Source organism: Papio anubis, chromosome 10 (assembly GCF_008728515.1).
Source record: "Papio anubis isolate 15944 chromosome 10, Panubis1.0, whole genome shotgun sequence".
In the NCBI taxonomy this organism is placed as follows: Eukaryota; Metazoa; Chordata; class Mammalia; order Primates; family Cercopithecidae; genus Papio; species Papio anubis.
Genome location: NC_044985.1, coordinates 90,010,277 through 90,298,634, shown reverse-complemented (window position 1 = coordinate 90,298,634; position 288,358 = coordinate 90,010,277). Strand labels below are relative to the sequence as shown.

Genomic DNA, 288,358 nt, shown 5'->3' with positions numbered 1-288,358 from the left:
GCTAGTGAGGGTGTGTACAGCTGGAATCTGGACAAGCTCTCTGGCTCCAGGATCTCTTTGTTGAAACTCTGTGCCACAGGGTCACAGTGTTTGGTTGTTGCTTTCATTAATATGGTCCTGACTTTAATCACAGAAAGATGCTGTTCACTTATCTCAATCTCCCTTATCTACATTTACTCGTCTCCCAGACCTAAAGACTCTGTCTTTCAGTATGTCTATTCCTTTCCATTTCTCCTACAACCTAGCTCAAGTTCCCTTTATTTCTTTTCTAGAAAGCAATCACTGTATGCCAGGCACCATGATATCTTATCTCATTTAAGCTTTCAATGAAATACTAATAATTTCTACATGAAGAAACTGAGGCACAGGAAGGTCAGTCACCTGCCCCACTTCCCAAAGTCACTCTATCAATATTACTCTTGGGATCTGCACCCCAGAGTCTGACTCCAGAGCCCATACTCATATTTCCCATGTGATCTAACTACCTGGCTATCCTAAGAGCTTCCTACCTTGCCTCCCTTTTGCTGGTCTTTGCTTTGCCGCATCCCCACATCACAAACAATAAAGTCTACTTTGTTACTTTGTTCACACTGACTCCTAATCTGTCATCAAGGCTATGGATGCTGAGACACCCACCTCATGCCACTCCAGGCATTAGTACCTACAGAAAAGTCACTGATACATTTGATTAATTTAAAAAAAAATGTTGGTGGGGCACAGTGGCTCACACCTGTAATCCTAGCACTTTGGGAGGCCAAGGCAGGTGGATCACCTGAGGTCAGGAGTTCGAGACCAGCCTGGCTAATATGGTGAAACCCCCGTCTCTACCAAAAACACAAAAATTGGCTGGGCGTGGTGGTGCATGCCTGTAATCCCAGCTACTCAGGAGGCTGACATGGGAGGATCACTTGAACCCATTTCACTCCAGCCTGGGCAACAGAGCAAGATTCCATCTCAAAAAAAAAAAGAAAAAGAAAGTGACATAGGAGGGATAATAGGCAATTTAGAGGCTTAAAGCCAACGAAAAATATTTGAACTTATTCATTGTTAAAGAAATACTGGGCTGGGCGTGATGGCTCACACCTGCAATTCCAGTACTTTGGAAGGCCAAGGCAGGAGAATCACTAGAGTCCAGGAGTTCGAGACCAGCCTGGGCAACATAGTGAGTCTCCATCTCTACAAAATATTTAAAAATTAGCCTGGCACAGCAGTGTGCACCCGTGGTCCCAGCTACTTGGGAGGCTGAGATGGGAGGATCCCTTAGGCTCAGGAGGTTGAGGCTGCAGTAAGCCACCCTGAGCAACACAGCAAGACTTTGTCTCAAAAATGATGGAAGGAAGGAATGGAGGGAGGGAGGGAAGGAAGGGAGGGAAAGAAAGAGAAGAAAGAAAGAGAGAAAGAAAGAGAAGAAAGGAAGAGAGAGAAAAAGAGAGAAAGGGAGAGAGGAAGGGAGGAAAGAAGGAAGGAATGGAGAGAGGGAGGGAAGGAAGGGAGGGAAAGAAAGAGAAGAAATAAAGAGAGAAAGAAAGAGAAGAAATGAAGAGAGAGAAAAAGAGAGAAAGGGAGGGAAGGAAGGAATGAAGGAAGAAAGGAAGGGAAAGGAGGGAAAGAAAGAGAAGAAAGAAAGAGAGACAAAAAGCAAGGGAGGAAGGGAGGGAGGGAGGGAAGGAAGGGAGGGAAAGAAAGAGAAAAAGAAAGAGAAGAAAGGAAGAGAGAGAAAAAGAAAGAAGAAAGGAAGAGAGAGAAAAAAGAGAAAGGGAGGAAGGGAGGGAGGAAGGAAGGAAGGAAAAGGAGGGAAAGAAAGAGAAGAAAGAGAAAAAGAGAGAAAGGGAGAGGGGGAGGGGGAGGAAGGAAGGAAGGAAGGGAAAAAAGAGAGAAAGAGAGAAAGAAGGAGAGAAAGAAAGAAAGAAGAAAGAGAAAAGAAAGAAGGAAAGAAAGAAAGAGAGAGGAAAGAAAGAAAGAGAAGAAAAGTCAGGAAGGCTGTTCGAATTTTTTTTTTTTTTTTTTTTTTTTTGAGACGTAGTCTCACTCTGTCACCCAGGCTGGAGTGCAGTGGTGCAATCTCCGCTGACTGCAACCTCCGCCTTCCAGGTTTAAGCGATTCTCCTTTCTCATCCTCCCGAGTAGCTGGGATTACAGGCATGCACCACCACAGTTGGCTACTTTTCGTCATTTTAGTAGAGATGGGGTTTCACCATGTTGGCCAAGCTGGTCTTGAACTCCTGACCTCAAATGATCCACACGCCTCACCTTCCAAAGTGCTGGGATTACAGGCATGAGCCACAGCACCTGGCCTGACGTGGCATTATTTCTTACCTATTGGTTTGGACAAAAATTTTAAGATTGATACCTAGTCTTGGAGGAGTGAAAAAAGTGGTCTTTACAGACTATAGTTTGGAAAGTAAATTGGTGCAGCTTTTTTGTAGGGCAGTTTAAGATTATTCACGAGAATGTAAAAAGCACATACTATTTGACTGAACATTTCTATTACAAAAAAAAGGTCCTCTATGGACATAGTTAAACAAGAATAGCTGCTCAAGGATGTTCACTGTAGCAATTTTTGGTAAGAAACCCCAGTTACTGGTAAGCGGGTCGTAGAAAATACATTGTGATGTCATGAATACATTTCCAAAGATTATCTATGCTAAACTGTAATGGTCCCCAAATTAGGTTATAATCACCAAGAAAATATTATACCTAATATTTAATATATTGATGTATTTTAACTCCCCCTTCTTAAATCTACTTTTATGTATGTTTTAAAGTGCACATGATAGAGTAATGTAGTGGTGTGGGTATATGATTTATAAATAAATATACATATGTTGGCATTAAATGACAAAAAATATTTGTTGTTGGGAATGCAGTAATTCAAATTTGTGCTGGAGATTGATATGCAGGGTAAAGATCAAATGACATAGCATGTCACCCATACAAGGCCTTCAGCAACAGGGCTTTCAATTACCCTACTTCTCTCACCTCCTTTTCCACTCCTTTTTCTCTTCCCCAACCCAAGGCAGCATATGGCCCAGGAAACCAATTTACTCAGGGGTTCTTAGTTATGTGTGTCTCTTGTGCTCCTACATGTTTCGCTGGGTGTACCAAGAATTCAAGGCCTTGACTAATCTTTACCAGGGCCATTTCTCAGGGTTGTGTCTGAAGCAAGCAGCCTTCAGGGATGAGGCAATGTCTCCCTCTGGGACAAAGAGCAAGGATGTGGGGCCCCACTCAGAACCCTGGAATGGGTATGAAGATTATTTTAAGCTGAAAACATTGGAGATTCAATAGATGCAGAAAGCCTTGTTGGAATGTCCCCTATCTGACTAAACGCAGCAACTTCTAGGAAATGAGGCTACCATAAACTCCCTCTTTGGGGTGGGCTTTACCCCCAGAAGAAAAGGCCAAGAGCACATCTACCATAAATACTCTTTCCACAGGAGTTATATGGCCATGGAGAAGATGCAAAAGACCACTAGTGCCCACATAAACAAGCTTTATCACCAGCTTTCTTATCTCCCAATTTGTTCCCCAGAAACCAATTTGTTTTTACCATAGAAGCCCTTTCTCCTTCCTCACTTTTCCTTACTAAGTTAGGTATATGCACCTCTAACTTTAACCATTTAATGAAGCTAGCTGCTTCTTTGGTTAATTGACATATGCATACAAATAAAACTTTTTTTCCTCCTGTTAATCTGTCTTTTGTCAGATTAATTTGCAGGTCCCCATTTAAAGAAATTAAGAGGACAGAGGAGAATTTTTCCCTCCCTGACAATGCTCATGTTGCTTGCCATGATATAGATAATATAGCCCTTTGTAACTTACCCAGGAGTCTCATATCTTCTGCCAACATCCAAGAAACCATAACAAGCTCGGTAAATAGTGTGTAAGTAGATTAAAGATAAATCTTAGACTCAACAATGGAGCATTTTCCTCACTTCTATTACACTACTCATAATTCCCTTAGCTTGAAATACCTTTTCTCCAGTCTTTGCTTCTTTGTGACTTCTTTTTTTACTCTCTTTTATGGATAATATAGTTTTTAAATCCATTTGTTTCCTATTGACTTCAAAATTATACTTTATATATTTATTCTCAGATGAATTACCCTTAGGTTATGCATAGGTTTCCCTCTGAAAAGTTTCATCAGTATCTCCTTACTTCTCTCAAACTACAAAAACATCAGAATGCTTTAACACAAATCATATGTCCACTTTTTCCATGTTATCTATTGCCAATGAAAAGAATCAAACTCTGTAAAATATCTAAAGAAGTTTATTCTTAGCAAAATGTAAGTGACCATGGCCCAAGAGGTCCTAAGAACATGTCCCCAGTGTGGTCAGGTTACAGTGCTTAGTTTTATATGTTTTAGGGAGACCTAAGACATCAACCAGTACATGTAAAGTACACATCGGTTTGGTCTGGAAAGGTGGGACAATTAGAAGCAGTGGGGCTTACAGGTCATTGGTGGATTCAAAGATTTTCTGATTGGCAATTGGTCAAAAGAATTATTATCTGAAGACCCAGATTCGATAGACAGGAGTGTCTGGGTTAAGATAAGGGGTTGTAGAGACCAAGGTTCTTGGTAATGTAGAGGAAGCCTTCAAGTAGCAGGCTTTAGAGATAATAGATGGTAAATGTCTCTCATCAGACCTTAAAAGATGCCAGATTCTTGGTTAAATCTCTTCTGGCTCTGAAAAAGACCTGGAAAAGGAAGAGGATTCTTTACAGAATGTAAATTTCCCCCACAGGAGACAGCTTTGCAGGGCCATTTCAAAATACTTTGAAGAAATATATTTTGATGTAAAATACTTAGATACTTTCAGGGCCTGCTCCCTGTCATGTGATGCTTTACTAGTCAGGTTGGAATTTGGTATCTATTGCTACAAGTAATCTCTTTTGTCTTAAGAGCTCTGTTTTAATGTTAATGCTGATCAGTTGTGCCTGAATTCCAGAGGGAGGAGAGTATAATGAGGCCTGTCCAGAACCCTTTTACCATTATGACCTGACATTGTGTTTTTTGTTGTGTTTTGTTTTGTTTTCTTTCAGGTTTCTAAGGGTCCATTCAGTTGGATGGGGAGCTTAGAATTTTATTTTTTGGTTTATATATTGGTGTCTTTTAATTTTACCTCGTTTTTATTTCCCTCTGCTTTTATTCATTTTTAAATGTTTTGCCTTTTTTTTTGCTAAAATCAATTATTCAGATTCACCTCATGCTTACCAAATGTTTTACTCATCATTACTTCATGCTTCCCAATCCTTCCTTCTAGGTTGAATCCCTTTCTTGTATTGAAGTATATCCTTTAGTAGTTCTTTCATCAATGGCCTGTACGTGGTAAATTATTTCAGCTACTTTATCTAAAACACCCTTATTTCATCCTCACTCTTTGGAGACCATTATAGCAAACATTTTTAAAACTTTAGTATGCATAAAAATAATCTGGGAAAGTTTGTTAAATGCAGTTTCTCAGGTCCCTTTGAGTTCTATTTTAGTAGTTTTGGAAGGAAAGGGCCAGGAATCTACCTTTTCTACTAACTCTTCAAGTACTTCTGATGTTACTATGTCAAGCCCACACTTTGAGAAGAAATTAGGCTATACACAGAGATAGCCATGGAAAAGATTTTTTGTTTTTTTACATTTTTAAATAAAAGTAATACATGCTCATTAAAGACATTTTAGAACAATAGAGAAACAGGGAAGAAAAAGTCACTTAATTCTATCCAAATACAATTACTGCCAGTATTATGATATAGAATTGATCCTCACCGTACAGAGGATCTGCAAATGCAGATTCTGTATTTGCAAATTCTGCCTACCCCTAAAATTTATTTGTAACCCAAAAATCAAAACTTGTGGTCATTCATGGACATGCAGACAGCAATGAAAACTTTGAGTCATCTGCCCAACCTGTGGATGCTCCTAACTGACATCAAAGAAGGGCCTGCCCTGCCTTCTTGTTTCAGCTCCCATTCAGATGTGATCAGAGGATGCAGAAGGTAGTGGGGCAGGGCAGAGTAGTGCAAGAAGCTCCAGCTTCAGGGTCAGTAATACAGGGGCAGCCCATGCTGACATTTATTACAACAGCCTTAGGCAAATCTCTTAACACTTTTGAACCTCATTTTTTTTCCTTTGTAAAATAAAGAAAATAAAATATACCAAGATGACTTGTTTTTAGGATTTAAGATTATAATCTATGTGAGATATATGATATATATGTATCTATGTGAGATATATAGATACACACACACACACACACACACACACAATTTCCCCTAGAAACAATGACTCAGTGTTCACTAATTCAGTGTTCACAGACTTTATGGAACACAACTATCATCATGAGAATCAACCATATTTCCTTCTAGACTTGTTAATATGTGTAAATTTTACACAACATTGCTGTTGAGATTTATATGATACATTTATTACCCAAGGTTAGCTTCTCCCACTCATGATCCTCTTCCTCTAATGTGGTAGTTTCAACCTGGCTGCACATTAGAGTCACCCGGGAAGCTTTAGAAAACATTGATGCCAGCCAGGCGTGGTGGCTCACGCCTGTAATCCCAGCACTTTGGGAGGCCAAGGCGGGTAGATCACCTGAGGTTGGGAGTTCAAGACCAGCCTGGCCAGCATGGTGAAACCCTGTCTCTACTAAAAATACAAAAAATTAGCCAGGCATGGTGACAGGCGCCTGTAATCCCAGCTACTCGGGAAGCTGAGGCAGGAGAATCGCTTGAACCCGGGAGGTAGAGGTTGCAGTGAGTCAAGATCACACCATTGCACTCCAGCCTGGGCAACAGAGCGAGACTCCATCTCAAAAATAAATAAATAAATAAATAATAAAAAAAGAAAACATTGATGCCCAGACCGGATTCACAGACATTCAGATTCAATTGTTACAAGGCCCAGGCATTAGCTGCATTTAAAAGCTCCAGATTGTTCTAATGAACAACCTGAGGTCAAACCTCTGTTTAATCTATTTGGAAAGGAAGCCACTGGTCTCAGTGCACTTTGGAGTCACCCATTTGGCAGCCCCCTCTCCCTAGGGTATCCTGCTCCCCCACTCCCTATGGTGTCCTGCTCCCCCACTCCCTGCTCTGTTCTTGCCATAGCTCTTTCTTCTGCTTGTCAGCACCTGGAACTCAGGTCTACTGTCCTTCCCGGGGCAATGCTGCTATTTGTCCCACTGATCTGGTGGAAGGGTGAGGTAGGAAAGGCCCTACAGTGCCTTTACTGACTCACCTCTTAGTCTCCTCACAAGAGTGTCCCACAAGGCTGGAAGAGAATAGCAGGTTTTACTGGGAGATTGGAGGCAAGGAAAGGAGACTGCAGAGCAAAATAAAAACTGCCAACAAGGCACCAAATGTGATTGCTTCAATAGTCGAAGGAAAAATCACCACCACTACCCAAAAAATCACCCAGACCCCTGCTTTCTGCCCTCTTCATTCCTTATCAATCCACAGGACACACCCTTAATAGGATGTTTCCCAAAATATGAGTTACTGAGTCTAGAATAACATTCCATAAACAATGGAAAGGGATCTCTCTACCATTGTGAGATAAACATATACTTCTTTTTTTCTTCCTGACAGTTCAGCAGGTAACCACTGAATCAAATGCGCGCACACACACACACACACACACACACGCATGCACAAAGAGAGAGAGAGAAAAAGAGAGAAAGAGAGAGAAATTCACAGATAAAGCACATATCATGGATGTAGAGAAACATTTTCCTCAGTGTGCATTAACATTGCTCCCATATATATTGAAGATAATCTTTGACTTTATTATTCCAATAACTTCAGCCTGGTCACCCCACAACTATTACTTACACTCCTGCTTAGAAATCCTTCCCGGAGGACTGTTGGTGTTTAATTGTCCCATTTATGCATCTTTTTTAATCATCACAGCCACATGCCTCAATGGCCATGCTTTGGGTGCCACAAAGAAATAGCAAAGGATTCATAAAATCTTTGCCCAGTCCAATGTCCTGAAGAATTTCCCTTTTGTTTTCTTCCAGTAGTTTCACAGTTCGAGGTCCTACCTTTAAATCTTTCATCCATTTTGAGTTTATTTTTCTATGTGATGAGAGATAGGGGTCTAGATTTATTCTTCTGCATATGGATATCCAATTTTCCCAACTCCATTTATTGAAGAGGCTATCCTTTGCCCAGTGTATATTATTAGCACCTTTGTCAAAAACTGGTTGGCTGTATATACGTGGATTTATTTCAGATTTCTTTATTCTGTTCCACTGGTCTGTGCGTAAGTTTTTCTACCAATACCATGTTGTTATGGTTACTACAGTTTTGTAGTATTACAGATTTTGATGTCAGATAGTGTGATGCCTCCATCTTTGTTCTTTTTACGCAGGGTTTCTTTGGCTACTTGGGGTCTTTTGTGGTTCCATACAAATTTGAGAATTGTTTTTTCTATTTCTACGAAAAATGTCATCAGTATTTTGATAGGGAATGCATTGAATCTGTAGATTGCTTTTGGTAGTATGGTCACTTTAAAAATATTAATACTTCTAGTCCACGAACATAGGATGTATTTCCATTTTTTGTGTGGTTTTTTCCATATCTTTCATCAGTGTTTTGTAGTTTTCATTGTAGAGATCTTGTGCCTCCTTGGTTAAACTTATTCCTAGGCAACATTTTTGTAGCAGGGACAATTTGACTCTCTCTTTTCCCATTTGGATGTCCTTTGTTTTTTTCTCTTGCTCTGGCTAGGACTTCCAGTAGTGTGTTGAATGAGAGTGGTGAAATTGGGTATTCTTGTCCTGTTCCATTTCCTAAAGAAAAAGACTTCAGCTTTTCACCATTCAGTATGTTAGCTATAGGTTTTTTCATATATGGACTTTATTATGTTTAGGTATATTCCTTCTATGCCCAGTTTGTTGAGGACTTTTATCATGAAGGATGCTGAATTTTATCTAATGCTTTTGCTGTGTCTATTGAGATGCTCATGTGGATTTTGTCCTTAATTCTGTTTATGTGAGGTATCATGTTTATTGATTTGCACATATTGAACCATCCTTGCATCCCTGGGATAAATCCCACTTATCCTCATGTGTTATCTTGTTGATGTGCTGTTGGATTGCATTTGCTGGCATTTTGTTGAGGATTTTTACATCTATGTTCATCAGGGATACTGGGCAGTTGTTTTATTTTTTTGTCATGTCCATGTCTGGTTTTGGTATCAGAGTAATGCTGATCTTATAGACCAGGGGGTTTAGAATAATTCCCTCCTCTTCAATTTTTTGGAATCGTTTGAGAAAAATTGGTGTTAGTTCTTCTTTAAAGATTTGGTAGAAGTCATCATGAAGCCACCTGGTCCTAGGCTTTTCTTCACTGGGAGACTTTTTACACTACTGGTGGGAACCTAAATTACGAGAGTCATTACAGAAAGCAGTATGGAGATTCCTTAAAAAACTAAAAGTAGAACTACCATAGGATCCAGCAATCCCACTATTGGGTATTTATCCAAAGAAAAGGAAATCAGTATATTGAAGAGATATATGCACCCTCATGTTTACTGCAACAACATTTACAATAGACAAGATGTGGAATCAACCTGTGTCCATCAACAGATAAATGGATTAAAAAATGGTATATATATACAATGGAATACTATTCAGCCATAAAAAGAATAAAAGTCTATCATTTGTAGCAACATGAATGAGCTGGGAGGACATTCTGTTAAGGGAAATAAATCAGGCACAGACAGACAAATACCACATGTTTTCACTCATATACAAGAGCTAAAGAAGCTGTTCTCACCCATATGTCCATATGTAGGACCTTAAAAAGTTATGCTCGTTTAAGTATAGAGGAGAATAATGGTTACTAGAGGCTAGGAAGAAGGATAAAAGAGGTTGGTTAATGGATACCATATTACAGCTAGATAGGAGGAATAAGTTCTAGTAGTCTGTAACACTGTAGGGTGAATATAGTTAACAATTTATTGTATATTTTTAAACAGCTAGAAGAGGATTTTTAATGGTTTCCAATACAAATTAATGATAAATGTTTGAGGTGATGGATACGTTAATTACCCTGAATTGATCATAACATATTGTATATATCAATATGACACACAGTGTGTATCAAAATATCACACTGTCCCCATAAATATGTACAATTATTACATGTTGATTAAAAAATAATAATTTTTAGGCCAGACACAGTGGCTCATGCCTGCAATCCCAGCACTCTGGGAGGTCGAGGCAGGCAGATTACTTGAGGTCAGGAGTTCAAGACCAGCCTTGCCAACATAGTGAAACCCTGTCTCTACTAAAATTACAAAAATTAGCCAGCATTGTGGCAGGCGCCTGTAATACCAGCTACTCGGGAGGCTGAGGCAGAAGAATCGCTTGAACCTGGGAGGCAGAGGTTGCAGGGACCTGAGACTGTTCCACTGTACTCAAGCCTGCAAGAAAGAGCAAGACTCTGTCAAACAAACAAACAAACACACACACACACAAATCATAGAAATACCAAAGCATTGAAAACACTTATTTCTTTCCTATTACAATAAATCATTTTCTTAGGGCATTTCAAAGACTAGCTTTTGTCAGTAGTAGAAGGCAATATGAGGATGTATTATCCTCCCATTTAGACCACTTCTCTATCTCACCTGAGGGTGGGGTGATGGAGATGAGAGGAGAAAAATGAAGGCTTCAGCTCTTCTTCTGTATGTTGTGATTTTGAATTTTAACACAGTTTTATATTTTAATATATTTACTTAGCATTATACCATAAACACTTTCCCATGCTATAAAATAGAATTTTTAGTAGCTACAAAATATTTCATTGAATAGATATACAATGACTACTTAACTCTTCCCCTATGTGTACATTAGGTTTCCCTCCAATTTTTCATTATCTTAAATAAGGCTGCAATAAACATCTCTCATATATAACACTTTCCTTACAACTACTTGCTGAGGATGGATGCTTAAAAGTAGAACTGCTGGGCCAGGCACAGTGGCTCATGCCTGTAATCCAGCACTTTGGGAGGCAGACAAAGGCAGATCACATGAGGCCAGGAAATCAAAACCAGCCTGGGCAATATGGTGAAACCTTGTCTCTACTAAAAATAATTAAAAAAAAAAAAAAAAGCCAGGTACAATGGCGTGCTCCTGTATTCCCAGCTACTCAGGTGGCTGAGGCATGAGAATCCCTTGAACTCTGGAGATGGAGGTTGAGGAGAGCCAAGATCGTGCTACTGCACTCCAGCCTGAGCAACAGAGCAAGATCCTGTCTCAATAAATAAATAAATAAATAAATAAATAAAATCAGTTTAAATAAAACTAAATAAATAAATAAAAGTAGAACAACTAAACTGGTGCTGTAGCATGTGCCTGTAATCCCAGCTACTTGGGAGGCTAAGTCAAGAGGATCCCTTGTGCCCAGCAGTTTGAGACCAGCTTGGGCAACATAGTAAGATTCTGCCTCACAAATATATATACCTTTTAACCAGTAGGGGTTTTTTTGTTTTGTTTTGTTTTGTTATGCTTTGTTTTTGAGATGGGATCTCATCATGTTACTCAGGCTGGACTCCAATTCCTGGCCACAAGTGATCCTCCTGTCCCAGCCTCCCAAGTACCTGGGACTATAGTCACATGTCACTGGGCCTGGCTTTCTTTTCTAAATTCTTTTTTTTTTTTTTCTATTATACTTTAAGTTCTAGGGTGCATGTGCACAATGTGCAGGTTTGTTACATATGTATACATGTGCCATGTTGGTGTGCTGCACCCATTAACTCGTCATTTACATTAGGTATATCTCCTAATGCTATTCCTCCCACCGCTCCTCCCCACAATAGGACCTGGTGTGTGATGTTCCCCTTCCTGTGTCCAAGTGGTCTCATTGTTCAATCCCCACCTGTGAGTGAGAACATGTGGTATTTGGTTTTCTGTTATTGCGATAGTTTGCTGAGAATGATGGTTTCCAGCTTCATCCATGTCCCTACAAAGGACACAAACTCATCCTTTTTTCATGGCTGCATAGTATTCCATGGTGTATATGTGCCACATTTTCTTAATCCAGTCTGTCACTGATGGACATTTCGGTTGATTCCAAGTCTTTGCTATTGTGAATAGTGCCGCAATAAACATACGTGTGTATGTATCTTTATAGCAGCATGACTTATAATCCTTTGGGTATATACCCAGTAATGGGATGGCTGGGTCAAATGGTATTTCTAGTTCTAGATCCTTGAGGAATCGCCACACTGTTTTCCACAATGGTTGAACTAGTTTACAGTCCCACCAACAGTGTAAAAGTGTTCTTATTTCTCCACATCCTCTCCAGCACCTGTTGTTTCCTGATTTTTTAATGATTGCCATTCTAACTAGTGTGAGACAGTATCTCATTGTGGTTTTGATTTGCATTTCTCTGATGGTGAGTGATGATGAGCATTTTTTCATGTGTCTGTTGGCTGCAGGAATGTCTTCTTTTGAGAACTGTCTGTTCATATCCTTTGCCCACTTTTTGATGGGGTTGTTTGGTTTTTTTCTTGTAAATTTGATTGAGTTCTTTATAGGTTCTGGATATTAGCCCTTTGTCAGATGAGTAGATTGCAAAATTTTCTCCCATTCTGTAGGTTGCCTGTTCACTCTGATGGCAGTTTCTTTTGCTGTGCAGAATCTCTTTAGTTTAATTGGATCCCATTTGTCAATTTTGGCTTTTGTTGCCATTGTTTTTGGTGTTTTAGACATGAAACAAATGCAAGAACATACCATGCTCATGGATAGGAAGAATCAATACTGTGAAAATGGCCATACTGCCCAAGGTAATTTATACATTCAATGCCATCCCCATTAAGCTACCAGTGACTTTCTTCACAGAATTGGAAAAAACTGCTTTAAAGTTCATATGGAACCAAAAAAGACCCCGCATTGCCAAGACAATCCTAAGCCAAAAGAACAAAGCTGGAGCATCATGCTACCTGACTTCAAACTATACTACAAGGCTACAGTAACCAAAACAGCATGGTACTGGTACCAAAACAGAGATATAGACCAATGGAACAGAACAGAGGTCTCAGAAATAACACCACACATCTACAACCATCTGATCTTTGACAAACCTGATAAAAAGAAATGGGGAAAGAATTCCCTATTTAATAAATGATGCTGGGAAAACTGGCTAGCCATACGTAGAAAGCTGAAACTGGATCCTTTCCTTACTCCTTATACAAAAATTAATTCAAGATGGATTAGGGACTTAAATGTTAGACCTAAAACCATAAAAACCCTAGAAAAAAACCTAGGTAATATCATTCAGGACATAGGCATGGGCAAGGACTTCATGTTTTCTAAATTCTTTTTTTTTTTTTTTTAAAGAAAGTTTTTACTAACAAAAGTTTTTCTTAATCCACATATCAACTTTAGTATTAAATAGTCCCAGGGTTTCATTTATGAACACTTATTCCAGTTTAGTTCTCTTAAATTTATTTGCTTGTTGTGCATTTATGTTTAAAAAGGTAACTGCACTGGAAAATGAAAATTTATAGAGTTTTATCATTAGGTCAGAGTTTAAAAAAAAACCAAAGGATAAGGATTTAAAAATCTCTATCATTAGGGCATTACATCTTTTTCAGAACAAGGATAATTTGCAGAAATTGTACAAAGCAGATTTTCATCAAGTATCAATTATTTAGCGATATTTTATTTAGCTGAAATGTTATTTCACTTGTAAAAACTATCTCTGGTTACAAAACAATAATCAGAAACCTTATTAAATTTAACCTGCTTTTACAAATGTCCTCAGAAGTCTTAAGCTAAACAATGTTTAAGTAGGAAAACGATAATTTAAAAATAGTTTGTTATACTATTTCTGTGGTTTATGTACATATATTAACTGGTCTGTTTGATAGGAAACATGACGAAGTTTATCACACTAAGCACTGTAAAATAAAGGCAAGAGCTAATCTTCTTCTAACAAAAATACTCTATGCAACAATTGCAAATGTCAAAGCTATTATTTAGTGGTTAATTGCCTGCTACAATATATAAAACAAAGTACATTTACTAGATTGCTTTTCAGTTTGCAGCTGCCCTCCTGACATCCCAAATAAGGAATTCCCATAAGTAAAACCTGCAGTGCAATTCACGTAGTGGTTAGTTTCAGGCCAAGCCTCCCCCTACCATTATCCTTGTTCTTCCCCACCACCCCCAAATCCTGCAGTGGCACCATATTATTAAAAGCACTAAGTACCTGGGGTCTATGCCTCAGAGCAAGACATCATTTGAGTAATTTCAAATGATGTACAGCTCCTTCATGTAAAAAAGATGTTTTGTGGTCACAATTACTTCAAAGAGTAATTATATTCAAATAACCTGACATATGCCTTAGCAATTACAAAACCATGATTTTGACACATGGCAATTTTTAAGTTAGGCAAATGTGAAATGCTAAAAGATGTGAACAGCTGTTCTTCTGTTTAAGTTAGAGCGCTGCAAAACTCAGGTAATTACTTTATTTTTTTCAGTTAACATAACCAGCCCACAACACAGCATACTAAATCACAAAGTACAAATCCAAGGAAGTTAATACCTTTACTAAGTCACAAAACTTTGGCAAATCAATACTGTACTCTTTTATAATGAAACCATACTTTTGTTGGAGTCATGTTACTTCAGTGATAATTTTTCACTCCAAAAATATTTAACTACCAAATCAAAACACTGGTTTTTAATGGTGGTTTATAGCAGAGTAAGGTATTTAACACAAAATATATTTTAAAACTACACAATATCTCCTTTTAAGTGAGCTCCCTTGTGCAAGCTGTTGAAGTGTACAGCAGCAGGGCAATGGGTGTCTATAGGAGGTGGCTCTGCTCTGTTCTGGGGTTGGTCCAAAGTCAGGTGGAGTTCCAATATATGAAAAGCTTGAAAATTCTACCTTAAGGAGACTGAATATCAATACCAGTTGCCAAGAAGTTCTTGTTCAGTTTTCACAGAAATACTGGAACCCTCAAAATCAAGATAGTAATTTCAAACAACATTAATTTCAGATGATCCCTTTTATTTAGAGGCCCTGCATCTGTTTAGATCAAGTCACATAGCCTTACACCTACTTATAAAAAAACAAAAAACAAAAAACAAAACCCCAAAATATAGTTGTATTTTTTAAATAACAAATAAATATATAGTCAGCTTGGAGAGACCTGGAGTACTCGATGTTGTCTACCAACTGTCATGATCACTTCTCTGCAAACGCTGCTGCCGCCATTGGAGTCCTTATGGTTCCTCTTGCTGAGGCTGTCAGTTCTTCAATCTCAGCATTTAATTTATGTATTACCCATTCCATTGCTTCTCGGCCTTTACTAGCATTTGAGGATATCGTACTTGCCATCAGTCCTTCAAGGTAACTGCTGAGGCTAACGCCTTTCACAGTGATTATGGCTTCTTGAGTCAAAACAGTTTTGTCTGGATCCTGAGGATGTGGTTTGTATATCAGTCTCTCATCTACTAAAACCATGTTTGTAAATGAAGTATTAGTAGATTTAAGTTCCATTGTTTTCTCTACAGGATCAACTACAGAATGTTCTTGCACATATGTTTTCGTTCTTGCTGCACCAATAAGAGACTTCACAATGGAAGGCAGTCCCCACGCTGTGCTGAGAAGTCTGTGGCTGTGCAACTTTCCAGAGGGATCTATATGTCTGTCCAACACATCAACTCCAACCACACTTGGGTTCATAGGGTTTGGGTATTTCTGCATTGCAGCTGTTGTAAGTTTCCCATGAGTGGTCAAAGACGTGCTCCGAAGTCCAGATCTTCATGGTGCCGGCACCCGGAGCGATGTCCGGGTAGCGCCTAAATTCTTGATAAATATTGGCAAACACCTTTCTCTGAAAGATATGTGTACATTTAGACCTTTACCAGAAACATATGAGACTGGATGTCGGTGATTTTAAAACCAAAAAAATGATGTGATCAGATTTTTTAAAGGTTATGTCTGACTTCGTGTCTGGGCCTAATTAGATGGGGGGGGGTTATGGTAGTCCAGGTACAGAAGGTGAGGGCCTGGTAAGAACTAGAGGGAAGGTGCTGGGCCCAGTGGCTCACGCCTATAATCCCAGCACATTGGAAGGCTGAGGTGGGCAGATCACTTGAAGTCAGAAGTTTGAGACCAGCCTGACCAACATGGTGAAACACCGTCTCTACTAAAAATACAAAAATTAGCCGGGTGTGGTGTTGGGCACCTGTAATCCCAGCTACTCGAGAGGCTGAGGCAGGAGAATCACTTGAACCCAAGAGGCAGAGGTTGCAGTGAGCAGAGATCGCACCACGGCACTCTAGCCTGGGCAACAAAGCAAGACTCCATGTAAAAAAAACCAAAAAACAAAAAAACTTATGCTTCTTTAAGTAGGCGTAGTCACTAGACAACCAGCAAAGAAGAAAGGCCTTTAAATTGCTGTGAACAAATAACAAAGTTGAAAGGAACCTGGAGAGGTTTCTCCCTCTACTGCACAGTTAGACATCACATATTGTCTGCTGTATTTGCTTGAAGGTTACCGCAGCATCTGAGGATCCTTAAGGATGTTTTCTGTTCCATGAAGATACATAATGCAGAAAGGTCATAAATATGTCATGTCATATTAAAGTAGGAAGAAGCACAGAAAGGCTCAGATATTTTTTACATTAAAGCTTTCATTTTTTAAAAACAAAATACTTTCCTTACTTCATTTCTTATTGCAAAAATGAGCCATGCTCACTTTACTACTTGGAATTGTCATGCTGCTTCTCTCACATCCTAGAGAGCTTTCGCGTCTTTTTGATAGTCCTACAGCCTCAGAATAAATTTCCCTCAAGACCATTTTAGAACCTAAAAATAGCTATAGTGTTAGAGTTACATTTTACTTGAGTAAGAAAGGTAATTTTTATAAATCACTTTAAATTGTCCATTTACAACTAACTAGAACTTAAATCTCTATCTTAAAGTTCTTAAGCTTGCTTTATAAACCCGAATACACAAAGCGTGTTGACCTAAACCCTGACTCTTGGCTATATTAACTCTAATTATCAACTGCAGCAGCAATTTACTCAACTAAATGGGATAAAATCATCCAAGGAGAAAAAGAGGAGGAGGACAGTGAGATGAGGAGGAAGGGAAAGGGAAGAAAAAGAAAGATGAAGAGGAAGAAAAATGCTTATTTCACGTAGTTTTACCTAATTTGGTTTATCCTTCACTTGTATGGAAATTTGCTTAGAGATTAAAAAATTAAATCTGTCTACAAGGGAAACATGGAATAATATTTCATCACAATAAATTTTAATGCACTTCTTCATCTCTATGTATCTGTCTAAATTGGTTCCTTCATATGTGATACTTCCACAAAAATTGGAAATTATTATTTTTACAACCAGCTCCCTCATTCTTGCCTCGTCCCTGCTACTGTGGAATCTGTTCCACAGTAGCTTCATACAGTAAGTCTCATTTAAGGATAAACCAAAAGTTACAGAGTGTCCAGCACCTTCAAGAACAGAATCAATTTCATCAGCTGATTTTCTGCAGATTAGAACTGGGTTTCCTCTACTACGAACTCCAGTTTTTTTAATCGAGAAAATCACACTTTTGTTCAAAAATAGTGGTTAGCCCCAGCAAGCCTGCATAAATCTATTTACCCCCATAATATATCCGTAGTGTTGCATTTATACTACTACCAAAGTGATAATGTACTAGAAGAAATAGTTACTCTGTGTGTGTGTGTGTGTGTGTGTATTTTAAGAGATGAGGTCTCATTCTATCACCCAGGCTAAAGTACAGTGGCATGATCATAGCTTGCTGCAGCTTCCAACTCCTAGGCTCAAGCAAGCCTCCCATATCAGCCTTCTGATTCCCTGGGATTACAAGCACGAGTTGCCCAGCCCAGCTCTAGTTTTTATTACATTAAGGAGTATGATTTTTAACCAAACTTTTAAAGTGTCAAGTATCAGGAAGGCACTTCACTGGCAATGAGGGAAAACAATTGGAGGCTCAGGCACTACAAGGAAAGGAAGAAGGAAGGGATGAAGGGAGAGAGGAAAAGAGGAAAGGAAGAAGGGAGGGAGGGAGGGAGGGAGGGAATATAATAAATAGATACCTCATATCCATCATGTATCTATCACAATATATAACTAAATCTAAACAAAGTTCCATAATTTGACCCAGTTGGAAATTCAAAACTGATATACTAAAGAATTTATAAAACAAAAAGATTTTAAAAGGTCTGGTTGGCTTTTGTGCCTCTATAAAACAGGTTTTAACTTAACTTTAGCATTTGTTAAAATATACCAGTTGACAAAACTTCATGGATTTAATCAACACCGGGCTCAAATTATAGTCATACTTGGGAATCACATGAAATTGAAACTTTGTGCTTCCCTATGATCTTGAGAAGGTAACTAAATATAATATAAAGAAAAAATGGATATGTCTCCCTTTAACTGTAGCCTTGCCTAAATTTCCCATAGTCACAGTATCCATTGCTGTCTATATTGGGCATATATACTCTGATACAATAAATTAAAAGTAAAATAAGTTTCTAGTGGTTACAGACTGCCTTGATAAAATGTGACACTGTGAACCCCCAGTTAAAATAGTTAATATGCCCAACATAAGTTAAAACTGGGCCTTCAAGGATTAAAATGTATTATGTATATATATTAAAAACCCAGTTAATAAAGGGTCCCCATTACTTCTACATTTGAGAACTGATATGGTTTGGCTCTGTGTCCCTACCCAAATCTCCTCTCGAATTGTAATCCCTGGTGGGAGGTGATTGAATCGGGGGGAGGTTTCCCCCATGCTGTTCTTTGATAGTGAGGGAGTTCTCACGAGATTCGATGGTTTAAAAGTGGCAGTTTCCCCTGTACGCTCTCTCTCTTGCTGTCTTGTGAAGAGGGCACTTCCTTCTTCTTCACCTTTCACCATGATTTTAAGTTTCCTGAGGCCCCCAGTCATGCAAAACTGTGAGTTGATTAAACCTCCTTCCTTTATAAATTACCCAGTCTCAGGCAGTTCTTTATAGCAGTGTAAGAACAGACTAATACAGAGAATTGGTATCGGGAGAGGAGCACTGCTATGAAGATAACCTGAAAATGTGGAAATGACTTTGGAACTGGGTAACAGGCAGAGGTTGAAACAGTTTGGAGGGCTCAGAAGAAAATGGAGGGGTAGTGGGAGGGAGAGCATCGGGGAGAATAGCTCATGGACACTGGGCTTAATACCTGGGTGATGGGATGATCTGTGCAGCAAACCACCGTGGCACACGTCTACCTATGTAACAAATCTGCACATCCTGCACATGTATCCTAGAACTTAAAATAAAAGTTGAAGAAAAAAAAATCCTTTATATATTAAAAAAGAAGAGAAAGTAGGCAGAAAGATATGGAAAGTTTGGAACTTCCTAGAGACTTGTTGAATGATTTTGACCAAACTGCTGATAGTGATGTGGACAATGAAGTCCAGGCTGAGGTGGTCTCAGATGGAAATGAGGAACTTACTGGGAACTGAAGTAAAGGTCCCTCATGCTATCCTTTAGCAAAGAGACTGGCAGCATTTTACCCCGCCCTAGAGATCTGTGATACTTTGAACTTGAGAGAGATGATTTAGGGTATCTGGTGGAAGAAATTTCTAAGCAGCAAAGTGTTCAAGAAGTGCCCTGGCTGATTCTAAAAGCATTCAGTCATATGCATTCACAAACATTATCTAAAACTGGAACTTTTATTTAAAAGGAAAGCAGAGTATAAAACTTAGGAAAATTTGCAGCCTGATGATGAGGTGGAAAAGAGAAACCCATTTTCTGGGGAGAAATTCAAGCTAGCTGCAGAAATTTGCATAAGTAACAAGGAGCCAAAAGTTAATAGCCAAGACAATGGGGAAAATGTCTGTAGGGCATGTCAGAGATCTTTGCGGCAACCTCCCCAGTTACAGGCTCAGAGGTGTAGCAGGGAAAAATGCCTTTGTGGGCCAGGCACAGGGCACCACTGCTCTGTGTAGCCTCAAGAGTTGGTGCCCTACATCACAGTCACTCCAGCTTCAACGGTGGCTAAAAGGGGCCAAGTCATTTGCCATTGATTGAGCCATTGCTTCAGAGGGTGCAAGCTCCAAGCCTTAGCAGCTTCCACGTGGCACTGGGCATGTGCACAGAAGACAAAAGTTGAGCTTTGGGAGCCTCCGCCTAGAAGTCAGAGGATGTATGGAAATGCCTGGATATCCATGCAGAAGTCTGCTGCAGGGGCCGAACCCTCATGGAGAATGCTACTAGGGCAATGCAGAGGGAAATGTGGGGTTGAAGCCCCCACACAGAGTTCCCACTGGGGCACTGAATAGTGGAACTGTGAGAAAAGGGCCACTGTCCTCCAGACCCCAGAATTGTAGATCCATTGACAGCTTGCACCATGCACCTAAAAAGCCACAGGCACTCAACATGAGCCATGAAAACAGCCACAGGGGCTGTACCCTGCAGAGCCACAGGGGCAGAGCTGCCCAAGGCTTTGGAAGCCCACCTCTTGCATCAGCATGTCCTGGATGTGAGACATGTAGTCAAAGGAGATCATTTCACAGCTTAAGATTTCATGACTGCCCCACTGGCTTTTGGACTTGCATAAAGCTGTGGGCCCCTTTATTTTGGCCAATTTCTCCCATTTGGAATGGGAACAATTACCCAACGCCTGTATCCCCATTGTATCTTGGAAGTACCTAACTTGTTATTTATTTGACAGGCTTATTGGTGGAAGGGGCTTGCCTTGTCTCAGATGCTGGATTTACGATTTTGGGCTAATGGCGGAATGAGTTAAGACTTTGGAGGACTGTTGGGAAGGCATGATTGGTTTTGAAATGTGAAGAGGACATAAGATTTAGCAGGGGCCAGGGACAAAATAATATGATTTGGCTCTGTGTCCCCACCCAAATTATATCTCGAATTGTAATCCCCACACGTCAAGGGAGGGACCTGATGAGTGATTGGATCATGGGGACAGTTTCTCCCATGCTGTTCTAGTGAGAGTGAGGATTTCTCATCACATCTGATGGTTTAAAAGTGGCAGTTTCCCCTGTGCTCTTTCTCTCTCCTGCTGCCTTGTGAAAAGGGCACTTTCTTCTCCTTTGCCTTCTGCCATCATTCTAAGTTTCCTGAGGCCTCCCCAGCCATGCGGAACTGTGAGTCAATTAAAACTCTTTCCTTTATAAATTACCCACCTTAGGGAGTTCTTTATAGCAGTGTGAAAACAGACTAATACAACAGCTCAATTTTACTTTGTTCTTAAACCTTTAAAAAGGTAGTGGGAGAGTTCGTGATGGATTGCTGTAACCTTAATGCTGTGCTCTCATCCATCAAGGTCCTAGACCCAATATCCAATGTTATTAAGATTACTGATTCTATCCAATCAACAACTGGTAAATAGTTTGCTATTAAAGATTGGCTAAGAGGTTCTGTTCAGTACTTATTTAAACACTCTCTCAGCTACAGTTTTCCTCTACCTCCAAAGGGACACAATATGCCTTTTCAGGCTATCCATGGGGTACCCTAGCAGCTTTTTTGTCACACATAGTTTCAGATAAGATCTTGATGACGTCCACCTTTCTCCAGGAGCACAAGTAAAACGTTACATTGATAACGTCCTCTTTCAAGGAGATCAACTTGCCACACTCAATAAGGACATATAAGTCTTTTATCCCTTTGTAGGTCATGGGGGCAACAGACACTGCATTTACAAATTATACTTACAAATGATAATCAACAGGCACTCCTGTTAGTGCCTTCAAATAACTCCTTCACTGTATAGGCTTAGGCAATCTCTTCTCATGCTTCCTAGAATCTCTGGACCACTTATGATGGCCATTAGTTGCCCCAGGGTTTCTGATGCAAAAAGACTACCCTTCTCAGCCTCATTCTATACACCATGAGAATAACAAATGCCTAACTACCTACTAGGGTGTCCTAGAAATAGAGGCTCTCACAGAACCTGAGCCTGTGACCCTCCATATTCAGCTGCCTGTTATCCTTTGGGTCACGGAAACAGCACCCACAAACATAGCATGGCTACCAAGGCCTCTGTAAGACCAGATAGATCCAAACCTGGGCCCTCTGGCATATTCCACTTGCAGGAGGCAGTAGCTTCCCTTGTTCTCAGTCCCTTGCAAGATGCCAGGTTGCTAGAGGAGGTCACCCCATCCTCAGACTCCCTGACTACATAGAAAGCCCTTTGGGATTAACTGGGTGACAAATAATGGGAGTTTGTAGGCTATGCAGATGGCACTGCCAACCTTCAGATGTGATGGAGCTTGGTGGGATGTTGCTGCCTTCATCCCTTAGCCAAGATGTCCCTAATAAAGGACAGGACCCAGAAACAACACACTTGACCAAACTTCTGGCAGGCCCCTTAGCACTGGATACCCTGGTCAACAAATGGCCCTATCTTCACATTTATTATAAGCTATTGGGCCATAACCTAAAAACTGTCCCCATAAGGTAAAAAAAAAAAAAAACCTCTCAGAATTTCTTGCCTCACACACACCCAAAATGTAAATCAAAATCATATAGGTCTCCACATACACTAAGGCCACACTACAAGCATAGGCCAGGACACTCCTAATTCCCCTTCGAGTTACAGACATTACAGGTAATAAGTACCAAGACACACACTTCACTCTTTAAAATACACACTGCTGGGCTCTTGAAAAAGAAATTTGAACTTTCATGTCCCTGATAGGTGTCTGATATCCAGTTTAACTGAAAGACATAATGATCGCAAACAACTCCTTTCAAATTCCAATTCAACAAATAAACCCCCAAATAAATTTCCAATTTCCCCTAGATCTTAGCTTATCTTTGTAAATTTTCTTTTCTTCATCTTCTTCTTCTTTTTTTTTTTTTTTTTTAGTTGTTGTTGTTGAGATGGAGACTTGCTCTGTTGCCCAGGCTGGAGTGCAGTGGTGTGTTCTCAACTCACTGCAGCCTCCACCTCCTGGGTTCAAGTGATTCTCCTGCCTCAGCCTCCTGAGTAGCTGAGATTACAGACACGTGCCACCATGCCTAACTAATTTTTGTATTTTTAGTAGAGATGGGGTTTCACCATGTTGACCAGGCTGGTCTCAAACTCCTGACCTCAGGCAATCTGCCCGCCTCGGCCTCTCAAAGTGCTGGGATCACAGGCATGAGCCACTGCGTCTGGCCTTATCTTTACAAATTTTCAATATCACCCCCATCCTCTAAGGGCTGGAGGCCAGCAGTAGGGCACTCTTGTCCTGGAACTCATTCACCATAGACTATCCCACAGGCCAGGCAGCTGCTTATCAGATACGGGGCCTGTTCAAACTTAAATTTCCACCCAAAACAAAAATTCCTTTCAGGTGCAGCTATACACCATTCTACTAAATGTTGGTCTTATTACTACTGGTTTTGGTGCTTTCGTTGATTTACAATCCAAAGGCCCAAATCCTCTAGTAAGCTACTGTTTCAACCAAACATGGCAAATTCTGAAGCCCACATCAATTCAAGCAGGTGGACAAAGTAGAGAGCAGAGAAACATTTTTTCCTGTAATGCATGATGGTGCTGATGACATAGCAACCGAAAAAAAGTTTATATGGAATCAGACTTGTCAGTATCAGAAATTTTGAGACCAAAGTGAACTCTATTCAGGACTCCAGGAAGTAGAGAATATCATTTATTCACAATAGTGCTTTATATTCAATGGCCAGACTCATTTTCAACCGTGCTTTTCAGAATTAAGCGTTTCCTTGGGAATCAAAAGGGAGATTCACAGGCTTTGAGAAGCAGCCTCCCACAGGCTTCTAATGTCTGATCAGAGAGATAAAAACCGTGAGGCATACTTTGTCATAAAATATCTAATATTGTCGGACTATGATTTTTATGAGATAATTTCAGTGGGCCTTAAGATGTAGAACTAACAAATCTGTTTTGTTTTTTTGTTTTTTGTTTTTTTTTTTTGAGACGGAGTCTTGCTCTGTCGCCCAGGCTGGAGTGCAGTGGCGCAATCTCGGCTCACTGCAAGCTCCGCCTCCCGGGTTCACGCCATTCTCCTGCCTCAGCCTCCAGAGTAGCTGGAACTACAGGTGCCCGTCACCTCGCCCGGCTAGTTTTTTGTATTTTTAGTAAAGACGGGGTTTCACCGTGTTAGCCAGGATGGTCTCTATCTCCTGACCTCGTGATCTGCCCGCCTCGGCCTCCCAAAGTGCTGGGATTACAGGTGTGAGCCACTGCACCTGGCAGAACTAACAAATCTTTAATGAAAATATTATGCTGGTCCTTCCCCAAATCCAAATCAATGTTGCCTCTATCACGTTTCTGAATGCTCCCGAAGTCCCATTGTTTTAAAAAAAGAAAGAAAGAAAGAAAGAAATCAGAGTCTCACTTTCCCACTGCAGAACACTTGTAGGGAATTCAAAATGCCTCAATGGGGAGCTGAAGGATGAGGGGTTGCCCGGTAAAGTGATAATCAAAGACATTGGGTTACAACTACAAGCTTTTATTGAGTAGAGCTCTATCCCAAAGATTTTTATCTGCTACTGACATCTCAGAATCTTCCTGGATTCCTGAAAATTATGTGGAATTTCTGTTTTATTCTTTTACACTTACCTCCACAAGTCTAACAAATGGCCACCATGGGCCTGTGCTCCCTATTTCTTTTTTCTTTTTTCTTTTTTTTTTTGAGACGGAGTCTCACTCTGTCGCCCAGGCTGGAGTGCAGTGGCCAGATCTCAGCTCACTGCAAGCTCTGCCTTCCGGGTTTATGCCATTCATCTGCCTCAGCCTCCCGAGTAACTGGGATTACAGGCGCCCGCCACCTCGCCTGGCTAGTTTTTTGTATTTTTTAGTAGAGACGGGGGTTTCACCAGGTTAGCCAGGATGGTCTTGATCTCCTGACCTTGTGATCCGCCCGTCTCGGCCTCCCAAAGTGCTGGGATTACAGGCTTGAGCCACCGCGCCCGGCCTCCTATTTCTAACGTACACTTTCATTTGTCACATTCTGTCACTTCATTCCTGCTCATACTTTCATATAATCATTGAGTTTCATTCTCAGTCATTTTTCCCACTTAGATTATAAAACAAGCTGTGAATGCAGTAAAGACATTCCTAAGGAAGAAGGGGAGAAATCTAATCTGCATAATGATGGAAGAAATGTTATCCCATAAAAAGCCACCAGCACTTCTATTTTTCAGGAAGGTTCATTAGTGGTTTGGGGATTTAACTGTTAAGATTTGTGGGTTGTGGGGAGAGAGGCACCACATAATGTCCACAATGTCACAAAAAAAGTCTTTGCTCCAAACCTAAGGCCATGTATCTCTAGTTCTCTGAGTATATAACCTATAAAAGAGCTTTAATGAGCCACGAAGAGCCATCTGATGGCAATGAGACCACCCTTTGCCATCTCAACAGAAATGACAAAGGCAATATGAGCAGTAGTGGATGGAAGTGGCTGCTGTGATGGGCGCTGCACCTGCTAACTGGGATCACGCTGTCGCAGAGCAGATTGCAGGTGATGCCAGTGCCACAGATGCTGCAAGAGAGCTGTAACGGCCTATCTGGAGAAAACAGAAACCACCTGAGGCCCTGCCTTGCTAATGGAGAACATCAGGGGCACCTGAGGACCCTGTGAACCTACCTGAAATGAGACATTCTGGGGTCTTCTCCATTGGCATTTCCAGAACATCCCAGAGTATTGAGAAGAAATAAGACTTATCCCCCATTTCCTAGTAAGAATAAGACCAGCAATAATAACCCTGATGATGAAAGCAGCTAACATACTGTGCTTACTATGTGCCAGGCACTGTTCTAAGGACTTCACACATTTCTTAACTCATCCTTCCTGCTGGCCCCCTTTCTCCTGGATCCCCCAAAGGCACTTATTAGCCACTGCCAGCCTCTCTGGACTAGGAGAGCAGTGAGAGTATGGAGGGGTGCAGAGACCCATCATTAAGACAGAGCCCTTAGATTAGATCTTTCTTCCTCCGAATCTACTCTTTCTGCTAAATTTTGAGACTGATTTTAAAAACCATTTTTCTTCATTTCTTTCCTCTTTATCCTGAATAAGAAAGTAATTTTCATTTGGGAATGGCACTGGTGAGTTCCCATGGGGAGCAAGTCGGGTGAAAGAGTGGTGCTGGGCAGTCACAGCTGATAGGACACATGCTTTACAGATTGGAGGTATTTCAGAAGGGCAGTGGGGTGAGAGGGGTCTGTAGAAGGATGCAGGCAAATTGCACTTCTAAGACTGTAGGTAGAGTTGTTCAATAGTAGCTGACCAGTTCTGCTTTTATTCCTGTCTTAGACAAAAACCTCTCTTTTTAAAGTGAAATTTTCCCCCACAGGATCCTGGGCAATGATACAATTGTTATTTGGTAAAGTGTGACCCTTAGTGTACTTCACCAAGAAAAGCAATCTTTGTATTTCACAATTTTGACACAACATAGGTTATTGCCTCCCTTGACACTTTAAAAGAATGGTCCAAAAACCTTACTCCACAATGTAATAAAAATGAGTTTCGCTTGTATTCTGCTAAGCTATGCACTGGCCCAGTATCTACCTGACAGGCCCTTGGTGGAGGTTACTCCCTGCGTTGCTGTGTTTTTGCTTTGCTATAAAGAAACACCAGGCTGAGTAATTTATAAAGAAAGGAGGTTTAATTGGCTCACAGTTCTGCAGGCTGGACAGGAAGCATGGCACTGGCATCTGCTACACTTTGGTAAGGGGTAAGGGAGCTTATATTTACAGCAGAAGGCAAATGGGGAGTGGGCACATCACATGGGAAGAGAGGGAACGAGAGAGATGGGGGAGGTGCCATCCTCTTTTAAACAACCACATCTCACATGTACTCAGAGCGAGAACTCATTCATTACCACAAGAAAGGAACTAAACCATTAATGAGGCACCCACCCCTATGATTTAACACCTCACATTAGGCCTCACCTCCAACACTGGGGATTACATCTCAACATGAGATTTGGAGCAGGCAAACATCCAAACCACATCATTTCATCCCTGGCCCCTCAAATTTTATGTCCTCCTTACACTGCAAAATACAATCATCCCTTCCCTATAATCCCCCAAAGTCTTAGCTCATTCCAGCATCAACTCAATCAAAAACCCAAAGTCTCATCTGAGATGCAAGTCAAGTTCCTTACACCTATGAGCCTGTGAAATCAAAACAAGTTATTTACTTCCAAGACACAGCGGTGGTACAGGCACTGAGTAAACATTACCATTCCAAAAAGGAGAAATTGGCTAAAAGAAAGGGGCTACAATTCCTACACAATTCTGAAACCCAGGGGGGTAGGCATTAAATTTTAAAACTCAAAAATCATCTCCTTTGACTCCATGTCCCACGTCCTGGGCACACTGTTGCAAGGGGTCGACTTACAAGGCCTTTGTAGAGTGCTATCCCCATGGCTGCTCTCGTAGGCTGGAGTTGATTGCCTGCAGCTTGTCCACACTAAGAATGCAGGCTGCTGGTGGCTGTACCGTTCTTGGGTCTGGAGGATAGCAGCCCCCTTCCCACAGCTGTGCTAAGCAGTGTCCTGGTGGGGACTGTTTAGGGGCTCCAACCCCACATTTCCCCTAGGTACTCACCTAGTAAAGGTTCTCTGTGGGGGTTCTGCCCCCGTGGCAGGCTTCTGCTTGGGCACACAGACTTTCCCACACATCCTCTGAAATCTAGGTGGACACTGCCAAGCCGCCTTCACTCTTGCATTCTGAGCACCTGAAGGCTTAACACCGTGTGGAAGCTGCCAAGCCTTAAAGCTTGCACTCTCCGCAGCAACAGTGCAAAGCTGTATCTGGGGACCTTTGAGCCACAGCTGGAGCAGCGGAGATGTGGGGAGCAGTGTCCTGAGGCTGCACAGGACATTGGAGCCCTAGGCCTGTCTCACGAAACCTTTCTTGGCTCCTAGGCTTCTGGGCCTTGGATGGGAGGGGCTGCCTTAGGGATTTCTAAAATGCCTTCGAGGCCTTTTTCCCATGATCTTGGATATTTCACCTGGTTCTCTTTCAGTCATGCCAATCTCTCTAGCAAGTAATTGCTCCACAGCCTGCTTGTTTTCCTTTCAGAAAATGCTTTTTCCTTCTCTGCCACATGGCTAGACTGTGAATTTTCCAAATTCTTACACTCTGCTTCCCTTTTAACCGTAAGTTCCAACTTTAAGTCATTTATTTGCTCTCATATCTGTTTGTAGGCTGTTCATAGCAGCCAGGATACATGTTGAATGCTTTACTGCTTAGCAATTTCTTCCACCTGATACTCTTAAGTTCAACCTTCCACAAACCCCTAGTGTCAGAGGCGTGTGAACCAGAGCAACTCCATCTTAAATAGGAGCGTGGTAAAATGAGGCTGAAACCTACTGGCCTGCATTCCCAGATGGTTAAGGCATTCTAAGTCACAGGATGAGATACGAGGTCAGCATAAAATACAAGTCATAAAGACCTTGCTGATAAAACAGTTTGCAGTAAAGAAGCCGGCCAAAACCCTGCAAAACCAAGATGGCCACAAGAGTGACTCTGGTCGTCCTCACTGCTACACTCCTACCAGTGCCATGACAGTTTACAAATGCCCTGGCAACATCAAGAAGTTACCCTATATGGTCTAAAAAGGAGAGGCATGAATAACCCACCCCTTGTTTAGCATATCATCAAGAAATAACCATAAAAATGGTCAACCAGCAGCCCTCAGGGCTGCTCTGCCTGAGGAGTAGCCATTCTTTTATTCCTTTACTTTCTTAATAAACTTGTTTTCACTTTGCACATTCTTTCTTTCTTTCTTTTTTGAGATGAAGTCTTGCTCTGTCACCCAGGCTGGAGTGCAGTGGCGCAATCTCGGCCCACTGCAGCCTTTGTCTCCCGGGTTCCAGCAACTTTACCATGTTGGCCAGGCTGGTCTCAAACTCCTGATCTCAGGTGATCCGCCTGCCTCAGCCTCCCAAAGTGCTGGGATTACAGGCATGAGCCACTGCATCTGGCCTTTTTTCTTTTTTTTCTTTTTTTTTGAGGTGGAGTCTCACTCTGTCGCCCAGGCCGGTGGAGTGCAATGGTGTGATCTCAGCTCACTGCAACCTCTGCCTCCCAAGTTCAAGCAATTCTCCTGCCTCAGCCTCCCAAGTAGCTGGGACTACAGCTGCTTGCCACCACACTGGGCTAATTTTTGTATTTTTAGTAGAGATAGGGTTTCACCATGTTGGTCAGTCTGGTCTCAAACTTCTGACCTCAGGTGATCCACGCGACTCAGCCTCCCAAAGTGCTGGGATGACAGGCATGAGCCACCGCACCCAGCCCCCTGAATTCTTTCTCGCGTCAGATCCAAGAACCCTCTTGGGATCTGGATCAGGACCCCTTTCTGGTAACACTTGGACATGGACACAATGCAGCCAAACCCTTTGCTAGGGCATAACACAGGTGACCTTAACTCAGTTCCCAATAACTTCCTCATTTCCATCTGAGACCTGGTCAGCCTGGCCTTCACTGCTGGTATTTCTATCAGCATATTGGTCACAACCATCTCACAGTCTCTAAGAAGTTTCAAACTCTCTGTTGTCTTCCTATCTTCTTCTGAGCCCTCCAAATTCCTACAACTTCTGCCCATTACCCAGTTCCAAGGCCACTTCCACATCTTCAAACATCTTTATAGCAACACCCCACTCTTGCTATCAATGTTCTGTTTAGTCCATTTGGGATTGCTATAAAGAAGTACCTGAGACTGGGTAATTTATAAAGAAAAGAGGTTTAATTGACTCACAGTTCTGTGGGCCATACAAGAAGAATGATACTAGCATCTGCTCAGCTTCAGGTGAAGTCTCAGGGAGCTTACAATTGTGGCAGAAGGCTAAGCAGGAGCAGACATGTCACATGGCAAGAGAGGGAACAAGGGGATTGGGGAGGTGTCACACTCTTTTAAACAACCAGGTATCTCAAGAACTCAGTCATTATCATGAGAATGACCCTAAGCCATTTATGAGGGATCCGCTCCTATGATTCAACACCTCCCACTAGGCCCCGTTTCCAACATTGGGGATTACATTTCAACATGAGATTTGGAGGGGACAAACATCCAAGCCATGTCACCTGCTTCTGCCTCCCAGTAATGAATAAGAATGAGCCATTCATGGCCTTGGAATATAGTCCATTTCAGTCTGATCAGCAATTCCTATTCTGGGGAGTGATAATGACCATGGTCACCCCTCTTACCCTACTAAGGTTGGCAATTTATGGTTCCCAGGGAGGACTTGGACTTTCTAGGACCCATCCAACACAGGGAGGGGAGTTTTGGCAGCACTCAACTAAGACAGCAGGCAGCAGCACACAGCAATAGGGGGTCTTCCCACATGGTGTCAGCCACATGGGAGAGCCAGTTAGTAAGCCAAGAGCAGGCTAAAGCTATGTTGCTGTGTCCCTCACAGCTGTGACCACACCCCCTACTCACTTTACCAATAGTACTTTCCTCTCATTTGATCTTTTCATGGGATTTGGTCTTGAAAAATATCTTTCCCAGGAGAGTAGCTATAAAGTCTAGCCCTCCCCTGACAGGGCTCCAGGGAGGTGGTTGTGGATATTTACAATACACTTCACAGAATACTCCTTTATCTATCTTGGCCTAATGCTTACATTTCCAACCCGTAACCACGTGTACCTCTCACAGGAAGCTTGTTTACACTGACAGATGCCCTTGTAGCTTGTGTCTGACCTGTGTCCAGTTTATTCTTACCAAGATAGCCACTCTCTAGGACAGCCCCGACTATAAGGAGAGTTGGGTTCAGGTGTGTTGGTCAGGTGGGACACAGAGGAAGTGGGCATACCAAAACACATGAAATAACCCAAGCATTTTATTACTCACAGATCCATGAGAGAAGAGCAGTGCCCATGAGGGCTGACAGAAAGTCCAGTAACAGTATGGTATTCAGTCAGCAGATGGGAGAAACACAGAGAACCCCTTATCTGTACAGATAAGGGGTTGTACATACCTGCATTATAGCAAGTATGTACTATATTTGCAGAAATGCAAAGACTCACTAAATCCTACTTCAAGATTGGTGGGGACCATGACAAAGGCAGAGACAACCACTGTTCCGAGGTAAGCAAGTCTATGCAAACCTACCCCCAAAGGCCAAGGGTGCTGAGAGGTCAAAGAAAGAAGCAGACAAATCTAGTTTCTCAGAAAGAAATATTTAATAGGGACCTACCAATAGAAGCCATTTCTCTGGTGGCCACAAGATAGTGGATCCCCACACCCGTCCTCCAGAAAGTATTCTTTGTATAGCAAGATTTTAGGGTAAAACATGTGCAGCTAGTTATGCCTCAGACTTCCTTGTGAAATTCATGACCACTGGGAAGGTTAGGTAAACATCTTTATGAGGGGTTATCTATGCTACAGGCATTGTTTAAAGAACACTTTGATATGTGGGGTTCAAACATCAATCATCATGGAGTTTTCACTTCAAGATGGCATCACTCTTGCCATACAGCAAGCTGTTTTCCCACAGCCACTAACTGGTTAAATATTAAGGAGTAGGCCGGGCGCGGTGGCTCAAGCCTGTAATCCCAGCACTTTGGGAGGCCGAGGCGGGTGGATCACGAGGTCAGGAGATCGAGACCATCCTGGCTAACATGGTGAAACCCCGTCTCTACTAAAAATACAAAAAAATAGCCGGGCGAGGTGGCGGGCGCCTGTAGTCCCAGCTACTCGGAGGCTGAGGCGGGAGAATGGCGTGAACCCAGGAGGCGGAGCTTGCAGTGAGCCGAGATCGCGCCACTGCACTCCAGCCTGGGCGACACAGCGAGACTCCGTCTCAAAAAAAAAAAATATTAAGGAGTTAGGGAAATTCTCAGGAAGGAGGTAAGGAAGGTTGGAATGGGTAAAGTGAGAATAGCATCAAAAATAGTGAGTGTGGGTCATGGTGGCTCATGCCCGTAATTTCAGCTATTCAGGAGGCTGAGGCAGAAGGATTGCTTGAGGCCGGGAGTTTGAGATCAGCCTGAGCAACATAGCAAGCTCCTATCTCTTAAAAAAAAAAAAAAAAAAAAAAAAAAAAAAATTTAATTAGCTAAGTATGGTGGCTCACATTTAATTCCAGTTACTTGGGAGGCTGAGCTGAGGCAGGAGGATTTCTTGATCCCAGGAGTTTGAGGTTGCAACCTGGATGACAGAGTGAGACACCGTCTTTTTAAAATAGTGAGCAGTTTTACGAGGGAGATGAATGACAGTAGGTACCTGGCAGAAGTATTAATATTTGCGTAGTCCTGGGGACCTTCAATAGGATGACTTAATTGAATGGGATGGCTATCATGGTGAGGAACAGCTATCATGGTGAGGATTTCAAGTCTCATATCAAACTGGAATGGCAAAAATTGGAGGGCAAATAGACCTTTTAATATCTCTTAAATTATACCACAAACGTAGATGACAGATAAATAAAGGAGGTTAATAAAGGAAATGCCTTCAGCCATATATATGGTAAACACTTAGTAGGCATTCAAAGATGAACAAACCTAGATCCCAGTTTCAAGAACCGTATATTACATATCCATCCCTTTTCATTTTGTTTTATTCTCATATTAGAGTGTAGCTGCGGCTGGGCGCTGTGGCTCATGCCTATAATCCCAGCACTTTGGGAAGCCGAGGTGGGTGGATCATTTGAGGTCAGGAGCTAGAGATCAGCTTGACCAAAATGGTGAAATCCCATCTCTACTAAAAATACAAAAATCAGCTGGGCGGTAGTGGCATGCACCTGTAATACCAGCTACTCTGGAGGCTGAGGCAGGAGAATCATTTCAACCCAGGAGGCAGAGGTTGCAGTAAGCCGAGATCATGCCACTGCACTCCAGTCTGGGCAACAGAGTGAGACCCTGTCTCAACAACAACAGCAACAACAACAACAACAACAAAAAGAGTGTAGCTGCTAAATAGCTACTAAAATGCTTTCCAATGTGACCAAATTACTATACTCTATAGCAGGCCAGTCTCTTAGCTAAATTATAACCGAGTTCCTTTGAGCTCTGAATACCTGTGACCCAATCATGCTCTGAACAGTTTATATGCACAATTTGTATTACAATAATTGCATTTACTGTAAAACAGGTACACCCTGTAGAAACTTCTGTAATTCTGAATCATATTCCAGCCATTTTGTGTGTCCCTTCCAAAATAGAAGAAATAACATTCCAACTCTCATTAGGTCAGCAATGAAGATATTGAATTAAATCAGAACAGTGAGTAAGACAGTTTCAGGGAGCTCTCCTTTAAAATGGAAATTAGATGTTAAGCTGAGGAAAGGGGGAGGAAAATTAGTTCAAAAGATAACACTTGAGTTATGATAGCTCCAATATGGTACCATAATGACAGATTTCTAACCCATGATTAATTTAACCAGTCACATGATTAACCTGCCAGTTATGTCAAAATGAATTGGCCTGAATAATGAATTCTGAAAATAGTTCCAGCAGATGTGAAAGCAATTAGGGAAGGGAGTAAAGGAGGAAGGGAGGAGAGATTAGTTGAGAGAAAGGCTAGGGCCGTGGATGGGAAGTAGAATTCTATTCACATGTCATTTCACTGGCATTACTTCAGCACCACGGACTCTTCGACATAGTCTCAATTCAATGTGCCTCATAAAGTAAGAAGTACCTTTAACTCCCAGCAAGTCGTTGCTTGATCGGATTTGGAACCAATTGTTCATAAATACAAAATTGGCAGTCATCTATCTATATGCTGTGATTTAAAAGATACTGGAAGGTCCATTTGATCCTAAATGTTTGCATTTCCAGCTTGACATAGCACTTCTGCCTAGTACCTACTACCAGACCACTTTGTTGCCTACTGCCTAGACTTCCTTCTACAGAGCACTACTGAGTCTTTCCCAGCTGTCCAAGCTAACTTTATGCATTTTTAAAGCCTACAGATTCTGGCTGGTCTGCAAATGACTAAGACAAAATAGTATGCATACTGTTAAATATGTGACTCCTGAGAGATATAAGTAAAACAGGTTCCCAGTCCTCTTAGCTCTTTTAAAAATTAAAGGTAAGCCTGTTTGTGAATAATCAAATCTTGCAGGAATGAAACATGAAGAAACTACAACTATACGTAAAAACAGATGACTCCCACAAACAAATGTACAAAAGAAGCCAGAAATAAAAAGAGTACAACTGTACAATTCCATTAAAATAAAGTTCAAAAACAGGCAAAACTAAACTATAGCATTGGAAGGCCAAATTTTGGGGGGGTAAAGTAATGGAAATTGGGATGAGACAAAAGGGGCTTCTGGTGTCCTGGCAATGTTCTATTTATTGAACCAAGTGATAGTTACCCAGGTATTTACTTTGTTATAATTGATTGATAATTCATTTTCACTTCTTTTTCTCTCTCTCTGTCTCCCTTTCCCCCTTTTTTGAGATCGGGTCTTACTCTGTCACCTTGGCCAGAGTGCAGTGTCACAATCATGGCTAACTGCAGCCTCGGCCTCTCCAGCTAAAAGTGATTCTGTCATCTCAGTCTCCTGAGTAGCTGGGACTACAGGCATGCACCACTATGCCTGGCTAGTTTTTGTTTTTATTTGTAGAGATGGGGTTTCACCATGTTGCCCAGGCTGGTCTTAAACTCCTGAGCTCAAACAATCTGCCTGCCTTGGCCTCCCAAAGTGCTGGGACTACAGGTGTGAGCCTGGCCTGTACGTTTCTTTATATGTAATATACTTCATCTAAAATCATTTTTAAAAGAAGCAATTGTTAAGTCAGTTACATCTATGGAATTTCAAGAGGTCACAAATAGCCAAAACAAATCTTTAAAATGAAAACAAAGTTTCAGATCTCACACTTTCTGATTTCAGAACTTACTACAAAACTACAGTAAGCAAAGCAGTGTGGTACTAGCATAAAGATAGACATATAGACCAATAGAATAGAAAAGAGATCCCAGGAATAAACCTTTGCATATATAGTCAAATGATTTTCAACAAGGATGCCAAGATCATTCAGTGGGGAAAAGACAGTCTTTTCAACTAAATGCTGCTGGGAAAACCGATATCCACCTGCAAAAATTTTTTTAAAAAATGAAGTTGGACTCTTACTTTAGACCATATATAAAAATTATCTCAAACTAGATCAAAGACTTAAATGTAAGAGCTAAAGTTATAAAACTCATAGAAGAAAACTTTGTGTCATGGATTTTGGAAATGATTTCTTGGATATGATAACAAAAATTTAGGCAACAACAAAAAAACAGATTAAGTTGGACTGTACATATAAAAATTTTGTGCATCAAAGGACATTATTAACAGAGTTAAAAGGCAACCCACAGAATAAGAGAAAATATCCACAACTGACATATCTGACTAGGAGTTAATACCCATAATAAATGAAGAACCCCTGCAACTCAACAACAACAAAAAAACCGTGCTTTTTAAAATGAGCAAAGGATTTGAATAGATATTTCTCCAAAGAAGATATACAAATGGCCAATAAACACAGAAAGGATGTGCAACATCGCTAATCATCCGAGAAATGTAAATCAAAACCACGATGAGATACGTCATACCATTTAGGATGGCTATTATTTTTTAAAAAACAAAATAATTATCATTGGTGAGGATATGGAGAAATTGGAACCCTGTGCATTGTTGTTGATAAATGGTGGAGCTGCTGTGAGAAATGCTGTGGTGATTTCTTTAAAAATTAAAAAAGGAATTATCATCTGATCAAGCAACTCCACTTCTGGTATGTATCCGAGAGAGATGAAAGCAGGGACTTGAACAGATATTTATATTTCTATGTTCGTAACAGTATTATTCACAATAGCCAAAAGTGGAGGCAAGACAAGTGTCCATCTACAATGTGGTGAGAAGGCATAGTATTCAGCCTTAAGAAGGAAGGAAATTCTGAGACATGCTACAACATAGATGAACCTTAAGGATGTTATGTTAAGTGAAATAAGCCAGTCCCAAAGGGACAAATGCTGTATACTACCACTTATATAAGGAAACTCAGAAAGTCAAATTCACAAAGAAAATAGAATGGTGGTTACTAGATCCTGGGAAGAGGCAGAGAATGGAGAATGATTGTTTAATGGGTACAAATTTTCAGTTAGGGAAGATGATAAAGTTTTGGTGATGGATAGTGGTGATGGCTATGCAGCAATGTAGTTATGTACGGAAGGTACTTAATGCTACTGAACTGTACACTTAAAAATGGTTAAAATGGTATAGATGTATAGATGTCGGGGGGCTGAGATGGGGTCTTGCTCTGTCACCCAGGCTGGAGTGCAGTGGCACAATCACGGCTCCTGCAGCCTTGATCCCCAGCCTCCAGGCTTATGTAACCCACATACCTCAGCCTCCCGAGTAGCTGGGACCACAGGCATGCACCACCATGCCCGGCTAATTTTCTTTAGAAACAGAGTTTTGCTATGTTGTCCAGGCTGGTCTCAAGCCCTTGGGCTCAAGCAGCCCTCCTGTCTCGGCCTCCAAAGTGCTGGGATTATAGGTATGAGCCACCACGCCCAGCCAGTAAATTTTATGTTATGCATATTTTACCACTTTTTTTAAAAAGGCAACTACAACAAAACATGGCCCTGGAAAAGAAGCTGTACTCTATGCCAGCAGTTCACAAAAGTAAATGAGGACACTAGACTAGTGCCTGGCTAGCTGTTTGGGAATTATTTTGGGAGCTTGGCTAAAATCCAAACTCTGGGACCCACATCAATATTCTAACTCAAAATGTCTTGAATGAGTGGGGTGTGAACATTTTCTTATGTTCCTCTGGCAATTCTAATACGCAACCTGCGTTGAAGGCTATTATTCTGCAATTTCACCATATCAGATTTCAAGGCAAAAATGTGATTTTTTTTTGTTTATAACCGACTCAATCCCAAAAGTCCTAATTTTATATGATGAAATGTAGACTTTTGGTTATGCTTTTACATAACACTATGTTAATATTGAGGAAAAGTCTAAAGTCTATTAAATCAAGGTCTGAAATCTTGGCTTCATTGACAGTTTTTTAAAATAATTGATTAATGTAAATCTTTGAAAATTATGTCTTTAGATATATTTTATCAACTCTGTTAACTTTGTGTTGAAACTTCTCAGAGGTCCATGAAATACTTTCTAAGCTATCAGAGAAATGTCATCTCATATTTTATCTTGGTAAATGCTGGCATTCTAGAAATATCTGGTTCTTTAGTCATAGGCACATCATAATTTATATTGTAAAAGTCAGCTTCCACCTGAGATAATCAGTGTCTTTTCAGTGAAAGTATTATACAGTAATTATATCCCATTTTTATCTACAGATTAATTCATTATTAACAGCTTTATGATTTTACATTATCGAACGGTATCTTTCTGAAGCCAGGGCATTTATTTAACTATATGTTAAATCAAGAGCTGAAAGATGTCTCTGGGCAAATCTTGGTAAATGTCGACGCTTGATAAAATGAAAACATTGACCTGAAATTGGAAGACCTGGTGTGTGAGATTGTATGCCACCCAGGTCCTCTCCTCAAGACTAAGTACTCATGGCCTCAGCTGATTAAAAGGGACCTCAGCCAAAAGGTTATGCCTCCCCCAGGAGTCAGTCTGCATGCAATGACTGGGGGGCTCAGCCCCCTCATCTTTATCTGCACATCTCTGAAGATTCCTCCAGCTTTTGTTTCCAGGCTAAGGCTGCATCAGAGTTCAATTTCTCTGCCCAATCCTGCTTCCCTCACTCCTGAGAACAAGCCTTAATAAATCATTTGCAATAGAATCTCCATCTCAGAGTCTGTTTCCAGGGAAACCAGATCTGCATCACTTCTATTGTCAACTAGTGATGTTGACCACAGTAAAGTCACTTAATCACCGCTCCCTCTGTAAATGAAGCAGTCTGACTGAATGGGCTTGGGGCCACCAGGAATCTCCAGTGCTACATTGAACAATGTTCTGCAGTGGCAGAGACCTGCCCTTGGGTCTCACCTCCTGTGATCCAGTTCATACATTTCACAACCCATCCCTTTATATGACAAGGTGGGAAAATTCTGTATCATTACTAGGTGCCTCTTTAAAATTCATCAATTTCAAAGGTGCTTAGAGCCTGTCACTGGATAGAAAATTTTCTGGGATGAATACAGTCCTAGGTGGCCAACTCATATCAGTTTACCCAGGACCTCCCTAATTTTAGCACTAATAGTCCCATGGCCCTGGAAGCACCTCAATCTGACTGGTCACCCTACTGTAGCTTCATATGTCCCCTAGTCCCTTGGGCTTACACAATTAGTTACTGGCCTGATGACTCTGGCTGTCTGACCTGTACACAGGACTGAATCTCAGTCCAAACCCACAAGTCTAGGTCAGATCTGCTTTACATTTTTGTGGCCCTCTCTATTTTTCCTGGGTAGGACTTATCACAACTATAAGTATTGGTTATGTCATTATTTGTTTAATTTTTATCTTCTCAACGAGACTGTAAGTGTCAAATGGACCTATGTGCCTTGTGCACGGCTGTATCCTTTGTGCTTAACAGGGAGCCTGGCACACAAGCAATGATCAATACATATTTGCTGAATAAATGAACGAAGAGAGAAGGAAGGAGGAGGGTAATGCCTGGGACTCTCTCAGAGGATGAAAGACTAGGAAAGGATAAAGTGTAAGTTAGTCGGAATAAAAGTAGATGAATAAGGGATGGAGGACTGTATATATGTGTGTCCAATCTTGTGCCGTGTTTCCATTTTCTTGTATCATATCACCATGTTACTAAACTATTGTTAAGCTTTTGGTTAATTCTAACACGCAGGTTTGACACGTATTTACAATTTTTTCTCAGAGCAATTATTCTGTGCCTTGAATAGAACAGATCCTCAATTTATTTTTAAAAAGTGTTATCTGAATAAGCGAGATGTGTCACCATGGTGAAGGTCACTGCATCAGATACTTCCCTGACAAGAAGCTTTTAAGTTCTTAGGATCATAGCACTTTTTCTTAGCAGAGATTTGATCAAACCTCCCAATTATTCTTCATAGCAAGACAACTGCATATCTTGGTTCTCTCAAAGCAGTAGTATCTATGGATTTCTATTTTTTTCTCACTGGCTACTACTAATGTGTAAGGCGAGTCCTTTCTTATCATCTGAAGACACACTGAAATTCTCTTTTTGCATATCCTCATGACCATTTTAAAAACCTTTTAGTATAACTCTCCACTCACATAACAACTTCTTAATCTTGTTGTTGCTTAAACTGAAACTGGCCTCAATCAAAACGTGTCTTTAAAAAATATAGAACTTGGCCAGGCGCGGTGGCTCACGCCTGTAATCCCAGCACTTTGGGAGGCCGACGCAGGTGGATCATGAGATCAAGAGTTTGAGACCATCCTGACCAACATGGTGAAACCCCGTCTCTACTAAAAATAAAAAATCAGCCAGGCGTGGTGGCATGCACCTGTAATCCCAGCTACTCAGGAGGCTGAGGCAGGAGAATCACTTGAACCTGGGAGGCAGAGGTTGCAGTGAGCTGAGATCATGCCACTGCACTCCACCCTGGGCAACAGAGCAAGACTCCATCTCAAAAAAAATATATGTGTGTGTGTGTGTGTATGTGTGTGTGTATGTATATATATGTGTATATATATGTGTATATATGTGTATATATATGTGTGTGTGTATATATATATAACTTGCTGTGTTCTATAAAGTTGCTTATCAATAAATGTTACCCATTTCCAATAGCAAGTAATAGAAACAGAATTCGTATTGAAAATGTTCTCCTTTTAGATTCCAGTACAATAATGATTAATTTTGGAATGTGAAAATGCACTTTCCCCGTATGAAATACTATCATTGATTTCTGCCTTTTTCTCTATTCTTATAGGTGACTTATGTCCTTGGAACATCTAGAGTTCTACAGTAACTGAATAACTTCATTTTTCAAGCTGAAAGATTACCTTTTATCTCATCAAACTATTTCTTACTAACTATAAAATATTTATAAAATTCCACTGATGAATTCGTTGCTCTAACTTATAAGATAAACCGTACGAACTAAGTGATGTAAGTACATAAGTCAACATGTCACATGATAAACAGATAATTGGTAGATCAAACAATTTAAATACCCTTTGTCCAAGCCTAATTTCAATGCAAAATTGTGATGTTTGCAGCTCCCAGCCTCCTGTCTCAGGGTTCCTTGACTGAGATGATGAAGGCTTAATCCTACGAGAACAGCATGCTGCAAGTCACCAGCTCCCAAACGATGACCTGTGGACTGTTGGGAATCTGGAAGACCCTTTCAGGGAGTCCGTGAGACAAAAAATTAATTTTATAATATTACTAAGACATAATTTGGGGGTTCTGCTTCTGCCTCTCACCATGTTAACGTTTCTATTGATATCACAAGGCAACAGTGAAGAAAACTGCTGCCCCTCGGTACATTTTAATATAGTGGCACCAAACCATGCTAGTGGTCCTCTTATTCTTTACCAACATGTACTTCCTGGAGGGGGAAAAGGTCAGTTTCACTTAATACTGCCCTGCATAAAGCACACAAAAAAATGTTAATTTTCTTAAATTTGAACTGTTGGGAACATGTATTTTAAAATATTCTGTAAGATGAAATGGAAAACATGCCTAAGGAACTTCTACGGCATGCTAAAATAAAATAGTTCTGTCTCTAGGAAAGCATTTGTGAAGTTGATTTGTGAGCTGAACTAGCTGCTTTTTCATGTAACACTATTTCACTAGAAAGAACAACTGACAGGCACAATGCTAATTCAGATATGGGTATTTGGCAGACATTTTATTGAAAATGAACACAGTGAGACTTTAACTTCAAAGAAAGCAGCTGACAGTTTTGTTCCTAATGATAAAATGCTAGCTTTCAAGTAAACACTTAAGATTTCGGAAAACTTGTATCCAACACTGAGTACATAACAGTTTACCCATACTTAATGGCTTTTATGATTAAATTGGTAATAATATAACAAATGTGCTTTTTTTGATATTGTATAATGAAATGTGCCAACATCTGAAAGATCTACATAACTCAGGGAAACGATACTTTCCAGACAACTAATTCATCATGTTACAAAATCATGCATGGGTAAAAGATCCGTTCAAAGTGCAAATTAGAGCAATGGATTTGAATGTAAGAAAGTATAAAAAGATCACCGGTATGGGCCAGGTGCAGTGGCTCATGCCTGTAATCCAGTACTTTGGGAGGCCTAGGCAGGTGGATCATGTGAGGTCAGGAGTTCAAGACCAGCTAGGCCAAAATGGTGAAACCCCGTCTCTACTAAAAAGACAAAAGTTAGCTGGGCATGGTGGCGAGCACCCATAATCCCAGCTACTTGGGAGGCTGAGGCAGGATAATTGCTTAAACCTGGAAGGCGGAGGTTGCAGTGAGCCGAGATTGCACCACTGCACTGTAGCCTGGGCAGCAGAGGGAGACTGCCTCTCAAAAAAAAAAAAAAAAAAAAATCACTGGTATGGTTTTACATTCCACATTGCAACTAATCTTTAAGAAACTACCACTTATCAAATTTTGGTGAAATTTCAAAGAACAAGATCAATAATTATCTGACAAGCTATTAAAATACTCCTTGTTCATTCTAATTTATATCTCTAAGAAGCCAAATTTTCTTTATAGTTATCTAGAAGCCACATTTTACAACAGATTGAATGCAGAAGAAGATATAAGAATCCAGCAGTCTTCTATTAAATTAAGCACTAAAATATTTTTTAAATGTCAAACAATGTCACTCTTCACACTAATTTTTTGTTTTGGAAAATATAATTCTCTTTTATTTAAAATGTGTTATTTGTGGTAGCGTATACTAGGATTATTATTGCTGTTTTTAATTGAATTAAAGAGTAAAAATGTTAAACCTTTCTTAGTTTTAATTTCTAATGCAATACATAACAATAGATGTAACCCAAAAGTTCTTTGGGATCCTTAGTAATTTTGAAGAGTGTGAGACATCCTGAGCTCAGAAAGCTTGAGAACTGCTACTTGAGATGCTCATGTACTTATTTTGCCCAAGCCAGTTTGAGGCAGTTTTTTGCCATTTGCAACAAAAGTCAAAACTGATATAGGAGAAGAGGAAAGGAGCTGAGTTCCAAGTTTGGGAACATTCCAATGCCAAGATAAAGAATCAGCCTCAATATTCAGAACAAACAACAAGAATTCAGTGAATGCAAACTATAGGAACCAGAGGTGATTGTGATAATTTAAGCCTTCCTTGCTCTCCCAACTTAAGGATCTATAAAAACATTGGAAACCAAGAGGTCAATTTGATCAGGTCTGCCTGCCCTTCTTGCTTGTGTTCACTTGCTTTTTGTGTTTTGGGTGTTTTTGTTTTGTTTTGGTTTTTTGTTTTCTTTTTCCACGAAGCTGGAGGCCTTGCCACTGGACGTCAAAACTTAACCTTCACTGGCTACTTTAGAGATAACCTTCATAGATCACCATAGGAATGGTCACTTCAGTTGTTTTTCAGAAACTTGGGCTAGCTCCTGTCCGGTTCAAACTAGTGGAGACCACCAGCCCTTGAATCGGGCCTGTGCAAGTGCCTGAGGGGTGGTTTTTTGACATCAGAGGGCCAAAAACTTCATCCTTAGATTATGGTAGCACCATCATTTTCTGTACATATGTCCTCCAAAATGCCATGAACTTCAGCTATATTTGCACAGAATGAACCTGTTGCTTCATTTTTCCCCACTACCAATCACCTTTCCCCACACCTTAGACCACCCACTTCCCTGATGCGTAAACATCCCTAAGCCTTATCTTTGGGGAGGTGCATTCAAGAGCTGTTCTCCTGTCTCTTCAATCAGTGCCCTTGCAAATAAGTCTTTTCTCTTTTGTAAAACTCGTGTCACAGTGATTGATTTACTGCTCACAGGCAGAACAAACTTGGATTTGCTGGAAATATATTGAGGGCATTTTGGACTTTCTACCAGATTCAGAATTGAGATTTATTCAAAATATTAAGAGGAACAATGATTCAAATTGACATCTGGGTAACACATGGTTCAAATAAAAATTTTTTACCTATAGAAATTTGATTTCAAGAAATTATGCCCAAAAGTCCATCACTGATGGACAAACCAAAGGGGGTATAGCTGTACATTGGAATATTATTTGACCATGAAAAAGAATGAAGTACTGATTCATGCCACAACATTCATGGATGAACTTTGAAAACATAATGATACATGAAAGAAACTGGGCCAAAAAGCAACATATTGTATGATTGCCATTATTGATCTATCTATCTATCTATCTATCTATCTATCTATCTATGGAGATGGAGTCTCACTCTGTTGCTCAGGTTAGTGGTGCAATTTCCACTCACTGCAACCTCCACCTCCCAGATTCAAGCAATTCTCCTGCCTCAGCCTCCCTAGTAGCTGGGATTAAAGGTGCCCACCACCACGCCTGGCCATTTTTGTATTTTTAGTGGAGACGGGGTTTCACCACATTGGCCAGGCTGGTCTCAAGCTCCTGACCTCAGGTGATCCACCTGCCTCAGCCTCCCAAAGTGCTGGGATTAAAGGCGTGAGCCACCACGCCCAGCCAATTGCCTTTATATGAAAGGTCAGAACAGGCAAATACATAGAGACTTAACATGGATTCGTGATTGCTAGGAAGCAGAGTGAGAGGAGATGCTGAGGGATTGCTATGGGGGATGGAGTTTCTTTTAGGGGTGATGAAAATGTTCTGGAATTAGATAGTGGTAATGGTTGTACAACTTGTAACTACACTAAAAATCAATTATACACTTTAAAGTGGTGAATTTAATGCTATGTAAATGATGTCTGAGCTTTAAAAATTACATAAAATAACTTATAAACTTGGTGTATTAGTTTCCATGGCTGCTGTAACAAACAACTCTAAAGGTATAACCTGTGGCTTAAAACAACAGAAATATATTCTCTCACAGTTCTGAGGCCAAAAGTCTGAAATCAAGGTGTCGGCAGGGCTCCACTCCCTCTGGAAGCTCTATGAGATATTCTATTCCTTGCCTGACAGCTTTGGTGGCTGCTGGCATTCCTTGGTCACATTACTCCAATCTCTGCCTCTGTCCTCACATTGCCTTCTTGTGCGTGTGTGTGTGTGTGTGTGTTTGTGTGTGTGTGTCCCCTTTGCCTCTGCCTCTTTCTAGTAAAAACACTTGTAGCATTTAGGGTCCATCAAGATCATCTCATCTCAAGGTTCTCAACTTAATCATATCTGCAAAGACCCATTTTCCAAATATTCACAGGTTCTGGTGATTCTGAAGTGGACATATCTTTGAGAGTCATTATCAACCTACCACACCTGGGTTTATAGATAAATAACTGATGTGGTATGGCAGCCATTCGTGTGTGCCACCTGAATTTTCCTTCAAGAAAGAACTTGCCTCTCACTCATAAGTGGGAGTTGAACAATGAGAACACACGGACACAGGGAGGGGAACATCACATACTGGGGCTTGTCGGGGGGTGGGGGGCAAGGTGGGGGATACCATTAGGACTAATGCATGCGGGGCTTAAAACCTAGACAACAGGTTGATAGGTGCAACAAACCACCATGGCACGTGTATATCTATGTAACAAATCTGCATGTTCGGTACATGTATCCCAGAACTTAAAGTAAAATAAAAAAGGAAAAACAAAGAAAGAACTTGCCAGTCAGCATGAAGCTGTATATTAGCTGGCAGCCTCCAGCTATATTACCTTCAGGATATGCCACATCATTTGAGCTGAAGCTACGTTCTTCTCAAGCAGTCCCAAGCCAGTAACTGAGTCTGGCGATATATGAGAAGCTACTCATTCGCCCAGCATGGAATTCACCTCCTGGCAGTCTTTATGCCAGAGCTCCCCATTGGCTTGCCTGAGATTTAGCTCTTCCTCCTTAATCTACCACTCTTCTTCTTCTCCTTACCTACCCATTCCTATTTCTTCTTCCTTTTACATTTCACAGGGTCACTTTCATGAATCTCTCCCATTGCCAACTTGGGCTTGGCGTCTTCTACCTTAGAGAAACCAGACTTAATCCATTGATAACTGAGAGTGGTCCAAGACAGCAGATAGCAAGATGGACCTCGGGGATTAGATAACTCACTTCCTTGCTAGAAATGATGACCCCATACCCTGGTGGCATGGCTAGTCTCTGGTAGAATGTAGGGGTCTGTTTGCTAAACTTTTACCAATGGTGACTCAGAACAGTATTCTGGTAGAGGCAACTTCTCTGGCCAGTGTGATAATTCAGGCAGTTGAGGGTGAATGATGCATACAAGGACAATGGAATTGGCTGGTTATTAATTTGTATTGATGCCATACAATAGGATAATGAGAAATTGAAGGCAGTTAACAAACATTTAAAAACTAAGTATGAGAGCCAAAGGACCTCTCTGGCAGCTTACAAAGAGGCCTTGATCTCCTGCAGTGAGAGAACAGACACAGCTGTGGAGCAAATTCAGGGTAGCCAAACTTCAAAGGCAATGAATACTCAGCCAAGGCAAGTCTGTTATGCTAAGATCGAGGCTTTGTTTAGAAACTATGGGACCCTGAATCATGGAATGTGGATGAATCCTCAAAGACTTTGGCTCTCAGAGCATGCTGAGGTTCCCTACCCCTCCGTATTCACAGTCAGTGATTCTTCCATGAGACCCTATTTGAGTTAGCATTTCCCCTATGTGAAAAGACCCCTCCTCTGCAAGACAACTGATTTCCCTTCAGAAGCTGACCCCTCTTCTCACCTGGCTGCCAGATTGATAACTAGGGTTAAATCTCAACTAAAACAACTGGGCACATACTGGCAATGATAAGACAGATGCTGTAAGGATTAGCTAGGATATACTAGCAGAAACCATGGGATTGGATTTTGAGTATGCCTGATCAACTGCTGTTTGTTTAAGAGTTTATTGACTTAGGAACACTTTCTTAGAACACGGGATTTAACACCCTAGGAAGGGGATGGGACAAACTAACTGAAATGGTGGTTTTATTTTATTTTTTGAGACGGAGTTTCACTTTAGTTGCCCAGGCTGGAGTGCAATGGTGCAATCTCGACTCACTGCAATCTCTGCCTCCCGGGTTCAAGAGATTTTCCTGCCTCAGCCTCCTGAGTGTCTGGGATTACAGGTATGCACCACCATGTCCAGCTAATTTTCACCATATTGGCCAGGCAGGTCTCAAACGCCTGACCTCAAGTGATCCACCTGTCTCGGCCTCCCAAAGTGCTGGGATTACAGGTATGAGCCACCACACCTGGCCTAAGGGTGGTTTTAAAAACCTGGAGAAAGTGATGGCCCATACTGAGTGAACTTGAAATGCATGAATTACTATCAAGTAGGGGTGAAATAATGACAAGGCAGGGAAATAGGCATGCTGGAATGTATGTATTATGTAGGGCCAGAAGACCAATCAGAGGATTATGCTTCATAGGAGAACCTAGAAGACACCTAAAGCCATCAGAAATGCAGTGGTTAGAGAAGTACCAACATAACTAAGGAATTCAGGAGTGGTCCTCTTCCATAGTCCAGGGCTGACTAAAGGAGAAGCAGTCTCAGAGAGTAGCTTGCTAATAGCAGTGGTGACAACGAGTAGAGGCCAGGTGGTGGTAGAAAACTGCCCAGCAGAAGTCCCCCATAAGGATAGAAAAGGGTACACCTGGGATTAGCTCAGGCAGAACAAGTAGCTCTGTGACCTGCCTGAGGCAGTAGTGCAGGCTCCCACTTCAATGCTCCTTCTTTAGCTTATACCTACTGGGCATACAGAGGGTCCCACATGACCAGCTGAAGTCAGAAGAGACAATCTGAGCTTCATTTATAAATGTGTTGGCTTTGTTTGTGGATAAAAGCTGAAAATAAATGGAGGCTGCTTTACAGTCCCCTTCAGGACTGCCCTTGAAAAACAGTAGTGAGATACAATCTTTCCAATGACAGAAGCTTCACCAGGTACACTTGGTCATTCACTTTGTGTGGAATGAGAGGTGGTCTGACATAAGAATACATATGGAATCACAGGCAGTAATTAATGGCCCGGGAGGCTGGTCAAGAGCCTAGAAAGCAAATTCTGAGAGACTGATGTAAAGAATTCTGGAGTAGGGACAAGTGGGTGGACATATGGAGATAAGCACAAAGTGTAAATTGTTGTATCACACATTAATGCCCACCAGAAAGCATGTACCAGAGAAGAGGCAATAAGCAACCAAGTAGATAAAATGGCTCAGCCAACTGACATTAGCCAGTCTTCATTATCCATCACTTAAGAACTGGAAAGGGCTGGGTGCGGTGGCTCACACCTGTAATCCCAGGACTTTGAGAGGCCAAGGCGGGCAGATCATCTGGGGTCAGGAGATCGAGACCAGTCTAACTAACATGGTGAAACCCCATCTCTACTAAAAGTACAAAAATTAGCCAGGCGTGGTGGCGCATGCCTGTAGTCCCAGCTCATCAGGAAGCTGAGGCAGGAGAGTCACTTGAACCTGGAGGCGGAGGTTGCAGTGAGCCAAGATCAGGCCACTGCACTCTAGCATGAGCAACAAAGTAAGACTCCATCTCAAAAAATAAAATAAAATACAACTGAAACGAATGGCATGCAAATGGAGTAGTTACCCTGGCAAAGATGGGGAAACATATGGACCCAACAGCGTAGACAACAGCATTTACTTGCCAGTGCTCATCTAGGTACTGTTACCACTGAGTGTCTAATCTGCCAACAATAGAGACCAATACTGAACCCATGAGATGGCACTGTTCCTCGAGGGGACCAACTAGCCATTTCTGGTCAAGTTGACTACATTGGACCTCTTATGTTATGGAAGGACCAATGATTTATTCTCTCAGGAATAAACACTTACTTCAAGTAAGGGCTTGTCTTTCCTACTTACACCTTTCTTGCCAGCACCATGATCTGGGGGCTTAGAGTAGCTAATCTGCTGGCATGAACTCACACACAACATAGCGTCCAACCTACTTGATAGCAAAGGAAGTAGAGTAGTGGGTCCATGACCATGGGATCCTCTGGTTATACCAGACACAATGCCATCCAAAATGCAACCAGGCTTCTAGATCTGGCTGGCTGGTGAGATGACCTGCCAAGACCCAAGCTGAGAGGCAACACTGTAGCAAACCCTGAAAAAGTTGCTCCCCAATTGTGTGTGGAGAAGTGGATCTGCATGGCATGGGAGGACCATGGTAACCACGAATTGCACCTCGTGGATCTCCCTTCAAGAACCTGAAGTATTTGGGCTCAGTCCATGATCCTCCTGGATAGCCCCCAGCTAACGACTGAGCCATTGCTGCCCGGGTTGGAACTCATCTATGGGAAATCTTTATACCGGAGCTTTCTGGTGGGCTGGCTGAGACTTTCTCAGACAGGCACTATTGTCTGTGGCTGTTCCCACACAACCCTCTTTCTTTCCCCCATCTCCTTACATAGGCATCAGACTTGCACTGCATCTGAAGACTTCCTCCGCCTCCTCTCGCTCCGCCTTCTTTCTAATTCCCAGGCAGTTTTGACAGGTGTCTTTCACAGTACAGCTGTTGCATGTCTAACTCATCCCAGTGTCTCCTTCCTGGAGGGCCTAAACTGACACATGTGATCGCTTTTTCTTACCAGCCAATCTAATAACATTAACTTATATTTCTTACTTCACCATCACCCCACCAATGGGCCTCTAAATAACAGCACACAATGAAGTACTCATTAAGGATCTCAATTTGTACTGTTAGCTACAGCACCTGTAATAAACCTAAAGTCACTAATTCATTCATTCAACAATTATTTATGAAGTATCTACTCTATTCTAGATACTCTGGTACGCAATGGGAATACAACAGGAACCAAAACAGAAAAAAGTTCTTATCTTCATGAAACTTACATTCTAATGAGACAGGCAGACAGACAATTAAAAATTGACCAGACCAAATGCGGTGACTCATGCCTGAAATCCCAGCACTTTGAGAGGCCGAGGCAGGAGGATCACTTGCGTCCAGGAGTTCGGGAAGAGCCTGGGAATCATAAAGAGACCCCTTCTCTACAAAAAGCAAAAATAAAAAATAAAAAATAGCCAGGCATGTTGGTGGGCGCCCCTAGTGCTAGTTACTCAGGAGGCTGAGGTGGGAGGATTGCTTGAGCCTGGTAGATGAAGGCTGCAGTGAGCTATGACGGCACTACTGCATTTCAGCCTGGGAGACAGAGGGAGACCCAGTCTCAAAAAAAAAAAAAAAAAAAACAAAAAACAGCAGAAAGATGCATATTGCTTTTTATTCCTCAATGGATTTGCCTTTCACAGTGTGACAGTGCAAACATCAGCCTTGGCTTTTTATTATGAACAAATAGAAGAAAGAACCATATGTAAAATCTCTGTTGCATTTTTTTTGGTAGACTGACTAAAACGGAAAGTTATTAGAGAGTATTTTTAAATGAAATTCAATGAAACAAACCCTCTTCTGCATAATAAGAAGCAAAAGCTGTGTGGGAATTGACACCACAGAGTCAGAGGGAGAGGACACACACACACACACACACACACACACACACACGAGAAGGCAATGTGAGGACAGAGGCAGATTAGAGTAATGTGACCAAGGTATGCCAGCAGCCACCAAAGCTGTCAGGCAAGGAACAGATTCTCTCATAGAGCTTCCAGAGGTAGAAGAGGCCTGCCGACAACTTGATTTCAGACATTTGGCCTCAGAATTGTGAGAGGGTAGATTTCTGTTGTTTTACGCCACAAGTTCCAAGTTGATGCTTGTTTGTTACAGCAGCCATGGAAACTAATACACCAAGTTTATAATGTATCTTATGTAATTTTAAAAACTCAGACATCATTTACATATAAAATTCACCCTTTTAAACTGTATAATAAGTAATTTTTAATGTAGTCACAAGTTGTACAACCATTACCACTATCTAATACCAGAATATTTTTATTACTCCCCCAAAAAAACCCATTAGCAGTCACTGTCCATCTCCCCTTTCACTATTTCCTAGCAATCACTGCTCCATGTCTTGAATGTGCCTGCTCTGAACCATTCATAGAAATGCAATCATACAAAATGTTGCTTTTTGGTCTGGTTTCTTTCACTGAGCATCATGATTTCAAGGTTCATTCATGTTGTAGCATGACAGAAATTAACCCTTCCAGAATCCCAGTGTTAGGTATTTGAATTTTAATATAGGTCAATTATATACATAATTTTATACATGTATAAATTTTTTTCAAGGCCAATTATAAAGAAAAAAGAAGCCAGCTGCCACACCAAGTCTATGGCCCTCAGTGAATCTCAGGACCTTCTTCTGTCCAACTTTGAAAATTAGGGGAAAAAACAACAAAACAAAACTCATCCCCTACAACAAAGTATGGAAGATTAAAAGCTACCTAGGAGAAAGAACCAGGATCTGGACTTAAAATTCTGTGGGCTAATCCCACAGAGGAGGGGAGACTCAGCCAGGTGAGAGAGTGGCCCCCCAGGTCTGGGTTGAGAGGCCTCCCACACTGGGATCAGGGCCCCGTAAAGCACAGAGCAGCAAGCAGGGCCAAGACCAAGGCCTGGTGGACAGATTCAATCAGAGGAGACACACGAATCCTTTTTAGACTTAGACAATGTATTACTTACCTAGACAGAAGGTAGCCAAAAGTTCCAGCTCCCTGTGATCCTTGTCTCATACAACAAAAAGGATGACCCAAAACAAAGGGGGCCAGATGATTGCCATGTGAGCTGTGGGCCATCACATTGCTGAGAAGCCCATTCTAAACTGCAGGTAGGCAGTTTTAGAGTCTGCAGCTGTATTCTAAGACAGAAAACTTCATACCTCACCAGAACCGAGGAGGCATGAAAGACTCCTGAGAGATGGCCTTGGAGCCACTAATCATGGACCTCACATTCTGTCATGTGCTGGGAGAATAATAAGGTGCTTCCGCCAAGACTCAGGTTAGCTGTGGTTCCAGCCTTTGCCTGCACAGTCTATGTGGATATGTCCAAGATCACCCAGTGTGCCATAGTGGAGCCCATTCCCCTAGCGACCCCACAGGGAGTCTATCATTGGGAATCTCATGTAAAGACAATAACTTTTGGAGTTCTGTGCGTGCTTTCTTGCAAAGGACAGGAGGACACCTATTGTTCAACCAATCATACTCAGTAGGGACAGCCAGGGAGGCTAAGAATTCCTGATCTAGAGACCATATGATTGTCAAACTGCACATAGTGCCAGTTTAATTAATATTCTTTCCCGCTTCCAAGATAAGGAAATTAGTGCCGAGGTTACAGGAATTTTGACATCTAATAATACAGTCATGTGCCACAGAACAACGTTTTGGTCAAGAAGAGACTGCATATATGATGGTTGTCCCGTAAGATTATGATGGAGCTGAAAAATTCCTATCATCGGCCGGGCGCGGTGGCTCAAGCCTGTAATCCCAGCACTTTGGGAGGCCGAGACGGGCGGATCACGAGGTCAGGAGATCGAGACCATCCTGGCGAACACGGTGAAACCCCGTCTCTACTAAAAAAAAAATACAAAAAACTAGCCGGGCGAGGTGGCGGGTGCCTGTGGTCCCAGCTACTCGGGAGGCTGAGGCAGGAGAATGGCGTAAGCCCGGGAGGCGGAGCTTGCAGTGAGCCGAGATCGCGCCACTGCACTCCAGCCTGGGCGACAGAGCGAGACTCCGCCTCAAAAAAAAAAAAAAAAAAAAAAAAAAAAAAAATTCCTATCATCTAGTGATGTCATAGCCACCTCAATGTTGTAATGCGACATAACATTTTGTGTTTGTGATGATGCTCATGTAAAACAAACCGATCGTGCTGCCAGTCACATAAAACTATAGCACATACAATTATGTACAGTACATAATACCCGATAGTGGTAATAAGCAACTATGCTACTGGTTCATGTATTTATTGTGCTATACTTTTTATTGTTATTTTAATAGAATATACTCCTTTTACTTAGGTTATTTTTGTTTCTGTTTTTGTTTTTGTTTTTTTTTTTTTTTCGAGACGTAGTCTCACTCTGTCACCCAGGCTGGAGTGCAGTGGCGTGATCTTGGCTCACTGCAACCTCTGCCTCCTGGGTTCAAGAGATTCTCCTGCCTCAGCCTCCTGAGTAGCTGGGATTACAGGTGCACACCACCACACCCAGCTAATTTTTGTATTTTTAGTAGAGGCGGGATTTCACCATGTCAGCCAGGCTGGTCTCAAACTCCTGACCTCAAGGGCTCTGCCCGCCTCAGCCTCCCAAAGTGCTGGGATTATAGGCTTGAGCCACTGCACCTGGCTCCTTTTGTTTGTTAAAAGGTTAACTATAAAACAGCCTCAGGCAGGTTCTTTAGAAGGTGTTTGAGAAGAAGGCATTTTTATCACAGGGGATGACAGCTCCATGCTTGTTACTGTCCCTGAAGACCTTCCACTGGGACAAGATGTGGAGGTGGCAGACAGTGATATTGATGATCCTGACCCTGTGTAGGCCCAGGCTAATGTATGTGTTTGTGTCTTAGTTTTTACCAAAATAGTTTAAAAGTTAAAAAAAAAAAAAAAGGAAATAGAAAAAAGCTTATAGAGTATGAATATAAAAAAAATTTTTTATACAGCTACACAAAGTATTTAATAAGTGTTATTATAACATCAAAAAAGGTTTAAAAATGTAAAAGCTTAGAAAGTAAAAATGTTACACTAAGCTAAGGTTATTATCAAAGAAAAATATTTTTACATAAATTTAGTGTAGCTAAATGTAGGGTGTTTTTAAAGTCTACAGTATTATACAGTAATGTCATAGCCTTCACATTCACTCATCACTCACTCTCACCCAGAGCAACGTCTAAACTGCAAGTTCCATTTATGCTAAGAGCCCTATACAGGTGTACTATTTTTTATATTTTATACCATATTTTTAATATTTTATACCATGTTTATTTTGTAATTTCTTGATTGCACATATATGTTTTGAAAACTTACTATCATCCAGATATTGAATCACACTGATATGGCTTGCCTCTGTATCCCCACCCAAATCTCATCTTGAATTGTGTCGACTCCCCACGTGTCAAGGGAGGGAGGTGATTGGATCATGGGGGTGGTTTCCCCCATGCTGTTCTTGTGATAGTGAGTTCTGACGAGATCCGATGATTTCATACGGCAGTTTTCCCTGCTCTTGCATGCTCTTTCACCTGCCACCGTGTAAGATGTGCCTGCTTCCCCTTCCACCATGATTGTAAGTTTCCTGGGGCCTCCCCAGTCATGAAGAACTGTGAGTCAATTAAATCTCTTTTCTTTATAAACAAACCAGTCTCAAGTGTGTCTTTATAGCAGTGTGAAAATGGACTAATACACACATGCTGGATAGAAATTGGTGAGTAAACAAGGCTCCATTCTCATCAAGTTAGTAGGGAAGACAGGCACATAATAAATATAATATATATACACAATAAATATATATACACAAGTGATGCTAGGTGGAAAGAAGGAAAACCTTTTATTACAGTAGGCATATTGACTGACACAAAAATGTAATGTACACAATAATTGTTAACACCTTTAAGAAGTCTACATAACCTAGTGAAGAGGACAAGGTTTACACATTTTTATCAAGAAATATATTTTAAAAAGCTTTCCAACTTTATAATTTAGTTCTTTTTTCCAGTTTTTCTTTATTGATATTATCTATTTGCTTAAGCATTGTTCTCGTATTTTAATTATTTAGACATGGTTTCCTTTAGACTTTATTTTTATGTATATATTAATATTTAAAAATATTTTTTAAGACAGGATCCCACTCTATTGTGCAGGTTGGAGTGCAGTGGTGCAATCACAGCTCATTGCAGCCTCAACTTCCTAGGCTCAAACGATCCTCCCACCTCAGCCACCAGAGTAGCTGGGACCACAGGCATGCATGATGGGCTTTCACCATGTTGCCCAGGCTGGTCTTGAACTTCTAGGCTCAAAGCAATCCACGCATCTCAGCCTCCCAAAGTGCTGGGATTATAGGCATGAGTCACTGCACCTGGTCTATAATATTTTTATATTTATCCTATAAATAATATATATATTTAATAGCTCATTTAAAGTATTTGTAAGTCCAACAACAAGACCTCTCAGGAATGGTTTCTATTGACAGTTCTTTTCCTGTGCATAGGTCATACTTTCCTATTTCTTTGCATATTTCAATATTTTTAATTGAAAACTAAGTATTTTAGATAATATAATGTAGAAACTCTGGAAATCAGATTTCCCCCACCCTTAGGGTTTGTTGTAATTGCTGTTTTGTTGTTTCTGCTGCTGCTATTTGTTAGCATAGTGACCTTCCAGGACTAATTCAATAGTCTTTACTCCCTGTACTGTACAGCAACTGAAGTCTCTGCTCAGTTAACTTAGTGGTCAGCCAATGATTTGACAGACATTTCCTTAAATTCTGTGAACCAATAAATATTCCATTATTTGCTGAGAAGCTCTAGATGTATGTATGTGTGTTAAGACATGCCCTCAACATTCAGGCAGCTTAGAACTCTGCCTTAGCCTTCACTTCCTACTTGCACAGAAACTCCAATCAGCCAGAGGTGAAAGAGTAGGGCCCTCTCAGGTCTTTCCCAGGCATGCCCACAGCTTTGCACATTTATGCAACCTTTTAGATCCCCAGGAATGTATCAGAGCTTTTCAAAGACCCTGTGGACAGCTTGTTCCCCAGATTTTTTGTTTGAAGTTTTGACCAGGCTCTTGTTTGTTCCATCTGTTATCACAGTGTCAAACCACAGAAGTGAAAATAACCAATGTGGGAGAAATTTTAGGTAAATATTCAATAAAACTTTGTGTTAGGATATGGTGCCAAGAAAAGTGAGGAGACAGAAATGATGCTGAGCCTCCTGTGTCATTCTCCCCGACCCAACTGCATTATGTTCATTTGGAGATGTGGGCAATTCACTGGCAGAATGGACTCTGCTTAAGGAACAGGCTCTCTTCCTTTACTCAGGATGAACTCCCAATGCCCCCACTTACCGTCATGCACTAGCATCAAGCAAATTTTTCTTGAATTGATTTCCACATAGTTTTACTGTGATTCAGAAGAAAACCAAAATTACTTGGCACAAGATGTTAAGCCCTAAATACTATATAATACAAACCCTTCTGTATGTCCAAGAAGAAGATAGATTACATATTGAAGACTAAATCAGGATTGTTTTTCTACTGGACAGTGGGGCTGAGGAAGGGAATCAGGCTTCATGACCATTCCATACTGTAATTTTAACTCACAGAATCTGTACTAAAAATTCCTTAAGCACTTACACTGTTAACAAGATCTGTTGCTACAACACACCTGCACATAAATGTTTGCCCATAGTTTCACCTATGGCAAGTGAAAACAGCTGTTTTATGATGGATATGATATTAAAAAAAAAAACTACTCCAGAATTTAAATTTACACAACTTAAACTACGTAATTTAGAATCAGTATACTCAACAATCTCTAAGCAGCAGCAGCCATTCTTAAATTAGCACTTAAAATGTAGTGGCCATTTTTCTTCAGAATAATTCTCATCAACATCTTTAGCGCAACAGGAACTCATATATTTTCATTTTGTTTTTATCCAGCCACTTATAACCATCCTCATGTTCTTCCAGATCTTACATGATCATCCAGTATAGCCAAAGAAATGTCCTGGCTCCAAATGCAATCTGGCAGTTGCTATCGATTACCCTGGGCAATTTGGGATTACTGTGATTTGTTCCTCAAAAGACTGTCACACATTGTTATGCCACATTCTAAGTTAGACTTGAGATCTTTTCTCTGTAGGAACAAAAAGAAGAGGAACGTTGCAGCTCTGCTAGGTTACAGATGTGTTAAGTAGTAAGCACAGTATGAAAACCCGAAAACTATCAGTTATTATGGCCAAGTGGTTTCTCTGGTTCTATTAAGGCATCAAAGCTACCTCACTCACTCACCTAAATATATCCTAGACATAAGAAGGCCACTGTGTAAAACAGCACTAATAATCAATTACTAGGCTACCATTTGACACAGTGAAATAACCACATTCAAACTCAGATTTTCAGGTAGTCAATCAGCTAGTAAACTAGGTCTAGCTCAATGGATAAACACCACTCACTTTACTTATTTAATTATCTGTGACCAGTGACAACTCTCGAAAAAAAAAAAAAATAGTAAGCCTTCTATTTTTCCAGGTCAAAAAAGCTGACAAAATCTCAGCTCAAAAACTTAACATCTGATGAGTATACCAACTTCTCCTTAGGATTTTTTTTTTTTTTTTTGCTGTGGCAAGTGAGTCTACATAACACTATCCTGGTGCACCAAACCAACACAGAGAGCCTTTTCAAAATAACACAAACACAGGAAAACAATCTTTCCAGACAATGATCAGAAACAGCTTGCAATGGGTCTCAAGGCAGAAAGTGGAGGAATTGGTCAATGCCAAAGAGCAGTATCCTGTGAGTGTTAGCTATATGAGTCTATGAACGATTTTTGAAAGCACAAGAATTATGTTGCAAGCCCACTGACTTACCACTACTCAAATTCCCCCTCACACGTATCAGTGCATAAGGGTGAGCAACCAGAGGCCTGTTTGGTTGATGCCTGGATCCCTGGCACCCACACAGGGGTAAGCATGTAGTAGGGGTAGAAGTAATATTTGTTAAATGTATGAATAAGTGATTGTCTTATCTATGAGTTAAATAATTAGATAAAATTCACAGTCAATACTGCCAGAAAATGTAACTATTTGTTGATAACTCAACCTCAGTGAGAGCCCCCACTTCTATCTGATTATGAAAACCTTTTTCCCTAAGGACCAACACTGGGTATCTTCTATCACATTTATTCAAATTGACATCACATGGCTCTAGTTCACTAAGAATACAGAATTTCTGCTCCTCCCCTAGAAAAGCAGATTATGAAGAAACATTAAACTGAGTTTCCACCAAAAAAAAACTAGTTATCTTCAATAAGTTATGCTATGAAATACAAAGAAAGGCTGAGGAACTGCTCCATACTGAAGAAAATTAGAGTCATGCCAGTAGATAATCTTGGATCAAATCCTGGACCAGGAGAGAACATTCTGGAATAATCGCCCAAACCTGAACAACGTCTGTGGAGTAGATGGTCTTATCAGATCAATGCTGATTTCCTGATTTTGATGATACATGCTGTGGTTATGTAAGAGAGTAATTTTCAAAAAAGAGTGTTCGCCACAACCAGTACACCATCAGCAGTTCCTGGCTCTGTGGCTCATGGAGATTAGAATAATGAGCAACTTGGATAAAATTCTCAGATTCCAATTACCTGCCAACAATCCACTATGAAAGCACTGAGAACACAGGGTAATGTGTTGACACTGAAAATGAGAATTCACAGAACAGTGAAAAGAATGCCAGGAAGGGTAGTAAAAGGACAAAAAGTCCAAGAGAGGAAGCACAAACATCCAGGTATGGAATAAGAGAACTCTAGAAGGCAATGGTCCTGTCTGGTCTTGGGTCTGGGGAGTTACCAAGGATAACACATAGAAGAGGGATAAAGGGAATAGCTAGGCTCAAACCTAGTGGTTTTCTCATATTTGCTACCAGACCAGGGCTGTGTTATTATTTTCATTAAAAACGAACTGTAAGTATTATTCAGCAATAAAAAGGAACAAATTTTGTGCTACAACACAACAACAAAACATCGTGGTAAATGAAAGTAGCCAACACAAAAGGCCACGTATTTTACTACTCCATTCATATGAACTATCCAGAAAAGGCTATACTACAAAGACAGAAAGTAGATTAGTGCTGGCTTGGAACTGGAGGGTGGGAATGATGATTAACTATAAACTACAATATGCCACAATTTTCTCATCTAATATATCGTGAAAATTACAGTATCTAACTCATAATGGTCCTTTGAAGATCAAATGAGATAACAGATTAAAAACTTAGAACAATGTCTGGCACTCAGTAAGGGCCAAGATATTCACACACACACACACACACACACACACACACACACACACCCCTTTTAACCTTAAAATAAGGAAACCTGGAAATAAATTTATTATAACATTCATGTAATAAATTATAAACACAGAAAATTATAAGTTTATACTTAAAGATTCAACAAACTATATTTTCTTTACATAGAAGCCCTTTGCTGAAAATGGACTCCATTTTACATTTTCACTCTAGTCATTTATTTATTTATTTATTTTTTGAGACAGAGTGTCGCTCTGTCGCCCGGGCTGGAGTGCAGTGGCGTGATCTCGGCTCACTGCAAGCTCCACCTCCCGGGTTCACGCCATTCTCCTGCCTCAGTCTCCTGAGTAGTGGGGACTACAGGCACCTGCCACCAGGCCAGGTTACTTTTTTGTATTTAGTAGAGATGGGGTTTCACCATGTTAGCCAGGATGGTCTTGATCTCCTGACCTCGTGATCCACCCACCTCGGCCTCCCAAAGTGCTAGGATTACAGGCGTGAGCCACCATGCCCAACCGTGATTTTTATTATAAATATTAGAGGCCGGGTGTGGTGGCTCATGCTTGTAATCCCAGCACTTTGGGAGGCCAAGGTAGGTGGTCTCAAACTGAGGTCTGGAGTTCGAGACCAGCCTGGCCAACATGGTAAAACCCAGTCTCTACAAAAAATACAAAAATTAGCTGGGTGGCAGCTAAAAAAATTAGCATGTGGTGGCACATGCACGTAATTCCAGCTACTCGGGAGGCTGAGGCAGGAGAATCACTTGAACCTGGAAGGCAGAGGTTGCAGTGAGCTGAAATTGCACCACTGCACTCCAGCCTGGGCAACGAAGAAAGGCTCTGCCTCAAGAAAGAAAGAAAAAAAATATTAGGATGTTGTTCATCCTGGCAATAACATCTAGGCCAACAAACTCTGGAAGTCAGTACTACTGGGGCCAAAGGCACCTACCTCACTGACCCACATACACTTTCTCATGTTTTCTTGTCCTTTATAATACATGCTGTGGCAGTGGAAGCTCCCAAGTCCTCCCTTCCCAGTAGGTGTCAAACAGTGATATAGATGCAGCCTCATGAACTCAGTCTTGTTCACGGGCCCTTTTAATCCAGGTACACAAAGTGAAAAGCTGCTAATCTACCACTCGACCAGCCAAATAAATGGGTTAATTTTAATCCTTTGAAATAACTACTGCATCAAATATAATCTGTATATCTTTGGTTAAACTATTTTCTCGCTGGCATCAACATTTACATTCTCTCATTTATTATCTCTCAGGCCATTATTCTCTTATTCTTCAAGTATTCCCAGAAAAAGTTTCTAACATGAAGAGAGAACAGAGACAAATTTCAAGGTTTAATAAATTTTATCTTGATAACATCAAAAACAAGTTTAGCTTTTACATTGCAATATAAAAAATACATTAGTCTTCACATTAGTTTTACATGGAAATATATAATTATTTGAATATTTAAATATAGCTTTTCTTCAACCAAAAAAAAAAGTGTTACTCAGAGCCCTAGTTACATAAATAATTTAAATGCACAAATGCAAAAACACACTTCACATGATATTGTCCACATACTGTAGAACTCAGGACAATTACAATAAAAATCTATGCAAAATACTGAACAAGAACAAGATTAATAAAATACTCATTATGGTTGTAATTTGACTTTTTACTATTAAAAGAATTTAATGCACTCTTGAATACACAAAAACATCAATTGTTTTATCTAATCTGCAAATTAAGCCAACATTTATTTAGACAAAGGGGCACATCTTGTATACTACCAAATTCTGAAAGTAATTTCCAATTTAATTTAAATTATAAGTTTCAACAATTTCAAGTTTTCACGCTTGTCTAAAATAATGATTACAAGAACTAGTAAACATTTCAAAAACTTTAAACAAAACCATCAGTACAGCACTGTACTTCTATGTTTGGTAATATAAAATTTAAATATAAACCTTCTCCCTGCCCCCAATGAAAATGGTGCTTAGAAGGGCTTCCAATGTGAAAATGGTAACATTTGTATAACTTGAAATTTGAATTACTTGAATTATAAGAACTATTCTCTCGCATGATGTAATCACAATAGATATAACACATCATAAGTACGTAATACATATTTTCATTTGATCTCTTGCTTTTAAACTTACACCAAAAGAATACAGAATGTCTATTAATAAAATTTAAGGGAACTATGTGTATATTCCACAGGGAAAAAAGACACCAATACCCACAAATAGAATATTTTATACATCAGCTGTTTGTTTACTTCCTAGTCACTAGGATAAAGCTTTGTTCCTAAATTAAAATTGGAGGATTATTTTAAACTACTGGCCCACAGTGATCTTTTAAGAAGAGAAATGAAAATATATTTGTGTATGAGGAGGCAAGGTCGAAGGAAATGAGATATATGCTGCTTTGCAACTAAAAACAAAAACATTTGTTTTTAAACATAATTACTATTTAAATTTAGAAGTAAAGAAATTACAAAAGAACTCCACCATAGCATACACACACGTTAAACAATGGCCCCTGAAATAAAACCACATTTAGAAACCAACTGTTACACTATATTTCATTATTTCTAAGGTAACACATTTTAAATTCTGAAATCAAGATATGGTTTAACACTGACCTTAGTTTCAAGAAAATACGGCATTCATACAATATAGTTGTAATTCATGTTTCCCCTTAACATTAATGATAGAAGATCCAGGATCTTGGCTTAACATGAATGAACGACAACTGAATGCATCTGTACCAACTCAATCAGTGTCCCTGAATGCAAGTTCTGGATGTATTCTGAGTATCCCAGACTCAAACTGCATCTCATTAACATCTTTTATTTGAACTGTTAAAATCTGTTAACAAGTTAAAGACAAACTAATGTATAAATACAGGTTTCCACTCGCAAAATGGGCCTCCACAAAGATTACCAGTTTTATTCAATTCTTTGAAATATTAAGTAATTTTCTAATGAGAATTAATGGCCTGCCCAAATATTACCAAGCCAATAATTTCAGTACAAGTTATTAAAAACTGATATGGTAAGCTGGGTGCGGTGGCTCACGCCTGTAATTCCAGCACTTTGGGAGGCTAAGGCAGGTGGATCACAAGGTCAGGAGTTAGAGACCAGCCTGGCCAACACAGTAAAACCCCCACCTCTACTAAAAATACAAAAATTAGCCAGGCATGGTGGCGCACGCCTGTAGTCCCAGCTACTTGGGAGGCTTAGGCAGGAGAATCACTTGAACCCAGGAGGCGGAGGTTGCGGTGAGCCGAGATCAGGCCACTGCACTCCAGCCTGGGCAACGGAGTGAGACTCCGTCTCAAAAATAATAATAAATAAAAATAAAAATAAAAATAAAAATAAAAACTAATATGGTAATGCCTAAAATATGTTTAGGAGATAAGGCCACAAAGTAACCTGGATTTTCATATTAAACCACCAACTCTTCATGTAGAAGGGAGTAAAGGTGGTTAAAAAAAGGGGGGGGGAATGCTTAAACACATGGGCAAAATTATTTTCCCTTTTAAGATCTAATAAGGCTAACCCAAAAAACTTATAGAGACTGTATGTGTGCATGCATCCAAATGATAAAAGTTAGAGACTTGCAGATCCAATTTAAATGAAGCAGGAGGAGTTTGTGTTAGGCATAAAAAAAAATCACCAGTTTTTAAAAACTGTATTAAAGATTACGGAATCTCATTTTCTGGAATGTTTTAAAAAGAAAGACAAACTACATTTTGTTTGTATTCATTTAAGTCAACTCCATTCAAAAGCTGACATAATTAATTATAGTTCCTTCTTTGTAATAAGTTTGCTATATTCATTCTCACAATGTTAAATTTGCAGGGATGAGAGAGATAATCATAAAAAATAAGAGGGATATGATTTGAGAAACAAAATTCTATATACGGTGCTAAATTACTTTGTGACATAAATTAAGATGAAGTTCTTCTACAGAAAATGTTGGACAAAGGTTGCTTTGAATCTTAAAATGAAAGGACTCTAAACACTAATTTTAAATGAATATAAAAATTGTGAAAAATAATATTGATAGCAAAATAGTTCAAGATTAGTTTTCTCACCAAAGTTGGGAAAGCTGTGTGTGCAAAGTACCAAATATATTTCAATTGAAGTACTGAATCCTCAACTAGCCTGAACACAAAAACAACTTCTATTTTATCTCATTACCTCTCAATTTGTTTGCTAGCCGAGTCATCCTTCTTTCACATTGTTGTAAACAAGATGAGCTTCTCAGATCATATGCTCTCACAGGTCCAGCAGGACTTCTCTTTCGGCCATGGTAGCTTTCATCACTCCTCTTCTTCCTTCGTGTGATGTGGCAAGAAGCCCGCACAGGCACAGGTCGCTTTGCAGGAGGATTTGCCGTAGCGCTCGACAGCTCTTCAGCACCAGCTGGTGGAACTGAGGAATTCAAAAGCACTTTAGCTGTTCTCTTCACCTTCTTTAGCCTACTGACAACAGATTTTTTCTTTTTCAGATACATTCCAAGAAAAGCCCTCCTGGACTGATATCTATGACGTAAAAAAACAGAGTATTTTGAAATATACTTCCTAATTATATCACTTGGTTTGGTCCGAATCCAAATTGACTGTTTCTCTGAAGCTTTTCTAGGTTTTTGCTGGAGAATAATTGGTTTATAAACCTTTTTGGGACAACCTAACTTATTACTACTGGTTGTCACCTTCTTTCCATGAATTTTCTTTTTACTTTTACTTTCCAAAAACTTATTTCTAACTGATTTTGGAGAGATTTTGACAATATCACGATTTAAAAATGTTAGCTGGAAATTTCTTTTCTTTGGAACCTCATGAGCATGCAGAATCTTTGATTCTTCCAGAAACAGAGAAGGGTCACTGGTTCCCTGACGTGAATTAAATCCGTATCTTGCCGGCACTGCCATTAAAGGTGCTGAAGCAGAGCCTTGTCCATCAGCATCATTATCTCCTGCACTGGAGTTTTGGTTGCTCCTATTAAAATGAATTTTAACCCAGTTACGCCTCTCAAACTCTGGAACTAGTACATTCAGGGGAGGATTAATTATAATTTGCTTAATCAGGGGCTCATAATAATCAAAGATATTCCGTTTATATTTGCATATAAACTGAATATCATTATCCCAACTATGGTGCCTCATTTTAGGGAAGTGGAGGCCTTCACCCTCCTTCAGTTTAATATTTAAAGAAGAAAGAATACAGACTAAGGCTTTGGGTTGCATGGGCTTCAAAACTTTAGTACATGATGCAGGAAATTCAACTGTCCCAATTTTGACTTTCTTTTTGGTTTTTCTGTCATCCTGTAAACGTGAACACTTACTTTTTGGTGGGTCTTCCTCTTGTCTAATTATTTTTCTTTTCATCACTGGGTAATTCTTACAACTGGTCTGAGTACTATGGCTGATTTTCGCTGTCTGGCGTTGAGAAGCCACACGCCACTTTTGCTTAGGAGGCCTCTCTGCTGAAGGATGACGATGGCATGGTTTATCTAAGGCCACTGACAAGTCATCAATATCTGAAATATCACAGACAATATCATCACTTTCTGACAGAGCTTGAGTTGGTGCAGTGTCCTCCTTACCCTGCAAGTCAGCCCAGGTAACCTTTTTTTTTCCCTTCAAAGAAACTTTTTTGGTCTCACAGTCATCATCAAAGTAACAGTGGAAACGACCTTCCCTAAATTCCTTCACAAGAGCATTAATTTTCATGTCATCTTCTCTCATTATCTGAGACCATGTTTTCCCCACAAATGAAGGAGGTACATGAGGTAAGGCTTCAAGAACTGGTTCATCAGTATTATCTTCTATGACATCCTTTGCTTTTTTCAGGTTCCTTACAGAATCAACCTTGGGAACACAGCTTGACTGGGAATCACGGTTCTTTTCTTTCAAGTCAAAAGACACCTTCTTACAAGGGTGTCTTTTCTTAACAGTTTCTTGAGGCTGATCAGTATCAGACAGAAGAGGGGGAGCACACTGAAAATTCATCTCAAAACCATCCGGTTCACATCTCACATCTTCTAAATCTCTATGTTTTAGCTTTGAACGTTTTTTTTTATCGGCCCTTCGATGGAGCGCTGACTTGGAAGAGGCACCAAAATCCACTGCAGAAGCACTAGACTGACAGCTCTTACCTTTTAGGCCAGCATTTCTTGGATCTTTCCGAAGCTTGGCTTCTTTGCGAGCTTTCTGCAGTCGGTGAGTCGTTCGATGAGAAGTGTCTCCCAAATTAAATTTTCCTTTAGAACCATTATATCCACTGCTCTTATCTTCTGAGTCAATATATTTCGCCATTTTCTCATCAGGTCCTTGTGACTCGTAAGTCATGGACTGATCAGAGGCATCAACATTAAAATTCATTTCAGAACCACAAGACTGACAACTTGGCTCTCCCAGAATAATATAGTCTTTCTTCCGGTTTATTATTTTGAAAGTCTCTTTGCATTGGTTTGTCATTGAGGGAGTAGAGGCTTTACAACTACATCTGACTTCAGAACCAAAAGAGTCACAGCTCTTATCTTCTATATCAATACATTCTGTATTTATACAGTTGATATCTTTGACAGTCAACTGAGGTGGGTCAGTCACTAACTGAAGGGGAATATCATCTGAAATTACTTCATAATCACTATCACTGGGCACCAGATCCACAAGTATCACCTTTGGAAGATGTGTTTCTTTGACTGACCCTGGAAACTGGTTAACCACTATTTGAAAAGGAACATCAGAATCATACATCATTTCTGAATCACTAGGTCCACCGGTCTTTTCTTCCATGACAACATGCTCTTCCTTCTGAAGGTCTGCCTCTTTGTAAGACACTTGAGGTTGGTCAACTTCTGACTGAAGACGAACACAAGAATCACATTTTATTTTAGAACCACAGACTTCACAGTTCTTACTTTCTAGATTATTATGATTCTTCTTTTGCACGTTTATTTCTTTGACAGGCACAGAAGATTGATCAGTCACAAACTGAACAGGAATATGAGAAGCATAACTTACATCAAAATCACCTAATTTATAGCTCTTATCTTCCAGATAAATATGGTCTTCCTTCCAAAGATTTATTTCTTTGGCAGATTTTTGAAGCTCATCTGCTGCTGCCTGGAAAGAGTCACTGGAATCAGAACTTTCTTCAGGAATGTAAGAAATACTGCTCTTATCTTCCAGACTGGCATGCTCCTCTTGCAAAATTTGGGGTTGTTTTATCACTGACTGAGGAGGGATATTTGAAACATAAATTATTCCAGAATCACTGGGCACATAGCCCTTATCATCCAGACAAACACGTTCCTCCCTCAAAAGATTTCTTTCTTTATTCACCCCTTGAATTTTATTAGTCACAGACAGAAGGGGTTCATGAGAATCAAAATTTATTTTAGTACTGGTAGGTTTGACAATCTTATTTTCCAAGTCAACATGCTCTTTCCAAAGACTGACCTCCTTAACTACTCCTTCAGGTTGGCCAGCCACTGGCTGAAGAACAGCAGAATCATACATAATTTCAAAACCCTTAGCTTCATTCCTATCTTCCATGTCAACTTCTTCATCCTTCCAAAGGCTTATTTCTTTAACGGTTTCTCTCAGCTGGTCAGCCACTGACTGAAGAGGGTCATCAGAATCAAAACTTATTTCAGAACCACAACGTTGATTGTGCTTACCTTCTAGCTCAATGTGGTCCCGCTCCAAAATAGTTATTTGAGGTCGATTGACTATTGACTGAACCAAGAAACGAGAATCCAAATTCATTTCAGAACAACGATATTGGCTGTTCTTAACTTCCAAGTACATATGGTTTTCATTCTCAAGGTTTACATGTTTAATAGCTACTTTGGGTTGATCAGCCACAGATTGGACAGAAACATCAGAATCATGTATTAATTTAGAAGTACTAGGTTCATTAATCTTATTTTTCAGGCCAATAACCTCTTCCTTCCATTGGTCTATTTTTTTAACCGCTTCCTGAAGTTGTTCAGAATCAAAAGTTATTTCAGAATCACCTGATTTATTGTTTTTGTCTCTCAGATTAACATGTTTTTCCTTCAAAAAAGCTAGCTGAGTTTGGTCAGTCATTGACTGAGGTGGAACATTAGAATCCAAAATTATTTCAGAACCACTACATTTATCATAGTTTTCTAGAACATATTGCTTCTTTCTGTTTATTTTGTTAACAGCTACTTGAGATTCAGTTACTGAATAATGAGGGATACTAGAATCTAAACTTGTTTTTGAACCACTGAATTCAGCACTTCCACCTTGGAATTCAGCATGCTTTTCTCTTTGAAGCCACGTTTCTTTGACAATTACTTCAGGTTTGTGAGTCGCTGGCCGAAGAGGGACATCAGAATCCAAACTTGTTTCAAAACCACTCTTATTTTCTAAGTACATGTGCTCTTTTGTGTGAAGGTTTATTTTTTTAATGGGATCTTCAGAATGTCCACTCACTGAATGAAAAATGATATTATAATCCAAACTTACTTCAGAATCAATAGGTTCATTTTCCTTATTTTCTAAGTGTACCTGGTCTTCTTTTTGAGGATTTAGCTTTTTAACAGCTACTTCGGGAGAATTAGTCACTGAATGACGAGGGGCATAGGAATCCAAACTTATTTCAGAACCACTGGGTTCATCATTCTTCCTTTCTAAGTGAATGTACTCTTCTTTCTGAATTACTTCTTTAACAGCTACTTCAGGGAGATCATTTCCTGAATGAAGAGGAATATCAGAATCAAAAGTTATTTCAGAAACACAAGATTCATTACTTTTACTTTCCAGATCAACAGTTTCTTCCTCATAAACAGCTACTTCAGGTTGGTCAATTACTGAATAAAGAGGAATATCAGAATCAAAAGTTATTTCAGAACTATCTGACTCACAGCTCTCATCTTCCAGGTCAATGTGCCGTTCTTTTCCTTCAGCATCCAGATGAGACTGCTCAGAAACTGACAGAAGAGGCGGGTCAGAATCAAAAGTCAACTCAGAGCTGGAGCAATCATAGCTCTTAACTTCCATGTCAATATTTAACTCTTTAAGATTTACTTCATCCAAAGCTTCTTGAGGCTCATCGTGAGCTGAATGATAAAGAGAAGCCGGAGAATCAGAACTTAGAGAAGAACTGCTAGACTGAACACTCTTATTCTCAAGGTCAACATCCACTTTCTGAGGCTCTATTTCTGCTACTTGAGGCTGGTCAGCCACTAACTGAGCACCGGTGTGAAAACCCATTACAAGACCATGGGATTCATAGTTCACATCCATAAGGTCAGCATTCTTCTCCTTTAGAAGATTTATCTTTTCAACGGCCCTCTGGGATTCATCTGCAACTGTCCCGAGTGAGACATCACAATCAAAACGTGCTTTAGCACTACTGGGTTTACGCTTCTTATGTTTTAGGTGGACTTGTCTACCTTTCAGGTTTCTTCCTTTGACAGTCAGCTGGGGATGATCAACTACTGACTCAAGAGAAACATCACAATCAAAACTTGTTTCAGAACAACTCGATCCATAGTTATCAACCAAGCCAGAATGAGCCTTCTTCCGAAGTTTTGTTTCTCTGACAACCACCGGGGGTCGGTCAACCACTGACTGCAGTGGGAAAACAGAATCAGCACTTACTTCAGAACTACTGGAACCATAGTTCTTATCAACCAAACCAATGTGCACTTCCTTAGAAAGGCTTACTTCTTTTACAGATTGGTGAGGGTAGTCACTAGTGGACTGAGGTGAAGCATCACAATCAAAATTTGTTTCAGAATCACTAGATTCATAGCTTTGGTCAACCAGGCTAATACGCCTTGCATTCTGAAGACTTATTTCTTTAACAGTCATTTGGGATTGGTTCGTAACCAAGTGAAGAATGTCACCGCAATCAGAACTTCTTTTAGAAACATAAGATGTATTATTCTTATACTGTACATCAGTACATACTTCCTTGGAAAGGTTTACTTCTTTGGCACTCACTTTAGATTGGTCAGTCAGTGAATGAAAAGAGGAACTGCAATCAAAACTCATTTCTGAACCTCTAGATTCATAGTTATCTTCTTGGTCAATTCGCTCCTCCTTCCAAAGATTTATGTCTTGTGCAGTCTCTTGGGGCTGATCAGATGCTGACTGAAGAGAGCTACAATCAAACTTCATTTCAGAACTCACTGAGCACTTCTGTTCCCAAAAGGCTTTCTTGTTAAAAACCAAGTGCTTTTCTTCTTGGGTACAATCCATATTAGAAAAGAATTCCTCATGGTGCTTTGGAATAGTATCTTCAAAGATTCCTTTATTCAAAGGCATGTCAGTTTTATTCGGGTTTACTGCTAATTTGGAAGGAGATTTAACTCTTAAGGAGCCCTTAGTACCCATGCGTTCCTGGAATTTCAAGCCAGCTGACAAAGTTTTACCCTGAGATTTTACATCTCTCCACAAAACCAACTTATCTGAATTCATGCGTAAATATTTCCTATTTGATTCTTTAGGTTTCTGATGTGAAAATGAAGAAGTTTCTACATGGGATGATGGCACAGGATTTCTAGAGGCCCCGTCTGGCTGTTCAAGGTATTTGTCAACTTTGTTTGGGTCACATTTGCTAACTGAATCCAAATGAGCTGCTGCCGGTAAACCAGTTGTATTAGTTGTAACTGGTCTATCATTAAAGCTTTCAGATAAACAACTAGCAGGAGCATTATAAATCACTGGCGGGCGTACCAAGTTGCTTCCATTATTTGTAGCCTGACCAATATCTACTAGATTACATTTTTTCACACCGGCCCCAATTTTATGAACAAACTCCAAGGGCTGCTGCTGTCCCTTCTCCAGTTTTTGAATAACTGATGGTCGAACTGAAACCTCCTGTGTGCCTTCCTGAGATTTATGAGGTCTGGAATGTAACTCTTCAATAGGTTCTGAAGCCTCGGAGGGTCTCTCTTCAGTAGCATCCTCATCCTCAATCTTATCCTCATCCTCTTCTTCTTCTTCAGAAAAATCATCATCCAAATGCACCACTTCAGATGATGACCCAGTATTCACATGTGTCTCATCTTGTGTTGAACTAAAAAGAAAGGGGGGAGACTCATAAACATATTCTAATATCTGTTTAAAATATTAAAAGAGAGGCATAATAAACGTTATTTGCTTTCTATTCTGGACTATCCTTAAAGGACAAGGAATCCAGGCAGTCACCACAGGCTGAACACTGCATGGACTGCGGGGAGGGAATTACTGCAGAAGGTGGAGGTGGTGCTACCAATTGCTACTGAAATACAAATGGCCCCTAAACATGAATGATTAATCAAATAAAATCATATATTATTTTTCAATTATCAGAGTAGTAACAGCAAAAAGTTTGACATATGTTACTTAACTTTGTATGCTTCAGTTTCTGCCTCCAAAAAAAGGGAATCTTACACTATTTTCCCTCATGAGATTGTTTTGATGAGTAAATTAATTGTTACATGTAAGGAGCATTAAAATGAAGAAACAGCTCGACACATAGTAAGCATTCACAAATGTTAGCTATTATTAATCTTAACACAATGTTTTGGTGAGGGTGTAAGAACAAAGGCACTTTAATACATTGTTCACAGGAATATAGATCAGTTAACGGTTACTGGTTAACCTCTATGTAGATTTGTAACCTCTACAAAAAGCAATTTTGCAATGTCTATTAAAATTAAGAATGTACATACCCTCTGACCTCTAATTCCACTTTTGGTTTTCTCATGGGTTTAATGAGGCATGTACAAGAATATTTACTGCTACTTTTGAGAGGAGGGAGGAGTAATAGCAAATGACTAGAATCAACCTGAATACTCAGTAACTGGGTACTGGTTAAATAATTAATGGTATTTAATGGAATACAATGTGGTTTTTAAAAATAATAAAACACCTCTATACATATAAATAAAAACCAATTACTATAAACATTGTTAGTGAAAAGCAAGGGTACACAGAAAGCTACCATTTATGTAAAATAGAAGGGAAAAAATAATGCACTTGGAATATCTAGAGAATGGCACATACAACTGTAGAAGTCTAGAGGTATCACGTGTTACCTCTAGTGAAGTGATTACAGGATGGCAGCAATTTAAGAAGACTTACTTTTGAACGTGCCCTGTGAATTATGTCTATGTATACGCATTTCCCATTCAAAATTTAAATTCCATTATTTTTAAAAAGACCCAAAATTTTCATATCTAAAATCAGTCTATGAATCTTTTCTATCAGTATCAAGACAACATGTTTAACCAAAGCATTTCAGGGACTGCTCTTTCATGTATATAACCAGCTGACCTAATGATATTGCCATGGCCTGAACTCTTGTTTTGTTTTTTTTGTTTTTTTTTTGAGACGGAGTCTTGCTCTGTCGCCCAGGCTGGAGTGCAGTGGCCGGATCTCAGCTCACTGCAAGCTCTGACTCCCAGGTTTATGCCATTCTCCTGCCTCAGCCTCCCGAGTCGCTGGGACTACAGGTGCCCGCCACCTCGCCCGGCTAGTTTTTTGTATTTTTTAGTAGAGACGGGGTTTCACCGTATTAGCCAGGATGGTCTCGATCTCCTGACCTCGTGATCCGCCCGTCTCGGCCTCCCAAAGTGCTGGGATTACAGGCTTGAGCCACCGCGCCCGGCCTAGCCTGAATTCTTAAAGTCAGGCAAACATTCATTCACGTAACAACCACCTACTAAGGACTTACTACTGCATTACAGGCACTATGCTAGGTACTAAGGCAAATTCAAAAAAAGTTGAGCTGCCTCTTAAAGACCATTCAAGTAGCTGCAGAAGGCAGACACATAAAAAATAATAACAATTCAAGGAGGTAAGTATCATCACATCTAGACTTAAGAAAAAAAAAAAAAAAAAAAGATTAAACTGTCACAGCCAAGAGAGACCTAAAGAGACATTACAAGTGAATGTAATGTGGTATCCTGGATGTGATTCTGAAACAGAAAAACTAGTAAAACTAAGGAAATCTTAGTTTAAGAAAACTTAGTTTAAGCAGAAACTAAGAAGTCTGAATAAACCATGGACTTTACTAATATCAGTTCATTACTTGTAACAAATATACCACATTAACGTTAATAATAGAGAAATTGGGTGAGAGAGCATTATAGGCCCACTCTGTACTATTTCCTCAATGTTTCCATTAATCTGAAACTGTTTGTTTATAAAAACAGCCTATAAAAATTAAAAATAAACACCTAAAAATGTATTGAATTTTTCCAATTTGAGATGTCATTTGTCTAAGAGAACATGCACATGTGTCAGCCATATGCAATTTTATTTTAGCCTAAGTATTACTGTTACTATCTTTCCCATATAAATTGATTGCCTTAATATTAATTTTGAATTTGGAAAATAAAAAAGTTAACCCGGCATCCAAAGTATTGTGATGCAGCAAAAAACAATCCTAATTTTTCATACTTCTCAACAATGACATTGCAGTGCAACAACCACTTTACTCTAGTTCTTCAGAACCCTAGACTTCTTCATTTGTCTTAAGGACTACCACAACATTCTCAAAATAAAACCAATTTTGCAACATGTAGCTAAGAAAAGAAAGAAAAGGGAGAAAAGAAAAGAAGGTAGAATCATAAAATCATACAGTTTGTAAAATCCCAAGAAGGTCATGAACTGCCATCTGGATGCTTTGATCTGCATCTGTATTTGTGTGTGTATAATATGTTTAACAATTAAATCATAATCCACATTTAACACATCATTTGTAACTACACAACAAAAAAAAAGCTCTCTAAAAAGCTAACCATTAAAGATTAAAAACCACTCTTTTGGCCAGGTGTGGTGGTTCATGCCTGTAATCCCCTCACTTTGGAAGACTCAAGTGAAAAGATCACTTGAGGCCAAGAGTTCGAGAACAGCCTTGGCAACATAATGAGATCCTGTTTCTACAAAAATTTTAAAAAATAAGCCAGGCATGGTGGTACATGCCTATAGTCCCAGATACTCGAGAGTTTGAAGCAGGTGGGTCACTTGAGCCCAGGACTTTGAGACTACAGTGAGCTATAATCACACGCTGCACTCCAGCCTGGGCCACAGAGTGAGACCTACAAACGAACAAAAAACAGCTAAACTCTTGAGCTAAAAAGAAAAACTCTTGCGCTAAAAAGAAAATATTTTTTAAATTATCTAAAAGAAATAAAAACTATGAGATATGGCCAAAATAAAAACGTCATACTTTTAAATACTTCCATTAAGAAAAGAATTCATAAATACAACTGGGCATCCAATTTAAGATGAAAAAAATAACAACCAAATTGCCCCCATAAGAAGGTAGATGAAATACATTAAGAAAAGGAAAAAAATTAATGAAGACAAAACAAAAATAAAGCAAGAGCTGACTTTCAGGAAAGCTAAAATAGAAAAATTTACAATGTCTAGACAAGAGGAGAACAGAAAGGAAATTTTTTAAAATCATAAATCCTGTAAGTTAGAAAGTTTATACATATATAATAAAATAATGTACTATTGGCATGTGATTTTTTTAAAATCAAGGAAACAAAATGATATGCAAAAAGATCTACATACACACATATACACAAATACAAGAACTCAGGTTATGACTCAGGTGGTGACATTTTATATCAGCAGGGATAATGAGAGATACAAAAAGTCCTGCCTCACACCACATATAAAAAGAAACTCCAAGATGATTACAAGTATTTAAAACAAAAAACAAAGGCATGAAGAAAAAGGCATAAAAGAAGCCGTAAAGAAAAATTCTCCTTACATCTGATTAAATCAAAAATTTTAATTTCTGTATGATAAAGAATAACATATACAGTTAAAAGACAAACAACTGGGTTCCGAAAAAAAATCTGTAACACATTTAAAATACAAAGGATATTACTCATACTCAAATATTGCTTACAAAGCCAAAATATACAAATAACTCAATAGAAAAATGGGCAAAGTATATTAACAAACATATCATAGAATAAAATATGGCCAATCAATACACAAAAAAGTTCTACCTGAAAATAGATAATATGGGATTATCAGTATGTATATCTACACATTTTTGGCCCATTATTTTGGTAGGGAAAAAAGAAGCTGATAATCCCAGGGTTAGCAACAGTGACAGGAAATCGGCATTCTCTTATGCTGCTGGTGTGAGTATAAATTGGTATAGCCTTCTAGGAAGTGTCTAGCAAGGATTTCAAATGTCCATACACAATGTGAGCAACAAAATAAATAATAACTAGTAACAAATTAAAACCCATAGAATAAAAGAAATATCCATGAGTCTACAATGATATAAATAAATATTAAATACTTGAATAAATAAGTGAAAGAACAAGATCTTCTTTATGGTAGAATTTTGATTAAAGAATCATTAATGGCTGCACAAAATAGGTGGGCAAAAGTAAGATAAGAAACAGGGTATTTACTGAGTCTCAAAGTTCTTCCCCATACCGATCCTTATTAATTAGGAAAAACAGTAACTTCACAGTGGAGTAACCTGGCAGACAGTAGTACCTTAATCAAGTGGCTCAAGCTAACATCACCCAAATGATAGGGCAACATTATGTGTCCCCTGATTCCACACTGAGAAGGGCACAACATCGATTCTAAGATATTCGTGCCCAAAATGCATGACCAAAGTTTAATCATAAGAAAATATCAGACAGACAAAAATTGAAGGCTATCCCATAAATTAACTGGCCAGTACTCTATAAAGAAAGTATCATGGTCTTAAAAACAAAGAAAAACTGAGGAACGATTTAAGATAAAGGAAAACTAAGGAGATGCTGACAACAAAATGCAATGTGTGATTCTGGATTGGCTTCTGGTCCAAGAAATGGACATGAGTTAAGACAACCAACAAAATTTAAACAAGGTCTATAGATTAGCTGTTAGTATGGTATCAATGTAATTTCTTGGTTTCTGGTTTTTGTGTTTTTAAAATTGGCTCCCTCTGAGCAGGGTTCAGGGAGATTTTGCTTTGGGTTTGTTTGTTTTGAGACGAAGTTTCGCTCTTGTTGCCCAGACTGGAGTGCAATGGCACAATCTCGACTCACCACAACCTCCACCTCCCGGGTTCAAGCAATTCTCCTGCCTCAGCCTCCTGAGTACCTGGGATTACAGGCATGCACCACCATGCCCAGCTAATTTTTTGTATTTTTAGTAGAGGCAGGGTTTCTCCATGTTGGTCAGGCTGGTCTCAAACTCCCAACCTCAGGTGATCCGCCCGCCTCGGCCTCCCAAAGTGGTGGTATTATAGGTGTGAGCCACTGCGTCCAGCTTGGGGCTTGTTTTTTTTTAGAGGCCAGGACAGGCCTCACTTTGTTGCCCAGGCTGGATGCACCTATTCACGGGCTGCGGGGAGGTCAAAGTACACTGCAGCCTCCAACTCCCGTAGTCAAGTAATCCTCCTACTGCATTTGTAGTTTCCTGGTTTTTATCATTGTACTGTGGTCTTTTTTTTATCTTTTTTTTTAAGATGGAGTCTAGCTTTGTCACCCAGGCTGGAGTACAGTTCAAGGAACTATTCTACCTCAGCCTCCCGAGTAGCTGGGACTACAGGCATGTGCCAACATGCCTAGCTAATTTTTATATTCTTAGTAGAGACAGGGGTTTCACCATGTTGGCCAGGCTGGTCTTGAACTCCTGACCTCAAGCCATCAGCCCTCCTTGGCTTCCCAAAGTGCTGGGATTACAGGTGTGAGCCACCACTCCTGGCCCTCTGGGGTTATTTTGGATTTAATATTTGAGAAAGCCAGGGGAAGGTGATCCAAGAACTTCTTGTACCCGTTTTGCAACATTTTTGTAAGCCTGAAATTATTCCAAAAAGGAAAGTTAAAAAATTTAAAAAAAAAATTAAAAAAACATTTTTAAGGTCCATAAACTCTGACCCAGAACTTCAAATTCTTGCAAGATATAACATAGAAATAGTTGCATGTGGCCGCGCGCAGTAGCTCACGCCTGTAATCCCAGCACTCTGGGAGGGCGAGGTGGGCAGATTACCTGAGGTCGGGAGTTTGAGACCAGCCTGGCCAACATGGTGAAACCCATCTCTACTAAAAATACACAAATTAGCCAGGCATGGTGGCACATGCCTGTAATCCCAGCTACTCGGGAGGCTGAGGCAGGAGAATTGCTTGAGTCTGGGAGATGGAGGTTGCAATGACCCAAGACCATGCCACAGCACTCCAACCTGGCCAACAGAGTGAGACTCTGTCTCAAAAAAACAAAACAAAACAAAAAAGAAACAGTTTCATGTAAAAACATGTTTGCTGAAGCACTGCTCATGAGACTTATACAATGGAGCTGGGCACGGTGACTCATGCCTGTAATCCCAGCACTTTGGGAAGCCAAGGCGGGCAGATCATCTGAGGTCAGGAGTTCAAGACCAGCCTGGCCAACATGGCAAAACCCAGTCTCTACTAAACATACAAAAAAATTAGCCAGGCGTGGTGATGTGTGCCTCTAATCCCAGCTACTCGGGAGACTGAGGCAGGAAGAATTGCTTGAATCAGGAAGGCGGAGGTTGCAGTGAGCTGAGATCGTGACAGAGCAAGACTCCGTCTCAAAAAAAACCAAAAAAACTGGAAATTTATACTGACCCCAGGATAGGCTAATTCTATCTTCCCATCAGCTAAGAAATCATCTTGTTTTCCTCTAACTTTTCCCCATTAAAATATTTTTGCCATTTCTAAGGTCTATGTTAGTGATCTGCAAGGCAAAGAAGTTTATCTCTTTTTCTACTAATTGGTGCACATCTCAGTTAATTCTGCACAGATGTGCTAATGATCTATTTTTACCTTATCTTGTACAGCTGGAGCTAAAAACTTACCACAGTATTTAATCTGATTTTCTACCAATGTTTTTCTTTAACATAGGGCATTAACTCTTAAATGTTATTAAAATAATTACTTTTATTAAAAACAACTAAAACAAATGGAGACAAGAAAAGCTATCAAAATAAAGACAGATTATTTAAAAACCCAATTCTTTTTGATATCTCTTTTACTCAGAATTAGCAAAGAGTTCTATTAATGTGGAACTGACTCAGTTTTGACTTGATTGTCCTTACTCTGCTTTTGTCATCAGATTTTCTGTTGCTAACCTTCCAAAAACTATTTTGCAGGTGCGGTGGCTCACACCTGTAATCTCAGCACTTTGGGAGGCCAAGCTGGGTGGATCACCTGAGGTCGGGAGTTCCAGACCAGCCTGACCAACATGGGGAAACCTCGCCTCTAATAAAAATACAAAAAATTAGCCAGGCGTGGTGGCGCACGCCTGTAATCCCAGCTACTCGGGAGGCTGAGGCAGGAGAATTGCTTGAACCTGGGAGGTGGAGGTTGCGGTGAGCTGAGATCATGCCATTGCACTCTACCCTGGGCAACAAGAGCGAAACTCCACCTCAGAAAAAACAAACAAACAAACAGATAAAAACTATTTCTTCCTCCTTTTCCCCCTGCTTAATCCTATAACATACTTACAAAACATCTTAATGATATACAATTATTTATTAGCCTAAGACTTTTATTTAGGAAAAAAACATAATGTAGTCCATATCTTCTATAGTGAAATTTCTTACTTAAGCTAAGAAAAATTTAAAATTGCAAATGAAAGTTACTAAAATTTCACTTTATATTCCTTGATTCAAAGATTCACTTAAAGTGTTGATTGGGACATGAACACAAACACCCACTGTAACATATAACTACGTATAAATATTATTCCAATCAACTACTTTACCTGCTCTCTTGACAGTGATATGGGTGGTGCTGCAGTACATCCTGTAAGAAACGCTCCATCAAACTGCTGGTACATATTTGACGTCTGCTCTGTCTGGTCAAACTCCTGTGCTGAGCACTGAACAAATGCTATAAAGAAAAAAGAAATGGAATATTTTTAAATGGATAGTATTTAGTAGTGAGAGTTCGACAAAATGGATTCATTTATATACTCCTGGTTAAATTATGAACTGACAGCTTTTCTATAAAGCAATTCTGAAATTTGCATCTAAAAACCATAAAACTACTTTCCCTTAGGTAAAATAATGAGATTTCCCTAAGTATAGCCTAAGGAAATAGTCTTAAAGGTAAATGATTCATGCAAAAAAGATACCATTATCACAGCATAACAAAAAACTGGAAACCTCCTAAGTTTCTAACAGTAAAAGACTTCAGTTATAATAGGCTCTAAGATGTAATACTACGCAGCTATCTAAAATAATACAAAGAATTTTTAATAACATGGGGAAACGTTACATATTAAGAAAAAATGAGTGTGGTAGTGTGGCCAAGCGGTCTAAGGTGCTGGATTTAGGAAAAAATGAGGAATGCAAAAACTACATGTATGGTTTCATGTCAAACTACAGTTTAAAAACATACAGACAAGTAAATGGAAGAAATTACAGTAGTACCCTATTATCCTCAGGGGTTTGTTCCAAGACCCCCAGTGGATGCCTGAAACAGTGGATAGTACCAAACCTATATATGTTTTTCCTTATGTACCTATGATAAAGATTAATTTATAAACTAGACATAGTAAGGGATTAACAACAATAACTGATAATGAAACAAAACAATTATAACAATACACTGTAATAAAAGTAAAATAAGGGTTACTTGAACACAAGCACCATGATATCCAACAGTTGATCTAATAACCGAGACAGTTACTGAGTGACTAATGGGCAGATGGCATAAACGGCAGGAATATGCTGGACAAATGGATGATTCATATTCTGAGTGGGACAATGAGTGACAGCAAAGGATTTCATCAAGCTACTCAGAATGACGTGCAATTTATTTGTCCATTTATTTCTGGAATTTTCCATATAATATTTTCCAGTCATGTTTGGCTGTAACTGAAACCAACCACAGATAACGGGGGAATAGTGTGTATGTATACCAAACCTTACTAGTACAGATGTCAGTGTGGTGCAGTTATGGGTAATTTTTCAATTTTTCTTATAAATTCTTATCTTTTTCAATGAGTAAATGTTTTTTAAAATGAAAATCTGTTAAGAGAGAGAACAGGGTTGGATTATTGTATTAAAAGAGGTCAAAGATTAACTGACAAAAAAGGCCCCTTTATTTTCTTTCAGAAATTAAAAATCCTAACTTGAACACAAAATTAAAATACACTAAATTTTTCAGACTTGTAATTCTCTCTACAGTTAGAAAGATTCTTTCTTTACTAATATTATTTAGTGGACTAGCAAGCAGAATGGGAAAAAGTCTACCTATGGAGCACCTATGATGTACCAAACACAGTGCTATTCCATTTACACAGTAATCTTCACTGACTTTTCACTAAGAATATTGTCCCCATTTAGCATGAAAAGACTAAGGTACAAAAAATTAAGAGTAAACTGGGCTGGGCACAGTGGCTCAGGCCTGTAATCCCAGCACTTTGGGAGGCTGCGGTGGGCAGATCACCTGAGGTCAGTTTAAGACCAGCCTGGCCAACAAGGCGAAACCCCGTCTCTAGTGAACAAAAAAAAATTACCCAGGCATGGTGGTGCTGCGTGCCTAGTCCTAGCTACTGGGGAGGCTCAGGCAGGAGAACTGCTTGAACCCTGGAGGCGGAGGTTGCAGTGAGCTGAGACTGCATCACTGCACTCCAACCTGGGTGACAGAGGGAGATTCTGTCTCAAACAACAACAACAAAAAAACAGAAAAGAAAAGAAAAAAAAAAAAAAGAATTAGAGTAAACTGCCCAAAGTTTTATACTGAGCAAACAGCAAGGCCAGGATTTTAATAACTCCAAAGCTTATCCTCTTTCTTTGTATCATGCTAGGAAATGGCATATTTCTAACATGTTATTTATAATTTAATAGTGCATTTTAATTTAACAATACTTAGAAAAGATATTTTAAAATATCCCGGTAAAGGTGTTAAAGAACTTAAATCAGGTTGCTAACTCCTGACCACTGTTACAACTCTTGGCATTATCTTCTTCCATGTTGACTTCAGAGGTCCATGCTAGCTAGTGCTCCTAGCCCCAGGAACAATCTACATTATGACACTTTCAAAATCCTGCTACAAAACTCTCCACTGTCCAGGACCCATCACCAGAGTTAGAATGCCTGGTGGTTAAAGGGGACAAATGCACAAGGAAACAAGTAAATATTCAGTTAAAATCCAACCTTACTGAATAAAGAATATGTGGTACATATACATCATGGAATACTACACAGCCATAAAAAATGAGATGGTGTCATTTGCAGCAACATGGATGCAGCTGGAGGCCATCATCCTAAGCAAATTTACACAGGAACAGAAAACCAAATACCGCATGTTCTCACTTTTAAGTGGGAGCTAAACATTAGGTACATGTGGACATAAAGATGGGAATAAAAGGCACTGGGAGATACTGGGTCAGGAGAGACAGGGCAGGGGGCAAGGGCTGAAAAACTACCTATCAGGTACTATGCTCACTACCTGAATGATGGGATCATTTGTAACCCAAACCTCAGCATCAAACAATATACCCACGTAACAAGCCTGGACATGTGTCCCCCCGAATCTAAAATAAAAGTTGAAATTACAAAAATAAATAATAAAATCCAACCTTGTCCTCTCTCTGCCAAGGCAAAAAGAAAAAAGAAATGTGAATAGAAAACTTCATTTACATCCCATAAGGTGTCAGTTCCTTTAGATTTTTTGAATTGATGTATAACATACATAAAGTACAAAAATCATATGCATACAGCTCAATCAACTATCACAAAGTAGACACATCCTTACCATCTATCCATGAAAAGTTGACAAGCATCCAGAAATCCCTGTAATGTCCCATCCCAATCTAATATCCCTTCCCTTTTCCCCAAAAGTAACTATTACCTAACTTTTAATACTATAGTTTTGAAATTTTCTGAAATGTATATAAATGGAGTCATATAATATGTATGCTTTTGCATTCAGCTTATTTTACTCAAATTATATATGTGATATTCATCCATATTAGCTGAATCTGTTCATTTTCTTTTCTGCATAATATTTCATTGTATGAATATGCCATATTTCATTCATTCATTCTACTCTTGACGGACAATTGTGTTGTTTCCAGCTTTTGGCTATTACTAATAATGCTGTGAAGAACCTTCTTGTATGTGTCTTTTGGTGCCAATGTGCATGTATTTTTGTTGAGTACATTAATAGGAGTGAAACTTCTGGGTCATAAAAATTTGCGCACGCTCAGCTTTAGTACTCACTATCGACCAGTCTTCCAAAGTGGCTGTACCAATGTATATTCCTACCAGCAGTATTCCTAGCTCCTCATCAACACTTGGTATTGTCAGTCTGTTTCATTTTAGCAATTATAAGGATGTTTACTGTTATATCACTGTGGCCTTAATCTGTAATTTTTGTGATAGCTTTTCATATTTACTGGCCATCTGGATATCCTCTTTTATGTTGGGTCTGTTAAGTCTCTCTATTTTTCAAATGGATGTTCTGTCTCTTCCTTATGGATGTGTAGAAATTCCTTATTCTGGACACCAGTTCTTTGCTCAATTATATGTGTTTCGAGTACCATCTTCCTCTCTGGAGCTTCTTTTCACTTTCTTAAACATCTTCCATTGTTTCTTAACTTTACTGCAGTCCAGAGTTTTTATCTTTTTTTGTCAGTGGTTTTTGTGGCCAGAAATCTCTCTTTACCATCAAAGTCCTAGAGATTTTCTCCTGTTTCTAGAAGCTTTACTATTTTGGCTACAACATTTATGTCTACAGTCTACTTCTAACTGATTTTTATATGCAGGGTGATTCGGCAATAAAGTTTCACTTTCCTCTCCATATGAATATTCAATTGACCCAGTATCACTTATTGAAGAAAGTTCTGTCCTCACTGCTGTGCAGCACCACCTTTGTTACAAATCAGACGTCCATATATGTGTCTGTTTCTGGAATTCCTGGTTTGTTTCCATGGTCTAACTCTGCAGCAAGACTATATTATTTTAAAGACTAAAGTTTCTAAGTTTTAGTATCTAATAGAGGACATCTATTCACTTTGTTCTTAAGATTATCCTAGTTCTTCTGGAGCCTTTTACTTTCCCACATTTATTTTTGGAATTGGCTTTTCATTAAAAAAAATAATTCTCTGAGATTTTGATTGAAATTACGTTGGATAAATATAACAATCTAGGCACAAACGACATGCTTACAATATTGATTCTTCAATCCATGAACATGAAAATTTCTTTCAATGTTTATAGTTTCTAGTTTAAAGATCTCACATTTTCTCATGTTTATTCCCTAGATTTTGATGTTCTTTGATGCTATTGTAATTTTTTAATCTCATTTTCTACATGGTATCTGTATATAAAAATAGTTTCTTTTTACATTGGTCTAACCACCTTTTTTAACTCACTTATTGATTCTAATGGTTTACCTAGATATCTTTTGAGTTTTTATGTCCACATGTTGTGTATAAATAATAGTTTTATTTCTTCTTATCCAGTCTTTATCATTTTTATTTTTCTTTCCTTATTTCCTTGAGTAGGACCTCTGACAAAATATTGAATACAGTTGTAATTCAAGCATCAAATCTATTTTCACTTAATATATTATTGATAGAGTTGTATTTAACTTTTTCTTTTTCAATCTGTTATTCTTGCCTATACAATTATCCCTTTTCCTCTCCTTTCTTGTCTTCTTGTGGACTACATTTCATCATTTCAATTTTTCCCTTTCTGTTAACTCTGTAGTTAGTTATAGACTTTTCATAGTCTATTTTGGTAAGAGATTACAATGAGCAACCCTGAACTGTCAATGTCTAAAATTACTTGTTACTTTTATTCTCTTTATAAACAATGCAAAGTCCTTAGAAATTAACATTATTTACTCCCCTCCCAATTTATATGCCATTGTTGTTCATCCCACAAGACAGAATTCACTTAGATTGCCTACATATTTACCTTTCCACTGTTCTTCATTACTTCCTGTATCTCTGAGCTTCCATCGGGAATCATTTTCCTTCTGCCTGAAGAACTCCTTTTTAGTTTTTCCTTTAGTGAGAGTCTGCTGGTGACAAATTCCCTTAATTTTTATTTCCTGAAAATAGTTTTATTTCACCTTCCTTATTAAAAGATATACGTATTGAGTAGAGAATTCTAGGCGCAGTTGTTTTCTTTCTTTTGGCTTCCATTGTTTCTGTTAAGCACTTCACTAGATATGGGCCCCATATTACTTCACTGCTTTTATAGTTCTCCAAAGCCTTGAAATACAAGGCTGCAAACATCCTCAACAAAATATTATTAATAGCAAACCAAATCCAGCAACATATAAAAAGGATTATATACCATGACCAAGTGGGATTTAGCCCACAAATGCAAGATTAGTTTAACATCTGAAAACCAACCAATCTAACTGCTATAGGTTGAACTGCATCCCCCCCAAAATTCACATGTTGAGGTTCTAACCCCTAATGTGACTGTATTTGGAAACAGGGCTTTTAGGAGGTAATTTAGGTTAAATGAAGTCATAACAGTAGCGACATCATTCAATAAGATTGGTGGCCTTATAAAATAGGAAGAGAAATTGCCCTCTCCCTCTGCTACAGAAGGACACAGTAAGAAGGGCTGTTAGGAATTGGTCCATGGCCTGCTAGGAACTGGGCCACATCGCAGGAGGTAAGCGGCAGGCAAGCAAGTGCTACTACCTGAGCTCCACCTCCTGTCAGATCAGTGGAGGCATTAGATTCTCATAGGAGCATAAACTCTATTGTGAACTGTGCATGCAAGGGATCTAGGTTGTGTGCTCCTTATGAGAATCTAATGCCTGATGATCTGAGGTGGAACAGTTAAATCCCAAAACCACCCCTCCACCCTGTCTGTGGAAAAATTGTCTTCCACGAAACTGGTCCCTGGTGCCAAAAAGGCTGGGGACTGCTGATTTAAGTTAACTAGTCTATGGTATTTTATTATGGCAGCCTGAGCTGACGAATACTGTAATATATTATATTAATAGACTAAAGGAAAAAAACGCATACTTATCTAATAGTTGCAGAAAAGCGTTTGACAAAAGCCTATACCCTTTCATGATTAAACACTTATCAAATTAGGAATAGAATGCTAAAACCCACAACTGACATCAAACTTAATGACAAAAGACTGAAAGTTTTCTCCCAAGATTCAAAACAAAACAAGGATATCCATTCTCACTACCGTAATTTAACACTTATCATACTAGAAATTCTAGCAAGAGCAATTAGGCAAGAAAAAGAAATAATGGCATCCAGATTGGGGAAAAAAGCAGTAAAACTATTTGGAAAGGACATAATCTAGTATATAGAAAATCCTAAGGAATCGACAAAAAAACAATTAGCACTAATAAACAAGGTCAGCAAGGTTGTATGATACAAGATCAATATTTAAAAATCTATTGAAGCTCTCCATACACTCCCAACAAACAATCCAAAATGAACTTAAGAAAACTATTCCATTTACAATAGCATCAAAATGAATAAAATGCTTAGGAATAAATTTAGCATAAGAAGTGTAAAACTTGTACACTGAAAATTACAAAACACTGTTGAAAGATTTTAAATCTCTCCGTAAATGGAAATACATACCTCTATTCATGGACTGGAAGACTTAATATTAAGATGTATATTCCCCATGAATGTATCTACAGATTCAACACAATCCCTATCAGAATTCCAGCTGCTTTTCTGCAGAAACTAACAAGGTAATCTTTAAATTCATATGGAAATACAAGGAACCAAGAATAGCCAAAACAATCTTGAAAAAGAGGAACAAAGTTGGAGGACTCAAATGTCATGATTCCAAATTTTACTACAAAGCTGCAGTAATCAAGACTATGTGGTGCTGGCATCAGAGCAGATATATAGATAAATAAAATGGAATTGAAAGTCTAGAGGTAAACCTTATATTTATGGTCAACTGATTTTCAACAAGGATGTCAAGGCAATTGAATCAGGAAAGGATAGTCTTCAACAAACGGTGCTGGTACTACTGTACATCACATGCAAAAGAATAAACTTGGAAAAAGATGGCCAGCACAATGAACAAACCACTATATCTTAACAAAAACAACTTAAGAAGGGCAATGGAGTGCATCAGAGGAGAAACAGAAACCAGGGTGAGCAAAGAACTCAGAATGGCAACACAGAAAGTAGAAGGGAATGCCAGGCCTCCAGCACCCCATTCCCAACCGGGATCAGCGGGGAACCAGGAAGAACTTCTCCCTATAGCAAGGAGGCAAGCAAGAGGATTCCAACAACCAACCCCCATTAATACCTTGTACACCTACAGACCTCACCCCTGCAGTCCTCACAAGGACGAAGACCAGCTGAAGGAGCTATCTGGAGTCTACATCACTGTGTTCCCCTGAAAGAAGAATCCAATACTGTGCCATGGCCCCTGTAAACTATTTGGAAAGGACATGTGGCTACACCACCTTGCAAGTGGAACTATGGCTGAAACGTGTTTTGCTCCAAGGGCAAGTAGCCACGGCTCCCTTTCATCCCTGAGGCTAAGCCACTGCTGAATCATCCCAGCCCAGTGGCCTGACATCCCCAGGCCAAGATACAAACAGTAGCTAAATCCTTCCTCATAGAATCAAGAAGAAATGAAGAAACTTCACCCACCTCTGCTCTCACCCCATCAGGCTGGAGCTAAAGTGGTACCCTGCCTCCCAGGAAAATAGTACCTTTGTGGCTCAAAGCAGTCACGCGTCCCCAGTGCCTAGGTTGAAGTAGCATCCTGAATTGCAGGAAACTGCCTTAGATATTTAGAGTAGTCACACAACCCAGTACCTAAGCTGAAGTGGCACCCAGAGAAATGGCCGCCCGGAACAGTCACGCCACTGTCCCCGATCCCCTCCCAAACCTGAACTGAAGCAGCACATTGCCCCCTGGGGAAATGGTGTCCTGGCCAAGCTGAGCAGCTGTGTACCCCAAGGCTGAGTACCTCATGTCCCAGGGAAAGAGAGCAGTGGCTAAGCTTAGACACCTCATTCTACTAGCCAAACAACTCTAGTACTCTGCTTTCCTAGACCAGACTAGACCCCTAGAGTCTGAGCTGCTGAGACATGCCTTTACCTGGGGAATGGAGTCACTGTACTGTTCCCTGCCCTACCCAGGGTCCAAACAATAGCTATTATCTGCTGCTGCTGAGTCCTACCATTCCAGTGTCGAGTCATTACTACACAATGCCTCATCCCCTGAGACCTAAGTTGCCACTGAGCTCTACTGGCTCACGTTTCTGAACTGCAGCCACACCCTGTTCCCCAGGATCAAACCTCCAGAGCAACTATTTTTCCCTGGAGTCAGGTCAGTGCTGTGCCCTGCCCTTCAGGGGTAGAAATCTCAGCTACAACCTGACTCCCTGGGCCCCAGCTACTAGGGGGTGCCTAAAAGTGACAGGTCCTGGCTCTGTGGGCAACCTACATCCAACCCCACCAAAAAGCAAATCTGTACCCCAAGATTCAGGTGCAACAATAGGTTCATAAGCCTATGAGCCTAGGACCCTGGTCCCACAGCCACTCCAAACACCTGCAACTGGAACACAGTGCTACTAAAGCTGCTTACAGGCCGTGTCAGACCTAACACCAAGAGGAATCTACTCAGCTAAGTCTCCACATTGTAATGAAAACAAGAACAGGTGGATCCCAGAAGCCCTTGACATCAAGGACATTCAGCCTATGCTGCTGCCACTGCCACAGACTTCTACAGTGTAGGCCACTGAGGTGCCCACAGTTATTGCTAATGGTGAACACAGCTGAAGAAACGGAATGAAGACTATATACCACTGCATCTATCTGGCAACAGAGTAACCACACTCTCCCAAGTAGCACATTAAAGCCCAGCTGCAGGTGAAAGTTATTCAATATGAAAGCCACTCCAGAAAGTATGGAAGAAGTGACTATTCCACCAGATGCAGACACATCAATGCAGGGATATAAGAAACATAAAAAAGCAAAGAAATATAACACCACCAAAGGAACATAACTTTCTCATTTAAAAAAAAAAAAAAAAACCAGTGAAAAGAAAATAAACTAATTCTGAAAAAGAATTCAAAATAAAGATCTTAAGGAAACTCAATGAGACAAGAAAATATACATAGACAATTCAACAAAATCAGAAAAACCATTCACATATGAGCAAAAATTCAACACAGAAAAAAATCATAAAAAAGAACCAAACAGGAATCCTACAGCTAAAGAATTCAATGAATGAAATAAAAAATACAATAGAGAGATTCAACAGCAGATTTGATAAAATAGAAGAAAGAAATCTCTAAATTTTTATATCAGTCATTTGAAATTACCCAGTAAGAGGGAAAAAAAAGAAATGATGCAAAAGAGGTGAAAAAAACCTACAAGACTTATGGGACACCACTGAGTGAACAAATATTTGTGTTAGGGGAATCCAGACGGGGAAGACAAGAAGAAAGGCATAGAAAACCTATTTAATGAACTAATAGCAAAAAACTTCCCAAGTCTATGGACATTCAGATATGGGAAGCTCGAAGAATCCCAAATACATTCAACCCAAAAATGTCCTCCTTGAGGCACATTATAAACTGTCAAAGGTCGAAGACCCCCAAAAATGGAATCTGAAAAACAGCAAAAGCATCAAGTCACATATAAGGGAATCATCATTAGACTAACAGCAGATTTATCTGCGAAACTTTAAAGGCCAGCAAAGAACGGGATGATATATTGAAAGTGCTAAAACCATTCCAACAGCCAAACAATACTATACCCAGCAAAGCTATCCTTCAGACATGAGAGAAAAATCAAGTCTTTCCCAGAGAAACAAAAACTGAAGGAATTCATCACCGCTAGATCAGTCTTACAAGAAATGATCAAAGAAGTCCTACATCTGGCAAGTAAAAAAGACAATAGTTACTGTCATGAAAACTTCCAAAAGTAAAAATCTCACTGGCAGAACAGACGTGCAAAGGAGAAAGAGAAAAGACATCCAACTCCACCAAAGAGCAAATCTGTACCCCAAGATCCAGGTGCAACAATAAGTTCATAAACCTATGAGCCTAGGACTCTGGTCCCACAGTCACTCCAAGCACCTACAACTGTTTTCTAACTAACCTAAAAATATAACTATCATATGATCCAGCAATCCTACTGACTAGGTATTTATGCAAAGGAAAGGAAATCAGTATATCAAAGAGATATCTGCACCCCAACATTTATTACTACAGCACTATTCACAATAGCTAAGATATAGAATCAATCTAAGTGTCCATCAACAGATAAAAGAAAAAAGGGCCAGACACAGAGGTTCATGCCTGTAATCCCAACACTTTTGGAGGCTGAGGCAGGTGGATCACATGAGGTCAGGAGTTCAAGACCAGCCTGGCCAACATGGTGAAACCACATCTCTACTAAAAATACAAAAATCAGTCAGGTATGTTGGCATGCTCCTGTAATCCCAGCTACTCAGGAGACTGAGGCAGGAGAATTGCTTGAACCCAAGAGGTAAAGGTTGCACTGAGCCAAGATCATGCCACTGCACTCCAGCCTGGGTGACAGAACAAGACTCTACCTCACAAAAAAAAAAAAGGAAAAAAGAAAAAAAAAAAGGAAATGTGGTATATATACACAGTGGAATACAATTCAGCCATAAAAGAAGAAAATCTTGTCATCAAAGTTGTGCTCATAAAAGTAGAGAACAGAATGGTGATTACTAGAAGCTGGGAAGAAGTCAGGGGAGAGAAATTAGGAGACGATAATTAATGAATACAAAATTACAGCTAGATAGGAGGAATACGTTCTAGTTGTTCTAGTGTCCTATATAGCACTGTAGGATGACTATAGTTAACAATAATTGATTGTAAATTTCCAAACAATTGAAGAGAGGATTTTAAATGTTTCCAACACAAAGAAATGATAAATGTTTGAGGCGATTAGTATGCTAATTACCAGTTTGATTATTACACATTATATACATGTATCAAAATATCACACTGTACCCCATAAATACGTATAATTATTGTAAAAATAATAAAAGTAAACAAATCAATATAAATACATACATATATAAATCCACTATGGGTAGCACAGGGTGAGCTCTGATGAGCATGAATTTTAACATGATTTCTAGGAAATAGATTTAATTTTACAGACGCAAGAAAAAAAAAAGTATAGCCCTATCTCACACCCTTATACAAAAATGAACTCAAAACGGATAAAAGACCTAAATGTAAGAGTAACTATAAAACTCTTAGAAGAAAACATAGGCATATGTCTTCAATCCTGAGATTAGGCAACACTTCTGACACCAAAACACATGAGCAAAACATAGCAAAATTTAAAATTTTTGTGTATCAAAACATAGCATCAAGAAAGTGAAAAGAAGGCCAGGTGTGGTGGCTCCTGCCTGTAATCCCAAAACTTTCAGAGGCCAAAGCAGGAGAATCACTTGGGCCCAGGAGTTTGAGACCAGCCTGGGAAACATGGTGAGACCCCATCTCTACAAAAAATAAAACATTAGCTGGGTATGGTGGTGCACACCAGTAGTCCCAGCTACTTGGGAGGCTGAGGCAGGAGAGCTGCTTGAGCCCAGGAGGCTGAGGCTACAGTGTGCCATGATCGCACCACTGCCCTCCAGCCTGGGCAATGATGTAAGACCCCATCTCAAAAAAAAAAAAAAAGTAACAAGACAACCCACAGAATGGAGAAAGTATTTGTAAATTATATGTCTGATAAAAGTCAAGTATCCAAAATATATAAAGACTTCTACAACTCAACAATAAAAACACAACACAATTAAAAACAGGAAAAGGATCTGAATAGGCATCCCTCTAAACAAGATATACAAATGGCGAATGAAAAGACACTGTATGTCATTAAGGAAATGCAAATCAAAACCAAAATGATACCATCTCACATCCACTAAGATGGCTATAACAACAACAACAACAACAAAAAAGACAACCACAAGTGCTGACAAGAATGTGGAGAAACTGGAACCCTCATACATTGCTGGTGGTAAGGTACAGCCACTTTGACAAACAGTGAGGCACCCTCTCAAAAAAGTTAAACACAATTACCACATGACCGAACAATTCCATCCTACATGTAAACCTAAGAAAAGTGAAAGCATATGTCCACACAAAAACTTGTACACATATATCCATAGCAGCACTATTCATAACAGTCAAAAAGTAAAAATAACCCAAATATCCATAAATTGCTCAATGAATAAACAAAATATGATATATCCATGTAATGGAACATTGTCAGCCATAAAAAGGAAGGAGGTCGTGATGCACGTTACAACATGGATGAACTGTGAAAATATTATGCTACATTAAAGAAAGCAGACACAAAAGGCCACACAATGTTTGATTCCATTTACATGCAATATCCAGAATAAGCAAATCTACACAGACAGGAAATAGACAAGTGGTTGCCAGGGGCTAGTGATAGAAGGGAGGAGTCAGTTACTGCTCAATGGGTACAGAGCTTCCTTCTAGGGTGATGAAAATGTTCTGGAATTAGACAATGGTTGTACAACTTTGTGAACATAACAAAACCTCACTGAATTATACACCTTAAAGGGTCAAGTATATGGTGTATGAGTTATATCACGATAACAAAATTTTTAAATCTCTACACCAACTATTTTTCCCTCAGCAGCCAGAATGAGCCTTTTAAAACACAAAGTAGATGACTTAACTCCTATGCTCAAACTTTGAGATGCTCTCCCATCTCACTTGAAATAAAATTCAAAGTCCTTACATTAGCCTACAATGTCTTAAAGAATCGACTTCTCTGATTTGGGTAATGGGTACAGTAGAAGCCCAATCCCCACCAGGTATGCAATATACCCATGTAACAAACAAGCCCATATACCTCCTGAATCTAAAATACACAATTTACTAGTCTGAATTCTTTGCCTATTACTTCTCACCCACCTCCCCATATCCATGCAGCCACCAGCCTCCTGACTCTTCGCTAGTGTGCCAACCACTCTGTAACCTCGGGGTCTCTGTCTCTTCCCTCTACCTAGAAACTCTTTCCCCAGATAAATGTAAACCTGAGACCCAAACTCCAAATCTCAACTCAATGTCACTTCCTTAAAAAGGCCTTACCTGGCTACCCTACCCCTTCCCTATTTTGTTTTCCTCATAACATTTATCACAATCTCACATATTATGTACTAAATTTATATATTATTTATCTTCTGTCTTACTACACTAGAATACAAGCTTCATGAAAAAAGAGGCTTGGTTTTTGTTCATGGTCATATCCCTAGAACCTTAAACAGTGTCTGCCAACTAACAGATTCCCAATATGATCTGTTCAATAAATAAATAAATGAATTTAATAAAATGTAAGAGAAAGTCACAACTAGGTCCTTTGAGATATTATCATATTAATAGAAACCTCTCACCTGTTCCAGGTTATGATACTGCACACGGCAATAACTGCAATATCCTTGTCTTTTCTGCATCTTGAATAAATAACTGAAGTCAGATGTCTACTGTCTTTGAATACTCAAGCTGAAAAACAAATAGAAAAATGGCAAAAATCATGATAATTCCCTATCTTATGAGGAAAATGGCTATGATAATTAGCAGAAAACAGAAATTCACTTCTACTTCTAATAATTAGGAAAATATACAAGGCTGCTATGAGCCACTGAATAAATAAGTGAGCCTGGAGCAGAGACAAGAACTATGTATCTTATGAAAGAACAGTTAGTTGCCAATATTTGAAGACTAGATGACTAAATATTTAGTTTTTCTAATAACTTATTAGAGATATTAGATACTGATTTAGTAACAAAGAATACAATATTAAATTTGTGAAGACCAATTACTTCTATGATATTGTTATGGTATATTTACTATACTCTAATGGAGCTCATTAATTTCTCCATCATGTTTCCATATCAAACCCCAGATTATTTGACAACGTCTCATTCTCTGTCATCATGAGTGTAAAGACACCACATGGCATTTTCTGCTTAGCTCACAAAGAGGCAGATTTTTAAATAATTTATCCAACACAGTTGCTAAAAATCAGAATAACTAATTTAGCCTCTGAAACACAAAACATTTTTCTTCTGAGAATTATGTAAGCCAGATAAACAGGAGAGATTTTTTTTCCTACTAGTGTTTAGATTTCTCTACAAATAAATAGTTTTCCAGTTTCCACTCACCTAAAAGTGTAATCCTTCAACATTACATACTGCATGGTTGCCAAACCAGGATGAATACCCAAAATTTTAGTAGAGCTGAGGTGAGCCTAGGATTCAGAATTTTTAAAATTCCCCCAGTAATTTTCATGCCCAGTCAATGTATTAACTGACACAAAGTACATATAATTTATGATTATTTTAAGTAAAAACTTTAATGCAGTTTATTTGCTGCTTTGTTAAGCTGAAAATAGAATTGCAAATAATTTTGTATTTCAATTAATTTAAGCATTCTCATCTGTTGGAAAATATATAACAATCATTCTATAATGTGTTATGAGTATTTCTGCAATGGGAAAAATTTAATCATTAAAATCAATAACTGAAAAATGAAATCACAGCCTTAAAACCATAAGATGAGGTGAAAAAAACTTCATTAAGTCAAAATGCTAGCATAATATTTACTTACCTATTACTTCTTATTATGAGAAATTGATTTTCTGACTTCTCACATTTATGGGGAAAATTAATCAATTAAATCAGCCTCTGACACAAAAAACATGTAAGACATTACTTACTTAAAATTTGGTCTTTTTTCCACTAATTTACTTCACTTATTAACCTACAGCAATAAAACAGAACAAACTTTTATTTTAAATTGTACTTACACATAAGGCAAATTTCAAGCTGAGAGAGCCTAGAGCTTAAATGTAAGCTTTGAAAAATCCTAAAATAAACTTTTGGGGGATTGAAAATATAATTAAAACATTCATTAAATAAAGGACAAAAGTAAACCATTAATCTAATATCACATACACACAAAATGTAAATACTTAAATATTTTTAGTCTTTAACCTTATGGTCCTTAACTCTTATGGCATTATCACCTGCCACTTCCGTCATCTCTAGTGCCATAATGGCAGTGAGTTACAATAAACCAGAAGCATGTGTTGGCATTTTTTAAAATTAACATGCTAGGACCCCATCAGAAACTTACCAAATCAAAATCCCATGGGTTGAGGGAACCCAGGACATACATTATGAAGCATATTTAAAATGCTCAAGGTGGCCGGGCATGGTGGCTCATGCCTCTAATCCCAGAACTTTGGGAGGCCAAGGCAGGTGGATCACCTGAGGTCAGGAGTTCGAGAACAGCCTGGCCAACACAGCAAAACCCCATCACTACCAGAAATACAAAAATTAGCTGGGTGTGGTGGCAGATGCCTATAGTCCCAGCTACTCGGGAGGCTGAGGCAAGAAAATCGTCTGAACCCAGGAGGTGGAGGCTGCAGTGTGCCAAGGTCACGCCACTGCACTCCAGCCTGGGCGACAGAGCAAGGCTTTGTCTCGAAAAAATAAAATAAAATAAAATGCTCAAAGTGATTCTGCTATAAGTTGACTCAATAACATAAGTCATCATTTTTTATAAACTAATAAAACTTATTTATTAAAGGAATCACTTCTTTAGGGTCTGGATTTACATTACTTTGCATGCCTAAATAGGTCTTTTTATACAAACTCTGAATTCTACTAGAACCTGATATTTTTAAAGTAACAAATTATTTACCTGGAGCAGGAAAAAGTCAGGTATTTCATCAGCTGTATTAGTTCAGGCAAATATCTGTAAATTAAAATAAAATCATTTTTAAAAAGAGGTCCCATAAGTGTCTACCATTGACCAAACATATCCAGATATATTTTGAAAAGTGACATGTTCCCAATAATAAAAGAAAAAATATTAACTTTGGAACACAAAGCACTTTACATACTATGACCCACTGAATCTCACACATGACCTCCTAAAGTTCTGGCGCAGTGACTGTGATGGCCCATCTAACCCACCATCAAACACTGCAGGTCTCTGGGTTCCTGGAACTGTAGCTGTAAAAGACTGTAAGGCTGAATTGTGCCTCTGGTAAGGTTGAGAACAAAAATGCCGTCAAACCCAAAATTAGCTTCATAAGAAACTTCCCGAGGCTTAGGTACACGTTAGCTTTAATGAAAAATACTGTCAATTCTTTTATCACCTATCTACATCAATACACTATTAAGCAGAAGCATGTTTTTTATTCCTCCGCATTGCTGTGGGCAAAGTGCTGCTCCTTATCCAGGATCACTGATTAAGAAAAAAATCCAACACATGGGCTCAAGAAAGCCAGTGACACCACGGTATAATCAAAGAATAACTTTTTTTTTTTTTTTTTTTTTTTGAGACGGAGTTTCGCTCTTTTTGCCCAGGCTGGAGTGCAATGGCACGATCTCAGCTCACCACAACCTCCACCTCCTGGGTTCAAGCAATTCTCCTGCCTCAGCCTCCCGAGTAGCTGGGATTACAGGCATGCGCCACCATGCCTGGCTAATTTTGTATTTTTAGTAGAGACAGGGTTTCTCCATGTTGGTCAGGCTGGTCTTGAACTCCCGACCTCAGGTGATCCACCTGCCTCGGCCTCCCAAAGTGCTGGGATTACAGGAGTGAGCCACCGCGCCCGGCCTAAAGAATAACTATTAAGCACCTACTCAATGCAGAGTTCCATGGTAGAAACTTTAAGGGATAGAGGCAAATATGAGACAAGTTTTCTTGCCCTCAAAAAAATTTTAAATGAAATTGAGAAATTCAAGCCAAAGAATGAAGTGCTGCCTAAGAAATGCCTCAGCAAAAATAATAAATGCAATCAGTTCAACTGCAAAGTTCAGTTTTAGCTAGAGTGGCCAGGGATGCCACTGTGGATATGGTTTTTTAACCAGATACTGGAAAATGGGTGGGATTTACTCACTCAAAGGTTGGGAAATGATATTCCGATTAACAAACAAGCAAAGGTACAACAGCAAGAAAATACAAGGTACATTTGGAGACAGTAAATTAACAAATCCAGCTGAATCTAAGGTTTCATTTGAGAATTTAAGGGGCAATAAAGCAGGGAAAGTAGACTGGATTTTGACATGGTAGTATTCAAATGCAGACTAAAGAACTTAGACCGTACCTTTAGGCACTGTGGAAGTTTTTTTGGAGAGTGGTTTAAGAAAATTCTGGAAAAATGATTCTCTCCTACTCAAAACAGCTTTCCAAAGGGTAAGGGACATAACTATTAACTACTCAGCACCATTTCCTAAAATACTGGAGAATTAGTCAATTCCCAAAATCACCAAGTTAAGAGTCAGTATCCCTTAAAGCATAGTCATGTATGCTTATAAAACAAGAAAACACACATTTAATTTTTCTTTTAAAAATGACTTTTATTAATTATTACAAAAGTAAAACATTTATAATAGTACAATTATAAAAATAAAGAGCATAAAAATCAGTCATAATCTACCCACCATTAACGTGTCGTATTCTTCTTTGTTCTAAACATATTTTTACAAAAATGGGATGGTACAGTACATTCTATTCTATAGCCACCCTCTCTCACTGAACCACATATAATGAGTACCTTTATATATCATTATAAAATGCTATTATAAAATAGAAGAAAATAAAGTAAAATAAAATAGAATGTTTAATGATTGCATAGTATTTTGTCAGTGTAGATAAAAGCCCTGTCAAGACAAGAACCAGTAGTTGGAGGGTTAACTTCTTAAAGTCAATCAGTAAGATAATTTTTTAAATCTACACATAACCTTAATATTTAACCTAAAACTTCTAAGTTTATATATGTTTAAGACCAAATTGGGCTTTTTTTGTTTCACTGGTATTTTTAGTATGGGGGTTGTTGCTTTTTTTTTTTTCTTTTTTGACAGATTAGAGTTTCAAGACATGTCTTTTCATAAACTACATCGTAATTCACCCCTGAGTTTCCATTTTTGTTCCTCTAAAGCAGAACAAAAATCTGAAGGCAGTTTCAAATCTGAGAGCAGAATTATGATCAATGGTAAACATTTTTCCCTAATCTTTCACAGTTATCATACCCAGTTCTTTTGCAAATATAACCTTTTTATGAATCCAAAGCATTCTATTTATTTTTCATAAAAATAACAATGCTATTTTTAAAAAATGACTATGTTCACCTTCTTATTTCATTCATTTATGTAACATTTAAAATTGCATAAACCTATCCCAGGCAGTGAACAGAGATTTCTGAGCTACCCAGATGACTTAGGTAGAAATGTCTTAAAATAAAAATAAAACAGCATTTTGGTTGTTTTTTTTTTTTTTTTTTTTTTAAGAAATATTTCTTGCACACCTGAGATCTGCACCAGCTGCAGAGGTAAACATCAATAAAAATATTTCTGAAATGAGTTTGGAGTTGTCGTGTGTGTATTTCTCAAACTGAGTGTGGCAGTGTGGTAAGAACCAACAAAACCCACAATTCTCATAAAACATATTTTTCAAATGCCTGACAAAAGAGACATCAACTTAATAAAAAATAGTAATAAGGAAAGACAATAGAAAGGCATTTGGTTTTCTGAATAAGACAATCTGAATTTTCTGTCCAGTAGTAAGGAAGCAATTGAGGGGCAATGACAAAACAATGGCCGAATGACATAAAAAGACCACACTAATTCAGTGTCAGTTCCTCCACACAACACTACTAATTTTCAGTTTTCCCCTTTTTTGGATTATCCACGCTATGCTGGCTTTCCTCTGGTGACAAGCATTATCCTAGACACCTCTATTCAGTCTTAATAAAATAATAATAGCTAATACTTAGTACTTAATCTGAGCCAGGCGCTCTGTCAACAGCTTCCTGTGCATTATCTCATCTAAATAACAAACAGCTTTATAAGGTAGCTGCCATGATTAATTCCCATTTAACAAATCAGGCAACTGAGGCTGAGAGAAAAGAGGTATCTCATTGCAGGTCTCACACCAATAACCAGCGTAACTGAGATGTGATCACTGGTCAATTTGAGTAGTTTATGCTTTAACCTTTTAACGATTTTGACACTTCCTCTCTGTATTTTTAGGAATACTGCTTGCTTTAATATTAGGTGAAAACAAATTATTAGGACTCTTATTTGCTGCAATCAACAACAACACTATTCCAAAGAAAAAAATAAAACTAATGTTTATTTTAATTGCATCATCGCTCAGCTGAGTGCTGACAGTACCTTGGATTAGCGACTTTCAAGATTATTTAACATGACACACAGGAACCAATACATTTTTAATTACAACCGAGCACACACTCACAGGCACACACGCACAGTTAAAACATTTTTCACAAAACAATACTCTCATTACATGTAATGCATTCTGATATTTTCTATGCGATCTTTCATGCTAGTCACGACCCACTAAATTTCACAATGCACACGCGCACAAACATTTTTCACAAAACAATACTCTCACTACATGTAATGCATTCTGATTTTTTAATGCAATCCTTTTAAAAAAAATTGCATGCTAGTCATGACCCACTAAATTAATTTCACAATTCACGAACCGGCTGAAAAAACTCAGTTTGAAAAAACACTGCCTCCAATTATTACGCAGAGTAAACAATATTTTATAGAAACCAGTTCTTACCCTGAATTCAGCTTATTTCTATCCAAATCACTGGCCACTGCAGTGATACTTTATCAACTCTCTAACGAGTTGCTTTCTTGCCTTCTAGGCTTTGGGTTCAAACGATAGAGAAAAGGTCTTCCATGTATTTAGTGAAAAAAGCAAATAAACACCCCTTATGTAACACACGTTTGTGTATTAATTAATGAGAAGGGAAAGATACACCCCCAAATTGTTAGCAGATTCTCTCGAGGATGAGATCGCTACAGGCTGCCTCCGTCGTCCCTCCCCCTCCCCACACGTAGCATATTGCTGTAAAAAAGAAAAACAAAAACAAGCTATTTCCTTTAGGTGGGGGTGGGGTTTTGGTCCCTTGAGAACCAGTATCTTGTTACGCATTTTTTCCACGAGCTACCAAGAATCATCGCGTGGGATAATCGCAGGAGCTGGCAAGGGCCTTCTTAGGAGCAAGTAAAAACGATGGCGTAACATGACCACATTTACACAACTGTTGCACGGCGGTAGTAAAAGGATCACTAACACAAAAATCAAACGTTTCCAAATAAACTACAATAGCCCGAGGCTGGGAAAGGCCTAGGTCTGGGGCCAACTGCACCCAACGCAGGGCGCTGGGGAAAGGGGGTGTGTGGACAGGTGGCTCGGAATCTCGGCCCCACAGGTGCCCAGGGGCAAGACTCCGCGGGTTCCCGGCCCTCAATCCGACCCCGCAGGCCGCCCCCTCCCCGAGCCCGGGCCCGAGGCCTCTCTGACCCAGGGCCCCGGACAGAAGCGCAGTGCAGCCCGCGCCCCACCTCCTCCCCTCCCCTCGCCCCGCCACCTCGATCCCGGCCCGGAGCCGCTGACACCTCTCACGCAGCAGGGGCAGAAAGGGACGCGGGATTGGGGGAAGCCAAGGACCTGCGAGGCGGCCGCGGGAGCCCAGCGAGTGGTCCTGGCGTCCCTCAGGAAGAAGGCGCCCCGGGCGCCCGGCGAGCACGCCCCGCCCGCGGGCGTCGCCCCGGCCGCGCCCCGCCCCCGCCGTGGCACTCACCTCCGCGGAGGCCTCCCGGATTCCTTCCGGGCCGCGGTGGAGACCGAGGACCGCGCCGGGCGGTCGCCCTTCTTATTCCGGTTCCGTGGCGGCGGCCGAACCCCACACCGTCCAAGTGCCGCGGCCCCGCTGCCCGCGGAGCCAGAAATAGGCGCCTTCGGCCCCTGCAATCCGCAGGGGAGAAGCGGGGAGGGAGCGCGTCTCGCAGGACGCGGGCTCCGAGTCGCGACTCCACTCACGCAGGCATCCAAGGCAACGTGGCGTTGCAACCCTGATGGAGGTTTGACGTCAGGGAAGGTGCGAAAACCGGACCCCTTCTGACGCAGGAGCGGCGGGACCGCCCCCTGCCCGCCCGCCCACTCACTCACTCACTCACTCTCTCTCCCACCCGGGCTGAGGAGCCCCTTCCTCCCCTCCAGGAGCTCTTAAAGCGGACACTTCCTCCCTGGTCAGGGCCCCACTCTGGAGCTTGGAAATCTATCACGTTCCAACGAAAATGACCAGACTCATAAACGCAGTTAGGACGCGAAGCAGAGACCAAGGTTTTAGCGTTTGAGGGTCCAAATAAAAGCTGCTTGCCAATTCAAAGCAACATATGAATGTAGAAAAGAAAACGGGGCTAAGAGAGCTAGTCGTTTTCTGTTTCCACGCCTATTTCATAGTGAGGTGCATCTCACAAAAGCTGGTGTTCAATGAGCGCTTGCTGTGCTAGGCGTTAAGGTTTCTATACATTACTGCATTTCATTTCAGAGTAACTGAATGAATCCTATTATTGTCCCCCCTTTGACAAATGAGAAAACTGAGGCTTAAGGAAGTTAGGTATTCAAAGATCTATCCTGCACATTAAAGGGTTACGAATATTAACAAACATTAGGTCATGCAATTATATTTACTGCGCTACCCATTACGAATACAGTTGTGAGCAAAAACAGTTTAATTGTAACGGAGATAACAAACCTAAATGAATAACACTACTGAATATGAAATTATAATCTGCGATAAGAAGTTTCTGAAACACCTAAACCAATTTTACTAAAATGAAGAGAGGCCCTGTTGCAAAGCTTATGTCTAATGTAAAAATAATCTTAAAATGAGCTACTTTGCTGTTTGGCTGTAGCTATAATTGTCGTTACCCTTTTTAATAAGCTTGTGATTTTGTCCCTTTAAAAAACAAACAAACAAACACAAAACAAAACTTGCCCGTTGCTTTTGCATCCATTGTTTTCATTCTTTCTGTATTTCTCAGCTCCTTCTTCCCCCACTACATCTTTCTCTCACTTTAAACTTGGACTCCTGCAACTGTTCGATTTATAACCTCCCTTAGATTTAACATACCAAAAAGTACGGATTTCTTTTAAGGCAAGTTTTTTCCACATCCTAACTTTGGAATTATAGAAAATCCACTTTACATTGATCCAACCACCATGGCATTATGTATTTCACAGATGCTAAGCCACATTTTTCCCCACAGTTTAACATCTGTGAAATCAAGATGCATCTTACAAACTCTCGTTGACCAGGTAGCAGTACAGACCTGGTTGTCATTACCTCCACATATTACAACGTGGATGTTGCTGTGCAGGTTGTCCTCATTTCAACTGAGATAAGTGCATTGTTTAATAAAACACATAACCCTAGCAGGAAGGGAATTAACAGACAAAATTTACTCAAACTTGGAGAGAGATTTTCCTAGGGAAAGAAGGAAGATTTTCCTGGAGAAGATTTTCCTAGGACCAAAAAGAGATTTCCCCAGCATTTAGAAAAGAAAGAGATGGGGCTGGCTAAGAACCGGTAGTCTTCTGGAAGCCCTGGGTTACTCACCAAGTACATTCATTCTTGACGGATTTGGGGAAACTATATATGAACAGTTAAATACTAAGCCTACTTGCACCCCCCGAAAATGAAATAACTTGGATATTATTCTTGATAGCCTGGTTAGTCAATTACAACCCCTACAGATTTTATTCAATAACACCATCGAAGAAGGAAAACAAGTCTTGAATGTTTTGCGTGAAAACACGCAATTGACATATTCAGGTGAGATCAAGAAGGTGCCAACATCAAAACTTGCAGAATAAGATCAGCTGCTTGGAAGAAAATGCTGCATACACATACAATATAATGCAGCATTCTTACTTTCTCTCTCTGTCCCTTTTTTTTTTTTTTTTTTTTTTGAGACAGGGTCTCCTTCTGTCACCCAGGCTGGAGTTCAGTGGCACAAACACGGCTCACTGCAGCCTTGATCTCCCAAGTTCAAGCGATCCTCTTGCCTTAGTCTCCCAAGCCGCTGGGACCACAGGCGTGTGCCACCATGCCTGGTTATTTTCTTTATTGTTTGTAGAGATGGGGTTCTCACTTTGTTGCCCAGGCTGGTCTCAAGCTCCTGGCATCAAGGGATCCTCCCACCTTCGCCTCCCAAAGTGCTGAGATTACAGATATGAGCCACTGTGCCTGGCTGGGGCACTCTTAAGGTTAGATGCATCACCAACACCTTCGGTGGAAAACTACAGCCATGGACAACTGATTCAAAAAGTAATTCATAAAAGTTGAGCTCTGGGCCCGGCACAGTGGCTCACGCCTGTAATTCCAGCACTTTGGGAGCCCGAGGTGGGCGGATCACCTGAGGTCAGGAGTTTGAGACCAGCCTGGCCAACATGGCAAAACTCCATCTCTACTGAAAAAAAAACACACACACACAAAAGTTAACCAGCCATGGTGGCGCGTTCGTGTAATCCCAGCTACTGGGGAGGCTGAGGCAGGAGAATCACTTGAACTTGCGAGGCAGAGGTTGCAGTGAGCTGAGATCACGCCACTGCACTCCAGCCTGGGTGATAGAGTGAGACTTCGTCTCAAAAAAAAAAAATTAAAAAAATATATAAGTAAAAGTTGAGTTCCGAATACGAATAAGTTTCTGAAATACCTAAACCAATTTTACAAGATCAATGCGTAATAAATGTGTCACGGTCTGAGAGTGCTCTGAGTATGAAATAAAAATAGGCCAGGTACAGTGGCTCGCACTGTAGTCCCAGCAATTTGGGAGGCTAAGGCGGGAGGATCTCTTGATCCCAGGAGTTCAAGACCAACTTGGGAAACAGCGAGACCTCGTCTCTACAAAAAATACAAAAAAAATCAGCCGGGTATGTATGGTGGCGCATGCCTGTAGTCCCAGCTACTCAGGAGGCTAAAGCGGGAGAATCACCTGAGCCTGGGATGTAGAGGCTGCAGCGAGCCGTGATCGCACCACTGCATTCCAGCCTGGACAACAGTGGAAACCCTGTCTCAAAGAGGAAAAAAAAAAGAAAAAGAAAAACACTAAATTACACGAAATTGTTGTGTTATAGTTTAGTTGGCAAAATTTTTCTTCCAACATGATACTATCATAAAACATCAAAGGGAGTGCCATTCTGCATCAGATCAGCAGTCGGCACAAATCAGATTTCCGTCTACTGGCAATGGGCACGTTTTGTGGGAGAGCTTAGTTATCTATAAGGTTAAGCTCCAAAAGTTGTAATTTCCCCCTCAATTCTTTATTAACCCGTTACAGATCTAAACACATTACACATCTAAACATAGTTAAAGGACCTTAGAGATCAGGGTTGGGTTTGTATGTACTCCATTCCCTCCCCCAACATATTTGGTCCAGGGAGAAAAAAGTGCTGGGTATGTGTTATTTCACATTCTTCCTTCTTCTAAGGAACACCAAAACCCGCTCTTTTGTGTCTAGAAAGCACTCCAATAATGCCTACATTTTGTAAGCCATTTAAGCTAATATTAGGCTAATGTCTTAAGGAAAGGCTATTAGGAAAAAACAAGATCTCATAGCTGGGTCATAAAAGAATTTAGATTTCATCAATTTAGAGTGTGGGCTATTTCTTTTCCCAAATTCTATTACTGTGTGCTTCATTCTACCTATTCAGTCAGGTGAGATCATTATAAAGCTTTTACCCCTAAGCCTGGCATGTTAGCTCTTTAAAAAGTAAAATTTTTTCTTTAAGCATAAAGGGATTCATGCACATGCCCCATCCAAATCATTATTTTAAAATAATTGTGGGCCAGGTGCAGTGGCTCATGCCTGTAATCCCAGCACTTTGGGAGGCTGAGGCAGGTGGATCATTTGAGCTCAGGAGTTTGAGATCAGCCTGACCAACATGGTGAAACCCCATCTCTTCTAAAAATAAAAATTTGGCTGGGAATGGTGGCTTAAGCCTGTATCTCAGCTACTCAGGAGGCTGAGGCAGGAGAATCGTTTGAACCCAGGAGGTGGAGGTTGCAGGCAACTGAGATCACGCCACTGCACTCCAGCCTGAGAGAAAGAGTGAAGACTCTGTCTCAAAAATAAATAAATAATAAAATCCAATTAAAGTAATGTGAATGGTCAGAAAATATCTCCATTTGTCATGTTGATTCCTCCCTGTAAGGTAGAGGGAAGGATAGTAGTGTTAAATGTCCTCATCTTCCCAGTTGTTGGAACAAAAATGTTGATGCAAAAAATGCAGGCCGGGCACAGCGCCTCACGCCTGTAATCCCAGCACTTTGAGAGGCCGAGACGGGTGGATCAGGAGGTCAAGAGATCAAGACCATCCTGGCCAACAATGGTGAAACCCCCTCTCTACTAAAAATGCAAAAATTAGCTGGGTGTGGTAGCGTGTGCCTATAGTCTCAGCTACTCAGAGGCTTGAGGCAGGAGAATCACTTGAACCTGGGAAGTGGAGGTTGCAGTGAGCCAAGATGGTGCCACTGCACTCCAGCCTGAAGACAGAGCGAGAATCTGTCTCAAGAAAAAAAACAAAACAAAACAGGCAGGGCAGGTGCAGAGGCTCATGACTATAGTCCCAGTTACTCAGGAGACTGAGGTGGGAGGACTGCTTAAGCCCAGGAGATCAAGGCTACAGTGATCTGAGATTGCACCACTGCACTCCAACCTAGGCAACAGAGTGAGACTGTCAAAAAAAAAAAAAAAAAAGAAAAGAAAAGAAAAGAGAGAGAGAGAGAGAGAAAGAAAGAAAGAAAAAAGAAAGAGAGAGAGAGGGAGGAAGGGAGGGGACGGCTGGGGAGGGAAGGAGAGGGAATGGCGTGGTAGCTCATGCCTGCAATCCTAGCACTTTGGGAGGCTGAGGCAGGCGGATCATTTGAGGTCAGGAGTTTGGGACCAGCCTGACCAACATGGTGAAACCGCGTCTGTACTAAAAAATATTTAAAAATTAGCCAGGCATGGTGGCACACGCCTGTAATCCCAGCTACCTGGGAGGCTGAGGCAGGAGAATCGCTTGAACCCGGGAGGTGGAGGCGGAGGCTGCAGTGAGCCAAGATCATGCCACTGCACTCCAGCGTGGGCGACAGAGCAAGATTCCGACAAGGAAAAAAAGAAAAGAATAGAAAAGAAAACAAAAGAAAAGAAAAGAAGGAAGGAAGGAAGGAAGGAAGGAAGGAAGGAAGGAGAAAGGAAGTTAAAGTATATGGCTTTAAGTTGCAGAAATATACAATAGACAATTACGGAATGGCAGTATAATTAAGTGTGGGGAGAAGACTACAAGGGGAAATCGTGCAAATGAGTTATTAATAACTCCTCGTCTGTCGTGTAGGAATTTAATATATAATGTAATGTCTACAGTCAGCAAATCACTAAATAGCAATATAAGCCTTTTTTAATGTAAACATACAGATGATCCACCTAGGACAAAATAATTTTTTTTTAAATAGAGACCGAGTCCCACTCTGTCACCAGGCTGGAATGCAGTGGCATGTAATTCACTGCAGCCTACAACCTGGGCTCAAGCGATCCTCCTGCCTTAGACTCCTGAGTAGTTGGGACTTCAGGTGCAAACCACCGCATCAGGCCATTTTTTTTTTTTCTTTAGAGATGGGGTCTTGCTATGTGGCTAAGGCTGGTCTCAAATTCGTGGCCTCAAAGGATCCTCCCACCTCAGCCTACCAAAGTGCTAGGATTACAGGTATGAGCCACACCATGCCCAGTTCAAAGTAAATTTTTTAAAATAGTTGCTTTTGCTTATCAGGAGTAGATGTGGGCAAAGGAGTTGCAGGGGCAAGAAACTACAAGTATAAAATCATGATAACATTTCCCCCCACATGAATTTAAAATTAGGCATAGTGTGATTTTAACTTCTCAGTTATAGTCTTTACATTGTATTCTTCCTTCATTCAAGTCTTTCCACTTCATACTTTATGGAAACATTTGTAATACACCTCCTTAATACAGTCATAGCTGAGGTGTTTGTTTCCAATAATTCTCTACCAATTCTTGCCATATTCTACTCCTTTCTCTTTTTTCTTTCTCTATTGCTCCTCTTTCTTTTTTACTCACCCGTTTTTTTTCTCCTCCTTTCTCTTTTCTCACTAGTAGAAACAAAATCGGTAGCCCTCAAAGAGTGCTTTTAATGTCTGGTGATAATTGGGGCTGAAAATGCTACAAACGTCCCACTTGTTTCTTTAATTCAAAAATTATCCAAAGCTTATGTCCTCTAGAGATTCAACTTTAAAGAAAGAATTACTATTGCCTTTTAGACAATGAGGTCATCAACATGAAAACTATATTATTGGCCCACTGCAGTAGCTCACACCTGTAATCCCAGCACTTTGGGAGGCTGAGGCGGGCAGATCACCTGAGGTCGGGAGTTCGAGACCAGCCTGACCAACATGGAGAAACCCCCATCTCTACTAAAAATACAAAATTAGCCGAGCGTGGTGGCACATGCCTGTAATCCCAGCTACTTGGAGGCTGAGGTAGGAAAATCGTTTGAACCTGGGAGGCGGAGGCTGCAGTGAGCCGAGATCGCACCATTGCACTCCAGCCTGGGCAACAAGAGCAAAACTCTGTCTCACAAAAAAAAAAAAAAGAAAGAAAGAAAGAAAAGAAAACTATATTATTGAGCTGTTCTATTTAAACTCTGACATTTTCACCAGTTAACTGGCAACAATAAAGCAATTTATATTCAAATAGAATAACTCTATCAGGAAGAATTTAGAGGCTGTGAATTCCACAGATCCTATTTTTTTAAATTAATTGGTAACATTCAAATATTATGATATGGTAAGGGCTCCAGAAAATTTTGTAATGCTAGAGCACTACAAGACCAATTGGATTAACTATATGTTCTTATTTTCTGTATTATTGATGCAATTAGGGCCTTTGGGACCTGGGGAACCACCTTTCTTGGGTTTAACTAATTCCCAGAGATAACAAACAGCTTGCCTGCCAGCACGCCTTTGCTATGCAAACCAACCAATCACCTGTCCACCACCCCCAGCCATCTCCTTTTATCAGAACTCTACAGCCTGGGACACTATCCCCTGTCCTATTTACTATAGCGCCAGGTACTAGACCACCAGGGACCCACCCTATAACCCAGCATTTGCTGAAACCATGCAAACTATCCAATCCTAAATTTGCGCCACTCGCTTACTTTGTTTCGCCCATTCTTTCCTGAAAATTTCATAATAAAGGCTCTGCCAGCAGTTCCCCTCTCTCTACACTTGCTCACCCCAATTTGTCACTTCCCTGTGTGGCCCTGTGTAGTATGCCTGCCTTCCGTGTCTTGGGAACTGTGGGTATAATAAAAAATGTGCCAGGTGTGGTGGCTCACGCCTGTAATCCCACCACTTTGGGAGGCCAAGGCGGGCAGATCACGAGGTCAGGAGTTCGAGACCAGCCTGGCCAACATAGCAAAAGCCGGTCTCTACTAAAACTAAAAAATTAGCCGGGAGTGGTGGCACGCGCCTGTAATCCCAGCTACTTGGGAGGCTGAAGCAGGGTGAATTGCTTGAATCCGGGAGGCAGAGAGTGCAGGGAGCTTAGATCACACCACTGCACTCCAGCTTGGGTGACAGAGCAACACTCCGTTTCAAAAAAAAAAAAAAAAGAAAAGAAAAGAAAAAACAATATTCCTTCCTGGCGATCATTTGCGCATCCGCTGTGTGTGCCTTACTACACCTGCTCAAAAACAAGGCTAGGGTATATTTTTAGAACAGTTAGTACAGCAAGCAAGGTAGGTGTGTACACCACATGAAGATGATGAGTCCGTAGAGTGCTCTGGGCTTAATAACTGGCCCCAGCAGACGGCAGCCACTGCCTGAGAGGGCACCCCAGTGTTGGCACCTTGCTGCTTGCTGGCTACTGCTTGTATTGTTTTTCAATGGGTATTACCATGATTTTTCAACCTAAAACTGGGGGGCTGGAAAAGCTGAGTTCTCCCTGAGCTGTCCCACAGATTGCAGTGAAGAGCACCACACTGTGTAGATTACCGTACAGATCACCATGCACAGTGCCAAGCGGCAGAGAAGGAAGAGTGCAGAACCCTTGGCACATGAAAACCCCATCCAAATCCCTGCACTGAGACCTGATCAAACAAGTTTGGCTTCTAGCAGCATAAGGCTGTGTCCCTAGAATGATCCCAGGCCCCTAAATAATGCCTGCCTGAGAAAGCTAAATGCTGCCAGGAAAATTTACTATGTGCTCTAGCCAGCACACATCTGATGATAGCTCCTTGACCACCCTTTCTTAGGGCATTTAGCAAAAAGTCCTCACAATTGTACATATGTAGCTCTTGTAACTCAGGAGCATCTCTCTCAAGGATCTGAGAGCCATTCCTTCAAAATATAATCATCAAGAAGGGTAAGGCCTCTGTCTCCAACTCTCTGTGGGAGGATAGATCCCTAATTCAGATAACTGCCTGCTAGCAGACACAGCTGGCCTAATCATGTTTATATTGACCAATGCTTCGCACTCTTTTCTTTGGAGCTTGGAAGTCATTTAATCTGGAAACATTATTCAATATATATGCTTAAATCACAAACAACAGTTCACAAGTGTATATATATATATATTGTTTCCTGGATAACACACTAAAGAGTCAAAAGTGATAAGAAGCACATTTAGAGCAATATCCCTAGAATTAAAATTAATTCTAGAACAATACCAAAGGGCCAAAATTACATTACTGTGCTTAACAATGCTAAAAGTGTATGTTTTCTCCATTCATTTGGGCATTGATTATATATTACCCATATAGTATTTCAATCAGGATCAAAATTTTCAGATGCATTACCACTAATAATGGGAAAAGTTCTTAAACCTTGTTCCCCTCCAGCTCTAAGTTGGTACAAATGTTCTTTCATGTGCTGAGAAATATGGCAAATTCGCCCTTCTATGCCAGGTACTACAATTACTGCTGATGGTTTATCTGATTCTTCCTTGAAGGCTGTTAATAATGATGATTTGTTTGTAGTAGTAATCAAATTCATTCAATGGCCTGAAAGACACTGCTTCCTTCCCTATAAAATTTTTATCGATTCAAAGTGATTCATGATGACTGTGGAAGGTACTTGTACAGTTTCTGTGTCAAACATTCAAGAACAACTATCAGGCATAATGTAACTATCTTTCCCATGTGCAACAAGAAGGTAAATTTTTATTGTTTATAGCAGCAAGAAGGTAAATTTTTTTCGTGTGGCCCTTGAACTTTCACATTATCTCTTATTGTTCAGTGTCCCAGTTCTGCATCTGAATTGAGTCCACATTCTAGTCCAACAACTTGAGAAAAACTCCCATCTAAAGCTGAATATTTGTTAACCTCATTTTCAAGACCTTCAAGCAGCTGTGCCTGTGTTACTCTGACAACTAAAACTGGGGTCCACTATGAGAAGGATAGCCAAAAAATCATTCAAAGTGAAATTTCCCACTGGATATATTCAATTAGATCTGGAAGTACCTGTATGAAGCAATGCTACATTGGCACAAGTAGCTTCCAACATGGCATTAGTTACCAAATTTCCAATGTTGCTTTGGTTCTTCTTACAGTAATTTCACAGCTATTTAATTCTATGTAAATTTGGTGGAGAACTTCTAACATATACACGTCCAAGAGGTTCAGAAGTAAATCTATCATCAACATTACTGAGAACACATGAAGTGTATTTGTTTCCAAAATGTCCACACCAAAATCAAGCTCGTGGTTTCCAAAAACTGCAAAATCGCTGGGTGCGGTGACTCATACCTATCATTTTAGCACTTTGGGAGGCTGAGGTGGGAGGAGGATTGCTTGACGTCGGGAGTTCAAAACTAGCCTGGTTGACATAGTGAGACCTCTGTCTCTACAAAATAAAATAAAATTAAATAATATAATATAATATAAAACAAAACATTAGTTAGGCAGTGTAGTGTGTGGGCGCCTGTGGTCCTAGCAACTCGAAAGACTGAGGTGGGAGGATCGCTTGAGCTCAGGAGGCTGAGTAGGTAGTGAGCTGTGTTCCCACCAATGCACTCCAGCCTGGATGACAGAGTAAGACCCTGTCTGAAAAAGCAAAACAAAAACTGCAAAATGTACTTCTGATTCATTAAGAAAGGAATCGTATGCTTTCCTTTCGTCATGGTACTTAAAACTGAGACATTTAAACAATCGCCACTAAAAATCAAAAGTGGATTCAGAAAATTGAAGTTTTTCACAGCTGCTGCAAATTTCCGTTTACTGGTTTACTATAAAGGAAATTACCACGTATGCAGATGAACAGCCAGATGGAAGAGACGCGCAGGGCAAGTGTGCAGTGGGAGCGGGAAGGTTCCACGTCCTCTCTGGGAGGACACCCTCCAGGAACCTCCATGTGTTTCGCTATCCGGAAGCTCTCCTTGGCACTTTTTCACTTCCCCCACACTTCGGAGCTCCTTTATTCCCGTCTCCCTCATTCTTTCTTTAAAACACCCAAATCACCTCTGCCCAAATTGGAATAGAGCTCAGCTCCTTCCCTGCTTTCAGTAGTTACTGAATAAAATCTGTTTTTTCACCACTTTAACTCAAGTCCCGCTGTATTTCTGACAATGGCCTGGTACGGCGACTTGGGTCCGGATGGGAACCACCTACCTCCTGCAGTTTGGGTATCCAGTGGGGAATCGAACTCCACATCCAGTGCCTGAACAAGCATTTGTTGACGCACATGGAGCACAGGTTTTGATTCTTACAATTCTTCGCACCCCCACCCCCCCACCCCAGGCAGAGTTTCACTCTTGTTGCCCAGGCTGGAGTGCAATGGCGCGATCTTGGCTCACTGCAACCTCCACCTCCCGGGTTCAAGCAATTCTCCTGCCTAAGCCTCCCAAGTAGCTGGGATTACAGGCGTGCACTATGATGCCCAGCTAATTTTGTATTTTTTTAGTAGAGATGGGGCTTCATCTTGTTAGTCAGGCTGATCTCACACTCCCGACCTCAGGTGATCCGCCCGCCTCAGCCTCCAAAGTGCTGGGATTATAGGCATGAGCCACCGCGCCCTGCCTGATTCTTACAATTCTGAGTATACTCTCGGAAGCTGGGTTAGAGTCCCAGGCTTCTTTTGAAAAGTACCTCCTAGGCTGGAAGTTCTTGCTGGCTCCTTGTTCTGATTGGAATTCATTCCCTGATCCCTGGAAAATTTTCTTTCCTGAGTCCTCATGACATCTTTCTATTCTCCCTATTTGAGGCTGTTTCTCTCACAGGAACTTCTCAGTCAACTGAAACCTCTGTTCCTCCAATCCTGCGCCACCACCATGGTCCCAATACTGGCCGGGTTCTTTCTCCGCGGCAAAACTTTACTGAAGATCTTGAATTACAATGGCCCTCTGGGGCTCCTCGGATATCCCCAAATTAATCCACCTAAAGGGACACCCAGAGCAAAAAGGAACAAAATTCTCAGATGCATAAGGGTCTGCTTATTTAAGGAAGAAGCCAAAAAACAGCGAAATAATTCACACCTTACTCAAACCATTGAGGCCTTTACATCATGCCTTCAGAAACATGTTTTTAACCCAGAAAACCCCATAGCAATTCCATATCCTGCTCCCAGCTCTCTCCTGCATGCTTCTTTCCCACAATATTCTCTACCAACGGAACCTCAGTGCCCTCAACTCCCCGTAACCTTAAGATTCACTGGGCCCTAATCTCCTACAGATGAAGCCAGGGTACAGCAGGCCCCTGTTCCCAAGCTAGACTGAGGAAAGAGTCGTAATTTAAACTTTGGTCTTGGTCTGAATTACATGCTATCACCCTTGAAAGGAAAGGAAAAGGACAATTTACTGAACAATTTAGAATTGTCCTGGGGTCATACTCTCCCTGACTTATATCAATATAACCAGCTCTTGGTTGAACCTGGAAATGCCTCCTTTTGGTTTAAAAAAGCCAAATGGATCACCATTTCCAGGGACCTTTTTTCTCAGCCTATCCCTGACCCCTTTGGAAGACTGAAAGAAATAAGAGATAAACTACTGCGAGGCATCCCTCAGTTCAATCCCCTTCGCTCCGCACAGTTTTGAATATCTGACCAAAACCAATCGGCCATGTACTCAAAACTGTATACAACAAAGGGATGAAACTGTGGCAAACTATCGTCATCGACTGGAGACAACATGGAAGGAACATTCAGGGTGAGAACTGACTTCCCCAAAAAACCTCTGTTCTGGCCACAAGCTTTGTAAATGGTCTCAGGCTGGAGTTCACACATCACAAAAAAAAATAGTATCAATGCCTGGGTGCAGTGGCTCACGCATGTAATCCCAGCACTTTGGGAGGCTGAGGCGGGCAGATCACGAGGTCAGGAGATGGAAACCAACCTGACCAACATGGTGAAACCCCATCTCTACTAAAAACACAAAAATTTGCTGGGCGTGGTGGCACACGCCTATAATCCCAGCTACTCAGGAGGCTGAGGCAGGAGAATCGCTTGAATCCGGGAGGAGGAGTTTGCAGTGAGCCGACATCACGCCATTGCACTCCAGCCTGGGTGACAGAGCGAGACTCTGTCTTAAAAAAAAAAAAAGAAAGAAAGAAAGAAAAAGAAAAAAAGAAAAAATAATATCAACTAGAAAAATGCAGACATGTATGAGCTTCAGACATTAGTCCAACAGTATAAAGGTAGCATTTCCAAACAATTGGAAAATACACAGGTTTGTGGCAATGCAATCAATGTAATCACAACAATTAGAAAAACCCCAAGATTTTAACCCATGGAGCAAGCTCCAAAATCATGGGTTCTCAGTGATCTAGAAGTGTGTCAATACTGTAAAGAAAAAGAACACTGGGTCCAGAATTGCCCAGCTCTCAAGAGGAGGGAAAACTTTCAGGGCCCTTCTCGTAGAAAATCACTGACTCCCCTCCGAGGAAGTAAATGTCCAGCACTTTCAACTGAAAAAATGTTTCTTTTATTTATTTATTTATGAGACAGAGTCTCATTCTGTTGCCCAGACTGGAGTGCAGTGGCGTGATCTCGGCTCACTGCAACCTCCGCCTCCTGGGTTCAAGCAATTCTCCTGCCTCAGCCTCCCGAGTAGCTGGGACTACAGTCGCGTGCCACCACACCCAGCTAATTTTTGTACTTTTAGCAGAGACGGAGTTTCATCATGTTGGCCAGGCCGATCTTGAACTCCTGACCTTGTGATCCGCCCGCCTCAGCTTCCCAAAGTGCTGGGATTACAGATGTGAGCCACCGTGCCCGGACCACGTTTCTTATTGATACCAATATCTAGACTGCACAATCATCTACCCTTAACACCACCCACCACTCTGGTTCCTGTGCTCCTTCCTCAGCATTACTAGACTTTTTCAGCGGCAGGTTTTGATCATTTGTCTCACGATTTGCCTTTCTCAACCTCTTAATGTTTTTGGGGGGCCTCTTAAAGCTCAGCACAACTTTTTTTCTCAATTCTCTCACCCCTGTAAATCTGTTAAAAAGGCATCTTTTCAGGAATTGGAGTATCAAAATTCACTGTGCCCGCAAGGGACCCCTCTCAAACTCCTGCCCCCCCATGTCTGTCCCCTAATGGCTTTGTCTGACTTCTCTGAGTTCCTCTTCCCCCTTCAACCTAGCACTGTTCTACTAAGGATTTACATCAACTGTTAGACAAAATCCTTGCTTTGTGGGCGACAAACCCCACTGGTACATGGCCTGCAGAATTCCTTAAGGTGGAAACAGATCTTCCCACACTCCTCCCTAGACTACCCCAAATCATTTAAAACCATGAGGACTTGAAGGGCTCCACCCAATAACCCAAGATTTAATAGACAAAGAAAAGCTAATCCCCACTTCTAGTCTAGGCAACACTCCCATTATGGCCACTACAAAGCCAAACGGAAGAGGATTTTCAGCCAGTCCAAGATCTGAGAGCTATCAATAAAATTGTCCAACCCAGATTTCCCCTGATGCCCAAACCTAATACTAGACTGGCTGTGGTCCCTTCCAACATCTAATATTTCACCTGTCATCAGTTTGTGTTCAGATTTTTTCAGCATCCTTTTTCATAAAGATTCTCAGTATTTGTTTTTTTTTCACAATCAACAATATATCTGGACAACGATATATCTGGACAGTTATGCCCCAAGGATTTACTGAGGGTCCTATTTAAGGGACTTAAAATACGCAGGAAACTTCACTTTATTTCAATATGTGGATGATTTCTATGTCCTGCCCGTTATGACAGTGCTCTTCTGAACACCTAAGGCATTAGGAATACAGGGCCACCAGGTGGCTAAAGACAAAGTTCTGCATTCAGTGTCTGGGTCATGATATCTCAGCCACAGGAAAAACTATCTCCACAGACTGGGCTTCTACTGTTCAACAGTTTACTCTGCCAGAAACAAAAAGACAATAGAGGGGATTTTGGGGTCAGAAACTGCAGGATCTCTCTGTAACTGCCTTGCCCCATATGCCCACCTGGTCGCCTAGGATCCCCCATCCAAAGATGCTTTTGAGAAACTTAAGAGCTCTTTGTTTTTTCATCTGTCTGATTAGCCAGGTGTCCCCTCCCTCCTGAAGCTGTGAGCTCTGTCAAAGTCGGAGCTGTGAGCTCCCACTCTGATAGAGGAGGATCGCTCTTTGATGGAGGGTATATGAGTAGCTGCACTCCCCTGTTAGAACCTCCAAACAGGCTCTCAAGTGCTTTCTAATTTCACGTCCCACCTTGGACTTTCTGATTACTCCCTACCTTCTTCCACATGGATTTCTCCCTACCTTTTTCCAAGTGGCCAGGCAGCCCTGCTTCAAGAAGGCTCCCCGTGCTCAAAGCCTGCAGGCACCAGTACCCTCAGGCGCCCTCCCTGCTGCCAAGATGCCCAAGAGGAAGGTCCGCACAACTGAAAGGGCAGTGAAGGAAGCGTCGAAGACTGGTGAGGTTATCAGCTAAACCTGCCCGTACAAAAGTGAAAACAAATCCGAAACAGGCAACAGGAAAGGATAAATCTTCAAACAAACAAACAAAAAAATGCAAAGAAAAGGGAAACGGGAGTATAAGACAAACAGGCCAAAGTAGCTACACCAGAAAGTAAAGATTTTCCGGCAGAAAATGGCGAAACTGAAAATAAGGAGAGGCCAGCCTCGGCTGAAGCAGGAGAGAAAGAAGCCAAGTCTGGTTAATATCCTACACCCTTGTTTTATCAGTGGTCCCTGTCTTCCTTCCTGTGCAATTCTGAGAAATATTTGTATCAAATACTGTATTTGTAAACATACAAGTAGCTCTGCATTTTTTTTTTCGAGATAGGGTTTTGCTGTCACCCAGATTGGGGTGCAACGGCATGATCATAGCTCACGGCAGCCTTAATTCCTGGGCTCAAGCACTCTTCCCACCTCAGCCTCCCAAGTAGCTGGGAGTGCAGGCACGAGTCACCATGCCCGGCTATTTATTTATTTTGATTTTTGATTTTTAAAGAGATGGGTCTCACTACATTGCCTGGGCTGGTCTCAAACTCCTGACCTCAAGCAATCCTCCCATCTCGGCCTCCCAACATGCTGAGATTAAAGGCATGAGCCACCACATCCAGCCTGGAAATGTTTTTAAGAAGGAAGAAATATGATTTTTAAAATGTAAAAGCTTTTTTTGTTTGTTTTTGAAACAGGGTTTTGCTCTGCCACTCAGGCTAGAGTGCAGTGGCAAGAACACGGCTCGCTGCAGCCTTGACCTCCTGGGCTCAAGGAATCCTTCTGCCTCCGGGTCCTGAAGAGCTGTGACTACAGGCATGCGCTACTGTGCCCGGCTAATTTTTTTTGTTTTTTGTAGAAACAGGTTTTTGCCATGTTGCTCAGGCTGGTCTTGAACTCCTGGGCTCAAGCAATACTCCTACCTCAGCCTCCTAAAATGCTGGGATTACAGGCTTGAGTCACTACGCCTGGCCTAAGTGCTTTTTATATTTATTTATTTATTTATTTATTTATTTATTTATTTATTTATTTGAGACAGAGTCTTGCTTTGTCGCCCAGGCTGGAGTGCAGTGGCACAACCACTGGAACCTCTGCCTCCCAGGTTCAAGCGATTCTCCTGCCTCTGGGACTACAAGCGTGTGCCACCATTCCCCAGCTAATTTTTATTTTTTTGTTTTTTAGTAGAGATGGGGTTTCACTGTGTTAGTGAGGATGGTCTTGATCGCCTGATCTCGTGATCTACCCGCCTCCGCTTCCCAACTAAGTGCTTTTTTTTAAAAAAAAAGGCAAAATCATTTGCTGTTTATTTTTTATACAACCAGAAAACTGTGGGATATAGATTATGGGAGCACTTTACTGTTGTGGGTGTCAAGTTAACAAACCATAGGCGGAGAGGGTAGTTTTATATCCTGTAATACAAAGCTGTAGGGAATTCTTATAATTTTATGTTACCTGGCATCCACTTTGAATATAAATTGGACTTTCTCGTACCAGAAGCAGAGCTTAGTCACCCTTGACACCATTTCCAGTTCTCAACTCTCTGCCTCCTCTCTGTTCCTCAAGGTACATGATCCAGCAATCTACTTTATACACCACCTCCTGGTGACCACCTACCTAGAGGACAGCTAGGCACAACCTACTAGACTCACCCACTGGCCCCCACACCCTGCATGGACTGCACAGGTATGCCACAGTGTCCCCCTCCCAGTCACAGCATGCGTGCCCCCGCGGAATTCATGCCTACTTGCTCTAAACCCCCCACGGGGCCTGGGCGCGGTTGCTCACGCCTGTAATTCCAGCACTTTGGGAGACCGAGGTAGGTGGATCACCTAAGGTCAAGGTGTTCGAGACCAGCCTGGCCAACATGGTGAAACCCTACCTCTACTAAAAATACAAAAAAATTAGCCAGGCATGGTGGTAGGCCACCTGTAATCTCAGCTACTCGGGAGACCGAGGCAGGAGAATCGCTTAAAATGGGGAGACAGAGGTTGCAGTAAGCCGAGATCACACCCCTGCACTCCAGCCTGGGCAACAGGAGCCAAACCTGATTTAAAAAAAAAAAAAAGTACTCCCCGCGGGAAACCCGCTTGGGTGACGCCCTGGACCCCTCCAAAGGCTTGGCCCACAGTTCCCCTGCACACTCTTGCTTGCTCCCCACCCGCTGCCTGAGCGTGCATGTCCCAGATGGCTCCCCGCTTCCCGCTGGCCCCACAAGGCATGTTGTCCTCTTCTCTCTGGGATCTGTCAGTGACACACTGCTTTTGCTATTTCACGTGTTTCATTGTGTTACCTCCGCTGTGTGTCACCTGAGCTAAACACTGGAAGCGAACCCTTCTGCCAGTCAGGGCCCTCAGAGAGAGTATTCCGGCTTCGTTGGAATAAACTGGACACAGGTCAGACAAGAGCCACAAGGGCATCTGCCCATGAAAACAAGTTTCCTGTGACAGGGACACCCGGATACAGGCTGGACAATCAGGCATTAGGTCAGGGTAAAGAAGTATTCTGTGAAAAATACAATATAAACATCCCCTTCGGGGCAGCCCCTTCAGTACAAGCTAGACTTCATAGCTAGTCTCTGTCTTGGGAGCAAATTAGAGGAAAGATCAAATTAGAGAAAAACACAACTGGCGCAGCAAGCAGGGTGTGTAGTCACAAGCATGAGGGGCACCACAAAATGCCTTTGACCCGTGTGTAGCTTGCTGTGGCTCTCCCCCGTGGCTAGCACCATGTGGGGAAGCAGAACTGCTTGCTGGAGGGGTGTGCTGCTGCTATGCAAGCTGCATAAAGCCCTCTGCTGCCTGTTGTTTGCAGTGTCCACCCTAAAGTATGAGGTTGCCATTATCAACCCAAGTCTTCCCAAAGAGAGTCATTCGACCAGGCGCCTCTGGTCTAACAAGAATTGACCACATAGCGGCTCCTGATTGACTAAGGTTAAAGACAAGACAGATTAAAGACCAGGTCCTCCCTGCCTCGAGCCAAGGAAAGCTGATGTGCACGGAACAATTGCGAGATTACTATCTCCGCCCAAGGTGGGGCTAAATGCTAAAGTGAATGAGGAAAGTAACACCCGTAGCAAAGGAAGGAGTCTTCCCTCACCCCTCCCACCCTCCACCCCCCACCCCCCACTACACCGCATACCACACCCCCTCAGTCCCTTGCCCCTGGCCTAAGTGTCCTAACCCCAACAGCAGGAATAATCTCACAACAGGAAACCAATGGCACCACCAAAGATGAAATACCACCCAGGCCTGGGGTCACTAGTTTGGGACCTTACCTTATTTCTGTCACTGTCAGAGCTATCCGCTACCACCAGGAGCTCGTCAGGTGAACATTGAAAGACAGAGGGGGGATAAATGGTAGTTGCCTAGAAATAAAAGCCATTCTAAATATTTTACTTTCAAAAGGGGTTGGTGGGAGGGGGGCGGTGTCGGGTGGGCGTGGTGGCTCACGCTTGTAGTCCCAGCTACTCTGGCAGCTGAGAGGATCGCTTGAGCCCAGGAGTTCAAAGCTGCAGTGAGCTGTGATCGCACCAATGTCTTCCAGTCCGGCTGACGAAGCAAGATCCTGTGTCTAAAAAAAAAGAAAAACAAAAAGAAAGAAAAGAAAACCACTCCTTAATCTTTACTCTCCCTGTCAGAATTGTGTGCACTTGACCGGGGTATGGTAGCTCACGCATGTAATCCCAGCACTTTGGGAAGCAGGAGGATCACTTGAGGTCAGGAGTTCAAGACCAGCCTGGCCAACATAGTGAAACCCCGTCTGTACTGAAAATACAAAAACTAACCAGGCACGGTGTCACTCACCTGTAATCCCAGCTACTCGAGAGGCTGAGGCAGGAGAATTGCTTGAACCTGGGAGGCAGAGGTTGCAGTGAGCCGAGATCGTGCCATTGCACTCCAGCCTGGGTACAGATTGAGATTCTGTCTAAAAAAAAAAAAAAAAAAAAAAAAAAAAAAAAAAAAAAAAAAAGAAAGAAAGAAAGAAAGAAAGAAAGAAAAAAAGAAAGAAAGAAAGAAAGAAAAGGATTATGTGCACTCTGTAACATCTTTGGTTATGGCAGTCCAATTTTCGTAAGAACTTTGTTAATATGCCGTGAAAGATTGAAAATTTGAGCATGTAATTTATATTATATTACATTGTAAATTAACAGCTCTTAAGGAAAATTTGCTCCCAGCTTTGAAGCTGGGAAGTCACTGGAATCATTTTAGAAAAGATCACAACGACATGGCTTTTGAGATTTTCATTCTAGTATGTTAAGAATTGTATTCAAATGCGAATGTTTGTGTACTGATCCTCAACACAGCCCATAACATCCCCACTATTAAAGAAAAAAGAAACAAAAATAACAAGTGTTGGCCAGAAAATGGAGAAGTTGGGACCCTTGGAAGCTGTTGGTAGGAATGTAAAATAATATAGCCATTATGGAAAACAGTATGTAGGGTCCTTAAAAAAAAAATGAGCCAGTCACAAAAGGACTCCGATGAACGATCTAAAGGAGTAAATCGCTAGGTGTTGTGGCGCACACCTGTAATCCCAGCTATTTAAAAGGCTGAGATGGTAGGATTGATTGAGCCCAAGGAGGTGGAGCCTACAATGAGCTGTGATCCCACCACTGCATTCCAGCCTGGGCGACAGAGTGAGACCCAGTCTCTAAAAAAAAAAACAAAAAAAACCGCCCCCGGCACAGTGGCTCACGCCAGTAATCCCAGCCATGAGGGAGGATCCCTTGAGGTCAGGAGTTTGAGACCAGCCATAGGGAAACTCTGTCTCTATAAAAGATTTAAAAATTAGCAGGGTGTGGTGGTGAGTGCCTGTAGTCCCAGCTACTCGGGAAGCTGATGTAGGAGGATCACTTGAGCCAGGAAGTTCGAGGTTCAGTGAGCTGTGATCACAACACGGCATGTGCACTCCAGCCTGTGTAACAGAGTGAGACCCTGTCTGAAAAAAAAAAAGAAAAGAAAAAAAAAGAAAAAGAAAGAAAAGAAAGACTAAATAAGGTAGTCAAAATCACAGAAACAGTAGGAAGAGGTTACCAAAGGCCAGAAAGAGGGAAGGAGAATTAGTGTTTACCGATTATAGACTTTTAGATTTGCAAGAAGAAAAAGTTCCAGGGATTTGTTGCATAATAATGTGAATATACTTAATATTACTGAACTATACGTTTAAAATGGTAAATATGGTAAATTTAATGTTATGTGTTTATTGCTACAAGTTTTAAAATCTTGAAAAGAAAGAAGAGGGAGAACAACGGGCAGACTCGTTTCTAGGGCCTTCACTGTGGGCTCCAAGCTACAGTTCACTATCTTGAAGAAGCAGCAATTTGCTGAAAGAGCATCAGACCCTAAAATTCATGATTTACTAAGAGATACTCAGACTCTCCAAAACCAGTTTTTACACAATTGGCAATGCACCCTATAGCGCAGAATCTGCTGAAACAATGCAAACTATCCAATCCTAAATTTGCGCCATTTGCTTACCTTCCTTTGCCCATTCCTTCCTGAGAAATCCATAATAGTCTGCCAGTGCTTTCCCTCTCTCTACGCCTGCTCATTCTGCTTTTTCACTTCCCTGTGTGGCCCTGTGTGGAGTGACCCCCTCCCGTGTCTTGGGGACTGTGAGTATAATAAACTGTGACTTGTTCGTTGGCAATCATTTGTGTGTCTGTGCATCTTACTATACCTGCTCAAAACAAGTCTGGGGCATATTTTGGGGACAACTGGAGCAGCAAGCAGGATATGTGAACACCAGATGGAGATGATGAGTCCATAGAGTGCTCTGGGCTTAGTAATGCGCTCAGCAGAGTGGCCACTGCCCAAGAGGGCACTGCCAGTGTTGGCAGCATGATGGCTACTGCTTGCGTTGTTTTTTATTGGACATTGCCATGATGTTGCAGCCTAAAGATGGGGAACTGGAAAAGCTGAGTCCCCAGGGAGCTACCGTGGAGAGTGCTGCATACCGTAGCGCAGGCGGCTCCAAGCCCTGTAGAGTGCCGCCGGCGGGATTGCATGCAATAGAGTGGCGCGAACCTTTCCAAGACAGGAAGACTGGGGTGTGTGGTCCCATAAAGAATTCCAAGACAAAAAAACTGGGACCTGCGTTCACTGAAAGAATCCCAAGATGAAAAGACTGGAGCATATTGTACCCCCAGAGAATTGTAAGATGAGAAGACTGGGGTGTATGATTCCAAGACAAAAAGAGGAAATACAGTACCTCCAAAGAATTCCAAGACAAAAAAACTGGGGCAACTGGAAGTAACCAAGATGTCTCTCAATAGGTGAACATAAATGTTTAAAACTGTGGTACACTGAAAAAAACTGTGGCATACGGTCTCCCAAATAATTCCAAGATGAACCGGGAGTATGGTACCCCAAAGGATTCTAAGATGAAAAGACTGCGGTGCACGGTACTGCAAAGAATGCTAAAACAGTAACACTGGGGCATATGGTTCTCCAAAGACCCCAAAATGAAAAGACTGGGGCATCCATCCCCGAAAACAATTCCAAGACAGATAACTGGGACTTATAGTCCCTGAAATAATTCCAAGATGAAAAGACACTTCCAAGATGACAAGATAATTCCAAGATGACACCGCGAACTATTACGACACAAAAAGATCACAGACAGCACTGCAAATGATCCCAGGATGGAAAGGTTGGGGCATGCGATCTCTTAAAAGATTCCAGGATGAGACTGAGACTGCTCAAGCCTGTAATCCCAGCACTTTGGGAGGCTGAGACGGGTGGATCACGAGGTCAGGAGATCGAGACCATCCTGGCTAACACGGTGAAACCCCGTCTCTACTAAAAATACAAAAAAAAAACTAGCCGGGCGTGGTGGCGGGCGCCTGTAGTCCTAGCTACTCGGAGGCTGAGGCAGGAGAATGGTGTGAACCTGGGAGGCGGAGCTTGCAGTGAGCCGAGATCGCGCCACTGCACTCCAGCCTGGGTGACATAGCGCCAGACTCTGTCTCAAAAAAAAAAAAAAAAAAAAAAAAGATTCCAGGATGAAAAGACTGGGGCATATAGCCCTGCAAATGAGTCCAAGACAAAAAGACTGGGCATAGGGTCTCCGAAAAGATTCCAAGATGGGAGAGACTGGGGCATACGGTGTCCCCAAAGATTTGAAGAGTACAGCCCTGCAAGTGACTCCAAGATGGAAACACTGGGGCACACGGTCCCCCAAAGAATTCCAAGATGAAAGAACTGGGGTGTATGACACTACAAATGATTCCAAGGCAAAAAGACCAGGGAATGGCTGGGCACGGTGGCTCACGCCTGTAATCCAGCACTTTAGGAGACCGAGGCAGGCGGATCATGAGGTCAGGAGATGGAGACCATCCTGGCTAACACGGTGAAACTCCATCTCTACTAAAAATACAAAAAATTAGCCGGGCATGGTGGCAGGTGCCTGTAGTCACAGCTACTTGGGAGGCTAAGGCAGGAGAATCGCTTGAACCTGGGAGGCAGAGGTTGTAGTGAGCCGAGATCACGCCACTGTACTCCAGCCTGGGCGACAGAGCAAGACTCTGTCTCAAAAAAAAAAAAAAAAAAAAAAGTGTAGGGAATAAAGCAATGCAAATGATTCCAAGATAAAAAGACTGGAGTATATGGTTCCCTGAAAAATTCCAAGATGAAAAGACTGGGGCATATAGTCCCCCAAATAATTCCAAGAGAAAAATAATCAGGAAATACAGCTCTGCAAACGATTCCAAAATTAAAAGACTGGGGAATATGACACTGCAATGATTCAAAGACAAAAAGAGTGGGGCATACAGTCTCCCAAAAGATTCCAAGATGAAAAGACTGGGGTGTATAATGCCACAAAGAATTCTAAGACAAAAAGATTGGGGCATACGGACTCCCAAAAGATTCCTAGATTAAAAGACTGGGGTGTATAGTCCCCCCAAAGAGTTCCAAGATGAAAAGATTGGGGCAGACAGCACTGCAAACGATTCCAAGACAAAAAGATTGGGATGTACGATCTCATAAAAGATTCCAAGATGAAAAAACTGGTGAATACAGTCCGCCAAAGAATTCCAAAATGAAAAGACTGGGGCTTAAGCTGCCCCCAAAAATTCCAAGACAAAAAGTCTGGAGCTGTGGCACCGCAAAAGATTCCAAGATGAAAAGACTGGAACGTAGCGTCTCCCAAAAGATTTCATGATGAAAACACTGGCGTGTACAGTCCACCAAAGAATTCCAAGATAAAAATACTAGCGCATACAACACTGCAAATGACTCCAAAACAAAAGACTGGGGCATATGACACCCCAAAATATTCCAAGGTGAAATGACTAGGGCATAGGGCATTGCAAGCGATTCCAAGCCGTAAAAACTGGAGCATACAATCTCCCAGAACATTCCAAGATGGAAAGACTGGTGAATACCGTATCCCAAATAATCCCACAACAAAAAGACTGGGGCATACGGTCTCCCAAAAGATTCCAAGATGAAAAACGGGTGCGTACCATCCCGCAAAGAATTCTAAGACGAAAAGACCAAGGGTACAATATCCCAAAGGTTTTCAAGACGGAAAGATTGGGGTGTACAGCACTGCAAACAATGCCAAGACAAAAACACTAGGGCAATACGGTCCGCTACAGGATTCCAAGATGAAAAGATTGGGTATACAGTTCCCCAGAGAATTTCAAGACGAAAAGATCAGGGAGTACGGCACTGCAAACAATTGCAAAACGAACAGACCGGGACAGTCGGGCGGGCGCAGTGGCTCACTCACGCCTGTAATCCCAGCACTTTGGGAGGCTGAGGCGGGCAGATCACGAGGTCAGAAGATGGAGACCATCCTAGCCAACATGGTGAAGCCCCATCTCTACTAAAAATACAAAATTTGGCTGGGCATAGTGGCGCATGCCTGTAATCCCAGCGACTTGGGAGGCTGAGGCAGGAGAATCGCTTGAACCAGGGAGGCGGAGGTTGCAGCGAGCCGAGATCAAGCCACTGCACTCCAGCTTGGGGACAGAGTGAGACTCCATCTCAAAAAAAAAAAAAAAAAAAAAAGACGGGAGCATACAGTCTCCCAAATGATTCCAAGACAAAATGACTGGGGCGTATGGCCCCCAAATAATCCCAAGATGAAAACCTAGGGCATCCGGCACTACTAAAGATCCCAAGACCGGCCGGGTGCTGTGGCTCACGCCTGTAATTCCAGCACTTTGGGAGGCCGAGGCGGGCGGATCACCTGAGGTCAGGGGTTTGAGACCAGCCTGACCAATATGATGAAACCCCGTCTCTACTAAAAATAAAAAATTAGCTGGACGTAGTGGCATGCGCCTGTAATCTCAGCTACGCGGAAGGCTGAGGCAGAAGAATCGCTTGAACCCGGGAGGCAGAGGTTGCAGTGAGCCGAGATCGCGCCATTGCACTCCAACCCAGGCAACAACAGCGAAACTCCGTCTCAAAAAAACAAAACAAACAAACAAAAAAGATTCCAAGACAAAAAGACTGAGGCGTATGGTACAGTAAATGATTCCAAGATGAGGCGTGAGGCATAGTGTACTACAAAGAATCAAACGTGAGTAGAGTGCAGCACAAGGTACGGCACACAATAGAGTGCCGAGAAACGTTCGGAGACGCTTAGAGTGCCACCTACTGTCTCACATAGACATCCAGGCCGCAGGCTGTGCTCGGTGGCTCCTGCCTGAAATCCCAGCACTTCCAAGAGGCCGAGTGGGAGGATCGTTCGAGCCCAGGAGTTTGAGACCAGCATGGGCAACAAAACAAGACCCTGTCTCTACAAAAAAACAAAAAACCAAAAAATTAGCTAGGCATGGTGGTGGATGCCTTTAAGACTAACAACTCAACAGGATGAGGCAGGAGGATCTCTCCAGCCCAAGAGTTCGAGGTTACAGCGAGCTATGATTGCACCACTGCACTCCAGCCTGGGTGACCCTGTCTCATAAGAAAAGAAAAGAAAAGAAAAACCCGTCGGGCAGGGTGGCCCATGCCTGTAACCCCAACACTTTGGGAGGCTGAGGCAGGAAGATCACTTGAACCCAGGAGTTTCAGACTCACCTGGGCAACATGGCAAGACTTCATCTCTACAAAGTCCAAAATTAACTGGGCGTGGCAGTGTGGCCTGTAGTCCCAGCTACTTAGGACACTAAGGTGGGGAGATTGCTTGAGCCAGGGATGTCGAGGTTTCAGTGAACAGTGATTGCACCACTGCACTCCAGCCTGGGCGACTGAGCAAGACCCTATCTCAAAAAAAAAAAAAAAAAAAAAAAAAATCCCACCTAGAGACAGCATAGAAGCTGTGCACTTTCCTATGTAGCTTGTCCTGTGCATCACTCCCATCTGGCTGCCCCTGAGTTCTAGCCTTTGTAATAAACTGCAAATATAGGGAGTTAACTATTTTCCTGAGTTCTCCAAGCTGGTCTAGCAAATTAACGAATGTGAGAGGCAGTCATAGGAACCCTGGATTCCTGTTGGCTGTAAGAACAGGTTACAACCCGGCATGTGAAATTGGGGCAGTCTTGACTGAGCCCTTGACCTGTGGTGTCTGTACTGTCACCAGATAGAGAAAGAGTCAGAATTAAGTTGATTCACAGGACACTACTTGATGTCCATAGAGAACTGGAAAATTGCTTGCTGTGGGAAAAACTCCTGAATCCTGTGGCAGAAATATTAAGAATACCGTGAAAGTATAGAAAAAAAGTTGTGGCCAGGCACGATGACTCACACCTGTAATCCCAGCACTTTTCAAGGCCAAAGCAGGCAGATCATTTGAGGTCAGGTGTTCAAGACCAGCCTGGCCAACAGGGCAAAACCCCGACTCTACTACAAATACAAACATTAGCCAGGCATGATGGCACACACCTATAATCCCAGCTACTTGGGAGGTTGAAGCATGAGAATTGCTTGAATCAGGGAGGCAGAGTTTGCAGTGAGCCCAGATTGTACCACTGCACTCCAGCCTGAGCCACGGAGCAAGGCTCTGTCTCAAAAAAAAAAAAAAAAAAAAAAAAGGAAAGAAAAAGAAATGTTGTTTGTCTCATCATATACACAGTCTCTGGCATAATCTATTACTATAATTTCCTTTTCTAGCTCTGGTCCCCTCCAATTCCCTATCTTCCCTCTATTTCTAGTGTCCTTCTAGTTTCTATTTTTTTATTCTCAGCCCAACGTAGATACCAAATATAATACACTGATCATAGGCACCAGAAAATTTTTTTAGCACAATCAGTTCTCTATTCTTTATCTGTGATCTGGGGAAGAAACCCATGAGTAAACCATTCTAGGTTTGCTGTACAAAGGACACAAAATAATGCATGTAAGTGCCTAACATAGTGTCGGGCTCATAGGAAAAGCTATGCAATAGTAAAAGTGCACAATATCGTTGTTATAACCTTACAGGAATAATCCTTTTATTAGAATGTATTATGAAATATTTCACACAACTAACATGACTATGACTTTGTTGAAACTTGGCAATTTCTTTTTCTTTTTTTCTTTTTTCTTTTTTTTTTTTTTGAGACAGAGTTTCCAACTTGTTGCCCAGGCTGGAGTACAATGGCACGATCTCGGCTCACCGCAACCTCCACCTCCCAGGGTCAAGCAATTCTCCTGCCTCAGCCTCCTGAGTAGCTGGGGTTACACCCAGCTAATTTTGTATTTTTAGTAGAGACAGGATTTCTCCATGTTGGTCAGGCTGGTCTTGAACTTCCAACCTCAGGTGATCCGCCCACCTCGCCCTCCCAAAGTGCTGGGATTACAGGCATAAGCCACCATGCCCGGTGAAACTTAGCAATTTCTTGGACTTCTAATAATTTAGTGATCAATGACTCCAATCAGAGAGTTCATTTGATGATATTATTTTAGATTTATGTGAGACTACTGTGAACAACAAAATAATGGTTTCCTGCTGTTACAGTAAAGCTACACTGTGCTCATATTCCTTCCTTGACAAGTGGGACGTGCTGATCCTGTGATAATCTTCTACTAAAGGAGTTAATTTATTTTGCAGCAAATAATTTGTGGAGATGAGTTCATTTCCTGTGATAAATATCAGTGCAACATAACCAGGTTACTTGCTATGATCTCACTGAGCTGCTATAATCCAACTGGCTAAAGAACTCATCAGCTATATACCTCAGCAAGAAAGAAACCCAGCTTTTCCAAAGAAATTATGTTTAGACACTCTCTTAAGTTTGATAAATACGTTATTTACTGATTGCTTGAGAAAAACATAAAAAGGAAGATACGTGCACGCTGAAGGAAATTACTGAAGAGCAACCCAATCAATACGAGCAGATTCCACTTGCAACACCTAAAAGACAGCCTCTTTTAAAAAATCAAGCTTTGCTTATTTAAGGCTGAAAAAAATAAGTGTGACTATTCCTGTAAATATTTGAATAAAAGGACAAAATGGCTGAATACTTGCTACAATCATTTTTTTCCTCTCTGCGTTTGTAATACATTTCTGAGGAAATCTCAAAATGCCACTTGTATACAATGTTTGGGATATTATAATCCCTCCTACAAGATAAGCTGTTTTCAGTGTGTGCTGAAATTCAGCCCTTTTCATCAACCTCCAAAAATCCAAAAGGAAGACCACGGAGAAACACTGTATTTATACACGAAGTATCATTCCAGAGCAAGGAGCTCCTCCCAGACAAGAAAGGAAGAACCATTTCATTCTACTGTCTTCTCAAATTTTCCCAGCTTCTTTAGTGCTCATAAAGAACCATAATTAAGCCTACGTGTATATGTGTGTTAATAATGATAAAATCATTCCAGAGGTAGATGATTTTACTTTGTATAACATTAATGAAATGAAAGTTCCATTGGGGCAGAATGACAGATAGAAAGGCCATGTTTAATGTTATCAATATAGTTGGGTGATAGAATAAATAATCTATATCAACATGACATTTTCCATATGGTAACCAAAAATTTATTTGACTAAGCTTTTATCTCCTGAACTTGCTGGCAGTTTTGGAACTAAAGAGAAAATCAGCCAGGCACAGTGGCTCACGCCTGTAATCCCAACACTTTGGGAGGCCAAGGTAGGGGTGGATCATGAGGTCAAGAGTTCGAGATCAGCCTGGCCAAGATAGTGAAACCCCGCCTCTACTAAAAAATACAAAAATTAGCCAGGCGTGATGACAGGCACCTGTAATCCCACCTACTCGGGAAGCTGAGGCATGAGAATGACTTGAACCTGGGAGGTGGAGATTGCACTGAGCCAAGATTGCGCCATTGCACTCTAACCTGGGTGACAGAGCAAGACTCTGTCTCAAAAAACAAAAAAAGAGAGAAAATCGCCAGCTCTTCTAAAGGGTAAGTGGTACTTTTAGACGTTACTTCCCTAAAAGAACTCTTCCCTGCCTCCACAAACCTATGCCCCAGCCTAAATCAGGGCCCCTACTCTAAGCTCCTCACTTAGAGCAACTATGATTATGTATGTGGAGGCTTATTTCAAGAATGTCTGTCTCCGCCACCAGCCTGTGGTTTTGCTTACCTTCACGCTCCCAGAGCCTAGCACAGTGCCTGGCAAACTGTAGGGCTCAAGAGTATTTACTGAAGGAAAGACTATTCAGTAGGTTTTGATAAGGGCATTCATGTGCCTGGGCATCTTGGCAATAACTGTTTTGTCTGAGAAGACAAACGTGAACTGGAGAAGAGAATTTAAGTTCTTAATTATCATCAAATCAATTCCTGTTTCAGTTCCTCTTTTTTTTTTTTTTTTTTTTGAGACAGAGTCTCGCTCTGTCACCCAGGCTGGAGTGCAGTGGCAAGATCTCAGCTCACTGCAAGCTCCAAGCTCCTCCTGCCAGGTTCACGCCATTCTCCTGCCCCACCCTCCTGAGTAGCTGGGACTACAGGCAGCCGCCACCTGCCTGCCACCAAGCCTAGCTAATTTTTTTGTATTTTTAGTAGAGACGGGGTTTCACTATGTTAGCCAGGATGGTCTCGATCTCCTGACCTCGTGATTCACCCGCCTCGGCCTCCCAAAGTGCTGGGATTACAATCCTGTTCAGCCACTTCCTTACTTCCTTAGACCAGCACTTCTGATTGATAACAGGTTTCATTTCCAGGAAAAGATGATGAGATTTTTCTCTAAACTACTATAAGGAGTTCACTATAGTTCACTATAAACCATTGTCATTGTCATATGTTGTTTATCCTTAAAACCAGTTGACCTAACTCCACTCAAAGGAAGCAAGTACCAACCACATCTAATTATATAAGGTCGCATTTAACACATACAGTAATACTCAGCATTTCCTGAGTACTTGTGAAGTACAGTACAATGCTAAGCAACTTCACGTGCATTGCCATATTTAACTCTCACAAGAATCCTGGGAGGTACTGTTATTATTTCCACAAGGCTAAGAGAGCTTTGGCACTTAGCAAAAGTGGTGAAGACCAGACTAAACATCTAGGTCTGTCTGACCTCAGGGTCTTCCTTCTTAACCCCTATACACACAGTCTCTCTGAGTAATGATCTGTTAAGGTGTTCATCTCCCTTACTAAACTGAGAAAGTCAAGGGCAAGAAATATATTTTACTCATCCTTGTATCTCAGCAAGGAACAGAGTGCTGAAAACATAATAGGTGCTCAATGAATGTCTAGTGAAGAAGAAGGAAGTGATTTCTCAGTCATCAAAATGATGATATGTTTAGTAGGGTTTTAATGTTACATATATTGAATTATATTATGTATGGAAATAAAATATGAAATAAGACAAATTGCATGTAATAAGTCAAATATTATATATATAAATATATATAGCGCTTCTTGAGTTATTTTTTTATTTTTTTGAGACAGGGTCTCTCACTCTGTCGTCCAGGCTGAGGGCAGTGGCACAATCACAGCTCACTGTAGCCTCAACCTTCTGGGCTCAAGTGATCCTCCCACTTTAGCCTCCCAAGTAGCTAGGACTACAGGCACACACCACCACACCTGGACAGGTTCTGATTTTTTGGAGAGACAAGGTCTTGCTATATTGTCCAGGCTGGTCTCGGACTTCTGGATGTGAGCAATCCTCCTGCTTTGGCCTCACAAAGTGCTGAGCTTACAGGCATGCCATCGCACCTGGTATATATAACTATTTTTATGAAATTATTAATCCATGTTTTATGTCAAAGCATAAAACACTGCCAGTTTGTTAGGTCAAAAATGGTCAAGATCAAATACCAGCACTTTTACATGGCACAAGCTAATTTTTTTTTAAAGCCCTGTCAACTCTCAGTTATATAAGTAAAATTCTCCAGTGCCAGATTTTTCCACTCAACTAGAGGTTTATCATTATAAACTATTAAAGAGAAAGTTTCATAAAAAAATTAAGGATATCATAGCTATAAGCACTTTCTTCTGGGTTCAATAATCTAACTTTCATCCAACTTTGTATTTTATTATTTTTCATGCCATTAGGGACAACTTGGTCCTAATGAAAATTCAAGCAGGCACATATATATTACACATGGCTTGGATTCTCCATCTTTTTAAGCTGCCAGATTGCCTATCTCCTTTCAAACTCCTTCTCAATGAAGTCTCTTCTTTTTTAGATTAACTCCACCTTTATCCCATGCCCTGACCCACCCCCAATGTTCCTCAAGCACATTCATAATGATATTTCACATGTTTATAGTGATCACCTTTTGCTGAATATTGCTCTCTATTATATCCAATTATGTAAACCATTTGAAATGGAGGAACTATACCCAACTCATTCAGTTATTATACTAGGTGACTGACTCGTTGAGTTGGAAGATTAACTTTTTTTTCTTTTTTTGTGTAAAAAGAAACATAAAATTAGCACTTCAGACAGTGACCCTGGATGACATTTTAAGTACATATGAGCTCTGCTTTGCTTCTACATGATACCTGAGGGAGGACTATGACCTCTCCTTATTGAATTCCTTATGCGCTAAACTTTATAAAACACATTACTTTCTTGGGCCAGGCACTGTGGCTCATACCTGTAATCCCAGTGCTTTGGGAGGCCAAAGCAGGATGATGGCTTTGGGCCGGGAGCTTAAGACCAGCCTGGGCAACATAGTGAGACCCTCTCTCTGTAGAAACATAGCGGGGCACGGCGGCATGTGCCTGTAATCCAAGCTACTCAAGAGGCTGAGGCAAGGGGATCGCCTGAGTCCAAGAATTCAAAGCTGCAGTGAGCCAAGGTCACACTACCGCACTCTAGCCTGGTGGCAGAGCAAGACCCTGTCTTCATTTCACCTTACTTGAAACTTTGTCATCTAGGGATTGCCAGTGATACCAACAAGGCCTCCTGTTTTTTGGTGTTCCAAGAATACATACTTAATCCACTGGTGGGCCTCTGTGGAATTTTAAAACTCCATTCAATGTAAAGCCCACTTGGGAACTTCCTGGTCCTAGTTGAGTTGAACACAGTTGTACTATCTGGCCTGGTTAAATTCTGAAATCCTACATGTAGATCAACAACACCGACATTACTGGTTTTAAGAATTAAAGAGATTTCTTTGCTGGTCTGAGTTAGACATGGCTTTCAAAGAGGATAGTAATCGACAGTGTTGTTGAGAATAGCACAGTGAAAAATGTAAAGATCTATGCAAATATATTTTGCTTGTAACCTGACATTTTTCCCAGTTCCCAGTGTGTACAAATGAGGTAGTATTTAGAATTGTAACTCAGGATTCATTGGGGTGTCCCCACTGGCTGGTCCATTGCCCACTGTGTTTGCCCAACAAGTACATCACACTTTCTTAGTTGTAAACTGAGATTAGAGGTGCCTTCAAGTGACAATATGTTGTGATTCAATAACATCCTTCTAAAAACATGATGTTGACACTTCAGAATTAATATTAGAACACTTGGAAACCTTTCATTCAATAACTCTGGTGGTATTACTTTTTTTTTTTTTTTAAATTTGAGACAGTCTTGCTCCGTCACCCAGGTTGGAGTGCAATGGCTTGGCTCACTGCAACCTCTGCCTCCCGGATTCAAGCAATTCTCCCGCCTCAGCCTCCTGAGTAGCTGGGATTACAGGCGCCCGCCACCACGCCCGGCTATTTTTTGTATTTTTATTAAGGGGGGGTTTCACTATGTTGGTCAGGCTGGTCTCAAACTAATCTCAGGTGATCCACCCACCTCAGCCTCCCAAAGTGCTGGGATTACAGGCATGAGCCACTGCACCCAGCCAGAATTACTTTTTTTTTGAGATAGAGTTTTACTCTTGTTGCCCAAGCCAGAGTGCAATGGTGCGATCTTGGCTCACTGCAACCTCCACCTCCCAGGTTCAAGCGATTCTCCTGCTTCAGCCTCCCAAGTAGCTGGGATTACAGGCACACGCCACCACGCCTGGCTAATTTTTGGTATTTTTAGTAGAAACGGGGTTTCACCACGTTAGCCAGGCTGATCTCAAACTCCTGACCTCAGGTGATCCACCCCCCTCAGCCTCCAAAAGTGCTGGGATTACAAGCATGAGCCACAGCACCCAGTCCAGAATTACTATTTTTAAAAATCAAAAGTAACCTTAAGTTGCTTTCATCACCCCTATTTTCATCCTGCACTACGGTGCCTTCTTTCCGGAAGAAACTAGCCTACAGTATAACCAGCATATTTTGTTGTCCTACTGACTTGTGAGCTCATGTTCCCAACCATTTGCCAGGTTTAGTTTGTAAAAAGGATGACGAGGAGAAGGTTATAAATAATTGGTTCTGTTCCTGGCTGAAAAGCCATCTGTTTCCCATTTGTGGTTTGGGGTAATTCACTATCTCCAGCATCCTACCTTTTAGATTAGGTAGAAAGAGAAAGTCCATTCTCAGATACATTTTTTATAAAGTTAGCACCATAACAACAGCTTAGATAAGCTCATTTTATATCCAGTTGTAGTTGAAGCTTCACACTACCCTGGCGTCACTGATTTTATTGAATTGTATTTGGGTAACAGGTGTGGGAAGGCATGGCTAAATTTTATGCAGAATTTGTGCCTTTGAGAAATAGATATTTGCTATTGGTTTATGGTAAGTAATATAAAATATAAAAGTTCTTTGTTCTTGTAAGTTGTGAGCTTATGTGTGATTTTTAACTTTTTTTTTTTTTTTTTTTTGAGATGCAGTTTTGCTCTTGTCGCCCAGGCTGGAGTGCAATGGCATGATCTTGGCTCACTGCAACCTCTGCCTCCTAGGTTCAAGTGATTCTCCTGCCTCAACCTCCCGAGTAGCTGGGATTACAGGCGTGCACCACCACACCTGGCTAGTTTTGTATTTTTAGTAGAGACGGGGTTTCTCCATATTGGTCAGGCTGGTCTCGAACTCCCCACCTCAGGTGATCCACCCGCCTCAGCCTCCCAAAGTGCTGGGATTACAGGTGTGAGCCACCGCACCCAGCCAATTTTTAACATTTTTAAATTTTTAAATAATTTTAGAACACTCTAATCTGTGTTTAATTTTTTAAGGATATTGTGAAGTTACTTATATATTAAGCCTACACAATTGTTAGAACAAAATATTGTTGTTTCTGCTAGAAAAACTTGTCAGTGTTCTAATGATGGGGTCCTGTTCTCTGATATTTGTCTACTGCTTTAAAAACACAGCAAAGAAAAAAAGAAGGAAGGTAGGCAGGCAGGCAGGAGGAGAGAAAGAGAAAAAAGAAAAAAAAAGAGAAAGAAAAAGACTACACGAAAAGAAGGATGATAGAAATATAATAAAATAAAACTCAGCCTTAGTAAGTCACAAAAGAGATGCTTAATGGAAAAAGAATAAAAAGCAAACCTAGTACTTGCCAGATATTTTCTAAATATTATTTAATAATGCACACAACAAACCATAAAATGAAAATTAGTATTACTATTTTAACTGTGAGTAAATTGAAACTCAGAAAGTTAAGTAGCTAACTCCAGGTCACATAGAAAGAAAGACACCGGGTAGGGGTCCAGTTTCAGGTGTAAATGACTTCAAAGCTGCCCTACTCTGTGTACCTCAATTAAAGATGACTCAACTCAAGCTTAGGACTCGTGGTGACTCCCAATGTGAAAGGCTGGATGCTTTACTTACATAGCAGAACCCTCCATTTCAGTTGCATCTGTCCATTTTTGCTCTGATTCATCCATGCCTGTGAACATCTGGAAGGCCTTGGAGCAGTTCCTGCCAGAAATCTGTTTGCATGAGTCAATGAGGAGCCTCCTGAGAGAAAATTGATCCTAAGGGGAAAAAAGTAGGGATATTAACATTTGTCCAATTACAAAGTCCTCAGAGTGAAGGAAGGAGCAGAGGAAACTGGTTCTAAACAGTAAGGGGCAAGGCTACATATCAATGCTGGAAGATGCTGGTACACATGCAGCCCAGCTTTCCTATCATATCTCTAACAGGGATGTGGAAGGGCAGCAGCCCCCCAACCCCCAAGACAGACCACAGACCAAAGCATTGTTCTGACCCTATGAAAGTACCTGTTTATGGGTGAGAGGAAGGTTCAGATCCTAGTGGAGGAACCAGCAGGAGTGCCTGGAATAGAGCCCATATCCCAGGCATTGAAGAAGAAGAGGAAATAGATGCTGGAGGAGGGTTAGAAGTGCTGGGCAGAAGCTGGACATGGTGGCTCATGCCTGTAATCCCAGCGCTTTGGCAGGCCGAGGTGGGAGGATCACTTGAGGCCAGGAGTTCGAGACCAGCCTGGCCAACATGGTGAAACCCCGTCTCTACTAAAAATACAAAAATTAGCCAAGTGTGGTGGTGGGTGCCTGTAATTCCCGCTACTCGGGAGGTTAAGGCGGGAGAATCCCTTGAACCCGGGAGGCAGAGGTTACAGTGAGCCGAGATGGCACCACTGCACTCCAGCCTGGGCAACAGAGTGAGGCCCTGTCTCAAAAAAAAAAACAAAAAACAAAAAACAAAAAACAAAAAGTGCTGGGCAGGAATGTTGGCTCTCAGAGAAGATAGCCCAGAGTAGGAGAGGGAGCAAATGGCTAAAGCCGTCTTTTAATTAGCCAGTTTGATGTTAAGGAAATGTAAGCCACCCCTAGTGAGTCCATGAAATGGATCTAGTCTTCTGCTCAACTGGGAGTAGGAGCCAGTAACATCCACGCGAAATGCATACATGATTTCATTTAATACTTACTGTAACCTAATAAAGTCTCAGTGTTGCCACCTCCAATTTATAGAGTTATTTTTAAAAGAAATGAGGTTCAAAAAGGATTAACAACTTTCTAGACTCACAAAAAAATAAGTAGTTATGTTAATAAGAGGTTGTTATGTCAGCAACATGGCAGTATAAAAAAACCTGAATTATCCTTCCCCCTACCCTCCACATACTGATTCAACAAAAATTCATTGACAAATTCCCTTTGCGGAAGATCAGAAACTACCTGAAAGGCTCCTGCACCCCCAGAAAATGCTACATCAGACTCACCGAAGCCAGTAAGGAGACTCGGGACATTCTCTCACCGGAGACCCTGCCCCTAACCCCTTGCCGTATGACCATGAGAAGATCCCCTCACTCCCAAGCTTCCACCAGAGGAGGGGAAAGGTTGGTCTTTGTGTCCAGCACCTCAACTCTTGTGAGAGGACTTCCCAAAAAACTAGCTATATTTTGCCAGTCCTGGAAGTCTCATGATCGGTTACAGTTTGGATACCAAGGGGAGAATGGAGGTGGAGTCTCTGGCTGATAGGCGCCATTGGCCCTTCCCCTCACACAGCACAGAGTTTGTGGATAAAAAAAGTCCAGTTCTCAGCTTTTCCCAGGGGAGAAAGAGTTGGCCCAGAACCCCCGCTTATCAAAAAGAAAAAGACAGAAAGTGTTGACAAGGATGTGGAACTCCTGCACGCTGTTGGTAGGAATGCAAAATGATGCAGCCACTGTAGAAAACAGTTTGGAGTTTCCTCAAAAAATTAAAAATAGAACTATCATGTGATCTAGCAATCTCACTTGTGGGTACATATCCAAAAGAATTGAAATCAGGATCCCAAAAAGATATCTGTACCCCTGTGTTCATTTCATCATTATTCACAATAGCCAAGATGGCTATGGAAACAACCTAAATATCCATTGAAGGATGAATGAATAAAGAAAATGTGGGGCCAGGAGCAGTGGCTCATGCCTGTAATCTCATCACTTTAGGAGGCCAAGGTGGGCGGATCACCTGAGGTCAGGAGTTTGAGACCAGCCTGGCCAATATGGTGAAACCCTGTCTCTACTAAAAATACAAAAATGAGCCAGGCATGGTGGCATGCAACTGTAGTCCCAGCTACTAGGGAGGCTGAGGAAGGAGGATCACTGGAACCTGGGAGGCGGAGATTGCAGTGAGCCGAGGTCATGCTACTGCACTCCAGCCTGGGTGACAGAGCAAGACTCCATCTCAAAAAAAAAAAAAAAAGTCCAGGCGCAGTGGCTCAAGCCTGTAATCCCAGCTCTTTGGGAGGCCGAGGCAGGCAGATCACGAGGTCAGAAGATCGAGACCATCCTGGCTAACATGGCAAAACCCCGTCTCTACTAAAAATACAAAAAAATTAGCCAGGTGTGGTGGCGGGCGCCTGTAGTCACAGCTACTCGGGAGGCTGAGGCAGGAGAATGGCATGAACCCAGGAGGAAGAGCTTGCAGTGAGCTGAGATCACGCCACCGCACTCCCCCCGGGGGACAGAGCAAGACTCCGTCTCAAAAAAAAAAAGAATGTTGTTGACATTTTTAAATGGTTGTTTAAAAAAACAAAAACAAATAGCAACAAAAAGAAGAAGACTATGTCACAGAGACTGTATATCAGATCAGTGGCCTGTTAGGAACCAGGTAGCATAGCAGGAGGCAAGTGGCAGGCGAAGAGAGCATTACCACCTGAGCTCTGTCTCCTGCCAGATCTATTAGATTCTCATAGGAGTGTAAACTCTATTGTGAACTGCACATGCAAGGATCCAGGTTGTGCACTCCTTATGAAAATCTAATGCCTGATGATCTGAGGTGGAACTGTTTCATCCTGAAACCATCTCCCCCATACCCTCATCCATGGAAAAATTGTCTTTCACGAAACCAGTCCCTGGTACTGAAAAGGTTGGGGACGGCTGCTATATGTGGTCCACAAAGCCTAAAATCTTTACTATCTGGCCCTTTGCAGAAAGTTTCCTGACCCCTATTAGATCTTTATGACCTGACATGGAAAGATTTCTAAGCAAAGTTATGGACTAGCATTAGCATATTTATGTTTTAAAAAATTCTTAGATATGTGTACATACCTCTATATACATATGCAGGCACAGACAAAAGATTGAACCAATAGCTGGTAAACTGCTGTCAGTGACTCCTGCTAGGAAGCAATGTGGGAACTGAGTGGGTCGGGATGTTTATTTTTTATTCTACAGATTTGTTCTGTTCTCGTCTTCTACAAAGAGAATATATCCATGTACTACTTTTCTGTTTTGTTTGTTATTGTTGTTTTTGTTTTGAGACAGGGTCTCATTCTGTCACCCAGGCTGGAGTGCAATGGCACAATCACAGTTCACTGCAGTACTGACCTCATGGACTCAAGCAATCCTTCCACCTCAATCTCCTGAGTAGTTGAGACTATAGACATGCACCACCATGACTGGATAATTTTAATATTTGGTTTGTTTGTTCATTTGTTTGAGATGGAGTTTTACTCTGTCGCCTAGGCTGGAGTGCAGTGGCACGATCTTGGCTCACTGCAACCTCTGCCTCCCAGGTTCAAACAATTCTCCTGTCTCAGCCTCCCGAGTAGCTAGGACTACAGACGCATGCCACCGCTCCTGGCTAATTTTTGTATTTTTAGCAGAAATAGGGTTTCACCATATTGGTCAAGCTGGTTTTGAACTCGTGACCTCAAGCGATCCACCCACCTTGGCCTCCCAAAGTGCTGGGATTACAGGCATGAGCCACCACACCCGGCCTTAATTTTTCTATTTTTTATAGAGACAGCATCTTGCTATGGTGCCCAGGCTGGTCTCGAACCCCTGGGCTTAAGCAATCCTCCCACCTCTGCCACCCAAAGTGCTGGGATTATAAGTGTGAGCCACCACACCCAGGCTATATATTACTTCTATAATTAAAAAATAGTAAAAAGGTGCCCGGGAGATGATGGCCTCCAGCAGTGTCTAGGCTCTCCCTGCAGGTGCAATGCTTCAGTACATCTGTGGTCAGACCATTGCCAAGCCTGTGAGGCTTCAGTTCAGGTATACAGTATTGAAGGTCTCTATGCCATGGCTCTTCATTCTGCTGCATCGAAACAGAATAAGCTGGAGCAAGTAGAAAAGGAGCTGTTGAGAATAGCACAAATCCTGAAGGAACCCAAAGTGGTTGCCTCTATTTTGAATCCCTATGTGAAGCGTTCCGTTAAAGTGAAAAGCCTAAATGACATCACAGCCAGAGACGTTCTCTTCCCTCACGACCCTGATCAGTTTGCTTGCTGAACATGGTCACTGAAGCAATACCCAAGGAGTCATTTCTGCCTTTTCTACCATGATGAGTGTCCACCGTGGAGAGCTACCTTGCACAGTGGCCACTGCATCTCCTTTAGAGGAAGCCACACTTTCTGAATTAGAGAATTCTAATTCTCTAATTCTAAATCTCTTCAGGAGATTCCTAAGTCAAGGCCAAGTATTGAAATTGGAGGGTAAGACTGATCTGTCAATCATAGGTGGAATGATTGTGTGCATTGGAAAGAAATATGTTGACATGTCTGCCAAGACCAAGATTCAGAAGTTGAGCAGGGCTATGCAAGATGTTGTCTAAAAGTGTTGGTTTTCTGCCATCACTGAAAATTCTTAAACTTGGAGCAATAATAAAAAGCTTCTGGAACAGAAAAAATAATAAAAATACTACTTGGACAAAATAATGAACAATAATCTTTAGCCCTTCAAATTTCTACTTTTTGGCCAGGCATGGTAGCTCACGTCTTTTTTCCCAACCTTCTGGGAGGCTTGAGGTGGATGGATCACTTGAGGTCAGGAGTTCAAAACCAGCCTTGTCAACATGGTGAAATTCTGTCTCTGCTAATAATACTTGCACAAAAACTACTAGAATACACATGGCAGATTAACATTCAATATCTATCTTATCTCTTCCTAGGATGCTTTCTTATATTGAAGAAGATGGAAGATTAAAGAAAAAAAATTATACATATTTCAGACTCCCTTGCAGCTAGGGCTCTGGGTGTGATTTAGGTTTCTTAAATCAGATTATGAGGTAAGAGCCCCCCTTTTTTGGTGTTTCTACATTTACACTTTAAAAATGGTCACAAAGAGGCTGGGCATGGTGGCTCACCCCTTTAATTCCAGCCCTTTGGGAGGCCAAGGTAGTTGGATCTCTTAAACCCAGGAGTTGAAGACCAACGTGGGCAACATAGCAAAACGCTGTCTCTACAAAAAATTAAAGAGTTAGCCAGGCATGGTGGTGCACACTTGCAGTCCCAGCTACTTGGAAGGCTGAAGTTGGAGCCTGGAGTTGAAGGCTGCAGTGAGTTGTGATTGTGCCATTGAACTCCAGCTTGAGTAAAAGAGTAAGACTCTGTCTCAAAATAACAATTTTAAAAAAATGGTCACAAGGCATGTGGTTTCTCTGGGGTAGGAATAGCAGCATTCAGGCACTAGCTCCTCTGTCAAGGAGCAGGCTACAGCAGGTACAGCTCCATTCTGAAGCTGGTCATTGTGGAGACAGGTTTCTACTCATGACGGCTTCCTGATTGGATCAGTGATGGTATGACTTCATGGCCAACAACTGTTACGGCAGCTTCCCCATTCAGCAAATGCTTTCCTGACAAGAGAATATGCAGCAGCTTCCTTGGTGTTCTGATTCTGCAGTGTGGCTTTGAGAATCATTTCTGAATACTCTGCCTAGAATCTGTTTCTTTAGTCCTTCAAATTTCTACTTTTCGGCCAGACCTGGTGGCTCACGCCTGTAATCCCGGCACTCTGAGAGGCTTGAAGCAGATGGATCACTTGAGGTCAGGAGTTCAAGACCAGCCTTGCCAACATGGTGAAATCTTGTCTCTACTAAAAATACAAAAATTAGCCAGGCGTGGTGGTGGGCACCTGTAACCCCAGATATTCAGAAGGCAGAGGCAGGAGAACAGCTTGAACCCAAGAGGCGGAGGTTGCACCTGGGCACAATTGTATACCAGCCTGGGCAACAGAGCAAGACTCTGACTCAAAAAAAAAAATCAACTTTTCTATAGCTTGAGTAGATTCTGTTCTCTAAAAGTGAACCCTAATCAATACAGCGACCTAAGTCCTATAACAAAGAGTTATGAGAGGAAAGAAGGAATTCCAAGGAGGTCACATACATTCTTTCTAATCCTCACAGCAACATAGGAGGTAGGACTCTTATTTTAGAGAAGACAAAACAAAACACAGGAGATAAAGTTCCTGAATCAGTGTCATATAATTATTAACTAGCAGAACAGGGACTCAAACCTATATCCGAGTATCAAACCCATTTCCATACACACAAAAGCATATATGTCAGCTTGGCAATATGATCCTCAGGCTCATGATGGAGGTGGTGGTGGTGGTGGTTGTTTCTGTTACCACTGAAGTACAAATGCACTCATGAACAGCAACAGGACAGAGGTTAAATGTTGGTAGATTTATGTGACCCAGGGTATTTCTCTTTTGAGTATACTCGGCCGGGCATGGTGGCTCAAGCCTGTAATCCCAGCACTTTGGGAGGCCGAGGCGGGTGGATCATGAGGTCAGGAGATCGAGACCACCCTGGCTAACACGGTGAAACCCTGTCTCTACTAAAAATACAAAAAATTAGCCGGGCGTGGTTGTGGGCACCTGTAGTCCCAGCTACTTGGGAGGCTGAGGCAGGAGAATGGCGTGAACCCGGGAGGCAGAGCTTGCAGTGAGCCGAGATCGTGCCACTGCATCCCAGCCTGGGCAACAGAGCGAGACTCCGTCTCAAAAAAAAAAAAAAAAGTATACTCAAGGCTTTTAATCTTTGGGGGTGGCGGGGGCACGTCACAAACTCAACCACTGACAATCTGATGAAACTACAAATCTTTTATCCAGAAAAAGTTCACACTCAATTTTAAGGAGTTTATGTACCCAAGTAAATAACACATTCAATAAATGTTATTGAGTTTCACTGAGTCCTAACGTTGTAATAATTTGTATGATCTTTTTTATTTTTTGAGACAGAATCTCACTGTTGCCCAGGCTGGAGTGCAGTGCCGTGATCACAACTCACTGCAGCCTCAACCTCCTGGCTCAAGCAATCCTCCCATATCAGCCTCCTAAGTAGCTAGGACCAGAGGTGCATGCGTCACAACACTCGGCTAATTTTTTTTAATTTTTTGTAGAGATGGGGTTTTGCTATGTTGCCCAGGCTGGTCTTGGACTCCTGGGCTCAAGTGATCCACCCACCTCAGCCTCCCAAAGTGCTGGGATTACAGGCATGAGCCACCACACATGGCCGTTTGAATGATCTTAAAGCAGCTATGAATTTCATTCTTCCAAAGAATTGGTTCACACAATCTTCCTAGTGAACTTTTCTTAACAGATTCATCTGTTCAAATCATTCCCAATTATAGGCTTTCTTCAAGGTGTCAGAAGCCCTTACCACTGTGTCATTCTCACAGGGTTCCACCCAAGTTCAAATATGACAAAACCTCTGGCCTCACGCAGTATCTGCCATCATGTGTTTGCTTTATGGGAAAACATCCCTTTGTGCCTGGTTTGTCCATGAACATATTACTGTGCATTCACTCAGTTAAATTAAACAACTTAAGCCAGGCGTTGTGGCTCATGCCTGTAATCCTAGCACTTTGGGAGGCCAAGGTGGGTGGATCACCTGAAGTCAAGTGGATCAGCTGAAGTCAAGAGTTCAAGACCATCCTGGCCAACATGGTGAAACCCCGTCTCTACTAAAAATATAAAAATTAGCTGGGCATGGTTGCGGGCCCCTGATATTCCAGCTACTCAGAGGCTGAGGCAGGAGAGTCACTTGAACACGGGAGGAGGAGGTTGCAGTGAGCCGAGATCACACTATTGCACTCCAGCTTAGGCAACAAAGTGAAACTCCATCTCAAAAAATAAAAAAATTAAGCAACTTGATGTAACGCATATTTCCAGGACACACGAGCCTGGAGGTTAAAAATAATCAAAATAGACATCACCTAAAAGGATAACCTTGATTTCATTCTCATTTATGCTGTAGGAAATCCAACCATCCATCAAATTTCTCCCAAATGGTGCCACTTAGCTCTATTGGGTGCCTCCAATGTACCCGTGAAGCCACCTTCCATGTACCTCACTCAGCACTTACTATAATCCCAGCACTTTGGGAGGCCGAGGTGGGTGGATCACAAGCTGTCATAACAGTTGTTGGCCATGAAGTCATACCATCACTGATCCAATTAGGAAGCCATCATGAGTAGAAATCTGTCTCCACAATGACCAGCTTCAGAATGGAGCTGTACCTGCTGTAGCCTGCTCCTGGACAGAGGAGCTAGTGCCTGAATGCTGATACTCCTACCCCAGAGAAACCACCACAACATCCTCACAACCCTGCCCTCTCTTGTCCCCAATACTTGGCTTCTTGCTATCTTTAAACCAACCTATGAACTTCAATTCTTTTTTCCCTTTATGTGATTCCTTTCCATAAGACTCTTAATAAAAAGCCTAAGCCCGGGACACATCAGCCTTCCAGATCATGCCCAAGCAAGTTTGACCTCTAAAGCGACCATAATGTTGCAAGACCTGATATCCTCCCTGCTTTTACTCAGTAAGTCCCTGTGTCCACCACCCACTCGAACTGCATCCAAGGAGAAACATATCCTGCCACTGGATGGAAGTAAAACTGCATAAAAGCAAGCTTGCTGCAGTCATTTCTGCCTTGCAAGAGGCCACAGTCCATGCACAATTCATATCAAGGGGCAGAGAAATTTCTTCACTGCTTCCATCTACTGCAAACAGACACTGGTGGAGGCGAGAGGAAAAGGAAGGCTGAAATTTCAAAGGCACAGCTCCTCTATGTTGCTAAACTGTGTGATACAGAGAGTAGATGGCATGTCGTTTTCACAGAGATATTCATGAGACTTCAGCTATAAAACCAAAGGCCTGAAAAACTAAGAGAGGGCAGAGAATTTAAACTAGTAGCAAATGAAATACAGAGAGTAGGTGTCTTGGTTTAGATTTTACAAAAAGCAGCTGCTAAGGAAGGGCTTAGGTGTAGGCAGGTTGCCGGGAGGTGTTGCCAGGAAACAGAAGTGAGGGGGTGGGTAAAGTGAGAGACAGGAAAAGAGAAGCCATGAAGGATTTTTGTTTTTCTGTGTTTTTTTAACTAAATTTTATTTTGTTAATTGACAAATAATAATGGTATACATTCATGGGATATATAGTGATGTTGCAATACATACGTGGAGTGATCAGATCGGGATAATTAGCATATCCATCATCTCAAACATTTATCATTTCCTTGTGTTGGGAACATTCAATATCTTCCTTCTCACTATTGAAATGACATAATATATTATTGTTAATTATAGCCACCCTACAGTGGCACGTGTTAATGAGAACACTGCTGGTGCTGAGCCTCTCCGCAGAACTCTGTAGAACATGCTCACGATCTCCCCACTGAGACTGGGAAGCTGGGCTATTTATCTACCAACATAGGCCCCCCATCAGCTGCGGCTTGGTATTGGGGCATAAAACCCCCTGTCCCAGGTCCGGTGTCTGAGAATGCCCTTTAGCAGTGAGGCACTTAGGGCCCTGAGGTGAGGAATAGTCAGTGTGCCTGATAACCAGTCACCAAAATGGGCAGGTGACCTCAGGCAGATTGCTTTGTGGTGAGATAGACTTTCCAGGGGAGGCTGAGCTGGGCAGTGATGTGATACCATTTCTGGACCCTAAATATTCAATAAAATCTGCCACATGTATAAACACCTTCCATGAAGGGGTCTTTGAAAGAAAGCAGGAAAGGCTGGGTGCAGTGGCTTCTGCCTATAATCCCAGCACTTTGGGAGGCCCAGGCGGGTGGATCACCTGAGGTTAGGAGTTTAAGACCAGCCTGACCAGGGCTGGGCACAGTGACTCACGCCTGTAATCCCGGCACTTTGGGAGACCGAGACGGGTGGATCACAAGGTCAGGAGATCGAGACCATCCTGGCTAACACGGTGAAATCCCGTCTCTACTGAAAATACAAAAAATTAGCTGGGTGTCCTGGCACATGCCTGTAGTCCCAGCTACTCGGGAGGCTGAGGCAGGAGAATGGCGTGAACCCGGGAGGCGGAGCTTGCAGTGAGTCGAGATCGCACCTGCCACTACACGTCAGCCTGGGCGACAGAGCAAGACTGTCTCAGAAAAAAAAAAAAAAAGACCAGCCTGACCAATATGGTGAAACCCCGTCTCTACTAAAAATACAAAAATTAGCTGGGCATGGTGGTGCATGCCTGTAATCCCAGCTACTCGGGAGGCTGAGACAGGAGAATTGCTCGAACCCAGGAGGCAGAGGTTGCAGTGAGCCAAGATTGCGCCACTGCACTCCAGCCTGGGTGACACAGTGAGACTCTGTCAGAAACAGAAAAAGAAAGAAAGAAAGAGAGAGAGAGAGAGAGAGAGAGAGAGAGAGAGAGTGCAGCAGCGCATCAAACGGCCAGCCGGCCCTTCAAGCAAACGGCGGCAAACCAACCGGCAAACATGCGGCCCGACAACCCGGCAGCTTAAACCGGCAAACCCGGCAGCAGGCAGCGAACAGCCGACGACGTGAATCGTTTCAATCAAGGAACAAAGGTCAAAATAAATCAGTCAGGCAGGACAAACACTTAATCAGGTGCTCTCCAGATGAAGCTTCCTGAAGTGGGTGTCCTGGTCCTTGTATGTCTTACTGAGGTTACTAGCAGAGCAACTCTTTCCATTCTCATTTGATGTTTATTGCCGCTCCTTCTCCCTCCTCCAGGACGCAGGAGTGCAGCCGGGCAAGCTGACACAGAGGGCAATGGGAGTGAATGGGAGTGGCAGATATCCACCACAACACCCTCACAACCCTGCCCTCTCTTGTCCCCAATACTTGGCTTCTTGCTATCTTTAAACCAACCTGTGAACTTCAATTCTTTTTTCCCTTTATGTGGTTCCTTTCCGTGAGGCTCTTCATTCAAAAGCCCAACCCCCTGGGACACATCAGCCTTCCAGATCATGCCCAAGCAAGTTTGAGTCCTGAGATGAATTGGGCTTAGGCTATCCAGCAGGGATCCCTGCTGTGAACCTGCTGCAAGCGTAGAAGGGATCAGCCCCAGGGCAGTTGGCTAATTGCTGCCTCATAGAAATATATCACCGTGTCAGCAGTTCTGAGAGCACCCTTAGAGACAGACCCTGTGGTGAGCCAGAAAGAGCTGTTTTTCTGTCCACTGGAAAATATTTCTAAGACAAAGCCTGATCCACCAAAGCATTAGCTAGGATTTTAGGCCATGGGCAAATTAATCACATTCCTGCCCAGTGGGGCTCCACTGAGGGAAACCAGGGAGAGCTGCTAAGTGGGTAACTGCAGTGCCTGAATAAATGCACCCAGGATTCAGGCAGGTAACAAATCCCAGATCCTGCCTGAAGATGGGGAAGGAGTTCCAAATATCCCACCATGCTTGGTCCTCAGAGTTTCCAGACCTAGACTGGGTCAAAGTTTCCAACCATTTTACTTTCCTTATGAGTGTTCTTTGAATACTTACCAAGTCCTCTACAGACTTCCTAATGTTTGAAGCGTCTCAACCTGCCTCACTCCCCAGCCCCAGCCCCAGCTCTTCTTGCTCTGATTATAGGGCCCATAGACTGGGCCACCCTCTGCTAGTGCAACCCATTTTGGCAGGGAAGGAAGGGTAGCGTGATGCTGCCAAAGGAGGATCTATTTTTAACTTCCATTCTTGTGAAAAGATAAGAGAAAAACCTTCTCTGAAAACACAGAAACCTTCTCTGTGGTCCTACCAGAAAAAACAGATGTAGGTACCATTACTATGAGACCCAGATGGAGAACACACACTTGGTGGCATTAAATTCTCCCTTGGCCACATTGATAAGATGTTACTGCAAATGTATGTCTGACTGAATGCTACTCTCAGAATCCATTAAACCTCTTCTATATTTTATGATGTTAAAATATATCCCTAAATCAAATGGGCTAAGTTATGCTGCAGTAACAAACACTTGCAAAATGTCAGTTGCTTAAGACAATAAAGGTTTATTCTCACTCTCCCTACACATCCATCATACCTTGGCTGGAAACTCTGCTCCAAGTTTACTCACTCTAGGACTCAGGGGAAAAGGAGAAGACATTCTCGAGAATATTGCCTGTCTCTCTGTCACAGGAAAAGAGAGAACATGGTGTTGTAGACCGAATTCTGAAAGTTCAAAAAAAAAAGAAAAGCATTATCCCCCTTCCCTCTCTATAGAATCTCTTCACATTAAAAAAAAAAGAAAAAAGTCAGCACACAAATCTTTCTCAAACTCCTCTAGTTACTATTATTATTACTATTACTATTTTTATTAGTATCTTTCCAGTCTTTTTTTTTTTTTTTCTGAGATGGAGTTTCGCTCTTGTTGCCCAGGCTGGAGTGCAACGGCATGATCTCGGCTCACTGCAACCTCAGCCTCCTGGGTTCAAGTGATTGAACCCCATCTCTACTAAAAAAAAAAATGCAAAAAATTAGCCAGGTGTGGTGGCGCATGCCTGTAATCCCAGCTACTCAGGAGGCTGAGACAGGAGAATTACTTAAACCTGGAAGGTGGAAGTTGTGGTGAGCTGAGATCGTGCCACTGCATTGCAGCCTGGGCGATAGAGTGAGACCCCTGTCTCAAAGGAAAAAATAAGTAATTTCTCACTGACTGCACTTGTCCACCCCCTTTCCTCTAACTACTCCCCAAATCATTTGGTCTGGCTTGCTCGTCAACCACCCATCTGTCTGTAGATGCTCTTGTAAAGTCACCAATGACTCACCTACTGCTTAAACCAAGGAATGCTTTTCCCATTCTACCCTCCTGGTCATCTCTGAAACATTTCTGCCTGATGGCTATACCTTTCTTTAAATCTTTTTGTTTAGTATTTTAGGACACCGGCATATTTTAAAAACCCAGATATCATATGATTAATCAGCATTTCAGTATGTATTGCTAACTAACAAACTTTTTAAAACATAATCATCTTTCCATTATCGCACCTGACAAAATGAACAAGTGCTCCTTGACTTACTTCATCTAATACCCAGTGTGTGTTAAAATTTCTCTGATTGTCTCAAAGGCAGTCAGGCTTCAAACAAGGTCTACACATTTTATCTGGTTATAAAGTCCCTTAACTCTCTTTTATTTTATGAGTCCCTCATCTCTCCTTTCATTCTCATACAATAAATTTGTTGGAGAATCATTTATCCTTTAGAATGTTACACATTTTAGATGTGGCTGGTTGCTTTCTCATAATGTCATTTAACTTTTCCTCCATCCCCGGCATTTCCGGCAAAATGGTAGTTAGATTTAGAGATTTGATTCTATTTGGTTCAATTTACTTTAGGCAAGAACACTTCATAGGTGATGCTGTGCACTTCCTATTGTATCACATCAAGAGGCACGGAATGTCTGGCTGGCCCACATTTAGTGATGTTAAGATCGATCAGGTGGGTTCAAGTAGTAGCCTAATTCTTCATTTGTAAAGTTCCTCCATCAACCTTTAATCTACTTATTTTAGCATCCACGGAAGATCGTTGCCTAGATCCATTATATCTTCAGGAGTTGCAAAATGGTGATTTTCTAATCCTTTCATTTTTTTACCCCTACAATTATAAGCTGGATTTTTTTTATGTAAAGAAAAACTTTCTTTTATTAATAGTTTGGCTATCCTCAGCACAGCGCATACAGGAAATACAGGAAAATGCTTAATTCTCCTTATTTTCAGGGTAATGACAGTAAATGAGTTATAATGCCCTAACAACCTCCAAATGGTGACCAATTAGTTTTTCCTTCAGTGTCATTATGAACTCACAGATTTTTAATATATTTGATGAGCTGCAGTCATTATTTATCTTGATTTCTGTCCAAAACGTCTCTTCTGAGACCAGAGAAAGGCCTTCAAGATGGCTGTTTTATGGCCAGGTGCAGTAGCTCATGCCTGTAATTCCAGCACTTTGAGAGGCCGAGGCAGGAGGATCACCTGAGGTCAGGAGTTCAAGACCAGCCTGGTCAGCATGGCGAAACCCTGTTTCTACCAAAAATACAAAAATTAGCCAGGCATGGTGGTGCATGCCTGTAGTCCCAGCTACTCAGGAGGCTGAAGCAGGAGAATCACCTGGACCCAGGAGGCGGAGGTTGCAGTGAGCCGAGATCACGCCACCACACTCCAGCCTAGGTGACAGAGTGAGACTCCATCTCAAAAAAATAGATGGCTCGGCCAGGCGTGGTGGCTCACGCCTGTAATCCCAGCACTTTGGGAGGCCGAGGCGGGCAGATCACAAGGTCAGGAGATCGAGACCACGGTGAAACCCCGTCTCTACTAAAAATACAAAAAATTAGCCGGGCGAGGTGGTGGGTGCCTGTAGTCCCAGCTACTCAGGAGGCTGAGGCAGGAGAATGGCGTGAACCCAGGAGGCGGAGCTTGCAGTGAGCCGAGATCACGCCACTGCACTCCAGCTTGGGGGACAGAGCGGGACTCCGTCTCAAAAAAAAAAAAAAAAAAAAATAGATGGCTCTTTTATCCTGTTGACTTAATTTATAACTTCTTTGTTTTCCAGCTCATATAGGTACTAACTTTATATAGGTAGTGTACATTTCCTGTCATTTTTCCAAAGACCTCTGGCAGCTTCGTAAAGAAAATGGATATTTAGAGACTATAATCTAGGCACAACTGGAGCTCGTCACTACTTGCTTTTTATTACTTCTAGGTGTTTTGGAGAACAGAGCTAAAATTACATTTTTAAGAGAAAAATATAATTTTGAGTTCATCCTTCCAATTCAAATTTAAAATTACAATGTTTTAACTTCCTTGATTTTTAAAATCTTTTTTTATATTTTTTCTTTTTAAAAATTGTTTTAAATTATTTTATTCATATTTATTTATACATTTCTTTTGGGTTTTGTTACCCACGAATATAAACATCCTTGATTTTTGTACATTATTTCTCTGCTCTTGTACTGATTACTGAATATCTTCATTCTAAATTATATTCACGTAAGTTTTAATTTCACTTTACTTTTCAATATATCTAGAATAGTTTCAAATAATGCCAATATTTCTACTATCAATAAATATTGATTGCGTTTCAAGTTTCTTTGCAATTCTTTTGTTCTTAAATTATATCTCCTAAGGATGTACAGGAAAAATACTGTATTTGAAAGTCACTTGAAGTGATTTTTTTCTCTGTGTGAAGATGCTACCAACTTGACATACAGTTAGGTTCATTAGTTTCCTGTTGTTTTTCATTTTTAAAGCCTGCTGTCTTCATTTGATTCTGTTTTATTCATTTAATTAAATAAAACAAATATGATTACAAAAACAGAATTATATATCAAGATACATGTTTTTTGGTTTTTGTAGGGACAAGGTCTTGCCTTGTCACGCAGGCCGGAGCACAGTGGCATAGTCATCGCTTATTACAGGCTCAAACTCCTGGGCTCAAATGATCCTCCCACCTCAGCTTCCCAAGTAGCTGGGATTACAGGCATGAGCCACGACGCCCAGCTCAAGTTACTTTTTAGATACCTTTTGTTGCAAAGGGAATGGATTGTAGATAGGGACAGGTTTCATCCCTATCTTTTTCACTTTTATACTACCCTATTTATAGATAACCATTTTAATATAAGTATATACAGATGTGTGTGTGAGTGCACGTGTATACACGCACATTCACATATGCACACACTTTGTCTTAATCAAACATTAGCATACTATAATACAGTTCTAGACCTTCATCTTGTTTTGCTAAAATATATCTTGGTGATCACTCTATATCAGTACACGAAGATTTTCTTTATTTCTCTGTCATCTGCAAAAGACTCCATTGTGTGGATATACCATAATCTATTTGATTTATGTGTGTCTCTTATATATAATATAGAGTTGAATTAGCTTGTTTTTCACTGTCACCAGCCTGGACAACATGGCGAAACGCTGTCTCTACTAAAAGTACAAAAATTAACTGGGCATGGTGGTGGGCACCTGTAATCCCAGCTACTAAGGAGGCTGAGGCAGGAGAATCGCTTGAACTCAGGAGGCGGAGGTTGCAGTGAGCCAAGATTGCACCACTGCACTCCAGACTGGGTGACAAGAACGAGATTCTGTCTTTAAAAAAAAAAAAAATCCTTGGCATGTGAATAGTGATCTCACTCAGGTTCCATTCTGGGAATGACATCCATATGAAAGTTTCAAAGTTAATTATTAGTCATTTGTCACACTGACCATCACAGGTTGTGGGGAAGGTCCTTACAGATGTTTTCACCATTTAAAAACTTCACACAGGCCGATGCGGTGGCTCACACTTGTAATCCCAGCACTTTGGGAAGCCAAGGCAGACAGATCACTTGAGGCCAGGCCAGGTGTTCGAGACCAGCCTGGCCAACATGGTGAAACCCTGTCTCCACTAAAAATGCAAAAACAATTAGCTGAGTGTGATGGTATGTGCCTGTAATCCCAGCTACTCAGGAGGCTGAGGCAGGAAAATCTCTTGAATCTGGGAGGCAGAGGTTGTAGTGAGCTGAGATCATGCCACTGCACTCCAGCCTAGGCAACAGAGTGAGACTCTCAAAAAAAAAATAAAATAAAAACTTCACAAAGAGCCACTGAGTCCCTTCCTCCTCCACGTTGTGTTCCTGACTATACCACGGGCAAATAGGAGTAGAGAATCAGGAAAGAGTAAGCCAACCTCTGCAAACTGTCCTACAGGCTTAGAGAATGTGGTAACTAACAACAAATTCTCCAGTTTGTCTTGCAGGGCAGCAGATAAGGAAATAGTTTGTCACAATCCCTTCCCTTTGCAACAAAATTGGGTGACAGGTTGAAACTGGCTGGAACCAATATGGCTGACTAGAGTCAGCTCGGAATAGACCTGCTTACCCAATGAGTGACCTTTTGACATCACAGCCCAAATTTCCACCACATGTTACATACCAACTCCACCTGAATTTGCATGTGCGACCTATGAAGAAGAATGAAGAGGCAACAAACAGCCCATGCCCAGCAAACACTCTCAGCGGCAGGCACAGCTGCCTTTTCCTGAATCTACATCCTACCTGAGCACTCAACAGTGACATAATCCCTTCAGATATTGGGTACAGGGTGCGGTCATGTCCCAGAAACATAACATCCAGAGATTACAAATTGTTATCTGGCACTCTCTTCAAATAGAAGGGCAATCCTTTTGTAATTCCAGTCTCATGAAATCCATTGCCTTTCCTTAAGGCCTTGCCTTCTCAATTATTTTTGAGCTGAAATCCTCCTGAATAATGAACTGTCAGACAAAAAGAGGTTCGGAAAATAACAATACAGACTGCCAACGGCTAAGCTATAAAAATGATTGTCCCTGCTTTTTACTCCAAGGATAAACAGGATTTTTTTCTAGCTTGTTTCCCTTTGTGGTAGCCCTATAATGTTAGCCACTATGAACCAAGGAACCAGTATGTGTCAGGGGCTGTGCTAAGCAGGTAAACTTATGTGCTTTCTTTTCATTCCATCTTCACAAAAATTCTGTAAGGGAGAGTTTGCAGTCAGTTTTTCATTTATTTGTTTCAAACACAAAGTCACCCAGATTACCTCACACAATGAGATGTTATTGTAATGATACCTTGAATGATGAAGTTGTCCTTATTTTTCAAGGAATTTAACACGGTGTAATGTATGTGAGTCACAACTTAGTCTGGCAACATATCATAACAAACTCAAAGTAATGGTGACCTAAACACATAAGAGCTTGTATCTCTCAAGAGAAAAAAATGTCTGGAAATAAAAGGTTGCTAGCATTACTTCAGTGCCTCAAGAATTTCTGAACTGAGACAGCTTTGGTAACTTCTCCCCTACACTTGTCTTTCCCTTGTAGTTCCAAAAGAGTGGCTGAAGCTACAGCCGTCTTGTTGACCTTCCAAGTCATACCTTGAAATCTGAGCCAGCTTTCCTTGAAGCCCCAGCCGGTGTTTTGTATCGAAATCTTAGTGGCCACGCTCAGTTTCATTGGAAGCTGGGAAATGTAGTGCTTTGTCTGAGTATACTGCTGTCCTAAGTAAAACTGTGGTTCTGATGATAAGAAAGGAGGGAATGGATTTTTTTGGTGGTAATTGTGGTCTCTGTCACAAGGTGAAGAGGTGGTATAGCACCTTACCAATAGAAAGTATAACCAGTCTGGGCATGGTGGCTCACACCTGTAATCCCAGCACTTTGGAAGGCCAAGGCGGGAGGATCACTTGAGCCCAGGAGTTCAAAACCAACCAGGGCAATGTAGCTGAGGTTGTTAATCAGCAGCACTTGTTTTCTGAGCACCCGTCATGATCCTGCTGATCAATAATAGAATATGATTAAAGCAGGATGGTGTAAAGACACTGGCCAAAACCAGCTACAACCAAGATGGTGACGAAAGGGACTTCTAGTTGCCCTTACTGCTCGTTATAAGCCAATTACAATGTATTAGCATGCTAAGACAATCCCACCAGTACCATGAGTTTACAAATGGCCATGGCAACGCCCAAAAGTTACCTTATATGGTTTAAAAGGGGAGGAACTCTTGGTTCTGGAACCTCTCCACCCCTTTTCTAGAACATTTGTGAATGACCCACCCCTTATGTAGCATATAATTACGGAATGGCTATAGATCTAGCTAGACAGCAATCCGTATGTGCTACTCTCTGCCTGTGGGTAGCCCTGCTCTGTCTATGGAGCAGTCATTTTCCCATACTCTATTCCTGTCATAAACTTCCATTGCTCACACTTTATTCTGTTGGCCCACTCTTGAATTCTTTCCTGTGTGAAGTCAAGAACTCTACTGGTCCGACCCCAATTTGGGGATTCACCTATTTATAGTGAGACCCCAACTCTACAAGAAAAAAAAAATTAGCTGGGCATGGTAGGGGCACATGCCTAGAGTTCCCGTTACTTTGGAGGCTGAGATGGGAGAATCACTTGAGTCCAGGAGGTTGAGACTGCAGATCATGGCCACTGCATTCCAGCTTGGGCAACAGAGTGAGACCCTGTCTCAAAAGAAAGAAAGTATAAGGCTGGGCATGGTGGCTCACACCTGTAATCCCAGCACTTTGGGAGGCTGAGGCAGGTGGATCACTTGAGGTCAGGAGTTCAAGACCTGCCTGGCCAATATGGTGAAACCCTGTCTCTACTAAAAATACAAAACAAAGTTAGCCAGGCATAGTGGCATGCATCAGTAATCCCAGCTACTGGAGGGGCTGAGGCAGGATGATCACTTGAACCAGGGAGGTGGAGGTTGCAGTGAGCCAAGATCATGCCACTGCACTCCAACCTGGGAGACAGAGTGAGACTGTCTCAAAAAGAAGAAAGAAAGAAAGAAAAACCAGAAAGTATCTAGGGCAGTTCATAGCAAGTAACAATAAAAACACAAACATTTATTGAAACTTTATTCTTTATGTGCTTTACACATACCATCTCAGTGAAACCTCACAACAACATTATGATATAGGTAATATCATTATCCCCATTCTCCAGATTTAAAAAACAGGGCTTGAATAAGTAATTTCAGAAACATGCTTATGGTCATCTAGCCAGGCAGTGCAAGAGCAACTCGGATTTAAAAACTCATCCTTCTAATGGCCCAGATCTTGTCATCAGTATTTGATGAGCTCTCCTCTCCCTCTGAAACAAGCGACTAATCACAAAATTGCAAGTTGAAGAGTCTCATTCTAGAGAGGAAAGACCTCTCCTGGAAAATGTGTGGTCAGTGTCTTTCTCAGGGCTGGGCCTTTTATCTGCAAGTGCAACAGCACTTAATCAGTCTGACTCTGCTTTTTCTACCAGCAAGTAATTTCTTCAGTGCCATTTCCATTTTCTCTTCTGGCCAAGACTGCCCTGCTCTTTGCATTTATCATCCTTACGTGCATTGGTGCCATAATAATTTTGGTTTTGTTTCCAGACAAATTTCCAAAGGTGACATTAACTGCAACTTTTTGATAGCCACGATGACAGGAGAGGAAATAAAATATCAAGTATGCTCTTTTTATTATGTTTTAAAGCACTATAAATTTGTGTTCATTGCAGAGGGCTTATGGACTCTAGCTGAAGCTATACACTTCCAACTCTGTTGCTACCTGACTCTAGAGGATGCAAGAGAGGCTTTTGTTTTTCCATTTCAATATGCTTTATAATTCAACAAAAATTTCTCCTCACGTTGCTTCCTGGATTTCGTAAAAACTTAAATGGAAAATGTTAAGTAGCTTAATAGCAAAGCAACACCAAGTAGCATGCTTGGAATAACATTTTTAAAATATAGTCTCATTATATTAAATAAGTCTCATTATTGTAATTATGCTGCTGCAAGTACAGTGAATGACATACACGTCATTATTTAATTTTATGGAAAAAGCTTTCTAAATTGTTTGTTGACAGATAACACCAGATTCTCTTTTTACTTTGCCTAAATTGCAGCCTATGCTAAGGTTTTGTCTTTTACTTTAATATTTCTTAAAATGTACTTATCCTTTAGGGTACAACTTGATAATAGCATGAGATAAACCAGTAATTGCTTGGAAGACAGGTTCGACAGCACTGAAACTTTCGTATTCTAGGGTGGCAATAAATTTAGTTGTCACTTTTTAAAATGCCTTAAAGAACTCTGTAGAGTATGATATTATGCAACCATTAAAAGCATGTTTGTGAATAATATGTAATGACATGAAAAAATGCTCATGATGTAAGTAAAATGGGTAGGCTATAAAACTCCATGTCTGACCTAACTAATCTCACATATCTTTTAAATATTAAAAATATGCCAAAATGTCAAGACTGGTTTCTCTAAATGGGGGTGGGGGTGGATTAAGAATGATTTTTGTCATTTTCAAAATGAGGTCTCCTTGTGTTGCCCAGGCTGGTCTTGAACTCCTAGACTCAAGTGATTCTCCCACCTTGGCCTCCCAAAGTGCTGGGATTATAGGCGTGAGCCACCATGCCTGGCTGCAACTTTTTTAATTGAAAAAAAAAAAGATTTTGGCCTGGCACAGTGGCTCACGCCTATAATCCCAGCACTTTGGGAGGCCAAGGAGGGCAGATCACCTGCGATCAGGAGTTCGAGACCAGCCTGACCAACATGGAGAAACCCCGTCTCTACTAAAAATACAAACATTAGCAGGGCCTGGTGGTGGGCGCCTGTAATCCCAGCTACTTGGGAGACTGAGGCAGGAGAATCGCTTGAACCCGGGAGGTAGAGGTTGCAGTGAGCCGAGATCATGCCATTCCACTCCAGCCTGGGCAACAAGAGCAAAATTCTGTCTCAAAAAGAAAAGAAAAAAGGTTTTTTGTTATGGGGGATTTGGGGGTTTTTCTTTTCTTTTCTTTTCTTTTTTTTTTTTTTATGAGACAAGGTATTGCTCTGTTACCGAGGCTGGAGTACAGTGCCATGAATACAACTCACTGCATCCTCAACCTCCCAGACTCAAGCACTCCTCCCACCTCAGCCTCCTGAGAAGCTGGAACTACAGTCGTGCACCACCACGCCTGGCTACTTATTTGTATTTTTTGTAGAGATGGGGTTTCTCCATGTTGCCCAGGCTGGTCTTTAACTCCTGGACTCAAGTAATCTGCTAGCCTCAGCCTCCCAAAGTGCTAAGACTATAGGCGTGAGCCACTGCACTCAACCAAAGTTATTATTTTAAAAGTTCCTTTGAATGAGTGAGTGGAAGGTGCTACAGTGTGACCATGATTGTAACTCAGTAAAGCCTAAACAAGCCACTAGCATCTTATTCTATGGACAGTTTCATTCCGAAGATATCAAGCATCTCCAGAGCTTGTGGTAAAGATAATGGTCTGGGCTCTTTTCTATCCTCCTTCTTCCAGCAACTCCACCTGGACCTCTGCCACTCCAGGCAAATCAGGCTGTCCTGTCAGGACCTGCTTGGACTGTTCTTTCCGTCTATTTACATTGCCACTGTGAGGTTGACTCCCTTCTTCAGGATGGCTGAAAAGATCAGTTGAGATCTCCTTTTGAAAATTCAGGGGACCAGGTGCAGTGGCTCACACCTATAATCCCAGCACTTTGGGAGGCTGAGGCGGGTGGATCACCTAAGGTCAGAAGTTCGAGACCAACCTGGCCAACATGGTGAAACCCTGTCTCTACTAAAAATACAAAAACTAGCCGGGTGTGGTGGCAGGTGCCTGTAATCCCAGCTACTTGGAAAGCTGAGGCAGGAGAATCGCTTGAACCCAGGAGGCGGAGGTTGCAGTGAGCCAAGATCGTGCCACTGCACTTCAGTCTGCATGACAGAGTGAGACTCCATCCCCATACCCACTCCCAAAAAATGGTTAAGGTCCAGACACATGCCTTACAACTGTAATCCCAGCAGTTTGGGAGTCTGATGTGACAGGATCACTTAAGCCCAGGAGGTCAAGGCTGTAGTGAGCCATGATCATGCCACTGCACTCCAGCCTGGGTGACAGGCTGAGATCCTGTCAAAATAATAATAATAAAATAAGTAAATAAAAATAAAAGTGGTCAAGATAAGTCAGGCACTGTGGTGTGTATCCGTATTCCCAGTTACCCAGAAGGCTAAGGCAAGAGGATCACATGAGCCCAGAAGTTTGAGACTATAATGCACTATGATAGTACCTGTGAGTAGCCACTGCACTTCAACCTAGGCAAAATAGCAAGACCTCGTCTCTTTTTAAAAATGGTTAAAACAGTAAGTTTTGTGTGTTTTTTACTACAATTTTTTTTATTAAGAAAATTTTCTAAAAATTCAGTACAGAGAGCTCCAACAGAACAGAAGAAACCCAATGAACCTGGACATACATTGGTAAGTTTGTGAAGGGGATCAGAATATGCCACCCCCAAATATATCACTTTGGTATAAGGTTTATTTTATGCTGAAAGCAATTAAGAAATAGTGGACACAGGAAGAACCTTTGCTCTCTTCCTTTCTGCCTAAAACCAGTGCATAAGTTTCCCTTTGTACAGATAACACAAGTTTCCATTTATAAAGATATGTTTGGCCGGGCGCGGTGGCTCAAGCCTGTAATCCCAGCACTTTGGGAGGCCGAGACGGGCGGATCACAAGGTCAGGAGATCGAGACCATCCTGGCTAACACGGCGAAACCCCGTCTCTACTAAAAACACAAAAAATTAGCCGGGCGAGGTGGTGGCGCCTGTGGTCCCAGCTACTCGGGAGGCTGAGGCAGGAGAATAGCGGGAACCCGGGAGGCGGAGCTTGCAGTGAGCTGAGATCTGGCCACTGCACTCCAGCCTGGGCGACAGAGCGAGACTCCGTCTCAAAAAAAATAAAAAATAAAAAAATAAAGATATGTTTGTCTCTAGTACCAGGAGAGAAGAATCACTTTTTTTTTTTTTTTTTTAAATGGAGTCTTGCTCTGTCACCCAGGCTGGAGTGCAGTGGCACGATCTCCACTCACTGCAAGCTCCGCCTCCTGGGTTCACGCCATTCTTCTGCCTCAGCCCCCCAAATAGCTGGGACTAGAGGCGCCCGCCACCGCGCCCGGCTAATTTTTTGTATTTTTAGTAGAAACAGCGTTTCACCATGTTAGCCAGGAAGGTCTCGATCTCCTGACCTCATGATCCGCCTGCCTCGGCCTCCCAAAGTGCTGGGATTACAGGCATGAGCCACGAGGAAAACAATTTTTAACCACCAGACTATCATCACTGGAGATGACACTGAACTGAGTGTGCATAACAAACTTGGGAGCTTGTTTGGAGGTTCTAGCAGGGAAGCACGGTTACTCTTATACCCCTGACCGAAGATCAGTCCTTCTTTATCGGGGATGGTCATCCTCTTCCACCAAGCGTGCAGCTTTGGGAGGATGCACATGGGGTGGTAAGGGAGGAAGAGGACACCCACCTAGCCATCCAGATCAGCTGAATCAACCTTGGCAATCAATGGGGTGAGAGATGTCACAACCAGATTGCCCTCACATCCTGCATAACAAACTTTACTTAACAAGCCTTGTCTACTATACATTTCCTAATCACCTGCCCACAATTTACTGCCCCTAGAAGCCCAAACCACCTCACTTCCCTTTGTCTAGTCACTTCTCTACAATTTATCACCCTTTGTTAAAATGGCATATAAGCTCCAAACCGCTTCTTTGGGTTTTTAATTCTTTTCTGTGATGACCCTGTGTGCTCGTGAAATAAATCTTTTCTCCTGTTAATCTGTCTTTTGTCAGTTCAGTTTGCAAGCCCCAGCTTCCAAATTTAAGAGGGTACACAGGAATTTTTTCCTCCTACATTACTTTGATGTCTCTGTGTACCATTGCAGTGGTGTATCTAGGCTGGCAACTATAGTAGATCAATTTTTAGTACCCCCTTTTTCAATATGACCAGAATAATTTCAGTAATATCATGAAATGAAACAAAAACTGCAGATGGCGAGGTGTTTTTTTGTTTGTGTGTTTGTTATAGAGTCTCCTTCTGTTGCCCAGACTGGAGTACAGTGGCACGATCGTGGTTCACTGCACCCTCAACCTCCTGGGCTCCAGTAATTCTCACATCTCAGCCTCCAAGTAGCTTGGACTACAGGCATGTGCTGCCACGCTAACTTTTACAGACAGGGTCTCACTATGTTGCTCTGGCTGGTCTCGGACTTCTGCACTCAAGCAATCGTCCCACCTCAGCCTCCCGAAGTGCTGGGATTTCAGGTGTGAGCTACCACACTGAGGCATGAGCTACCACAGAATTTTTTTTAATTGAACCTCATAATATAGAATTATACCAGGAAGCTAAATTAAAAATAAATGAGTAATATATAGCCACAGTACAAGAAAAGAAAAAATGGACAATGATTTCCTCCCAGTTTTTATATCTAACTAACAATTTGACCATAGATCTCTTGGTTACAGTATGACATAATAATATTTTATGCAAATAATTGTCCAGCAATTAATAACTAAATTTTTTAAAAACTGAAATGTCTGCAGAAGATACAATTTAGGCAACTACTAAGTCACATCATTGCCATATGCCTTTACTTCTTGATTCAGTTTGTAGTTTTAAAATAGAATATTAAAAAAAAAAATTTTTTTTTAACTTTTTCCTTCCTCTTTTTTTCAATTTTTTTTTTTGAGACAAGGTCTTGCTCTGTCACCCAGGCTCCAGAATGGAGTGGCACAATCACACCTCACTGCAGTCTCAAAGTCCCAGGGTCAAGTGATCCTTCCACCTCAGTCTCCCAAGTAGCTGGGACCACAGGGACAAGCCACCATACCCAGCTTTTTTTTTTTTGGTAGACACAGAGTCTCACTATGTTGCCCAGGTTGGTCTTGAACTATTGGGCTCAAGTGATCCTCCTGCCTCAGCTCCCAAAGGGACCATTTTTTGAAATAATTTTTAGACCAGGCACTGTGGCTCATGCCTGTAATCCTAGCACTTTGGGAGGCCAAGGCAGGCAAATCACCGGAGATCAGGAGTTCAAGACCAGCCTGGCCAACATGGCGAGACCCCATCTCTACTAAAAATACAAAAATTAGCTGGGCGTGGTGGTACATGCCTGTAATCCCAGCTACTAGGGAGGCTGAGGCAGGAGAATCGCTTGAACCCGGGAAACAGAGGTTGCAGTGAGCCGAGATCGTGCCACTGCACTCCAGCCTGGGCGACAGAGTGAGACTCCATCTCAAAAAAAAAAAAATTTAACGTAAAAAAATCCAAATTCAGCCAAAAATTTCATCTATGGACTAAAATTTACAATTGCCAAAGGGGAAAAAAAATAGTACACCTTGAAGCACTTTTTGTTTCACTGTTTAAAATTTTTAAAAACTAAAACTTCCAAGAGAGAATATGGAATAAAGAAGTTGAAATGCCAACTTCTGCTTCTTTATTTTGCTATGGTTGTGCTATCATTATGTATTTTGAATCTATTGCTTGAATGCAGGCCCATGTAGATCGCAATGGGAAAATACAAGCTGTGCCAATGTTTTGGAACCATTATCAACTTAATCTCAAGAGAAAGCATATCTGAATCAACACACAGCATCGGGGCATCTTTCTAAATGGGAGTTGTTTCAGTTATCTTCAGTGTAAAATACATTGTCAATTAAAGAGAAGTAACAAAAATTAAAATAAGAACAGTTATTTTTTATGTAAAATACATTCTCTATTTAAGAGTAGATTATACATATTCATGAAACTACAGCTCATTATAATCACAGTAATTGTTCACAACTTAAACCAAAATCAACAAGAGGTCTCTTGAGGGGAGGAGTAGTTCATCATGGAGTTGAGAATTGCTGGCACATGGTGCCAACAAAAAGCAGAAGGGCTTTAGTTGGTTTTATTATCGTTTTTTAAATTCCCTACAGACAGTAGTCCCTTTATTGCCTACACCTGGGTGGACTGCTACCTACTACATGACCTTTCATCATACCTCCATTCTGTAGTTAAGCTCGGCATGGTTGGTTTTGTTAATTTCATAATGCTTTATAATGCATTCAGGTTTTAGTAGGGAAACATTGGAGATTCATTTTCTTTTAATGAACAAATCTAAAGTTCCTTATGCAATAAAAATAAGCACCCAGTGACTTACCATTCTGCATATTCAATTTTCCTAAATGGAAGAAACTCAATAGGAAAAGAATTAGAAAGAGATACAAAAATTGAAAGTGCAAATTGCTGGAGGATCCAGACGGTGTCCATGAGTGAGGAGGACAGAGGAGAAAGGTGTGGAGCCAGGATGCAATGCCCTGCCAAAAGCGGGCAGGTGGTACTGGGAGTAAGCCACTACGCAGGCAGCTCAAACAGTATCCTTGTTGGGACATGGGTCCAGTGTACCCAAATCTGCTGATTTTTTCATGAGGAGCCAATAATCTAGATGGCTAAGATTCCTGACTTCTAAAGGTTGGAAATTAATTCAAACTCTAGAAAACACTGCTTCACAAACAAAACACATTCACAGCTGCAGTGAGCCCTCAGGCTACCAATTTCCTAATGAAAAATGCAAAAGTAGCAGCTGAACAAGTTTAAAGAGATTGAGAAAATGTGCTGTTTTATCTGATCCTTTTCCTTTCCTAAAATGTGGCATTTTGGAAAACTCCAGATACACTTACATCATAGCCACAATTATCTGCAGTTTAATGAGAAAAGTAGCATAATTAGAGTAGGTAATTGGGAGTGACCTGAATGTCCACAGCAGCCCTTTCTCTTAAATCAGGGCCAACAATGGTGTCACCCAGATGCTGTTGACTAACTGATGTACAACAGATTTACTTAACCACTGGCAAACCACATTTCCTTTTCCAGGGCAATAACTTAAAAGATTATGTATCTCCCTTTGTTGCAGAGAGAGGAAATACTTCCTAGACTCAGGGCAGCTGTGACCTGTTCTCCCAGAGAAATCATTAAACCACAAGGATTCAGACAGAGCCCAGAGCCCTGAAAACTTTGGTCACGCGCTTTCCCGGAGCAGCCACGGGCACCGGCAACTTCCGAGAGGTGAGTGCTTGCTTTGCCCCCCAAAGCTTCACACCCCGCCTGCATGCCATGTGTCTGAGCCAGTAGATTGTAGTTAAGAAAACCAACCTAAAAATGCTTTGTATCTGGATCTCTTTTGAATTTGCATTTGACATATTAAAAGTAAGGTTTATTCAAATTAGAGATAAAACAGAAGTTGTTCCCCGCATTTCTGCAGGTAATGAGAACTTCGGAAATCTTAGTGGAAGAGATGGAGAACTAAGTCCTCCACAGACTTTCCCACTAAGTATCCTCAAGACTCACTTTCTACACGGGGGAAAACAGAATTAGAAGCAAGAATCTAGACAAGGCTTTGTCCTCATTCAGAAGCCTTTAAGAATTCTCTGCTTTAAGTGGATGAAAACTTCCCTGTATGGCTGGGTTGCCATGGTTCCTTGCTGTGACCCCCAGGGCTACTGAGCCTGCCACTGTGAGTCCATTTCAGTCTCTGGAAAAAGCTTTGTGTGTCTCCAGCCTCACAGTTTAACCAAGTAAGGGCCCCCCAAGTCTAATCTCCTTCCTGACTACCCTGAAGAGCCAGGCCTAAGAAAGGCATTTACACAAGATAGTCATCACCCTGTATGACCGGTGGAAAAAACTGAAGTGTCTTTGTTTCTCATTAATCAGCTTCTTTGTAAGAAAGTGTCCTTTCGTATATCTCTTTTCCAATGCTTTTGTTCCAGATTTCTTTTTCAAACAACAACAAAAAGGTTAGAAAAGATAATTGACAAAAATTATTATGACCTGATGATATCATATTCTCCCAAATGTCTATTTCTAAAATTTCTATCATCAGAGTTTTTAGATGTTTGGGGGAAATATGCTATTTTAGCATCACACAAGAAAGAGCAAGAATAATACTAACCTTAATGATATCAAAAGCTGAAAGGCCAAGTTAGCAACCCCAATTTTTCTCGTGGGGTTGATGGGAGGGGAGGGGATAACCTACTTAAAATCACCCAACCCTTTCTCACTATTAAATCTTCATTAGATTAATATGAATCTTCTCTTTTACAATGTAATATCTTCAAAAGAACAGTTTTCTAATAGTGATATTTCAAGCATTAGTGGAGAAATGCTATTTGTATGAAATGGGAGATCCTATTCCCCAGAATAATATGATAGTGGCATTGTGTATCTTCCATCTCTGAGCCCAGTTGGCCCTATAGACCTCCTTGCACACATTCTCCTGTCAAAAACCCATTGAGACCAGGCATGGTGCCCCATGCCTGTAATCCCAGCACTTTGGGAGGCTGAGGCAGGAGGATTACTTGAGCCCAGGAGTTTAAGACCTGCCTGAGCAATACAGTGAGACCCTGTCTCTAATTTTATTTTATTTTATTTTATTTTATTTTATTTATTTTTATTTTATTTTTTATTGGCTTTTTTTTGGGGGACGGAGTCTGTGCTCCCAGGCTGGAGTGCAGTGGCTGATCTCGCTCACTGTAAAGCTCCGGGCCCCCGGTTCATGCTATTCTCCCGGGCCAGCCTCCCAAGTAGCTGAGACTACAGGCGCCCGCCACCACCGCCAGTTTTTGTATTTTTAGTAGAGACGGGTTTCACCAAGTTAACCAGGATAGTCTCGATCTCCTGACCTCGATCCACCCGCCGGCCCCAAAGTGCTGGGATTACAGGCTTGAGCCACCGCGCCCGGCCTAATTTTATTTTTATTTTGAGATGGAGTCTTGCTGTGTCGCCCAGGCTGGAGTGCAGTGGCACTATCTCGGCTCACTGCAACCTCCACCTCCTGGTTCAAGCGATTCTCCTGCCTCAGCCTCCCAAGTAGCTGGGGACTACAGGCGCACGCCACCACTTCTGGCTAATTTTTGTATTTTTAGTAGAGACAGGGTTTCACCATATTGGTCAGGCTGGTCTCGAACTCCAGACCTCAGGTGATCCACCCACCTCCACCTCCCAAAGTGCTAGGATTTCAGGTGTGAGCCACCATGCCCAGCTCCTGTCTCTATTTTTAAAAATAAAAAAGTGTATTATGAAAAGAAACCCCTTGAAATACTAGCCATAACAGCCTTCAGAAAATTTGCAAATGATTTTTTTAAAAGTGGCAAAACTGTCCTGAAATCCTTCTACCTGGCAGAAGTTTTGCTATCCCTTCCTCTCATACACTCAATTCTGTAAATATCTCTTCCAATAAGGAGATGGATAGCCCAATGATTAAGTCTCTTAAGATAATGGTATTTGAAGTCAGAACGTCTGGAACCAAACCCCAACTCTGCCACTTACACGAAAGGCTCTCTTAACAGATCTCCAATTAACTGGCCCACCAGCTAAACCAATGCACCAAACAGCCTGGCTGGTATCTACTATACCCTTAACGCTCCGAGGTGGCAAGTAGCTTATCTCTAGTACACCTGAGCACTTCAGCTCCTTTTGCATAACAGATCAACTGCAAGTCATGCCTTAGGGTGTCAAACGGAAGCTCTTCAAACATACATCAAACTATAAGGCACATTTGCAGAGATATTTTATTTATTATTCCTTTTATTTATTGTTTCTTAGACTAATTTCAAAGCTAAGCAAGCATGTGTTTTAATTGTTTTAGGTGGTGGCTAAAACATAAAAACGCATACACTTTCCTGGGTTTCATTGTGTACTGTGCTTAAACTATGCTTGGCACATAGGACAGTCCTTGATCAATGGCATTTCTCTTGTCGCTTTTTATATTCTTTGCTACTCAATGGTTCCTGCTCTAGAGCCAAAAATAAACTCACAAAGTAACCACAACTTCCTGAGATTCTCCTCAATAATGGCTTTTACAGATGAAATTGTGATTTTGTGTGATTATAGAACATAGTATAGACTATAGTAAATACTAATACTGCTAATGCAAAGGAATGGAAACTAGCAGAGCTCTACTAAGTACCCCCTTCACTGACCACATCTATTCATCCAGTCTCACAAAACACTGAAAAATATGCCAAGATTGAATCAAGGGATTGCGGGTAGGTGTGGAAGAGCATATATTCTTATAAAGCAGAGGGATATTTGTAGTTTGAAAAAGTGCACCCCACTTTTTCCGACCCCCACTGTGAGAATTCCTGCTTTAGATTTCCTAGACTTGGTCTTTAACAGTGGACAAAAACAAAAGCCTGTGCTTCTCTGGCAGCTGACCTTTCATGGCCTAACAATGTGCACTTTCAGGTATCACATGGTTAAGCTGAAGTTAGACTATACAAAAATAAAGATAGCAGCCGGGCTCAATGTCTCACGCCTGTAATCCCAGCACTTTGGGAGGCCGAGGCGGGAAGATCACTAGGTCAGGAGATTGAGACCATCCTGGCTAACATGGTGAAACCCCGTCTCTACCAAAAATACAAAAAAAAAAAAATATATATATATATATATAGGCGTGGGGGCGGGCGCCTATAGTCCCAGCAACTCGGCAGGCTGAGGCAGGAGAATGGCATGAACCCGGGAGGCGGAGCTTGCAGTGAGCCGAGACTGCGCCACTGCACTCCATGCTGGGCAACAGAGTAAGACTCCATCTCAAATAATAATAATAATAATAATAATAAATAAATAAAATTAAAAAGATAACTAGCTGTCAGAGGTAAGCTCGCCACATCAAGGCTTGCCTACCTTCCAGCTCCATACTTCTCATCCCTTGAATTTATGAATTCTAAGTCCTGCCTCAGGTACACAGATGTGCCCACATCTGCCAGGCCCATAGATGGTGACCGGGATAAAAATCAAACCTTTAGGCCGGGCACTTTGGGAGACTGAGGTGGGTGGGTCACAAGGTCAGGAGTTCGAGACCAGCCTGGCCAATATGGTGAAACCCCATCTCTACTAAAAATACAAAAAAATTAGCTGGGCATGGTGGCGCATGCCTGTAATCCCAGCTACTTAGGAGGCGGACGTGGAGAATTCCTTGAACAAGGGAGGTGAAGGTTGCAGTGAGCCGTGATCACACCACTGCACTCCAGCCTGGGCAACAAAGCGAGACTCCATCTCAAAAAAAAAAAAAAATCAAATCTTTAAGGCCAGGCATGGTGGCTCATGCCTGTAATCCCAGCACCTTGGGAGACTGAGGTGGGTGGATCAACTGAGGTCAGGAATTCAAGACCAGTGGGGCCAACATGGTGAAACCCCATCTCTACCAAAAATACAAAAATTAACCGGGCATGGTGGCGGGTGCCTGTAATCCCAGCTACTCAGGAGGCTGAGGCAGGAGAATCACTTGAACCTGGGAGGCGGAGGTTGCAGTGAGCCGAGATTGTGCCATTGCACTCTAGCCTGGGCAACAGAGCGAGACTCTGACTCAAAAAAAAAAAAGTTAAAATTCACAATTAACCAATATGTGATTCCATCTCTTCACTATCAGGACACACTGAAGCACAGAAAGTAAAATCTCCTGATGAGCCTTATACCATGCATTTGAAGAACATTCCATCTCTGCTAATTTAACTTAACTTTTCATAAGCAAAACCCTACCCAGAGAAAGGAGGGGTGGGTGCCCCCATCCATAACTGATTTTCAGCCTGCAGAACAGCTAGTAGCAGTGATTTCCATTCAAAAAACAAACTTGTTACACCAACACATGCTGGTCAAAAGAATTAATTTGTACAGTATGTTCATGGCTTACTTTTCTCTAGGATTGCATGATGAATTTTTACGGAGGGTGGTGGGGGAAGGGAAGAACCACATTCAAAACCCAACATCATTCTTCTCTACACTGTCATTTCAAAAGCCAGATAAAAGTGGAATGAGGAATGCAGCCGTTCTGAACACCACCCTCCATTTCATTCTGGAACCAGGAAGGTACACCCAGGCATGACAATAGCTTCTCTCCTCACAGAAAATTAACTGGTAAGTGCTGTCCTGTTTGTTTTCCTCAAACTGACACATTTACAGCTGACCTGATGAGGATTCCTGCAGATGATTTATTTACAAAACAGTATTTGACTAACTACCAGCTGGCAAAAAAGGAAAAGGACTACTGATCGTTTACAAAATCCTCTGTCTGCAGATTCATATTTTTGGTCTTGGCAAAAGTGTTTAGGGACGATCCTTCAGGGTTCGCTACAGCTGCTGATTAATCCTAAAACACTGCAAGAGAGAAAATGAGCATGTTGCTGGGGTGGGCGGACAAAGAAGAACTTTCAGTAATTTTCTCAGCTTTTACCTACATAATTACAGCTCATACATCTGGCTTTTAAGGAGTTGTGATCTAGAAATAGTCAAACATCATTTGTGGAAGACTCACTGTTGAGAAACTAGTAGAAAAAATTGGTACTCCGAGAGGAAAACTGGTATCGCCCTCTTTAGATTACAAGGTGGGAAAAAAGTTCTAAACTGAGTTGTATTGCGGTTCCCTGCCACTGGCTCCCCATTTGTACAATGAAAGGTTTGTGATTTGTTGTGCTCTCCCATTTCTTTGTTGTTGTTGCCTTGTCGAATCTCGCTATCAATTTCTTGTTAGAATAATTGGTATCTGGGCTCTCCCAACAAGGGGTAGATGGCTAAATGCAGGGAAGACTGTGGGAGAGAAGAGTTCAGCTATTCAGTTGTTCCTTTTCTAGTCAGAAACTGTGAGCACCAATTGCCTTTTATCTTTTCCTCCAAAAGAAAGCTAATGAAAACCAAATAAAGTTTGATAACAGAACTTTCACTGGCAATAATGCTCTTAAACTGCCTTTTTCACTTAAGGCAGACTCATTCACTCAAGAATCCACAAACCTGTTGTTACATGAATCCGATGGTATTTTCGTTTAAACAAAACAAAACAAAAAAGGCCAAGGGACCTTTCCTGGGTCTCAAGTTACAAGTAATTATTCTTAGTGAATAATTCTCATTATATTTGTACATCTTCCAGACACTAGATTATTATGTTTTTCATGGCCTATTTTGTTATTTTATCTGATTTAAGTCACTTAGTTTATAAAAGGTCATACATTCTCTGTTACTTGACCGCTAATTGTCATGTCCCTGAGATAAATATTTAATAACAGATCATGTTAACCAGAATTATAATCATGTAAAAATAAATGAAGTAGAAAAGATTGAATATGCAAAACTGATAAGAGATGTGTTACTCTGATGGTGAGATTATAGATGTGTCAAGGAGAAAAAACTTCTGTTCCCTCTTAGATTTGTTATTAGGCACCAGCAAATGAAACTGACAGAAGAAAGATTAGCAAGAGAAAACAAAATTTAATTGTATGTATGTAGATTTGGGCGTTCCCAAGTAAATGTGACTCAGAGGTTGCTGAGTGAGCTATGATTGTGCCACTGCATTCCAGCCTGGGCAACCAGAACCTAACCCTATCTAAAAAAAAAAAAAAAAAACAAGTGACTCAGATGGGCAGTTAGAATTTGGGGCTTACATGCCATCTTTTTTTTTCTTTTTTTTTTAAGTGTGTGTTTTTTTGTTTTTGTTTTGTTTTATATATGCCATCTTAATAGAATAGGAGAAATGGAAGAGAAGGGCACTTATGGGAAAACAAATGACTTTTTGGAAACATAAATGGGTCCTTAGGAGAACAGACCAGTGATATGATAGTTTTGGTGACAATATCTGTTCAGGTGTGGTGCAGAGACTTCTCATCTCTGGTGATAAGGGTCAGTCTTCCCTGATTGCTTCCAGGGAGGGAATCTATGGCAAGTTAAGGTTTCTTGAGTTCTTTTGGAAGGCTCTGCTTTTAGGCAGATAAGAGACTTCAGAACTCAAATCCCTTCTGCTCAAAGTAGTTTTTATGCCACCCTTGTGTATTCTATACTGCTTCAGGCAATATATCCATTCCTTTTCCCCAAACTTAGTCTAATGGTACATTATTTTTATAACGTTAAAACTGTATAATATTGCCAGGTGCAGTGGTGTGCAGCTAGAGTCCTAGCTACTCAGGAGGCTGAGGCAGGAGGATCTCTTGAACCCAAGAGATGGAGTCCAGCCTGGGCAATATAGTGAGATCCTGTCTCTAGGGAAAAAAAATAACCATCTATTTTTTTTCAGGTATGAATTACCATATAAACCACGAAGTTAAACTTTTAAATCTGGTGGTGATATTCAGTCCTAATTCACCTGGTTTCTTTGGTGACATTAACTTCAGTATGGCTACTACCTCATCATAGACACTATGCCACAATAAAAACTGGTAGTAGAAAATTAAAAGGTAGAAAAGGGATAACCAGTTAAATCAAGATTAATAACATAGCACTCTCTTGAACTTGGACAATTTCCAAATATGCCTCAAATCTATAACTGCACAATATCTTTACACTTGTAATTTTGATTTTGCCAAGTCGTCCCGAGCTTTGCCTCTAACTTGTCTCATGGCATGAGGCAGTGTAAACTCTCTGGACCTCAGCTTCCTTTCCTTTACAATAAATCAAATGGACAAGATTCCTTCCAAAACTCTCCAATTCCTTTTTGGGTTTTTTTTTTACCCCTTCTTATTAAGTCGTTACTCAATGTGATCTATATAATGGGTTATCTAGCATATACAATGGGTACTTAATATTTAGTGAAAAAAATCTTCTATTCAGACTCTGTTTTCATATTTTTCAACATGAACTTGATCTTATTATGTTCCGATTATTTTACTGAGACTCAAATAAGTGGAAAAATGTTCTTCATTGTTAAAGAAAGTGGCATCAATAGGAATAAAATATAACATGAATCAGGCACGAATTTTTGCTAGAAATTATGCAATCCTCCCTTCATTGGAGTGGAGAAGGGCAGGGGTGAGGAATGGGACCTGGCTTTGCCTACAGAAAAGTTTATCTCTGGGCGAAGCAAATTGACCTAGGGGAGATCCAATTGCCCAAACTTGGTCTCGTTGCCTTTTATTCAGCAAACAAACTCAGCTAGCCCATGTAAATCGAGTGTGTGAAACATTGCAAACAGCAACTCTCTACAGGACAGGTGCAAATAAAGACCTGTTTTGTGATAAAAAGAATTCAACAAAGCAAATAAATAAGGTATGTTAGGGCTTTTTGGATGATGTAATATTTTTGTTTTACTCTCAGTTTTCACCTTCATCGTCAGGCAGAGGAAGATGGAAACTGTAAAATTTGGGTTACTTATTTGGAAGACTAATATTTTCTCCTGTCAGAGAGGTGTTTAGCATTAACTAAGAGAATCTACCTGTATTGGTCATTGTCAATCAAGCAAATATTGACTGAACCCTCAGTTAGTGTGATGGGAGAAGACAGGGGATTTTAATGGTAACTTGTTAACCTCAGAAAGCTTTGAGTTGTGCTGCCTGGGACGCAGAATTAAGTTCATAAACTAAGAAGTTTTAAAACTGTGTAGTGCCTAGAGAATATAGAGTTCAGAAAAGAAAGGGATTGGATTTGAACTGAAGTATGAAGGCTCACAGTTCATGGGGAAGGTGAGAAGGTGAGAGGGTTTTGGTGTGCCATCATAGGTCCTAGTGAGATGAGAAGATCTGGACTTTGGCCAGCTGCTGAGGCATACCAGAAGTCCTTCCTGGCCTGAGTAGCCTTGCGGAAGAACTTACTGGGAGGGAGGAGCTTGGCACAGCCTTTGACCTCTGAGAGGAGAGGAAATGTGAGATCAGCATGCAAATAAAAATGGAAAGGCTGGGCACAGTGGCTCATGCCTATAATCCCAGCACTTTGGGAGGCTGAGGCGGGTGGATTACCTGAGGTCAGGAGTTCGAGACCGGCCTGGCAACATGGCAAAACCCCATTTCTACCAAAAATACAAAAATTAGCTGAGCGTGGTGGTGCACACTGTAATCCCAGCTACTCAGGAGGCTGAGGCAGGAGAATCACGTGAACCCAGGAGGCGGAGGTTGTGGTGAGCCAAGATTGCGCCACTGCACTCCAGCCTGGGTGACAGAGCGAGACTTCGTCTCAAAAAAATATATAAAAATAAAAATAGAAAGAGTTGTTTCCACTAAAATCTCAGAGCACAGGCAGCCCTATTTTGGGACAACTTTAACAAAAAATATATATATATATCATAAGAGAATGGAATTCTCTGGCCTCCTACCTTCACTTCATCCTAAAGCTCTACCCAATTTTGACAAGACAAGAAGCCCAGTGATATGGCAGCATACCTGTAGAAACGTGGCACCCAAGGAGGAGCAGACTTGTACACAAACACATGTAACTCACCTGGCCCTGGAAATACTTTTTGTTGTTGTTGTTGTTAGACAGAGTTTTCGCTCTATTGCCTAGGCTGGAGTGCAGTTACGCAATCTCAGCTCACTGCAACCTCCACCTCCCAGGTTCAAGCGATTCTCCTGCCTCAGCCTCCTGAGTAGCTGGGACTGCACATACTTTTTTTAGAGAACTCTTTTCGAGCATGTTTCTCTGGCAAACGCAGAGGTCAATGTACCAGTCAATGGGGACACTCCAATGACTCCTGAGTTACAACTGTAAATACTACCCCATTTGTACCCACTGTCAACTGAGGAAATTTTTCAGGTTACAACCAAAATATATTTGTATGGCACTTGATATTTTTCACTGTCTATTCTTGACAAGACTGCCCATTACTATCTTCTAGGAAATATACATCTAACTCAAACGTGTAATGAAGGTTCTGACTTAAGTCTTTAAATCCTGTAACCCCAGTGTTGCCGATCTGTATATACAATTTCAGAATTTAACTAGGCCAGATAATCCAGCTGTGCACAAAGCCAGGTCACCCAACTAGGATCAGGAAGCTCCCATTGTTTGCACCGAGTAGGGTTTTAAAATTCCACAGAGGCCTACCAGTGGGTTGGGAGGTGTTCTTAGAACACCAGAAACAGGAGGCCCTGTTGTTATCACTGGCAGTCCCTAGATGACAAAGTCTTGTGTAAAGTGAAATGGAAAAAGGAATTTCTTTCACAACGTTTAGCACATAAGGAATTCAATAAGGAGAGGTTGTAGTCTTCCCTCCGGAATCATGCAAAAGCAAAGCAGATTTCACATGTGCTTAAAATGGCACCCAAGGTCACTCTCTGAAATGCTAATTTTATGTTTCTTTTTATACAAAATACAAAAAAGTTAACCTTCCAAGTCAACCAGTCAATCTCCTAGTATGATAATTGAATGACGGCTGGGCATGGTGGCTCAAGCCTATAATCTCAGCACTTTGGGAGGCCGAGGCAGGCGGATCACCTGAGGCCAGGAATTTGAGACCAGCCTTTAGTAGAGACGCTGTCTCTACTAAAAATACAAAAATTAGCCATAAGTGGTGGTGTGCACCTGTAGTCCCAGCTATTCAGGAGGCTAAGACAGGAGAATTGCTTGAACCTGGGAGGCAGAGGCTGCAGTGAGCTAAGATCGTGCCACTGCACTCCAACCTGGGAGACAGAGCAAGACTCCGTCTCAAAAAACAAAACAAAACAAAAAGTAACTGAATGAATTGGGTACAGTTCCTCCATGTTAAGTGCTTTACATAACTGGATACAGTGGAGACCAATATTCAACAAAAAGTGATCACTATAAACACGTGAACTATCGTCATTATGAAAGTGCTTGAGGAACACTAAGGGGTGGGTCAGGCATGGGATAAAGGTGGAGTTAATCTGAAAAAGAAAGAAAAAGAAAAGACTTCATGGAGAATGAGTTTGAAAGGAGGTAGACAACCTGGCAGCTTGAAAAAAGTGGAGAGCCCAAGTAGGAATATATATGTGCCTGCTTGAATTTTCATTAGGACCAAATTGTCCGTAATGGCATGAAAAATAATAAAATACGAAGTTGAATCAATGTTAGATCATTGAACCTAGAAAAAATGGCATATAGATATGACATCCTTAATTTTTCACAAAACTCTGTCTTTAACAGTTTATAATGATAAACCTCTAATTGAGTGGAAAAATCTGGCAATGAAACATTTTACTTAATTGTATAAGTGAGAGTTGACAGAGCCTTTTCTTTATTCAGTTGTGCCATATAAAAATGATATTTGCAGGCCGGGCACAGTGGCTCACGCCTATAATGCGAGCACTTTGGTAGGCCGAGGCGGACAGATCACCTGAGGTCGGGAGTTCGAGACCAGCCTGACCAACGTGGAGAAACCCCGTCTCTACTAACAATACAAAAAAATTAGCCCGGCATGGTGGCACATGCTTGTAATCCCAGCTACTTGGGAGGCTGAGGCAGGAGAATTGCTTGAACCTGGGAGGCGGAGGTTGCGGTGAGCTGAGATTGTGCCATTGCACTCCAGCCTGGGCAATCGGAGCGAAACTGTATCTCAAAAAAAAAAAAAAAAAAAAGAGTAAAAATGCTATTTGCTATTCACAATAGCGAAGACCTGGAATCAACCTAAATGCCCATCAGTAATAGATTGGATAAAGAAAGTGTGGCTCATATACACCATGTAATACTATGCAGCCATGAAAAGGAATTAGATCATGTCCTTTGCAGGGACATGGATGGAGCTGGAAGCCATTATCCTCAGCAAACTAATACAGGAACAGAAAACCAAACACGGGGCCGGGCACAGTGGCTTAGGCCTGTAATCCCAGCACTTTGGGAGGCTGAGGCAGGCAGATCACCTGAAGTCAGGAGTTCAAGACCAACCTGGTCCACATGGCGAAACCCTGTCTCTACTAAAAATACAAAAATTAGCCAGTCATGGTGGCGCACACCTGTAGTCCCAGCTACTTGGGAGACTGAGGCATGAGAATTGCTTGAACCTGGGAGGCAGAGGTTGCAGTGAGCCAAGATTGTGCCACTGCACTCCAGTCTGGGTGACAGAGTGAGACTCGGTCTCAGAAAAAAAAAAAAAAGAAAGAAAGAAAAAAGAAAACCAAACACGGCAACACGGCATGTTCTCACTTATATCTCACTTATAAGTGAGAACTGAATGATGAAAACACATGGACACATGGGGGTAACAACACACTGGGGGCATGTGGGAGGGCTGGGGGAAAGAGAGCATCAGGAAGAATAGCTAATGGATGCTGGGCTTAATACCTAGGTGCTGGGTTGATCTGTGCAGCAAACCACCCTGACACAAATCATTTACCTATGTAACAAACCTGCACATCCTACATCTGTATCCCAGAACTTAAAAGCTGAAAAAAACAAACAACAACAAAAAAGTGCTATTTTTTTTTTTTTTTTTTTGAGACAGAGTCTCACTCTGTCACCCAGGCTGAAGTGCGATGGGTGCAATCTCAGCTTATTGCAACCGCTACCTCCTGGGTTCAAGCGATTCTCACGCTTCAGCCATCAGAGTAGCTGGGATTACAGGCGTGTGCCACCATGCCTGGCTAATTTTTGTATTTTTAGTAGAAACAGAGTTTCACCATGTTGGCCAGGCTGGTCTCCAACTCCTGGCCTCAAGTGATCCACCCACCTCAGCCCCCAAAGTGTTGGGATTACAGGTGTGAGCCACCGAGACTGACTGTGACCTTGACCATTTTTGATCTAACAAAATGGCAGTTTCTTATGCTTTGACATAAAAAGTGGATTAAATTTTAATAAAAATAGAAGGCTGGGCCTAGTGGCCCACACCTGTAGTCCCAGCACTTTGGGAGGCCAAGATGGGAGGATTGCTTGAGCCCAAGAGTTCAAGACCAGCCTGGGCACCGTAGTGAGTCTTTGTTTCTTTTTTTTTTTTTTCCGAGACAGAGTCTCGCTCTGTCACCCAGGCTGGAGTGCAGTGGCCGGATCTCAGCTCACTGCAAGCTCCGCCTCCCGGATTCACGCCATTCTCCTGCCTCAGCCTCCCGAGTAGCTGGGACTACAGGCGCCCGCCACCAGGCCCGGCTAGTTTTTTGTATTTTTTTAGTAGAGATGGGGTTTCACCATGTTAGCCAGGATGGTCTCGATCTCCTGACCTCGTGATCCTCCCGTCTTGGCCTCCCAAAGTGCTGGGATTACAGGCGTGAGCCACCGCGCCCAGCCATGTGAGTCTTTGTTTCTACCAAAAATTTAAGAATTATCCGGGCATGGCAGTACATTCCTTGTAGTCCCAGCTACTTAGGAAGATGAGGCAGGAGGTCCCAGCTACTTAGGAAGCTGAGGCAGGAGGACTGCTGGAGCCTCGAAGGTGGAGGCTGCAATGAGATGTGATCATGCCACTGCATTCTAGCCTGCATGACAGAGTGAGACCCTGTCTGGAAAAAAAAAAGTTACATAGATTTATATATGTAAATATTTGCCTCATTTTATATAAATATTTGTTTTGTGTATTTCTACACATTAAAACCATAGTAAGCATAACGTTTGTTTGTTTGTTTTTGAGACATGGCTCTCTCTGTTGCCCAGGCTGGAGTGCGGTAGCACTATCACAGTTCACTGTAATCTCGACCTCCTGGGCCCAAGTAATCCTCCCACTTCTCAGTAGCTAGGACTCTAGGGATACACCACCATGCCTGGCTACTTTTTCGATTTTGTAGAAACAGAGGTCTCATTATGTTTCCCAGACTGGTTTCAAACTCCTGGCCTCAAGCAATCCTTCCACCTCTGCCTCCCAAACTGCAGGGATTACAGGCATGAGCCACCACACCCAGCCTAAACATAACATAGTTTTGATGATTGAGAAAGCACTTCCGTCTTCTTTCACAAGACATTCATTGAGCACCTACTGAGCACTCTGCTCCTTGTGAGATAAAAGGATAAGTAAAAGTTATTCCTTGCCCTGGATGTTCTTAGTTTAGTAAGGGAGATGAACACCTTAACAGATCATTCCTCAGAGAGACTGTGTGTGCAGGGATTAAGAAGGAAGGCCCTGCCTGGATGCGGTGGTTTACGTCTGTAAACCCGGCACTTTGAGGGGCTGAAGTGGGCGGATCGCCTGAGGTCAGCAGTTCGAGACCAACCCGACCAACATGGAGAAACTCTGTCTCTACTAAAAATACAAAATTAGCTGGGCATGGTGGCACATGCCTATAATCTCAGCCACTTGGGAGACAGAGGCAGGAGAATCGCTGGAACCCAGGAGCTAGAGGTTGCGGTGAGCCGAGATCGCGCCATTGCACTCCAGCCTGGGCAACAAGAGCAAAACTCCTTCTCAAAAAAATTTAAAAAAATAAAGGCCCTGAGGTCAGACAGACCCAGATGTTTAGTCTGGTCTTCACCACTTTTGCTAAGTGCCAAAGCTCTCTTAGCCTTGTGGAAATAATAACAGTACCTCCCAGGATTCTTGTGAGAGTTAAATGTGACAATGCATGTGAATTGCTTAGCATTGTACTGTACTTAACAAGCACTCAGGAAATGCTGAGTATTACTGTAAGTGTTAAGTGCTATTTGCATAATTAGATGTGGTTGGTACTTGCTTCCTTTGAGTAGAATTAGGTCAACTGGTTTTAATTAGAAGCAACAGGGCGGGCATGGTGTCTCACGCCTGTAATCCCAGCACTTTGGGAGGCCGAGGCAGGTGGATCACCTGAGGTCAGGAGTTTGAGACCAGCCTGGCCAACGTGGCAAAATCCCATCTCTACTAAAAATACAAAATTAGCCAAGTGGGGTGGAACACGCTTGTTGTCCCAGATACTCTGGAGGCTGAGGCAGGAGAATCGCTTGGACCCTGGAGGCGGAGGTTGCAGTGAGCCGAAATCATGCCACTGCACTCCAGTCTGGGCAACAAGCAAGAGACTCTGTCTAAAAAATATATATATATATATAAGCAACACATGACAGTGACAATGGTTTATAGTGAACTGGTTTGCTCCTCATACCAGTTTAGAGAAAAATCTCATCTTTTCCTGGAAATGGGACCTGTTGTAAGTCAGAAGTGCTGGTCTAGGGAAGTGACTAAACAGATTGAACACACCTCTCAGGAGCGGGGCTGGCTTTTCTAGGTATTCAACATTCTTTTAATGCTTTTGATTAAAAAAAACAAGGTGGGTTTGGTAATAATGGATTTGATGATAATCAAGAATTCAAATTCTCTTCTTCAGTTCACGTTTGTCTTCTCAGACAAAATAGTTATTGCCAAGATGCCCAGGCACAGGAATGCCTTTATCAAAACCTACTGAATAGTCTTTCCTTCAGTAAATACTCTTGAGCCCTACAGTTTGCCAGGCACTGTGCTAGGCTCTGGGAGTGTGAAGGTAAGCAAAACCACAGGCTGGTGGCGGAGACAGACATTCTTGAAATAAGCCTCCACATACATAATCATAGTTGCTCTAAGTGAGGAGCTTAGAGTAGGGGCCCTGATTTAGGCTGGGGCATAGGTTTGTGGAGGCAGGGAAGAGTTCATTTAGGGAAGTAACGTCTAAAAGTACCACTTACCCTTTAGAAGAGCTGGCGATTTTCTCTTTAATTCCAAAACCACCAGCAAGCTTAGCAGGTAAAAGCTTAGTCAAATAAATTTTTGGTTGCTATATGGAAAATGCCATGTTGATATAAATTATTTATTCTATCACCCAGTTGTATTGATAACATTAAACATGGCCTTTCCATTTGTCATTGTGCCCCAATGGGACTCTCATTTTATTAACTGTATTCAAAATAAAACCGTCCACCTTTAGAATGATTTTATCTCTCTTAACACACACATATAAATGCGTATTTAATTACAGTTCTTTACATACAACAAACAAGTTGGGAAAAATTTAGATGGTAAAATGAAATGGTTTCTTTCTTGTCTGGGAGAGACTCCTTGTTCTGGAATGATATTTCATAGATAAATATGGTGTTTCTCCAGGATCTTCCTTTTGGGTTTTTGGCAGTTGAGTGGGGAAGGGTGTATTTCAGCACACACTGAAAACTGCTTGTCTTGTAGGCAGGATTATAATACACCAAACAGGCTGGGCGCAGTGGCTCATGTCTGTAATCCCAGCACTTTGGGAGGTGGGCGGGTCACCTGAGGTCGGGAGTTCGAGACCAGCCTGACCAACATGGAGAAACCCCGCCTCTACTGAAAATACAAAATTAGCTGGGCGTGGTGGCATATGCCTGTAATCCCAGTTACTAGGGAGGCTGAGGCAGGAGAATCGCTTGAACCTGGGAGGCAGAGGTTGCGGTAAGCCGAAATCGCGCCATTGCACTCCAGCCTGGGCAACAAGAGCAAAACTCTGTCTCAAAAAACAATAATAATAATAATAATACACCAAACACTGTGTGAAAGTGGCATTTTCACCTCACACCTAAAATCCCACCACTTTGGGAGGCCAAGGCAAGAAGATCACTTGAGTCCAGGCGTTCAAGACCAGACTGAGCAGCATAGTAAGACCCCCGTCTCTACCCCAAATTTAAAAAAAAAAAATTAGCTGCGTGTGGTGGTGCACACCTGTAGTCCCAGCTACTGGGAAGGCTGAGGTGGGAGGACCACTTGAGCCCAGGAATTTGAGGCTGCAGTGAGCTATGATCGTGCTAGTGCTCTCTAGCCTGGAGACAGACTCTGTTTCCAAAAACAGAAAAAAAGTCATATTTTGAGACTTCCTCAGAAATATGTTAGATTTCCCAAAATGAAGTAAGTTAAAAAAAAAGTTTAGCTATTTTAACTTGTTATTTGAACATTTACAAGAATATTCACACATCTTTCAGCCTTAAATAAATAAAATATTGATTTTTGAAAATAAAGACCTATTTTCTAGGTATGGTAAATGCAGTCTGCTCAGAATCACTGGATGCTGTTTACTAATTTCCCACATGATGACCACTTCTTTTTACTTTTTTCTCAAGCAATCAGTAAATGATATATTCATCAAACTTAAGAGAGTAAACAAAATGTATCTCTTGCTAAGGCAAACAACTGATTGCTTCTTTGAGCCAGCTGGATTATAGGAGGTCAGTGAGATCATAGCAAGTAGCCTGGTTATGTTGTACTGATATTCATCACAAGAAATGAACTAATCTATGCAAATCTTTTGCTGCAAAATAAATAAACTCCTTTGGTGGAACATTATCACAAGATCAGAATGTGCCACTTTGTCAAGGATGGAATAAACATAGTGTAGCTTTACTGTAACAGCAGGAAACCATTATTTTGTGGCTCACAGCAGTCTTTCAGTTGATGTTTTCTCGTAGGATGAAACCCAGATCCAAAATGCCATCAAAAGTAACCACAAACTGGGCGCAGTGGCTCACGCCTGTAATGCCCACTACTCAGGAGGCTGAGGGCAGAGGAATTGCTTGAACCCTGGAGGCGGAAGTTGCAGTGAGCCGAGATCATGCCACTGCACTCTGGCCTGGGCGACAGAGCGAGACTCTGTCTCAAAAAAAAAAAAAAAAAGTAACCACGAATAAGTTCTCTGATTAGAACCATTGATCATTAAATTAGCTAGAAACCCAAGAATTTGCTATGTTTCAGCAAAGTCATGTAAGTCATGTGAAATATTTCATAATACACTCTAATGAAAGAATCAAGTAAAGTCATAACAATGATATTGCACATTTATTGAGCTCTTACTATGATCCAGACACTGTGCTGTGCCCTAACATATATTATCTTTTGTCATTCACAATAAACCTAGAACGGTTTAGTCATGGTTTCTTCCCCAGTTCCCTAGATCATCGATGAAGGAACAGGAACTGATTATACCAAAACATTTATATGGTAAGCTTGATCAATGTACTTGATTTAGTATCTATGCTGGGCTGAGAAAAACATGCAAAGCAGTATCTACAAATAAGAAAACAGGAACTAAGCTGGGCTTGGTGGCACATGCCTGGAGTCCCAGCTACTTGGGAGGATGAGGCAAGATCACTTGAGCCCAGGAGTTGAGGCTGCAATTAAGTATGATCAAGCCACTATATTCTAGCCTGGGCAACCGAGCAAGATCCTGTCTCTAGAAAAAAGAAAAAGAACATAGGAACTAGAAGGACACTAGAAATAGAGGGAAGATAGGAAATTGGAAGGGACTCGAAATAGAAAAGAAAATTAGAGTAATAGTTTATATATCCTGAGTATACGATGGGATAAACAAACTTTTTTCTACACTCAAAATATTCTCAATACTTCTGCCACCAGGTTAGAGAGTTTTTCCCACACCAAGCAATTCTTTACTTCTTCTTTTTTTTTTTTTTTAATTATTATTCAGGGTCTCTCTGTCACCCAGGCTGGAGTGCAGTGGTACAATCTCCACTCATTGCAGCTTCGACTTCCTAGTTCAAGCAATTCTCCTGCCTTAGTTCCCGAAGCAGCTGAGACTACAGGTGTGCACCACCACACCTGGCTAATTTTTTGTGGAGACAAGATTTCACCATGTTGCCCAGGCTGGTCTCAAACTCCTGGCCTCAAGTGATCCTCCCACCCCCCAGCCTCCCAAACTGCTGGGATTACAAGCCTGAGCCACTGTGCCCATCTTTTTTTTTTTTTTTTTTTTCCTTTAGAGACTGTGAGGTCTGGACTGGTCTGCCTAGTCTGGAGTACAGTGGTAGGATCATAACTCACTACAGCCTCAAACTCCTAGGCTGAAGTGATCCTTCTGCCTCAGCTTCCCAAGTGACTGAGACTGTAGGTATGCACGATCACATCCAGCTAACCTAAAAAAAATGTTTTGGGCCCAGGTTGGTGGCTCATGCCCATAATCCCAACACTTTGGGAGGCCAAGGTGGGCAGATCACTTGAGCCCAAAAGCTCAAGATCAGCCTGGGCAACATGGCGAAACCCTGTTTCTACAAAAATGCAAAAACTGAAGTAGGAGGATCACCTGAGTCTGGGGAGGTCGAGTCTGCAGTGAGCCGTGATCATGCCACTGCACTCCAGCCTGGGTGATACCCCATCTCAAAAAAAAAAAAAAAAATTAGCCACACAGGTGGCTTATGCCTGTAGTCCTAGTTATTCAGGAGGCTGAGGTGGGCGGATTGCTTGAGCCCAAGAAACAGAGGTAGCAGTGAGCCGAGATCCTGCCACTGCACTCCAGCCTAGGTAATACAGCGACATTTAGTCTCAAAATATTTTTTCTTAAAAATGTTTTTTAGAGACTGGGTCTTGCTATGTTGCCCAAATCAGTCTCCAGCTCCTGGCCTCATGCGATCCTCTCGCCTGGCTGGGATTCCGGGCATGAGCCACCTTGCCGGGCTTGGACATAAACTGGTGTCCTAAAAATTAACTCAGTTCTGACCTTTTCTGTCTGCCATCTACGTGGCACAGACCCACGTAGATCAAGGGCTTCTTTACACAAGACTACCCCCACTTCAGAAGCCAATTGCAAGTCCAGGTTGTTACCTGTTCTTCTAAAATACAATACAAATCAGGCTTCCCACGACCGCCCCTCACATTCATTACTTTGCTAGATCAGGTCAGAGAACTTGGGAAAATGGCGTACTTACAAGACTGCAGGTTTACTACAAGGGCCAGAACTCAAGAAGAGCCAGATGGAAGCGATGCACGGGACAAGGTCTGTGAGAAGGGGCGCGGAGCTTCCATGCCCTTTGGGCGCGCCACCATTTCCGGGACCTTGGTGTGTTCACCAAACCGGAAGCTCTGGTTTTTACGGAGGCTCATTACTTAGTCATGATTGATTAAACCACTGGCCATTGGAGATTAATGCAATCTCCAGCCCCCAATCCTCCCCTGGAAGTGGAAGTTGGGGAGTGGGTTGTGGATACGATTTGTAATTAGTGCAAGACACCCGTTGCGCTTTTTTTTTTTTTTTTTTTTTTTTGAGACGGAGTCTCGCGCTTATCGCCCAGGCTGGAGTGCAAGGGCGCGATCTCGGCTCACTACAAACCTCTACCTCCTGGGTTCAATCATTTCTCCTGCCTCTGCCTCCCCAGTAGCTGGGATTACAGGCATGCGCCACTAGGCCTGGCTAATTTTTTTTTTTTTTTTTTTTGTAGTTTTAAAAGAGACGGGATTTCACCAGGTTGGTCAGGCTGGTCTTGAACTCTTGACCTCAAATGATCCGCCCGCCTCGACCTCCCAAAGTGCTGGGATTACAGGAGTGAGCCACCGTGCCCAGCCTGGGCTCTTTCAAATGGAGCAAGGCTCAAGTTTGTGCCTACAAAGGGGCACAAAACAGGGTTATCTAGGAGGGAAGAGGTCGATCTGGTAGCAGGAAAGAACTAGGGCGGAAGGTGAGTTTGGGAGGTGTCTGCGATAGGAAAGGAAACGCGCTGGAGTGAGCGCAGTGCATGGAGGGGTGACAGGCTTGGAGGGGCTGGCAGCATCTGAGGTCTGCAGTGCCATGTGGACCTAGGCATTGACAGGAGCGGAGTTTTCCTCTTTTGTAGTAAGGAAAACTGGCCGCCTGACCTGGGTGGGTTGAAACCCCGCCCCCCGCCGCTGCCACCACCCACTTCCCCCATCCCCACCCGAATGAGGCGGGCGCCCTGGGCGAATAGCTATGGACGCCATCCAGCTTTAACCAGGCTAGTGCGGAACGGGTTGGTGTGCCTGCAGTCCCAGCTACCCAGGAGGCTGAAGCAGGAGAATCGCTTGAGCCCAGGAAGTTGAAACCACAGTGAACCATTATTGCGCCGCTGCACTCCAGTCTGGGCAACTGAGCGAGACCCGTCAAAGGGAAAAACACACACACAAAACCAACGCTGTGATCCTATGATCTTTAGCCAATCTGACTCCACCCCTTTTCAAACAGCCTAAAGATTATTAAAAATATGTATATTTCATACCGTCCTCTCTATATACCTACCCTCCATGTCACCCCATCCCTTCAAAAAACTTAGTAGAACCTAACAGAACCTTAGGGTTTCAGCGTTGACTAAACTTTAGACATGGACAAGTCCAATCACCTGTAATGTCTGATTTCCTGCTTAAAATTCCTCACTTTATGGTTGCGTCATTAAACATCTCCAAGTATGAGAAATGTCTGACATAGCTTTACAGTAGAATGAAAGATCCGTAAGTTCTGTGTCCTACTCTCTCTCCAGGGCCTAGAATACATAGTACGTGCTGAATAGATAATTCATTTAATTTAGTTTTTAAATTTTTAACAACTATAATCTTTAGGAAATTCTGCCTTACATTGAGCTAACATTAGCGTCCCTCAATTTTTTGAGGCCACTTTGAACAGTTCCCGCTTCCAAATGCCAGCCCTTGGGCATTTGAAAAAATTGTTACCCTGCTCTTTCTTTTCCAGTATAAATAGCTTCCACCAGTTTTCTCAATGCTCCTCACATGATATAGTTTCTCTCCATCCGGTTCCCTCTCCCCTGGATATATTTCAGTTTGTCATTGTTTCTCTTAAACTGTAATTCCCAGAAAAGAACACAGTACCCCTAGGTGCTGTCTGATCAGTTCAAGCAGAATTGGATAAACACTCCCCCAATTCTATTAAGACAGCCCAAGGGCAAAGTTACTTTTTTTTTTTTTTTTTTAGCTGTCTTATCCCATTGTTGACTCACATTGAGCTCAAGGTCAAGGAGAAAGGTTGTGTTTGGGCAGAAATTTAGGATGTTTAAATCACAGAACAGGTCATCACAGGGCACTAATTTTGATGCCCTTGGTGAATGGTGTGTGTTCAAAGGAAATGTATATGAAAAGTGGTTGATTGGGACCCCGCTGGGGTACACTACATTTACTTCCTTCTTATGGTGAAAAGGCACTAAATAAGCCATTAGTCAATATTACATATCTCTTTAATGTAGAATTATGAAATCCATTTTAAGGAAATAACTCAGGGCCTGCAATTGCTGCCTAGACACATTATCTGCTAGGAAAACCTGTTGGAGATTATTTGCTTTGCATGGAAACTGGCATAAAGTTCAGTGAAGGTGCTGCTTAACAAGAGAACGTTGAGCAGGCACGGTGGCTCACACCTATAATCCCAGCACTTTGGGAGGATCACTTGAGATCAGAAGTTTGAGATCAGACTGGCCAACATGGTAAAACCCCATCGCTACAAAAAAAAAAATTAGCCAGGAGTGGTGGTGGATGCCTATAATCTCAATCACTCAGGAGGCTACGGTGGGAGGATCCCTGGAGTCCAGGAGTTTGAGGTTGCAGTTAGCTGTGATTGTGCCCCTACACTCCAACATGGGAGAAAGAGTGAGGCCTTGCCTCTAAAAAATAATAATAAAAATAAAATGAAAGAGACCGGGTGCAGTGGCTCACGCCTGTAATCCCAGCACTTTGGGAGGCTGAGGCAGGAGGATCACAAGGTCAGGAGTTCGAGACCATCCTGGCTAACACGGTGAAACCCCATCTCAACTAAAAAATATAATCAATCAATCAATCAATCAATCAATAAAAGAAAAGGAGAAAACATGCTTTGTCTGATTTTGCCTTGTTAGAGAAAATCTGTGATGAGAACAAAAGATACAGGAAATTATCTAAAAGTGGAATTTCTTAAACAAAATTTTCTTGTATCAGATGATTTTTTTACCGTGTTCCTTCCAAGTTCCTTGTCAGAAATAAACTGTCTATTAGGTATGACGATGTGTGCCTGTAATCCCAGCTACTCCAAAGGCTGAAAGGGAGGATCTCTTGGGGCCGGGAGTTCTAGTCCAGCCTGGGCAACATAGCAAGAAACCATCTCTATAAAAATAAAAAAGAAACATAAAAAGGAAAAGTGCTTGTGTTATCTTTCAGTGAAGATATATTGTATTACTGGTATAAGTATCAAGATATTTTGTGACCACTTTCTTGAATTTGAATACCTGGAAATGTACTTGGCTTTTGAGTTGTCTAAAGTATTGAGACCATAGACAGTGCAGATATGTGCCCATATCCATCCTTTCTATGACCCACCATTCTTAATGGCCTTTAGAAGGTCACTTTTTTTTCCCTCAAGTACAAGACCTTTGTTTCTGGGACAAGGTGATTAATATCAACTATGAAAGAAAGATTAAGTAAATTAAAATGACTTACTATACAGCTATTGGTATATATTCTTCATGTCCAGAAGCAATTTATAATATGTCAAGAGGTCTCTCTAAAGTGGTTCTTGCCCTCTCATTTCTACCACTGGTTAGAGAATAGGTATGTGGAAAAGATGTCATAGGGCCAGGCACGATGGCTCACGCCTATAATCCCAGCACTTTGGGAGGCTGAGGCAGGTGGATCACCTGAGACCAGCCTGGCCAACATGGCAAAACCCCATCTCTACTAAAAATACAAAAATTAGCTAGGCATAGTGGCGGGTGCCAGCTGGTCCTGGCTACTTGGGAGGGTGAGGCAGGAGAATCGCTTGAACCCGGGAAGCAGAGGTTGCAGTGAGCTGAAATTGAGCCACTGCACTCTGCCTGGGGGACGGAGTGAGAGGCTCCATCTCAAAAAAAATAAATAAATAAATAAAAATAAGCCATAATACAAAATAGGCTAAGAATAAAGAAAAGAGCTCTTAAAATATGTTTTCTATTTTAAGGTCATGTATTTTACCACTGAACCAGGATCTTTTCCCTTCCCTCCTTCTTTGCCTCTTTCCCTCCAGGCACTCTTGCGCATGGGCTCGCACTCATGCGCTCTCTCTCTCTCTCTCCTTTCTCTCTCTTTCTTTAAATGAGAGTCTCACTCTGTTGCCCAGGCTGGAGTACAGTAGTGCAATCTTGACTCACTACAACCTCCACCTCTGAGGCTCAAGCAATTCTCCTGCCTCAGCCTCCAAGTAGCTGGGATTATAGGCATGTGCCACCACGCCCAGCTAATTTTTTGTATTTTTAGTGGAGATGGGGTTTTACCATGTTGACCAGGCTGGTCTCGAACTCCAGGCCTCAAGTAATCTGCCCACCTGGGCCTCCCAAAGTGCTGGGATTACAGATGTGAGGCCTTGCACCCAGTCTCTCTCTCTCTCAAGGAAACAAGAGGAGAAAAGAAAAGGGGGTTTGGGCTATACGCACTAATGCTCTCTCTCCCTGCTTTCTAGTTATGCGAACTGAAATATGAAGAACTAGTTGGGAAGTGGAAATTCTGTTTCTTTTAAAATTCTACAGCTGTTCTGGGCACTGCTGATGTTTATAACCTTCTCTCACAGATGTTACATTTTATGAACTGTGACTCATTAGGGTGGTTCTAGCATCTTTAGATGGACAGAAATCCCCAAGGACAGGATGATTACATAAGTCTGCTTCACTCAAAACCTGAAATATTGGAATAGAATATTTCCTGGGGCGGGGTGGGGGAAGCAGTAAGACTTTGCCATACTTTAACGAATCAGAATCACTAATGATTTCAGTTGGTTCTTTTCTGTGGGAGGAATGAGGGAGGTACAATAGTCTTGTTTGGGAAGGTTTTGTTTTCATTTGCAGAATGTTTTTAATTTGTGTAGACTTTTTGGTTTGGACCTTGATCTATATTTTTGTTCCAATGTGCAAAAAACCATTTACTGGAAGATGTTGTTTGAATGTCCAAGGGACTGGATTTAGTGCTTGTTTGAGGAATGGAGAGTAATACAAGAGCTAGAATATATGGTGCTGCTATCTTTGAGCTTCTCAGTTAGGAAACACCAGGGGCAGAATCATAAAAGTTTAGAATTAGATGTCACCTGTATTTTCCACATTTGATACCTGGGGTCCCAACTGGGCCACTGACCCACCCAAAGTTACATAGCTAGTGATATTCAGAGCTACATTTTAGAACCATCTTTCCTAAGTTCCAATGCTTTTTCAACACACAGGACTGCCTAATATCCACAGACTTAAACAGGATCAAGCATTATGGCAGGTCAGAACTAGGATAAGGCAACTGAGGCAAAATTTAACAGGTACCAAAAGCCTCAGTAATTAAAATTAACAGAAAATAATTCACGATTAACAAAATACCAAATTTTTAAACAAAGACAAGGTCCTACCCTGCTCTTCCATAACCCAGCTTCACCTGTCTCACTCTAATCTCAGCCCTCCATCATACAATCTGAACTTTTGGGTGGATCAAGGGGGAAAACCAACATGGAAAATATTCCACTGGCTGGAATCCCTGGATGTGTAGAGCAAGCTGTCCAGGTGTTCGAAGATGGATCACAAACCTTTGTGCACAATAGTGTATTGAGAGAAAATGGCTCTCATTTGTTTTAATAAAAAAGTGATGGCAGTTTTGAGGGTAAAACTACAAAAAGAAACTGAGACTGGGTTGAGCATGGTGGCTCACACCTGTAATCCCAGCACTTTGAGAGGCTGAGGTGGAAGGATTGCTTGAGCCCAGGAGTTCTAGACCAGCCTGGGCAACATAGCAAGACCCCATTTCTACAAAAAAAAAATTTTAATTACGATGAAATTTTTAAAATGAAACTGAAGAGTAAAGGGGAGACTCAAGATGTGACAGTGGGTCATAACCTCTACAGGGCACTGCTCCCATAATGAACCCCATTCCATTCAAGAGCACTGCTAGGCAGAGCACAGAATGGAATCCCCAGAATCCTACAAAGGGATTTAGTTGGAGGGCTTTGATTAGAGCAAGATACTGGGTTAAAATTTTTCTTTCCGTGTTTGATTTTCTTTTCTCTCATCCATGTCCTGTGCCTGAAGTGTTAACGAGCACCTGGATTTGCACCATCTGAAGTACCCTTGCCCTTAGAAAACCTAGAAGGAAAAAACCTAAAAGCAATCACACTGGGTCCCAGAGGAAAGGACAGGCCCTTGGACAAATGCAATCCTACAGGTTCACATAGGAGTCCTACAGGTCACCAAGAGAGGCTGAAAGGGCATTGGGGACTTAACCAGCTCCGGAGCAGTAAAGAATATGCATTTGGGCTGGGCGCAGTAGCTCACGCCTGTAACCCCAGCACTTTGGGAGGCCGAGGCTGGCGGATCATGAGGTCAAGAGATTGAGACCAGCCTGGCCAATATGGTGAAACCCCGTCTTTACTAAAAATACAAAAATTAGCTGGGTGTAGTGGTGCGTGCCTGTAGTCCCAGCTACTTGGGAGGCTGAGGCAGGACAAATTGCTTGAACCTAGGAGGTGGAGGTTGCAGTGGGCCGAGATCACGCCACTGCACTCCAGCCAGGGAGACAGAGCAAGACTCAGTCTAAAAAACAAACAAAAAAAGAATATGCATTTGCCTGAGTGTCCTCTCTTCATTTATTCCTCAGAATCCAGCTTCCAGAGGCTGGATGAGAGTTGGTTTATGTCTGGCAATTTGGTTCTTGTAAAGTCATCCTGCAGTGACTTTAACAACAGAGTCAGAACCAGCCCAAGGAACAGAGCAGACCCTGGGCAAATGTGGACTTCTGATATAGTACTAAAATAAAGCTATGATAAAAGCTCAAAATTAAAAACTGTTCTTACAAAGTGGCTGTTCCACTGGGTCTGGAGGTGGAGATGAGAAGACGGGAGTGATGAGGAAGAGTCTAAGAAAGAACCAAAGTCGCTTTCTTTTCTATGCATCCTTCTGGGCTTCCTCCTATCAAGTCATCCTTCTCTGCAGGGAAGAATGGTTTATTTTGTGTTTTGTTTTGTTTTTTCATTCAGCTACAGGTGCAGTTCTAGAAAAGGAATGTAGATTTATTCTCTAAAATTCAGCATCGCTCTTTCCTGGTTTAAACACTATTTATTTATTTATTTTTATTTTTATTTATTTTTTTGAGACAGAGTGTTGCTCTGTCACCTAGACTGGAGTGCAGTGGTGTGATCTTGGCTTACTGCAACCTGCGTCTCCAGGGTTCCAGCGATTCTCCTGCCTCAACCTCCAAGTAGCTGGGATTACAGGCATGTGCCACCACCCTTGGCTAATTTTTGTATTTTTAGTAAAGATAGGGTTTCACTGTGTTTGCCAGGCTGGTCTCAAACTCCTGAGCTCAAGTGATCCACCCACCTCAGCCTCCCGAAGTGCTGGGATTACAGGCATGAGCCACCTGGCCTGGTTTAAGCATCACCTCTTTTTTTTTTTTTGAGACGGAGTCTCAGTGTCTGTCGCCCAGGCTGGAGTGCAGTGGCTTGATTTCAGCTCACTGCAAGCTCCTCGGGCCTCCCCGCGGTTCAAGCACCATTCTTCCTGCCTCAGCCTCCTGGAGCAGCTGGGACTACAGGCTCTCACACTGGGCCTGGGCTAGTTTTTTTTTTTTTTGTATTTTTTTTTTTTTTTTTTTTAGTAGAGACTTCAGGTTTCACTGTGTCAGCTATGATGGTCTCTGGATTTTGACCTCGTGATCTGCTGGGTCTGCCCCTGCTCTCCCAAATGCTGGGATCTACAGGCTCTGAGCCACGCCTCGCCTTTTTTTTGAGACTTGAGCTCCACTCTGTCAGCCAGGCTGGAGTACAGTGGTGCGATCTCTCAGCTCACTGTAAGCCCGCTTTCATGCCATGGTGCCATTCTCCTGTCTTCAGCCTCCCAAGCAGCTGGGACTACAGGCTCACCACCTCACCCGCTAATTTTTGTATTTTAGCTGAGACGGAGTTTCACCCTGTTCACCAGGATCGTCTCGATCTCCTGACCTCGTGATCCGCCTGCCTTGGCCTCCCAAAGTGCTGGGATTACAGGTGTGAGCCACTGCACGCGGCCTGGTTTAAGGACTTTTGAAGAAGGATTCTTGTGCCCCAAATGCCTGGTGGTTAAGAACATAGGCATTTACCAATTTAGACAAGAATGCTAAACATGCCACTGAATAGTTTTTGGGGTTTTGTTTGTTTGTTTGTTTTTGAGATGGAGTATCATTCCTGTTGCCCAGGCTGGAATGCAGTGGCGTGATCTCAGCTCACTGCAACCTCCACCTCCCTGGTTCAAGCGATTCTTCTGCCTCAGTCTCCTTAGAAGCTGGGATTACAGGCATGCGTCACTACTCCCAGCTAATTTTATATTTTTAGTAGAGATGGAGTTTCTCTATGTTGGTCAGGCTGGTCTTGAACTCCCAACCTCAGGTGATCCACCCGCCTCAGCCTCCCAAATCCCCTCCTAAATCCCCTCCTGGGATTACAGGCGTGAGCCACCGCACCTGGCCTCTGAATAGTTTTTATACATTTTTTAATTTTCTTGACCTTCAGCTTCCTAATCTGTAAATAGAGAATAAGAGCTCAAAAATGATATCCATTATCATAGAGTCTTGCCCTTGAAGGATGATGTGAAAAACCGCTTAATGCATGAGTCAGTGCCTTCTGGAGTATCCCCAGCCAGCAGTATCCAGGCTGTGATCAAACTCCCTTAGTGCCCACCCAATGCAATGCATTCTGCTTGCTTGCTTGCTTGCTTGCTTGCTTGCTTGTTTTGTAGACTTTTAACTTTCTCAATATTAAACAGATGTAACTTCTTGCTTCTCTTAAGCCAAAATTTTCTTGACTATTATGCCAACATTTTCTGCCCTGGCATCTTCAAGTATCTGAAGATAGTCATCAAACTGCTTAAGTCTTCCTTTCTCACTGGTTCCTTAAGCATTCTAACAAAGACTAATTTCAAGTCCCCTCCATAACCCTCCAGAGTTCTTTCTTTTGCACTGCTTTTGTTTTCCAACGGTCTCTCCAATGTCTGTTTTGCAGAACTCAACAATCTGTTCCAAATATAGATTGGCCATGAGAAAATAGAGTGTTGCAGTTACCAGCTTTGTTTTCATTACCATAAAATAATTTAAAATGTCTATGATGGACCAGGCATGGTGGCTCATGCCTGTAATCCCAGCACTTTAGGAGGCCAAGGCGGGCAGATCACAAGGTCAGGAGATCGAGACCATCCTGGCTAACATGGTGAAACCCCGTCTCTACTAAAACTACAAAAAAAATTAGCTGGGTGTGGTGGTGGGCACCTGTAGTCCCAGCTACTCGGGAGGCTGAGGCAGGAGAATGGCATGAACCCGGGAGGCAGAGCTTGCAGTGAGCCGAGATTGTGCCACTGCACTCCAGCCTGGGCAACAGAGCGAGACTCCGTCTCAAAAAAAAAAAAAAAAAATGTCTATGATGGCCCAGTGTAGTGGCTCATGCCTGTAATCCCAACACTTTGGGAGCCTGAGGCAGGCACATCACTTGACGCCAGGCGTTCAAGATCAGCCTGGCCGACATGGCGAAACCCTATCTCTATTAAAAATACAAAAATTAGCCGGGCGTGGCTACTTGGGAGACTGAAGCATGAAAACTACTTGGACCTGGGAGGTGGAGGTTGTAGTGAGCCATATCACGCCGCTGCACTCCAGCCTGGGTAACAGAGTGAAATTCTGTCTCCAAAAAAAAATAAAATGAAAGCCCATAACAAATATCTTAAACCATTAAATCATCACAATAATGAATCTGGCACCCCCATTGTTTAGTTGTGATCAATGAGCAAGTCTTTTAACCTGTGGTTTATCTTTTATGTCTACATTTTATCCTATACTCCTTTGTATCTCCTCCTAGGAGAAGAAAAGGCAAAAATATTTTCAAGCATTCTGTACGAATGAAAGGAAGTTCTAGAATTTTCCTCCTCCCCCTCCTTTTGCTGCTGTGTTGAAACAGCGTTACCGTTGCTACAAAAACAAGTTTCCCTCCCCTTCACTGAGTTCACGTATTACCTCTCTGGATAATGAACAGTATTGTTTTGTGAAGTGGCTGCAATCTCAATATATTCTGCAAGTTCCCTGATTACTGTTCCCTCCCCTTTAGGAGACAGCCTTTTCTTTCTTTAAGAGAGGAAGTATCTTGGTGTAAATTAAAATAAGAATACATTGACCACCAATTCAGTTTCCAGCCTAAACCGGATATTCTCCCTGGACTTCTATAAATGTCACTGACAGTGTGTGATTGAGAACGAAAACATCTTCAGTGCCAAACAATAATGAAATAGAAGGCAGAGATACAGGAATACAAATTTCCACCATGTTTCCTGGGCTTTTCAGAAGCCTGTCTTGGCCTGTAGAGACTTCAGGTCGTGATTAAATATTCTAGTCTCAGACATAGTCACTTGTAGCCTTTAAAAAATTTTTAAACCATGGGTAATATCTATATATGAGAAGTTTTATAATCTGGTAGGTACCCTGCCGTGATACTTGCTTCCAAAATCAGTTCTTTGTTATGTTACGATACATAACATTGCCCAGAAGACACTAAAGAGGATGAAAGCTTTAGTTCTGACTGTTTATATGGATGAACGTATCTGCAACATAAGCTAAACATTTCGGATCTCTAACAGTTGTCCAGTCACATGCCCTACAAATGTAAAGTTACAGAAGTTCTGTGCCATCAAGGTTTCCAAATTCAGTGCCCATATTCTTCCTGATAAAAAGTGACTTGTATACACAGAGATCTCTTTTTAAGAAAACACAGGCCGGGCGCGGTGGCTCAAGCCTGTAATCCCAGCACTTTGGGAGGCCGAGACGGGCGGATCACAAGGTCAGGAGATCGAGACCATCCTGGCTAACACGGTGAAACCCCGTCTCTACTAAAAAATACAAAAAACTAGCCGGGCGCAGTGGCGGGCGCCTGTAGTCCCAGCTACTCGGGAGGCTGAGGCAGGAGAATGGCGTGAACCCGGGAGGCGGAGCTTGCAGTGAGCTGAGATCCGGCCACTGCACTCCAGCCTGGGCGGCAGAGGGGGAGCCCCGGCCCAAAAAAAAAAAAAAAAAAAAAAGAAAACACAGCTGGGGCCGGGTGTGGTGGCTCACGCCAGTAATCCCAGTACCTTGAAAAGCTGAGCCAGGTGGATCACCTACGGTGAGGAGTTCAAGACCAACCTGGCCAACATGGTGGAACCCCGTCTCTATTAAAAATATAAAAGCTAACTGGGCATGGTGGCGGACACCTGTAATCCTAGCTATTCGGGAGGCTGAGGCAAGAGAATCACTTGAACCCAGGAGGTGGAGGTTGTAATGGGTCAAGATTGTGCCATTGCACTCCAGCCTGGGTGACAGAGCAAGACTTGGTCTCAAAAAAGAAGAAAACACAGTTGGCCCTCCATATCTGTAGGTTCACAGGTCAAAAATATTCAGAAGAAAAAAAATCAATGGCTGTATCTGTACTAAACATGCCCAGGCTTTTTTTTTTCTTATTGTCATTCCCTAAGCAATACAACAACTATTTCATAGCATTTATACTGTATTAGGTGTTATGAGTAATCTAAAGAGGATTTAAAGTATATGGGATGATGTGCATAGGTTTTTTTTTTCTAGTTTATAAACTGAAACAAGTGGTAACTTCTTCCCAAGCTTTATCTCAAGTCTTGGAAAGAATCACAATGTAACAATGTAATGTTTGAAAGTCTTGATCATAGATAGAAATCTCCAAATTAGTACAGTTATCCTTCAGTATCCACCGGAGACTTATTTCAGGACCTCCCATGCATACCAAAATCCAAGAATGTTCAAGTCCCTGATATAAAATAGTATACTATCTTCTCACCCTTTTCATGAAGTAACTCAAAGAAGTCCCACTCTCTCTCTCTGCTTCCCTTTTATTATCCACTGCTTTTAAAAGTCCTAAGCTAAAACTTGTAGATAATGATCAATACCTACAATTCTTGAGCATGCTTTGTGTGCCAGGCACTGAGCTAACCACTTTTTAAGGATTTCCTCATGTGATCATTACGGCAACCCTATGAGTTAGGTGCTATTACTATTCCCATTTTACAAGGAAGGAAACAGGTTTCTTGGTAGCAGGTGATTTGTCCATGATCCCACAGCCAGAAACAGGAAGAACTGGGATTTGAGAGTGGGCAGTCTAATTCTACAACCTATAGACCGTGATAGTGCCTGATATTTACATTATACATGTGTGTTAATGATCTTAAAGTCTGCAAAGGAATTAAGCCTAAAAGTTTCTTCATAACCTAAGGATAATCATTCACCCCCAGCAATTAACAGAGCCATACAGATTGTACAAGTTAGAACACTAATTTCTGGGTGGAGCATTAAAACAACAGGTACATAAGTGGGCGTTGACTTCCCGTACATGTGCTGTGTTCTCTTTTTCAAACTGTCAAAGTGAAGCATGGGGGCTGACGCGCGGATGAGGCTGCAAATGCCTTTTATGACAAGAATTCGATCCCAGCATCATGAAAATAGGTATTATTAATTTCCATTTGATTCAATTATTCTTTGAAAAGGAAAAATTTTCTCTCTCCTAATCTCACTGCCTTTAAAACTGATAAAACATTTGTATGCCTAAAATTAGCTCGCTTTTGTGTTCAAGGTTTTCAATGCCAACTCAAGAAAAACGTTATTGTGAAGATTATTCGCAATTCATCTAAGCTTCCTGAAAGATTCTATTCATTTCTCAAATCAGTGTCTTTCAAATACATCTCCCTCATCTCAATTCTCTCACTGTGTAAGGCCCTTCCATCTTTGACTTCCATTGTGGTAATAGGCTCCTGAATGATTGTCTTACTTCCATTCAAATTCTTTTCCAAACCATCTTGCAAACTGCTACCAGATGATCTTTACAAAAACAAATATTCTGTCACGTCGCTCCCTGCTACAAACATTTTTACGTGCTTTGGGAGCAATGGAATAAAATCTAAACCCTTAAGCATGACATTCAAAGGCCTTTGTCATCAGAACACTCCCATTGATGTTATCCCTTCTCGAGCCAAATCAAAATACTTTCATTCTTCCTAATATACCAAAGAATATTGTCATTTGTCTCAACGCCTGACATTAAGTAATAAATGACACAGGAGCTACAGCTAGGCAAGCTGCGTCTCTATTACAGGATAAGCTATGCCAGGGGTTGGGGTGTGAGGGTTATTCTACCACCTCCCAACTGGCAGCAGCGACAATATCACCACCCAACCTTCAATTTCCATCTAGCCTCCCTTTTCTTCCCTTGGGTGAATAAACAGGGTCTCTTTTTAAAGTGTTGTTGTGCCTCAACGCCTTCCAAGCAGAGATCGTTCATCTGAATGGCAACAAAATACTCTACTGATGCCAAACATCTTGAGTACATTGTGGGGTGTAGTATAGTTTATGTTTGACAGTGGAAAATACTCAGCAATGTCCCAAATACCACCTCCCCAGGGCAAAACACACATATACATGTTTCAAAAAATCTTTCTTCCCTAAGAAGACAGCCCTTGAAAAACAGCTTGCTGACCATATGTTTGATAGGTCATGGATCTGTGGTTTTCACTGGAGAATTTCTCTCTTGTGTCCATCAATTCTTTCTATTCATTCTTTTTTTTTTTTTTTTTTAAATGAAGTCTCACTCTATTGCCCAGGCTGGAGTACAGTGGCACCATCTTGGCTCACTGCAACCTCCACCTCCCGAATTCAAGCAATTCTCCTCCCTCAGTCTCCTGAGTAGCTGGGACAGGCACACACCACCACACCCGGCTAATTTTTGTATCTTTAGTAGAGACGGGTTTCACCATGTTGGCCAGGCTGGTCTTGAACTCCTGACTCAAGTGATCCACCTGCCTCAGCCTCTCAAAGTGCTGGGATCACAGGCGTGAGCCACTGCTCCCTGCCTTTTCTATTCCTTCCTGTTATCTAGTCAGAAGCAAAATACATGTTCCCCCAACAGCTGCTGTGGTGTTAACAGGAGACATATTCAGAGCTTGAGTTCTTTTTACCAGAGTGTGTGGAGAACTCTACACAGGAAACCTACGTAGACAGAGTTCACAATATCAAGTCCTTCTCTCTGTTCAAACCAGCTTAGAGCCTAAACTGCCTTAAGATTCTGTGAGGTGTACGTTTTTTGCAGTGGTCCATGAAAACCCATCTAACTCAACAATACAGAACAAAATTAAACCTCTCTTCATTCACCAAATGTTCTGCCAGAAGGAATCTTTGTGTTTTGTCAAGGTAGATGAACAAAATGTTTCCCTCTATAGCCAAGCCTTGTTGAAAGCCACACTTAGAAGTTTAATGTTACACACCCCTACCAGGTGTCCTTCCCCAAAATCATCTGGATTTTATAGACTGTTTATTATTACACTTTCTGCCAGACCTCTTGCAGTAAAATTTATTTATTTAGAAAAGAGTTTCAGCTTTGCCATCTATTAAATCTGAATAGATCAGACACCAGATTGTTTAATTCAGTAGGTAGTTCTATACTCCACAAGCACACGATTTGCCATTTGAGTATCTAGGTAGAAGTAACCTAGGAATGTGATAACGTGGGTCCTCAAAGCAGCTGAATCCCTGCAGTAAATATGTCCCTTCACTTTCTATGGAACTTAAACCAGAGGCTTCATGGAGGTTCTCTGAACCTTGCTTCACACCAAGCATTTTTCACATACTTCTAATAGACTTGGGAGGCCCTACATATATCCCTGTTCACAGTACAGCTTGGCGGTTAAGTGGCTACACAAACTTTTTATGCTCATAGAGACCTTTATTAGTCTTTATTTCAGTCAGAATTATTTATGTGCCTTTCAGCAGCACCTATGGTTTAAGACAAATACAGTAGCTATTTCGTCTTTTCTGTCAAGTTGAAAAGCCTCATCCTGGCTTTGTCATTGTGCTCTTCCAAACTGAGAAGACTACATGGACATCTCAATGGAAAGTCACTGCCAACCAAGACCACTTGATCCTGCCTGTTTAATGATCCTCTTTATTTTAAACCTGGATTTAAAGACCTAATGCTGCCGGGTGTGGTGGCTCACACCTGTAATCCCAGCACTTTGGGAGGTCAAAGGGGGTGAAGCACTTGAGGTCAGGAGTTCAAGGCCAGCCTGTCCAACATGGCAAAACCCTGTCTCTACTAAAAATACAAAAATTAGCCGGGTGTGGTGGCGCATGCCTGTAATCCCAGCTACTTGGGAGGCTGAGGCACAAAAATCACTTGATTTTTCACACTTGATTCTCGAGTGAGAATTGCTTGAATCTGGGAGGTGGAGGTTGCAGTGAGCTGAGACTGCACCACTCCACTCCAGGCTAAATGACAGAAAGAGACTCTGTCTCAAAAATAAAAAAAAAAAACTAATATCCACCTACTATCTGTCTTCATTTCTGATTACTGCCCACCACAGCCTCTTTCTATCGCCCAGGCATCCCTCCTATTTACCTCTGATCCTTCATTCACATCCTCCCATCAGCCCTCAAAAACGATTTGTATATATGCATATGTATATATGTGTGTGCATGTATATATGTATATCTTCACACGGCTAAATTGAGGAAAAATTTCCCCCATTTTCTTTTTGTGTCTCTTTTTGTCCTTTCTCTCTTATCCCACCAAAAATAAACAGGGAACTACGACACGACATGATTGATTATACAGTGTAATACGACTTTTTAATAATTTAAAGAAACATCTCTATAGGCCCTTTAAGTTGGCAGAAATGCTCAAGGTAGTAAGCTTTCTTTGTAAACACATTTTGCCTTTGAAAGCACCGATATTACTTTGAGATTGCATTATTACACAGTTCATTTTCACCCTCTAATCTCCACAGATTGGGTCTGTCAATTCCTACCTGTAAACTGTGCTCTGCGCCAGAGTTACACTCAACCATGTTTCTAGTTCAAAGTATAACTTAGCAGACACCTCACCCACTTCTACTTCATTCTTTTTTTTATTTTATATTTTGAGATGGAGTCTCATTCTGTTGCCAGACTTGAGTGCAGTGGTGTGATCTCAGCTCACTGCAACCTCCGCCTTACTGCACCGGGCTAATTTTTGTGTTTTTAGTAGAGACAGGGTTTTGCCATGTTGGCCAGCCTGGTCTCGAACTCCTGACTTCAAGTGATCTGCCCGTCTTGGCCTCCCAAAGTGCTGAGATTACAGGCATGAGCCACCAGGCTTGGCCTTCATTCTCTTTTCTGGAAAAAAAATGTATTCTTATTTTCATAGAGGCAAGGTCTTCACTATGTTGCCCAGGCTGGTCTTGAACTCCTGGGCTCAAGCAGTGCCCTTGCCTCAGCCTCCAAAAGTGCTGGGATTACAGGTGTGGGCCCCTGTGCCTGGCCTACTTCATTCTCTAATCAGGGTAACTGGGTTACTGCCTAGTGAGCTATGATTCTGCCACTGCTCTCCAGTCTGGGTGACAGAGCAACACCCCTGTCTTAAAAAAAAAAAAAAAAAAAAAAAGGCAGCAGAAAAAAAGGCAGCAGAGTCTTACCAGCAGCACCTCTTTAACCTACCATAGTCAACTGCAAAACCTCCTTCATGTTAAGTCTTCATGGCTAAAAAGGGGATTTCCTAAATACCTCCCTAACCATTGCTGGGGTAAGAGTTCCTCCTCATAAGGCCAGCTTCTTTCCCTTTCTGTCCCCTCTAAGGGAAGCTCCCCTCTGCCTCCTCCAGTGAGCTTCTGAAGCCATAACCATTGTGAGAAATAGCTCCTACCTCAAAGACTTCTTATAACATCTTGTCACAGGAGGTGAGCACTGCCAGGGCTCCACCACAGTGTTCAAAGGCAGGGCCTAGAGAAGTTATATTAGTTAGGATACAGGTTCAGCTGCTTTAACAAAAGCCCATTCCAGCTGGGCGCAGTGGCTCAGGCCTATAATCGCAGCACTTTGGGAGGCTGAGATGGGCGGATCATGAGGTCAGGAGATTGAGACCATCCTAGCTAACACAGTGAAACCCTGTCTCTACTAAAAATATAAAAAATTAGGTGGGCGTGGTGGTGGGCACCTGTAGTCCCTGCTACTCTGGAGGCTGAGGCAGGAGAATGGAATGAACCTGGGAGGCGGAGCTTGCAGTGAGCTGAGATTCGGCCACTGTACTCCAGCCTGGGTGACAGAGCGAGACTCCGTCTCAAAAAAAAAAAAAAAAGCCTGTTCCACAGACCCACTCAGTTTTGTAAGAAAAAAATAAATAGCCCAAAAGGATTCCAGGAGAATATTTTCACTTAGTAATCTAAAGGAAGTGGTCCAGAAAAGTAGGGCAGCTGTGTTCCATGAGGTCACCCAGGGGTCCAAACTTCTATAAATGAAAAACCATGTTTTCTTCATTTATATGGTGCAAGGTGGCTCATCACTGCATCTATATTCTAGCCCACGAGAAGAGGAGGAAAGGGGATGCAGAAGTCCTTGGACTCTGGTACAGAAGGCTCCAATGTCAGGGGTTATATTTGACTTCAAGAAAACTGTTGGTTCTATCTTCAAAATATACCTAGAATCTAATCATTTCCCATCACCTTCACTGCTACCACCTATTCCAAGCCACTGTCATCTCTGGCCAGGATTATTGCAATAATTTTCCATCTGGTCTGCCTATTTCTTACTTGTTTGCCCCACCATTATACCTAACAGTCTATTCTCAACAGAGCAGAAAGAGGGATCTTTCTATAATAAAAATCAGATTGCTTTTTCCCTTTGCAAAAATCCTTCAAAGGCTGACAAGCATCTATATGATGTAACCTCCTACGTTCTTGTTGAATTTTTTCCTTCTCATCTTCCTCTTGCTTGGTTTTCTCATTCTATCCTAGACAGACGGGCATCCTTATTGCTTCTAGAATATGTTAGACACACTTCTGCCATAGCAAGAGTGCCTGGAACACTCTTGCTGGAAATATCCACGACTAATTCCCTCACCTCCATCAAGCCTTTGCTGTTATTTTCTCAACGAGTCCTTCTCAGACCACCTTATTGAAAATTAAAACCAGGCTGGGTGCAATGGCTCAAGCCTGTAATCCTAGCATTTGGGATGCTGAGGTAGGCAGATCACTTGAAGTCAGGAGTTTGAGACCAGCCTGGCCAACATGATGAAACCCCATCTGTACTAAAAATATGAAAATTAGCTGGCTGTGATGGCTCATGCCTGTAACCCCAGCTACTCGGAGGCTGAGGCAGGAGAATCACTGGAACCCAGGATGCGAAGGCTGCAGTGAGTTGAGATCATGCCACTGCACTCCAGCCTAGGCAACAGAGCAAGAATCTGTCTTAAAGAAAAGAAAGAAAGGAAGAAAGTTAAAACCACCTTCTATTCCCTTTATCCTGTTCAATTTTTTCATCTTTCTATAGCACTTACCGTATTTTAATATACTATGTAATTTTAATTACTTTTTTACTATCTATCCCTACCTGGTAAATATAAAATCTAAGAGGGAAGAAATAGTTGTCTTATTTAGTGAAGTATCTCAGTAGAGTAGTGCCTGAACAATGTGAGCACACCAAATATTGACTGAATGAATGAGTGATCGGGATTCAAAAATGGTGGTTGCCACTCCTGAGTTAGTCTTATGGGTTGTATGGTAACTCTCCTCCCCCACCAAAAAAAGATATGTTGAAGTCTTAACCCCCATTACCTCAGACTGTGACCTTATTTGAAATGGGGTCTAGGTTGGGCACAGTGGCTTATGCCTGTAATCCCAGCACTTTGGGAGGCTGAGGCAGCCAGATCACGAGGTCAGGAGTTCGAGACCAGCCTGGCCAACATAGTGAAACCCCATCTCTACTAAAAATATAAAAATTAGCCAGATGTGGTGGCGCACGCCTGTAGTCCCAGCTACTCAGGAGGCTGAGGCAGGAGAATCGCTTGAACCCAGGAGATGGAGGTTGCAGTGAGCCAAGATCATGCCACTGCACTCCAGCCTAGGCAACAAGAGTGAAACCCTGTCTTAAAAAATAAAAAATAAAAAAATATATAAAAATTTAAAAAAAGAGGGAGAGAGAAATGGGGTCTTTACAGAGGCAATAGAATAGAAAATAGAATGAGGTAAGGGTGGGCCCTAATCCAAAATGACTGCTGTCTTTATATAAAGGGGAGATTTAGACACAGAGTCACACAGGGAGAATGCTATGTGAAGATGTAGGCAGAGATCAGTGTAACACGTGTCCAAGCCAAGGAAAGCCAATGTTTGCCAGCAAACCACAAGAAGCTAGGCAAGAGGCATGGAAAAGATTTTCCAGGACAGCCCTCAGAAGGAAACAACCTTGATTTCAGACTTAGCCTCCAGACTGTGAGACAATACATTTCTGTTGTCTTAGGCCAAGCAGTTTCTGGTGCTTTGTTACTGCAGCCCTAGGAAATGAATACATTTAGTCTCTAGATATTTGGAAAGGTCTAAATGAGGTCTGGAAACTTACTTAGATCAGGAAGTACCTGAAAACTGTAAAGCAATAGCCAAACATAGTATAATAGGTAAACAAGAGTATGTCTTCAAAAGTTAACTGTGTCCACTCAAGGATTCAGTAGGACAGTTGCTAAGTTCTGCCGTCTCTCTTTTCTCCACTCTATCCCTACCCCTCACCATCACCATCACACAAAAACATCTGCTGTAAGTCTTGGGGGAATTCCTAAGCTCCTGTTTCCCATAAAAGATTCAGGTGAGCATCAACCAGCTGTTCTTGAAGCTTTTTCTCCAAGCCTGAACTACACCTTAAATCTAATGTATTCATCTGCTTCCTGGAAGATTAGAACCTCTCTGGTGCAGGGCTTTCTGTTTGAAGGTGTTCTGTTCAGATAGATCACTCATCCTCAAGGCATACGCACACACATGTAAACATACCACTATCCCACCCTCCAACCCCCTTCCCCAACAGAATGCAGAAGAAGATGTTTGCCTTCAACAGGCCCTGAGATGATCACACTGTCCCAGCAGGGTCAGTAATGACATTGGAAGGGGAGGCTCCTGACTTTTGGTGAGGATAGTGGTTAGAAGCTATTAGGGGTCTTCCATGGGCTTTTCTTTCTTTGGGGAATGAGATTCTGTTTAGGGTTTTATAAGATGATTCAGACCACCCCATAGGCCATATGGCTTCTGAATTGCTAATAGCCTAAAGGAACAGATCATAGGTACCTGGAAGGTAAGGATGTCCTAGTACACAGAAAAGACAAAGTTTTAGACTAAGCTGGCAAGGATCTGACACTGGGGAGAGTCAGTCACCAGAAGGAGTGAGTGAGAGGGCAGAGCGAGATCCCAGGCCTGAAAGAACGGGGCACCACCACAGGAGCCAATTCTTGCTCACTGGAGTGGGACCCGCGAAGGAAGGGATTTGGTGTCGAGGAATAAGCCAAGATCCTGGTGATAGAACTGTGGGTTGGCCGGGCGCGGTGGCTCACTCCTGTAATCCCAGCACTTTGGGAGGCCGACGCTGGTGGGTCACGAGGTCAGGAGTTTAAGATCAGCCTGGCCAAGATGGTGAAACTCTGTCTCTGCTAAAAATACAAAAAAAAAAAATTAGCCGGGCGCGGTGGCAGTTGTAATCCCAACTACTCGGGAGGCTGAGGCAGGAGAATCGCTTGAACTCGGGGGGCGATGGTTGCAGTGAGCCCAGATCACGCCACTGCACTCCAGCCTGGGTGACAGACTGAGATTCCATCTCAAAAAAAAAAAAAAAAAAAAAGCAACAACCAGAACTGTGGGTCAAGGTTAGAGAGAGTCTGGCAGTGACACTGACGTAGGGGTGAACTCACAAAATCTCACTTAAAGTTTTAAAATTATCTTTGGTTTGGAATGGAAGCCAATCATTTATTAAGCATCTGTTAATCACCTGTGATATATTAAGATATACAAGGCACTGGGGGTACAGCAATGACAGTCCTTATTCTCAAAGAGTTCACAGTCTATTAGGGGAGAAATTAAAAATAAATTAATGACAACATAATGTGTTAAGTGTGATAAGACAAGTATGACAGAAGAGGGGAATGCTGTCGTGGTTAAGAGCTCAGGCCATGGGTCCAACAGATCTGACTTTAGATCCTGACTCTGCAATTGCAGGTTGTGTGATCTTGAGTAAGTTACTAAGCTGCTATAAGCTTCAGTGTTGTTTCTTATAAATGAGACCAATAATAGTACAGTTGACCCTTGAACAACATGAGTTTCAACTGTGCAGATTCACTTAGGCATAGATTTTTTTCCCTCTGCCCCTACCACCCTGAGACAGCAAGACCCACCCATCCTCTTCCTCATCTTCAACCTACTTGTTGTGAAGATGATGAGGATGAAGCCCTTTATGATGGTCTACTTGCACTTAATGATTAGTAAATACATGTTTTCTTCCTTGTGATTTCCTTTTTTTTTTTTTTTAATTGAGATGGAGTTTTGCTCTTGTTGCCCAGGCTGGAGTGCAATGGTACGATCTCGGCTCACTACAACCTCTACCTCCCAGGTTCAAGCAATTCTCCTGTCTCAGCCTCCCAAGCAGCTGGGATTACAGGCATGTACCACCATACTCAGCTAATTTTGTATGTTTAGTAGAGACAGGGTTTCATCATGTTGGTTAGGCTGGTCTCGAGCTTCTGACCTCAGGTGATCCACCCACCTCGGCCTCCCAAAGTGCTGGGATTATAGGCAAGAGCCACTGCTCTTAGCCCCTTATGATTTCCTAATAACATTTTCTTTTCTCTAGCTTACTTTGTTGCAAGAATACAGTATATAATACATAAAACATACAAAATATGTGTTAATTGATGCTTTATGTCATTAGTAAGGCTTTTGATCAACAGAAGGCTATTAATAGGTTTTGGGGGAGTCAAAAGTAATACGCAAGTCAAGTTTGGTGGTGTGTTCCTGTAGTCTCAGCTACTGAGGAGGCTGAGTCAGGAAGAACCCTTGAGCTCAGGAATTTGAGTTCAGCCTGGGCAACATAGTGATACTTGTTTCTAAAAAAAAAGAAATAGGGCCAGGCGTGGTGGCTCACGCCTGTAATTCCAGCACTTTGGGAGGCTGAGATGGGCAGATTACTTGAGGTCAGGAGTTCAAGACCAGCCTGGCCAAGAAGGTGAAACCCCATCTCTACTATAAATATAAAAATTAGTAAGGCACGGTGGCAGACATCTGTAATCCCAGCTACTAGGGAGGCTGAGGCAGGAGAATCACTTGAACCCGGGAGGCGGAGGTTACAGTGAGCTGAGATTGTGCCACTGCACTCCAGCTTGGGCAACAGGGCAAGACACTGTCTCCAAATAATAATAATAATTATTATTATAATATTTTATTATTATATTATTATTATATATTATATTATTATTATATATATTATTATATATTATTAATATATAATTATTATTATTATTATTATAGGCTGTGCACAGTGACTCACTCCTATAATTCCAGCACTTTGGGAGGCTAAGGCAAGAGAATCACTTAAGGCCAAGAGTTCAAGACCAGCCTGGGCAACATAACAAGACCCCATCTCTACAAAAATAAAAATATCAGCCAGGCATGGTGGTGTACTTCTGTAGTCCCAGCTACTTGGGAGGTTGAGGTGGGAGAATCACTTGAGCCTCAGAGTTTGAGGCTGCATTGAGCTATGATTGTGTCCCTGCACTCTGACCTGGGTGACAGCGGGAGACTATGTCTCAATAACGATGAAAAGCTTTATGTAAATTTTTTTACTGTGTGTGGGGTCAGCGCCTCTAGGTACCCCCCATGTTTTTCAAGGGTCACCTGTAGTTACCTACAATGTAAGATCTTTTTTTTTTTTTAAGAGACAGTTTCTCACTTTGTCGCCCAGGCTTGTCTCAAACTCCTAGGCTCAAGCAATCCTCCTGCCTTAGCCTCTCAAAGCACTGGGATTACAAGTGTATGTAGGATTCTTATGAGGATCAAATTAGATCATGCATGTCTGGCATCTAGTAAATTCGCAATAACATTGACTATTATTTTATTGTAAATTGTTTTAATAATAATTATTATTATTATTATTATCTGCAGGAATGTAAGTCAGAAAATTTTCTAAGAAAGGTGGCATTTGAATTGAATATTGAAGAACAAAAAGTTGCTGGGTTAGGGTTGGGAGGAAGGGAATAAATTGCTTTTGTTTTTTAATTATGCCCTGCTAGATTTCTCAGAAGGTTTTAGGTAGGATGATGAATTCAGTGATAGTCAAATTGAATTTGAGATGACTGTGAGCAACACAGGATGTTTTGACCTCTTTATACTATAATCTAAAATTTTATATATTTGCCTCATGTATGATTGTAGCTCCATGAAATGAATATAACTATTAATCTTTCTTCTGCTTGATCTTCAATACTGCAGATATAAATAGCACAAAATAAAATGGAAGAAGACAGAGTTGCACACAGTACACTTTTGTGCTGATTGAAAAACTGACATTCAAGTCTTCTTAACCCAGAAAATTGGCCTTGATGAGAAAAAAGGCAGAGGGGCTGGGCGGGGTGGCTTATTACTGTAATCTCAGCACTTTTGGAGGCCGAGGTGGGTGGATCACGAGGTCAAGAGATTGAGACCATCCTGGACAACATGGTGAAACCCTGTCTCTACTAAAAATACCTGGAGGCTGAGGCAGGAGAATCGCTTGAACCCGGGAGGTGGAGGTTGCAATGAGCCGAGATGGCATCACTGCACTCCAGCCTGGCAACAAGCAAGACTCTGTCTCAACAAAAAAAAAAAAAGGCCGGATGCAGTGGCTCATGCCTGTAATCCCAGCACTTTGAGAGGCAGAGGCGGGCGAATCACCTGAAGTTGGGAGTTCGACACCAGCCTGACCAACATAGAGAAACCGCGTATCTACTAAAAATACAAAAATTAGCCGGGCATGGTGCCACACGCAGGAGGCTGAGGCAGGAGAATTGCTTGAACTTGGGAGGCGAGGTTGAAGTGAGCCGAGATCACGCCATTGCGCTCCAGCTTGGTCAACAAGAGCAAAACTCTGTCTCAAAAAAAAAAAAAAAGGGGGGGGGGGGGGGGGCACAAAATAAAACTTACTTTGGTAGAAATTCTAAGAGACAAAATTTGGTATGGGCAAAAATTAAAACTGATTAATAAATACAATCTTTGGCCGGACACTCTGGCTTACACCTGTAATCCCAGCACTTTGGGAGGCTGAGATGGGTGGATCACTTGAGATCAGGAGTTTGAGACCAGCCTGGTCAACATGGTGAAACCCTGTCTCTACCAAAAATACAAAAATTAGCCAGGAATGGTAGCAGGCATCTGTAATCCCAACTACTCAGGAGGCTGAAGCAGGAGAATTGCTTAAGCCCAGGAAGCAGAGGCTACAGTGAGCCGAGATCACGCCATGCACTCCAGCCTCGGTAACAGGAGGTTGTTCCAAAATAAATAAATAAATAAATAAAAAACAGGAGGCTGTCTCAAAAAAAAAAAAATCTAATCTTTGTCATAAATTATTATAGAAAAGAATTATTTCAATAAGGTGAAATTTTAAATAAAGCTTAATTGCATTCTGTAGAATTATATCTATCTATCTATCTATATATATATATCTCAATATAGAAATTAAGTGGTCATAATCAAATTTACTCCAAAAGCCACCTTTTGGATGAGAAGCCATCTATATTGATATAATTCTGATTACTATGTTTGCTTTCACAAACATGGACTCAAAACATCCTTGGATGCAAAATCTCAGGTCAAAATCTCCAGTGACCTGCAGGTAGATTGATTAGGAAGTAGTTGGAACTGTTTATCTAGAGTTTAAGTAGTCAGGGCAACAACAAATCCAGATTTTTCAGGAAAATTTTTTGTTTTGAGGTGGGGTCCTGCTCTGTTACCCAGGCTGGAGTGCAGTGGCTTGATCATAGCTCACTGCAGCCTCAAACTCCTGGGCTTATGCAATCCTCTTGCCTCAGCCTCCTGAGTTGGGACTACAGTATGAGCCACCAGACGTGGTTATTTAAAAAAAAATTTTTTTGTAGAAACAGATTTTTGCTATATTTTCCAGGCTGGTCTCGAGTGATCTCCCTGCCTCAGCCTCCCAAAGTGCTGGGATTACAGGTGTGAGTCACTGTGCCTGGCTGAAATACAGATTGTGAAGTTATCACTCTGTAAGTATTAATCTGTTTTCTTTTGTATTAATCTGTTTTCTTTTGCATAAAATCATAATGCATATAGGAATCTAATAAATGCTTGTTGAATGTTAGATTCTCTCTAGTCAGCCCTACAAGCATTACAAACAGAAGAATTATAACTGTAGTCTGTCATTTTAATTTACCAATTACTAAATAATTTACAGAAATGAACTGTCATGCTGGGAGAATGATAATCAGAGTGAAACTGAGGCTCACCAAGACTTGAACATATGAGTATAACCACAAGTCCTATCAAAAAATATACTGTGTTTGCTGGGCATAGTTGCTCATGCCTGTAATCCCAGCACTTTGGGAGGCTGAGGTAGAAGGATCACTTGAGCCCAGGAGTTCAAGACCAGCCTGGGCAACATAGTGAGACCTTGTCTCTAAAAAAATTTTAAAATTGGCTGGGCATGGTCGTGAGCACCTGTGGTCCTAGTTACTGGGGAAGCTGAGGTAGGAGGCACTTGAGCCTAGGAGGTCAAGGCTGCAGTGAGCCAAAATCATGCCATTGCACTCCAGCTTGGGCAACAGAGTGAGACCCTGTCTCAAAAAAAGGAAAAAAAAATACTATGTCTAGTCCATAACCTGAAATATTTTTATCTTCATGTTCCTTATCATTCACTGAACTTTTATTTTTCTTTAAACATTTTTTTTTCTTTCTTTTCAAATTTGCTTCTACAGATTTCTTCATTCTCCATTTAGCAAGGTCATGGAAGATGTGGAGGAAACATTATTTGAAGAATTTGAAAACTATTCCTATGCCCTAGACTATTACTCTCTGGAGTCTGATTTGGAGGAAAAAGTCCAGCTGGGAGTTGTTCACTGGGTCTCCCTGGTGTTATATTGTTTATCTTTTGTCCTGGGAATTCCAGGAAATGCCATTGTTATTTGGTTCATGGGGTTCAAGTGGAAGAAGACAGTCAGCACTCTGTGGTTCCTCAATCTAGCCATTGCGGATTTCATCTTTCTTCTCTTTCTGCCCCTGTACATCTCCTATGTGGTCATGAATTTCCACTGGCCCTTTGGCATCTGGCTGTGCAAAGCCAATTCCTTCACTGCCCAGTTGAACATGTTTGCCAGTGTTTTTTTCCTGACGGTGATCAGCCTGGACCACTATATCCACTTGATCCATCCTGTCTTATCTCATCGGCATCGAACCCTCAAGAACTCTCTGATTGTCATTATATTCATCTGGCTTTTGGCTTCTCTAATTGGCGGTCCTGCCCTATACTTCCGGGACACTGTGGAGTTCAATAATCATACTCTTTGCTATAACAATTTTCAGAAGCATGATCCTGACCTCACTGTGATCAGGCACCATGTTCTGACCTGGGTGAAATTTATTGTCGGCTATCTCTTCCCTTTGCTAACAATGAGTATTTGCTACTTGTGTCTCATCTTCAAGGTGAAGAAGCGAAGCATCCTGATCTCCAGTAGGCATTTCTGGACAATTCTGGCTGTGGTTGTGGCCTTTGTGGTTTGCTGGACTCCTTATCACCTGTTTAGCATTTGGGAGCTCACCATTCACCACAATAGCTATTCCCACCACGTGATGCAGGCTGGAATCCCTCTCTCCACTGGTTTGGCATTCCTCAATAGTTGCTTGAACCCCATCCTTTATGTCCTAATTAGTAAGAAGTTCCAAGCTCGCTTCCAGTCCTCAGTTGCTGAGATACTCAAGTACACACTGTGGGAAGTCAGCTGTTCTGGCACAGTGAGTGAACAGCTCAGGAACTCAGAAACCAAGAATCTGTGTCTCCTGGAAACAGCCCAATAAGTTATTACTTTTCCACAAATCAGGATATGGCTTTTTATGTGGGTCCTCTGACTGATGCTTTCAGATTAAAATTGTTTCCAAGATAGAGAGCTGACTCTACTTTTATTGTTATTGTTTCTGGTCACTATATAGGCATCACATTTTTGTGTGGATATGAAACTTAGGAAGGACCCTCTTGACTCCTTGTGATGTGGCAATAAAAATTTTTTTTAAAAACTGAAAATACTTAGGAAGGATCCACATAATTTTTTCTGCAACTTAAATGAAATGCATCATTCTTGCTAATTATACCATGGTGAATTAATCACTTTTGAAGCAGTATCAGTTATTTTTTAAATAATAACTTTTCTAAAGCCTTAAGTCTTAATATTGAATATATGATTGGCCGGGCACGGTGGCTCACACCTGTAATCTCAGCACTTTGGGAGGGCAAGGCAGGCAGATCACTTGAGGTTGGGGGTTTGAGACCAGCCTGACCAACATGGAGAAACCCCGTCTCTACTAAAAATACAAAATTAGCCAGTCATGGTGGCACATGCCCGTAATCCCAGCTACTCGGGAGGCTGAGGCAGGAGAATCACTTGAACCTGGGAGACAGAGTTTGTGGTCAGCCGATATCATACCACTGCACTCTAGCCTGGGCAACAAGAGCAAAACTCTATCTCAAAAATAAATAAATATATGATTAACGAATTTTTAAAACATTACAATGTTTTCTTAAATTCATTTTAATTTTGTACAAATAACCTACTAGACACATTTTTAAAATGCAACATGTGTACTTAATTTCTTTATGTAATCTATGTATATACATTTATGAATTAAAGTAATTGTTGGTGATCTTAAAACATCTGTTTTAGTTAATGATTTGGGAGTTTTTTCTTCTTTCTCCCTCTCTCTCTCTCTTTGTTTTTTATAGTAGGAACAGCCTTTATTGGTTGCGATGGGAAGTGGAAGAGGAGGGGATATGACAGCTCGTGTTCCTGAGACGGTGTCCACAGATACTGTCGCTACACTCCAAAAACCCAGTTAACTAATGATGCTTAATAAACTCCTCCCAACCCTAGTTCTTAAAACAATTTATACTTGTGATATTATTCTCACAATTCTGAGGGTCAGGAATTCAAAGAAGTCAGAAGGGAGGTTCATCTCTCTCTGCTTTGCAATATCTGGAGCATCAGCTGGACTGAGATGATGCAAATCATAGCTGGAAGCTGCCTAAGACATCCCCTTCACTCCCTCCCTCTCCCCTCCCAACACAGCTATTCCACCATGGCACTTCAGGGTAGCCAGACTTCTTATGTGGCAATTCAGGGCTCCAAGAGGCCAAGGTGGACATTTCTAGTCCTCTTAAAGGCTATGACTGGTACAGGTACAGTATTACTTCTACTGTATTGTATTGGTCAAAGCAGGCATAGACCAGCTCAGGTTTAAGGGGAAGAGACACAGATCCCCACCTCTCAACAAGAAGAATGTCAAAAAAAAAATTACACTCCTCTTTAATCCTCTACAGTATCATTATAAACAGAAATGCTTTCAGAAAATTCTGTGTATCAGGTACCTATCAATGGTAGATTGAATAAAGAAAGTGTGGTACATCATGGACTACTACACAGCCACAAAAAATGTCCTTTGCAGCAACATGGATGGAACTGGAGGCCATTACCCTAAGTAAATTAGTGCAGGAACAGAAAACCAAATACTGCATGTTCTCACTTGTAAGTGGGAGCTAAGGCTGGGCTTAGTGGCTAATGCCTGTAATCTCAGCACTTTGGGAGGCCGAGGTGGGCGGATCACCCGAGGTCAGGAGTTCAAGACCAGCCTGGTCAACAAGGTGAAACCCCATCTCTACTAAAAATACAAAATTTAGCCAGGTGCTAATCCCAGCTACTCGGGAGGCTGAGGCAGGAGAATCACTTGAACCTGGGAGGCGGAGATTGCAGTGAACCGAGATCACACCACTGCATTCCAGCCTGGGCAACAGAGTAAGATTCTGTTTCAAAAAAAAAAAAAGGTCAGGTTCAGTGGCTCCCACTTGTAATTCCAGCACTTTGGGAGGCCGAGGGAGGGGAGATCACAAGATCAAGAATCAAGATCAGCCTGACCAACATGGTGAAACCCCGTCTCTACTAAAAATACAAAAAATTAGCTGGGCATGGTGGCACATGCCTGTAATCCCAGCTACTCAGGAGGCTAGGCAGAAGAATCACTTGAACCCGGGAGGTGGAGGTTGCAGTGAGCTGAGATCACACCACTGCACCAGAGTGAGACTCCATCTCAAAAAACAAAACAAACAAACAAAAAACCTGTTGCGTACTGTGCTCACTACCAGGGTGACAGGATTAATACTTCAAACCTCAGCATCATACAATATTCCCATGTAACGAATCTGCACATGTACCCCCCTAACTAAAATAAAAGTTGAAATTTTAAAAAAAGGGAATCGGTATGTAAACGTGTATAAACTAAGCGTATATATGAAAACACTGACATTCAGATGGCAAGCAGATTAGTCTAATTTCAGAATGATTTCAGAAAAATCATGGACATATTGATATATTTCCACCTTCTATTCCTATATTTATATAGACACCAATGTAAGATCAATAAAGCATACCTTTAGGTCAGTGACCTCTTCATGGTGCAAATCTGTTGAATTTTAGACTACACGTCCCTTCCAAATTATTTTTTCCCTAAGGTATATAAGCCCTGGGTCTTGGGGGTAATGGTGCAGGGATCCACCATCTTGTCTCACCACCATCCAAGACACAGATATGGCTTCTGTTCGTAAGTCTCTATCAGATGTTTCTTTCTGAGAAACTGGATATGTCAGCCTCTTTAGCCTCTCAGCTTCCTCAGACTTTGATGGTTGGTTTGCATAGACCTGCACAGCGTGGAATGGGTTTAGAAAGTGAGATTAAACCTGCATTAAAAATCCTAAAATAAGGTAGAAAATAATAAGTGCCATAACAGAGCCAAGGAGAAGTGCAGATTGTTCAGAGGAAAGAGATTGCATCCAACTGTGGAGGTGAAGAAACACTGGAAATCTATATCCTTGTCTTTGAGGTTTCCCAAAGATCCGCCTCTTATTCCAGTCACTGCTAGAGTCTGTCTTGTCTGACTCTGCTATTTGCTACAAGTATAAAAACATTTTTCAGTTTCTACAATTTCTCAATTTTCTTTTGAAAATTATGAAGGGAGCAGTCTTTTTGCCTGCCCCCATCCACAAAAGATGTGGCTTGCTCCTCCTTAACTTCCATCATGATTGTGAGGCCTCCCCAGTTATGTGGAACTGTGAGTCCAATTCAACCTCTTTCTTTTGTAAATTGCCCAGTCTCAGGTATGTCTTTATCAGCAGCGCAAAAACAGACAAATACAGTAAATTGGCACCAGTAGAGTGGGTCACTGCTGAAAAGGTACCTGAAAATGTGGAAGCAACATTGGAACTGGGTAACAGGCAGGGGTTGGAACAGTTTGGAGGGCTCAGAAGAAGACAGGAGAATGTGGGAAAGCTTGGAACTTCGTAGAGACTTGTTGAATGGCTTTGACAAAAATGCTGATAGTGATATGAACAATAAGGTCCAGGCTGAGGTGGTCTCAGCTGGAGATGAGGAACTTGTTGGGAACTGTAGCAAAGATGACTCTTGTTATGTTTTAGCAAAGAAACTGGTGGCATTTTGCCCCGCCCTAGAGATTTGTGAAACTTTGAACTTGAGAGAGATGATTTAGGGTATCTGACTTGCAGCAGTCCGTTTTCAGGCTGCTGATAAACACATACCCATGACTGGGCAATTTACAAAAGAAAGAGATTTAATGGACTTATAGTTCCACTTGGCTGGGGAGGCCTCACAATCATGGTGGAAGGCGAAAGGCATGTCTCACATGGGGCAGGTGAGAGAAGAGAGCTTGCACAGGGAAACTCTCCTTTTTAAAACCGTCAGATCTTGTAAGACTTACTCGCGATCGTGAGAATAGCACGGGAAAGACCTGCCCCATGATTCCATTACCTCCTATTGGGTCCCTCCCACAACACATGAAAATTCAAGATGAGATTTGGGTGGGGACACAGCCAAACCATATCATTCCACCCCGGCTCCTCCCAAATTTCATGTCCTCACATTTCAAACCCAATCATGCCTTCCCAACAGTCCTCCAAAGTCTCATTTGAGCATTAACTCAAAAGTCCACAGTCCAGGTTGGGCGCAGTGGCTCACACCTGTAATCCTAGCACTTTGGGAGGCCGAGGTGGGTGGATCACCTGAGATCAGGAGTTTGAAACCAGCCTGACCAACATGGAGAAACCCCGTCTCTACTACAAATACAAAATTAGCAGGGCATAGTGGCAATGTTCCAAAATGATCTCCTTTGACTCCATGTCTCACATCCAGGTCATGCTGATGCAAGAGGTAGTAGGTTACCATAGTCTTGGGCAGCTCCACCTCTGTGGCTTTGCAGGGTACAGCTTCCCTCCTGGCTGCCTTCATAGGCTGACATTGAGTGCCTGAAGCTTTTCCAGGCGGAGGGTGTAAGCTGTCAGTGGATCTACCATTCTGGGGTCTGGAGGACAATGGCCCTCTTCTCACAGCTCCACTAGGCGGCCTCAGTAGAAACTCTGTGTGGGGGCTCCCACTCCACATTTCCCTTCTGCACTACCCTGGCAGAGGTTCTCCATGAGAACCCTGCCCCTCCGCCTAGTTATCCAGGTGTTTCCATACATCTGAAATCTAGGCAGAGGTTCTCAAACTTCAATTCTTGATGTCTGTGCACTCGAAGGCTCAACACCATGTGGAAGCTGCCAAGGCTTGAGGCTTAAACCCTCTGAAGCCATGGCCCAAGCTCTAAATTGGCCTCTTTCAGCCATGGCTGGAGCAGCTGGGACACAAGGCACCAAGTCCCTAGGCTGCACACAGCTCGGGGACCCTGGGCCCATCCCACGAAACCACTTTTTCTTCCTAGGTCTCCAGGCTTGTGATGGGAGGGGCTGCCATGAAGACCTCTGATGTGCCCTGGAGACATTTTCCCTTTGTCTGTTGTCTTGGTGATTAACATTCGGCTCCCTGTTACTTATGCAAATGTCTGCAGCTGGCTTGAATTTCTCCTCAGAAAATGGGATTTTCTTTTCTATTACATTGTCAGGCTGCAAATTTTCCAAACTTTTATGCTCTGCTTCCCTTATAAAACTGAATGCCTTTAACAGCACCCAAGTCACCTCTTGAATACTTTGCTGCTTAGAAATTTATTCCACCAGATACCCTAAATCATGAGTAAAACATACCCATGACTGCATATCATGAGAACAGCATGAGAAAGCCCTGCCCCCATGATTCAATTACCTCCTGCCAGGTCCCTCCCACAACACATGGAAATTCAAGATGAGATTTGGGTGGGGACACAGCCAAACCATATCATGGCAGAAGAAATTTCTTTTTCTTTTTTTTTTTTTGAGACAGAGTCTCACTCTGTCACCTAGGCTGGATTGCAGTGGCATGATACAGAAGAAATTTCTAAGCAGCAAAGCATTCAAGGGGTGACCTGGGTGCTATTAAAGGCATTCAGTTTTACAAGGGATACAGAGCATAAAAGTTTGGAAAATTTGCAGCCTGACAATGCGATAGAAAAAGAAATCTCATTTTCTGAGGAGAAATCCAAGCTGGCTGCAGAAATTTACATAAGTAATGAGGAACCAAATGTTAATCACCAAGACAATGGGGAAAATGTCTCTAGGACATGTCAGAAAAACCTTTGAAGCAGCACCTCCCATCATAGGCCTGGAGGCATAGGAGGAAAAAGTGGTTTCATGGGCCAGGCCCAGGGTCTCCATACTGTGTGCAACCTAGGGATTTGGTGCATTGCATCCCAGTCACTCCAGCCATGGTCGAAAGGGTCCAGCGTAGAGCTTGGGCCATGGCTTCAGAGGGTTCAAGCTGCAAGCCTTGGCAGCTTCCATGTAGTGTTGAGCCTGTGAGTAGACAGACATCAATAATTGAGGTTTGAGAACCTCCACCTAGATTTCAGAAAATGTATGGAAATGCCTGAATACGCAGGCAGAAGTTTCCTATAGCAGCAGAGGCAGGGTCCTCATGCAGAACCTCTGCTAGGGCAGTGCAGAAGGGAAATGTGGGGTGGGAGACCCCACACAGAGTCCCTACTGAGGCACCACCTAGTGGAGCTGTGAGAAGAGGGCCACTGTCCTCTAGACCCCAGAAAGGTAGATCACTGACAGCTTGCACCATGCACCTGGAAAAGCTGCAGACACTCAATGCCAGCCTGTGAAGGCAGCCAGGAGGGAGGATGTACCCTGCAAAGCCACAGGGGTGGAGCTGCCCAAGACTATGGGAACTTACTGCCTCTTGCATCAGCATGACCTGGATGTGAGACATGGAGTCAAAGGACATCATTTTGGAGCTTTAAGATTTGACTGCCCTGTGGATTCTGGACTTGCATGAGGCCTGTAGCCTCAAATTGTTTTGGCCAATTTCTCCCATTTGGAACAGCTATATTTACTTAATGCCTGTATCCCCATTGTATCTAGGAGGTGACTAACTTGCTTTTGATTTTGTAGGCTCATAGGCAGAAGAGACTTGCCTTGTCTCAGATAAGACTTTGGACTCTAGACTTTTGAGTTAATGCTGAAATGAGTTGAGACTTTGGGATACTGTTGGGAAGGCATGATTGGTTTTGAAATGTGAATATATGAGATTTGGGAGGGGCCAGGAGTGGAATGATATAGTCTGACTCTGTGACCCCATCCAAATCTCATCTTGTACCTCCCATAATTTCCATGTGTTGTGGAAGGGACCTGGTGGGAGATGACTGAATCACGGGGGTGGGTCTTTCTTGTACTGTTCTTGTGATAGTGAATGGGTCTCACGAGATCTGATGGTTTTAAAAGTGGTAGTTTCTCTGCACAAGAGAAACTCTTTTTGCCTGCCACCATTCACATAAGATGTGACTTGAGGCTGGGTGCAATGGCTCATGCCTGTAATCCTAGCACTTTGGGAGGCTGAGGCAGGTGGATCACGAGGTCAGGAGATCAAGACCATCTTGGCTAACACAGTGACACTCCATCTCTACTAAAAATACAAAAAATTAGCCAATCGTGGTGGCACGTGCCTGTAATCCCAGCTCCTCTGGAGGCTGAGGCGGGAGAATCGCTTGAACCCGGGAGGCGGAGGTTGCAGTGAGCTGAGATCACCCCACTGCACTCCAGCCTGGGTGACAGAGCAAGACTCCGTCTCAAAAAAGAAAAAAAAAAAGTGACTTGCTCCTCCTTACCTTCCACCATGAGTGAGGCCTCCCCAGCCATGTGGAACTGCAAGTCCAATTAAACCTCTTTTTTTTTGTAAATTGCTGAGTCTTGGGTATGTCTTCATCAGCAAATGGACTGATACACACAGTGTTATTTCTTGAATCAGTAACTTTTTTTTTTTTTTTTGTGGTGATGAAGTCTTGCTCTGTTGCCCAGACTGGAGTGCAGCGGCATGATCCTGGCTCACTGCAACCTCCGCCTCCTGGGTTCAAGCGATTCTCCTGCCTCAGCCTCCCGAGTAGCTGGGACTAAAGACGCGTGCCACTATGCCTGGATAATTTTTTGTATTTTTGGTAGAGACGGGGTTTCACCGTGTTAGCCAGGATGGTCTCCATCTCCTGACCTTGTGATACGCCCGCCTCAGCCTCCTAAAGTGCTGGGATTACAGCCATGAGCCATTGTGCCTGGCTGAATCAGTAACTTTAAAAATACATATATTTTCTTAGCTTCTTGTGAATGCTAACATTAGACCATGTAGTGGCTATGTTTTTAACTGTTAACCTCACGTGACAATCAAATCTGGCTTCAGACATTATTCAAAAAAAAAAAAAAATTGTGGCATCGCTCATCATTTCCTAAACATCTGTCATTCCCAAACTTCATGGTTTCTGCCATATCCAAAATAGGTGAAGGGAAAACAGGAAGAAAAAGGTCCATTTTGGTCAGGCTCAGTGGCTCACGCCTGTAATCCCAGCACTTTGGGAGGCCGAGGCAGGCGGATCACAAGGTCAGGAGATCCAGACCATCCTGGCTAACATGGTGAAACCCCGTTTGTACTAAAAACACAAAAAATTAGCCGGGCGTGGTGGCGGGCACCTGTAGTCCCAGCTACTCGGGAGGCTGAGGCAGGAGAATGGCGTGAACCCTGGAGGCGGAGCTTGCAGTGAGCCGAGATCGCGCCACTGCACTCCAGCCTGGGCGACAGAGCAAGACTGTCTCAAAAAAAAAAAAAAAAAGTCCATTTTGAGCTTCCAGCCCTTTGTGCAGGCTTTAACCCTGCCTCCTCCACCACCAGCGTTTGAAATATTCCACTCTGGGGTTCCCAGGATCAGGAGAAAAGAAGATCCAAAAAAGCTTAGAATTATGTCAACTTATCCTTAGTTTGGGTAAAAGGAGAGACTCTCAAGGCCGTAGATGAAAGAGGAAGACTGAGGAGGAGGAAGGGAACTAAGCAACCAGAAGCAGAAGGGAATTATGCAGCAGGGGGTCTTCTGAAGGTAACACTCCAGGGACGTGCTTCCCAACCTTCATCAGAGCCACTTTTCCCATTAGACACTATGGGCACAGCACACACTATGGGCCTGTGGGCTTTCTAAGGACCTAAGAAAATGTTTGGGCTGGGCGCGGTGGCTCATGCTTGTAATAACAGCACTTTGGGAGGCCTAGGTGGGCAGATCACCTGAGGTCAGGAGTTTGAGACTAGCCTGGCCAACATGGTGAAACCCCGTCTCTACTAAAAATACAAAAAATTAGCCCGACATGGTGGTGTGCACCTGTAGTCCCAGCTAACCTCAGGAGGCTGAGACACGAGAATCGCTTGACCCTGGGAGGCGGAGGTTGTAGTGAGCTGAGCTGGTACCACTACACTACAGCCTGGGCGACACAGTGAGACTCTGCCTCCAAAAAAAAAAAAAAAAGAAAATATTTGAGACCTTAAAAAATGTATTGGGATTGACATGTGTCTGCAGTCCCAGCTACTTGGGAGGCTGAGGCAGAAAGATCCCTTAAGCCCAGGAGTTTGAGTCTGCAGTGAGCTATGATTTTACCACTGCACTCCAGTCTGGGTGATAGAGCAAGACCCTGTCTCTAAAAAATTTTAAAAAAAACTAAACTATATATATGTGTGTGTGTGTGTGTGTGTATATATATATATATATATATATATATATAGGCTCTAGAATACAAAAAGAAAACTTGAGAGTCAAAACTAATAAATCCTTAATCACATTTATAAAATATACCTTTATGTCAATTAATCAAACGAAGTACTTCATAATTACATAAAAATGTTTCAGTGTTTGATCTGAGCAGTGGAGCTTCCAAAAAGAAAAATGTCTTGCTACAAAAGTCTCAGAGGAATTCTGAATCCATTTGAGAATCTAATGAAAGTTATAGTTTGTTTCCCCAGAAAAATGCTTTTAAATAAACTTCAGGGAGTCCCTAGACCCCAGTTTAAGAACCCTAGTTTAGGTGGTTTTTAAAATAGCTAATAGTTGGGATATAACATGAATCCACCAGTGGAAAGTAGCAAATAGTGTAGGCACTTCTCAGCAGAAACAGGAGTTAATTTTTCAAATTCTCAGTTTAAGGAAAGATCCAAAGAGTAACATAAAACCCCAAGCTTGGACACAGGCTTGGGGACTCCAAGCCTCTTCCCTGGTGGTTGGAATCAGGTTATCGGTGAGGGTGGGAAAGGGATCTCCAGAGATCTAATGAAGAACAGGATGACTGACTGTTTATAGGACAGAGGGGCTGGAGAAGAGGCATACTTTCTACTGGGGCATAGAACTGATGAGACAGACTTGCCTCCCTCTCAATGAAAGGAAGTGCTTTGAAATAGAGGGTGAGTCCCAGGACCACAGAAGCAGGATATCTGGATTTGAGTTATGACTTAAACACATTCTAGTCCTGTGACCTTGGCTAAATTAATTCCAAGTTCTAGACCTCCATTTCCCCCATCTGGAAAATGGGGATAGGGTTACTGTGAAAATTAAATGAGTTAATGCAGGTAAAGCATTTAGAACAGTGTTTTAGCTCTAGAAATACTTGATAGATATACTAGCTGGGTTTGTTGTTATTGTGGTTTTTTTTTTCGAAGACAGAATTTCACTCTTGATGCCCAGGCTGGAGTGCAGTGGCGCGATTTCTGCTCACTGCAACCTCTGCCTCCCAGGTTCAAGCAATTCACCTTCCTCAGCCTCCCAAGTAGCTGGGATTACAGGCGCCTGCCACCATGCCTAGCTAATTTTTCTATTTTTAGTAGAGATGGGGTTTCACCATGTTGACCAGGCTGGTCTTGAACTCCTAACCTCAAGTGATCCACCTGCCTTGGCTTACCAAAGTGCTGGGATTACAGGCATGAGCCACTGTTCCCGGTGGGTGGTTTGTTTGTTTGTTTGTTTGCTTGTTTGTTTGAGACAGGGTGTTACTTTGTTGCCCAGGTTGGAATGCAGTGGTGTGATAATAGCTCACTGCAGCCTTGAGCTCCCGGGCTTAAGCAATCCTTGAGGCTCTTTTCTCTGCCTCAGTTTCCAGAGTAATAGCTGGTATTATACTTATTAAATGAAATGCCTGGCACCTTCTGACATAGTAACTGCTCAATAAATGTTAGATCACTTCCTCCTCTTGAATGACTGTAACAAGCTCACCAGAAGAATAAGGAAACCACACAAATAACTCTAAAACAAGAGTTACTATAAGTGCTACAAAAGAAGTATTATGTGCTAGCAAGCTGCAAGGGGTAGGGAAGGAGAGGAATGAAAGGTTTTTTGAAAGAGGTATCTGAAGGACATCTTGAAGAGTGCCAACAATGTTAACAAGTGCAGGTGAGAAAGGAGGATAGTTCAGGTAGGTGACACAGCAATAGCAAATGTTCAGAGATTGGAAACCATGGACTATGTTCAGAAAAAAGAGACTAGTCCCATTTTATAGGGACAGAGTCAGGATAGAAGATTCTGCCTGGCACAGTGGTTCATCATGTCTATAATCCTAGCACTTTGAGAGGCCAAGGTGGGAGGATTGCTTGAGGCCAAGAGTTTGAGACCAGCCTGGGCAACATAGTGAGACCTTGTCTCTACTAAAAATAAAAAAAATTAGCCAGGTGTGGTGGCACACACCTGTAATCCCAGCTACTTGGGAGGCTGAGGTAGGAGGATTGCTTGAGCCCAGGGTGTCAAAGCTGCAGTGAGACATGATCGTGCCACTACACTCCAGCCTGGGCAACAGAGTGAGATCCTGTCTCAAAAAAAAAAAAAAAAAAAAGGCCAGGCATGGTGGCTCACACCTATAATCCCAGCACTCTGGAGGCTGAGGCAGATGGATCAACTTGAGGCCAGGAGTTGGCCAGCCTGGCCAACATGGCGAAACCCCATCTCTACTAAAAACACAAAAAATTAGCCAAGCGTGGTGGCGCATGCCTGTAATGCCAGCTAATTGGGAGGCTGAGGCACAAAAATTGCTTGAGCCTGGGAGGCAGAGGTTGCAGTGAGCCGAGATTGCACCACTGCACTCCAGTCTCAGCCACAGAGTGAGGCTCTGTCTCTAAATAAATAAATAAATAAATAAGATTTACAAACTAGTGTCAGGTTTGAATAACTCTTCAGTACTCTTACATATGGGCAGTACTGTTCTTTTGGGATGCATATTGAGAAGTCTATTTTGCTTTTATTTTTATTCTACCGAAAGCTATTCAGGCCTGCTAATAATATTCCAAATAACAGACCCTCAGTTAAGGACATTTCCTGGGCCGGGCGCGGTGGCTCACGCCTGTAATCCCAGCACTTTGGGAGGCTGAAGTAGGTGGATCACTTGAGGTCAGGAGTTCGAGACCAGCCTGGCCAACATGACGAAACCCCGTACTCTACTAAAAGTACAAAAATTAGCTGGGTGTGGTGGCGGGTGCCTGTAATCCCACCTACTCCGGAGGCTAAGGCAGAAGAATAGCTTGAACAAGGGAGGCAGAGGTTGCAGTGAGCCAAGATTGCGCCACTGTACTCCAGCCCGGGTGATAAGAGCAAGACTCTGTCTCAAAACGAAAAAAAAAAAAAGACATTTCCTGAATGCAACCATTATGATTCATACAGTGTATGTAATGAGAATGTCTATCAGTCTCAATTTTCACAAGGTTAAGTTTACTCTTATGTGATATTTTCTTATCCCTCACCTTAATTGAGAATATGAAACAAGGATTACACTGATGAAATAGGATTAAACTGTCTAAAAGCAGGGATGAAGAACCTTCCGTATTCTGTCACCAATACATCATCTGGCCTATGAACACCCTGGTTTATGTTCCTCCTCTATCACTTACTTGTGACTTTGTATATTTACTGACTAATCATGGACAAATAATCTTTCAGAGTTCCATTTCCTCATCTGTAAATGGTGATAACAGTGTCTGCCTGGTTTATCTCAGGCTTATAAAGTAGGGTTGAAATTAGAAAATGTATATGAGGCACAGTTTTTATTCTACAAACAATTGCCATTGCCAAATTGCATTTGTTTGGAAAAAATTATACATATATTCTCAAACACTATTGTAACTCTTTTGTATTTATGCCTTTGTCCATAAGCATATCTTTTCATACTAATAGTCCATGAAATATCAAGCATTTTTCAATGTTGCTATAGACTTACTTTTAAAAAATAAAAAGTTTAGGCTGGGCGTGGTGGCTCACACCTGTAATCCCTGCACTTTGGGAGGCCGAGGTGGGTGGATCACTTGAGGTGAGGAGTTCAAGACCAGCCTGGCCAACATGGCGAAACTCCATCTCTACTAAAAATACAAAAATTAGCTGGGCATTGTGGCACACGCATGTAATCCTGGCTACTTGGGAGGCTGAGGCAGGGGAATCACTTGAACCTGGAAGGTGGAGGTTGCAATGAGCTGACATCGCTCCATGGCACTCCAGCCTGGGCAACAGAGCGGGACTCCATCTCAAAAAAATAAAGTTTATAAAATATTTCATTGAATACATATGCCATAATTTAGACATTTCCATCTGTGAGAATTATAAGTCATTTGATCTCCTTGCTTTCGTTCACATCACCCCCAGATCAAAGCTGTCTTAATGTTAATATTCTCTGGTTTGGAAACCTCATATAACATGCCAGTCTGTAATTCAAATGTGTCTACAGGCTGGCCGCATCCTATCTTAAGATTCCAAACACACACTGCAAAATCTCATGAATTTGTCTAATTCCTTCCCAGATCTTTATATCCGATTCTTCCAAAAAACTTTTCATCAATTCTAGCCTTCTCTGACCTTCTGAACTTTTAGATTATTTGCTTAATCCGCAAACAAATGACTTTTATTTTTTAACAATTTTATGTTTGAATTGCCTGCCTATACTAGTTTTCTTCTCTTCTTTTGTGTTTTTTTGTTTCATCTAACAAAGCAATATGGAAGGAATCAGTTTTGAGTTCCCACAGTGTGCCCAGCCCTCTGCTAGGGATGCTGAACATGAAAAATATTGTTTCAGGCTGGACACGGTGGCTCACACCTGTAATCCCAGTACTTTGGAAGGCCAAGGTGGAAAGATCACTTGAGTCCGGAAGTTCAAAGCCTGGGCAACATAGCAAGACCCCATCTCTAAAAAAATTTTTTTTAAATTAACTGGGTATGGCGGCATGTGCCTGTAGTCCCAGCTACTCAGGAGGCTGAGGTAGAATTGCTTAAGCCTAGGAGTTCAAGGCTGCAGTGAGCTGTGATTGTGCCACTGCACTCCAGCCTGGATGACAGATTCAGGAGACCCTGTTTCAAAAAAACAAAAAAAAAAGAAAAGAAAAACTTTCATAGTCATTATAATCATTTATGGGGAATGCAGAAAAAAAAGTAGGCTCTTTTTTATCTTTACTTCCTTCCATTCTAAAGCCAGAAACAGGAAAAGAAAAAAAAAAAAAAAAAAAAAAGGTCTGTCTCTTTGTAACCCAGTGCCTTCTGAGCTATTGGTTTACAACAAGTTCACGGACTGGGCACAGCAGCTCACGCCTGTAATCCCAGCACTTTGGGAGGCCGAGGAGGGCGGATCACGAGGTCAGGAGTTCGAGATCAGCCTGGCCAACATGGTGAAACCTCATCAAACTAAAAATACAAAAAATTAGCTGGACATACTGCCGGGAGCCTGTAATCCCAGCTACTCGGGAGGCTGAGGCAAGAGAATTGCTTGAACCCGGGAGGCAGAGGTTGCAGTGAACTGAGATTGCGCCACTGCACTCCAGCCCAGGCAACAGAGTGAGACTCCACCTCAAAAAAACAAAACAAAACAAAACAATTCATTCAGTATATTGGCTCTCAAGAAAATGAGTATCAGGGTTTTCTACTGCAGCACTGCCCATAATAACAAAACATTAAAAGCAACCTAAGGATCCAATCAACAAGAGACTGTCTAAATGAACTATGAGAAAGTGAATTATGAAGTGAGAACATGAATTATGCATCTATTAAATAATGATGTACTATTAATGGGATATCCAAGGCATAATCTCCAAGGTGTTCATTTTCTTTTCTGGTTTTTTTTTTTTTTTATTTTTAGTACAGACAGGGTTTCACCATGTTGGCCAGGCTGGTCTCGAACTCCTGACCTCGTGATCCACCCGCCTCTGGGATTACAGGCATGAGCCACTGAGCCTGGCCATTTTGTTTTTTTTTTTTTTGAGACAGAGTGCAGTGGTGAGATCTCAGTTCACTACAACCTCCGCCTCCTAGGTTCAGGTGATTCTCCTGCCTCAGCCTCCCAAGTGGCTGGGACTACAGGTGCGGACCACCATGCCCAGCTAATTTTTGTATTTTTAGTAGAGACAGGGTTTCACCATGTTGGCCAGGATTGTCTAGATCTCTTGACCTCATGATCTGCCCACCTTGGCCTCCGGAAGTGTTGGGATTACAGACGTGAGCCACCGCGCCCGGCCCCAAGGTGTTCATTTTCCTAAGGAAAATGAAAGGTGTAGAAGTCTATGTGGTATGTTACAGTTAGTCTATGCATAAGCTTATGGTAGCTCTGGAAAGACCTAAGAACCTGATAATACTGCTTTGATGGAGTGGAACTGGAGGCCTAGGGGACAGGAGAGACTTCACTGTATTCGCTCTTGAATTTTGAACTGTTGGTATATTACCTATTTTTTTTTCTTTTGAGATGGAGTCTCGCTTCTGTCACCCAGGCTGGAGTGCAGTGGCGTGATCTCAGCTCACTGCAACCTCTGCATCCCGGGTTCAAGCGATTCTCCTGCCTCAGCCTCCCAAATAGCTGGGACTACAGGCGCATGCCACCACACCTGGCAAATTTTTTGTATTTTTAGTAGAGACAGGGTTCCACTGTGTTAGCCAGGATGGCCTAGATCTCCTGACCTCGTGATCCACCCGCCTCGGCCTCCCAAAGTGCCGGGAATACGAGTGTGAGCCACCGCTTCCAGCCATCTATTTTTTAAATATGAAGTTAAAAGATAATCATCAAAATATTTTTTATTCAAGGGTATGGAATCAAGATTTCAAAATGGTATGCTTCATCATTCATCACTGTAGGATTCTGAAGACATCTGTGGTTTGAAATGACCATTCTAAATTTTTTGACTACCTTTAAACAAATTATTATCTGCTGATACTTAACATTTTGGCCAAGCTATTTGGAACTCACCCCCTTCACCATGTCAATAATTGCAAATTCGTATTACCATTCACTTCAGTTTATTCACGGTTTGCGGTTTTTTTTGGTTTTTTTTTTTAAGGCGTTTTCAGAATTTCCAGGCTCTCTGGTTTTCCCTAAAATGTAGTGTTGCCCTCTGCTGGCTCTCATGATAATGACAACCTGAAAATGTCTCCCATGATTTTAGGCTGCTGGTTGGAGATATTGCTTAGAGATATTATTCAATGTATATATCTGTTAAATAAATCTTCCTTACAATATAGTTTCCCACAGTCATGGCAGTCAAAACATAAAATCAGACCGAGAGGAAATAGCACCGTCTAGTTCTATTAAAAAATTGACCTAGGGGCCAGGCATGGTGGTTTATGCCTGTAATCCCAGCACTTTGGGAGGGCGAAGTGGGTGGATCACCTGAGGTCAGAAGTTCGAGACCAGTCTGACCAAAATGGTGAAACCCCATCTCTAATAAAAATATAAAAATTAGCCGGGCGTGGTGGCATATGCCTGTAATTCCAGCTACTCAGCGGGCTGAGTCAGGAGAATTGCTTGAACCTGGGAGGCGGAGGTTGCAGTGAGCCAAGATTGTGCCACTGCAGTCCAGCCCGGGCGACAGAGCGAGACTTCGGTCCCCCCCCCAAAAAAAAAAAAATTGACCTAAAATTTTTTGATCATTTGAGATCAGCAATTCTCAAGCACTGCTTTTGTAAAACTACTATTAAAAAAACAAAAAACAAACAAAAAAAAACTATCAAATGTTAGCCAGACCTCAAATTCCCTGTCAAGATGAAGCTGTTTCCAATACTTGACTATCACTTTACCCAACATACTACCCTCATCCCAGTATTTACCTGCTGCATGAGGACCAATCAGATTTCCAAATCCAAGTAAAATATTCCACCTCCACAACCCAGCACCTATGAATCTTCACAGCAAAGTCAAGTTTTCCTGGGAAGCCTGGGAACCAGTTACCCTTATAATCCTCCTCCCAGGACACAGTGCTATACTCCAAATCACATTCCCAACACTTAAAAGATGGTTTATTTACAACATGAGTCATCATTTTAAATTTGTAACCTGTTAAGTAGTTACAATTCATGCCAAATTCTGGGAAGCCCTCCCTCCTCTGGGTTAGGTGTTTTCTAGTAGCATCACACATCTCACATCTTCCAGTTCCCAATGCAAAGATGACAGGTTACAACAAATCACATCATCAGGCATTGCTAAGGACATCACAAATGGGTAAAGCTGCACTAGTTTTTTTTATTTTGACAGGACCTTGCTGTCAAAAGAGGCTTTTGGTTCTTTTGGTCTTTGGACCTTGCTCCACCCAGGCTGCAGTGCAGTCACACAACCTTGGCTCACTGCAGTTCCAACCTCCTGGGCTCAAGCAATCCTCCCACCTCAATCTGCCAAATAGCTGGGAATACAGGGGTGCACCACCAAGCCCAGCTAATTTTTGTATTTTTTTGTAGGGGCAGGATCTCTCCCCATTGCCCAGGCTGGTATTAGCCTCCTGGTATCGATCCACCCACTTCAGCCTCCCAAATTGCTGGGATTACAGGCATGAACCACCACACCTGGCCTGCACTACAATTTTCTAACAACAAAGCCGAACCAAATTTTTATTATTTAGGAATCACATATTCATTTAATTCCTTCCCTCAAAATGAAAGGAATATATACACCACCCTCCTATGTAACATACTCAAGAGCCAAAGGTAATCTTTCAAGCTTTTATTTAAATGCCATGATCCAGGATGGATTTTAGATCTTGTTGAAAGCAGCCACATCCATGGACTGCACATAGTCCTCAAAAGCAGTGATCTGCTCCTCCAGCATATCTGTTCCAACTTTATCATCTTCAACCACACACTGTATTTGAAGTTTCTTAATTCCGTATCCCACTGGAACTAGTTTAGCTAAAAAGAGCATTAAGAAAAATCTTAGTTAGAAAAGTCTTGTAGAGGAAGGTTGAAGCTGTATACAAATTCCAGATGTCAGTTTCAAAAAAAAAAAAAAAAGGCAAAGCCTAAACTCACATGAGCCCCAGACTAAGCCGTCTGCTTGAATGCTTCTGACGCACTCCTCTAATTTTGCCATATCTGTCTCATCATCCCAAGGTTTCACATCTAGTAAGATGGAAGACTTGGCAACAAGTGCAGGTTCTAAAAAAATAAACAGCATTATTCAAATAATGAACTGTATTTTTTTACCCTACTCCAAGACACAAACAAATCACCTCAATTTGTTTGGAGACTGACTATCTCCTTAGCCAAACAAAACTACAGATACATCTTGTGTCTGTCACACATATGCCCACTTTCTGTTTTGCTAAGAAAGAGGTGTTTGTGTTAACAGTTTCTTTCCCACAGAGGAATGCCACAACTGCTACCATAAGAACAGCTGCAGACCAGTAGCTGTGGAAGAACTTCTACAGGAGGTTTTAAAATATTGACCTGTTCAAGGAATGTGGAGGAAATTACTTAAAGGTCAAGCTTTGAAAAAGATTACTTACATTATCATGAAATGAAGTTAAAAACAAATGACCTACTTTTGGCTTTCTTTGATTCATATTGTGCAAGACGTTCTTCTCTTAGCCTCTTTGCTTCTTCACTTTCCTGTAAAGAAAAAAAATTAATCCACTTCAGAAAGCCGGTTGTCCTCTGCTTAAAGCTAGTGGGGTCATCACAAAAAAGACTGGCTTAATCAGAAAAAAGCAAATCCATCACGAACTCAGCCGAAAGATGGTGATTTGATTTTATTCATCATGCAACCAGTCAGAATTTGAAAAAGGCATATAAGTTAAAGCCAGGATTCAAATCCAGGTAATTTGGTTTAACCACATTGATAAAATTGCTGATCGATGTATTCTTTTTTTTTTTTTTTGAAACGGAGTCTTGCTCTGTCGCCCAGGCTGGAGTGCAGTGGCATGATCTCAGCTTACTGCAACCTCCGCCTCCCAGGTTCAAGCAATTCTCTGCCTTAGCCTCCTGAGTAGCTGGGATTACAGACACCCGCCACATTTTTTTAAATTTTTAGAACAGACAGGGTTTCACCATCTTGGTCAGGCTGGTCTTGAACTCCTGACCTCGTGATCCACCTGCCTCAGCCTCCCAACATGCTGGGATTACAGGCATGAGCCACCGTGTCTGGCCGATATATTCTTTATAGAAGATGCCATACCTCCTCATCATCAGATCCAAAGAGATCAATATCATCATCATCTTTACTATCTGTAGCTCCACTTCCTGTAGTGTCTTCCACATCAGCAGGACCATACTTGCCCAAAGCTTTCTTCACTCCTGGCAGGCTTGAAAAACATTTAAATTCAACCACTATTGAGCTAGTATAACATACTTTTCCAGACAATACAAAATAACTTGTTTTAATCACTACTTATCACTAGATCCCTTTTGCAATAATAATTTACCCTTTCACATGCTCCCAGGTAAACACTATCATATGTTCAACTCCTCACCCGACAAGCATTAGTACCATGTGAGACATTATTTTCAATACTCACTATGATTTACTCTTTCAGTATGAACATTTCTGTTTGAGATTTCATTAAGTATGCTCAGTTCCATTCTTAGTGAACTGGAGTCCACTTCCCCAAACTTCCACCCTTGTTGGCAGTTTCAGAAGAATGGCCAAGGACTGAATGAATGAGCCACCCTCTCACCCCAGAGGTGGGCCCCCCAGGTCAAGGTCGAGGCACATTGGCAGGGCAGTGTGGGGAAAAGTTGAATTGCTGCTGTCCATGTTCTACCTGTTCTGTGAAAAAATGGAGGGCTTCAGTCTCTTGGCCTTCTCAGGTTACAGAAAAATTTAGCTTACAATACCCCAACAAAACTAAAGTAGCCTGGGTCTAGTTTTGTCATGTGAACATCCTGATAAAGCTTCGAGAGTAGCCTTATTCTTCAGCTAGATACAAAGATGATTTTACCTGGCCTTTTCCTTTTCGTAGGACTTGATGTGATTATACCAACGTAGGGCATGACACAAGTCAGCAGGCGGTGGCCCGGACACGGCTTCAAATACTGCCACATCTGCTTGTGATGGCACATACCTGCCAATGACACAGAGACATTCACACACACCTTTGAAAAACAAACGCCAGCGAATAAATAATCAGTGCCTATGCATCACATTAATTAGTGGGCACTAACTCCGGTAGGGTTGCTTTAATGCTTTTCTTTTCTTATTATCTCCTTAAAATCAAACCATATGTTTGGGTCACCGCGCTATCCTGAGAAATGTCTGCCACTTAGTAGACCTCAAATACTGCAATCTCTAACGTTGCTCTATCTACAACCTAACATGTATTAACTGGGCAGCGATGCGGAAACACCTGGCTGAATTAAGTGTAAATAAAGCACATTTTAACCTTCCTTTGCTCGTGAGCCGCTCCCCAGAGGCCGGGCTCGCACCACACGAGGGCCTTGGGAGATGGCCACGGGGCGCTTTCCCGTCATCCTCGAAAGGGCCCTGGGGCCCGGTCTCCCTCCCTCCAGCGGCAGCCGACACGCTGCGCCACGTGGCCCCGGCCCCGGTCCCAGAAACCTCCCCACCACCCCGACACTGCCGGGCCGCTCACCCCTCGATGTAGCTCTTGTCCGCCAGGTAATCGTTGAGCACCTGGAGTCCGGCGGGGCTTTTCAGGTCTCCGAAACCCATGGTGTCGGCTGTACCCGAGAGCTGGGAAGCAGCAGAAAGAGAGCGCACAAGTTGTGGGCGCCCCGCGCTTAAGAGAGGAAAAAGGGCCCGCAGAAGCCGGAAAATTCCTTATATAGAGACGGAGGCGTTTCCCTCCACCACGCCGGACCGAAGGTTAAAGGTCAAAGTACGTTAGCATTCCCACTTCTCCACGTACGAATTGGGGGCCCTGAATTAAACGGCTCACAAATTGTCCCTGGACCTTTCGTTGCGTTTGGAAATAAATTAATAAAACGGGCATGTCTTAAGTTCGTACCTCCACGGCTCCCGAAGATGACGGGAACCGCCCCTAGAAGCGCCGGAGATGACCGAAGACGCTCGGCCACGAGGCTGCCGGCCACTTCCGGCGGAACTGCGGGTCCAAGTTGTCCTTCCCGCCTCCGGGCTGGGCCGACCTCAGCTCCGCCCTCTGGTCGGCTGACGGAAATTGCCGACAAACTTATCGAATGCAAGGATTCTAGTCCCTCCGGGCTTTCCGTTCTCCAGGCCCGGCTGACAGAGTTAGCTGAGGCCGCCATATTGAGTAAGCGACCCGGCCTCCAAGGGGGTAGTTGTGGTCCAGACAGTTTAGCAGAACAGCCTCCGCGGCTCCGGGGAGAAGGTGAGGTCTTGTATGGATGGGAAGGGTGAGGTGCATGGGTCAGAGGCTTATTTATTGACGGGACTGTTTCCTTTGGCCCACGCGACTTAGTCTTCTCTTGTCCTTGACTGGGAGCCGCCTCCCGCCCCACCGCCTCGGAAGCCCCTGAGAGCCGGCAAGTGGGGGCTTTTAGCCACGGTCTCTGGTCTGATGGAGCAGAAAGGAAGATGAGGATCAGGGGGCCCTCGGGAGCGCTGGCCCGAATGCGGGCTTGTAGGTGACCTTCCCTCTGCAGGGAAAATTCAGGACATTCTCCTCTCAGAGGAGGCCGTTTTATTCCCCGGGAGAGGACCAGTGTCCGATGACTTAAGCCTTAATACTGAGCCTTTCCCCCCAGATTTTTACACGCCTGGTACAGTACATGATTGTTTGGTCGCTGTTGTGTTAGCAGTGGCTCACGCTTCTGTTGTCCTTATTTGTTTTGTCCATTGACCACGTTGGACAGAATTTTTTAATTCCTTTCACTAACGGGAAGTTGAGAAAAATGACTTTTTGAAAAGTTAGCTCAGGGTTGCATTGCGAATAACAAAATATTGTTTACAAGTTATTGGGATCTATGCTTGTACTGTGAGGTCTTGGATCAGACACAACTTCACACACGAATTGACAGTATAGAAGTGTAACAATAACTTTTTGATGAATAAACAGGTTATTTTTGTTTTGCGGAATATTCTTGTTTTCACCGACTTAACGCTGCCAGAGCACCTGCACTTTTTAAATCCGGAAAAGTGGTCCCTACAAATTAACGACCAGAAATTAGAGATTCAGTTCACTTAACAGTTACTGAACGTTTACTACGAGCCAGAAATGAGTCCGTAAAGAAGAATAAAATGGGTGATATTCTGGGGAATCGTCAGGAAATGTTAGGCTGGTCAATGAAACTGAGAAAAGGCTTCGAAGCCAAGATTTGAAGGATAAGGAGGGGCCAGGGAAGAACATTTCAGTCCGAGGTCACTGCCAGTGGCAAGAGGGGAGGGGCTGTGTCGGAATAGTGTGGAAGCCTGGTGACCTGTTAAGAAGATATTGAAATACTCCAGGCAAGGAGTGATGGTGGATTGGGATAGGGTGGTACCTTGGAAGGCAGGAAGTAGATGGATGAATCCATGTTGGAGAACGTGGAATAGTATAGTCCCTATACGGAAAAGTATCCAGTCTACTTTTAGAAATGACATTTTAGTCATTAACATTTTTCCATCTAAAGATATAATTATTTCTATTGCTACTTGGTATATCAGTGTTCAAAGCACATATCGAAGTGTTGCAAATCTGTATTTCTTACGTTGGACTATGCCTTGATGCTGGATGTCAACAGCCTAGTTCTAGTTGATTTCCTATCCAAAGTGAGTACTATTTTTATATCGTATTGGAGATAAGAAAGTATTAAAGTTTTAAAATTGTTGATTTCAAATCTGTCAGTGCTCTAATGGAGTAAGTTTAGGTTTACATTTATGCCATCAGTAGTTTTTAGTAGGACAGTTGCTACTCTAGTTCTAGAACTTGGTGATAAGACTATTTGGTGGTTATTTTCATAAGGATACTGTGCTAGGTCTTCAAAAAAGGGAAATGTCTAAATGTCCTCAAGGAGCTTAGAGTCTGGTAGGTACTAAAATTGGTTACTAACCTACAGTTCAGTAAGTAGAACAATAAAAATATATACACAGTGTGTACTGCTACTAAAGAAAAAGAGCTCAAAGAAAGAGCACTTTAAAACTGATTGTCAGGCGGGCGCGGTGGCTCACGCCTGTAATCCCAACACTTTGGGAGGTCGACGCGGGTGGATGACCTGAGGTCAGGAGTTCGAGACCAGTCTGACCAACATGGCGAAACCCCGTCTCTACTGAAAATACAAAAATTAGCCGGGCGTGGTGGCAGGCACATGTAATCCCAGCCAGCTACTCAGGAGGCTGAGACAGGAGAATCTGCTTGAACCTGGGAGGCGGAGGTTGCAGTGAGCCGAGATCACGCCACTGCACTCCTGGGTAACAGAGTGAGGCTGCGTGACAGCAAGACTCCATCTCAAAAATGGATAAATAGGCTGGGCATGTTGGCTCATGCCTGTAATCCCAGCACTTTGGGAGCCTGAACCGGGCGGATCATGAGGTCAGGAGATGGAGACCATCATGGTTAACACGGTGAAACCCCGTCTTTACTAAAAATACAGAAAATTAGCCTGGCATGGTGGCACACACCTGTCCCAGCTACTCAGGAGGCCAAGGCAGGAGAATCGCTTGAACCTGGGAAGCAGAGGTTGCAGTGAGCTGAGATCGCACCACTGCACTCCAGCCTGGGCAACAGAGCAGAACTCCATCTCAATAAATAAGTAAATAAAATAAATAAATAATAAAAATACAAAAATTAGCCTGGCGTGGTCGTGCATGCCTGTAGTCTCAGCTACTCTGGAGGCTGAGGCAGGAGAATTGCTTTAACCTGGGCGGTGGAGGTTGCAGTGAGCCAAGATCGCACCAGTGCACTCCAGTCTGGGCAACAGGGTGAGACTCCATCTTAACAACAAACAAACAAACAAAAAATAAATTTTGGTAACTTTTCTGTTTTGTGTGTCTTTAAGTCTTGGTGTTTATATAATCCACCCCCATTTATTTCAATAATTCAGCAAGCCTTTTAGAGCAGTGTCTCAACTTCAGCACTGTTGACACTTTGGATAATTATCTTTATTGTGGGGACTGTCCTGTACATTGTAGAATAGCCGGCACCCTGTCCTCTACCCACTAGATGTCAGTAACTTCCCCTCGTTTGTGACTACAGTGTGTTCAGACATTGCTAAATATTCCCTGGGGAGCAAATGTCCTCAGGTGAGAGCCACTGTTTAAGAGCTTACTCTGTGCCAGCCTGGTGGATAGGTACGAAGATAGAAAAATTCAAGGAATTAATGCAGTGAGGGCAGAATGGGCTTATAAACACATAATTGGAAATCTGTAAGGTAAGTGTACTAGAAAATAGCAATCAAGACACCTCAAAGGCTTTTGGGCTGGTGAGCTATCTCAGAATATCTCATGAGCATTTAGTAGACAGCTATGCTTAGAACATGAAATGATAGAATGGGTATTGGTAGGAAATGAAAGCAGAAAAGATGACTTTATTTTACATAACCATTAATGATAAGCTCGCTGTTAGTCTTGCAGTTTATTTTACTGTGTGGTAGTGCTTTAAGTTTGATCCTTTCTATGTAATTTTTTTAAATGGCAAAACTGCTCTCTGCATAGAATTAGAAAGTCCAAATGTATACAATAGCTGCTGCTGGTTAGTTCTTTGGCATTGTACAAGTCAGTGTCTCTGAGACAGAGAATTCTCATCTACAGACTTGGAGGGAAAATATCAGAACCTATGAGTATTCAATGACATAATGTATGTGAAATAATTTAAAGCCATAAAACATTACCAGACAGTTGGTGATTGTTTTTTCCCCTACAATAATATAATTCTTTGTTTTATTTTTAGCAATATGTTGAGGATACCTGTAAGAAAGGCCTTAGTAGGCCTTTCTAAATCTCCTAAAGGATGTGGTGAGTAGTTTTTTAAATTTGTATTTGTGGATATTAGACCTTATTTTTGTAAATTTATAAGTCTGTGGAATAATTTATCAAAGACCTAAACCCATACTTTTTAAAAATAAAAATAGCAACAGGCTGGGTGTGGTGGCTCATGCCTGTAATCCCAGCATTTTGGGAGGCTGAGGCAGGTGGATTGCTTGAAGCCAGGAATTCAAAATCAGCCTGGCCAACGTGGTGAAACCCCATCTCTAGTAAAAATATAAAAATCAGCTGGGCATGGTGGCGCACACCTGTAATCCCAGCTACTCGGGAGGCTGAGGCTCAAGAATTGCTTAAACCCGGGAGGTGGAGGTTGCATAGAGCCAAGATCGCGCCACTGCACTCCAGCCTGGGAGGCAGATCGAGACTCCATCTCAAAAAAAAAAAAAAAAAAAGAAACAAATTATCTAAGTTGAATAATTTTCAAAATATAATTTTACTTTGAACAGCTTATGGGAATTATCATGGAATAGAAAGTATTAGGAACTACACACATCAGTGCCAAAATGGAAAAATCACATTGTTTTTGAAAAGTGATCTTCCCATGAACATATTTTCAGTGGCATTAACAGTTTCAGTTTAAAGTTGGGTGCGGTGGCTCATGCCTGTAATCCCAGCACTTTGGGAGGCCAAGGCGGGAGGATTACTTGACGTCAGGAGTTTGAGACCAGCCTGGCCAATATGGTGAAACCCTGTCTCTACTAAAAATATAAAAATTAGCAGGCATTGTGGTGAGTGCCTGTAATCCCAGCTACTTCGGAGGCTGAGGCAGGAGAATCAGTTGAACCAGGGAGGTGGAGGTTGCAGTAAGCCAAGATTGTGCCACTGCCCTCCAGCCTGGGTGACAGAGCGAGACTCCCTCTCAAAAAAAAGAAGCAGTTTAAACTACTATCAAAAGTAGACAACCATTAGTTTGCATCCAGAGCAATACAGAGGAATAACAAGGAATGAAAAATTTAGGTTTGTAGTTAGAGTTAATTCATCCGTTATCATCTGCTATAGTAAACTGTTAATTTGTTTTTCACTTCAATATTTTTGATGGTCAGTTCGAACAACTGCCACAGCAGCAAGCAACTTGATTGAAGTATTTGTTGATGGTCAGTCTGTCATGGTGGAACCGGGAACGACCGTCCTCCAAGTAGGCATACATTCTAACTATTTTGTGTGTGTGTGTTCTGATTTTTAAAAAAATACTAATTTATTTCCTTTATACTGATTATTAGTAAATAATTCCTTAAAATAACTATACATAGCAAAGTTATATTAAAATTATTTCATTTTATATCTTGGCACTTCAAAGTGAACTATCATTTGTCTGTGACATTTTTAGTGAATTATGGTAGTTCTTTTGTTTCACTTCTACATTCCAAATGAATACCCATTAAGAAATTTGAAGGCTGAGCGCGGTGGCTCATGGCTATAATCCTAGCACTTTGGGAGACTGAGGCAGGCGGATCATTCAGGAGTTCTAGACCAGCCTGGCCAGCATGGTGAAATCCCGTCTCTACTAAAAATACAAAAAATTAGTTGCGCATCATGGCACGCGCCTGTAATCCCAGCTACTCGGGAGGCTGAGGCGGGAGAATCGCTTGAACCCAGGAGGCGGAGGTTACAGTGAGCTGAGAGTGTGCCACTGCACTCCAGCCTGGGCAACAGAGCAAGACTCTCTCAAAAAAAAGAAATTTGAAGTAACTTAAATTGGTTACTATAGGTAAGTTTGTGAAAATATATCCTTCATTTGTTTTGGGCCTGCTTGATGCTTTTCATTTTCATATAACCCTTCAGTGATTAGTAATATTCATAGGAATATATCCTACAAAGCAGGTAAACGGAGGGTAGCATGTGCTTAAATTCATGCTCTAAATATTTCTTCATATTCCTCCAGAAATAATAAATTGGTCATAGAGAAGTGATGCTTCACTCCATTTGTAAGTTGTCACAGATCTAAATGTTCTTTTTTCATTTTAGCAGTCATTTCTAGACTGTCTGCCAGTCACAGACATGAAAGCACAAAATATGATGTATAATAAATGTATGTTCAAGGTACAGCAAAAAGTTGTGGCAGGGATAGGAGGTAGTAGAAAGAGATGTTGGGTGCCTCAGGTCATCCCTGAGGAGTATTAAAGGATGAATAGGTGTGTTCATATGTGTACAAGAAGGACATGCTTGCATTTCCTATGGTAAAAGTTAAGGCAGATAACTTGTCATGTTTTGAAAACTTCAGATAGTTTAATATTGATGAAACATAAGGTCTAAGTAGAAGATGAGATCACAGGAAGTCAAGTTATTGAGGAAGGGAAGGTCCAGTCATGAAATACAGTATCTGCTGTGCAGAAGAGTTTATATTTTGATCCATCAGGAGTTCTGTTGCCTATTTAAGCAGGGTGACAGTGACTGTAGAGGATGATCGTTTGGAGAATAGCAAGCCTGGAATAAGAGACAAGGAAAAAGCATTTTGTATTATTGGGACAGGATACTATGAAAAGCCCTAAAATAGATAGTGGCTATGAGAATGAAAGCAAGAGAGTAGATTCAAGGGAGAATGACATGTAGACAGGCCTTCAGGAATGATGAAGACCCGAGGAATTTTTTCCCCCATTGTACAGAACTTCCCAATATTACTTTAACGGTGAGGAAAAAAAAACCCCACAAAGTTTCAGTAGAGACACAGAGACAGATAGTTCTTTAGAATTCAAAGAGACCAGAGGAATTTTTGTGGTTTTCTGCATTTGTTAGGTTATTTTGGAGTGTATAGAGCGGAGAGAAATCATTGGAATTTAAGCTGTCTGTGGAACATACACATGCAAAGTCCTGTAAATCTGAAGCTTGGAGAAGTGCAGAACTAACACGGCTGCAGATGAAGGTTTGGACATAATCATCATAAGAAATGTCAGCTAGGATGAAGGCTGGGACACTGTCTGTCTTGTTCACTACTGTACCTGCATCCTGCACAAAGGAAACACTCAACACATTTTTGCTAACCAGTTTAAACATTGGAAATTGATGATATTGCTTTAGAACGAAGGCTGAGGATGGAGGAATTAACTCTAGAGGAAATTTGAACATAGTTATAACCTTCAGCCCAGTGGGAGGTGAGTCCTGGATGAGATATAGGAGCCAAAGACAGATAGCCAGCTAGATAGTGTGTAGTGAAATCTCTAATCCAAAGGATGGGAGCTAGGCAAAGAAGAAGTCCAGGTATGAAACCACTGGGACAGAGTTTGAGGGGACATTGTGGACAGTGGTTCAGAACGGATATGGGAAGTCAGGTCTTCAGCACAGTGGAAGGATACTTTATCCAGTTTCTTCCACATAAGGTGAAGTCATGCCAAGGATCCTGAGATCCTCTGAGGCAGCTTCAGAGGAGACAGGTTAGAATGAAAGGCAAAGAAAGGGACTGAAATAAGAATGAATTAAGATTATTATAGATAGTAGTAATAAGATGCCATATGTGTGTGTTTCAGCAATAACAGCAGTGATGTCAGGTTATTCTCATGCTTTTTTGTTTTTTTTTTTTTACTTCTAGGCTTGTGAGAAGGTTGGCATGCAGATCCCTCGATTCTGTTATCATGAAAGGTTGTCTGTTGCTGGAAACTGCAGGATGTGCCTTGTTGAAATTGAGAAAGCCCCCAAGGTACTTGATACCTAAAATTCTACACCATGCTGTAGAAGATAGAAAACTTTCAATCTTGCAGCAAACTTTATTTAGAATTAATATTGTAGTGGAGAACCTAGCCCTCTTTACTTCTATCTATAAATTTAATTATTTTGTACAATTGACTCTCTTCATTTCAAAACTGGGAACACATAGATGGAAGTGCTTTATAAACACATGTGCCATATAATTGTAACATATCTAGAAATTAAAGGTGATTTATAGCTGTCATTATTTCCGGATGGCTGTATAATATAAAACCAGGATGTAGAGTTAGTTGCCAAGTAGCGCATTAAAAGTGCTGATGCCCTGCTATTTTTAGTAGAGAAAAGGGTTGCAGGGAAGAAGTTCACTTTCAGTAGTTTAATTTCATTTTGGTGTATGCAATTTTTTTTTTTTCTTGAGACGGAATCTTGCTCTGTCACCCAGGCTGGAGTGCAGTGGCCGGATCTCAGCTCACTGCAAGCTCCGCCTCCCGGGTTTACGCCATTCTCCTGCCTCAGCCTCCTGAGTAGCTGGGACTACAGGCGCCCGCCACCTCGCCCGGCTAGTTTTTTTTGTATTTTTAGTAGAAACGGGGTTTCACCATGTTAGCCAGGGTGGTCTTGATCTCCTGACCTCGTGATCCGCCCGTCTCGGCCTCCCAAAGTGCTGAGATTACAGGCTTGAGCCACCACACCCGGCCGGTGTATGCAATTTTTTTATTCAATAGTGTCTGCTAGTCAAAGCAGTTTTTTGGTGTTCTGTTTCAGAGCAGAATAAAAAATTGCATTGACTATTAGAATAAACTTAAAAACCAGGATGTTTTATTTCTGGGATAAATGCAAAGTACCAGGTCATAGTATTATGAATAAAAATTCAGTTTTAAAAAATACCTTGTTCTTTGCCTGTTATCAAATATATAATTTAATGTTTTTATATAATTTAACATTTTTATATATTGAGTTGCTTATAATTACAAATAAATACAAATACACACTTTTTTTTTTTCATTGAAATCCCAGGTTGTAGCTGCTTGTGCCATGCCAGTAATGAAGGGCTGGAATATCCTAACAAACTCAGAAAAATCCAAGAAAGCCAGGTACTTTATTGTTACTCAACGTAGTACCCTTTCATAAAGCAGAAAGTTACACATTTTGGTATTTGGACCTTCCCATAGATTAAGAATTTAATATCAAACTCTGAAGAAGTTGGTGTGCTCAGCTTCTAGGAGCAGTAGAAGTGAGTACTACATAGTAGAGGAGGTCCAGTCAGGAGTTTATGGTATTGAGCCTTAGGATCAGCATTAAAAATCCTCGTTTAGTAACTTGCTCAACTTATGATGAAGGGTTAATCTGGACTTACTAAGCTATTGCTATATTGTACCGGGACTGCTTGTGTTTGGTTTTGTTTTGAATTAATGTGAATATTTTCTGAGGACCATTCAGCAACTTTTGATCATTCGGTGTTGTTAAAAGTTACAATTTTCTTTATTTTTTGCAACGAGGTCTCACTATATTGTCCAGGCTGGTCTCGAACTCCTGGCCTTAAGTGATCATCCTGCCTCAACCTCCCTCCCATAGTGCTGGGATTACAGACGTGAGCTACCAAACCTGACCAAAAATCATAATTTTCTGTGTTCTCTAGTTATACTTTATTCTAGGCTCCTCTAAGCATTTGCCAGATTGTGTGTTTAATACTACCAGAATGATACTCAGGAGGATCACTTGAGCCCAGAAGCTCAAGGCCAGCCTGGGCAACATAGCAAGACCCCGTCTCTTAAAAAAATATTACCAGAATGATAGATAGTTGGCATTTCTGATACTAAATGTAAAATTACTATTAATTGTATAAAAAAAAAATACATCTAGGTAGGTTGTTTAAATGGCCTATAGGTGGGCCTGGCAAAGTGGCTCACGCCTGCAATTCTAGCACTTTGGGATGCCAGAGCAGGAGGATCACTTGAGGTCAGAAGTTCGAGACTAGCCTGACCAACATGATGAAACCCTGCCTCTATAGAAAATTCAAAAATTAGCCAGGTGGGTTGGTGGGCACCTGTAATCCTAGATACTTGGGAGACTGAGGCAAGAGAATCACTTAAACCCGAGAGGCAGAGACTGGAGGCTGCAGTGAGCCAAGATCGTGCTATTGCACTCCAGCCTGAGCAACAGAGGGAGACACCATCTCAAAAAAAAGTAAAGTCTGTAGGTCATTTTGAGTGACAGCAGTTTATGTCAGTGTGTGTATATTTGAGAGTCATTTTATATGTTACAACTTTCATACAGGGAAGGTGTGATGGAGTTCTTATTAGCAAATCACCCACTGGACTGTCCTATTTGTGACCAGGGAGGTGAATGTGATCTGCAGGTATGTAGTAGAATTCTGTCAATCTTTTTGGTTGTCTCAGATTTTAGTTTTACTAGCAGCATTCGATTGACTCTCTAATAATCTACTTAAGGACCAGTCCATGATGTTTGGAAATGATAGGAGTCGATTTTTAGAGGGGAAACGTGCTGTGGAAGACAAGAACATTGGGCCATTGGTAAAGACCATCATGACAAGATGTATACAGTGTACTCGCTGCATCAGGTAACTTTTTTTCCTTTTTTCTTCTATTATAGAATATAATTGTATACTTAATAGTCATAATTTGATGAATAATAACATTGGAAAGAATGGCTACTTTTGTTGGGTGGGAGAAGAGGGATGCTGTATTTGATATACCAATAAAATAAGTTCACTTTCATTTAGTACCAACTTCAGGTGGATTTAAAAATTAAAATATATAAGCATTTGCTTTCACTCATAACTTGCTGAGTTGTACACATATGATTTGTACAAGTTTCTGCATGTGAGTTACACCTCAATTAAATGTAAACATTTCATTATTTTTTATTCTAGGACTGTGCTCACCTTTGAAAATATACTCATTTCTTTTTAGTGTTTTGGAAGTCATCTCTTTGTGATCATGAATAAGAAAGGAAATAATTTGACTGGACTTAACCATTGATGGCACATTTTTTATCTTGTAGGTTTGCAAGTGAGATTGCAGGAGTAGATGATTTGGGAACAACAGGCAGAGGAAATGATATGCAAGTTGGCACATACATTGAAAAGATGTTCATGTCTGAACTGTCTGGGAATATCATTGATATCTGCCCTGTAGGTGCCCTAACCTCTAAGCCCTATGCCTTTACTGCCCGGCCTTGGGAAACAAGGTATTTTTGTATTTTATGACAATTTGTTTTTTGTCCTTAATTCATTGCTATTCAAAAGGTTCATTTTCTTCCTGAGTTTCGGTTGTTTTGGTCTGTTGACTTTTTGTTTAAGTAAAACCCTTTAAATAGAAGGTAAGTAGTTAGAATGGATCGAACCTGTGCAAATTAACTGTAGTTTTCTTGGAAATTAATTCTAAAGTACTCAACCACAAAATTATTTTTTTTATGTGTTCTTCCAAGGAGTTTAATAGTGTTGATATTTTAAATTTATAGTCTCCCATGTTGTTGTTTATTAAGTTTTCAACTATGAGGAATGTCATGTTCTTTAACCAGTTTCTGCTAATAGACATTTAGCTTGTATATTTCTTTATGATTACAAATCTGTAAAAAACATTGCTGTTTATAAATTTCTGTGTATATCTCTCATTCTCCTGATTAAACCGAGAAATGGAGTAGATAGATGCAAGAGGTGTGAATATTTTTAAGGTTCTTAAAGCATAACAAATTATCTTTCCATTTTAAACTTTATGTTTTTCAACTTTGGGATTTGGGTTTTTGTTTCCATATAATTTCTGTGTCCTTACTGAGAATCTCTACTTGCTAATTCGTGGTTGTCATACATCCCTTCCAGTTTTTAAACATTATTTTCTTTGGTTCTTTGAACGTATTTTAATATTCTTGGTTTTATTTTTAAGTGAGGCTTCTGGGGGCCGGGCGCGGTGGCTCAAGCCTGTAATCCCAGCACTTTGGGAGGCCGAAACGGGTGGATCACGAGGTCAGGAGATCGAGACCATCCTGGCTAACATGGTGAAACCCCGTCTCTATTAAAAAATACAAAAAACTAGCCTGGCGAGGTAGCGGGCGCCTGTAGTCCCAGCTACTTGGGAGGCTGAGGCAGGAGAACGGCGTGAACCCGGGAAGCGGAGCTTGCAGTGAGCTGAGATCCGGCCACTGCACTCCAGCCTGGGTCACAGAGCGAGACTCCATCTCAAAAAAAAAAAAAAAAAAAAAAAAAAAGTGAGGCTTCTTAGGAGTTCCCCTGTGTCTGCATAGTTTAGTAATCAGGTATAATTATACTTCAGACACCTCGACCTAATACGAGTTAGTTCTTTGCCAGTGAATCTGTATGTGGATGGAGGAGCATATTCAAAGTTCAGGCTGTTTTCAAGTCTGCCCAGCTATTACTTTGCACTGGGCCCTGTGGGTCTCAGTGTTATCCAGGAGTTTGTGAATAGATTGAGCCGTCTCTGGTTTCACCTGCACATGTGGCAGCCGCTGCTAGGAATGCTGGCCGCAATTACTACTACAAACTTAGGCTAGTAAAATCTTGGCTATCCTCAGCTACAATGACCTCCAAAGTTTCACCTCCACAGACAGGTTTGCCTGTTGCTCCAAATTAAGTGAGTTGTCTCCATCTGTACCAAAGAAGTTCTCGTCTTCACAGCCTGCCCCAGCCTCGAAGAAATTCCATTTTGAGGGGGTAGAGAGGAGCATAGGAGCAGCACCGAGCCCAGCCACCAGTTTTTCAGTGCATAAAAGCTTAACACATTCTTGTATGCATTTACATTTCTAAACTGCTGAAATGGTGGGTTTTGCCATTTTTGTCCAGCTTTACTTTTGCTTTTCAGTGGGAAGGTTTTTTGAGCTCCTTAACCTCCCATAGACAGAAATCCTGCCCCTCTTTTTGAATCGTCCCAGATTTGGCTAGTTGGAGCCCCTTCAAACTAGCTTCTGTGTCAGATAATAGTTTTAAAGCCTTCCTTACTGTGCCAGGAATTTACGTGTTCAAATATGGGTGTGCCAGGAGCAGTGGCTCACGCCTATAATTCCAGCATTTTAGGAGGCCAAGGTGGAGGATTGTTTGAGACCAGGAGTTCAAGACCAGCCTGGTCAACATAATGAGACACTGCCTCTACAAAAAATTTTTAAAATGTGGTGAGAGGATAGTTTGAGCCCAGGAGTTCTAGGCTGCAGTGATCATGCCACTCTAGCCTGGGCAACGGAGTGAGACCCCATGGCAAAAAAAAAGTGTGGGGGGGTTCTTTTATTTAATTCAATTCCTCTGAGCTTCATTTTTTAAAGTAATTCAGGAAGGGAATTAGTTGTAAAAATTTGTTTTTGGTAAACTGGGTAACAGAAACTTTCTTTATTCTCAAAAGCACCTTAGTAAACACCATATATGTTTCTCAGAAAGACAGAATCCATTGATGTAATGGATGCAGTTGGAAGTAATATTGTGGTTAGCACAAGAACTGGAGAAGTGATGAGGATTTTGCCACGTATGCATGAGGACATCAATGAAGAGTGGATCTCTGATAAAACCAGGTATATGCTATATTGTTTTCCTTAACTTTTGCAGTTTATTTAAAGGAAATTTTATGATAATTTTAAAGAATTATCTTTTATATTTGCAAATTAGTTACTGAATATAGACTACTGGAATCTGAGCTGCTTATATAACATAATACTGACTTTAATAGTCCTAGGTCAATCCCTGGATATTGTGTTTACTCTGAGAAAGATATTTTTCCATCCCACATGGAGAAATTGAAGTAGATCGATACATTCTCAACTTATTTCAGTTTATTCCTTAGAGAAAAGAGGCTAGGCTGGGCGTGGTGACTCACACCTGTAATCCCAGCACTTTGGGAGGCCAAGGCGGGATGATTGCTTGAGAAAGAAGCTAAATATAAGAGTTTGCACAATGTAATTTTGACAAAATATTTAGAGATACTCATGTTTTGTAAACAAAAATGATTTGCCTTTTTTAGCTGTCAGATTTTTTTGTGTTGTAATTTTAAGATTGTTCAGTTAGCTAAAAGTATAAGAAACCAAACTTTTTTTGTATGTATTTAAGGGAAGAAATCAAACTTTCAGATGGTATTTTAGTTTTAGGTGAAGTTCTTAAAATCTATTAGTTCATCTCTAAAAATATCTAAAATAATTACTTCCATCTAGGTGTTTAGATATTTGACACTTTAACCAGTACTATATTTGAATAACATTTCTCGTTGATTTAACTTGAAAATTATAGTTACTTCTTTAGCAAGATTCCACAATGATGTAATTTCTGTTTTCTAGATTTGCCTATGATGGGCTAAAACGTCAAAGACTTACCGAGCCGATGATCAGAAATGAAAAAGGGCTTTTAACCTATACTTCTTGGGAGGATGCACTCTCTCGTGTAGCTGGAATGGTAAAAATTGAAATAAATAGTGTTAAATAGTGTTTGTGATTATCAAGAAACATCTTTGCCATGAAGATGGGGGATGTATGTTTCTTCCCTTTTTTCCTTTTGCCAAGATTATGATTTAATCTTCCATTTTACAGACATCTGTTGAGGACATATGCTAGATATTATGCTAGATTAAGGGATATAAAGACCACGGACATGTCATTCCTGCATCCTACAATCTTGTACTGGAGAAAGTTGCACAATTCAGCAATTATTATATGCAGCTATGAGTAATTCTATAGGGAGTAGTATGAGTGAGAGCATGTAGGAGGAATGCCTAACTAGGACAGGCAAATCAAGATGACTTCCTTGGAGGTTGCAGTGAGCCGAGACCGCACCACTGCACTCCAGTCTGAGTGACACAGCGAGACTCCATCTCAAAAAAAAAAAAAAAAAAAAAAAGATGCCTTCCTACAGAAGGTGATTCTTAAAGAATCTGAGAATTAATATAAGCTTGCCAGAGTACGAGTGGAGGGAATAGTTTTCTTGTTAGAGAAAGACAACATAAAGCACTAGAGGGAAAGGCAGATACTTCAGAGGAGGTTGCATTTAAGGTAACTATAGTTCCACTTCAGACCTCATTTTGAGGTGCCTTTGTTCCTAAATGTAAAACAGCTTCGTTCCAAGTTGATGTTATTAGCTGTGGTCCCACATGACACCTCTGCAGCTTTTCACTTTAGATTAATTAATAATTGTTGTACAACTTTTTTTGTTTTTTTGAGGTGGAGTTTCACTGTTGTCGCCCAGGCTGAAGTGCAGTGGCGTGATCTCGATCTTGGTCACTGCAGCCTCTGCCTCCGTGGTTCAAGCAGTTCTCCTGCCTCAGCCTCCAGAGTAGCTGGGAATACAGGCATATGCCACCACGCCTAGCTAATTTTTGTATTATTGGTAGAGACGGGGTTTTACCATGTGGGCCAGGCTGGTCTCGAACTCCTAACTGCAGGTGATCCCCCCATTTCAGCCTCCCAAAGTGCTGGGATTACAGGCATGAGCCACCGTGCCTGGCCGTGTTGTAAACCTTTTTAATCAGAAGTCTGTTAATTTTTTCTATACTTGAAAACAATTACCATTTTATTTTCTGAACATTTCACTGTGGTCTTTGCTGCATATAGGTTTCTTGATGATGCCCTTTTCATCTGTTTCTAGTTGCAGAGTTTTCAAGGCAAAGATGTGGCAGCAATTGCAGGTGGCTTGGTGGATGCTGAAGCCCTAGTAGCTCTCAAAGATTTACTTAATAGAGTGGACTCTGACACCTTATGCACTGAAGAGGTCTTCCCCACTGCAGGAGCTGGGTGAGAAATACGAAGCTAGGATCTAGGCTTTTCTTTCTTCTTTTAGTTAGAAGTTATGTATAACATGTGACAATCTGGATTCTCCAACATATCCCCCAGTTTATTTTCACATATAGACCAAGATCAAACCAGAAGTTGTAGGAAATAGAGGAATCCATTTATCACTAAGTATCTCAGGCCGGGCATGGTGGCTCATGCATGTAATCCCAGCACTCTGGGAGGCTGAGGCAGGCAGATCGCCTGAGTGCAGGAGTTCGAGACCAGCCTGGCCAACATGGCGAAACCCCGTCTCTACTAAAAGTACGAAAAAAATTAGCCGGGCGTGGTGGTGTGCGCCTGTAATCCCAGCTACTCGGGAGGCTGAGGCAGGAGAATCGCTTGAATCTGGGAGGTGGAGGTTGCAGTGAGCCAAGATCACACCACTGCATTCCAGAGTAGGCGACAGAGTAAGACTCTGTCTAAAAAAAAAAAAAAAAAAAAAAAGTATCTGAAATGTTTATTTAATTTAGAAATACTTCATAAAATCTTTTGTTTGGAAATGCAATGGGTTTGATGATAGACTATTTCATGGATTCTCTGTATGTATTAATTTTAAAGTAAATTTGCATTTTATATATTGTATTTCTAGCACAGATTTGCGTTCCAATTATCTTCTTAATACTACAATTGCTGGTGTGGAAGAGGCAGATGTTGTACTTCTGGTTGGTACAAATCCACGTTTTGAGGCACCACTGTTTAATGCTAGAATTCGAAAGAGGTTGGTAATAGTATTTATTCAAGGTTTAAAAATATTTACGTAATTTTTTTGTTTTATATGTGAAAAATGACATCTTCCTAATAGGTTAGTGGTAGTGAGACTCCAAAAGATAACTGGAAGACAATTTTTTTTTTTTTTTTTGGAGGGGGATGGAGTCTCACTGTCACCCAGGTTGGAAGTGCAGTGGCGCGATCTCAGCTCTGCAAGCTCCACCTCGAGACAGGGTTTCACCATGTTAGCCAGGATGGTCTTGTTCTCCTGACCTCGTGATCCGCTCACCTTGACCTCCCAAAGTGCTGGGATTACAGGTGTGAGCCACTGTGCCCAGTCTTTTTTTTTTTTTTTTTAAATTTTTAAAATTTTTTAGAGATGGTGCCTTGCCATGTTGCCAGGCTAGTCTCGAACTCCTGGGTTCAGGCCATCCTCCCACCTTGGCCTCCCAAAGTACTGGGATTACAGGCGTGAAGTGCTACGCCCAGTTTCTGCGATGTCTAATAGGTCCATTTTCTCCTCTCCTTACCAGTTTTTAAATTTATTTTGTTAGCTTTTTATTTTGAAATAATTCAAGACGCTTGAGATGGTCTTTGTATACATTTTGTATATTGTTCACGTAGATTAACTAATGTTAACGTCTTGCCATGTTTGTATTATGATTCTCAGTGTCTGTGTGTGTATATATATAGTGTGTGTATGTGTGTATACATACACTACATATGTATATATATAGATATGTGTGAATCTAATTTTCTGAGTCATTTGGAAGTTTCTCGTGGACATAGTGCCCTTTTATACCTAAATTCTCAGTGTGGATTTCTTGAGAACAAGGAGCATTCTCTTAAATAATGAAGAAATTTAGGCTGGGTGCAGTGGCTCACACCTGTAATCCCACCACTTGGGAGGCCGAGGCAGGCGGATCACCTGAGGTTGGGAGTTTGAGACCAACCTGACCAACATGGAGAAACCCATCTCTACTAAACATACAAAATTAGCCGGCCGTGGTGACGCATGCCTGTAATCCCAGCTGCTCAGGAGGCCGAGGCAGAAGAATTGCTTGAACCTGGGAGGCGAAAGTTATGGCGAGCCAAGATTGCGCCATTGTACTCCAGCCTGGGCAACAAGAGCAAAACTCCATCTCAAAAGAAATAAATTTAGTTTTTTCGGTTTTTGAGATCTCGATCTCGGGTCACTGCATCCTCTGCCTCCTGGGTTCAAGCAATTTTCCTGCTTCAGCTTCCCGAGTAGCTGGGAATACAGGCGTATGCCAACATGCTCAGCTAGTATTTGTATTAGGGGTCTTGCTCTGTCACAGAGGCTAAGGTATATTACCATGATTGCAGCTCACTGCAGCCTTGACCTCCTGGGCTCAAATGATGCTCCTACCACAACCTCCTGAGTAGCTGGGACTGCAGGCATGTACCAACATGCCCAGCTAATTTTTTTTTTTTTTTTTTTTTTTTTTGAGACGGAGTCTGGCTCTGTCGCCCAGGCTGGAGTGCAGTGGCCGGATCTCAGCTCACTGCAAGCTCCGCCTCCCGGGTTTACGCCATTCTCCTGCCTCAGCCTCCCGAGTAGCTGGGACTACAGGCGCCACCACCACGCCCGGCTAGTTTTATGTATTTTTTAGTAGAGACGGGGTTTCACCGTGTTAGCCAGGCTGGTCTCGATCTCCTGACCTCGTGATCCGCCCGTCTCGGCCTCCCAAAGTGCTGGGATTACAGGCTTGAGCCACTGCGCCCGGCCATCCCAGCTAATTTTTTAAAATACCTTTTGTAGAGATGGGATCTGCCTATGTTGCCCAGGCTGGTCTTGAACTCCTGAGCTCAAGTGTTCCTCCTGCCTCGGCCTCTGAAAATGCTGGGAGTAATAGACATAAGCCACTGCATCCAGCCAGAAATTTAGTTTTGATACAGTATTATTTCATAAGTCACCGTTTATATTTAAATTTCTTTTTTTTTTTTCATAATTTCTTTCATAGCAGTTTTTTTCTTTCCTCAGGATCCATTCTGGAGTCATATATGACAATTAGTTTTAATTTTTTTTATTAGTTTACAATTAGTTTCATGACTCTTCTGGTCCCTTTTTTGACTTTTTTCTTTTTTTTTAAGAACACAAACCAGTTATTTTGTAGCATGCTTTCTGTCTTTTAAATTTACATCTTAGAGATAAAGAGGGTAGCCATATAGTTTTTGTCTGAACTAGGGGAGTGAAAGAGGGAATTAATAATTATATCAGGATAACAGGTAAAAACAGCACTATCTCAGAGAAACCAGACTATATAGTTACTGCACTTACAACTTTTTGGAAGAACTGGAGCTATAGTTCCCTGCTGTAGAGAATAAATCTGAATAACATAGTATATTTTCATGAATTATGAAAATGTTTAAATATCCTTAATGGATAATTAAGAGATAATTGACCTTGCCATGTAAATACTGCAAAATAAAAATTACAGATTAATTCTAAAATTAAAATTTTTTTTTAGACTGGGTGCAGTGGCTCACATCTATAATCCCAGCCTTTGGGAAGCTGAGGCAGGTGGATCATCTGAGGTCAGGAGTTCAAGACCAGCCTGGCCAACATGGTGAAAGCTTGCCTTCCACTAAAAATACAAAAATTAGCTGGGCCTAGTGGCAGGCGCCTGTAATCCCAGCTACTCAGGAGGCTGAGGCAGGAAAATTGCTTGAACTCGGGAGGCAGAGGTTTGCAGTGAGCTGAGATCGCGCCATAGCACTCCAGCCTGGGCGACAGAGTGAGACTTTGTCTCTCAAAAAGAAAAATAAATAAATAACTTTTATAGCTGGCTTAATAGCTTTTTTTTTTTTTTTTTTTTTTTTTTTGAGACGGAGTTTTGCTCTTGTTGCCCAGGCTGGAGTGCAGTGGCCCAATCTCAGCTCACTGCAACCTCTGCCTCCTGGGTTCAAGAGATTCTCCTGCCTCAGCCTCCCAAGTAGCTGGGACTACAGGCATGTGCCACCACGCCCAGCTAATACTGTATTTTTAGAAGAGACAGGGTTTCACCATGTTGGTCAGGCTGGTTTCGAACTCCTGACCTCAAGTAATCCACCCGCCTCAGCCTACTAAAGTGTTGGGATTACAAGTGTGAGCCACTGTGCCTGGTCTAGATAGCATTTCTACACAGCAAATTAATGCATTGAATTGCCTTGGCATGCATTTTTGTAACACTGTTTTGAAAGGTACATAGTGGATCATATCTGTTAAATGTATTGTCTGTGCTTTTAACATTTTGTAAACAGATGTATCACTTAGGATCAATGAGACCAGCAACTGCTTAGCTTAGTTGTTTACTTCTAAAAATGTTGTTTTTATTTCAGCTGGCTGCATAATGACTTAAAAGTGGCCCTTATAGGCAGTCCAGTGGACCTCACTTACAGATATGACCACCTGGGAGACTCCCCCAAAATTCTTCAAGACATTGCTTCGGGAAGTCATCCATTTAGCCAGGTGCTCTCAACTTATATGTATCTACTCTTGTTGATTTATTATTATTATTATTTAAACAACTGTTTTTGTAATAATCCTATGTGAGTGTTTTGGTGTTTTTTTTTTGAGACAGAGTCTCGCTCTGTCGCCCAGGCTGGAGTGTGGTGGTGCGATCTCGGCTCACTGCAAGCTCCGCCTCCCGGGTTCACGCCATTCTCCTGCCTCAGCCTCCCGAGTAGCTGGGACTACAGGTGCCCGCCACTGCGCCCAGCTAATTTTTTGTATTTTTAGTAGAGATGGGGTTTCACCATGTTAGCCAGGATGGTCTCGATCTCCTGACCTCGTGATCTGCCCATCTCGGCCTCCCAAAGTGCTGGGATTACAGGCGTGAGCCACCGCGCCCGGCTTATGTGAGTGTTAAAACGTACACCAGGCTGGGCGCAGTGGCTCACGCCTGTAATCCCAGCTCTTTGGGAGTCCAAGGCAGGCGGATCACCTGAGGTCAGGAGTTCAAGACCAGACTGGGCAACATGGTGAAACCCTGTCTCTACTAAAATACGGAAAAAAGTTAGCCGGGCGTGTCGGCATGCGCCTGTAGTACCAGCTACTTGGGAGGCTGAAGCAGGAGAATTGCTTGAACCCAGGAGGCGGAGGTTGCAGTGAGCCAAGATCGCGCCACTGTACTTCAGCCTGGGAGACAGAACGAGACTCCGTCCCACCCCCCAAAAAACTTATACCAATACAGAAAAGAACATGAGGAAGAAAGTATAACATTACCTAAAATCCCACTACCCCAAAACAGGTATTGATAAAGCATAATCATCTCTCCATTTATACAGAGAGCAAAGCAAGATGGCTGAATAGTCAAACAAAAATGAGATCATACTGTACATGCAGTTTTTATTTACCAGAGTTTAATTTTCTTGAAATTAGCTGAAAAGAAATCAAAGTAAAACTGGAAGAACTGCACTTTTAACTTCAGTTAAATCTTTCTTTACTACAAAAGGAGTTATTCCTTAACATTTTACCAGTCCTTCAATTTTCATTTCTGAGGTAATGTTTTTTTCATTTGAGTTCTTTCTTTAATTCATTTTGTTGTCGCCTTTATTGTTTTGCTTTTCCCAAAGGTGGCTCATGGGTGCCTGTATTCCTTGAGTTCTTGCTTGCTTGAGAATGTTTGTTCCTGAAGAGACAGCTTACCAGGATGTGAAATTTCAGGGTCAGACTTTTTTTTCCCCCCTTTCTAAGTTTTATAGGTCAGTGAAGAAGCATGTAAACGTTATTCCTCCACCCTGCCCCATACCCTGTCCTGATTATCTTCTTTGTTTTTTTCGTTGGTGGGGAGATGAAGTCTTGCTCTGTCACCCAGGCTGGAGTGCAGTGGCATGATCTTGGCTCATTTCAACCTCTGCCTCCCCGGTTCATTCTCCTGCCTCAGCCTCCCGAGTAGCTGGGACTACAGGCATGCACTACCACACCTGGCTAATTTTTGTATTTTTAGTAGAGATGGGGTTTCACCATATTGGCCAGGCCGGTCTCCAACTCCTAACTTTGTGATCCACCCACCTCAGCCTCCCAAAGTGCTGGGGTTCTGATTATCATTCTTGAAATTCAGTAACTTCAACAAAATATGTCTTAAAGGTGAAGACCTCACTATGAGACTATAAGGCAGAATGTACTTTCAGTCTAAAGGTACAAGGTTCTCTTTATTTTAGAATATATGTGTAGTGGTGGAGGTGATTAAAAAACTAAGGAGCTGGCCGGGCATGGTGGCTTACATCTGTAGTCCCAGCACTTTGGGAGGCCGAGGCAGGTGGATCACCCGAGGTTGGGAGTTTGAGACCAGCCTGACCAACATGGAGAAACCCAGTCTCTATTAAAAATACATAATTAGCTGGGCGTGGTGGCGCATGCCTGTAATCCCAGCTACTCAGGAGGCTGAGGCAGAGCAATCCCTTGAACCTGGGAGGCGGAGGTTGTGGTGAGCCGAGATTGTGCCATTGCACTCCAGCCTGGGCAACAGGAGCGAAACTGTCTCAAAAAAAACCACAAAAAAACAAAACTAAATTGTTTCTGGCCAGGTGTGGTGGCTCACGCCTATAATCCTAACACTTGGGGAGGCCGAGGTGGGCAGATCACCTGACGTCAGGAGTTTGAGACCAGCCTGGCCGACATGGCGAAACCCCATCTCTACTAAAAATACAAAAATTAGCTGTGTGTGGTGGTAGGTGCCTGTAATCCCAGCTTCTCGGGAGGCTGAGGCTGGAGAATTGCTTGAACCCAGGAGACAGAGGTTGCAGTGAGCTGAGATGCCATTGCACTCCAGCCTAGGTGACAAGAGTGAAACTCCATCTCAAAAAAAAAGAAAAAAAACCCCTAAAAACTAAGGAGTTTCTGTTTGTCACACAAAGGGGTCTGGAGGTAGGCAATTGAAAGCTGATGCAGGCTGGGTGCGGTGGCTCATGCCTATAATTCAAGCACTTTGGGAGGCCGAGGCGGGCAGATCACAAGGTCAGGAGTTTGAGACCAGCCTGACCACCATGGTGAAACCCCGCCTCTACAAAAAACAAAAAAAAAACAAAAAAAAAACAAAAATTAGCCGGGTGTGGTGGCCCGCGCCTGTAATCCTAGCTACTTGGGAAGCTGGGGCCGGAGAATCACTTGAACCCGGGAGGCAGAGGTTGCAGTGAGCTGAGCTCGCGCCATTGGACTCCAGCCTGGGTGACAGTGACACTCCATCTCATAAAAACAAAAAGAAAAAAAAAAGCTGATGCAGTTGTCCAAGGATATCTAGAGAGCCTGCCTTCCTGCTTTGCTGTCGTCAGTTCATTTGCTTGCTCACATGTGATTGTGTGTCTCTTTCTCCTTGTGGTTCCAAGATGGTTGCTTCACTTAAACAGTCTCAGGTGTAGGGAAGAAGGTGATGTGCAAGAGGATGAAGTAGCAAAGCACAACTTCTTTATTTTGAGTAGAAAAAAAATTATGATTAAAAGATCAAAAATATTTAAAAATATTCAGTGACAAATCTTCCTTTCTCCTCTCTAATTTCCATCCCCATGTGGTAGGTGATTACTATTTTCAAAGAACCTTTTCTTTTCTTTTCTTTTTTTCTTTTTTTTTTTTGAAACAGTCTTGCTGTGTCCCCAGGCTGGAGTGCAGTACGGTGGCGTGATCTCGGCTCACTGCAGCCTCAGTCTCCCAGGTTCAAGCGATTCTTGCCTTAGCCTCCCGAGTAGCTGCGACTACAGGCACATGCCACCATGCCCAGCTAATTTTTTTATTTAGTAGAGACAGGGTTTTACCATGTTGGCCAGGATGGTTTCGGTCTCCTGACCTCGTGATCTGCCCATGTTGGGCTCCCAGAGTGCTGGGATTACAGGCGTGAGCCACTGTGCCTGGCCTGAGAACATTTTCTTCTGTAACAGATTTAAATATATTTTTCGTTAATTCTGTAACCTTCATTAAGAACTCTTTTTTTTTTTTTGAGACAGAGTCTCGCTCTGTCACCCAGGCTGGAGTGCAGTGGCCGGATCTCAGCTCACTGAGCTCCGCCTCCCGGGTTCACGCCATTCTCCTGCCTCAGCCTCCCGAGTAGCTGGGACTACGGGCGCCCGTCACCACGCCTGGCTAATTTTTCGATGTGGGCCGGGCGCAGTGGCTCACGCCTGTAATCTCAGCGCTTTGGGAGGCCGAGACGGGCGGATCACGAGGTCAGGAGATCGAGACCATCCTGGCCAACATGGTGAAACCCCGGCTCTACTAAAAAATAAAAAAAATTAGCTGGGTTTTAGTGCATGGCCTGTAGTCCCAAGCTACTCGAGGCTGGAGGCAGGAGAATGGTGTGAACCGCAGGCAGAGCTGTGGTGAGCTGGGCGATCGTGCCACTGCACTCCAGCTCGGGCGACTGAGCTGCAGACTCTGTCTCAAAAAAAGGCCGGGCGTGGCCTTCAGCCCCTGTAATCCCAGCACTTTGGGAGGCCGAGACGGGTGGATCACAAGGTCAGGAGATCACCACCGGCCACATGCAAACCCCTGGCTCTGCACTAAAAATACTGAAACTGAAGCCAAGGAGCAGGGCGGACGCCTGTAGTCCCAGCTACTCGGGAGGCTGAGGCAGGAGAATGGCGTGAACCCGTGAGCTGAGATCCGGCCACTGCACTCCAGCCTGGGCGACAGAGTGAGACTCCGTCTCAAAAAAAAAAACAAACAAACAAACAAAAAAGAACTCTTAATGTGGTGGCTCACACCTGTAATCCCAGCACTTTGGGAGCCCAAGGCAGGCAAATCACCTGAAGTCAGGAGCAAGACCAGCCTGGGCAACACGGTGAAACCCTGTCTCCACTAAAAAATACAAAAAAAGGCCGGGCGCGGTGGCTCAAGCCTGTAATCCCAGCACTTTGGGAGGCCGAGACGGGTGGATCACGAGGTCAGGAGATCGAGACTATCCTGGCTAACACGGTGAAACCCCGTCTCTACTAAAAAATACAAAAAACTAGCCGGGCGTGGTGGCGGGTGCCTGTAGTCCCAGCTACTTGGGAGGCTGAGGCAGGAGAATGGCGTGAACCCGGGAGGCGGAGCTTGCAGTGAGCTGAGATCTGGCCACTGCACTCCAGCCCGGGCGACAGAGCCAGACTCCCTCTCAAAAAAAAAAAACAAACAAAACAAAACAAAAAAAAAAACGAACTAGCTGGGCATGGTGGCACGTGCCAGTAATCCCAGCTACTCGGGAGGCTGAGGCAAAATAGTAGCTTGAACCTGGGAGGTGGAGGCTACAGTGAACTGAGATCATGCCACTGTGCTCCAGCCTGGGCAACAGAGTAAGTGTCTGTCTAAAAAGAAAAAAAAAAAGAACTCTTAACAATGCAGATGTTGAATCTTCTTTTCTATATATATATTTTTAAGGTCTCACTCTATTGCCTAGGCTGTAGTGCAATGGCAGAATTGTAGCTGACTGTAGCCTCAAACTCCTGGGCTTAAGCAGTCCTCCCACCTAAGCCTCCCCTGTAGCTGGGTCTGCATGCCTACACCACCGTGCCCAGCTAATTTTTATATTTTTTTGTATAGATGGGGCTTATTGTGATGCCCAGTCTGGCCTCAAACTCCTGGCCTCAAGTGATTCTCCCACCTCAGCCTCCTAAAGTGTTGGGATTACAAGCATGAGCCAACCTTGCCTGGCTTTTCATATCTGTGTTTTTTTTCTTTTTCCATTTATTTTGTATCCTGTACCCTGTCTTTCCTGTCCCTGTATTTAATCATGTTTTCTTTCTTTTCCTTTCTTTTTGTTTTTTGTTTTTTTGTTTTTTGTTTTTGAGATGGTCTGGCTATCACCCATGCTGGAGTGCAATGGTGCTGTCTTGGCTCACTGCAGCCGCCTCTGGGACCACAGGTGCACACCACCATGCCTGGCCAATTTTTTGTAGAGACGAGGTTTTGCCACGTTGCCCAGGCTGCACTTGAACCCATGGACTCAAGTCATCCACCCACTTTGTCCTCCCAAAGTGTTGCGATTACAAGCGTGAGCCACTGCACCTGGCCTATTTAGTTTTTTATTGTTTCTGGACTGGTATTTATCTCTATTATTTGTTTCTCTTCCAGTTCTTTCCTGAATTCGGTGATGAAAATCCCCTTACGATATAATATTCTCTATAGTGTTGCTTCTTTGAGTTTTTAAGTGAGAAAGAGTGTGTTATATTTCAGTATCTTTGAGACTATTAAAAACTATTTCTCTCAACTATTCACATTTCCTTGGCAAGTTCCTATTAATGTATTCCTCTTTATAATATCTCAGCATAATTTCCATGCTGATTCTTTGTGGCCAGCTATTTACTGAAGAGTGACACAAAGGATGAGTGGGAAAATGAGATGTGTATTCTATAACTCTACACGTTTTGTTTTGTTTCGTCAACAGTCTCACTCTGTTGCCCAGGCTGGAGCACAATGGCACAATCTTGGCTCACTACAGCCTCCGTCTCCCAGGTTCAAGCAATTATCGTGCCTCAGCCTCCTGAGTAGCTGGGGCTACAGGTACATACCACCGCACCTGGTAAATTTTTTTGTATTTTTAGTAGAGACGGGGTTTTGCCATGTTGGCCAGGCTGGTCTCAAACTCCTGTCCTCAAGTGATCCACCCACCTCAGCCTCCCAAAGTGTTGGGATTACAGGCGTGAACCACCGCACCCAACCTATAACTTTACATCTTATTTGCCATCTTCTGTGAAATCTGTAGTTTCCTTTACTCTTGGGATGCATTCTCCCAGTTTTTGTCGTTCAGAGTTACTATGGTTTAAAACAAAGGCTTAAAATTGTAGGTATTTAATATTGTGCTCTAGTGATCATTGCTTTCCCTGCCTCCTCCTCCCTGTCTGTGGCGTGGTAAGTAGATGGAAGATAGTAGACGTGATATTAAGCATGGTTTTTCCTATTCTTTAATACCATCTGAATCTCTGAAGAGAAGTTCCCCAATTTTTCTGGAACCTGCCCATAGTTATTCTGACCACAGGATAATTTGCTAAGCTTTTTATTTTGAATAATTACTTTTAGAAAACATGTCTTAGCTGATACTCACTCAGGCATTTCACAGTAGCATTGGCAAGATGCTTTGGATTAAACTAAATCTGGTTGTATATGTGTGTCTATATGTTGGGCTAGCAAATTGAAAACCTTCATGTTAGACCTAAGAATTAGGACAACGTATATTGTTGAGGCAAATGTGGTTAGATGTTCAGCTTACTTGTAATATTTTAAAATCAAAGTTTTTTTTTTTTTTTTTTTTTTTAATAGGTCCTAAAGGAAGCTAAAAAACCAATGGTGGTTTTAGGCAGTTCTGCACTCCAAAGAAATGATGGAGCAGCAATTCTTGCAGCTGTCTCTAGCATTGCACAAAAGATTCGGATGACTAGTGGTGTTACTGGCGATTGGAAAGTTATGAATATCCTTCATAGGTTTGTTGAGTAATTGCTTTATATACTATAAATTCAAGTAATTTTGTATATATGTATGTGTTCCTGATACACTGTTAAATTTAATTTACAAACAACATTTAGCAACATTATCCCAGTTACACATGTGAAATATAGACCTTTACTCTGTGAGAAGAGCCCAAGATGATAAGAAATATTAAAAATATTTGAAATAGAGTAAGTGTTGAGAAAAAAAGTGAAGTACTTTAAAAATTGTTATATTAGTTATACCTTGGTTCAAAAATTACAAGTTCTTTAATTAAATGATAAAAATGTAAGCTAATATGAGAATTCAGCTGAAGGATTTCTTTTTTTTCTTTTTAATTATTTGTTTTTTTGTTTTGAGACAGGGTCTCAGTGCAGTGGTGTATTCATAGTCCACTGTAGCCCTGACTTCCTGAGTTCCAGTGATCCTCCCACCCCTGCCTCCCAAGTATTAAATGGCTAAAACTACAGGTGCATGCTGCACACCCAGCTAATTTTTTGTTTTTGTAGAGATGAGGTCTCACTATGTTGCCTAGGTTGATCTCAAACTCCTGGGCTCAGGCGCTCCTTCCGCCTCAGCCTCCCAAACTGCTGGGATTATAAGCGTGAGGCACTGTACCTGGCCTTTATTTCTAACCACATCAATAATGCAGGCTTAATTTAGGTAAGTTGAAAAGAGACAAACGTGCAGAAATGGAGCTGATCCTTATTCTACAATGTGTAGATAATTATTATTGCTATTTTCATTCATTTTCTTCTAGTTTTTCTTTTTACCCTATGTAATATTTTATTTTATTTTTTTGAGACCAGAGTCTCACTCTGTTGCCCAGGCTGAAGTACAGTGGCACGATCTTGGCTCGCTGCAGCCTCCACCTCCCAGGTTCAAGTGATCCGTCTGCCTCAGCCTCCCAAGTAGCTGGGATTATTGGCATGTGCCACCACACCTGGCTAATTTTTTTATTTTTTATTTATTATTATTATTATTATTATTATTTTTGAGATGGAGTATTGCTCTGTCGCCCAGGCTGGAATGCAATGGCACGATCTTGGCTTACTGCAACCTCCACCTCCCAAGTTCAAGCAATTCTCCTGCCTCAGCCTCCTGAGTATCTGGGACTATAGGCACGTGCCACTATGCCAGGCTAATTTTTTGTATTTTTAATAGAGACGGGGTTTCACCATGTTCGCCAGGCTGGTCTCAAACTCCTGACCTCAGGTGATCGCCCCCTCCTTGGCCTCTCAAAGTGCTAGGATTACAGATATGAGCCACTGTGCCTAGCAGCTATGTAATATTTTTTAGTTACATAGGTGAAATTATACTGTGGATACAATTTTGTATCCTGGTTTTAATAGGTTTTCGTTGCCAAATAAGAATTTCCTACTATGGTCAGAAGTTTTTTTCTAGAAATTGTTTGTAAATAAAAAACGATAATAGCTGATTGATATCATGAATATACTATAAAATTTTTTAGCCATTTTCTTCTTTTTAACATGTATGTTGATGGTAGTTTTTAACTTCTTAGATAATACAGTGATACACAGATACATTTTCACTTGAAATTATCTTCGTAGGAAATATTTCTAGAAGTAAAACTGTTGGGGCACACAGGATACATTCCTGAGCCTTTCAAAGCATGCTTCCAACTTGTTTTAGGTCTTCAGAATGGCTACTATTTCTAGATAGTTATTTAGCAAGCTATACCAAAACAACAATTCTGCTATTCAAAGTATATTTATTCTAGACCTCTTCTTTAAAAAATTATTTTCTGCTTATAAGAGTAATGTATATCATAGAAAAAATTTCCGTAAGGTTTTGGTTTTCTCATTATGGTTTTCTCTGAATTATAGTTTAATGAGTGGTTTTTCAATTTCTCCCTTTTGATTTTTGAAATCATCTGATTTTTCTCTTATGAATATGTATGGCTTATCATGTTTTATGTCTTACTGTATTGAATAGGAATCAGACTTAAAGCAATTACAGTTGGCATAAAATTTCTAGAATTATTTCATTCAATGCTATGTCATGGAGAGACAGAGTGTCCTAAGAATCTGACATTTCTTTGGTTGCCATTTGCAAAACAGTAAAAGACTGCTGTTTCTGGTTTTGGCATCTATTTTAAATGGGTAGAAGTGGGATTTTTTGGCCAGGTGTGGTGGCTCATGCCTGTAATCCCAGCACTTTGGGAGGCCAAGGTGGGTGGATCACCTGAGGTCAAGAGTTCAAGACCAGCCTGGCCAACATGATGAAACCCCATTCTCTACTGAAAATACAAAAATTAGCTGGGTGTGGTGGCACGTGCCTATAGTCCCAGCAACTTGGGAGTGTGAGGAAGGAGAATCGCTTGAATCCAGGAGGCAGAGGTTACAGTGAGCCAAGATCATGCCACTGCACTCCAGCCTGGGCAACAAAGTGAGACTCTATCTCCGATAAAAAAATAAAATAAAATGGGTTTTTTGACATTGTTGAAAGGAAATTATTCCAAGAATCACATTTAATTTTTTACATTGAAAACACTGCAGTTATGGTAAAATTCCGTAATTGTTTTGCAGGATTGCAAGTCAAGTAGCTGCTTTGGACCTTGGCTATAAACCTGGGGTGGAAGCAATTCGGAAGAACCCTCCCAAGGTGCTGTTTCTCCTGGGAGCAGATGGAGGTTGTATCACACGACAGGATTTGCCAAAGGATTGTTTCATTATTTATCAAGGTAAGTATCACCTGTGACACTGGAAACAAAAGAGGGTAGTACATTGTGTATGTTAGAAACCATTTAGTAATATATTTAGTGAATTGAATGTTTTCCATTTGAGAATTTTGCCTCCCCCTACTCCCCCTTCTTTTTTTTTTTAAACAAACCGCAAGTATTGTTAGTTACATAATTGATACTGCTTTTAAGAATTATTACCTGCTGGGTGCGGTGGCTCATACCTGTAATCCCAGCACCTTGGGAGGCCAAGGCGGGTGGATCACCTGAAGTCAGGAGTTCAATACCAGCCTGACCAACATGGTAAAACTCTGTCTCTACTAAAAATATAAAAATTAGCCAAGCGTGGTGGCGGGTGCCTATAATCCCAGCTACTCAGGAGGCTGAGACAGGAGAACTGCTTGAACCTGGGAGGCAGAGATTGTAGTCAGCCAAGATCATGCCATTGTACTCCACCCTAGGCAATAAGAGTGAAACGTCCTCTCAAAAAAAAAAAAAAAAGTTAAACCGAAATATATGAACTGAATCCTGTTCCTTGGGTGCTGTGGCTCATGCTGTAATCCCAGCACTTTGCGAGGTTGAGGCAGGAGGATTCGTTGAGCCAAGGAGTTCTAGACCAGTCTGGGCAACATAGGGAGACCCTGTTTCTACAAAAAATTAAAAATTAGCTAGGCATAATGCTGCATGTCTGTGATCCCAGCTACTTAGGAGGTTGAAGTGGGATGATCACTTGAGCTCAGCAGGTTGAGGCTGCAGTGAGCCATGATCACGCCACTGTGCTCCAGCCTGGGTGATAGAGCAACAAAAAAATGTTATTTTAAATAAAAATATAAACAAACTAAAATCCTGTTTTTAGTCCTTTAAGAAATAATCATTGATGACAATTTTGATATACGGACTTCATAACATCTTCATACGCATACACAAATGTGCACAAATTATATTAAACTATGTATTATTCTACAACTTTCTTACATTTGATTCAGATGTTTCTAAAGGTCTTCTTTTCTGAATAAAATAACTTGTTTCTTCTGCTAGTTGTTATTAATGGGTGGTAGTGTTTCCAAATTTTTCTGTAATTTTTTATGCCTTTTTCAGTATTACTGTCATATTCCTGTCTTTGCATCCCCCCCCCCCCATTTCAGTCTACTTTACCAAATTTCACAAACTGGTAGATCTGAGCAGTTCTACTTTGCAAGCATTTCTACTTTGTAAGCATCAGTATACTTATTTGCCTATTTTGTATGTGTGTATGATATTATACATGTTTGTATTTGCATAAAATAGTCTGAGAAGATATTTTTTTTTCTTTTTAAAAGAATTTTTTTTGAGACAGAGTCTCACTCTGTCACCCAGGCTGGAGTGCAGTGGCGTGATCTCAGCTCACTGCAGCTTCTGCCTCATGGGTTCAAATGATTCTCCTGCCTCAGCCTCTTGAGTAGCTGGGATTACAGGCACACACCACCTCATTGGGCTAATTTTTTTGTATTTTTAGTAGAGATGGAGTTTCACCATGTTGGCCAGGCTGGTCACAAACTCCTGGCCTCAAGTCATCTGCCCGCCTTGGCCTCCCAAAGTGCCGGGATCACAGGCATGAGCCACCACGCCTGGCCCCCCAAATGCTTTAACAATAATTTTCTTTGGGGCTCATGCCTGTAATCCCAGCACTTTGGGAGACTGAGGTGGGCGGATCACGAGGTCAGGAGATCAAGACCATCTTGGTTAACATGGTGAAACCCCATCTCTGCTAAAAATACAAAAAATTAGCTGGGCGTGGTGGCGGGCACCTGTAGTCCCCGCTACTCGGGAGGCTGAGGCAGGAGAATGGCGTGAACCCAGGAGGCGGAGCTTGCAGTGTGCTGAGATTGCACCACTGCACTTCAGCCTGGGCCACAGAGCAAGACTTCATCTCAAAATAATAATAATAATTTTATTTGGGAAAGAAGTTGAATTAGGAGTGAGGTGGGCTTTAATTTTTTATTACTTCAGTACTGCTTTATTTTAGTTTTAAAAACTTTTGTGACTTTACAAAATGGGATTTAAAATGATATATACTGTCTTCATGTACAGTAGAAAATCAGTTTTTAATAAAATTTTGGTTTGCCATTTTCCATCTTTGTACAGGACATCATGGTGATGTTGGGGCTCCCATAGCTGATGTTATTCTCCCAGGAGCTGCTTACACAGAGAAGTCTGCTACATATGTCAACACTGAGGGTAGAGCTCAGCAGACTAAGGTAGCAGTGACACCTCCTGGCTTGGCAAGAGAAGACTGGAAAATTATAAGAGCACTCTCTGAGGTATAATTTCTGAGTCATTTCTTAGTGGTGCTACTAAAGGGATATTTGATATTTTAGCCTGTGAGAATGATTTTCAAAGTCAAGGAAGATGCCTATCTGAAATGCAGAGATGATTTGAATAATTTCTATAGGAAACATGTATTCAGAAACAGGAATTCCAAGGTTACAGTGAGCTCTCATTGCATCGCTGCACTCCAGCCTGAGGGACAGAGTAGGACCCTGTCTCTTAAAAAATAAAGGAATTTGAAATTTATTTTATTTTATTTTATTTATTTTTGAGACAGTTTTCCTCTATTGCCCAGGCTGGAGTGCAGTGGCGTGATCTCGGCTTACTGCAACCTCCATCTCCCGGTGTCAAGCAATTCTTCTGCCTCAACTTCCCGAGTAACTGGGATTACAGACATGTACCACCAAGCCCTGCTAATTTTTGTATTTTTAGTAGAGATGGGGTTTCGCCATGTTGGCCAGGCTGGTCTCGAACTCCTGGCCTCAAGCAGTTCTCCCACCTCGGTCTCCCAAAGTGTTGGAATTACAGGTGTGAACCACTGCACCTGGCCTGAAATTGGTGATTTTATTGTTGAAAATTGTTGACTTGTCTTTTGCCTGAAAATAGGTCTGTTAGTTCTATATTGATGTAAAAGTAAGCATCCTGACTTTTAAAATAATAATACATCGTAAACTTTGTGTATTGTTAATAACAGGTTAGCAGAAACATTTGGATTTAGCATAGCATTGTCTCTTTAATCATTTCATAGAGTCACTAATTTGTGTTCCCTGTTTAACTGCTTCCTTCATAAATGTATGTCTATTAACGGACACCAATAGGTTTTTCAGTAGTGCTGCATTATTTCACCATAGTTACGGTTATCTATTATTTGACATTTTTAAGTATTAAAGCTTTTTGTTGTTTTTGGGGACCTGACATGTTATAGATTGCTGGAATAACTCTTCCATATGATACTCTGGATCAAGTAAGGAACAGATTGGAAGAAGTCTCTCCTAATCTTGTTCGATATGATGATATTGAAGGGGCTAATTACTTCCAGCAAGCAAATGAGCTCTCAAAGGTAACAGCTTGCCTATGAGCAGTTTTCATAATGTTGTGTCTACTGGTGTAACAGTACTAGTTTTTCACATTATTGTTGGTCTCTTGTTTTTTGTGCAGCTAGTGAACCAGCAGCTTCTTGCTGACCCACTTGTTCCACCTCAGCTAACTATAAAAGACTTCTACATGACAGGTATGTAATTGTCAACATGACTCTGCCAAATATGAAAGGTAAGGAGTAATCAGATCACCTCATTTGGTGTTATAATTCCAATTTGTGATTGATAGTGTTTGCAATTCTTAATCTTTGAAGGTTTTTAAACATTGGAACTAACGTAAGCATGTTTTCTGATTCTACTCTAGTTTTTTTGTTTCTGAAATGTAAGCAAAGTTTGAAAATCCAAACAATTAATAGATTTTAAATATAAAATTTTGCTGTTGTAAGGAAAGTCACTGTGTAGCAATTTAGGGTGAATTTTCCAAAGTGGCAAATACCTGAAGGTTTTTCGGAGAATTATAGGTGGAAGAATCAAAACATTTAAATGTGAAACATGTTAAACACTGCTCCTGATGTAAAGTGTTAGGAATGTTTTTAAGGAACGCAGACAAACTGAAACTTGTTTATTGCAGATTCTTAGAACAGTTGATATAGCATCTAGGCTATGAGGTATTTAATAGTTGATAGATTATTTTAACTAATTTTCTAAAAGCACATAGAACTCTTTTAATGTTTTTATATAGTTTGTATCTAAGATTTTTTTAATAGATATTTTAGTTAGATGATAAAGATTACCTTCATTGTAAAATAATAGCTATGCTCAAAAGCACAACAAAAAATCACTTCTACAATACTTATCTGCAAACTTATGAAGACAAAGAAGGAAACAACAGACACTGTAGTCAACATGAGGATGGAGAGTGGGAGGAGGGAGAGGTGCAGAAAAGATAAGTCTTGGGTACTGGGCTTAATTCCTCGGTGATGAAATATTCTGTACAACAAATCCCCGTGACATGAGTTTACCTGTGTAAAAAACCTTCACATGTACCCCTGAACCTAAAAGCTTAAAAAAAAAAAAAAAAAAAAAAAAAATCACTACGTTCCCACTATCAAGAAATAACTATAATTTTTTTAGTCACTCTTCCTCCAGGGACATACATATACATTATATACATATAATAGTATATTAATAATTATATATTGTTATTTATATGTAATTATTACTATATACGTGTACATGTGTATGTGTATGTATAATTTTTGAGATGACATTTTATTCTGTCACCCAGGCTGGAGAGCAGTGGCGCAATCTTGGCTCACTGCAACCGTTGCCTCCTGGGCTGAAGCGATCCTCCCACCTCAGCCTCCTGAGTAGCTAGGACTGTAGGCGCATACCACCACATCCAGCTAATTTTTGTATTTTTTGTAGAGACAGGGTTTCGCCATGTTACCCAGGCAGATCTCAAACTCCTGGACTCAAGCAGTCCACCCACCTCAGCCTCCCAAAGTGCTGGGACAACAGGCGTGAGCCACCACCCCTGGCCTATATATTTTTTATTTAAACAAAAAGTGAGATTAGGCCAGGTGCAGTGGTTCATGCCTGTAATTCCAGCATTTTGGGAGGCTGAGGGGGGCAGATGGCTTGAATCCAGGAGTTTCAGACCAGGCTGGAAGTGAGATTATTCACTTGGGGGTTCGGGTTGATAGCTTTATTGAAATATAATTCACATACCCTAAAATTTACTCATGAAGTGCACAATTCAATGTATTTTAGTACCTATGCTGTTTTGTAACCTTTTTTCAATTATAGTATTGTACATATTTTTCCTATATTTTATTTATTTATTTTTTATTTTTTTGAGACAGAATCTTGCTGTGTCACCCAGGCTGGAGTGCAGTGGTGCGATCTTGGCTCACTGCAAGCTCCGCCTCCCGAGTTCACGCCATTCTCATGCCTCAGCCTCCCGAGTAGCTGGGACTATAGGCACCCGCCACCACGCTCGGCAAATTTTTTGTTTTTAGTAGAGATGGGATTTCACCATATTAGCCAGGATGGTCTCGATCTCCTTACCTCGTGATCTGCCCGCCTCGGCCTCCCAAAGTGCTGGGATTACAGGCCTGAGCCACCATGCCCGGCCCTTCCTATGTTTTTAAACTTTTTAATAATTTTTTAATGGCTGCATACTGGTGCACTGTCTAGCTGTTCTATAGTTATTTGATTGTTTCCAGGGATAGTTATTGAAAGCATTTGGCCAGTAAGGGGTTTATCGTTGGAATCTGTTGGTTACATATAATTATATATACTTGCATAGGGCCTTATAATCTTTTTTTCCTCCTGAATATGTGCAGCATTAAAGTTTTAGTATGTGCCTTTTAAAAAGTTGTATTATTGAAATGGCATTTTATTAATATCTTTCAGATTCAATTAGCAGAGCCTCACAGACAATGGCCAAATGTGTCAAAGCTGTCACAGAGGGTGCCCAGGCAGTAGAGGAACCATCCATATGCTGAAGTATCTACTAGGATCCCAGTTTTGCCGCAGATAATTGATGAACAACTATAGTGCAGTGATCCTTTACAGGTTTATTTCTTTGTAAAAAAAAAAAAAATCTGAATCATGTAATATTTAAGGTTATACTATGCCTATTTGAAAATGATATTAGTTATCAACTTTGCAGTTTGAAAAACATGTATTGTGTGTAAAGGTTAAATAATAAAACTTTATGCAGATGCTCTTAAAAGCATTGATAACCTTTGTGATGCATATAAAGAAATCCTTAAAGTATGAGTTGTTGACTTATCTTCGTAAATAATTTATGTCTATAAAATGGATGAAATGAAAAGAGTTCCAGTTAAAACCCACTTTTTTCTAGTGCTTAAGAAAAGATTTAAGCACTTTGTCAAGCTGGGTAAATAGGAAAAATATATAATCATGCTCAGACATGTATCTGGGATAATTTAATAATAATCATAGTAACAATGGCTAATGATAATTTAGCTTTATGATGTTTGCTGAGCACTCTGGTTTTACACGTATTATCTTCTTTTGTTCTTGCTACAACCCTGTGAGATAGTAATATTATCTCATTTTTCTGATGAAGACTGAAGCCTGGGTATATTAAATAGCTTGCCCAAGGCCAAGCAGCAAAAGTCACTGACTGAAACCTACTTCTTATTTACTCCAAAGTCTGTTGTTCTTAACTGCAGCGTATTATTTCCTCTCATTAATATTGATTCTATAGGTTGTTACTTCTAAAAATTAGTATTGAGTTTAATGGTGAACACATTTTTCTATTTTCTCTTGAATCTGCTTCTGTAATGTTATGGTGATTTATGTGGCTTTTTTTTTTTTGTATAAGTTATACATGTATGCATGTATACTTATGAGATCTCCTTTGGAATGAGGGAGGTCTCAAGAGACATAATTTAGATTCTCATTGATGTTCTGTATTCATTATCCTAACACCATCTGTAGTGTTAAATCAACTAAATTATTTCAGTAATAGGAGACAAAACAACCAGCTTTCATAAGTTTTAATTGTCAAAACGAAAAAGAATCAGAATAAGGATCACTGAGAATTTTTTTTTTAAAGGAAGTAAAAATTTTACAATTAGATAATTAAAGGTAGATTTTTTTTTTTTTTTTAAATCTAAGGCTGGGTGTGGTGGGCTCACGCCTGTAATCCCAACACTTTGGGGGACCGAGGTGGGTGGATTGCTTGAGCCCAGGAGTTGGAGACCAGTCTGGGCAACATGGTAAAACCCATCTCTAGAAAAATTACAAAAATTAGCTGGGTATGGTGGTGTACACCTATAGTCTCAGCCACTTGGAAGGCTGAGGTGGGAGGATCACCTGACCCAGGAGGTTGAGGCTACAGTGAGCCATGATTGTGCTGCTGCATTCCAGCCTGGGCAACACAGCAAGATTTTGTCTCCAACAAACAAAAGTATGTTCACAATTTTTTTGTTTTGTAATCCTTATTCTTTTCTGCTTTCATTAAAGACTCAGCCCAAATATAGGATGCCCTTTTCCCTTTGTTTTCTTTTTGAGATGGAGTCTTACTCTGTCACCCAAGGCTGGAATGCAGTGGCATGATCTTGGCTCTCTGCAATCACCACCTCCCTGATTCAAGCGATTCTCCTGCCTCAGCCTCCCCGGTAGCTGGGATTACAAGCACCTGCCACCACACCCGGCTAATTTTTGTATTTTTAGTAGAGACGGGGTTTCACCATGTTGGCCAGGCTGGTCTTGAACTCCTGACCTCAGGTGATTTACCCACCTCGGCTTCTCAAAGTGCTAGGATTACAGGCGTGAGCCACCGCGCCCAGTCTAGGATGTCGTTTTTCTGATACAGCAAAGGATAAGGTTTTAGAATAATAGTATGTCACAATATCTTTAAAAACAGAAGGTCCAGTGGCTCACACCTGTAAGCCCAGCATTTTGGGGGTTCAAGGCAGGAGGATCAGTTGAGGCCAGGAGTTCAAGACCAGACTGGACTGCATAGCAAGATCCTATTTCTAAAAAAAAATGTAAAACTTAAAATTGCACAAAATGTGTCACCTGTACCAGCTTTTAGAACTGTTTATCTTTTCCTCCTTAGTGATACATTATGAAGTTGTGTGCTTTGCCTAAAATGTCCAGTTGCCTGAAGTTGTATAAATTCTTGCCAAAAGTGTTTGCACTTAATACAAACTTCCCATCTCTTACCTCTTAGCACTGTGCTTATCTTGAGGGGACATAGTCCCAGTTTTGTATTTTACATAATACTCTTAGTGAGTATGTGTAGACTTCATATGGTTGTGGGTAAGAGAATACTGCATTGAGATAGAAAAGATGATATATGGCTAAGTTGATCCAGGATTCTTCGGCTACCTGCTAGGCAGCTTGCGGTGAACAATCATAATCTCTAAAAAATACCTGGTCTGGGCTGGGCTTAGTGGCTCACACCTGTAATCCCAGCACTTTGGGAGGCTGAGGTGGGCAGATCACTTGAGGTCAGGAGTTTGAGACCAGCCTGGCCAACATGGTGAAACCCTGTCTCTACTAAAAATACAAAAATTAGCTAGGCACGGTGGCACATGGCTGTAATCCCAGCTACTCAGGAAGCCGAAGCAGGAAAATCACTTGAACCGAGAGTCGAGACAGAGGTCGTGGTAAGCTGAGATCACACCATTGCACTCCAGCCTGGGTGAAGAAGCAAGCCTATATCTCAAAAATAAATAGAAAATACCTTGTCTGTGATAAGTAGTGCTCTGTCTGTCTCATGGGCACATATTAGTGTCATAATGCCAAATACTAAGGTTATTATAAGCATAAACATTGAAGATAATTGCTAGAGAAAGACTGAAAAAGAGTCCTCAGATAAAAGAAAAATACATGTAGATGAGAGTAACCTGTCTGGTGAATCATGATATTCTAAGCAATGAAGGAATCACCAATGAGAAAATCTACAAAGGCTCAAGATCAAGTCTCTTTAGGTGAATGAGGCAATCTAGAAAGACCTTGGAATAATAATACCATTTCCTGAGGACCTTCTAAATAAATGCTATTAAAGCTTTAAGTACATTATGGCTCTTCACAAAATCTCTGCTAATGGTAGGTATTAATTGAGACTTAAGAAATATCAAATAACTTATTTACGGTTACACAGATACTAATGGCAAGAGTGTTTAATTAGAAGTACTTTTAATATCCTAGGTTGACTCAAATGAAAACATTTTTGACAGCAATATAAGGTGAATAGCTGAGCATAATGGCACAAGCTATAGCCCCAGCTACTTGGGAGGCTGAGGCACAAGGATTCCTTGAGCAAATGAGTTTGAGTCCGGCATGGGCAACTGTATTCCTGCAGTTTGCTTGTATTCCTCTCCTCAAAGTGCTTTTTCCTTCTCTGCTACATGACTAGCCTGTGAATTTTCCCAACTTTTATGCTCTGCTTCCCTTTTAAATATAAGTTCCAACTTTAAGTTATTTCTTTGCTTCCATATCTGATTGTAGGCTGCTAGCATCAGCCAGGCCACATCTTAAACACTTTGCTGCTTAGAAATTTCTTCTGCCAGATACCCTAAGTCATCACTCTTAAGTTCAAACTTACACAGATTCCTAGGGCCTGGACACAATGCACCCAAGTTATTTGCTAAAGCATGACATGGGTGTACCTTTGTTCCTGTTCCCAATAACTTCCTCATTTCCATCTGAGACCTCATCACCCTGGACTTCACTATATGTCTATCAGCATTTTGGTCACAACCACTGAACAAGTCTCTAAGTTCCAAACTTTCCCTCATCTTCGTGTCTTCTGAGCCCTCCAGATTCTTCCAACCTCTGCCCAGTTCCAAAGCTGCTTCTACATTTTCCAGTATGTATAGCAGTGCCCCGCCGTCAGTACTAATCTGTTTTAGTCTGTTTGCGTTACTATAAAGGAATATCTGAGACTAGGTAATTCATAAAGAAGAGAGATTTAATTGGCTTACCGTTCTGCAGGCTGTACACAAAGCATGGCACCAGCAGCTGCTTCTGATGAGGGCCTCAGGAAGCTTACAATTGTGGCAGAAGGCAAAATGGGAGCGAGCATGTAACATGGTGAGAGAAGCAGCAGGAGAGAGAAGGAGGAGGTCCCAGACTCTAAACAAGTAGATTTCACGTGAACTAAGAACTCACTCATCACCAAGGTGATGGTGCCAAGCCATTCATGAAGGATTTGCTCCATGGTTCAATACCTCCCACTAGGCCCTACCTCCAACATTGGGGATTACATTTCAACGTGAGATTTGGAAGTGACAGACATCCAAACCATATCAGTAACATAGCAAGACCCCCATCTCTTAAAAGAATATCTTAAACTCCATGTGGAAAGCCTCCTCCCTCAAATTTGTAGTAAATTGTATTATAATGAATACATTAATTAAAAATATACTTGGCCTGGCACAGTGGCTCAAGCCTGTAATCCCAGCACTTTGGGAGGCCAAGGCGGGCAGATCACCTGAGGTCAGGAGTTTGAGACCAGTGTGCCCAACATGATGAAACCCTGTCTCTACTAAAAATACAAAATTAGCCAGGTGTGGTGGCGGGTGCCTATAATCTCAGCTACTCACTCGGGATGCTGAGGCAGGAGAATCAGTTAAATCCAGGAGACACAGATTGCAGTGAGTCAATATTGCACTGTTGCATTCCAGCCTGGGTGACAGTGAGACTCTGAAAAAAAGTAAAAATTAAAAAATATTTGACAATACCCAGTACTCAGTAATTTATTATTGTTTGCTGTTGACATTAACATTTTCTTTAAGAGTATTTCTTCATCTGTAAAATGAGAATAAAAACTGTAAAATTTGTACCTACTTCTAGCCTCATAGAGTTGTTTTGATGATTATGTCAGAAAGCTTGTAAAAATCTTAGGCCTATTTCCTGACATATAGTAAATGCCCCATGTGCTAACTGAGGATGATCATTATAGGAAAATTTCATAGACTATGAGGGAAAGCCATGCCTAAAATAATCTCTAGCTGATTAAGAAGTGCATTCCTTTTTGTTTGTTTTATCTGAGACAGAGTCTCACTGTGTCGCCAGGCTGGAGTGCAGTGGCGCGATCTCTGCTCACTGCAACCTCCGCCTCCTGGGTTCAAGCGATCCTCCTGCCTCAGCCTCCCGAGGAGCTGGGACTACAGGCGCGCACCACCACGCCCAGCTGATTTTTGTGTTTTTAGTAGAGGTGGGGTTTCACCATGTTGGGCAGGATGGTCTCAAACTCCTGACCTCAGGTGATCCATCCGCCTCAGCCTCCCAGAGTGCTGGGATTACAGGTGTGAGCTCTGCATGCCCAGTCAATTTTTGTATTTTTAGTAGAGATGGGGTTTCACCATATTGGTCAGGCTGGTCTTGAACCCCTGACCTCAGGTGATCCACCTGCCTCGGCCTCCCAAAGTGATGGGATTACAGACGTGAGCCAGCACGCGCAGTCTGGCCACCTTTTATAAAAAGATGAAGATGTCAGAATTCCTTAATAAGATTCTGGCTCTGCTACCCAGACTGGAGTGCAATACATGGCATGATCTCAGCACACTGCAACCTCCATCTCCTGGGCTCAAGCCATCCTCCCACCTCAGCCTCCCAAGTGGCTGGGACTACAGGCACATGCCACCACACCTGGCTGATTTTTGTATTTTTTGTAGAGACAAGGTTTCACCATGTTGCACAGGCTGGTCTTGAACTCCTGAGTTCAAGTGATCTGCCTGCCTCAGCCTCCCAAAGTGCTGGGATTACAGGTATGAGCCACTGTACCCAGCCCCGAATAAGTTTTAAATAACCAATATTTTAAAATATTTTAATAGTTACATAGCACTTTAATTAGTTTGCTGAATAATTTAGCCCAAGGGACAAGGATGTTAATGAGAAAACTGACTAGATTTCAGATCATAGATTTTAAGAGAACAAGGATCTCAAAACCAAATACCCTCTGCTTAAAGTGTTTTTTTGTGTTTTTTACTACTGAAAATGTTTAGAGATTGACTTACCTATTGCTGATATTCAAAATATCTGATATCTTAATATTTTTAAATAACTCACACTAAAAGCATATGTTGAAAATGGCAATGTATAGTCTGAGACTGGTGATTAATTTATAATATTGGTACCTAAAGAGATACTGAGATGAATAACTTATTAATTTCCTTCTTTTTTTTTTTTTTTTTTTTTTGTGAGACGGAGTCTCGCTCTGTCGCCCGGGCTGGAGTGCAGTGGCCGGATCTCAGCTCACTGCAAGCTCCGCCTCCCGGGTTTACGCCATTCTCCTGCCTCAGCCTCCCAAGTAACTGGGACTACAGGCGCCCGCCATCTCGCCCGGCTAGTTTTTTGTATTTTTTAGTAGAGACGGGGTTTCACCATGTTCGCCAGGATGGTCTCGATCTTCTGACCTCGTGATCCGCCCGTCTCGGCCTCCCAAAGTGCTGGGATTACAGGCTTGAGCCACCGCGCCCGGCCTAATTTCCTTCTTAAAATCATAATTTTGGATCTGTAAAGGACTATACAAAAAAAAATCTAGTATTATACCTGCATTTTATAATTGTGGAAATAGAGGCCAGAAAGAATAAGAGGCAAGTTAGGGGCAGATACTGGGTTTGGATCAGCTCTTCTGACGCCTGATTGTGTGACATTACAAAGCCTGAAATTCAGCTTCTACATCTATTAAATATTTACAGAATATCAGCTGGGCGCAGTGGCTCTCACAAGGCCAGGAGTTCAAGACCAGCCTGGCCAAGATAGTGAAACCCTGTCTCTACTAAAAATACAAAAATTAGCCGGGCATGGTGGCAGGCACCTGTAGTCCCAGCTACTCTGGAGGCTGAGTCAGAGAATTGCTTAAACCTGGAAGGCGGAGGTTGCAGTGATCCCAGATCGTGCCACTACACTCCAGCCTGGCGACAGAGAGAGACCCCACCTCACACACACAAAAAAAATTGCAGAGTATCTACTGTGTGTCAAGTCCATTAATTACCCAAGACTACAAAGAGAAATACAATTTAGCTAATGTCCTCAAGAAGCTAACAGTATACTAAAAGAGATATGTAGGCATCAGTTATAGTAATGACATAACATATTCTAATAGAGGTATGTACATAACACAGTGGGCATGGCTAGTTGTCTTTGTTTCTGCTGTTAAAACAGAATATCACAGATTGGGTGATTGATTGATTGATTGACTGACTGATTGAGGCAACTCTGTCACCCAGGCTGGAGTTCAGTGGCATGATCACAGCTCACTGCAGCCTCAACCTCCCTGGATCAAGCAATTCTCCTGCCTCAGCCTCCTGAACAGCTGGAACTACGGGTGTGAGCCACCATGCCCCACTAATTTTTAATCTTTTTTTTTTTTTTTTTTTGGTCTGAGACAGTCTGAGTCTGTCGCCCAGGCTGGAGTGCAGTGGCACAATCTCAGGTCTCCTGAGTAGCTAGGATTACAGGCGTGTGCCACCACGCCCGGCTAATTTTTGTATTTTTAGTAGAGACGGGGATTCACCATGTTGGTCAGGCTGGTCTCGAACTCCTGACCTCGTGATCCGCCCGCCTCGGCCTCCCATAGTGCTGGGATTACAGGCACAAGCCGCCGCGCCCAGCCAATTTTTAAAAACGTTTTGTAGAGACGGGTCTCACTATGTTGCCCAGGCTCACTCAAACCCCTGGGCCCAGGTGCTCTCCCACCTTGTCCTCCCAAAGTTCTGGAGTAACAGATGTGAGCCAACACACCGGGCCCAGACTGGGTAATTTATAAAGAAATTTACTTCTGCCCGCCCCGCCGCGGCTCCCCGCGCGGGTGGCTGAGGTGTAGTGCTGCGACCCCCGCACCCCTGGGACATGGCGCTGCGAGTTGCGCTCTGCCCGCTGAGGCCCTGGCAGCTTGGGATGGGCGCCGTCCGGCTGCTGCGCATGGGACCCGCTCTGCTCTTGGGAAGGGTTGGGAGATGTTTACTGTAGTCTGCCTGAAGTTGGGACAAAATTGAACAAACAAGATGAGTTTGGTGCTTTGGAAAGTGTGAGAGCTGCTAGTGAACTCTGTTCTCCTTTATCAAAAGTAACTGAAATTAATGAAGCTCTTGCAGAAAATCCAGGACTTGTAAACAAATCTTGTTAGGAAGATGGTTGGCTGATCAAGATGACACTGAGTAACCCTTCATAACTAGATGAACTTATGAGTGAAGAAGCGTATGAGAAATACGTAAAAATCTATCGAGGAGTGAAAATGGAACCCCTAAATAAACTAGTGTGAAATAACGCAACGCAGCAGAGTTGTCTTAAATTAGTAGTGGATAGAAGACTTAGAATAGCAACTTTTAGCATTACCGATGGGGGAAAAAAACTACTGTTAACACTGCTAATGAAAGAAAATGCGTTTTAACTTTCTAATGATTGTAGATAAACATAGTATGTGTCTGTTTCACAATATCCTATCATTCTTAGACTAAGCTTTAGTAATCAGAATTCATGAAATTATCCATGGTAAAAATTAGTTATAAAAATTACATAATTAAGGGCCGGGCGCGGTGGCTCAAGCCTGTAATCCCAGCACTTTGGGAGGCCGAGACGGGTGGATCACGAGGTCAGGAGATCGAGACCATCCTGGCTAACACGGTGAAACCCCGTCTCTACTAAAAAATACAAAAGACTAGCCGGGCGAGGTGGCGGGCGCCTGTAGTCCCAGCTACTCGGGGGGCTGAGGCAGGAGAATGGAGGCGGAGTTGAGGTTCAAGACATTGTTTGGCGAGGATTGTTCAAAATTACATAATTAAAAGATAACATTGTTATTTTTGAGACGGAGTTCTGCTCTGTCAACAGGCTGGGAGTGCAGTGGCCGATCTCAGCTCACTGCAAGCTCCGCCTCCTGTTCACTTATTCTCCTGCCTTCAGCCTCCCGAGTAGCTGGGACTACAGCTCACCACCGCCTGCTAGTTTTTGTATTTTAGTAGAGACGGGTTTCACCGTTAGGCAGGATGGTCTCGACCTCCTGACGCTAGATCCACCCGCCTCGCCTCCCCAGTTGATTACAGGTTTGATTATCATACCGCCAAGATAACATTGTTATTTTTAAGCCTCATATAATATTGTAACTTGTGTATGTCCATACCTGGATTTGGGATTAAATACTTAATGATCTTTCCATTGGAAATAACTGGGAGTGAAGAAGTTTTTATTGCTTGTACAATGCCAGATGAATAACAACACTATCTTAATTTTGCAATACCCTGCATTTGCTGGTGCTACTTTTACACAGTGAAGCAACAGCTTTGCAGCAAAATAATAAAATACTTCTTCATTAAAAAAAAAAAAAAGAAAGAAAGAAAAGAAATTTACTTCTTACAATTCTGGAGGCCAGGACGTCCATGATAAGGTGCCAGCATCTGGGAAGGGCCTTCTTGCTGTCCTCCCATAGCAGAAGATGGAAGGGCAAGGGAGAACCAACATGCTCCCACAAGCCCTTTTTATAATGGCATCAATCAAATTTCAGGCCAGAGTCCTTGTGACCTAATCATCTCCCAAAAGGCCCCGCCTCTCAACCCTGTTGCATTGGGTTAAGTTTCCAACACATGAATTTTGGAGACAACACATCCAAAACATAGCATTCCACACCTTGGGCTCCCCAGATTCATGTCCTCACATGCAAAATAAATTCATTCCATCCCAATAGCCCCCAAAATGTCTTAACTTGTTCCAGCATCAACTGTAAAGTCAAAGTCCAAAGTCTCATCTAAATCAGATATGAGTAAGACTCAAGGCAGGATTCATCATGAGACAAAAGATGTACATTTGCAATGTTTGTCATGTCAAACAAAACAAAAATATGTAAATATCCATCAATAGGGAACTGCTTAAAAAATTGTATACTCAAAATGAAACATGCTGATGTTTAAACTAATGAGCTAGATCTCAACATGCTAATATGGAAAGAGCTTCAGAATGTATTAAGGACATAATTAAGTGTACAATAATGTGTGTATATATGTATATGCTTATGTGTGTATAGAAAGTATCTCAGCAGATACAATAAAAACTTAATTGTGATTACCCCTGGATCAATTAACATGTGGTATAGTATAAGGAAATGAATTTTATACCTTGATCAAACATTTGAAAAATTTTACAATATATTGCTTTGTAATTTTTATTTATTTATTTATTTATTTATTTATTTATTTATTTTTTGAGACGGAGTCTCGCTCTGCTGCCCAGGCTGGAGTGCAGTGGCCGGATCTCAGCTCACTGCAAGCTCCGCCTCCCGGGTTCACGCCATTCTCCTGCCTCAGCCTCCCGAGTAGTTGGGACTACAGGCGCCCGCCACCGCGCCCGGCTATTTTTTTGTATTTTTTAGTAGAGACGGGGTTTCACCGTGTTAGCCAGGATGGTCTCGATCTCCTGACCTCGTGATCCACCCGTCTCGGCCTCCCAAAGTGCTGGGATTACAGGCTTGAGCCACCGCGCCCGGCCTGCTTTGTAATTTTTAAAAACAACATATTGTGGCCAAGTGCAGTGGCTCACGCCTGTAATACCAGCACTTTGCAAGGCAAGGCAGGCAGATCACCTGAGGTCGAGAATTGGAGACCAGCCTGACTAACATGGAGAAACCCCATCTCTACTAAAAATACAAAACTAGCCGGACGCGGTGGTGCATGCCTGTAATCCCAGCTACTCAGGAGGCTGAGACAGGAGAATCACTTGAACCCAGGAGGCAGAGGTTGCAGTGAGCTGAGATCATACCACTGCACTCCAGCCTGGGCGACAGTGTGAGACTCTGTCACAAAAATATATATATATATATATATATTTTTTAAATATATATTATAAATATATATATATTATAATATTTCCATGAACTTCATCATGGAAATATTATAAACTTGAGTGTCCTGGATTAGAAAACATTACGTGTTTCTATGAATGAAATATTTAAGTATTCAAATATAGAAATAAAGCAAACATGAAAACCATTCTTTCTGATTAGGTATGAATGGAATATACTTTTAAGAATCTAGGACTAGGCATGGTGGCTTACTGCCTGTAATCCTAACACTTTGGGAGGCCAAGGTGGGAGGATCACTTGAGGCTAGGAGTTTGAGACCAGCCTGGGCAACACAGTGAGACCCTGTCTCTACAAAAAATTTAAAAATTAGCCAGGTGTGTGGCCGGGCACGGTGGCTCATGCCTGTAATCCCAGCACTTTGGGAGGCCAAGGCGGGTGGGTCACCTGAAGTCAGGTGTTTGAGACCAGCCTGGCCAACATGGTGACACCCTGTCTCTACTAAAAATACAAAAAATTAGCTGGGCATGGTGGCAGGCATGCTACTTGGGAGGCTAAGGCAGGAGAATCATTTGAACCTAGGAAGCCAAGGTTGCAGTGAGCTGAGGTCATGCCATTGCACTCCAGCCTGGGTGACAAGAGCGAAACTCCATCTTAAGAAAAAAAAAAAAGAATCATCACTAGGCAGCCAAAATTTATTTACCCAAGTATTTTCTTCAGGAATTTTCTAAGAACTGGAAAAATAATAACTAAATTGACAGCAATCTTTCTCAATTATGGGAAAGTAATTGCTAATGGTAAAACAGGCACTAGAATATAGTCACCTTATTCTGAATAACTGTGCTGAAGCTGCATTCTCCCTGAGTCACGCCATCAAATTAAAGAGGTGATTTCAACAGCAGCAATGATGAACTTGAGTCAGCAATGTCCTGGGTGCTAGTTATTGTATGTATGTTTAACAGGACTTTGACTTACTAAGTCTGTGTAGCACTTAGGCTCTTTCTGAAATTTCCATACCTGCATGTTTTACAACCCATTGAAGTTATAGTTTTTCAATGATATTTCAAAATTGGGCAAAATGATCAATCTATGAGCAGGATTTGGAGCAATCATTATATCCTACACTATTTACTGAGTGGCAACATTATGAGATATTGTACACACTGATGTGTGTGTGAAGGGAGGAAGTAATGGGATCAGTTCCCCAGATTTAAATTCTGGCTCTACCACTCCCCAGCTATGTCATCTCTATTACTAATACCTATGAAATGGGGATGTTGATAATAATAACACCTATCTCATAGAGGTCTTTGGAAGACTAAATAATCTGTGTAAAGTTCTGGGCAGGAGTAAGTGCTTAATAAATGTTAGTTGTTTTTATTGCATGACACTTAAAAAAATTCTTCTGGGCCAGGCGTAGTGGCTCATGCTGGTAATCCCAGCACTTTGGGAGGCCAAGGCGGGTGGATCACAAAAGGTCAGGAGTTTGAGACCAGCCCGGCCAACATGGTGAAACCCTGTCTCTACTAGAAATACAAAAATTAGCCGGGCATGGTGGCACACACTTGTAGTTCCAGCTACTCGGGAAGCTAAGGGAAGAGAATCGCTTGAACCTGGGAGGTGGAGGTTGCAGTGAGCCCAGATCGCGCCACTGCATTCCAGCCTGGGCAACAAGAGCAAGACTGTCTAGAAGAAGAAAAAAAAAAAAAATTCCTTCTAAGAATTTCATCTTTTAAAAAGTATGAGGAGGGACACAGTGCCTCAAGCCTGTAATACCAGCACTTTGGGAGGCCAAGGCGGGAGCATCACTTGAGCCCAGGAGTTTGAGACCAGCCTGGGCAACACAGCAAGACGCTGTCTCTAAACAAAAAAGAAAGAAAGAAAGCGAACACTGAGTATTCTGTGAATTAGTATGCAACCAATCTGTAATTCAGTACTAGAATATAAAGCATTAAATGACTTTTTACACATAATATATTTTGTTTTTTACACATAATATTTTATATCAAAAATTTTATTTCCAGTCAGTCAACAGTAATAATGAGAAAACCTTGATTTTAGAAACTACCTCCCAGACAGAAAGTAAGTATATAGGCCAGGCACAGCGGCTCACACTTGTAATCCCAGCAATTTGGGAGGCTGAGGCAGGCAGATCACCTGAGGTCAGGAGTTTGAGACCAGCCTCAACATGGAGAAACCCCGTCTCTACTAAAAATACAAAATTAGCTGGGGATGGTGATGCATGCCTGTAATCCCAGCTACTCGGGAGGCTGAGGCAGGAGAATTGCTTGAACCAGGGAGGTGAATGTTGCGATGAGCCAAGATCGCGACATTGCACTCCAGCCTGGGCAACAAGAGCGAAACTCCATCTCAAAAAATAAAAAAAACAAAAATTAACTGGATGTGGTGCCACACGCCTGTGGTCCCAGCTATTTTGGAGGCTGAGGCAGGAGAATTGCTGGAACTCAGGAGGTGGAGGCTGCAGTGAGCCGAGATCACGCCACTGCACTCCAGCCTGGCCAACTGAGTGAGACTGTCTCAAAAAGAAAAAAGAAAAAAAAAAAACAAAAAGAAGAAAAAAGAAAGTAAGTATATAAATATGAGATAGTACTTGAGTTATCACTTAAGGTTAAGCTACTAAAAGCAATATCCCCATATTTTGAATTACGACCTTATATCACCAATACCTACTGCAGTACCTTGCACAGATATTCAATAAGCACTTGTTCAATGAATAAATGAATAAAAAGTAAAAGCACACTTACAGCCAAGAATATGAAGAGAATGTTTACTTTTTTTTCATTTAGGTCTGGCAATGTAATTCCCAACCAGTGATCTGAATACAGGTCATATAAACTGAGCTCTCTGGACAGCAGAGTAATGCATCATGCCAAATTGTAATTGTTGCTTTTACAACTGGTAAAAATCTGAGCTGACTGACAGATGGATTAAAAAGAGTTCTTCACTGTTGCTGGAGGACAAATGAAAGTCAATATGCTACCAATGGAAGATTAATGACATTACTTTTATGGAGCTAGATAAATGTGCAAATATATTGCAAATTTTAAAAAAGTTACCCACGGCCGGGAGTGGTAGCTCACGCCTGTAATCCCAGCACTTTGGGAGGCTGAGGTGGGCAGATCACCTGAAGTGGAGTTCGAGACCAGCCTGGTCAACATGGTGAAACCCCATCTCTACTAAAAATGCACACACAAAAAATAGCCAGGCACAGTGGCTCATGCCTGTAGCCCCAGCTACTTAGGAGGCTGAGGCAGGAGAATTGCTTGAACCCGGGAGGCGGTGGTTGCAATGAGCCAAGATCGCATCACTGCACTCCAGCCTAGATGACAATAGCAAGACTGTCTTGGGGAAAAAAAAAAAAAGCTACTCACTGGAATAAGAAGGAAGAGTAAAAAGAAACATGTTATTTAAGGGACATTTTACCTTTGCCTGATTTATGTGGACTGATTGTCTTATTAGTCTAAATATATTCATGTGGTAGGCAGAATAATGGCTCCCAAAAGTGCCCATGTTCTAATTCCCTAAACCTGTGAATATGTTACCTCAGCTGGCAAGATGGATTTCTCTAGATGTGATTAAAGTAAGGATCTTAAAATGGGGAGATGATCCTGGAGTATCTGTGTGGGCCCAATGTAATCAGAAACATCTGTATGAGAGTGAGGCAGGAGGATCAGAGGTAGCAGATTGGAAGATTCTATGCTGTTGGCTTTAAAGATGGAAAAAGGGAACATGAGCCAAGGAATGCAGTTAGCTTCTAGAAGCTGGAAAAAGCAAGGGAATGGATTCTCCCACAGCCCCCAGAAGGAATGCAGGCCTTTTGAGATCTTAATTTTAACCCAGTATAACCCATTTCAGATTTCTGTCCTCCTGACCTGTAAGACAAAAAATTTGTTTTATTTTAAGTTACTCAATTAGTGGTAATTTGTTAGAACAGCAAGTGGAAACAAACTCATTAATCTGCATCTAACCTATGAAGATGCTGATTTGAGATAAGATAGTAAATGGGTGTTGTTGTAAGTTGCTAGGCTTGAGGTAATTTGTTACAGCAGCAATATAAAACTATACGACTGGTGGCCAGGCCCAGTGGCTCACACCTGTAATCCCAGCACATCGGGAAGCTGAGACGGCAGGATGGCTTAAGCCCAGGAGTTCAAACTCAGCATGTGCAACATAGTGCAACCCATCTCTACAAGAAATAAAACATTAGCTAGGTGTGGTTATGCATGACTGTAGTCCCAGCTATTCAGGAGGCTGAGGTGGGAGGATCACTTGAACCCACGAGGTGGAGGCTGCAGTGAGCTGTCACTGCCCCACTGCACTCCAGCCTGGGCAACAGAGCAAGATGCAGTCTCCAAAAAAAAAGGGGGGGAGAAAGAAAGAAAACAAAACTACACAAACTGTCTGTAATAACACATTTTGACATCATGTACTCCCTGATAGGACATTATGTCTGAGATTCTTGCCAAAAATGTATTAACTCATCTAATCATGGGAAAACATAAGACAAGCCCAAACTCAGAGACAGTGTACCAAGTAACTGACTAGAACTCTTCAAAAATGTCAAGGTCATGAAAGACAAGGAAAGATGAACTCTCTGGAAGAGAAAAAGGACAGTAGGTCGAATGTAGTGGCTCATGCCTATAATCCTAGGACTTTGGGAGGCTGAAGCAAGGGGATCGTTTGAATCAAGGAGTTCAAGACCAGCCTGGGCAACACAGCAAGACCCCAAAGTACTAAAAAATAAAAAATAGCCAGGTATGGTGGTTCAAGTCAGCAGTCCCAATTACTTGAGAGGCTGAGGTAGGAGGATCACTTGTGTCTAGGAGTTCAAGGCTACAGTGAGCTGTGATTGTGCCACTGCACTCCAGCTTGGGCAACAGAGGGAGATACTGTTTCAAAAAAAGAAAAGAAAAGAAACAAAAGAAAAGAAAAAAGAAAAAGAACATTAGTGGGAAACTGGTGAAATCTGAATATGTCTGTACTTAACAAGATGACAATAAAATATACTTGAATTATTTCTCTCTAGAATTGGGCTAGTCTGTGTAATCTTAAGCAATTCACTTGCTAATACTTGTTTTTTCCAATTGTTAAGATGAAAAGTGTCTAATGTGCTTTAAGATTCTTAGCTGAAATAGTAACAGTTATGTTGCTTACTGTTTTCATTTTAATAATTCTATTTTCCTTTAAGATAGCTTAATTTTGGAAGAGTTAGTAGTTAGTGTGCTTCAAAAGACTTTTTTTTTTTTTTTTTTTTTTTTGAGATGGAGTCTCACTCTGTCGCCCAGGCTGGAGTGCAGTGGCGCAATCTCGGCTCACTGCAAGCTCCGGATTCAAGAGATTCTCCTGCCTCAGTCTTCCCAGTAGCTGGGATTACAGGCGCACACCGCCACGCCCAGCTAATTTTTTGTATTTTAGTAGAGATGGGATTCACCGTGTTGCCCAGACTGGTCTTGAACTCCCGAGCTCAGGCAATCCACCCACCTTGGCCTCCCAAAGTGCTAGGATTACAGGCATGAGCCACCGCGTCCGGACTGCTTCAAAAGACTTAACATGCAGTCGGCAAGGTGGCTAATGCCTGTAATCCCAGCACTTTGGGAAGCCGAGGCGGGCGGATCACTTGAGGTCAGGAACAACCTGACCAACAAGAAGAAACCCCGTCTCTACTAAAAATACAAAATTAGCCGGGCGTGGTGGCATGTGCCTGTAATCCCAGCTACTCGGGAGGCTGAGGCAGGAGAATCGCTTGCACCCGGGAGGCGGAGGTTGTGGTGAGCCAAGATTGTGCCATTGCACTCCAGCCTGGGCAACAAGAGTGCAACTGTCTCAAAACAAAAACAAAACAAAAACAAAATCAAAACAAAAACAAAAATCTTAACATGCCTCAACATTATAATAATTTCGATGCAATAGTACAGATTAATGAACGTAAATATATGCTGGGCGTGGTGGCACATGTCTATAATCCTAGCTACTTGGCAGGATTGCTTGAGCCCAGGAGCTCGAGACCAGCCTGGGCAACATATTGAGACCCTGTCTCTACAAAAAAACAAAAAATTAGCCAGGCATAGTGGAGCACCTGTGGTCCCAGCTACTCACTGCTTAGGAAGCTGAAGTGGGAGGATCACTTGAGCCTGGGAGGTTGAGACTGCAGTGAGTCAAGGTCTGTACTCCAGCCTGGACAACAGAGCACGACTCTGTCAAAAAAGAAAAAAAAACAAAAAGAAAAAAAGTGACTCATTGAGTTCTTTTTTGTTTTTTGAGACGCAGTCTTGCTCTGTCACCCAAGCTGGAGTGCAGTGGCTCGATCTTGGCTCACTGCAGGCTCCGCCCCCCAGGTTCACACCATTCTCCTGCCTCAGCCTCCCGAGTAGCTGGGACTACAGGCACGCGCCACCTTGCCCGGCTAATTTTTTGTATTTTTAGTAGAGACGTATTTTCACCGTGTTAGGATGGTCTCGATCTCCTGACCTCATGATCTGCTCACCTCGGCCTCCCAAAGTGCTGGGATTACAGGCGTGAGCCACCACGCCCGAATGATTCATTGAGTTCTGTACTGAAAGACAGAATAGTTGTATGGTTACCATGGTAAAGTTGAAAAATCCTAAATCAAATCATAGTAAATCAGGGGCCATCTGTACTAAATTGTCCAATTTTTTTTTTTTTTGAGACGGAGTCTTGATCTGTTGCCCAGGCTGGAGTGCAATGACACGATCTTGGCTCACTGCAACTTCCGCCTCCCGGGTTCAAGCAAGTCTCTGGGTTCAGCCTCCCAAGTGGCTGGGAGATTTCAGGTGCCCACCACCATGCCCAGCTAATTTTTGTATTTTTTGTAGAGATGTGGTTTCACCATGTTGGCCAGGCTGGTCTCGAACTTCTGACCTCAGGTGATCCACCTGCCTCAGTCTCCCAAAGTGCTGGGATTACAGGCGTGAACCACCGTGCCCGACCCAATCTTCCTGCCTCAGTATCCAAGTGATGGGATTATAGGCATGAGCCTCTGCGTCCAGCCAACACTTCATTGTAAAATGACTTTGTGTTTGATGATTCTGCCAAATTGTAGGCTATTGTAAGTGTTCCAAGCTCATTTAAGGGAGGCTAGGCTAAGCTATGATGTTTGGTGAATTAGGTACATTAAATGCATTTTTCACTTAATATTTCCAATTCGCAATAGGTTTATCATGATGTGACCTCAAAACACCTGTACGTTGTGGAGGCTTTTCGTTATTGGTTTGGTGTTTGCTTTTTGCTTTTATTTCAGAATAAGGAGTTAGCATGTGTGGTATAGTAAGAAATATATATATATATATGTGTGTGTATCTATCTATTTGCACTTTGTCCCTGCTTTTTGACACAGAGCTCTTAAAACTGCAATTTCTTGAGCAATAGGGATGATAGGAGCGTTGTTTGTTCTAACATTTGGTCTCCGTCCCCAGTTTCCGACAGAGAGCTCCTTAATCTCTTTGAATTTCCTGGTTGATAGAAGCATCTTTGGTCTACTGAGGTTTCTTGCTGGGGCCCTAGATAGCTTCAGGATGGGGCCTGGTCACCAGAAAGACTAGGCCTTGATGAGAAGCCTGGAACTTTCAGCCCATCCCCTCAATATGTGGGGAAGGGAGAAGGGCTGAAGACTGAGTTAATAATTGGTCATGCTGATTCGACAAAACCTCCATAAAAACCCCTACCAACAGGTTTAGGGAGCTTCTGGGTTGGTGAACACATCAAAGTGCTAGGAGGGTTGTGTGCCCGGAGAGGGCGTGGGGCTTCCAGCACCCCTGCCAGTATCTTGCTCTCTGCATCTCTTCTGTTTGGCTGTTCACAAGTTGTATCTTTTATAAACAGCCAGTAAATATTAATATAAGAGTGCTTCTGAGTTCTGTGAGTCATTGTAGCAAATAATCAAACTGAAGGGGGAAAGTTGTGGGAACTCCCTGACTTTGTAGCCAAGAAGTGTGTGTGGGTAACCTGGGGACCCGATACTTGCGAATGGCATTGGAATTGAAGACTCTCTAAAACCTGTGGAGGCTGCTGCTAATGCTGGGTCCTTAATGTCAGAATTGAATTGAATTGTAGGATACCCCGTTGGTGTCCAGAAAGTTGGAGAATTGGTGTGAGAAAAAATTCACACATTTGATGTCAGAATTTCTGAGGAAAAATAGCTCGCCATGTAAAACCATAAATACACGAAATCCTTTCAGACAGCTTAAAAGAATGAACATGTTCCAAGTTTTCGGAACTCAACTCAAGATAAAGAGATAGAAGCAAAAATGAACTCAGTAATGTATTACTCTAATAGTTTGATTCAGAGAAAATAAAAACTCCCTTCTAACAGAAAAAAAAAAAAAATGACAAATGGCCTGCATAGCGCAGTTACGTGAGCTTTCTAATAATGCAAACGGGAGTCTGTTATTTCCCTACAATTTTTTTTCTTAGCTTAATTTCAGAGAGAAGGACACAAACTGTAGAAATTGAACGATAACTTATCATATCATTGATGATCATTGTATGAAGTATTCAGTTTGCAGCTCATAAATTTAGGTAATATCATTCTTCCCCTCCTCCTCAATAGAGAGAGACATAATGGTTACTGGCTAGCTCAGTGCTGGCTTAACGGCCTCCTCTGAGGTTAATGTTAACATCATTCTGGACAGGGCAACAGGAAGCATCTGTATATCTTACCACAAAATGAGATGATCCATTTTCCCCCCTATTTGAAGTATAAATTCTGTTGGTATTAAATTACTTAATTTCTCTTGCTTTATATATACATTTAAAATATTTAGATATATCGTAGTAATAGCCTTAGAGAAAATTAAAATGACTTATGATTATGTAAATATTCATTTAGTTTTTCCCAGTTGGTCAATATAGGTTTTTATTTTTTTTCTCTATGATTTAAAGGACACTTGGATTATGAAAGCTATTCTTACAATCTTTTTTTGTTCTTATGTTCTAGAACCACTGATGGTGACAACAGAACTCAGGGAATGTTAGTCAGTCAACAGCTGCCAAGTTACCCAGAGGAGCAGATGGTATATCTGATCATATCCTTCAAAATATGAAAAGGGAATACTCAAAGATGTTTGCTCAAATATGCTAGAGTTTCCACACAAAAGGCAATAATGGCAACCATATATATTTTTTCATCTTGTATGTTTGCTTTTTATTCCAGGTGATTCTCTTATATTCTACTTTTTAATTTTTTGACCTGTAGAGCTAGTAATCTTAAAATAACCTAGGATATGCACACGTTTTGAGTATTTTTGGCAATAGAAATGCACAACAGAAATATGTCAATAGAAAAGAAAAAGAATACTTAATACCACTCCCAGATTTTTAAACTAGATTAGAGTATGGCCAATTGGAATATAATTCTTGAGGGTGGCTGAAATAACTTGACTTGTACAGATATTTTGCTAATCATCTTGGACTTTTGCAGTGAAGTTTGTTAGAAAGTCCAAGCTTGACTCTTCAGAGTCCTTCTCATTTAACCATCTAAAAGCCATATCTTAATTATCAAATAGTAAAGAATCCAAAATCTCAAATATTCATTAATCCAACAAATATATATGGTGTATATTTCATCCCAGGCACTGTTCAAGAGGCCAAATGAACAAACTAGACAAAACAAAACAAAAAAAGACAAAATCTCTAGCCTTCATGGAGCTTGTGTTTTTTAAAAGCTTGTGTTTATAAAAGCTTACATTTCAAAAGGATCTATATAAAAATAAATAACCCTAAAGCAATAATTCTTTTGTCTCTTGCCAGACTGAAGACACTCGCAGGCAGGAGCTGTTTCCCCAATATCTTTACCACCTGTGCCTAGCACACTGTAAGTAATTTACAGGCACTTCTTGAACATGTATGTATGTATCTATTATTATTAAAAAAATTTTTTTCCAACCTTTTCAGTCCAAGTGATTCTCCTGCCTCAGCCTCCCAAATAGCTGGGACTATAGGCTCATGCCACCACAAGTGGCATATATATATACACACACACACACACACAAAATATACACACACATACACACACACGTATACACACACATACATATACATATATACACACACATATACATATATATGTATATATGTATGTGTGTATACGTGTGTGTGTATGTGTGTGTATATGTGTATATATATATATACTGGAGGCAGAGTCTCCTCTATTGCCCAGGCTGGAGTGCAGTAGTGTGATCTAGGCCCACAGCAATCTCCACCTCCCGGGTTCAAGCGATTCTCCTGCCTCAGCCTCTCGAGCAGCTGGGATCACAGGTGTGCGCCACTACACCTGGCTATGTTGTAAGATGGGGTTTCACCACGTTGGCCAGGCTGGTCACGAACTCCTGACCTCAGGTGATCTGCCTGCTTTGGCCTGCCAACTGGCTAATTTTTAAAATTTTTTGTAGATACATGGTCTCACTATGTTGGCCAAGCTGGTCTCAAACTCCTGGCCTCAAGTGATCCTCCCACCTTGGCCTCCCAAAGTGCTAGGATTGCAAACATGAGCCACTGTGCCTGGCTTGTGGTGTATTCTCTATGTACTCTTTCTGAACCCCTTTTTATATTTTAAGACCTTGATTGAGTCTGAAGGGCACCAAAATCTCAGCTAAACTTAAAATTCTATCAATTACCTGGGTATTTAAGACTATCTGGGGCTGCGCGCGGCAGCTCACACCTGTAATCCCAGCACTTTGTGGGAGGCCAAAGCAGGCGGATCATAAGGTCAGGAGATCGAGACCATCCTTACATGGTGAAACCCCACCTCTACTAAAATGCTGGAACCTTGTGCTTTACCCACTATGCCATTTAATCCTCAGAATACCCCAGTGAGGCAGGTACTATTATTATCTCTAGTTTTACAAATGAGGAAACTGAGAGGGTAAGAAGTGCTATGGTCTGAATGTGTCTCCCGAGGTTTATATGTTGGAAACTTAATCCCCAAAGCAATGAGGTTGAGAGGTGGGACCTTTATGAGGTGATCAGGTCATAAGAGCTCTGCCCTACTGAATGGATTCATGCTGTTATCACAGAAGTAGGTGAGTTATTGTGGGAGTGGGTTCCTGATAAAAGGATAAGTTCTGCCACCTTCCTCTCCTTCCTCCCCACTTTCCCCCCTCACACATGTGCTCTCTTGACCTTCTGCCTTCTGCCATGGGATAACACAACAAAAAGACAATTGTCAGATGTCAGCACCATGCTCTTGGACTTCCTGTCTCCAGAAGTGTAAGAAATAAATTTCTCTTCTTTATAAATTTCTCAGTCTGTGGCATTCTGTTATAGCAGCATAAAACAGACTAGATGAGGAGCTTGCCCAGGGTTACACAGTAGGAAAATGGTAGAGCCAAGTTTCCAAATCAGATGGCCTTGACTCCAGAGATCAAGCTATTAATCACTACAGCTCCTGTTGCACATGTAGAAAAAACCCCCCAAAACTAACAAAAGCTAGAAAACAACTCAAGGTATTAGAGTAACAATAAGGTCAGTATAGACTCAGCTTGGCATCAGAAGGCTTCAGGGACAAGACTGTGAGCAAGTCATCAAAGCAGAGTGGGATTTAATTGGCAGAGCTGAGAACAGAGAGCACCAAAACAAGAATAGAGGCATGAGAACAAGAATGGCCATGACTAGATGTGTGGTGCAAAAAGAACATTAACCTAGTAGAAGGATGAGATCTAGTAATTTTTAGTAGACTCTTATCTGTTTTTTCTTTAAGAAGAGAAGAAAATGCAAATACCTATAATACTATCATATGGCACCCAGGTATGCATAAATAAAATTCAGATTAGTCGGGCGTGGTGGCAGGCGCCTGTAGTATCAGTGACTCGAGAGGCTGAGGCAGGAGAATCGCTTGAACCCTGGAGGTGGAGGTTACAGTGAGCCAAGATTGCACCATTGCACTCCAGCCTGGGCAACAAGAGCAAGACTTCATCTCAAAACAACAACAGCAGCAAAACTTCAATGTATATGGAGTAAATAGTACAATTTTCAGTTACTGAGGTCTTTTTTTTCCTTCCTGGGGTACTAGAACTGGCTTTACCATTTAATATCTTTGATAATCTTTCCCTTGACCTGAGTTTAAGTCAGGCTATTTGGGTTGTGTTCATAGTTACTCTTTTTTGTTTGAATGCGAGGATTTTCCCTGCATTTTCCCATTCTTACCATCAAACTCTGGCAGTCTATAACAACAACATGGCGAAGATGTTATAGCACAGGAAGTCCAAACTTATTAATGGGCTGTGTTCCCATGAACATCACCGTAAATTAGTTGTTTGAAACCTGGAATTTATTTTCCCATGGCAATAGTGGTTAAATTCCCAGCGGGTCTACAAAAGCTTTCTTAGCTAGGAATGCAGCAGAAATGAACACTGTCACCTTTGTGTTAACCTCTGCCTATTATTCTGAGGTCTCAATGGATTTCTCGCCTTACTTCAGTGTTTTAGCTAACCACCACTTTTGGGACAGTTTTTTTCATTAGATGGAAAAGGCTGACTATCACTTCTGATTCCACCACCCAATCGTTCATACTGCTTTGGGGTGTTTCTTTTTACTAATTATTACTGAAAACATGACTTCAGTTGGGGAGCTGTTTTACTTTTTCCAAGATTAGGAGTCAGTAAAATAGCCCAAGAATGCCTATAGTATACAGTGTCTACAATGTCACATTTTCCGCCTTTAGTATGATGAAAAGGCAGCACAACACTGACCATCTGGTTCCTGGAGGATATCTTTTGGCCTTTGCGGGGGTTTAAAAACAAAACCAGGCCAGGCGCGGTGGCTCACACCTGTAATCCCAGCACTTTGGGAGGCTGAGGCAGGCGAATCACGAGGTCAGGAGTTCGAGATCAGCCTGACCAACATGGTGAAACCCCGTCTCTACTAAAAATACAAAAAATTAACTGGGTGTATTGGCGGGCACCTGTAGTCCCAGCTACTTGGGAGGCTGAGGCAGGAGAATCGCTTGAACTCAGGAGGTGGAGACTGCAGTGAGCTGAGATCACACCACTGCACTCCAGCCTGGGCGACAGAGTGAGACTCTGTCTCAAAAAAAAAAAACAAAACCAAAAACCCACTTCTTGGCTTCTGGTATGAAATCAGAGGTCTAACTGCCTCAGGTTAGATGTTAGCATTAGGGAGATTACCTGATCAATGCTCATGTTTATTTTGTCTACAGCTGAATATATAAATATATATACATAATAAGTGTGTGTGTGTGTATATATATATATATATTTTATTATTATTATTTTTGAGACGGAGTCTCATCTGTTGTTTGGGCTGGAGTGCAGTGGTGTGATCTTGGCTCACTGCAACCTCCACCTCCCAGGATCAAGCGATTCTCTTCCCTCAGCCTCCTGAGTAGCTGGGATTACAGGTGCCCGCCACTATGTCCAGCTAATTTTTTGTATTTTTAGTAGAGACGAGGTTTCACCATGTTGGCCAGGCTGGTCTCAAACTCCTGACCTCATGATTCACCCGCCTCGGCCTCTCAAAGTGTTGGGATTACAGGTGTGAGCCACCACGCCGGCCTATTTTTTTGAGACAGGCTCTCACTCTGTTGCCCAGGCTGGAGTGCCGTAGTGCGATCACAGCTCACTGTGACCTCCAACTTCTGGGCTCAAGTGATCCTCCCTCCTCAGCCTCCTAAAGTTTTGGGACTACAGGTGTGAGCCACCATGCCCAGAGCCTTGAATTTTTGAAAAGAAATTTCATAGTCAGTCTAAAGCTATGATGTGTATGTCGGCTAAATAGTGTTTATCTCAGAAACACTTTCTTGTAACCACAATAAAACCAAAATCTTTGTTTTAGGTAGAAACATTACCAACAAATGTTTGCAAAACAGAAAGGCTTTAAAGTGAAAAAAATTTGAGTCTATGGCCATCATAATAGTGTGGCTTTGAAAACTTTCAGGCTATGTACATACCCCATTTCTATTCCCTCATCTCCTTGGGAGTTTTTTTATTTTAATTTTTTTTTTTTTTTTTTTTTTTTTTTTTTTTTTTGAGGCCGAGGTCTGGCCTTTGCTCGCCCAGGCTGGAGTGCAGTGGCAGCGATCTCGACTCCTGCAAGCTCCGCCTCCTGGGTTCACGCCGATCTCCTGCCTCAGCCTCCTGAGTAGCTGGGACTACAAGCCCACCACAGCATGCGGCTAATTTTTTTTGTATTTTTAGTAGAGAGCGGGGTTTGAGGGTCTCGATCTCCTGATGCCAGATCGCCCGCCTTCGGCCTCCCAAAGTGCTGGGATTACAGGCGTGAGCCACAGCCCGGCCTAATTTTTTTTTTTTTTTGAGACAGAGTCTCACTCTGTTGCCGGGCTGGAGTGCAGTGGTATGAGGTCTCGGGGTCACTGGCTCCGCCTCTCAGGTTCATGCCATTCTCTTACCTCAGCCTCCCAGAGTAGCTGGGACTTCACAGGCACCTGCCACTCTGCCGGCTAATTTTTGTATTTTTTAGTAGAGACAGGGGTTTCACCGTGACCAGGATGGTTTGATCTCCTGACCGTGATCCACCACCTCACGGCCCTGCCAAAGTGCTGGGATTACAGAGGCGTGAGCCTTAAGCTTGCCTTGACTCCTGGAGTTTTTTTATTTTTATTTTTTTGAGACAGTCTTGCTCTGTTGCCTAGGCTGGAGTGCAGTGGTGCGATCTCAGCTCACTGCAACCTCCGCCTCCTGGGTTCAAGAGGTTTTTCTGCCTCAGCCTTCCTAGTAGCTGGAAGGCTAATTTTTGTATTTTTAGTAGAGATGGGTTTTCACCATGTTGGCCAGGCTGGTCTTGAACTCCTAACCTCAGGTGATCCGCCCACCTTGGCCTCCCAAAGTATTGAGATTACAGGCATGAGCCACCGTGCCTGGCTGATATTTTCTTAATAACTTTTTAGTATACATAGTAATGTGGTCAATTTTTAGAAAATAATTAGGCAGGGTGCAGTGGTTCATGCCTGTAATTCCAGCACTTTGGGAGGCCGAGGCGGGTAGATCATGAGATCAAGATGGAGACCATCCTGGCCAACATGGTGAAACCCCTCTCTATTAAAAATACAAAAACTAGCTGGGCGTGGTGGTGCATACCTATAGTCCCAGATACTCAGGAGGCTGAAGCAGGAAAATCGCTTGAACCTGGGATGCATAGGTTGCAGTGAGCTGCAATCACGCTACTGCACTCCAGCCTGGCAACAAAGTGAGACTCTGTCTTAAAAAAAAGAAAGAAAGAAAGAAAACTACAATAATTAATACCAAAAGGTAGATCAATTAAAGATTCTAATGATATTAAAATTATTAAGGTTGTTGGGCAAGGTGACTCACACCTGTAATCTCAGCACTTTTGGGAGGCTGAGGGAGGAGGATCGCCTGAGTTCAGGAGTTTCAGACTAGCTTGGGCAATATAGCAAGACACCATCTCTATGTAAAAAAATAATAATAAAAATAATTTTTAAAAAAATATTGCCCGAGTGCAGTGGCTTACACCTGTAATCCCAACACTTTGGGAGGCCGAGGTCAGGAGTTTGAGACCAGTCTGGCCAACATGGTGAAACCCCATCTCTACTAAAAATATAAAAATTTGCCGGGTGTGGTGGTGGGTAGCTGTAATCCCAGCTACTCAGGAGGCTGAGGCAGGAGAATTGCTTGAACTCCAGAGGCGGAGGTTGCAGTGAGCCGAGATCGCGCCACTGCACTCCAGCCTGGGCAGAGCGAGACTTGGTCTCAAAATAAAAAAAAAAATTAAGGCAAGCATTTCCTACTTCAACTAAAGGCCAAACGGCTATTTGTGAAATGAAGGCATAATAGAATAAGTTAATGATTTATACCATATAGTGCTCATTTTCAGGATCAGGAATAAAGTCTCTGTTAATCATAATGCATTTGTTATTTTTGTTATTTATTTGCATTCCTCAAAACAACTGATAGATTAGGTGCTAGACTTCATGCATGTGAAATAAGCCACTGGTTGCCACCAATGAAGGAAGGGGGCTCCAACAGTTGGCTACTCAGTTTGTTTTTGGCAAAGAGCGTAGAGCAGGAACCTAGCACTTCAGGCATAGTGCACAGAATTGTGACAGGCACCTTGGACACTCTAAACCAGGAGAATTGAGAATCTTACTGGAAAGCTTTTGGGCCAAGAAGGTACATGATCCCTGACAGGAAAGACAATTATCCCATCTGTATTTTTTTTTTAAAGAAAAGAAAAATGTAATACTTTTTGGAACTCTTACAGGAATTAAATAAGAAAACATAGATAAAAGCATCCAACAAGGTTATCAAGATGCATTAAGTGCTCAATAATGTAGCCAAATCTGAGTAGTGGAAACTTTATTGGGAAAAAAAATAGCTTCCTCAAATTGTATCAGTAGTTTTAGCCCGGGTGTGGTGGCTCACGCCTGTAATCTCAGCACTTTGGGAGGCAGAGGCCGGCGGATCACCTGAGGTCAGGAGTTCAAGACCAGCCTGGCCAATGTGGTGACACTCCATCTCAAAAAAAAAATAAATTAATTAAAAAAATTTTTTAAAAAACAATAAAAATTATATCAGTTTTGTTAGCATTTGCAGATTCTACAAATCAGACATAGCAATTTTTTTTTTGAGGGTTTCTCTTGTCGCCCAGGCTGGAGTGCAATGGTGCGATCTCAGCTCACTGCAACCTCCACCTTCCAGTTCAAG

General features: G+C 41.8%; 5 protein-coding genes, 2 non-coding genes and 1 pseudogene across 37 annotated transcripts; 3 read left to right on the top strand and 5 right to left on the bottom strand.

Annotated features, from left to right (window-relative positions):
• Nucleotides 1-14,474: 14,474 nt before the first annotated feature.
• LOC101005654 (PRELI domain containing protein 3B-like) lies at nucleotides 14,475-15,811 on the bottom strand. Its single transcript, XM_017947196.3, is given in 2 exon segments — nucleotides 14,475-15,748; nucleotides 15,750-15,811. Coding segments are annotated over 2 exon segments (582 nt in total). The 5' UTR covers nucleotides 15,797-15,811; the 3' UTR covers nucleotides 14,475-15,213.
• Nucleotides 15,812-59,242: 43,431 nt separating this feature from the next.
• Nucleotides 59,243-97,819, bottom strand: ZDBF2 (zinc finger DBF-type containing 2). Of its 25 annotated transcripts, none has more exons than XM_017946860.3 (7): nucleotides 97,519-97,793; nucleotides 92,589-92,642; nucleotides 91,690-91,758; nucleotides 91,491-91,567; nucleotides 90,275-90,383; nucleotides 76,640-76,767; nucleotides 59,243-68,972 (listed from the first exon to the last, which is right to left on the bottom strand). In XM_017946860.3, exons 5-7 carry the CDS (start codon nucleotides 90,332-90,334, stop codon nucleotides 62,090-62,092), a joined length of 7,071 nt encoding a protein of 2,356 aa, XP_017802349.1. In that variant the 5' UTR covers nucleotides 90,335-90,383; nucleotides 91,491-91,567; nucleotides 91,690-91,758; nucleotides 92,589-92,642; nucleotides 97,519-97,793; the 3' UTR covers nucleotides 59,243-62,089. The 25 variants fall into 25 exon arrangements, with proteins under 25 accessions (XP_017802349.1, XP_009181138.1, XP_021779598.1 ...); XM_009182874.4 differs by lacking the exons at nucleotides 91,491-91,567; nucleotides 91,690-91,758; nucleotides 97,519-97,793 and adding exons at nucleotides 81,810-81,912; nucleotides 91,600-91,643; nucleotides 97,386-97,485; XM_021923906.2 differs by lacking the exons at nucleotides 91,491-91,567; nucleotides 91,690-91,758 and adding an exon at nucleotides 91,600-91,643 and having other exon boundaries at nucleotides 97,519-97,797.
• Nucleotides 97,820-110,500: 12,681 nt separating this feature from the next.
• Nucleotides 110,501-136,883, top strand: LOC101004953 (annotated as a pseudogene).
• A 20,967-nt stretch (nucleotides 136,884-157,850) lies between these two features.
• GPR1 (G protein-coupled receptor 1) lies at nucleotides 157,851-206,107 on the top strand. Of its 3 annotated transcripts, none has more exons than XM_009182865.3 (3): nucleotides 157,851-159,191; nucleotides 163,922-164,036; nucleotides 204,164-206,107. In XM_009182865.3, exon 3 carries the CDS (start codon nucleotides 204,192-204,194, stop codon nucleotides 205,257-205,259), a length of 1,068 nt encoding a protein of 355 aa, XP_009181129.1. In that variant the 5' UTR covers nucleotides 157,851-159,191; nucleotides 163,922-164,036; nucleotides 204,164-204,191; the 3' UTR covers nucleotides 205,260-206,107. The 3 variants fall into 3 exon arrangements, with proteins under 3 accessions (XP_009181129.1, XP_003907901.1, XP_009181132.1); XM_003907852.4 differs by having other exon boundaries at nucleotides 163,918-164,036; XM_009182868.4 differs by lacking the exons at nucleotides 157,851-159,191; nucleotides 163,922-164,036 and adding an exon at nucleotides 203,210-203,455 and having other exon boundaries at nucleotides 204,164-205,849.
• Nucleotides 206,108-222,648: 16,541 nt separating this feature from the next.
• Nucleotides 222,649-226,102, bottom strand: EEF1B2 (eukaryotic translation elongation factor 1 beta 2). Its single transcript, XM_009182863.3, has 6 exons — nucleotides 225,527-226,102; nucleotides 224,876-224,998; nucleotides 224,113-224,239; nucleotides 223,481-223,547; nucleotides 222,969-223,094; nucleotides 222,649-222,848 (listed from the first exon to the last, which is right to left on the bottom strand). The coding sequence occupies exons 1-6, from the start codon at nucleotides 225,604-225,606 to the stop codon at nucleotides 222,694-222,696; spliced, it is 678 nt and encodes a 225-aa protein (XP_009181127.1). The 5' UTR covers nucleotides 225,607-226,102; the 3' UTR covers nucleotides 222,649-222,693.
• LOC116269298 lies at nucleotides 223,225-223,354 on the bottom strand. The gene has a single exon (XR_004176777.1). It is a non-coding gene; the product is annotated as a small nucleolar RNA SNORA41 (small nucleolar RNA).
• LOC116269296 lies at nucleotides 223,628-223,706 on the bottom strand. Its single transcript, XR_004176775.1, has one exon. It is a non-coding gene; the product is annotated as a small nucleolar RNA SNORD51 (small nucleolar RNA).
• Nucleotides 226,084-261,184, top strand: NDUFS1 (NADH:ubiquinone oxidoreductase core subunit S1). 5 transcript variants are annotated; one of them, XM_003907845.3, is made up of 19 exons: nucleotides 226,084-226,246; nucleotides 229,742-229,806; nucleotides 230,880-230,971; nucleotides 233,360-233,467; nucleotides 234,493-234,569; nucleotides 235,753-235,834; nucleotides 235,926-236,056; nucleotides 236,500-236,685; nucleotides 238,876-239,010; nucleotides 239,767-239,881; nucleotides 241,067-241,212; nucleotides 241,841-241,969; nucleotides 245,302-245,431; nucleotides 252,191-252,351; nucleotides 254,905-255,059; nucleotides 257,181-257,356; nucleotides 258,289-258,423; nucleotides 258,522-258,594; nucleotides 260,819-261,184. In XM_003907845.3, the coding sequence occupies exons 2-19, from the start codon at nucleotides 229,746-229,748 to the stop codon at nucleotides 260,908-260,910; spliced, it is 2,184 nt and encodes a 727-aa protein (XP_003907894.1). In that variant the 5' UTR covers nucleotides 226,084-226,246; nucleotides 229,742-229,745; the 3' UTR covers nucleotides 260,911-261,184. The 5 variants fall into 5 exon arrangements, with proteins under 5 accessions (XP_003907894.1, XP_021779595.1, XP_003907897.1 ...); XM_009182864.4 differs by lacking the exon at nucleotides 226,084-226,246 and adding an exon at nucleotides 227,554-227,625; XM_021923903.1 differs by lacking the exon at nucleotides 241,841-241,969 and having other exon boundaries at nucleotides 226,116-226,246.
• The last annotated feature ends 27,174 nt before the right edge of the window (nucleotides 261,185-288,358 follow it).

What these genes read in the sequence shown, in the direction of transcription:
- EEF1B2 (XM_009182863.3), bottom strand. Translation starts at nt 225,606, where the DNA reads ATGGGTTTCGGAGACCTGAAAAGCCCCGCCGGACTCCAGGTGCTCAAC. An exon ending in TACGAAAAGGAAAAGGCCAG is followed by an intron (nt 224,240 to 224,875) that starts GTAAAATCATCT and finishes ATGTTTTTCAAG; the next exon opens with CCTGCCAGGAGTGAAGAAAG. An exon ending in TTGGATCTGATGATGAGGAG is followed by an intron (nt 223,548 to 224,112) that starts GTATGGCATCTT and finishes TTTTCTTTACAG; the next exon opens with GAAAGTGAAGAAGCAAAGAG.
- GPR1 (XM_009182865.3), top strand. Translation starts at nt 204,192, where the DNA reads ATGGAAGATGTGGAGGAAACATTATTTGAAGAATTTGAAAACTATTCC.
- ZDBF2 (XM_003907857.3), bottom strand. Translation starts at nt 90,334, where the DNA reads ATGCAGAAAAGACAAGGATATTGCAGTTATTGCCGTGTGCAGTATCAT. An exon ending in AGTATCATAACCTGGAACAG is followed by an intron (nt 76,768 to 90,274) that starts GTGAGAGGTTTC and finishes TTTTCTTTATAG; the next exon opens with CATTTGTTCAGTGCTCAGCA. An exon ending in TATCACTGTCAAGAGAGCAG is followed by an intron (nt 68,973 to 76,639) that starts GTAAAGTAGTTG and finishes CTTTCTTTTTAG; the next exon opens with TTCAACACAAGATGAGACAC.
- NDUFS1 (XM_003907845.3), top strand. Translation starts at nt 229,746, where the DNA reads ATGTTGAGGATACCTGTAAGAAAGGCCTTAGTAGGCCTTTCTAAATCT. An exon ending in CGGGAACGACCGTCCTCCAA is followed by an intron (nt 230,972 to 233,359) that starts GTAGGCATACAT and finishes TTTTACTTCTAG; the next exon opens with GCTTGTGAGAAGGTTGGCAT. An exon ending in AAAAGACTTCTACATGACAG is followed by an intron (nt 258,595 to 260,818) that starts GTATGTAATTGT and finishes AATATCTTTCAG; the next exon opens with ATTCAATTAGCAGAGCCTCA.